This window comes from Squalius cephalus, assembly GCF_949319135.1.
Source record: "Squalius cephalus genome assembly, chromosome: 25".
NCBI classification, from domain to species: Eukaryota; Metazoa; Chordata; class Actinopteri; order Cypriniformes; family Leuciscidae; genus Squalius; species Squalius cephalus.
The window spans coordinates 14400048-14620047 of record NC_137146.1 but is presented as its reverse complement, the minus strand read 5'-3'; the positions used below and the strand labels follow the sequence as shown (position 1 = coordinate 14620047).

General features: G+C 37.3%; 4 protein-coding genes across 7 annotated transcripts in view; all 4 read left to right on the top strand.

Annotated features, from left to right (window-relative positions):
• fbxo15 (F-box protein 15) overlaps nucleotides 1-28500 on the top strand; it is a 44742-nt gene extending 16242 nt beyond the window's left edge. Inside the window, exons 11-12 of the mRNA XM_079863946.1 lie at nucleotides 21151-21227; nucleotides 28438-28500. Coding sequence (XP_079720072.1) covers nucleotides 21151-21219 — 69 coding nt within the window. The 3' untranslated portion in view covers nucleotides 21220-21227; nucleotides 28438-28500. The remainder of the gene's footprint in view (nucleotides 1-21150; nucleotides 21228-28437) is intronic.
• A 58164-nt stretch (nucleotides 28501-86664) lies between these two features.
• On the top strand, nucleotides 86665-195143 carry neto1l (neuropilin (NRP) and tolloid (TLL)-like 1, like). 3 transcript variants are annotated; one of them, XM_079862602.1, is made up of 12 exons: nucleotides 86665-86763; nucleotides 87701-87754; nucleotides 87841-87975; nucleotides 88872-89120; nucleotides 166753-166794; nucleotides 166893-167020; nucleotides 178431-178659; nucleotides 186287-186400; nucleotides 187802-188378; nucleotides 191500-191574; nucleotides 194390-194421; nucleotides 195072-195143. In XM_079862602.1, the coding sequence occupies exons 1-10, from the start codon at nucleotides 86736-86738 to the stop codon at nucleotides 191558-191560; spliced, it is 1617 nt and encodes a 538-aa protein (XP_079718728.1). In that variant the 5' UTR covers nucleotides 86665-86735; the 3' UTR covers nucleotides 191561-191574; nucleotides 194390-194421; nucleotides 195072-195143. The 3 variants fall into 3 exon arrangements, with proteins under 3 accessions (XP_079718728.1, XP_079718730.1, XP_079718729.1); XM_079862604.1 differs by lacking the exon at nucleotides 194390-194421 and having other exon boundaries at nucleotides 195072-195132; XM_079862603.1 differs by lacking the exons at nucleotides 194390-194421; nucleotides 195072-195143 and adding an exon at nucleotides 193095-193172.
• A 4806-nt stretch (nucleotides 195144-199949) lies between these two features.
• Nucleotides 199950-202898, top strand: timm21 (translocase of inner mitochondrial membrane 21). The gene is made up of 6 exons (XM_079863921.1): nucleotides 199950-200543; nucleotides 200836-200898; nucleotides 201910-202007; nucleotides 202104-202177; nucleotides 202249-202354; nucleotides 202446-202898. The coding sequence occupies exons 1-6, from the start codon at nucleotides 200276-200278 to the stop codon at nucleotides 202548-202550; spliced, it is 714 nt and encodes a 237-aa protein (XP_079720047.1). The 5' UTR covers nucleotides 199950-200275; the 3' UTR covers nucleotides 202551-202898.
• A 2752-nt stretch (nucleotides 202899-205650) lies between these two features.
• LOC307153586 (uncharacterized protein) lies at nucleotides 205651-217652 on the top strand. Of its 2 annotated transcripts, none has more exons than XM_079863132.1 (5): nucleotides 205651-206051; nucleotides 206392-206462; nucleotides 206643-206802; nucleotides 211420-211549; nucleotides 215957-217652. In XM_079863132.1, the coding sequence occupies exons 2-5, from the start codon at nucleotides 206443-206445 to the stop codon at nucleotides 216157-216159; spliced, it is 513 nt and encodes a 170-aa protein (XP_079719258.1). In that variant the 5' UTR covers nucleotides 205651-206051; nucleotides 206392-206442; the 3' UTR covers nucleotides 216160-217652. The 2 variants fall into 2 exon arrangements, with proteins under 2 accessions (XP_079719258.1, XP_079719259.1); XM_079863133.1 differs by having other exon boundaries at nucleotides 205997-206051; nucleotides 206400-206462.
• Nucleotides 217653-220000: the final 2348 nt, after the last annotated feature.

Sequence of the window (220000 nt, the reverse complement as noted above, 5' to 3'; positions counted from 1 at the left end):
GTTCTTATTTTACAGTATGTTGAAGCCTGTCAGATCTGTGACCAAACAAGTGATGGCTGTTGTCATGACGATGGTCCTACATACTGCATCATGCGATTAGATCATTTACAGTGGAGGATACTCCTCAACAGTGGTGAAGGAAGCAGAGAATAATCCATAGAAACTATAGTTAATATTCAAATATTCAAGAGCATAGAAGTAGTAGTATATGTAGGAATCTATTATTAATTATTATTAATTTAAATAATAAATATAAATGATTGTAAATAAGTAATAATGTACATTGTCCTTATGATAATAATAATAATAATTTGTTGCAAGCACATGCCGGCACTAACTGTGCTCTGGTCCCAATTTCCTGTTTAAAGTTTTGTCTTTGTGTACATTTTATTTATTTATAAAAAATAGATTTGTTTATTCTTATTAATAATTAACAATAATACATAATTATATATATATATTTTTTATTATTTATTTACTACTACTATATGTAATTACTATAACTGCTACTACTACTACTATTGTTGTTGTTATTGTTATTATTATAGTAGATTTAATTTCCATCTGATACATTTTAGAATATTCAACAATTTACCAAAGCAAGAAAAATAGATTTTGAGCATGCTGTCACATTTCATCCAAACAAACCTAATTTATCATTCTCAGCTCCTGCAGAGCAGCGCTCATCTCTCGCTAATGGTTTTCCTACCATTACAGATTGTAATAATCGTGAACACATTTTGATTTATGTTATTCTTACCCCATGAAAAGCATGGAAATGCAGCATTGGCTGATATGCCTCAATTAGGTTTGGAGATTTGAGGAAGTTGTCCATTTACTGAGACCTCTCCAACAATATGTTATTAGGCATCTGGTAAGGGAGTTTGGTCCTAGAAAAATATAAAAGATCAGTTTCAGCGCAGAATATGGGAATGTTGTGGTACTTGTGGGATGTTTGAGCACCCCGTGCATAATGAGGAGACATCTCTGCTATGATGGTGATTGATTCTATCACACTCTGAGACCCTCAGCCCTGTCTCCACGCTGGATGATCAGTGGGGTTTTATATTAGCATGATGAATGACTTGCAGTTATGCACCTTGAGAGGTAATGTTCTTTTAACCTCGCTCAAGAGTTGTGCTGAACAGATAACAGCCACCATATACCATGATTTAACGACTGTCACTACCAATGTGGGTAACATTTTAATAAGGAAAGAAGGTCACAACACAATCCAGGTTGAAAATACTGTATGAAATATCTCCAGAAGTAATATAAAAAAAAAAATATATATATATATATATATATATATATATATATATATATATATATATATATATATATATATATATATTGCAATTAAAGGCACAGTGTGTAAGTTTCGCCTCTAGAGGTCTCTTATTCAAAACAATAACAAAGGCGTAGCTTGATGATTGCGTGAATGAGTGTGGAATCATGGGAGGTTGCGTCTTCACCGATGGAAAGCAATCCGACGGGCCTCAGGCATAACTCATGTTCACGGATGAGCTAATGTATTAAAGTTACATTACTGTGGTATGAATCAGGGGGCCGAGAACCTGGGACATTTTACTTTGCTGTTTTTATATGCTGTAATCGGCAGCTGATGCTCCTTTCGTCTTGTTTTTTATGTTTATTTTACGATTAAAGGAAAGTTTAATGTCCGCCCACTTTGAACTTTGTTTTAACAACTATTCCATTCTAATGAAATAGCCTCAAGAGCTGAATTACTGCTCATACGGGTCACTTTATTTGACAAATTAAAATTGTGGGGTAACGCAATGCTGTTTTACTTGGTGAAATCAGTCCTACTAAAACTACATTTGAATGTTTTGAAAGTGTGCGTTCTGCGCGTTCGCTCGGTGATTGGTATGAGACACTTATTGCACATTGCAGTGCTAGATTGATATCAAAATATAGTATTAAAAGCTGGATGACTTGTGTTGCTTAATGGCATGTAATCAATTTTAAAATATATTGTATGGTTTAGAAAATGCTGTATTACTGTTACTACAAATAAAGCTCTATAACACGGATATGATGTCATTGACAGGCGACGCAATGACACGGACCATAACACTTATTAAAATTGCTAATTTCTATGGATTTAAACATTGTTGGAAACATTTGGGATAATGTAAGTACACAAGTCAACAAAATATATAACATTGTTCTGGTGGTTTTGGGATATTTGAATTAAAAATCTAACAAATTGGGCCTTTAAATAAGCATAAAATAGTTGTTATTATTGTTATTATTATTATTAAAAAAATAAACAGTTAAATAAAAAGCGGAGTAGTAATATAGAGGTAATGTCAGTTATACTACTTTCTCTGGACTTTAGCAAGCTGTGGAGTGCATGTTGATTGTGAGGTCTTAATTTGCTTAACATTGTAATGATTTTGGTACCATTTATTACAAAAACCATAACAGCTAAAGCTAAAAGCCATTTACTGGAACAAGCACAAAGTGATTTAGCTAAACAATTTAGGAAATGCATTTTGGTAGGCTCACATTAAAAAGGTAGTCTGGGATCTTTAGTGCTCAGCTCATACTTTATGGAAAGAAGTGGTTAGCGAATCAGCAGTCTCAGGCCATTTTTTGCTTTTGCTGAAGAACTTTAATCTTGTAATGTCATGTTTTGTTTTTAGAGTTTTTGGTGACATTGAGCCATAGGTACCTACTAGAATATAGAAACAATGACCCAGCATATCTGTAGCCTGAGGACGATTCCTCATTGGCCTTGACATGAATCTCCAGGACACGTCATCAGTTTTGTAAGCCACCTTGTGTGGCTAAATAGAAACCATATCTCATTAGCCAATGTTACCCGAGACATGCAGGACAACATTCGTCAATGCCACGATCCTTTCTGCTAACTCTGCATTTCAGAAGTTACTGTAAACCTGTCTCATCTGCACTGGTGTCTTAAACAATCGAATTCGCCGATCAAAAGGGTCTGTGTAGCATAGCCAGAGATAGCTGTTTGTTAGTGTAGCAGGTATGCTATCAGTTTCCTACTATTGTGTGTTAGCATTGTAGCCTGTTGTATTGTACAACATTTGATCATTCTATGGGTATATGATATACGCGGTTTAAAAGTTTGGGGTTGCTAAGAATGTTTTTTTTTTATTATTTTAAGAAAAGCATCTCTACTGCAATCTTTAGTGTCACATGACAGTTAGTTGACATGTAGCTGCAAAGTTACTTATAGTTAGTAGAATGTCTAAAGTGGACTATCGAAATAAAGTGTTACCAAATTTAGCTTTTTTTAATCATCCACGGAACAGATTACCAATTAAAATGCCTTTCTCCCCATAAAATCACTCCCATTTGTCAGTCATTTTCAGTGAGAGTTGGTGATTTTTGGTGACATGCATGATGTTGCGATGTTGTGAAATGAGATATAGATCTATTTTGAGAGAATTGTGGTCAAATTGGGGGCTCATTTACTCAGTGTCACTAGTTTGGGTGTGTTGGTAATGATAATACACAATATGCACAACCTAGAGAACGGTACAGCTGTCCTCTGAGAAGCAACAACAAACAACAACCTTCTAACAAAACTCCTGAGGATAGCAGTCCAGATGTTTCTTTAAGCCGCGGATAAGTGTGTAAATAAACCATTTTTAACACACAAGCATATTTAGAGATATTGTGAAGTACCTTAGATCCTGAATACAACCTGCAGCTAGATGATGTTTTGTCTCCAGAATTAATTAAGGGTTATAGCAAATCATTAAATTTCCTTGACAGCACTGCAAACTGTGAAGGTGTGAAATCTTCACATTGAAGGCATGGATAAAAGACAAAAATGTGTTGTGTGCATGATAAAAAAAGAGAACATGAGTATGACTAAAATATTCAAGACAGCCTTCCAGCCAATGCAAATGAGTTCAAAACAGTTTCATGGAGGCCTTTAGAAGCACATGAAAGATGAGGAAAACAGTGAAGAACAAATTACTCTACAGTCATAGTAATCCTGGTTCAAACACAATTTAAATGTACTAAACAATGTTCTTGCTCGAGGAAGGGAAGATCTTTGTTTAAAAAAAATCAATGTGATAAATGTTGTATTTTATAGCGCACCTGGTTGGAGCGAAAACTGGTAGAGGGAGACGCTTTGAAGGGATATTTTGAAAAAGATGGGGGGTTTTGTATACTGTACAGTAAAGTTCCCATTGTGAAAAATAAGTACTACTAGAGTATTTATGTACATAATACTTTAAAGGAATATACATAAAAGCTAATTAAATGTAATCATTTTTGACACTTAATTGCATGTTAATTTAAATTAAATTCAGCGCATTATAGTTAAACAATTAAGTTTTTACAATTAAGGCGATCTTTATATGTAATTTTTAAAGTGTAAAAGTGTATAGCCGAATGTACTGACAAGCATTTATGGTAAACTAAACTATACTTTAATTGTCATTTCTATTGAAACTTGAATGTCATGTTTTTAAATATATTTTATATATTTATATGTTCGTCACACGCCTTTATAAAGTAATAAATATGGATATTTTTCTTACTAAAACGCATCGCTTCGCTTCATAAGGCGTTTATCACCACCCTGCAGCTGTATGGATTACTTTTATGATGGATGGATGTGCTTTGTTATGGTCTTCAAAATCTGTGTTTGGCTGAAAGAATAAAGTCATATATACACCTAGGATGGCTTGAGTAAATTATGGGATAATTTTCATTTTTGGGTAAACTAACCCTTTAAGTAGAAATCACTTAAATATCTATGTTTATTGTACTTAAAGCAGGAATTATTATTATTTTTTTTTTTTTTTTTACAGTGCAGAGACTTAGTCACTCATACATGTTAATGCTAATTTAGTTTATTTATGAGGGTAAAGATGCACAGTTTGATTGTATTTTCAGGCTTTCTCTATAAACTTCACTTCAAAGTCCTTTTTAAGTGTTTGTGGCAATGACATTGAGGGTAGACCAAAGTCGGCTCATGGATGTGTCAGGGAGATGGGCGTCATCAGCAATCTGTGACAAGAGCACTGTAGCGAAACAATCAGCAGTCGTGTCACCACAGCTCACACTGTGGAACCTGCTTCTCAAAACGCTCCCAATGTGCTGTCAGCTTCCTCAATTCTCACCAATACTTCAGTACGGTCTCCCAAACAAGCTGTTCTGAAATACACATGGGTAATGCTAGCCCTTGTCAACGCTCTGTACTACTGACAGAAATACTTCCCTTATTTCACAAAATCGCACCGCACAACCAAAGCTAAATTCCCTGTGCAATAATCTTGCATGATTTGTTTGGCTTCATTAGCTTGGTTTCCATTCAAAGTTACAAAAATGTTGCTTATGCACAACATTTCCATCTCATGTGTTCAAGAGAACAAAATGATAACTTCCTAGGAAATTGGCGCAAAATATCTGTAATAAAAATGGAAGTTGCTGTAATTGGGGAAGAAACTGTGGCTTTTTTGTACATTACTTGACTCAAAGTGGGCAGACAAAGCGCAATAAACGCTGTCATGACGTGCGAGACCATTCTGAGAGGTCATTATACCTATGTTGACAACACTGGACATTCTGTTGTATGGAGAGAAAAAAAGACATTTCTGAATATTACAGTCAATGTCACAAAATTCTCATTAATAGTGACATATTAGCTGTCTTATTGTAATTTCTAATAAATGGAGGCTTAAGGGCGTTCAGTTTATTCTAAGCGTGTGCTTGTCTGTCCCTTTAAATGCTTGAGTTTGTTACAACAGGATGGATTCTGATTGGCTGTGATCCTTCATCAGCTGAATAAAATGATTCTGAAAGTGATTCCAACAATATTGTTATAGCTTAATGGGAACTTTGCTATTCTTTAATGTTGAGAACGATTTTTAGAACTATATCTTTATCGTTATTTTTATAGTTATCGTCCTTGGTGTGAACAGGCCTTTAATCTGGATGGTCTTCAGGTTAATGCGTTACATGCTTACATATTTAGAAACCCAAATTGGCAAAAAAAAAAAAAAATTATATTTTTTTTACTGTATTTTTGATCAAATAAATGCAGCCTACTCCAAACATTTGAGCAGTAGTGTAGATTTCTGGATGTTAATATGCTTTTAAACACGCTTATGCTTTCAAGCAAAATCTCAATGTACCTCAATAAAAGTCCTTGTGATTATCATTTAATGATTCAGTCTTTTTAAATCTGAAGAGAGGGAGACAATCCTCTTGTCAGCCTTTGCTTTTATGTTGCCATGGTTTGACAACATCCGTATGTCTCCGGGGCTGTGTAGCGTGCAGACGGCATGTCTGTCTGGTTTGGTTTTGACAGGGATCATCTCCACGTCAGATTAACGTGGAATCTTTTCATGATATCAAAGGCAAATCATTCTCTTGGACTTGCATTGTTTTTACGCTGCTTTTCATTCTCTTGACAGCAAAATGTAACTTTAAAAGGCAAATAACAATGCAGGTATGTTTCTCCTGCTTTGCATTATGTTAGTAGTGCTTATATTTGTATTGGACGAGTCGATGCAGCCACACGCAGAGATAGCGAGCGCTCCAGGACATTAGGGAATTGATCATACAGCTGCTACTTCGGAAAGTGTTTGCAAAAGGCCCCAAAGGAGCCCATTCAGCTTATTCCTGTATAATTACCTCAGATGGCTAATGGAAATCGATGGCATGTCTGTCGCATCAGCTTGATATGCCGTGCTTTGTAATGAAAGTTCACATACCTGTCCAGGGCTGAACAGGAGGCCTGTTGGTTCAACCCTTTGACATGCCAAGTCAATGCTTTTGGCAGTAACACAGTAATGGAGGGAAGGCCCAGCTAGACAGAGATGCTTTCCTACTTAATTAGCCAAAATGTGACATGCTGTTTTTTTGCACTCTCAGTGCTGAAGTTTATCTTGCCATAAAACATGCTGGGCTTTTATGAGAGGAGGTGATTTTAGTGGTGTCAGAAAGAGTAGATGTTAGTGGCTGTAGGGCAAATTAGCTGTTAAACTATTCCAAAACTCAAATCAGAATGCAAGATTTAATGGAGGGAGCAGATAACGCAAGTGTACAAGAGCAGTTGTAACAGATTTTATGTGAATTGTTTGTTTTCTTGTTGAAATTGTTCTTTGTTTATCTTAAATCTGCTCAATATATTCTTTGGTCAATCTTAGTCAATATTCTTTCTTAATAATTTGTTTTATTATGTGCTTTTAACTTCTGTGTAAACAGTTCATAAGCACTCCATTTATTTCAAAGACAGTTGTTTGGCTGGCAAAAAAAGAAACATCAATTCTGTCATCTTTGCTCATGGGATACAGGTTTGTTTTGTTCTTATTGTGTTTTTTTCTGTTTTTGTTGTTTTGTTCTTTTTGGGCTTTTTTTTTTTGTTGAACACCCATGATTACACTCTAAAAAAAGGCTGGTTAATGGGTTATTTGGCATCCCAACGCTGGGTTGTTTTTATCCAGCTGGCTGTATTAAATGTTTGACCCAACATGCTTGGTTGTTTTATTGAACTCAACATTTGATTAAAAATTACTGGCTTAAAATGTACCCAAAATACGTTGAAAATTCAAATCACACACATAATTAATTACTAGTGTAACAACACAGGCAATAGTAATAATCAAAAGATGAACATTTATTAATTAGCAAGAACACCCAGGAATGCACAAAAATATAGGCAAGAGTTAAAGGGCACCTATTATGCCCCTTTTCACAAGATGTAAAATAAGTCTTTGATGTCCCCAGAGTGTGTATGTGAAGTTTTAACTCAAAATACCCAACAGATATTTTTTTTACAGCATGTTTAAGTCTGAGAAAAATGCACCGTTTTAGTGTGTATCCCTTTAAATGCAAATGAGCTGCTGCTCCCGGCACAGAGGGCGGAGCCTAACAAGCTCCGCGCTCAGTTAGGACAATCTCATCTCACAGTGACAGAATGATAATATCAAAACAGAAACTCTCAGTAGTAACTCTCAGTGTTCATTTCGACAGATTCATCCTCGAGTAACAACGAGAGTAAATGAAGACTGCTATGTTCATTCTTACATCTTATAATAAAACACCTCAAACGCTTAGGAGACATTCTTGTCTACAGCTGCTTTGGCGTCGAAACAATGTTGGACTGTTTAGCTCACTCAGGGCTGGTCTACGCTAAAACTGCAGTTTCAGTCAACGGTTGTGGGCGGGGCTTGTGCAAACGTACGTCACATTGCCCCGAATCTTGTTCTGAGACAGTGCTTATGATTTATGGGGATTTAAAAAAAAGCACTGGGTGGATTTTTATCATTATATACAGGCACACACACTGCCAACACACATTTATGTTCAAACTTTTTTTCAAAATTTTGCATATTAGGTGCCCTTTAAAGGGTAAGTTCACCCAAAAATGAAAATTCTGTAATTAATTACTCACCCTCATGTCGTTCCAAACTCGTAAGACCTTCATTCATCTTCGGAATACAAATGAAAATATTTTTTGATGAAATCCGAGAGCTTTCTGATCCCTTTCTGATTTTTTTTTAAAGTTAATCATTTAATAACTTGCGTTTGAAATCAAATTTGACTGGCTCCTTATAACCTGCACATACACAAACAGTACAGAGTTTTGAGAACATATGTTATCATCCAAATGAATTGACAAATAAAAATCAGTTTATTTATTCAAGGGAAAAAAAAGGCATTTCCATCACGCTAGATGACCGATTGACGCATTTAGCTGACTGACATCTCACCCCTTTGTTGCGTTGAATTAATTTACAGATAAAATGTATACTGTACTATCCATTTCACCGAAAAAAATTAACCAATTCGGCAGCATTGAGTACTGCTCTCTCCTGACGAGGATGCAAAAAGCCCAAGTTCTGTGCAACCCATCAGCTGGGTTGTTGCATCAGATGGCGGGTGGGGGAGGTGTGTATTGTTTCAACTGTCAGTGAGATTGACCCAGCCACTAAACCAACGGCTGGATTACACAAACACTACCCAACAAATTGACCCAACATGCACAACCCAGCGTTTGGGTAAACAAAATAACCCAGCGTTTTTATCACAGGAAAAGTAAGTCTTGACATGCTAACAATGCTAACAAGAACCCTCCAAAAAATCAAGCATTGGTAAACAATCTGCCATAACAAAACGATATTTTCTTTTTATGCTTGCAAATAATTTTACCATTATCTTTTGAAGTACTGTCAATGAGAAAATATGTATTTTGCCTCTGGGCACACCTGGCTAACTGGATCACACTAGCCAGTCAAACCTTAATGTCTTGGCTGGAACTTTAGCGGCAAAAAAATCACTACAAATTTGCACTGATCTGGAACATCTAATACTTAAACAGAAGAGCTGAAAAACTATGTTGTTAATTTACCCAAGATCAAGAAATAGACGCTTAACTCAATCTGAGCTCAAGAAAAGTGTATTTCCGTGACCTAGTGGCTGAGCGTGCCAGTCCTATAATCTGACAAAGGCCACTTTACTGCCAAATCAAAAGTGACAGCTTCTAATGAAGACAGAGAGAATTCATAGTTTCAATTTCACAGTCAGCAACATTCAGTGACCGGGGCAGAACAGCATGTAAGTGGCAGCTCACACTGCTATTAGAATATAAGGTCAAATCTTTCAATGAGTAATTAATTTCACCAGCTGTTATTCCACGGGGGGAACATAAAAATACATGTGCCTGTGGACTTCATTGTTTTTAAAGAAAAGCGGTTTTAATAAGGAATTAATGTTTGCTGTGTGAGTGTGTGTGTGAGAACACATTTGTTAAGACTGCATAAACAGCCAACGTTAGGAGTTAAAGTGCACAAGCTATTAAGTCTCTGCTATTGTTGATCTGTTTTGTTCTTTATTCAAGGGAAAAGCTTAAACAATCCTGTCCTGTAACCCCAATGCAGTTATAATTGCTCGACTGAGCAATCAGACTTATTTTGCTACTGAAATGAAATCAGCTTAGCCACTGATATTTTCCCCCTAAACTGTAAAAATAATTGGGAGTCAAATATTTTGATATTAAAACCAATATCCACTTTCGAGTTAAAAAAAAGTTAGTAAATTAACTTTGCATTTGTTTTTTTGTAAAATACAAAGTCATAATTTTCGAGATGCATCACAATTTTAAGTTTGAAATTTTTTTTTTTTTATTAATTACAATTCATTGTAATAATATAATTGATAATTATCTTTTTATTTATGTAGTAGTATATATTTTTTGCTCTGCAGCAGAAATGGACTTCTATACAAACTACCTTTTTTTTTAAATCCTGGAATAAGAGAAAACTAAAGGCACTTGTTTATTCACTGCAAAAACAAACAAAAAGATTAAAAATAATAATAAATACATGTTTTGTATTGCATCCTAGTTAAATTATCTAAAAAAAAAACTGCATGAAATAGTAAGGCCTGTTTTGTCCTCAAGGAAGGAATATCTGGCCTGCACTTCAGAGGTTGAGCATCATTCTATTCTACCACCTTTTCATGTTGTTTGATAAAATCAGAGCTGTTGCACACATGGCTTGCCTTCATTTAGAGGTCTATAAATGGTTTCCTCCTTTCTATCGTCAGTAATGATTGCTCCCACCTCATTTTAAAGTCTCTCTGTGTCTGCAATCAAGTCCCATTTATCATGTACATCTCCAGAACTTTTCGCTTTCTCTGTCATTTTTAATACCGTTTTTACAATTGTTTTTGCCGTGCTCTCTTGTCTGGCCATTTTAGCTGACATTTGTGATGCATTTATTGCATGGTGCATGTATTGCATGATCCGCCATGTTGATAAAGGCATTTGCTTGCATATGATATGCCACTGGCTTTATGATTATGAACATTTGCTGTCCTTGGGTCGTTTATTTCCTTGGTCTTTTAGCTGAATTGCTTCAGCAGATGGCTGTGAATTACCATACACATCTCAGGGCCTGTTTGGATTCCATTTCCTGCTTGTTTGGAGTCTGCTGTGCTGACGAATTTTCACTGCCGTTTTATACCATGCATTATGAACCATGCTATGTTAAGCCAAAGTGAACTTGAATGTTGTGAGAGGAAATCAAGCCGTTGTTGTTGTATAGCCATTGCCAGCTGTTTTTTCAAAGCTTTTATGCACATTATATAATATATTGAATAGCTATGCATATTAATGCAAAATAATATAATATAACAATTATATTTTATAATTTATACTCAATTTATATTTATAATTATTTAACTATCATATTTTGCATTATTATTATTATTGCATAAATATTATAATTAAATTCAAGTTACCAAAATGTATCATGGAGACTACATTAATAACTGTTTTTTTGTTTTGTTTTTAATCTTAAAAAAACAAAACAAAAAAAACACTAAAGTTAATAAGTTTTAAGTTTTAAAAATTGTATACTGATTTATCCTCAAACTTCTTTTAATATTTATGTGCAATTTCAAACATCCTTTCCATTTTAATCAAATTGTTTTGTTCGCCTCATTTAAATATTTGGTTCAGAGACCATGGGCCAACTCCTGGGTAAGGCTAGATGAGATTCCTCCTTAGATAAAAACACATTTAAATAGTATGTCATGAAGTTATGTGTCACCTAGCAACAGCTTACACATCCCACCATAAACGCTTCCGATTAATTGTTCTGTCATGAATGTCGTGGCAGTTAGTAATCGCATGATGCAGAATATCCAACAATAACTTCTTTAATAAGCACCAGGAATATATATACAGGAGAATACACAGAGAGTAATTACACTAATTACTTAAATTAAAGACAAGAACTGACAAATGAACTGAACTGAACAGAACAGGGACTATAAATACGTGGGGAAACATAATGATAGACAGCTGAACGTAATCAGTAACCAAGAACACTAACTAGGACATAATCAAGACTAAACTGAAATGAAGCACAATAAACAAAGCATAGGAACAAATAAGGCAACTAAACAAAACATATTCCTGACATATTACTTTTTCATTGTTAAAGCAGCTACGTTTAAAAACCTATAATTTGAACAAAAAATCAAGCATACTGTATCTGTGATTTGGCATATAGCAGCCAATTCGAATGATAAATAACCACGTTTTTTCATCAAATTCTGAATGTATTATTTATTACCTTGAAAGCATGCAAAGAGCACTCCTTTTATCATCACTAAACAGCTACAGTATCACTCATCTCAATTCATTGCGATCTAACAAAATTCCACTGTAATTAATGTAGCTGACTGCACAATGAATATCTTATTTAGCCTTCATAATATCTTCACTTTGTTTGCAATAAATATAACTTATTACAAGAAGATTTGCGAGTGTGCAGAACTCGGCACTGGACTAAAACTTTTGAGTGATGAGTGGATTTTAACTTAAACACGTCTTAACACGTCTTGGCTACTTTGCTCAATGCTGCAAAACACGTAAATAAAACCTTTGACGTCCTGAAAACCGATCCTAGACCAACAGTTATGGGCATATTTTTCCGCTAATAGCGATCAAAAGCAGCAGCAGTGGTTTGAGTGAGAAAATTCCACACTAGTCTCAAGTTCGTGGCCAGAGGAAGGCTTAAGCCCGCCGCCTGGAGACAGTTCTTTAAAATGTCGGTCTCTTTCAAAATGCTGGTCACACATTAGTACACAAAAGATTAATGATTTAGGTTCTTTACACAATTGGTCAAAACTGCAGACAGGTAAACAACCATATCAGTTGTGCAGTCAAGAAGAAAGATGTGTCCACTCATAGTGAGTTGAACGTTCAAAGGCATATCCATCAGATCATGAATCACAAGGATGTTGCCACTTGCAGCCATGTGTAAGTAATGCGGCAGTGCATTTGATCTATGATAATGACTGCATGCTTGATTATGTTTTGCTTATCAAGGATTCAACACAACCTTAGAGGTCACAACTTCCAAGTCTGTAAAATCGAACACACCTCAAGGATTTACTTTCTCTGGCTAAACCCAGCAGTGAATATTCTCTTAGAAATAAAGTTGTAGTTCAGCAGAGCAATCTGTGGTGCAGTTATTATTTGTGCACAGAGTTTATGGGATATTAATGTTTTACGACAACTATGGACACGAATACACAAGTAGGACTTTATTGCGGTCTTGTTTCATGTTTGCCAGTGCGAGTGCAAGTGAGCATGTTAAAATCGATGTTCTCACTAATTTAATGTTTCTGAAAATATTTTTAATAATTAGGCAAATGAACATAGGGTGCAAAGGTGAGGTGAGTCAATATTTGAACCATTAGATTCCATTTCTCTTAAATAGGTCTGAGGGCAGAACAGATCATGGACAGAGGTCTTCTCATTTAGTTAGTTAATATGCTATCTGTATTTTTTAAGGTGCACTCTGTATTTAATTTTTTTTTTTTTTTTTTTTTTTTTTTTTTTTTTTTGTGTACCGCCATGATTTAACTACTTGGATACCATGTTCATGATGTGACCAGCTCCATTTTATTTATAATAAAAATTGATTTCTGTGCATTTCACTATAAATTGATGTTCCCCATATTTGCATATTTTGAGATAAGTATATGCAAGGAATAGATGTTTGTTCAGGCAGAAAGAATACTTAGCCTAAATAAACAGCTTTATGTAGTAAAGGTCTTAAATAAGATACTAGAAGGCAGAAAATGTGTGTGGTTTCTTTCTGTTTTTTTCTTTAGAACTCAAGACATAAACATAAGCCACTGGTGAGGTTTATTTTTCTTGGTTTGATATAAGGATAACATCATATTGTTTTTTTCCTTTGCATGAGCTGATGGCGAAGTGCATGCAGATAATGTTACTGCATAAATGAATGAGCTCCCGGTGTTTTCATGTGTGACGGAGTTACTGTTGAACAGCATCATTTCCATGAGCTCGGAATCCCACAGCAGAAAATTACTTCTGTCAGGTGGCATATACTGTAACATCCAAAATGACTATATCTGTTTATGCTAGATAGACAAATGCAGTAACATTTACTGGAGTGTATATGTTAGCAGCAGCACATTCATCCTCGAGTTATGAGGTCAAAAGACCACTGAGCTGTTACTGTAGGTTAAAAAAAACAAGTAATTTCCAAAATGTTCTTCTTTTGATAAAAGAACATTTAAAGAGTGGAAAATTGCAATCTAATTGAGGTTGAGTTTATTCTGACTGCCAACTGTTTGCCTGTAAATATATATAATCTGAATATTCAAATATACAATATATATATATCAGTCAAAAACAGACATGGATGACATTTTGCCATCAAACCAAGGGTAAACTATGATGGTTATGCCTATATGAAAAACCTTTGAGAAAAAACCTTTTATTGCTCCAACATAAAAACAGGCTTGCTCTGAATCTTTGTAAATGGTGTGACCACCGGATTGTTACCTCAATCAGTCCACATCCTTCATATGGCCTTTAAATAGTACACTTTACAAATTTAATTTAGTTTCTGACATGTGTGTCTTATTTTTGTACTAATAAAGTCCTACACAGTGGTTATTTTGAGCCATTCCTCTTCCATTGGCCATCTGATGCTGGTGGAGGAAAACGTTTTCTAACTTACTCCTCTAAAAAAAATACCCCAAAGGGGCTCAAAAATATTTAAATCTGGTGACTGTGCAGGCCATGGGAGATGTTCAACTTCACTTTCATGTTTATCAAACAATTCTGTCACAAGTCTTGCTGCATTGGTGCATTATCATGGTGATACACTACCCCACCTTCAAGGTACAATGTTTGAACCATTAGGTGCACATGGTCCTCCAGAATGGTTCGGTAGTCCTTGGCAGTGAGTCAATCAATGCCATGATATTGCATCCCAAATCATCACTGATCCACCCCCGTGCTTCACTCTGGGCACGCAACAGTCTGGGTGTTAAGCCTCTTTAGGGCTTCTCCACACTGTAACTCCCACAGATGTGGGAAAGACAGTGAAGGTGGACTCATCAGAAAGCAATGCATGTTTCACATTGTCTACAGCCCAAGATTTGCACTGTTGGCACCATTGAAATGACATTTGGCATTAGAACGAGCGACCAGTGGTTTGGCTATAGCAGCCAGACCATGAATATTGGCTCTGTGGAGCTCCCAATATACAGTTTTGGTGGAAACAGGAGAATTTAGGTGCACATTTAGCTGGGCAGCTGTGTTTTTATGTTTCTTTGATACAATCCGGGTTAGTACCTGGGGAATATTTTCAGACAGCTTCCTCTTGAGTAGACAGTTACCCCTGTTGGATGTGGTTCATCGTACGTGGTGGTATGCCGACATTACCCTGGATAATATAGCTCTATAATTTATGTGGAAAAAAGCTTTTATCACAACAGTCCAAGACCAAATCTCTTTCACTGTGTCAGCCTTTCATTAAAGAAATTTAGACTCCATACAAAATATTGATAATCTCTAAATGAAAATAATTTGTGTTTTTCCATTGGTTGTAATCTCAATAACCAAACTGTAGTGATTTACAGTTTTATGCAAAAGTTTTGGCATCCCTGATAATTATCATAATTTCAGTTTATAATCTGCTGGGCTTTCAAAAGCAGCAACTTCAGTTGGATATAATTTATATATGGAAACAGTAAGATTTCAGTTCTGAAATAACATTTATTGAATCAACAGAAACAACACAATGTGAGTCATAACAAAAACAGACAGGTCCAACAATTTGGGCACCCCAGTGGAATTACCACATCATTATTTAGTAGAGCCTCATTTTGCTGAAATAACAGCCTGTAGTCGCTTCTTATCGCCACTGATAAGTCCCTGAATTCTGGCTGCAGGATTTTTGGACCATTCTTCCTTGCAAAATGTCTCCAGTTCAGTCAGGTTTGATGGTTTCCGGGTGTGGACAGCCCGTTTCTAATCATTCCATAGATTTTCGATGATGTTCAAGTCTGGGGACTGTTATGGCCATTCTAGAACATTGTATCTGAGCATGAATTCCTTGGTAGATTTGGAACAATGCTTTGGATCATTGTCCTGCTGAAACAACCAACCCGGGCGTAACTTTAACCTCTTGACTGACTCTTGAACATTGTTCTTAAGAATCTGCAGATACTGGGAGGAATCAATTCGACTCTCAACTTTGACAAGGTTTCCAGTACCTGTGCTTGCCACAGAGCCCCATAGCATGATGGACCCTCCACCAAATTTTACAGTAGGGAGCAGGCTCTTCTCCTGGAACGCTGTGTTCTTTGTCCGCCAAACAAAGCGCTTCTGGTTGTGATCTTAGTTTCATCTGTCCACAGCACATTATTCCAAAATATTTCTGGCTTGTCCAGATGAGCATACCTCACCCTTCCATTGAGCTGTTCCTTGTGCAAAGTGCGCTGGACAGTGGAACGATGTACAATGACACCATCAGCACCAAGATGTTCTTGGAGCTCCTTGGAGGTGGTCTGTGGTTTGTCTGTGACCATTCTAACCATTCTTCGCCTTTGCCTTTCAGATATTTTTCTTGGCCTACCACATCTTTCCTTCACAAGGACTGTTCCTGTGGCCCTCAACTATATTTCTGACTTTGGAGACAGAGACCTTAAACCTTTGTGATAACTTTTTGTACCCTTCTCCTAATTCATATTGATGAATTATCCTAGTTTTTAAGTCATTAAAGAGTTATTTTGAGGTTCCCATGTTGCTATTTTCCAGTAGAGAATAAAAGAGAAACACACTAGCAATTAGCTACCTTGAATGTCCCTTTTCGTGATTAGTTGTACCTGTGTTTTCAGTCTACTGTTCATTGAGCCAATTAAATTAATTATGTGTTGCAATCAACCAGCATTTAGTGATTACAGGCATTCAAATCAACACAATTGAAATGGTGGCAAAACTTTGGCACAGCCTATTTTTCACATTTGATTTTATTTCATACAACTCAATACTGCTAAACTGAGAAGTTTTGTCAGAAAAACATCACATTATCCAGCTTTCTCTAGAAATTGAATGGCGTATCACTACGATATTTTAAAAAAAAAGACAGAGCAAATTATCATGCAAAAAATCATGCCCCGGTCTATTAAATAATATTAACAGATACAACTTTTTATTTCAATATTTTTGAATTTCCAAAGTTCTTTTTAATTTTTGAAATGAACATTGACTAAGATTAATAAATACTTTAAGATTAAAGATTTACAATAAGAGTATATATACTATTATTGTTATTGTTTGTCAGGTCTAATCTTGTCAATGGCACTAGGATGCATACAATAAATTATTTTGGTGTGTTACCGTCTATTGAAAAGCAAGTTTTACAAACCACTCTGAGTAAATTCAGTATAATGCCATGGCATGATAAACTTGCCAAACTTCCGGTAATGAGCCTTTTAGTCCGACTGATTTCCTTAATCACTGTAATCTCTCTGGGTACTCATTGTGCCAGTCGTTAAATGACTCAGCGTTTCTCTCCCTGACACATCATTAGCCACTTCATTTGTTTGTCCCTGTCAGAAGTCTGACACAGCATCCTCAGCCACACAAGACTTCATTGAAACTACATTGTTTGGAACATATACAAACTGTGTCCACTGTAATTTGTTGTTTTATTACCACTTATAATAAAACACAATCCATTCAGCCAACCAGCCCAGATGCCATCTGCTCAGAATGATTGTTTTGTTTACATTTGGGCATTTTATTAGTGTCTTTGGCCGGTGTGTTTTATAGAGAGCAGCTTGTGTAGAGACAAATATCGACTACAATTTTGTATTTTTTTTTTTTTTTTGTGAGGACCCTTCTTCACACTCTCTAAGCTGCCACGCAGAATTGTGCAATTTATTTTAATATTCAATCCATTAAAGTTCTTTTATTAGGCCACCTAAAAATAGAAACAAACAAAGATGGTCCAGTGAAGCGTTAGACCTCTCGGATAATTTGGCCTATTCTGAGCGCATTGTGAATTAAATGAGGTGTCTGGGCTTTTCATTCTGTTTGCCACATTGATTCAATTAAGACGTGGAGGGATAATGAAGAAGTCACTTCAGGGTTGGATGATTCTGCCCTTTAGTTTTTAATTTGGAAGTTTTATATTTTGATCCATGTCTCTTTTCATTAGCAATGGGGCAGCAGAGGAAAGATTCAGTATGTTTCGCATTTGTTTTGTTTTTATGGTGCATATTGGAGATTCAACACCACTCTTGTGTTTCATCTCATGTGTTTGTCATGCATCTTATCCAGTCTGATGCACACTAATGCACAAATTGAGAATGAGACTGTACATTTGTGTTTTGTTGGATTTTGAAGTTTACACAAGGGTCAAACAAAGTAGATATTTTCGTTTACAGGCAGAAAAGCATCTGAAACATTCTGATGTTCATTATCCTTCTCATTTTATGGTTCTGTGACTTGGCTAAATAGACTTAACGATGGGGCTTCTGCTATTCGGAAATGAAAGGTTGAGGGAGCTAATTAGCTTCCATTTACGACAGCTGATGCAGATGTTCTGCTTTCCCCACATAAGGGTCTTGTGTGACTATTTTCCAGTTGAAGGTCAGCAGAAAAAAACTACTTCAAATCTAGATCCATATGGGCTACATTTGTTAAACAAGTGCTAAAGAGAAAAATTTAGAGAGTAGTTTTACGAAAATGATTTACTGTCATGTAGTATTTAGTGTAAATACGGTGACATTTGATATAATTCGTGAACATTAGTTGGTATCATGAACTACCAATTAACTTTTTTTATATCTCGGTTGGTGTTATTTCCAAAATATACCATTGTTCATTGTTAATACATGTTCATTCATGCTTTGACATTAACAATTCTATGTAAAACTTAATATTAACCTAGAATCTAGATCTAGGACCTAATCTAGTTCTTAGGTTATGAAACGCTGATTATTTTTTTAGTTTGTGTAACCTCATTGCAAAGTTTTACCATAAATACTAAATGCACACTACTGTTGAAAAGTCCGTGAGAATTTATTTTACATTTTTTTTTTTAAAGAAGTTCCTTATGCTCCCCAAAGCGGCGTGAATTTGGTCAAAAACTACAGTAAAACAGTAATTTTGTAAAATATATTATTACTTTTTCTTTTATTATTAATACTATTACTATTGATAAAATTATAATATATTTTTACTATTTCTTATTTTCAACGATGAAAACAATTGTGCTGCTTATTATTTTTGTGGAATTTGAAATAGAAATGTTGTGTTACATCCTAAAAGTCTTCACTGCCACTTTTATCAATTTAATGCATCCTTACTGGACAAGGGTATTGTATGAAAGTTGAATATTGTGAATGTTTTCTGTATTTTTTTCTATTCTTTATATATAAATAAATAAACATAGAATATTTTTTAACTCATAAATAGTTAAAATATATACCAAATATATTCTAGCAAAGCATGTTTTTGTGAACAACATATTGATCGTAAATATTTCATTAGATGTTTAATGCATCATATTGTCCACCTTTTTTCTGTGACTTTCACTGACAGAAAATAAATACAGAGCAGAACTAGGGAAACACACGAGCCAGTCCTCATCCGGCCTAACATCGAGGAGCATACACACCAACCATCAGCCTGCGGCACTGAAAACATCCATCCATTCATGTGAGGCTCATCAGTGTGTGCTTAAAAAATGGCAGAAGAGTTGGCATGTCCGGGCAGCTTTTGTAATGTGAGTCTGGCTGCAAGTCTCTGAGAGCATTGACACGGGCAGATACAAAGCTTCTGAGGTCAGATATATTCTATTAACCTGGCCGTACCACCTAACGACAGCTCTTATTTACCTGTCAGATCCTTTTTTGTGTGGAGGAAACAAACGTATTGTCCTGTTCAGTGCTGCTGACAGGGCCGATATACATTATTCATCTGCTCATGGTAATACAGCCCTGTTTCTTTCTCTCTTTTACACCTCCCTTTCATTATTTCAACTTCTAATCAGACTGCAGAAATAAGACCTGTTGAATAGAAATTAACTCTAATGCCTCTTTCTGCATGGCTCTTAAGAGATATTATAACCACTCTGTCAATCCAGATGCCAACTCACCAACCCACAGTCATTTAAATCCCACAGATTTCCTTCCCTTATGGACAAACTGCACATTATTTAACAGGATATTTGACCTAAACATGAAAATTCTGTCATTTCATTTACACACTTTCATTTCGTTCCAAGTCTGGATGACTTAATCTATTGTGCTGAACACAAAAGAATATTTTCTGTAAGATGTTTGTAACCAAATAGCCTAGCTAACAAGGAACGTTCTCAGAACTTTGGCTAAAGTTCTGGCAAGGTTCTCTACAAATTTATGAACAAACGTTCTTCCAGTAACGTTAGTAGAATGATCGTTTAGAATGATCTGTTCTTTAATAATGTTGTCAAAATGCCCATCATGTTGAGTATCTCACGTAAATACAATTGATTATGGCTTAACTTCACATAAACAGCTCAGTGAAAACCGGATGCATGTCCGTGTCATACTGTATACATATTAAATGGGGGAATGGGGGTGCCTGTCCATCCCATCCCATATTCCACCATTAGAAATCCGGTCACCTACTCAAAATATCTTACGACATGTGGGTGAGTAACTGAAGACAGAATAATTTTGGGTAAACTATCCCAAAAGGGAAGTGGACGTCCCAAGTTCCTCCTTCAGGAAGAACTAACCCAAAAACTACCCATTATGTAATTTCGTTGGCACTTTAAATCATCAGAGTGGATTCCTCACACAAGTGGCTCTTGCCCTTTAAAGACCCCCTCCTTCCCTGACCCGCAGACCTGGTCAATATTTCTCTGAAGCAAGGTCTCTCAAGATGAGTAAAATCAATAATCTCTTTCACATCATTAGCAATAGTGAAACTGATCATCGGTCCCCCACCTGTATCTGCTTGTCACTGTTTAAGATGTTGGTTTGTGAGCTGTGGCATTTATTGTGTACTGCCTTAATCATACTGTATACTGCTAATTTGAAGTTAAAGTGAGTTCTAATGCAACTACAACCCTAGATCCATTCATCTAAACCCTCACTCACTGCTGAAACCAGCATGCTCCCTTAAACCTACATGTACTGCTCCTCAGATTACACAGTCAGTTTGAACTGTTCCAGAGGGACCATTTATTCATTCCCTGTCAATGTGTTCAATCACTGTGCCTGCTGTCATCCGTTCTATTCAATTATCCTCTTCTCCTATGCTGTGTCTTTTCATGACTATGTCTCCATTTCCAGAATGCCCCGCTGCTTTTGCTGAGATCTTGCAAACACTCAGAGGCCATGAAGCTCTCCTCGAAAACGTAAACAAAGAGGTAAACACATGGGCACATCAGAGGGTCATGGTTGGTAGATGTTGGTAGAAGCCATAACTACACTATTCTGCTTCCAAAAGGCATTTTTTATGCATTGAAGTAAAAGTAGCATGGTTAGTAAAAGTAGCATGGCAATGTTCTCAAATTGGTATATGTGCTTGAAATATTGTCATATTATTACATCAATTAATCCAGAGAAGAACATCTAATCTTGGTCAAATTCTTTCCAACAATATTAAGAATTAGTCGACTGTGTTGATGCTCACTTTGTTGTAACTGTAAAAAACAGGGAGGGAAAAAGCATCAATATAGTTCTCTCTGTAAATGATCTTGTCTTTTAAGATGAATTAAAAGAAATTCTGACAGTCACTTTAGGAAATTAAATGGCGTATAAAATACAATGCGGTGTGACAAGAAAACATGCAAGTTCCACATGCGTTAAGATTCTCAGAACAAAACATTTTGAAAAGCTACTACAGTAATAATAGTCACTGTAAGGATTGCCATAGAAGATTGCCCTGAAGCATGCCGCTAGCAGAAATATGTTTTTGCTCAGAATTACAGGTAAACACTTATGATCCTATCAGCAAACTGACAGATCTTAAAGGTGAACTTTGTCATTTTTGTGCCACTGTAGATATAGTTGTAGATTTCAAATAGGTTTCCCCTATTCCCCATCTTCCTGTGGTGAGACAAACAGAGTCTTGCCCTTAAAGTGCCACAGGCACAGATGTTGGGTGCTGGGTTCTGGCTCACAGTTGCTGTTATTCATTCCAAAGGTATTCAGTGGGATTCATCTCTGAGCTTTGTGCTGGCCAGTTAAGCTCTTCTTTACCAGGCTCTGTGAATCTTTCTCTGTGAAACTTCTTTGTTCTTAAATATAGATAAAAATACCATTAAAGGGATAGTTCACCCAAAAATGAAAATTCTGTCAGTAATTACTCACCCTCATGTTGTTCCAACCCCGTAAGACATTCGTTCATCTTCGGAACACAAATTAAGATATTTTTGATTAAATCTGAGAGTTGTCTCACTCCTCCATAGGCTTCTAAGGGACTGAAACTTGCTGGCCCAGAAAATGTATTAAAGACATCGTTAATATAGTCCAAGTGACTCCAGTGGCTCAATCTTAAGTTTATAAAGCGACGAGAATACTTTTTGTGCGCAAAAACAAACAAAAATAACGACTTTATTCCACTTTTCATTTCCTTCTCTCTGGGCCTCGGGTCTTTTCACGTAGTGTTTAAGTGTAGCGCGTCTGTGTTGTACGTCACCACGTATCACACATGACCAGCGTCGGCCAATAGTGAGCCTACGTGGTGACGTGCAACACAGACGCGCTACGCTTAAACACTACGTGAAAAGACCCGAGGCCCAGAGAGAAGGAAATGAAAAGTGGAATAAAGTCGTTATTTTTGTTTGTTTTTCAGACATCAACATTTTTTGTCAAATTGAACAGATAGTGAAACTAAAGTGCTTCTTCTCATGCGGCCGGATGAAGACAATGGCACTGTCACATTCATGTTAGTTTGGACTCGTTATGTTTTGTCATCACCTGCCTTCGTCACTCATTTGTTGTCACGGACACTAATTAGGTTCAGCTGTGCTTTCATCAGTCACCATCATTACCTCCTGTATATATGTTCAGTTCTGTTTCAGTTCAGTGACCGGTGTCGTCTATGTATAGTGTGTGTTGCTACTGCCTGTTTGCCCGTCCTATGGAATATTTAGTGTTATTAAACTTGTTGGATCTTTATTCATTGTCATCGTCTGTTTGCCTGCAACCACCCATGACAGGCATGGCATTTAAAGATCACTTGAATGACTGACATCACAGAATTTACCAGTATTTTGGAGCTGATATGTGAATGGTCTCTTACCGGTAAAAAGCCGGAACGCCTTTGCTTGTGTTGTGTATTTACTGGTGAAGTCATTCTGGCAATTTTACGGTAATTTACCGGGATTGCTGTGTGAAAAGGGCTATTGTCAGGCTTTATTTACAACAAAATAAGCTAATTGCCTGCACAACATTGTAATATAACATTATAATATATAACAGTTGTTTCATAAATGATTTAAAAACACAAACCAAAACACACCTGAGGCACATTCTGTTATTCATTTTGTAGAATTAGATTGAAAAAAAAAAAAAAAAAAACTTGCTCTATTTTTGTGTAGTTGAATAAGAGATGGTACACCGCCATCTTGCTCTGACGAAAGTGGCTTGACGTCTGACATCGTAAACATGACTTCCCAACTTGTAAATACGAACTTCCTAGGAGGACTTGAACGCATCACCAATACCATCACCAAAGTTCTTTTTTGTTTTTTGCTTAGAAGTAAAAAAGTATTTCATACTTTTGCAGCAATATACTGTTAACGAACATCCGACGCCATCCACTCTACTGGGTGACGTTAAGATGAATATGTAAATATGTGCTGCATCCTTTCCTTTCAATAAAATAAACACACATCAAACATGACAGAGGTGAAAAAACAGCGGTTAAATAGGCATCTGATCATAGTTTAGTGGGTATGTTTGCACCAGCTCTGCAATTCACCAGCATCATATCGACAGATGAAGTCATAAAAATGACTTATTTATATAGTATATATTTGAGATGTAGACCAGGTATTCAATTAAAGAGGTCCAATCTCTATATTTCCTTCCAAGCGGAGGTCCGAACAATACTTTTTTGGAACAGTTATACATTTCCATCTGGGCAGCCGTAGTACTTTGTAAAAGAAAGACAATCTTAAACACTCAAAATAGTCATCAAAGATGAGAATCTTGGGCCCCAAGAGCCCAAACTGTGATGTCTAAGAATTTTACCAATATTTAACAAAAAATTCGTTAAAATAACAGCGTCATCTGCAGCTCTTAATCCGGGCCTTAACGCCTTTATTGGGAGAAAGCAACGTGCATGGAGCGGAAAGGGCTTGAATGAAGCGTGTTTGGCTCTAGATAAAAATGTTAGAGGATGTGGCGCCGAAAGATCATCACCATAAACACCCCGGAGCGCTTGTGGTGTAAACCGCTCCATTGTTCAGTCTACAGGCTTTCATAGACAACCTAGTGAGTCAGGGAAGGTCTCGTTTTCTAAGTTTTGTTTCAAGCTGGTCACACATTGGCAATAAAAAAAAGCAATTATTTGAAAAATAGCATAAATTGTTAAAGTCCAACTGAAATCAAAATTGACCCTATTTACTTTGTTAGCGCATATTACTAGTCTTGTGGTGAAAAATTAATCCGTGCAAGTTAATACACAGAAAAAAAATTGTTTGCCGCCGTAATCTTTAATCAAAGTCTGAAAAGTTACTTCCGGTCTGGAATGGCGTTCCTTCTCTGATGATGTAGGTTTGACGGCTTTGGGTTGGGAAACGCTTAACCACTCCCCTCAAACCGTTAGTCTGTTATGAGCAGAGATGGAGAGGAGGAGCGCTAGAGTAAAACCCTGCCCTCTGTTCAATATTCCTTTTCACTGGGAAATACGTCACAACACTGGAGAAAAGTCGTTTGCAACTTCCGGTTCACTCGGACTTTAACCTTTTGGTTACCATGAATTAATAACCAAGGTTTTTAGAAAAATAGTTGACAGATTCAGCTGCAGTTTTGTTTGGTAAACAAACTGTGTTTCCATTTTCACATTGTTAATAAGGCAGGCTCACCCCCCCGGGGTTCCTCCTGATGGTGAGATCCCTTATTATAATTGCTTTGTTGTAGCTGTGAAATCTGTTCAGAAATCGTATCACCTCTTTCAGCGGATTTTAATGTGGCATTCCATAATATTAAACCATGCGTAACATTTTTTTCTTTCTTTTTTTTCCTCACACTTTCTTTTCAAATACTTTTCCCCCACTGCATGCAAAAAACATAATATTGTATTAAAGAACTTCACGTGCAAGTAAAGGGCAGCTCTTCAAAGGAACATGAAAAGGTGATGTTAAAGCTGAATTTGTCTTCCATACGTGGCTCCTCTGAAGATTGTCCCAACCCTTCACATGGCAGTTTAATGGAAAGTGTCATCCTGGGTAACCGCCGCCTCAAGACCACAAAATAAACTAGTACATGCACTGAAGCATGACTGGAAGTGTCATCATTTGATAGCGGTGAAGAAAAATTGCATTCATGATGAAATCACAAAACAATCAGATAGTAGAAATAAACATCCCTGAAATATTGGATTTTGTTGGGTAGAAACAAGTCACACCTGTGCCTGATTTAAGGTGATACATCACAGAATGCTTATCTAGATTTCTTGGTTGTTTTATTGTTTATGGAGTTTACAGACTGATTTTTAACAGTAACAGCCTTGAATCTCTTTATATTGAAGTCTCATTTTCTATTGACTATATGACTACAAAAAGATTGTGATTGATGAACCAATCTATGGATTGTGCATTCAATTATTTAGTCCACTTAATTTTAGTCAATAATTAATCTGCATGCAAAATCCTCAGTCTCATTTTAAGACAACATTCAAACAATAAATTTGTTTTTTAGATCGCTAACATTATGTAGCACATTAGTAAACTCTAGAGAGGGAACATATTGCTGAAAAATATATATAAAACTCTTCAAAAGTGAGTCAAGCTCATAAACATTCAGTCAAAATTTGAACTCATTTACTCATCCTCATGTCGTTCCAAACCTGTACAACTGACTTTCTTCTGCAGAATACACAAGAAGACTGTTTGAATCTGTTTTTGTCCACACAATGAAAGTCAGTGGGGTCCAAAACAACAATAGACCACATTGACTTACATGTAATATGGATATTTTTATTATTTTCTACTACAGTGGTTGACAAAATTGATGGCACCCCTGATAAATATGATAAAAAATGGCTGTAAAAAATAAATCTGCATTATTTATCCTTTTGATCTCTCCTTCAAAAAATTTGCAAAAGTCTAACCTTTCATTGAAGTAAAAGAATTGAAATTGGGGGGTAAATCACATTATGAAATAAATGTTTTTCTCCAAAACACGCTGGCCATAATTGTTGTCACCCCTAGAATTTTTTATGAGAAAAATATCTCTGAAGTATATTCTCATTAATATTTACCTTTTTTAGCACACCAGGGTGACTAGGAACATGAAATTGTCCAGCTATGACTTCTTGTTTCACAGGAGTTTATATATGAGGAAACACAAAGGCCAAATTCCCTTAATCATCCATCACAAGGAGTAAAACCAAAGAATATAGTTCTGATGTGCATCAAAAGATTGTTGAGCATCACAAAATAGAAAGTGGCTGTAAGAAAATAGCTAAAGCATTGAAAATCCCCATTTTGACCATCAGGGCAATAATTAAGAAGTTATAATAAACTAAAGATGTGACGAATCTGCTAGGAAGAGGACGTGTGTCTATATTTTCTTAATGGACGGTGAGGAGGAAAGTTTGATTGGCCAAAGACTCTTCAAGGATCATAGATGGAGAATTGCAGAGATTAGTTGAGTCTTGGGGTCAGAAAGCCTAAAAAAAAATTATCAAACAACCCCTACATCCCCACATGTTGTTTGGGAGGGTTCAAGAAAAATCCTCCTCGCTCCTCCAAAAATAAACTCCAGCATATTCAGTTGTCAGACACGACTGGAACTTCAAAAGGGACCGGATTCTATGTTCAGATGAAACCAAAAAAAGGGCTTTTTGGCAGCAAACTCACCAGATGTGTTTGGTGCAAACAGGGATAAAAAGTACCCCATGCCTACGGTTAAATATACTGCTGGATCTTATATGTTGTGGGCCTATTTATTTGCTGGAGGTCCTGGACATCTTGTTCAGATACATGGTATTATGGATTCTGGCAAATACAAACAGATAAAAAATTTAAAACCTGATGGCCTCTGCTAGAAATCTTATAATGGGCCGTGGTTGGATCTTCCATCAGGACAACGGTCCAAAACAAACATCAAAATCAACACAAAAATGGGTAACTAAGCATAAAATGAAGCTTCTTCTATGACCGTCCCAGTTCCCTGACCTGATGAGTGGAGTGAACTGAAGAGAAGAAGCACCAACATGAACTTGTGAATCTGAAGGATCTGGAGAGATCCTGTATGGAGGAATGGTCTCTGATCTTTTGTCAGGTGTTGTCCAAACTCATCAGGCATTATAGGAGAAGATTCAGAGCAGTTATCTTGGCAAAGGGAGGTTGCAAAAAGTATTTAATAACAGGGTGACAACAATTATGGCCAGCGTGTTTTGGAGAAAAACATTTATTTTGTAATGTGATTTGCCCCCACTTTCAATTCTTTTACTTCAATGAAAGGTTAGATTTTTGTGAATTTTTTTAATGAAAGATCAAAAGGATAAACAATGCAGATTTATTTTTTACAGCCATTTTTTATCATATTTATCAGGGGTGCCATCAATTTTGTCAACCACTGTATATGCAATCCAACCCATAACACACTCTGAACTTCTGAAATTGTTTAGATTGTTTGCCTGAGTTTAGAAGTAATTTAGCTCATATCACACACATACAAGCATTTAAGAAAATAAAATATTACATAGTTACCGGTCTTCAGATTTGGAGGATAAACGCTGTTACCGGCTGAAGAAAGAATGCAGCCTTGTCATAAACCTTTACTAATATTAAACCATTCTTTTTCTACATTCTGTTAAAACAGATACTTCCAGCGACCCATCGAAGACGTCCACATATATATTAAAGTTGAAGTTTCTAGCGTTCATGAACTGGTGTTCAGGTAATCATGCTTGCAGACATTAAAGGTATAGTTCAGTCAAAATAGAAATTCTGTTACTCACCCTCATGTTGTTCCAAACCTGTATTACTTTATTTATTTATTTTTTCTGTGGAACACAACAGTAGATATTTTGAATGTTAACAGTTTGTGTCCATATAATGAAAGTCAGTGGGGTCCAAAAAATGTTAGACCACATTGACTTAATATGGACAGATTTTTTAATGAAGTTCAGATTACTGTGATAGTGTTAACCTGTTAAATCATTGATTTATTGAACTATTAATATTATAAATAGTTGTATTTTAATCATTTTCACTGCTCGCCTGTATTTACGCCTATATCATATGCCTTAGTTTAGAAGTGATTTATTCAAATTTATCACATGTATACAATTATAATATAATATAATTAGCGGTCCTCAAATTTGATTGGCTATACGCTGTTGCAAAAATGTATCATGAACCTTTGTTAATATTAAACCATTCTGTTACCTTCCAGTTTCTTCCATCGATCCATCGCTGACTTCCACACAGTATCGGTTTGAATTTTCTTCCATTCAGGTAATTCTTATGTTGTTGTTGTCGTCGTCCAGAATCAGGTGGTTTGTCTTCGTCTGGCATCTCAGCTAAGACCTGTCCGCCTTGGGTGACCCTGCCAGTACTTAGTAGCTCTCAGTCAAGTCAAGCCAAGTCACCTTTATTTATATAGTGCTTTTTAGAATACAGATTTTTTCAAAGCAGCTTTACAGAGATAACAGGAAAATAATGCAGCAAAGTTTGTTTCCAGAAGAAAATAGCATCACAGTCCAGCTTTAAAGGAGAACTCAGGTCAATTTTAACATTGAGCTCATTTTTTTGTACATTTGGAGTGCTGTCAGTACAGAGAACAACGACAAAAATCGGTGTTGCCTACACCGTGTTATCCTCTTTTTTAAAATTTGCACCCTGTTGACTTCAATGGGGCACGTTTTAAACCTGCTTTTAGCCTCTTAACATCCTTGATGTGTCATTACAAGTGCCCAGCCATTGTGAGTGATTCCTTCAGAGTGAACGCGGGTGAATCTGACTGCAGTAGATGTAAAAGATATGAATAAAAATGATGTTTATTCATCCAGCGCACATACCTGTATTTACATCCTGTTTTCGGTTGAAGTCCACAGTAGTCGATTGCCCCATTTAAGTCAACAGGGTGCAAATTTTAAAAAGAGGATAACACGGTGTATAGGCAACACCGATTTTTGTCGTTGTTCTCTGTACTGACAGCACTCCAAATGTACAAAAAAATGAATTGAGTAATTGTAATTGAGTAAAAGTAAGCTCAGTGATGTTTAATTTTTGTTGTAAAAAATAAAAGAAGTTATTAATTTAGTTAATTTATATACATATATATAGCCGCTCTGGAGAAAACCATAATGTCATCGTCCAGCTCATTTCAGTTCTCATATAATGGTGTCAATACAGGCAGATCAATAATATTGTTGCATATTAAATTAAATGTCCCCAACTAAGCAAGCCAAAAGCCAATGGCGACAAAGGCGAAAAAAGGCGACAGTGGCAAGAAACCAAAACTCCATCAGGTGACAGAATGGAGAAATAAAAACTTGGGAGAAACCAGGCTTAGTCAGGGGGCCAGTTCTCCTCTGGCCAACGAACGAACAGTGTATGATTATGATTCAGGCAGCATAATAGGTCAGAAGTCAGATTGGATTGGAACATTCAGAATATTATCCAGTTCCATCTGGTTGAAAGCATCGCTCAGCATCCCTGATGCACTCAAGCCCTCACAGCACGTCAAGCTGCAAACCATGTGAGGGACCCTAACCTACCCTAGCCTATCTGGTTTAAAGCAACCGTATTTCAACCAACCACAGAAACCACATAGCAGTGCATGAAAAAACACTCAGAAGGCTCCAGTAACTGCAAAAAAAAAAAAAAAAACAGTTTAAAAACCATGCAGAAAACCATGGCAAACACGTCAATGCAGGAAACCACCCAAAACATCCTGACAATCACGTATCACAGCTCTAAAAACCACTTAGAACAAACCAGGAACGCATTAACGCATTGACAATCACCAAAAACATCTTAACAACCACACCGCAATGTGCTGCAAACAATAAACTTACTCTATAACTACAGTATTCCCGCTGTGTGGTACCCATGTGACACTGATGATTCAGTGTCTGGGCTTCTTTCTTCTTGGGTTCCTCAGGCAGGGACTCTTCACTGATGTCCACGTGGATTCGAGGAGCGATGCGTCTGCTGGTTGTGGCGAACCTCTCAGTGATCAGAACACGTCCATCAGGATGCTCCATCTCCACCGGTGCAGGGAAGTTGAGTGTCTCCCACAGCCGCTGCTTGAGCTTAAGTCCCAGCTCAAGGCTGTAGGGACGGTGCCGACCAGTGTGTCTTCATCATGGACTCCACCACAGAACGGTAAATGCCCTGTAGCCCTGCAAGCTGCAGCTGTGGATAGAGACTAGATCTTCCTGCTGACACAGAGGAGCCGGACACACGTTCACTGAAGAGACTGCGGCTGCTGGACAGATGTTGGGAAGGACAGCAGCATTCTTCAGGTAACGCTCCTTCAAACCATTGGGTCGTTGAGCTTTAGAGATGCAGCTGTAAGTGTGATAGTATAGTGCTGCTTGTGTGCCTTCATCAACTTGTAACTTTAGTAATTCACTCTTATTTTGTTCCTTCATAAAAGCCTATATTGCAAAATATTGTGTTGCTAAATAAGTTTATAGTGCATTCTCGTCATTATAGTAGTTTGAATGCTGTTACAGTACCTGTTCATTTCAGTAACCACTGCCGCTTTCACATATGGTGTAAAACAGGCCTCACAATAAAAACTCTCTTATTCTGGTGATCATTCAGCCATGGTAACCCTCCAATACAAGATCATGTGTTATGATGCGCATTTTGCACTCTGAAATGCTAGTTCACCCACAGGTCATGACACCATCCTGTTTCGGACTGTTCAATCTCTACTCTCTGGTTGTTTTGGAGAGCCACACATGATGTAAGTCACCCTTGGACAACACATTCATCACATTCAGTTCTCCCCTGAGGATGCTGAGGGGCCGAGCATGATTGATACCTCCTCTCCTATGGGAAAAGGTTAGGGAAAGGGTCTGTGCTCAATTATGTAAAATCCAGCCCAACACAAGGCCAGTTCTTACATCAGCCTGTTTCCTGAGCTGTCAATCATACTGGTGACTCAGCTGAAAGGAACGCCAGCATCTGCTGCAAAGCCTATCTATACTGCTCAACTGCCTGGCCGCTGCCAGGTTGGCTAGCCACAGAGACATGTGGCATCGCACAGGTGATACTAGATCTTTTTCGGGTGGTTTCAGACCTAGTCTTTTATCTCAGCACCCCTAAAAGTCTATGATTAACTGAGCAATTAGCCAGTAATTTCCTTTTTTACTTCTTTTTAAAAAATGTATTATTATTTTGTTTGTTTGTCCATTCCTTTATATATTTTATTCGGTAAATATGTGTTTGTTATTATGTTTTGTTTTTCTTTCACTTTTAACTCTTTTATTTCAATAATCAAATTATTGGAAGTTTGATTGTTTGTTTGTTTGTCCATTAAATTATGTATTTTATTTGTATCTTTGAAAGTGGTATCTTTCTTTTCTTTTTTTCAGAAAATCATTGCCTGTTTGTTTGTTTGTTTGTTTGTTTGTTTGTTTGTTTGTTTTATCTTTCTTTTTTGCTCTCATTTCAGAGATCAAATGATTGTCGATTCGTTTGTTTGTCCATTCCTTTATATATTTTATTTCATAATTATTATTTTCTTTCTTTTTTTCCTTTAATTTCATAGATCAAATGATCTCAGTTTGTATGTTTGTCCATTCTGGTATGTATTATTATTTTTATTTCCTTTTTATTATTTTTTTTAAGTGATAAAATGTGTTTGTCCATTCCTTTATGTGTTTTTTTAAAAAATATTTATTTTAATTAACTAACATTTATTTTAACTAAGAATCACTCAAGAATTGCTTTAGTCAACGGCACATACAGTTATCAACAATCAAATGCATTATTCAACCCAACTGCAAATAAGTCTTTCGTGCACAAATGCGCAGTACAAACTAGAGCTGCTCGATTAAACACCCATACGATCTCATTCCTTAAATAACAGCGATTTGACCTTTTGACGATTAAATCTTTGAAAAAAAATCACAATGGATCATTCAAATTTGCTTTTGCGTTGTCGCGGAACCAGATAAAGCAGTTAGGCTATCTAGGTATGAAATGGCATCAAATACAGTCTTTTAAACCACACAATATAATTATTTCCGTGTTACAAATATTCAAATTTCACAAAGATACTGGGATAAAAGTTTATAGTTCAGATATAAACACTGACATCTACGGAAGTGATAAAAATAGAGTAAATCACTTTTTGAAAGTAACTTGGTTTTTCAATAATGATGGTATCGATTACATCGATTACTAGTGATTTACAAAAAAAAAATATTTGTCATTGAATAATTCATTGAATAATTTGTTTAAAAATGCTGATACATCCAGTAATGAAACAAGTGAAGTATTTATGACTGAGACATTTTTTTAAATAATTAATTCAAGTTAAAGGTACAATATGAAAGAATTTTGTATCAAAATATCCAAAAACCACTTGCACAGTGTTATATATTTCTTTCAATTGTGTACTTCCATTATCCTAAATGTTTCAATTTGAAGAAATTCACAATTTTAAATAGTGCCTGTCCCTTGTCGCCTGTCAATGGCGTAATAACTGCGTTATCCCTGGTTTCCGCTTGTACTGCCATAGTAACCATGGTGACAGACGTGGACAACTGCGTAACGTCTAGCGGCACGCTGTTGTTGTTTTGTTCAAACATTATGGACCATGGCATGCAGACTTTGGGACAAAAGGAGAAATAAAATGAGGATCAATATCGGCGTGGCGTTTTCGAGATGCAGAGAGCTCCACGTCCGTGACAAACTTGGACTTGACAGAGCTTCACGACTTGACAGCTCTTGCATGTGCTTTATTAGACAGTGAGCAAATGTACATAAAACAAATGATTGTTATATAGCTTAACATGATGAAATGTTAGAATATGATCAGTATGTTATTCTAATGTTGATCTAGCTTACTGCTAGTCTCATACAGCCAACAAACTAACTCATAGAATAGCATAACTTTCAACACACTCAAATGCAGTTTAGTATGACGCCCGTTTCACACATACTCCGTTTGCAGTGAGTATGCGGTGCATATTTTTTTCCGCACCCATGTTTAACAGGTTAGAGCTTTCACACTGCACGCGGATGCAGTCCGGCGATCTGTTCCAGGAGCGGTGCGTATACAGCAGTGCAGCGATCGGTTCCGCACCGAGTCTATTTTTGCTGTGCTGAACGCGCTGAATTAAAGTGACAACGCATGGTTCGTGGTCAAAATGATCACAGATTTACATGAAAATCTAAAAATCTCACCATAAATGTATCATCTTTTTTATTTTAAGACCTGGGTAAAACAAGGAAAATTTACCTCAACAAGGCGACATAATGAACAACACTCGTCTCATTCATGGAGGTGGAAAAACAAGTTCTTTGTGACATGCAAGATCTATCGTATTTAAATTTAAATGCAAAAGAAAAGGCACAAGAGTCGGCTGTTTTTTGTCAATTTTAAGTTTTAATTTAAAATGTTTGCGATGTTATTATAAGTAGGCTACATGGTTAAATATTTTACCACTTGCTTGAGCAACTTAATATATAAATCTATATAGAAGTAGCACTGAATAATACGTTGTTTAAATTGTGTTTAAACGTCTATTAAAGAGTGTATATGTGTACAAAGAGAATCGCAATGCTGACAAAACTTTTTTTAAATAAAAGTTGCTGATAACTTCTGGATTTGAAATACAAATAGTGAGTATGTGTTTGCGGTACAGCCGTGGATCAGTTACGCACTGCAACATGCACGGCAAATGGAGTATGTATGAAACGGGCGTGATAGTGTAGAACAAGTGAAACAGTGCTGCGTTACCTCACAATTTTATTTTGTTACATAAACTGACTAGTTTGAGTATTAATTCAGCACTTGCCGGTAGTTCGGTAGAATGACATGTCCTCAGTCCTTTGTATTCGCGGCAATCGCGTGTGGCGCTGATATCGGTCTCTCATTAGCAATCGTGCCCTGCTTCATACCACAGTGTCATGTTAAAAAACATTAATGTATTCACTCATCCATAAACATTATTAGATCCATCGGCTTGATGACGACAAATTCCATGATTCCGCTTTTCACTGCGTCATCAATCTACGCCTTTGTTATTGTAAGAGGTTAGCGACCCCTAGCGGTGAAAACAATTACATGTGGTAGCTTTAATTAAACATAAATAGACTGCAGCAATTAACATTTTGTTAGAAACTCTAGTTAATGACATGTTATTTTGTTTGGCTGTCTATTCCAAATCGTGGGAGAACCGTGATCTCAATTTGAAACACACACACACACAAATCGTGATTCTCAATTCATCCAGAACTCTCTTGCAAGTTGTGCTGTAAACAGAAAGAGAGAAAACTTGCCAGTGCCATTTGCTTGGTATGACATAGTTGAAATTATGACAATTTCTAAAGCTTTAGATCATGCTCCTAAATGATATGAGTCACGAAATAGTGACAGAATCAGTTTGCCACTTCTATATTGAACCATATGAATTCATTTCATGCTGCACGAGCAAGTGCTCATTAGCAGAACTGACTCATCGTGTCCCTGAAGTCAGCTGATACTTTACAAAAACTGCCACAAATAATGGCCAGGAATACAGCACACTGACATATTGTAAAGCGGCTCCATCATAAATGCATTACAGAGGTAAAACTGTCTGCTTTGCAGTTAATTATAGTATTTCATCAGATTGGATTTCTGAAATCACATAAAAGTTTGAGCTTGTTGTTTTACGCAGTGCTTCAGTGGCTAAAATAGATAAATGTAGATTAAAATAACCAATAATTCATCTATAATAATTCCTATATTACAATACTACACATTCTGGATGGGGAGATATACAATGTGTCTGTGTGTATGTATATATATAAATATATGTCTGTGTGTAGAGATATGTATGTTCATCCATATTGCTTTCTGTTTTATGTTGTTTATATGTTTGTTTGTTTATTTGTTTGCTCATTTGTTTCCTCTCGTATTATGCATTCTTGTTTGTAGTCAACAAGCTTATCTGTCCGATACTTGCTTTTTCAACATCTATATTTGTCTATTTGTTTTTCGCTGGTGTTTTCTTTATGTATTGTATTGCATTGTTTTTAAAAAATAATAATAATTTCCTATATTATATTATATTATATTATATTATATTATATTTTATAGAGGTAACCTGAAAATGAGCCCAATACCATTAAAAATGCTCCCATGTGGTGTGTCTAGTCTAATTTGCTGAGGTCCACTGCGCTTTCATCCTTTTGTTAGGAGTGTCGCAAGGCGAATAAGAAATGATCTGTCCGCCTAACCTATGGCCGCATGACCAAATGAGCTTTTGAAATATTTAACTGCTGCAAACCTTAAAGGTCCCTCTGCTTTGAAAGAGTAATGTGTAATACTGTGGTTTTCCACAAATGGGTCAGCACAGACTCTGATGGTCTATTTCCAGAACGTCCTTGGTGTGCAAATGTAAAATTACAATGTGATTGAAAAAATTCTAGATAGAGAGTGAAAACATGCTGACGTCGACAGATACGCACCACTCCAATCAATCTCTGTCACGCACCAGCTGTTGTCACTGAGTGCTTGCAATTTCCTATATAAAGGGGTTCAGGAGATGGATTTGTTTTGGACAACAACAGAAATCAACTGCAAGTGTTGTGAGTTAGAAGTACTCAAATTACATGATAACTTTAGTTCCTACATCTGCTAGGTCCCGGGATGTATTTGCAGTCAGCGGATTAATGTTTGAATCAGTAAAAAACTTCAGTTAGTTGTTGGTCAAGTGAGTTTTTTGCTTTAAATTGCGAATGCAATATATATATATATATATATATATATATATATATATATATATATATAAATAAACAAACAAAAAAAGCTGATGTGTTTCAGGAGTGGGAAACATTCATGTGCATTTTGTTTTGCGATTAAATAGCAAAAAAGTAATACATTGAGAGATGGTCTTTTGAGTGCAGCTGACAACTGAAACATTCAAAATAAATTCTAGTGGCACTTAAAATGTAACATATAATAACGTTTGAAAGCAGGTGTCTATCAGCGGATCCGTTTATATTAGGGATCCTCTGATAGACGCCTGCTTTCAAATGCTCCTGTGCGTATCTGTGTAAGCACTAACGTTTTTCAAACGCTGATCATTGTAGCCAATCATAGATATATTTGTTGAGTGTGTGAACACAATGGCCAATCAGAGATGTATATGTTGAGCGTGTGACCACAATGGCCAATCAGAGATGTATATGTTGATTGTGTGAACGCAATGACCAACCAGAGGTGTTTAAGAATTCGTTCAACAGCGCTCAAAATGCTAGAGGGAAATGCTGGTATCGTCACATTTTTAAAATTTCAGTACCGACTTGCTACCAAAGTCGGTACTTTTGACAACACTATCACAGAGACTATACATTTATTTGATCAAACATACAGTAAAACACAGTAATATTGTGCAATATTATTTCAATTAAAACGTCTCGGGTTACGTATGTAACCCTCGTTCCCTGAGTGGGGAACGAGACGCTGCATCGATACTCGATACTTTGGGGAATGCCTTGGGCATGAAGCGTCTGAAGCCAACTATACAACTATTCCAATTTTGATTGGTGCAACGTCATTACGTCACCCGTGACGTCGCATGTGACGGTGATCCGGAAGCTATAAAACGGTCACAGGAACCAGGAAATGTTAGCTTCTAATTGGTCAAAGCAAGTCGTTCTCAGGGGCGCGAAAAGTGTGGCCGAGGGATGCAGCGTCTCGTTCCCCACTCAGGGAACGAGGGTTACATACGTAACCCGAGACGTTCCCTTTCGTAAAGGGAACTCCCGCTGCATCGATACTCGATACTTTGGGGAACGAATACCCACGCCGCCACACTGAGAGAAAAAACGCCCTGGTGTAAAGAATCTGGCACACTCATGGACGATAGAAATGAGTAAAGGTCAGATCCAAACTAGCTTGTCATATTGATTTGGTGTAAAAAGGGGAGGTCTGGAGCCAGAGGCTCGACTGACCTCATGGATGGGAGCCCCAGACAGTAGAAATTCTTAGATGAGGGGTGAAGGCAAAAGCGCACCTTGTACATAACTGATTTCTGCAGATAACCAACTGTCCTTACTGATAAAGGGAAATAGCTCCTAACCCTTGATACATAACTAGATGGATAGACTCCTTACAACCTGAGGCCTAACGTAGGAACCTCCAAGGCTATGACCTTGACCATCCGACACATGCGATGGAGGATGGAATACCTGAAGAAACATGATATTGCCTACGGGCACCTCAGTACCGGGGCAAAATAATATAGAGTAGCTCCACACTAGTAAGTAAGAGGGGGCAGCACCACCACTCTTCCAGGGAGTAAGACGAGCGGGAAGCAAACTCAATAGATTCTCCTAAATATATGTATATATCAAAATTTATATACGTATATCTCACCCACAGGACATGATGGGTGCCAGGGGTAACCCATCAGCCTGATGCCAAAAGGCTGGATGGAAGGATTCATCCTCCAATCTACAGGAACATGGAGTTTTCGTGGGAATGTCCCTACGTGCACACCCTTAGAGGCTTGCGGAGGGCACTGAGGCCGCCACAGAGGCCCTAAGCATAACCGGGAGATCCCGTTAGAGAGTGGGATGGAACACCAGAACTGAAGCCAGAGGGCAGTAATAAACTGGGTTTGATGCCCTCCCTAACTTAATTGTTTAGTTCCTAGTAGAGTGGGGTTCTAGAAGGAAGACCTAACCACCTCGATGGAAAGGGCAACCTGATTAAGGGTGGGACCCCCTCAGGGGCCAGACCCATAGTCTCCATAATTGTGGTCGTGGATGGAATAATGTACCACCAGCCTGAGACAGAAGATCTCTCCTAATAGGAATCTGCCATGGAGAACTCTCCAAGAGACTTATAAGGTCCCAGAACCAAATTCGGGCCGGCTAGTACGGAGCTACAAGGAGCAATCTCACTCCATACCTCCTGACCCTTTCTAGAACCCCAGGGAGCAGAGCGATCGGGGGAAAAGCGTACAGGCGTGACCTCGGCCATACCTGTACCATGGCATCCAAGCCCAACGGAGCTGGATGTGAGAGAGAGTACCAGAGCGGGCAATGAGAGTTCTCATGAGAAGCGAACAGGTCAACTTCCACCCGGCCAAACTCTCTCCATATGAGCTCAACCACCTCAGGGTGGAGCCGCCATTCCCCGGGCCTCAGCCCCTGCCTCGACAGGATGTCTGCTCCCAAATTTTCAACCCCAGGAATATAAATGGATCTGACAGAGATAAATTTATCCTGGGACCAAAGAAGAAAATGATGCGCCAGTCTACAAAGAGGGCGAGATCTCAAACCTCCTTGGCGGTTGATATAGGAGACCACCAACATATTGTCTGTCCTAACAAGAACATGATGGCCTCTGAGGTCCACAAGGAAGTGCCTCAGGGCAAAAAACACAGCCAACATCTCCAAGCGATTAATATGCCAAGAGAGATGATGGTCCTTCCAAGTACCTCGGGTGTAACGGCCCTCCATAACCGCACCTCAACCCGTGAGGGAAGCATCCGTAGTCAAAGTCTTTCTCTGACATGGTGCTCCCAACACCGGGCCTTGAGACAGGAACCGTGGTTTCTTCCATGTGACCAGAGAATGAAGACATCTGTGCGTAACTCTGATCATGCGAAAAGGGTTTCCCAGAGGAGAAAAACCCTTGTTCCTGAGCCACCACTGACAGGCTCTCATATGGAGCAGACCAAAGGGAATTACCGTGGAAGCTGCAGCCATAAGACCCAAAACTCTTTGAAAGTGTTTGACAGTGACAGCCTGGCCTAGCCTAAAACTCCTCATAGTGTGTAAGATAGTATTAATACGAGCAGGAGACAATTGTGCCCGCATAGTAACTGAGTCCCACTCGACTCCCAGAAATGTAGTCTTCTGAAGAGGAGTTAAGGAACTCTTTTTCACATTGAGTCTCAACCCCAAGCACCTCAAATGATGCAAAACAACATCTCGATGTTGAATTGCCAGATCTTTCGACTGGGCTAAAATGAGCCAGTCATCTATGTAATTCAATATACGAATCCCCTGAAGTCTCAGTGGAGCAAGGGATGCATCCATACATTTAGTGAAGGTGCGAGGGGATAAAGCTAGGCCGAAAGGAAGAACCCTGTATTGATAAGCTTTTCCCCCAAAAGCGAATCTAAGTAACTTCCTATGTTGTGGGATGATGGAAATATGAAAATATGCATCTTTTAGATCTATCGTCACAAACCAGTCCTCAGATCTGATTTGTTGAACGATCATAGGTATAGTTAACATTTTGAACTTAAATCTCCTCAAAGATTTATTCAAAACCCTAAGATCTATAATAGGACGCAGCCCACCATCCTTTTTTGGAACTATGAAGTACCGGCTGTAGAACCCGGAATCCCTCTGCTCTAAGGGCACATATTCTATGGCCTCCTTAGCTAAAAGAGTCTGAACTTCATCTTCCATCACCTGAGCCTGATCAGGAGATACCAGCGTATGAATAACACCATTAAATCTAGGTGGTCTATACTGGAACTGGATTCTATATCCTTTCTCGACTGTATTCAGGACCCACTGAGATATATTTTGAAGACCTTTCCAGGTGTCTAAATAATCTACTTAGGGAATCAGTCTTTCAGGACTGACCTCAGGTGTAAGATTCACAACATCATTATCATATTTATTTTTACTTTTACTTTCGGTGACCTGAAGCAATCTTTTGGCAGGAGCTAACCGAATCACTTCTTCTCCAGGTCTCTTGAGAGGTAGCGAACGTTTCAGAACCATAGATTTTATAGGAACATTCTTTGTGACATATTCGCTGGAAGTTGATGCGTCCCGAAGCGCACTTGGCGGCGGAAAGCAACATCGATTTCCTGAGGGCTCCGCGGAGCGAAGTTTTAAAAAGCCCACACGGAGGGGGATGCCCTCAGAGACCTGGACGTCCCATCATGGTTTTTTAGCCGAAGCCTTCCTCGCCTGAATAACAGTCCTCAGATCTGTTTTTGACTTGGAAGGCTTCGGCTGAGGGTGTTGCTTCTGTCTCCAGGCCCCTTGGGGGGGAGCGCGAGAAGCAACACTCTCCTTCTGCCTAAGCAGGTGTGAGGAGCTGGCGGCGGCCTCGTGGGACTGCCCCCTGGCAGCAGACCCACGAGACCTGGAGCGACGGCGGGGGATGCACTCCTTGAATGCGGCTGACTGTCGTTTCGCCTCCTGAAACCTCTCGACAACATTGTTGACGCCGTCGCCGAAGAGGCCAGAAGGCGAAACTGGGGCATCGAGGAGACAAGCCCTGTCCTTGTCCCCGATGCCCGACAGATTCAGCCACAAGTGTCTCTCCGTGGCTACCAGTGCTGCCATGGAGCGGCCGATGGCGCGGGCCGTCTCCTTGGTAGCAAGTCGACCACTCGACGCATCTCCCTGATGTCGTCGAAGGCAACCTCCCCGCTGTCGTCCACCTCTTTGAGGAGGTCGGCCTGGTATGCCTGCAATAGCCCCATAGTATGCAGGCAACTACCAGCCCGACCTGCTGCCATATATGCCTTCCCGTCCAAGGCCGATGTTGTACGGCAGGGCTTGGTGGGAAGCGCTGGAGCCCGCAGGGATGATGCAGCGTCAGGGGAGAGATGTGTTGCGAAAGACTCTTCAACCCTTGGCATCATCCCATAGCCCTCCTCCTTGGCACCCATAATGTTAGAATATATATGGACATTGGGGCCAGATATTCTAGAGGAGAAGGGCTTATTCCACGATCTCGACACCTCAGTGACACCTCAGCAGACTCCGGCGTAGAGGCTGTGACCGAGTCTGCAGGAAGCGCTCATCGAGTTTGCTTTTTGCCGTCGCTTCCTGCACCTCAGAGGGCCAATCGATATTTAATTTGGCCACTGCTCAAGTCACAACCTCTAGCAGCTCCTCAAAGGCAGGGGAATGGGGTGGCGATCTTTCACATTCCCCTGCCTCGATGCCCAAAATATCTAGCTCCTCGGAACCAGATAATTCGAGCATCGGTTCCTCTACAGGGGCGGAAGAAGCCGCAGCGCGGGCTTCCGCACCCTCAGCGGAACTACGGGAACTAGCTTCAGAATGCTGAGAAAGGGCCGAAGCCGTCTCAACATTATCAGCTAGATCCCTCTGCGATCCCCATGAATGCAGACGCCGCGCTGCCTCGACAGACGCGGGACCTGATCCCCGTGGATCGCGAGGCTGGCCGGCCTCATTAAACATAGATCGCCGGGAGCGGAGCGTTCTTAGGGGCATGATTTCACAGTTAGCACAGACAGCACCCTCGAGCGCTGCCTGTGCATGCTCCGCTCCCAGACAAACAACACAAAGCAAGTGTGTGTCACCCTCAGCTAAAAAGCGTGGGCAAGGGGACGCACACTGCCTGAATTGTTTCTCACTCGCCATCATAAATATCTCTTTCCACGGGACAAACAACACCAAATAGAACAGACAAGTTGTACATAGAGCGCTTGCTGAAGACCAGAAGCTAACATTTCCTGGTTCCTGTGACCGTTTTATAGCTTCCGGATCACCCTCACATGCGACGTCACGGGTGACGTAATGACGTTGCACCAATCAAAATTGGAATAGTTGTATAGTTGGCTTCAGACGCTTCATGCCCAAGGCATTCCCCAAAGTATCGAGTATCGATGCAGCGGGAGTTCCCTTTACGAAAGGGAACAACTGTTATATATTTTAAGATATAATTTATTCCTGTGATGGCAAAACTGAATTTGCAGTAGCCATTAGTCCAGTCTTCAGTATCACATGATTCTTCAGAAATCATTTTAATATGCTGATTTGGTGCTCAAGAAACATTTATTATTATTAGTATCAATGTTTAAAACAGCTGTGCTGGTTAATACTTTTGTGGAAACCATGATACTTACAGTCATGAAAACGGTGCAGATTGATTGGTCCTTTACATGCAGTCTGAAAGCAATCACATCATTACCGCATTACACAAGTTGATTTGCCTCCGCTGATCCTGCAGCCAATGAGATTGCTTGCTCAACATTTAAACAGCCTGGTTCATTGTTTGCTGTAAGGTAGTCCTGCAGCGTGTTCGTCTGAAACCCTCCACCTCCCCCAGCTCCACCTGCCTAGATCTGCTGTGGTGTTTATGAATGTTGTATGTATGCAGCAGCAGCATATCTTACATGCTCACAGCATGTCTGTGTATCTATTAGCAGCAAGTCCATACTTGCTCTGCAGCAGCAGAAACAGCAATAATCAACAGCAGCCATAGCAGATCTAGTCTGCCAAGACCAAATACATTAACATTGCAATATTCAAAAACATGCTAAAACTATCCAGAGAGTTGTCATGATTGAAATATATACTGTATATATACACTATATTGCCGAAAGTTTTGTGACGCCTGCCTTTACACGCACATGAAGTTTAATGTCATCCCGTTCTTAATCCATAGGGAGTTGGCTCACCCTTTGCAGCTATAACATCTTCAACTCTTCTGGGAAGGCTTTCCACAAGGTTCTAGCGGGTTGAGGTCAGGACTCGCTCATCCATGTCTTTATGGACCTTGCTTTGTGCACTGGTGCGCAGTCATGTTGGAAGAGGAAGGACCATTCCCAAACTGTTCCCACAAAGTTGGGAGCATGATATTGTCCAAAATGTCTTGGTATGCTGAAGCATTAAGAGTTCCTTTCAATGGAACCAATGTTGGGCATGTTACTTTAAGAGGTAATTAGTTATAATTACTAGTTACTTCTCACAAATAGTAACTAAGTTAGTAAATGAATAACATCATTACAAAAGTAACTAATTACCAGGGAAAGTAACTATTGAGATAATTAAAAAAAAAAATCACATTTTGTGATTGGTTCCCTTTTTGAGGTGAAAATCTGGTCCATGGTGTCCAGGCTGCCTAGCAGCGTGAATAAAATCGCGCTGCGCGCAAGGCAGCATAGGGAAACCCAGGCTAGCATTTTGTTACATAATTCATTTAGTCCACAAAATCAGTAGGTTATTCACCTACTGGGTCACTCTGTATGTGCTGATGGCTCTAGTTTTCTTGGACAGTCCCAAACCTGACTTTGGATGCCCTTGACAGTTTGAGCTCCTGGGCCATCAGATTCAAATTCCAGTCCTGACAGAAGTACTACTGTATGTAGTGTACTTTCTTACATAAAACTTTGCCTTGTGGTTTGTTTGTTCAGGATGGAAAAGTTTGTTGTCTTTTTAGTTTTGAAAGTGGATTCATTTTCCCAGAGTTTCACACAAATAATCTCTGAGCACCTCGGTTTGTGAGGACTGAGACAAGGAGAGAGAGGTAGATGTGTGATAAGGAGTTTCTATTCTATTCCCCCTGCTCAGCCACCCTTATGACTTATTACAAAAGATACTGACAGCCTTCCTGATGTGTTGTATCTATCATGAACCTCCACTCTCACAGCCCACTATAATTTGGATGCCGGTGATGGCTATATTTAGTCCATTCAATGTCAGTTAAGGACAGTGGCATATCTACACTGTAAGCATAATGGAAAAGTGGCTGATGTACACTGAACCCTCTCGCTAGTCTCACTGCATCTTCAGTTTAGAAATATAGCATGAATCATGATGCTGACCTCTATAGAGAAAGGCAGTTTTATTAGGTTGTGTATGTTTTGCATTTATTTGTAAATATAGTGTGATTTGTGTGAGATCTCTTAAGAATAAAAAGACAAATGAACGTTTTGTTTGCCAATGTTTGTAGGGTCATTTTGTTAGATTTAGTATTTGAAGGTGCGCTTTTCTGATCGAAAAAGTATAATTATAATTTACAGATATTAAAATAGAATTGATATTTTCCCCTTTTTAATGCACAGAACATTTATGACTACCAACTGAGCCTTTGTGGAGGACTGAAGATGACAAATAGCCAATTTCACATGACAGAACTCAATTGCATTTTGCTGAAAATGACTCTAAAAGAGCCGTTCTACTGGCTCTTAATCCAAGTGATGCATTTAATGGCCATAAATGAGAAGATGACAGGAGACATGAGGATGGCACAAGTTAATGTGTGTTCTTTTGTTGTGATATGTCATGTTTGACAACTTAGATATATGCCGTTATAACAGTCAAATTTTAAACACCACATCAAAATGGGGCCAAAAACAAATGGGGTTATGGTTTAAAGGGATCATTCTGTCATCATTTACTCACCATTATGTCATTCCAAACCTGTATAACTTACTTTCTTCTTAAGAAAAAGAAGATATTTTAAAGAATTTTGGTTGCCAGACACTTTTGGTTATCACTGAATTCCATTGTATGAACAGAAAAACACTGAGATGTTTCTCAAAATATTTTCTTTCAGAAAGACTTTCCCTTTAAGATCGCTGTTACAATCTTACTGGCTTTTACACAGGCACAAAAGCACAAGCATTTTAGATAAAAAATGGTTATGCAAGTCATGTAACAGCTTTAGTTGTAAGAGATTTTACCCATTTATTGGAGCATTACATTAGTTGTACTTTTTTTCTTAAGAGACAGTCTTGGCCTTTGCTTCTCAGCAGGTGGTTTTATACAGCGCAGGAGATGCAGGGAACTTAAAGAGTTGTGTCTGTCTTGTCAGCTCTTTCTCCTTATGTTGCTTGCTTTCTGCTGTGTTTCCTTGCTCTTATAAGGTCGAGCTATTTGTAGCATCCTTATTTTCTGTTCGTCCAGAGTTAAGAATTTCTTACTTTCTTTAGTTATACTATAGGATAAGCAACATACAAAGAAAGAAGTTTAGGTTTTGTTACCTGTCCTCATGATGAAGCAGCAAATCATTTTAAGTGGACATCATCAGTGTATTCATAGAAGAATGTATTTAATGTAGCATGTATAATGTCCAATTCACTATGGCCTCATCTTTCTGTGTGTTCAACCTTGGACTATTATACCTTTGCTTCAGAAACATTTCCACCACATTAGCACGGGTGAGTTCAGTAATGTAATAAATTGAGCCTTATCTTATGTATATTGTACATTACATTACACTAAGAAATATCACATCATCAAAAGAGTGAACAAATGTTATTCACAAAGTAAGGAATGCCTTATTTGATATGATAGGCCTATTTTCAGTTAGAAAAAGATGACCTTTACTGTAAGCACAAGTCTTTATGCTGTTGCATATCTTGTTGCTTAGCGACCAAACTCGACTGGCATAGGTTGAGGTTTTCTTTAAACATTGTTAAGTATCATTGTGCAAAATGGAACAAGCATTATCATGACAAAGTTGCCTCTGTGTCATGTAAAATATAGGAGGACATTTTTAAAGGTTGTAATTAGCTTGAAAAGAAAGAACCTCAAGATCATTTTAAGATAAGAAAAATATAAAATACTATTCGATTGCTTCTGTGTCATTAGTGTGTAGTATTTGGGCTCACACAAACTGTATTTGGTAGTTTCTCACTGTGAGCTTCAGAATCTAGTGGGTCTCACATGTGGGACCAAATTAAAATTGTGAGTTTTGGTCACATGTTGGTGAGTCTAGATTACTATTTTGTTTACAGGGCACCAGCCAAAGAGTTACACCTTGACAGGAAAGTACAATCTGGGAAGATAGATAAATAACGTTCCGTTTACCAACATAACCTTGGTTCCCTGAAATAAGGGGAACGAACATGGCATCAGTTTTTGATGATTATGGGAAAAACTCCTTTTTTCTCCGAATACTGAAGCCTGATTGGTTCACGTCTGTGCACCTGCACAGACAAATGGCTTTTCAGCCTACCAAAACAGCCTATTTAAGTCGCGCTGAAAGCCATTTTCGTCAGAATGTTTCGACTGAGGAGTGGCAGCGGTGACTCTAAGGGCAGTAGCATGGGAAGCTACACATTGCTCGTCCTCATTATTTCTGGGAACAAAGGTTACATTAGTAACCATAACATTCCCTTTTAATACGGTTCACTTGCAGGAAGCCGTCCTGCGATGCCGTAGCCCAGGGGCGCTTGATGACAAGGGCCCCAAAGCAGGATACCAGAGATATGGACCTAAAATATGTCAGATAAAACTCATGGGTCATGATGCCTCTTAGAAAAACCCCCTAGGGTGCGGACCAGCTAGGCAGACAAAATTGGTGCCTGAAGGTCAGGAACGTCTAAGTTATAGAACCTGGCAAAGGTGGATGGCGAGGACCAACCTGCCGCCACACAGATCACTCCGCTAGACCAAGCCCAAGAGGAGGCCATTGTCCTGGTGGAGTGGGCCCTCACTCCAATAGGGCACTGCAAGGACTTGTATGCTATCCATGGGATAGTCTCTGCTTCATATCTGTCAGCCCCTTAGAGTGGCCTCCAAAGCATACTGCTCTGATTGCCTGAACTGGCTAGAGGTTCCCATCCATTTCAGGGGGGACAGGGCCACATCCACACATTTTGTGAAGGTGTATAGAGCTAGGGACAGTCCGAATGGTAGGACTTTAGGTTGGTAAGCTACCCTTTCGAACGTAAATCTCAAGAACGGTCTGAGAATGCATCCTTCAGATCCACTGATAAAAAAACAATCCACTGGGCAGATCTGTGAGAGGATGAGTTTTAAAGGGTCTGGGTTTTAAAGGGAGCAAGTAACCCCATTCGATTATGTCTAAAACCCAATTTGACATGGCGGGAATGGCTTTCCAAGTCTGGCTCCTGGGCGACGAGGGTTGAAGAGACCGCTACACTGTGGTAGGGGGGTTGACGCTTGCAGTAGGATCATGCGGAGGAGAAATGCTCTTTTTGTGAAGGTGTTTGCTTTTTATTTGACTCGCTGTAACAGCGTAAATAGGTCTGGGCACACATACCACTGGTGGGTCGGACCCAGTACCGACAGCAAACAAAACAGGGAAACTACTTTGGAAAGACTCTTTAGGAGCGGGCGGGCCTCTGCAGGACTTAGCCTTTTCCTCGTGCCCTAGACATCAAGGCTGCCTGGGTGGCTCAGGGTCCAGCACTAGGGGTCCCTGGCGCTTGAAAAGCTTCGCTGGATGGAAGCGCTGCTTTTCCACTAGGCTTCTGCCTTTTGCTGGGGCTGAGCAGATGCGGAAGCCGACAAATTCAACGACAAATTAGGGTGACTCGAGGCACCAGAGGAACCCGCTCGCTTCAGCAGGAAATGGCGCATCGCTTGCAATGTCTTCTGCGCCACTGTGAAGCGCTCAGTGAAGCCATCCACTGCGGAACCAAATAAGCCAGATGGAGAGACATGGGAGTCCAGGAGGACTGTCTTGTCAGCATCCTTGATCTCCATTAAGTTTAACTAAAGGTGGCGCTCAAGGACCACCAAATTGGCCATAGCACAACCAATCACTTGGGCCGTAGACTTGGTGGCGCGCAGGGCGAGGTTGGTTGCACTGCGCAGCTCTTTGAAGGCCACCAGGTCAGGATCGCTCTCGGAGAAGTTTGGCCTGGTAAACTTGGAGGACTGCTATTGTGTAAAGAGTGGAACCAGCCTGGACGCTCGTGGTGTATGCTGTGACCGCGAGCACAGATGTCGCTCTGCACGGCTTTAGTCTTCCAACCGAGGGCCATGGGTGGGCAGAGATGTGCAGCGACGGCCTCCTCCAACGGGGGAAGTTTGGTGTAGCCATTTTCCTCCTCGCCGTCAAACTTGGTGTGGGCAGCTGAAGAGGAATAATGGATGCGTGCTGAATATGCGCTATGATTTAATCAGTTCTTTGTGGACTTCCGGCTGCGGATGGGCTCTTCCGGAGCCGACCATTCTAAGCCCAACTCCTTAATGCCGTTGGTAAGGATGCGAATGTGCTCTGAGTCCTGTTGAGGCCTGACTGAGTCCGCCTCTTTAGGCGGCGAGTGGGTGGAGTCATCGCCGGAGTTCGCCCAGTCCTCTGCTTCAGATGCAGCCAGAGACATTGTGTCTTCAAAATCCTCCTCTGAGATGCCAAATGAAACCATACCGCTCGCACCAGAAGAGGGGCAGTGGTCATCGTGGGTGAAGAGCACATGGGATTCAGCACACTATGGGGAGAGAGAGGCATGCAGGCACTGGGCTGAGGTGAGCTCGCTACAGCCCTGTTGCTCCGCCCCGTGACTCCGCTATTTCTTCCGTCTCTGTTCGAGAGGGGAAGAGAACGGGAGAGCGTGTGAGGCAGGATCACTCTCTTTAAAGAAAGCGATCCATGAGCGCAGCAGTGCGAGACTCATGCTCTTGCGGGATTGGAATGATTTTGTCATCTGACCAATTTGAATGGTGGGGGTTTAAAAGCCATCCTGCTTGCCTGCTGTTCATGACAAGTGGATAATCTGAGGAAAAAATGTTCTTTGAAAAAATCTCAGCAGATAGCTTTCTGGCTGAAGGTCAAAAAACTATTTAACAAAGAAAAAATAAATCTTCTTTTCATTGTGCTACTGACATCAAGCCACATTTTACACAAAAAACATCTTTAAGTGATGTTGAGCCATTGGGCATTACCATTAGAATGCACTTATGGAAGGTTAATGGTGTTATCCATAGAAAGGCAGAATCATAAAGTCACTGTATTACTATCTAACATTCAATCCTATAGATGTTCATCAAGCTTTCAGCACCAGCCTCTACTGGAGCACAGAGCATAACCCTATATGGCCCTTATTCTTATTGATTATTAATCAGTGTCTCAAAGACAGCCTGGTCTCGCACCCCAATGTGTGATTGGTGAAGATCCAGACGTCTTGACATTTGAAATGCCAGTGGATGAGTTGGAAAGAACAGTGAGGCAAAGATGTAAGTGTAAAAGGCTTTCCCTCCTTTCTTTTTCCTCAAAGGAAACCCATAATGGTGGTTTATTCTGCATTTGTTCAATTTTCCTCCCTGTTTTTGTCTGATATTTTCCATTTCCTCCTGAAAATGCCTATTTGCAGAGTAGCGAACAAACAAACACAAAAGGAGAAACAGTTTATTACTTTGAGATTCTGAGAAACAAACAACAGAGACATAATCATAATAAATCTGAATGAATCTTTTCACAGTCTGTGAGTGAGTCACTCAATAAAATAAAAACTTATTGGAATAAAAATAAATGACCAGCGGACTACCTGACTGACTTTTTACATCACAGGGACATTGAGGATGAGTGGAGGATGATGTCTGATAAAATTTTATGATATGGATGGATGGAAGCATGAATGGATGGAGGTATGTTTGCTAAAGTGTGTTGCCCTTTAATGTACAGATCAAGGATTTCTTGAAAGATTAGACAAGTAATCTTGAGTTTGTCATTTAATTAATGTTAAATGTAAAAAAAAAAAAAAAGGATATTGTTAGATTATTGAAAATAAATTGGTAAATGCTTGACAGGACAGTCCAAAGTATTCAAAATCAGTTGAAGACTTATTAGGGTAAGTGCATTTAATATAAATATACAGATTTATTTCATGTTTTTTGTTCTGTCCTGGATAATGTCATGGGTAAAATAAATGTAAACGTTTGAAGTTAACACAAAAAAGAAATAATACATTATTCATGCCATTGCTTTACCCATTTAAATCACTTCATAAATAACCAGCTGTCACATGTTTCACATAATATCATGTATTAATTAAAACATACATATCTGAATCTTAAAACATCACTGCTTAGTGCATTTCCATGGAAACAGCTCTACTGTAGACCAGAAAAAAATTCAGACTGGATTTGTGACAAGGTTGTCTGAAGATGCCTGGATTTCTTCCATTATAAGTACTTAAGAGTGCTTTGTGTTGATTAGTGAAAATGAGAAAAAGTACACTGGGAATGAATACTTTTTATGGGTACCATATTATTTTCTTTAAAGCACAATTAAAGTGGATTGAAGCCTTTGAATAGCCTAATGTAGCCTATTACAGCATATTCACACAGCACGGCCTAGGTTTTCAAAAAAAAACACACACACTTTTCCTTTTCTAATGCTATAATTTAATAAAACTGCAAAAAGCTTGTAAAGCAAGCACAGTGATGTTTCTAATAATTAAAACATATCTGAAATATGAGATTAGTGCTATATCAGCTTGAAGGACCCACTTCTAGAGGAAGAAACAGTCCTGAGGTAGTGATTATGGTCACATGTTACTCTTTTCTTATTGCCTGGTGGTGTAAAACAGCATTAACGCTATATGCTTTCAAATGTTTGCTTGCTTTAACCAAAAAAGAACCAATTAAATACATAAACTCAAGGACTTAAACCAAAGTTTAGTACATGCAGAGAGGTCAATGTCAGAGGGTAAAACTTAATTTAATCTGCTTTTTCACTAAATGCATTGTAGAGCCAATTATTTATTGCTTTGTAAGGCAAGGCAAGTTTATTTATACAGCACATTTCATACACAATGGAAATTCGTAAAATAAAATAATCGTAAAATAATCACAACATATATGCATAAGAAATACAAATATAATGCATAAGAAATAAAAATACCAAATGTATTTAACTAAAGGCTAAAATACTATTCCTGACTACCTGATTCAATAAATTCGGGGCTCCCCTGTCTGAATGGAAGAGTCAGAGAGCTTTCAATTCGTAGGTTCTCTAATCAAGGAGAAAACCAATCTGCAGATTGGTGTCAAAGATATAGCCCTCATAAATAGCACACTAGTGTTCTCATTTATGCATCTCTTTTTGACAGACACAGATTTAGCTTCAATGAGATCAATATATATAAAAAATACAGAAATGATCAGATAGTGCTACATCCTTAAAGCTACAATCAGTAATTTCTTCACCTCAAGGGGTCGCTAACCTATACAATAACTAAGATCAGGCCCGGGGTGGGTAATCGGTGGGCCGCTTCACTTTTGGGCCGGTCAAGGAGTTTTTTTTTCACATTTGTGACAGAAACGTGACGTTAGTTACATTAGGCTACACTCGTTCCGCATTCTGACACCGCAGCGCGCAGCCTCTGCATGGGTTGTACCATGTGAGGGAGTTCTCCCCTCCCCTCCCATAGAGTTGGTTGGGTCCATAGCCCGTCTTTTCCAAAACGTTTTCTCAGGTAGGCTACCGCGGCACCGCCTACCGATAGCTGGGCCGGCCCTACCGTAACGGTACGCGTCAGGGAGGATGGATGGGAGGAAGAGGCCAGGAGGGGCTGAAAAAGCCAGGTTGAAAAAAAGAAAGGCATTGGAAGAGGATGCTGCCAAATGTGCCAAGCTTACAGATTTATCAAGAGGACAAACACAAGCGGCAACAGGGGTGAACCAGGCTATATGGGGTGAACTAAACAAGATAATGAGCTCACATTAAAGAGAGATAGGCCTAGGAATGATTAGCATTAGCAATGCTGCAACGAAATGATTCGGCTAATACCGTTGTCAACCTATTGAAGCAAAATATAAAATTTAATTAAAATATTAGCCTTTTTGTATCACCCAATACATGGCGATTCATAGACTTTGCAAATATTATGCAATTTAATATTGATAACAAAATAACACCATCACCTTTTGTGTTCCCGGTCAAAAATTAATAAATAAATTGTGGAATAGTGGAATATTTTTTGTTAATTTCTCAGCTTATGTGAATTATTATTTAACCTTTACACTATTTGTTGAACCATGGTATTAATAAAAAACTAGGCTACACAATAGTAAGAGCTGAACTATTGCTTCATTTATCCAATTTGGAAAACGTGCTAATTTGGAATTCCACCAAGCAAAAAGTGGGCCGGTTTTGGGCCTGAAACTCCCGGGCTGAAAAGTGGCCCCACTCCGGCCCTGGCGTAGATTGATAACGCAGTAAATGAGCGTGGAATCGTGGAACTTGTCGTCATGCCGATGGATCTAACGTTAATAATGTTTAAAGGGAATTAATATTTATGGATGAGTGAATACATTCATGTTTTTTAACATGACACTGTGGTATGAAGCAGGTCGCAATTGCTAATGAGAGACCGATATCAGCGCCACACGCGAATCCTGCGGATATAAAGGAATGAGGACATTTCATTCTACCGAACTACCGGCAAGTGAATTTAACTTGTGAGGTAAGTCTAACGTTATACTATCATTCTAAACTGTCTCTGAGTGAGTTGAAAGTTATAATGTTATTCTATGTCTTTTTTTGTTGGCTGTATGAGACTAGCAGTAAGCTAGATCAACAACATTAGAATAACATACTGATCATATGCTAAAATTTCATCATGTTGAGCTAGATATAACATTAATTTGTTTTTGCTCACTGTCTAATAAAGTACATGTAAGAGCGGTGTCTGTCAAGTCGTGAAGCTCTGTCAAGTCCAAGTTTGTCATGGATGTGGAGCTCTCGGCATCTCGAAAACGCCACGCCAATATTGATCCTCGTTTTATTTCTCATTTAGTCCCAAAGTCTGCATGCCGTAGTCCATAGTGTTTGAACGAAACAACAACAGCGTGCCGCTAGACGTTACGCAGTTGTCCACGTCTGTCGCCATGGTTACTTGGCAGTACAAGCGGAAACCAGGAATAACGCGAATATTACGTCATTGACAGGCGACAAGGGACAATCACTATTTAAAATTGTGAATTTCTCTGAATGTACAAATTCTTGGAAACATTTAGGATAATGTAAGTACACAATTGAAATAAATATATAACACTGTGCAAGTGGTTTTTGGATATTTTGATATAAAATGATTACATATCGTACCTTTTATAACAGTGGATGAAATGTTAGACCCTATGCTGAGTAGGATCAAAATTGTTAAGAACAGTCATTTGTTCTTTTTCAGTTCTGTCAATGTGAATGTTAAAATCCCCAGCAATAGCAAAACAGTCAGTTTGAACAGGTTGTTTGTGTTGATGATATCATTGACTAGAAGTGAATCTGCAATCTCAGATTGATGTTTAGTAATACCGTTTTTCGCAATCGCTTTGGCTTAGTTCCTGAGTGAGAATTTTTTTTCTCAAAAGATCAGATCTCTGGACAGTTAGTTTCTTGTTCACAATAGATTTGAATTCCTAATTCATTTAAGAAAATTTATTTTGCTTTGGCACATGTGTGCAAAAGAGTAGCCATATGTATTGTCTGCAATTTGCACAATTACTAAATGCACATGGCTTGCTGATCAAAGCTGATTCAAAACTGATCAAAGTTGATTCTCAGTGAAATTGTCATATCTCTTCACAACTTCTTAACATTCTTTCATCGTGTGAGCCATCCCATGCAAATTGATCCATTCAATTATCATAACAAGTCAGACATACATATTCCATATGACATTGACTGTGTTCTGTTTGCATGTAACATAGTGCAAAAAAGATAAATGTATACTGTATACATGCAAATGTCCATATTCTTTTTCTTCGTTTTCTTATTTCTTAAGAAAAATAATTGTTGAACAAATAATTGTTTCATATCCATTCTTATTTCTTAAGAGTATATGAAATGTTGTTGGACCTAGATTAATGTATAAGTTACTGTGTATCTTGAAAGTATAAATGTGAAATGTCAAGGACTAAGCCTGAAGAAACGCCTGTCAGCAAAATACACTGGAAAGAGTTTGGCACTGCACTCACTTAAGTGTTTTTAAACTTTACCCATCCCCCTACCACAAGTTTTTACAGTATAACATTAGGTTGTACTGAGCCATTCAGTATTGGACATGCTTTATCTACAAAAATAAATCAGGATCTGAATCATCCACTGTGACAAATATTGTAAAGAACAACATTCTCTGTGTGCAACACACCTGTAACATTTACTCATTCTTAAATCAGCATGTGTTCTCCCATCAATTGAATACCAGGCTCAGACCTCTTGCTCTGTGAGCAGGTGTTAGATTGTTTTTCTCAGGCATGCATCCTTTATCCTTGCATCATAATTACGGAGCTCTGGATTATGCTCATAGTTGGAAGTCTAGTTGGACATTTTGGGTGAGACTGTGTTACTGATAGAAGAACAGTAGAGAACGTCATCAGGTCAGTCAAAGATGCTTACAAAGCATGGCAAGAGCCCCAGGGGTGCTTGGGAGGTGAAGGGACAGCCGGACAAGCAGTTACTCGACACCAGGGGGGATTTGCAAGGACTAACTCTGATTGAATGTCCATGGGCAGTGCATTTTATTCAGTGCCTTTTTTCAAGAAACCATTCTGAAATGACGGAAACAGTGATAGATGGATGGATGGATGGATGGATGGATGGATGGATGGATGGATGGATGGATAGATAGATAGATAGATAGATAGATAGATAGATAGATAGATAGATAGATAGATAGATTTATTGATTGATTCTAGAATTGAGAATAAATGGGGGAAAGTCACATGAGAGGAGGCAATGGCTCCATCGCGCTTTGATTGGATATGATTGGTTATGATGATATGATTGGTTTGTGCGATAAATCCCGCCTCTTGTTTTGGTGCGCGTTGTCATCGGCATGAATGAAGACAAGTGATGGCATTAATGGGAAGCCTAAATAAAAAGTAAGTAAACAACTCTGCAACCATTTCACCGCTTTGTCACATCAAAATCAAACTTGAAATGGGCTGAGATGACTGCTGAAAATAAGTTGACTATTAAAAAGAAAAGCTGAACATTAGTTCACAAATAATGGGCTAGTTATATTATTGTTTAAGTTGTTGCTGCCTTTATGATTATTTTGGAATAAATGTAAAATTACGTAAAAATACTAATTTTGAAATAATTGAAATTTATACTTGGTTTTAATAAATAGAACATTAATGCAACGCTGGCAAAACCAATGCAGGTTTGAGAGGTGGCGCCCCGACAAATCTCGCGAGAATCATGACTTGCTTTACGGCACGACGTCACATACATCAACAACATATGAAGCAGCCTCTATGGAAGACACTATAGCACGCATTTCAGATGTGAATCATGGCAGTCGACGAAGAAAACAAAGAAAGCACGGTCGGGAGGGTCAAGGCCGTGAGTGCAGAGACGGCTCTGCGTGAGTGGTATTTACGACAGTAACGTTAAATACAAGTACTCCACAGCGACTCTAGAGGTCGCTGTTTGACAAAAACGGAAACTGCATAGTGTGCCTTTAAAACACCACTACACACCACTGATGGATGGATGGATGGACGGATGGACGGATAGACGGATAGACGGATAGATAGATAGATAGATAGATAGATAGATAGATAGATAGATAGATAGATAGATAGATAGTGAAATATCCTTTTCGACAGCAAGATCATTTCTGATGCGTCTCTTACAAGACACTACAGGCAGCATTTAAAATGCATTACAAAAAAAAAAGGGATCAATCTTGTCTGAACTTCATCCCAGATTTTCGGATTTCACATCATGCTTTATTGCCATTTGTGTTCGCCAGAAGGCATAATAACTCAAGGGCATCAATTTGTGTGATCCAGTGATTTCAGGAAGGGTATTGCTAGTAAATATAGAACCTCCACCTCATTGATTGCCTTTCAGCTACTCCGTTGCTCAGTCCATGTACAGCCAAATGCTGCCTAATTCAGGTTCAAGCCAAAGACCATTCATCAGGATGAGGTATTTCCTGAGTGATTATTCCTGTTATTTGCCCTATTAATGGAAATGGTAATGGATGACACACAGATGAAGGAGCCCATATATCAATGGATAGAGTAAGACCACTCTGTTTGTACTAATAAAGGTGCTAATCAATCAAATCAATTGTATTTAAGATTACATGATTAGGGTATCTTTGTCCAATTTCTTGTAATATAATGACATGAAATAATTGTAAGATGTCAGTATTAGCATCACAGTCAAATCTGCATGACAAGCAATTGTTGCCCCAGGCACACATCTTTAGAGGCCCAAACCCCCGCTCTTAACTAGCATGCATAAACAACTGATAATCGTTCATTTTGTTAAAATGTAATATGATAGTACACTGCTGCAGTTTATTTACAAATGCTTGTCCCTGTGCTATGTTCATTTTTTTAGTCACTGGAAAACTGATTTCTTGACATTTTTACCAGTGCATCTATCTCATTTGTGATCAGATTTAAAAAAAAAAAAAAGCTACTGCTGACCTCCACCGATTAAATTACTGTTAGTGTGAAAGGCTTTAGGTGTATAAAAATATCACCCAACTTGAACCTTAAGCAAAGGCTGTGGGTCAGACAATCTGTTTAGTTTATGTTATATTTATAGAAGAGCATCTCTTCTGGGCATCTGTGAAAGGTTAATGTAGTTTGGACAATAGATTGTATTTTAATCATGTAACTCCCAAAGTAGTTTTGGCATGTTTGGCAAGTATGGACTTGCCACTGCCAGTTGATATACAGACACACTGTGAGCACATAAGATATGTCACTGCTTAAATAGACATAAATCCTGTACCAGATCTAGGCAGGTGGAGCTGGGGAAGGTGAAGGGTTTCAGAGGAACTCTGTTTGTGCCCTACAGGACTAGCCTACAGTAAACTCTTTAAATGCTTTTTAAATGACTATTTAAAAGCAATCTCATTGGCTGCCGAATCAGCAGAGGCAAATCTGCTTGTGGCATGTGGTAGGTGTGATTGCTTGTAGATTGCATGTAAAGTATCTATTAGCCTGCAACATCTAGAGTTTCATGACTGAACTAGATATTTGTTCTTCAAAGAAAAATATTCCTCCTTTAAGATCATATGATACTGTGTTTGCTTTTATTGTCATGTTGGTATTGAGTAGGGAAGAACATAAGCTTTATCGTAATTGGCATGGAACCTTATAAGCAACAGATTTAGAGCCTGAGTTAGATTCTGCCCTCATAGACAGCTTACTAGGAATTGGATCAGAGCTATTATATGTGTGCTTTTATCCCTTTGGCACACACACTTGTAAACCAGTGTTCATTTCCCTTTAAAGGTCAGATTGCCCTAGGTATACAAACAGCAGACAGGTTAAGAGGACCTCCTTTTTGAGAACTCTGTAAGAGAGCTACTGAAGTGAGTTTGTCCCTCATTAGATACCAGGTATAAAGGCTATGTATTTAGCTAAGAGCATTTAGGCTCCTGCATAAAAGGCCAGTCTGGCAGTGAGTATAGAGCCTCAGGGTTTTGCTGTGTACCATCATCATAATGAGCTGATTCAACTCTGGCTCAGATGACTCATCTCAGCAATAGATCATCTTAGTCACTGCCCACAGTTCTGTTCAGCCTTTGTTCTGAGGAAACCTCAGTAATAACCCGCTGCCATTTAAAAAACACGTTTGGAATTTAGAATGGGTTTACTTGTAATTCATGAGTGTGAATTTAAACTGAACTGTCAGGATTCTGAATTGAAACGACAGAAAGAGAAATGTATGTAATTGAACAATTTAAAAAACAACAATAAGGAAATGTGTATTATATTCCAACAAAGCAACATGGTTTCAGAATCAATTTTGATAAATTATGGCTATTTATCCCCTGACATATTAAAAGAAAAACACATATATACCATGTGAGCAGGGCTTGATATCAGCACTAGAGGGACAGCTGCAATCTATTTGTCAACTTGGAATGAATACTGATGTTGTCTAATTATCAGTCAAACCAGTGCCCACATACAGTCCATCTTGCTGAAATCCCTGTGTGGAGTCTATGTGAAGAAGAGTCTCTAGGCTGTGATTGCTGGGGGATACATATACCCTATGCATAAAACATATCTGCTGTCCTTTTCAATGACACTTAAATATAGTGGTCTAGAGATCAACTTGGCATACTTAAATCTGAGATATACAGAACTGAAAATTCTCATTAAAAATCGGCTATTGCAAAATATATTGTCACGATTCCTGTGTGTATTTAAACCCCCTGTACCTTTGTGTATTTAAACCCTCAGTCATCTTCTGCTCTTTGTCGTGTGTTAACGTTTTGTGCTGGTCTTTCTTGTGATGGTTCCTTGTGTTTATTAAATGTGATTTCATCGTTCATCAGCGTCAAGCCTCTTTCATCTGGATTATCAAGTCAAGCCAGTATGTGACATATATGAGAGAGAGAGAGAGCTCCCAATTATTATTATTATTTATCTTATATTATTCATTATTTTTTATATTATTAATAGTTACATATTTTTTATGTTATGAAGAATAACAATTCTGGAAATCAACTTACATTTACATTTAGTCATTTAGCAGACGCTTTTTTCAAAGCGACGTACAAATTAGGACTAAATTAAGCGAGTCGTCGTGAAGAGGCAAAAAACAACGCAAGAAGTGCTCAAAATACGAAGTTCAGGCATTATTCAGAGTAACATAAGCCCGATAAGCGAGGATTTAAAGGAAAAAGGAAGAGGAAAGGTTTTTTTTGGTTTTTTTTTATGAGGTTAAGTGCTCACGGAAGAGAGATGGGTTTTCAGCTGTCTTTTGAATGTTGTCAGGGATTCTGCATTCCGAATGAGGGTGGGGAGATCATTCCACCAGCATGGAACTGTGAATGAGAATGTTCTGGAAAGTGATTTTGTGGCTCTCTGTGATGGAACCACGAGACGTCGCTCGTTGACCGATCCTGGCTTCTGGTAGGGATGTAGGCTCGTAGGAGTGAGTGAAAGTAGGAGGGAGCTGAGCCTGTGATAGATCTGTAAGCAAGCGTCAATGCCTTGAACTTGATGCGAGCAGCGAGAGGTAGCCAGTGCAGAGAGATGAACAGAGGAGTGACGTGGGCCCTCTTGGGCTTGTTGAAGACAAGACGAGCTGCAGCGTTCTGAATCATTTGTAGAGGTTTAGTTGCACATGAAGGAAGTCCAGCCAGAAGAGCATTGCAGTAGTCAAGCCTAGAGATGACCAGGGCCTGGACGAGAAGTTGTGTTGCATGCTCAGTTAGGAAAGGCCTGATCTTCCTGATGTTGTGCAGTGCAAATCGGCATGATCGAGTGACCGACCTTCTGACCGACCTTGATGGGGTGATTGATGATGAATTTAGCTGGATAGTGAAGTCGTGCTGTAGAGACGGATTGGCAGGGAGGATGAGAATCTCAGTCTTTGCCAGGTTGAGCTGCAGGTGATGTTCCTTCATCCATGCTGAGATGTCCACCAGACAGCTTGAGATCCGTGCAGCTACTGTGGAATCATCTGGTTGAAATGAGAGGAAGAGCTGTGTGTCATCAGCATAGCAATGGTAAGAGAAACCATGTGCCTGTATGATGTGTCCCAGTGATGTGGTGTAGATGGAGAAGAGCAGGGGTCCAAGAACTGAACCCTGAGGAACCCCTGTGGTCAGTTGATGTGCTCTGGATACCTCGCCTCTCCATGCGACCCTGAAGGACCTACCTGTGAGATAGGACTCAAACCAGTGGAGAGGAGTACCTGTGATGCCCAGTGATGAGAGGGTGGACAGAAGGATCTGATGATTCACAGTGTCGAAGGCAGCAGACAGATCAAGGAGAATGAGAACTGAGGATTTGGAAGCAGCTTTTGCGATCCATAGGGCTTCTGTGACCGACAGTAATGCAGTCTCAGTTGAATGCCCTTTCTTGAAGCCGGATTGGTTGATATCCAGCTGGTTGTTCAGAGACAAGAAGGATGTTACTTGGTTGAAAACAGCTCTTTCAAGTGTTTTCGCAATGAATGGTAGTAGAGAGATAGGTCTGTAATTCTCTACAAGTGTTTAGTGTTGGTTTTTTCAGCAGTGGAGTTACCCAAGCCTGCTTGAATGCTGTAGGGAAAGTGCCAGTCTGGAGGGATGAGTTGATGATGTGTGTGAGTGCTGGTAGAAGTGTGGGAGAGATGGCTTGTAGAAGGTGTGAGGGGATGGGGTCTAGAGGGCAGGTGGTAGGATGACTGGAGAGGAGAAGTGTAGATACTTCTTCCTCGGTTAGCGGAGAGAAGGAGGAGAGAGGGTTATTGGACATGGAAGGGGTCGGTCTGGGTTCCTGTGTGTGTGCTGAGAACTGACTGCTGATAGTTGTTGTTTTGTTGATGAAGAAGTTAGCAAAATCGTCAGCAGTTACAGATGAGGTGGGTGGTGGTGGAGGTAGACAGAGGAGAATTTCTTGAAGAGTGATCGTGTGTTAGAGGAGCTTTTGATCTTGTTGTGGAAGTAGGAAGATTTTGCAGCATGAACATCAACAGAAAAGGAAGAGAGGAGAGATTTATACATACTCAGGTCAGATGTGTCTTTTGATTTGCGCCATTTCCTCTCTGCTGCCCTGAGTTCGGTCCGGTGTTCACGAAGAATCTCAGATAACCAGGGGTTAGAGGGAGTAGCGTGTGCAGGCCTGGAGGAGAGAGGGCAGATATTGTCTAGAGAAGAGGTTAGAGTGAAGCATAAGGTATCCATTGTGGTATTCACATTCAGAGATGAGAATTGTGAGGGTGAGGGAAGAGAAGATGACACGGCAGAGGAAAGATTGGCGGGAGAAAGTGAGCGCAGGTTTCGTCTGAAAGTGACTGGTGGGGGGGTTGGTGGTGCAGGGGTAGAGAGTTGTAGACTGAAAGTTATGAGGAAATGATCTGAAACATGGAGAGGTCTCACCAAAATGTTGTCTGTGATGCAGTTGCGTGTGTAAACCAGGTCCAGTTGGTGGCCTGATTTGTGAGTACCTGTGGTGATGAGTCGTTTGAGATCGAAAGAGGCTAGGAGAGAGATGAAGTCTGTTGCATACGGCCTCTCGAGATGAATGTTGAAGTCACCAAAGACTACAAGTGGGGTGCCGTCCTCAGGAAAAGAGGACAGCAGCACATCCAGCTCCTCTACAAAGCTTCCCAGCTGACCTGGGGGGCGATAAATGACTACAATATGGATCTTATTGGGAGTTGTAAGTGTAATAGCATGTTATTCAAATGAGTTGTTGTTGCAAAGGAGAAGAGAGCGCTGAGTATTTCCAATTGTTAGAAATGAGAAACCCTGTACCCCCACCCCTTCCAGACTGGCGAGGGGTGTGAGAGAAAGAGAAGTTGTTAGAGAGAGCAGCAGGGGTTGCTGAGTCTTCTGGACGAATCCAGGTCTCAGTCAAGGCCAAGATAATAAGAGTAGAATGAGATGCAAAGGCTGGAATAAAGTCAGCTTTATTGACTGCTGACTGACAATTCCATAGACCCACGGAAAGAGAGAGAGGTGTGTGTGAGGATGAGGTGTGTGAACTTGACATGGTTGGTTTGAATTTAAGATATACAGAACTGTAAAATAAGATAACACATGCATCTCATTAAAATAAATGGCTATTGCAACAAAATTTTCATACACATGTTTGTAAGTCTGTCTTTGTGAGGACATTGATTGGTATAATGCATGGGTTTTGTTGCAAATGCAAACTTTTTTTGGTCAGCCCTTACTAACAGTAAGAGAGAATAATAGATCATAACATAACTTTTAATTTAAATACCCTAAACACAAAATGTAAATATTTCAGTGATACATTGGATGAACAATATATACACGGTGTGTTCACAATAGCAGCTTGTGATGCCATCCGCTGAAGATGTCTTTTCTATGGTGAGGAGTGTGTCAGGCTTGTTCAGATGGTGACATGTCAATGGCCTAAAGAAGATTCAGTTAAATTGGTGTTCTGCTCGGCTTTATAAAGGCAGAGCGCCAACAGCTATTCACGCACTTGAACACTGTTGCAACAGCTGTTTTCTTTATTTTTTTCCCCCCTTTTTTTCCTGCTGATTTCCCTGACTTTCTTTGTCCTCACTTTGATGGTTCAAAACTCAAACTGGTCCTCACAGAGATTGCGACACATACACACACACACACACACAGAGAGAGAGAGAGAGAGAGAGGAAGGGGGAAGGGATAGATAGATAGATAGATAGATAGATAGATAGATAGATAGATAGATAGATAGATAGATAGATAGATAGATAGATAGATAGATTTACATATTACATTATTTACAATACATTATACAGTTTACTGAAGTATTTTTCACTTAAAGCGTCCAAACACATTTAACAAGAACATATCTCCTGCTAAATTATGTTTGTGACAAATGTCTTTTTGTCCTTGTCATGAGATTCAGACACAGTTCAGCCGTCTGAGTTTACGTTGAAATGTGCTGTTCCGCTGTGAATTTCAAGAAGGCTAAGATGGGTTCAGGAGTCTCCCCCGATGTCTCTAGCCTCCAATTTCCTTCAGTCTGGATGTCTGACACGAAGCAGAATCCTTGTTCAGAGAAAGACTGATAACATGGAAAGACATCTGAAAGTTTAAAGCAACAAATGAAAATGCCATTGCCACAGCAGATATCTGCCACTCTTCAATGCACATGAACGGTTCTCCTCTGCCAAATGTCTTCTGTACATAATCTCACAATTGTAATATAGCAGTGAATTTATATTTTTACTGTGTCATGAGAATCACCAGGCAGAAAATAATTCTGGTGTTTCCAAACACTCCTTCGTCTGCTATTGGTCAATCAAACAAATGGTCCCGCCCCCGAAGACATGCTGTAACTTTTAGTTCCACCCCCAAAATCACGGTATGGACTAAGTTTCTTTGATACACTGTTAGACATTTCAAGGTTTTTTTTTACAGTAACTTACTGGCAACACAAATATTCTCTGTTTAAGTAATCCGTATGAAAGCAACGAGAGGTACAGTTTCTCAAGCACCTGCTCATAGTGAGGAGCGGCTTGATAGCTTCAGTAAAGGCTCTCAGCACGCGCTGTGAGCTTGGGTCACTCGCGCTGTGCATTTGAAAAGAAAAACGCGCCAAACATTAGGCTACACGTTTTTACTCCAATCTCATTTCATAACGTCATAATGAATGAAAACGTTTGAAGTAACATATGATAATCCATACAGTATATATTTCTGTAGTGTACTGAAGTGTTCCTTTTTAATGATTTAAAGTTATAGGCTGCCTGCATTTCTGTAAAGTAAAATTATTATTATTGTTATTATTACTTTATGCAGCCCTACAAGTATATGCCTACAAGGCACAACAAACTTGGTGTGCATTAAATGTATATTTTTTGTGAATTTTAAATCGCAATTTTAACCATACAAATCACTATTAGATTTTCTTCCCCAAATCGTGCAGCCCTATAGTTTCTCTTGATATCAGCATGTTCACAGTTGTTGATTTTTTACAGGGACCAGATGCCACTGATGAGTCCTGCTGACTTAAACATTCACATGAGTCTCTGTACATGAACATGATAAAATGAAAAAAGCAAACATCTAGGAAATGACAGGTATGTTGAGCAGGAACTGTTTCAGGAATGGCACAAAGTCTCTCTGTTTAGATCATTGTGCTCAATAATGTGCCTTTTTGTCCTTCATTATGTATCTTTGGATTATGTTGTGTTGTAAAGAAATCCAAATCAAAAAGCCATTCTTTTAATCTCTCATTCTTTGTTCAAGTTCCCTCACAGTCCCACCTGATAGGGCCATTAGGGGAGGGTTTTTGTCTTCCCAGGTGTGAAACATATCAATATTCATGATGATTCACGTCCTCCTCCCATACAGCTTTCTTAAACAAAACATGTCTTACAAATTTTACATCAATATATTGTTTTATGTGAATGAGTGGGCAGGATGATTTTCACATAGTTTAGAAGCAAAAATTCTAGACTACATGATACACTTTTCAAAAGTCTTGTGAACAAATAATCAGTATGGGTTTTATGGTCTTATTTCAGTGACTCAGAAACCACGCATAAACGTAATTTTCTCAAAACTACAAACTTTTACATACATGCTGATCACATATTATTGTAGCAGAGTTTGTGCTGAATACAGTGTAATCTTTAGCCATGAAAGTGTTACAGGTAACAGAAATAAGCACAAATGTCAGAGCATGTCAGAACACATCCAGTTACACAGAACACATAACAATTAGCATACAGTTTGGATTGGCAGTATGATTCTGTTCTGGTCAAGAACTCCCTGCCAATCCATGCAGCCTAGCATGGATAATAGCAGGGAGAGCAGCAATAACCCCCTTAGGGTAATCAGAACAGAACCAACATGTATTGCAGATATAATTAATGTTTTTAATGGCAATAATTTAATGTGACAACATAAATCAGTCTGATTTGAAGAGGAATATCAGAATGCCAAATCCTGAATGTGGACGAGAGGAAGAGCTGGGAATGAAGGTGAGTAATTATCTCCTGAGCATCGTGATAAAGCTGCTGATAATACTAAATGGAACTTATATATATGAATGCTGTGACAGCGTCATATTCCTATAGGTAAACGTGGATCAGCTGAGAGTCAACTGATGCAAGCATAACTGACGTGACCTGCCAGAACTAACGCTACACTTGATTTTGTCTAATCCTGTTCAAACATCTTGTCAGTAATGTCTGAAATCTTAGTTAAACCCTTGCTGGTTGATTCGGGAACATCAGTTGCATGCTGTGCTTCAAGACTATTTGGTATGTTACATTGTGCTCTTTAATATGCATAGACTTGCTAATTAAGCCCATCGAATTCTAATGATGTGGCCATGAGAGCACTCTGCCAGCTTAGAGGAAAGGTGCATTCTGCAAAGCCTCCACTCTACAGCTGTGTCACTAACTAAAGGTCTGGCATGATCTAATTAGTCAAGTTTTATTGTAGTATATTTGCCTTGTTGAGCATCACATATCAATTTATAATCAAGAGGAAGAATGTATGCTAATTTTTAATTATAGCGTAATCACTTTTAGGTCACAAGTTCTGAATTTATATTCTTATTGTAGATGAGCCGGAAATACCAATTTTGTGTGTTAAAAAGTTCTGTGCTGGAAAATCCAGCATTTCTGTTCACCAACATATGTCCTTATGTTTTGCATGTTGGGACTAGCATGAGATGCTTTCATGTTCTCCAGCAAGATCAGCACTATACCAGCTCTAACCAGTGTAAACCAGCCTGGAATTCATGCTGTGGTTTATGCTGGATTTTTCAGCAGGGTTACTCAATATTAACTACTTTATTTATTGAACTATTGTATAAAAGTGATGTCACATTTTTAATATTGGTCTGAATATCATGACTTACTTTGTCTATTTTTTGCCTCACCAATGAAATCATGGTGAACAAAACCACAGCAGAATCAACTGGCCGTTTCTGAATTTGATTACACATTAGAGGCGTTACTAAATAGATTACTGAATGAGCTTTTGAATGATTTGATTGAGTGAATAATTCAAATCGTGTCATTCCTGAATTCAGCATTTTGGAATGAATCAGTTGATTTATTGGCTCTCTCATAAAGAAACTTCTTTTGTTCCTGAATTATTCAGCATTTTTGAACAAATTGGTTGAGTGAAGATTCAATGACTCGCTCATAGAGTTTGAGTGCAAAATTGGCATAATCTCTGAGTAGTTCTTCTTTTGAATAATTACTTTGTGAGCATTTAAAAAGTTATATATATATATGTTATATATATCATTGTAATCCAGATGTACTACATTCATTATGTTGACCTACCAGTGCCAATTGTGTTCCTTCACTGCCATTAACAAATCCTCTCATGTGGCCTCACTTTACAATCTCGCTGGTAGTAGGAGGTCATTCTGGTACCTCCTGTTTTATGAATTCTGTGACCACTCTTTTCAATACTTTTTTCGCCTAATAGTAGGGAAGCATATTGGCCAAAATACAGTGGCGCAGTAAGTCAGCCTGGGCCCATATGCAAAAAAAAATCAAAGGGCCCCCATTGGTTGAAGTCGCGTTACCGTTGCATACCCAGACACTACGCCACTGGTCAACTGGTCTAACCCTAACCCTAACAGTGAAAAGTCTCAAGGCTGTTTGACTGCTATATCAACGTTCTCAGAACGCTGCAAATTTGAGGACTGGAACTAACTTTTGGATGTGTGGTTGGAAACTGCTATCCACTTGCCAGCATACAAAAGCATATAAGATCAGAGCTAATTGAACAGGGCACTGAAATTTAACCACAAACCTTCAAGGACCTGTCCTCTAAATACCATTAAGATCCCACTCCCCTTAAATGTAGCACAGCCATTGAATGCTGATGCAATTACAAGCTTTCTGTAAGATCCAATTGCAAATGGGATGTTTACCAGAATACTGTAAAACGCTCAAGGGAAGGTAAATGTGTACTTTCTATGGAAATAAATAATGTTATGTTAAAGAAATGTAACACTGCATAGATTTCCCCCTTTTTTATATAGATGGTCCCTTGTGGGTCATAAAACTTTTGACGTGAAACCAGCATATAGACCAAACATGCTTGAATTAAGAGCAACTGTGGAGCAAAAGGAGAACTATCACAGCATGTATGGACCTACTGTGAAGGAATGAGTCATTAATTAAGCAGAATCATACTCCACAAAATTTGAGAGAGAGAGAGAGAGAGAGAGATGTGTCTGGCCCTGTAATTGGAGTTCCAGTTCATAGGAGCTGATATATTATTTTTGAAAGTGCAAATGCTAACTCTAATGAAGCTTTTTACAAAGCCCTTTTGATAAAGTGTTGATGATAAGAAGAGCTTGGCTGAAAAGTGCATTGTACTGTAGCCTACATTTGAAATTATCTCTGGGTGACATTGCCTGGTTTCTTTGCCTCAGTTGTGTTCTCTCAGGAACTATTCCACCTTTCTCTTGCAGGTAAAACAGATGCAGAAGGGGCTGGTCATCCATCCTGCAGCAGGCAGTCTCCCATCAAGCTGTTCTCCTCTCCAGGTGAACGATATAGCGGAGCTGATAGTGCCTCAGACACAGTCAAGGACTCTGCTGGCCTTGCACTTATCTCAAGTTGCTATTCAAGAGAAGTGCTCGTGTGCAGTGATACACATACAGTAGAACAAAGAGAAGAGAATCGACCAGGTCAAAAGCATATAACATTCAGGAAATATAAAAATGTTGAGAGTAAGTGTTCAATGATAAATATTTTGTAATTGTTATTTTAAATAACTATATGAAATGTAAGTTATTTTTATGTTACTTACAGTCAGCTGACTGAGACTCTCCTTCAGAGTGGAAGGGCTATGTTTACACCATGTCCTAACCAGACGCGATGCGATAAGATTCCAGCGACAAGCGATTTGCCTGTCTACACCAGAAGCGTCAGGACTACGAGATGCGTCAAAATCAATCAAAACCCACAGCCAATCAGAACAGCGTGTGGGTGGGCTCTCGCGGCAAGTGAACAGCACCAGAGAGTTATCTTGACAGCACTCACAAGAAAATGGATAAGTACCCACAAATATTACACCATTTAAACATGATAAAATGCATACTGAGTTACTAAAACAATCTTCGTTAAAGAATACACTTGTTTGTTCACAGTTTGAACGTTCTTGTTTTCATTTGTTTAATTTCAAGATCTGAGGTGGTTAGTTCAAAAACGTTGATTAACATGGAAAAGATACCTTTTATCGCTGCACTGCGTCACATCGCGTGTAGTTAGGACACGGTGTTAGGAATGCAAGGTTTTATATGTATTATATTGTGTGATATATATAACGTGTTATAATATTATATTGTGTTATTATATATATATATAAGTTTTCTGCAACTTTTTCTTTGTGACCTTCCTGAGACTCTTCAGAGTGGAAGTACTTGGCTTGCAGGTTTGTTTATATTGTCAGGTCATGGACCCTTATTTTGATATTCTGTTTTGTTTCCTTTAGTTCCTGTTTCCCTGCTCTGTTTAGTTTTGTTTTCCTGGGTTTCCGATTATGTTTTTATTTGTTTCTATAGTTACTGCTGTGTCTCGTCTAGTTCTCCGTTTATTTATACTCCCTGTTTGGTTATGTCCTTTGTCGGTTATCATCGTAATTTAGTGTGTATTTACCCTGTGTATAGTCTACTAGTTAATTAAAGACTTCTTAAATGTTGTATGTGCGTCAAGCATCTTGGATTGCGACAACACAACATGTTACAGGATAACATCCCTCAAAGTAAGTAAAAAGAAGAAACATGGACTTCCAGTCCCATCCATCTCTTTGGATACTCCGGTCCTGTCTGGAGATCTTCCTCCTCCAATGTTCCGGCCTGACTTCCTGGTTCCATCCAGTCCCCTGGATCTGCCGTCTCCACGGGTGTCGTCCTGCTCCTGTGCAACTCTCTGTCTCTGCCTCGGGCTTTCCGATCCCCAGCTCGTTGCGGTGTTATGAATTACCTAGCTTCACCTCAGTTCTCCAGGCCCATGTCGCCACCTCAGCCTGTACCCATGTACCAGTAGCTCCACTTTGGGCTTCCAGGCTTCTCAGCTTCGCTTGGGTCTCTATCGCTCATATCTGCATCAAGCATCTTGGATTACGAAAACACAACACGTTACATATATATTATGTTGTTTTCTATTGATTTTTAGTAAGTAACATTAACATAATAAATACTGTAAAAAAAAAATATATATATAAGACTATTGCTCATTGTTGGTTCATGTTAGTCAATGCATTTATTAATGTTAAAGATTTTATTGTAAAGTGTTAACGAATTCTGCCAGTGTTAAGTATTTATTTTTTATTGGCCAGCTAGAGGATTGTCAGGTCATTTTTTTTAAGCTTTCATATTCTGTGAATTCTTTGAGTGAGACTTGAATGTCGTTCAATCAGTGCCAACTTGAATAAGCACTGGCATTTTGTGACTATTTTGAGGTATCAATCTATATAGTGCGGCTCAGAAAAAGACCCTGAAGCCTGCTTCATATCTGTGCTGATGGATGCCTCTAAACCAGAGACAAATGAAAGGATGACTTGTGTTTTAATGTGCAGAGATATATGGGAGCTCTGGGAGAGCGAGAGACGGAGACAAAGCAGCAGTCTTCTTGAAGGCAATGTCACCATGGTTAATGCACATTAGTACGCCAACCGACAAAGCCTCTGACATTCATTGATAAGGCACAGATGCCTGTGGGAAACTGATGGAATGTGAATGTGTCTAAAATTGAACCAAGGGTTATGGCGTGTATCTTGGCAGAAAAACTTTTTCCTCATCTTGAGTGAAGGACACAGTCAACCCACCCATAGTAACGCTTCCTACTAAAAGCATTGGCTGAATTACTGTGGCAGGACGAAAGTCAGAAGCGTCATGCAAACTCAAACTCATTTTTCAGCCAAGTGGATTTTGAATGTAAATTTTGCAAAAAGTTTTTTTTTTTTTTTTTTTTTTTTTTTTTAAAGTCTTTAACACAGTGTGTCAGACTCATTCTCAAGTTTAATCGCACCTTCAACAGATTACTTGTTTAAAACAGAAAATATATATAATTTACTGTCATTTGAAACTTGTGTTAATTTTACATTTACGTTGATGTCTTTTCAGATGCTTTTTCATTCACAGTACATTTGCTTTTCAAGGTTTAATACACGCCTGCCGAAGCCATGCATTAAATTTTAATATACGAATATAAGAGTCATTTTCTCTGAATCCAAAAAAACTTCCACACTGGTGAGCTAACTTTTTTAGCTCCCTTTCTTGCATGTCCCTTTCTCAGGCTTCACCTTCTAGCTCCAGAAACCTGCTCTGTGGCTTCTTTCGAGGGGATTGGCACAGGAGTTAAGGCAGACATTTTCAGTAAGTTTGCCTCCTCCATTAACCCACAATCAAGGGGCTGGTTGAGCTCATTACCCACTCCACAGTTAGACTAGTGTAGACTGGTTGGCAGAGAAAAAAAGAGGAAGTCACTCCAAGACTCAATGAGTGTTTCATTTCATTTTAATTTTTCATTTATTCATTATTATATAGCACAGTTTAATGCAACACGAGTTACCCAAAGTGTTTCAAAGAACAAAAATCAATACATAGAGATAGAAATTCATAGAACCACATAAAACAGACACAGGCGCACTCGTAACCCCATCATGAGCATTCTCACATTGTGTTTAACAGATGTGCTTTTAGCCTAAATTTGAAAGTAGTTAGTGATGTTGTACATTTACAAAGGTGCCTGATTGTGAAGAGCCTTAAAAACAAGTATTAGAATCTTATACAGAATTCTGTGCCGTACAGGCAGCCATTTCAATGAGATTAAACAGAGTATCAGAGTCATATTTTTTGGCAGACTTGATCATCCTAGCTGCTGCGTTTTGGACAAGTGGGTTGTTGTGATGACCTGCTAGTGTTTCCTGGCAGGTCATCGACACTCCCCCTCATGAGCTTTCTGTTTCTCCCCGGTCTCCATGCTGAGGTGTCGTGATCATGGGCGAAACTGTATTCGGCTCATTTAGTAACCTCTACTGCTTTGAATTACTCAAATGTGGAGGGACTGCATGAGCATGAATATGAGAAGATGCCCCGGGTTGAAAAGGTGCTCACAAGCTATCTTTCCCCTGGTACAGCATCTTCTCTGAAGTCTCCAGTCTTGCCTTCTAAACCATGTCAGATGACATCTATACTGGTGGGCAAGGTCTATGGAGGTCTAGTGGGCACACTATGGCAGTGCTTCAGGCTTAACATGCTGAACTCCTGAAGCACCTAGATCAAGGGGAGGGACTGTCACAGAGCCACAGATCTCACCTTCTCTGCCACCAAATGTGCCATTGGCTGTTCCATGGATGCAATGGTTACTGTGGAGAAGCATCTGTGGTTTAACCTCTTGGGGATAAAGGAGAAGGAGAAATAATTTCTCCTCAATGCCCCGTTCTCGCCCTCTGGCCTCTTTGGGCATTGCTGTTAGACACAGTAGTTGTAAAGGTTCAGAGAGGCGTGGGTTCAGTCTGCGGCATTCAAACGCTACATCCTCCTTATATTCAGGCTTCTTCAGCCCCTGTAACTCCTTCTGACCCTGGACCAAGCATGAATGCTTGTAAGGAGGGTAAGAAGGCGAGTGTGGCTGCCCGTGTGTTGATTGAGTAGAAGTTGGACTGAACCACAATTACTGTAGCATCCTACTCTCTTGTCTGTTGCCCCCTCCAGTACCATTGAGTATGGAGGTGAGATTTGGCTTTATAGTCCTAAAGGATTAGGCGAGTTATGGAGTAGAAGTGGACTTGGTCAGTGGCAGTGCAGACATCGTTACTACCGTGTTTGCACGCTTCTTGTAGGTTCATCAGGAATGGACAATTGACAAAGAAAGAGTGGACTATCTTATCTGTCACCCTCCAGCACAATGAGTCTGGAGGCAATAGTGCAGACATAGTTATAGATATTTTAGCATGCTTCCTGTAGGTATCACCAAGAAGTGGATATTAATCAGAAGAGAAGAGTGAACTTTGTCATCATTGGCATCCCACTTTCTCAGCTGTAGCCCCCTTCAGCAAGATAGGTCTGGAGGTGATAGTGCAGATGTAGCTGGAGTTAGCACACTTCTTGTAGCTTTGATCAGGAAGGGTGATTATTCAGAAGAGGAGAGTGGACTTTGTTGCCATTAGCATCCCACTTTCTTAACTCTAGCCCCCTCCAGCCAGATATGTCTGCAGACGCGGCTAGAAATGTTATCACTTCCTGAAGGCTCTCTAGGAATGTGTATTGGCAGAGTAGATGAGTGGACTTTATCGTTATTATCGTCCAACTACTTATCTGTCACTGCCTCTAGCACAGTAAGTCTGGAGACGATGGTGTAGACATATGATTTGTGTGTATATATATATATATATATATATATATATATATATATATATATATATATATATATTGTCAGCACATTCCTTAGGGGACCTGTTAATCAGACAGAGAGCTCCCTAGAGGATCAGAAGTAGAGGTTATTCAGTTGGTGATGCTCAAGGAAGGACAGTTGTTGGAGAAGTGGTGGGCTTTTTGCAATTGATCCCCTTTGTATCTCTGTCGGCTCCCTGCAGCTTTAGCAGTGGTAGTGTAGACTGGAAATATGTCGCCATGCTTCCCCAGTGGTCCTCTGCAAGATTTTTCCCAGCTGGATCTCCTGGAGATGAAGGCGTTCCCATAGCATCAGCAACTGACGCAGCATCTCGTTCCCTTCTCAGGGAACCGGGTTATATACATAACCCAGAGATGATTGTATTAGATTATTTTGATATAGGTCTCTATTTGAACATTGTATTTTTACACTTTGAAAACAAACTTCAAACTTCCCCCCATTATTTTTCCCTGCTTTATCTCATCAAGCACACCAAGCTAGGCAGGACTCCAGGACTGTCACCGGTGCCCCTTAAAAAATAAATAATAAATATATAAAAAATGCCAGAATGATTCGTTATTTCAACACAGTCTAATGGCAATTTGTAACTATTTTACATTTTGGTGAATGGGTGGCGAATTCATATGAATTTGTACAATCTTGTTTGTACGTTTTCGTACGATCTGCTTATGCCCCAGTGATGGTTATGTTTAGGGGTGGCCCTTAATGCTTTTTTATATAAAAATGTTACATGTTGTACAATTCACAATGTATGAATGAATATGAAATAGCCACCTCGTAAAATAGTTATGTTTTCCTTTGAGATCGGGTTGGTTATTGATGGAATAAGTGTTCAAGCACCTTCTAAATAGGAAAAGGATCCCCTCTTTACATAGATATCCTGAAGGTGAACTAGGTCACTATGGAGCCAAGGATTGAACATGTTTTTCCTCTTGCGCAGAGAGCATGGAGTTCAAGGAGGAAAAGACATAAACAGGTTGTTTGTTTACAGATAAAGATTCTAATTACAAACCAAGCACTCTGAAGACAGCATGCTAATCATGCCTTCCTATTCCCCAGTGAGTTCGGCTGGTGCTATAATGCAGTGTTTTGGCATCCGTGGTAATTTCCTGGCTCTGAGAAGTCATTACCCAGTTGTCAACAAAACCACCTGGTACCACGCAACACAATGGACACGCCCAGTACCGTATATTTCCACCATCTCTCCTGCATTTTCATCATGTATAATGGGACTTTTCTCTTTAAATAAACACACACCAGTCTCTTGACTTTATCAGATCAGTAGCTGAAGCTGATAACAATTGCATGCACTTTTCTGCTTATCAGTTGTTGAATGAATGTGTTTTCTCTTAAGCATTTTACATTGATGTATTACTAGAGTGCTTAAGTACTTTGTTAGTATCCACTGATCAATTATACTGTAGAAGGCCGATATGGTCTCGTAATGGGCTGTATAGTGTCTGACTAAGATTTTGGCGACTGACGTAACTTAACATAACTTAACATTTAAGGCTCTGGGCTGCTAAACAAAAGGATGGATTGAGGTAGGTGAGGAGAAAGATCTCTGTTTTTCTATCTATCTACAGTATCTATCTACAGTATCTATCTATCTATCTATCTATCTATCTATCTATCTATCTATCTATCTATCTATCTATCTATCTATCTATCAAAAAAAATGGGTAACACTTTAGTTTACAGAGTCCTTGTTACATGTACTTACCATAATAACAGTAAATTATGCATAATTACATGCAACTAAACCCTCAACCAAATCCTAATCCTACCCTAACCCTATAGTAAGTACATGTAGTTGCTTAATATTACTAAGTACTTAAATATATAATTACACTGTAACAATGACACCTTAAAATAAAGTGTAACCAAAATGTTTTATATTTTTTACAGAAGAATACTGTAAAATACTGTAAACTGTAATTTACCTTACTACTGTATACCTTACTACAAAAAAACTTTGGTTTGACAGCACATTATAGGTAATTTCACTGTAAAATACTATCAAGTTTAAGGTCACAGTAAAAGGATTCCCTGTGTTACACATCACATATGATTAAATATTTTTATATATTTGTTTTTATCAGTAATGTACATTAGAGTGTTTCATGTTAAATTTTGTATTATTTAGTTAATGTTTATTGCATTATTTTTGTGTATGGCCCTGTGTACAGTCTATATACATGTATTGAACATGTTTTACAAACAAGGTCGCTTGATTCATCGTGTGGCTTGCTATTGTGCCACCTGCATTATTGTGGTGGTTATCTGAATTTTAAGGTAAAAAGGCAGATTTTAGTTGTTAAAGTCAATTAAAAAACGGATTTAAGTTTAAATTGTTTTAAATTGTAATAATATTTATTTTTACAACATTTTGCAGATGTGTTTATTAAATGTAATTTCTAGTACAGTATATTATGATTGGATCAACCTGGAGCAATCTGAGGTTAGGTATAAACATAACTTTTTTTACAGAACAAGTATTTAAAAAATTAAATACAATTGTAATTGTGCAAGCACATTTGTACTCTATTATGGGTAAAACTTAGCTATGCATTCTAGGGTTAAAATGTTATTTCGAGTAGTAAAATTCTAAAGTTTTACATAGAGAGTGATCCAATTTTCCTTCTTCCCAATTTCTCCCCATGCAAACGCACACACACACACACACACACACACACACACACACACACTGAGTTTAGCTGGAGGACAGTATGCATGAACCTCCACCATCTGGTCTGCCAGGTCCTCTGCCAGGGAAGATTCTTTTAGTTTCACTAACCACCTTGACCATCTTTTTCACAACCATAATCAATCATTTCTGACTTTCATCATGTAGTTGGGGTTCTGCAGCCCCTTTCCGTACATCCGTACTTCATACTACTAAGCTTTTATGAGGCATTCCACTGCTCTCTAAGTTAAACTGATCAGCATTATTTCATGTCATGTGTGCTTGTTGAAGATTTGGGCCTTATTCATGAAACACAAGCAGAATAAATTTCTGTGTAAATTGTAAGTAAAACAATTTGTACATAACTTGCCCCATTTAATTTAATGTGACAATTTACATACGAATGGATTTACACATAATTTTGTGTTCTGCTTGTGTTTCATTAATAATGCCCATTATTTAGAACTGTCTTTCATATTCAATTTCCTGATGTTACTCTGCACTTCAATATTTTCAGAATACATTCAAATCTGAAAGCCTTAACTAATTTTATTTGCAAAACTGTCAGTTTCCAGGCAATTACTATGATGTTTAATTCACAAAAAAAAAAAAAAAAAAAAAAACATTATTACGAAAGGCAAAGGGGGAAAAAAAACGCTGAATTAACAGTATATGAGATCTGGAAGATTGGTGAAGGCCATTTTGGGATAAATTATTGAGCTGCCACATATTGCCGTATGTGCACTGTGCTCATTACAAATGCATGTATCCATATGTCAGGCAGTTCTAATGTAAGTTTTATTAACAGAACTAGAAAGAGTTCAGTCACTCATTTGTTTTAATTAGCAAATTATATTTCTGATATTTAGATGGTGTGTGCTTTGACTTTTAAAGGGTTAGTTCAGCCAAAAATGAAATTTCTGTCAGTAATTACTCATCCTCGTGTCGTTCCAAACCCGTAAGACATTCGTTCATCTTCGGAACACAAATTAAGATCCGAGAGGTTTCTGAACCAGCAACATCATTGCAACTTTCAAGGCCCGGAAAGGTAGTAAAGACATCGTTTAAATAGTCAATATGACTACAGTGGTTAAACCTTAAAGGGTACATAACATGCACAGTTTCACCTAATCTCATGTTAATCTTGAGTACCTATAGAGTAGTAGTGCATCCTTAATATCTCCAAAAAGTGTTTAGTTTTATTATATTTATAAAAGAAAAATACAGCTTTCCGATTCTCTCCAGAGAAAGCCGACGCCCTGGAGGCGGAGCTATAGAGTCAAGCGGTAGTGCTTGATTTCCAGCAAAAGACAGAAATCTGATCCAGTTGTACTTACATGAATGGGGTCTTTTATCACTGGGACCGCTCCACATTTTAATAGCAAACGATTTGCAGATCCAGCGTCGACCTGGGCCTTGTTAATAAAACATTCGTCACTGAAATGACCAGAACACACAACCGCACTTGCTACACTCCGTCCGGAAAAACAAACTGCATCCACTGTTCCTGTAACACTGGGTTCTTTGGAAAGCTGAACACGGTAAGCTTTCCCTCACATCCAAAAACACACTTTTTTGGAGATATTCTTGAACAAATCCTATGCAGCGCTGGCTGCCGATGATTTCCTGTTGAAGCGCGTTGATGTGCGCGGTCTCGCTCTCCTCTGGTCGACGTGTGCGCGGGCGAGCTTTTCCGAGAGAAATGCTGATATAAGGAGTTCCACTCTCATCTACGTCATTAGATCCACGATCGAAAAAAAAACAGCCAAAACTTGTACCAACCCGGAAGTAAGATTTTCGGCACAGAAATTCTCCGTTATTCGTCCAAAATATTTTTTTAAATCTTTGCCCATGTTTAGCATGAGAATCCATCTCTTTAACACTGTAAACAACTCTGAATACATGCAACACCATTGTACCCCACCTTTAAAGGTGAACTAAGTAACTTTTTTTACCTTAACTGAACAGCTTCGGAGTCATTGGAATGGTTATATTACTTATTTCGGGTTGAATGGTGGTCGTTTCGCACCCCCCTGGTGCCCGTGAGCGGAAAATACGCACTTGCAACTTTGAGCCGGCGGGCCTATGGCTGGTTCAGAAAGCTCTCAGATTTCATCAAAAATATCTTAATTTGTGTTCCGAAGATGAACGAAGGTCTTACAGGTTTGGAACGACATGAGGGTTTGTAATTATTGACAGAAATTTCATTTTTGGGTGAACTTACCCTTTAATTGTGCAAATAGGAGCATACGTTTCCTGTCATGGTTCAACTGGATTGGATGGTGGTTATTTCAGGTTTTTTAATACATTTAATGTATGCATAAAAATATATTAAAATACATGATTTAATTTATATTTTAATATATATATATATATATATATATATATATATATATATATATATATATTACATTTGTGCATTTGGTTGATGCTTTTGTCCAATATGAATTGCAAAATGAATTAAATACATCACTCTTAAAAATAAACGTTCCTAAAGAGGGTTTTCACAGTGATGCAATACAAGTGTTATGATTCCTGTTTCGTGTTCCCTGTTCCCTGTTTTGTGTCTTAGGACTCTTATTTTGTTCCTATTGGTCCTGCTCTGACTTCCTGTGATTAGTTCCTGTTTTCAGAGATGGGTTACACCAGTCCTGGAGGGCCACCGTCCTGCGTATCCCAGTCAAATAACAAAAGTTTAAAGGAATGCTTTAAAATGACTGGCTGATTAGATACATGTTTGATTTGTGACCCTGGACCACAAAACCAGTCTTATGTTGCACGGGTATATTTGTGGCAATAGCCAACAAAACATTGTATGGGTCAAAATTATAGATTTTTCTTTTATGCCAAAAATCATTAGGATATTAAGTAAAGATCATGTTCCATGAAGATATTTGGTAAATTTCCACCTTAAATATATAAAACATTTATTTTTGTGAATGGATGCAGCACTATCGCCAATAGAAATGGACAACTTTAAAGGCGATTTTCTCAATATTTCGATTTTTCTGTACCCTCAGATTCCAGATTTTCAAATAGTTGTATCTCGACCAAATATTGTCCTATCCTAACAAACCATACATCAATGGAAAGATTATGTATTCAGCTTTCAGATGATGTATAAATCTCAATTTTAAAAAAATTACTCATAAGACTGGTTTTGTGGTCCAGGGTCACATTTGAGATGGAGCTAAACTCTGCAGGACAGTGGCCCTGACAAGGGCTTCCACTTGGTATGAGACACTTAAAGCCTTTAGATGTCATGAAATCTGTATCTTGAGTGTGTGCTTCAGATGAATCATATAAGTTAAACCTTATCCAGCAAAGTGCCATCTGCAGATAACTTCAGGAAAGCTATAGGAGAGCTGGGTCAGGTGTGGAAGGGTTTCACACTGAGATAGTGGAGTATATTTTCCTCTAAATGTACCTTATAAGCAAGATGGATGGGGCAACGAGGAATGTGCAATGGCTGTTCAATCTTTTTTCCTCTCCGTTTCAAGAAGAGCCAGAAGCTCTAGCTTCCTGTGGTTAAGAGGGGAAGTGGCTGTCCCTTTCCCCTATGGAGGTGATGGGGCCCGAGGAGCGACACTCGGCAGTCGGTTCTACCTCCCCTACCATCATGTTAATGAGGTCAAGTGATGAATTGCAGAGCCAAACTACAGGGGCAAAATGAATGAGGACCAGATTGAAGAGAGCAAAAAGCCAATGGCCAGGACAAGCTGGACTTTTTTGAAAACTAGTGTTAATTCATTAAAATGTCGCTTGTTAAGCCTTACCATCAACTCTGAGCAGTTATAAAGTTAATTAAAGAAAATAAAACATCTAACCAACAACCTCATTATTTTAGAAACATGCAAACCTAGCAAAAATGCATTAGCAATAGCACTTGACAATTAGAAATCTACAGTACCTCTGATGCTTTTTGCATTCATTTAGTCATTTGTTGTGTACAATGTGCGAAAGTGTTGAATAATAAACATCCTGTCAGTCAGCCCCAGTCTGTCACATTAAGTAGCTAGTATGATAGTTTTCAACATATTTAGAACAGCATACTCAAAATGTGCACACATTACTTTTGTATTAACTCATTCTTCCATTCTTCTAAACTCTTCCAATGTTTTTGTTGTTTTGTGCACATTATTCAGTTTGGGCCCCCAAAGTTGTGTGCCCAGGGGCCTCATAATGCAGTCTTGTCTGCACCAACTAATATGACAGATATCAAAATGGCTAACATCAAGGATATAGATAGAAAATAAGACAATAACTGACAGGAAGACATAGTCCTTATTAGATAAGAAAAGGAAAAGGTATATGAGGTGAAGCAAGACACCCAGAGGCAATTAAATATAATTCCATTGTGGTCTTTATTATCAAAATCTCGTTGTTTTCATTTACAAAGCTGAAGATGAGCCATATTGCATTTTCCTATAGACTGTCAGAAAACCCTCCAAACAATAAATGCTGAATGACACAAAGAAAATATAGTTTTCTCTAGTTTTAAAAATCTAAGACGTCAAGGGAAAAATCCTGAGGGCATTTTTTAAAATATATCAACAAAAATGGTGCTGGTATCACTGAATATCCTTCAGGGCCATCGGGACTTACTGACATGTACTAAAATTGCCTCTGCATGCCTTAGGGTCAAAACTCGTCCAAGTCTGTGAGCTGACAATTACTGTCAACTAATAAAGCAGTTAGTCTCTGCAAATAGTTAGTCTCTGCAAATTATATATATATATATATATATATATATATATATATATATATATATATATATATATATATATATATATATATATATATATTAAACACATTTTTGGTGAAAAGGATGAGGATGAGAGAGGAAGGGAGGAGATGGTAGGATTTTGTTTGAATAAAAAATAAATGTATAAAATCCAAATTTATATATGCCTCCGTGACAGACATGAAACATTGATTTGAATCAAAATCATTTTATAATTATCTTAAAGCTTCTGCTAAGAAAAAAATATGTGTATTATTTTAAAGCTTCCGCTAAGAAAAATTGGCCATTAAAAAAAAAAAAAGTCAATTCCTTGCATGTATGTCTATTTATGATGTCATCATCACAATATTACAGTAATATTACCATTCTCTAAGTCATTTTCACTACAACCAATAAAAACAAAACAGCAAACTCAAATATTTCCTTCTAAATAGGTGATACCTCTTCTCTTCTCTGGTGACATGTTTATCGGCACGAGGGTGGGACAACCTCTCACTCACATGAATCTCAACCTCACAATCCAATCAATTCCCATTGGACAAAATTAAATCCCGCCCAGATATACATCACAATAGGAAAGAAAAAACATTCACAACTTCCGTTTCATCTCGACTTTAAGAAGAAAATAGACCTGTCCAAATACACTTACGGTCTTGGGCACTTGAGAGCGCTTGCACACAACAGGAAGTAAGTGCGCAAGACTGTCCCAGTTCTTAAAGACACCAAACCTCAGTGCTATTAAAGAAAGAGTTTACCCAAAAATGAAAATTCTGTCATCATTTACTCACCCTTCAAGTTGTACCAAACCTGAATGAATTTCTTTTTTCTGCTAAACACAAAAGAAGATATTTTGAAGAATGCTGGCAAACAGTTGGCCCATTGACTTCCATAGTTCTTTTTCATACTGTGTAAATCAATGGGGCCCATCAATTGTTTGGTTACCGACATTCTTCAAAATATCTTCTTTTGTGTTCAGCAGAAGAAAGAGATTCATACAGGTTTGGAACAACTTCAGGGTGAGTAAATTATGACAGAATTTTCATTTTTGGGTGAACTATCCCTTTAAAGGACAAGTTCGGTATTTTACACTTAAAGCCCTGTTTACAGATCGTTTCTGATGAAATAGAACGGTTAAGATTAAAATTTGGACACATGCTGCTGTCCCGAGAATTTTAGGTTTCTTTCGCTCCCCCCACCCCCCCCCCCCACCTCCAGAATGGCTGCATATGTGCACTGGAACAATCCTTCCTAAAACGTATTAAACTTTCGTTTACAAAGACGTGAAACTCACCGAGTGGTCAGGGGTGTTCACTGATATGCTCACACAAAAATCGCTGCAAAAGATGCTTTCCAACAGGTTTTATCGTAGTTTTTGTCCAACTCCATTGACTTGTATTGGATGTGCTGTACGGTATTACTCCGCCGGAAGTGGGGTTGTTTGTATTCTTTCTGTAGGAGTGTCTATTATTCAAGCTCTCAACGGAAGAATGTACGGGTGTGAGGCGTTTGGAAAAATAGGTCCACAGTTTTACAACGAATGTTAAAACACCTGTTGGAAAGCATCTTTTGCAGCGATTTTTGTGTGAGCATATCAGTGAACACCCCTGACCACTCGGTGAGTTTCACGTCTTTGTAAACGAATGTTTAATGCGTTTTAGAAAGGATTGTTCCAGTGCACATATGCAGCCATTCTGGAGGTGGGGGGGGGGGGGGGGGGAGCGAAAGAAACCTAAAATTCTCGGGACAGCAGCATGTGTCCAAATTTTAATCTTAACCGTTCTATTTCATCAGAAACGATCTGTAAACAGGGCTTTAAGTGTAAAATACCGAACTTGTCCTTTAACACACACTAAACCCTTGAATACCGCTTCAGAGTGTATTTTGTACAACATTTTCAACTGCTTTTTATCACTTAATTATAAGCACCACAATTACAAAATTGTGTCGCCTGTTATAGGGACTACTGAACAAACATTTAGAAGTTTATTTTATTAATTTTTATGGAAAGAATTGAACATCAAAATAAAGTTCTGTAAATACTTTCTTTTTTACTACACTATATAAGTGTGCGGATAATCAAAAGCTCCACACACTTGAACACTTGGACCAAAATGCAGGAAGAGAAAATACAGTAAGTAGACAAGTGATCAAGTGCAAAGACTTTGGTGTTATCTGATGTATGGCGCTACTTTGTTTACATTATTGATCATTGAAGTCACTTCATAATACTCTTACATATTTCTAGTATTCATAAGGTATACAAGAAATTAAAGTTTATGTTGTGATCCTGACAAAATAACGTTTTACACAAAGGCACTCTTTATTCAAGAATGCCTCAATCTCATAAACAATATTTTCCTCTTTAGTGGGAAAAATGTGGTAAGATAGCTTTACACACAAGCCTTAGTGAATAATGTGTGACACTCTGATAAGTTAAGCACTACATAGAAGACTGACAGCCTCTTATTTCACCTTCCTTTAACCTCAATCTTTTCTTAAAATGCAACGTGATGCTGGCAGGCATCAACGAGGATAAGACAAGGTTTCTGATCCAGTGCTTTACAATATACCTAAATAAAACCTTTTCGGTCTCTCAGTCAAGCCAGATCGCTTGAAGGCATGCTGTTTTGTTTAACATATAAGTAAATCTAATCTTATTGACAAGAATAAATGCTTATCTATACTTCACAAAAAAATATTTTAGCAGATTAATGCATTTAGTCGGGAAAATAAGGGAAAAGTTTTGATGACTCATCCTGCACTCCATTATTTTGTCCAATCAAATGCTCTCTAGAATGAGAATGCCCCACCCCCTAATTGTTTTTAATATTGGTAAATGCTCATATGCATCACTTTATCAGAAAAAAAGTTAATTAAATTCAGTAGAGGCTATACTCATTTTTGTTTCTCATTTACTCATGCATGTAGTGTTTATGTGTATATCCATCTCTCCCCCGAGCTTTTTAATTACAAACAGCAGAACCGTAACTATCTCAGTTCAAATGATAGAGATTCACACCTTAATTAGGTTACTTTTTAGGGAATGAAGAACGAACTGCTTTCATAGGTTGCATATTTCCTCATATATTTTTTTGCACATGAGCTGAAGCAACTGAACTCTGCAGTTGTGGTGTTGCATACAGTAAGCAAGATAAGCCCTTATTTACATAATTGCCATTTTGTCATTAGTCATCCCTAAAATAACCAATCGGTGAGCTGAATTTTGAGTGATTTGGTCACAAAAATATTTAACTGGTTTTGCAGAGTCTTGCAGCTTTTGAAATACGGTATAACAAAAAGATCTCTAATAGGATTAGCGTGTATACATTTATATTCAAATCCCTCTGACAGTGCCTTGTTGAAGCTATATAGACCAAAAAAAAAAAAACTTCACTCTGGTTGTGTAGAATGCTAATTCATTAACCACACTTTTTTAAAGGATTTTTTAACCTTTGATGAGTAAAGATGCATTCACAAGAAAGATGACTAAAGTTTTGTCGTCTGCCGCTTTAAATGAGCTCTAAAAAGCAGGATGGATTCTGATTGGCTGCCATTGTTTTATAGTTCTCAAGCCAGAAAAATAATTGTTCTGAAAGTGATTCAAGGATATTGTTTCTCTGTGCTGTTATAGTTGTGGTATGGACTCTTTATCTTTTATATTTAGGACGATTTTTAAAAACATCTTTATGGTTATCTAGTTATCGCCCTTGGTGTGAACGGGCCTTAAATCCTTTGATTGGTGTTTTTATGGACAGTGATGGATGATAATGATAATAGACTGCTGCATAAATCACATGAGTATCTTTTCATAAATAAGGTCCGGTGCAAGATATTCAGACAGCTTCTTGCAGAGTTTTCCTGAGGAAATTCCAATTTCGAGAAGCACTACCACTCGACAAAAACAATCTGGCCTCTCCTGTGCTTTCCTATCAGGTACTATTGGCTGATAGTGATGAAAAGGATCTGTTTGTTTTTTCTTTTGCTATCTGTCTAAGGAAATAAATCAAGTCCTGAGGCCACTTTTAAATTTGATACTGCCATTGCCGTGAGACAGAACTTATTGAGCGTTCATAACTGCTGGAATTTTCCAACAATACTAATCTGCAGGAGCTCTACCATTGCTCCTTACTAATCACCAGCTTTAATCTGTTTGTGATTGCAATTTGTTATTAAAGTTGGCATAAAACAGAAGTTGCAATAGTTTTTTCTTGCCTATTGTGACGTATATCAGAATATCTCAAACAAGAAAATATGTAGGGTGGGACTTGATTTTGTCCATTGGGAATTGATTGGATTGTTGGATCATTGTGGGGTTACTATTACTGTGATGTCATGTGAGTGACAGGTTGTCCCGCCCTCATGCCAGTAAACACATCATCAGATCAAAGAAGAGATGTTCTTACAAGAGAAAGTGGAAATTATTTTGATTAAAGCTTACAAAGGTACATGGATTAAAACAAATAGCATAGATCATTCGTTTATAATAAATACTGAAATATTCCATTGAAGGGAAAAAAAAGTCAATTTCGATTTCATGGTGACTTTAATATTGATTGCTTTTGACATTAAAAACATAAGAATATGTTTTAATAAAGAAACTAAGCTTTAAATATCTCTTTAGGAAAACCCCACATTCAATGTCAACCCTTTTTCCTTTTTTTTTCTGAGCTTCAGCATATTACTCTGAAGATTAATACATTCAGTGTCAGAGTTTGCTTCTCAGAGCTGTGTTTTAATGGAGTGGCCCATCATTAGCTCTGTTAAAGCAGCCGCTACTGAGTGAGGGGACTGTTAGGGCAGGGCAGACTGCTTTTTTACTGTCAACATCAATACACTCTTAGTTGTCAGACAGCCTATTTGGGTCGAAGGCACACTTTCGAGCGCATAATATGTGCCTAAATCCAAATCTTGAAAAACTGTGCAAGCTATTTCTGAGTTCTTAAACTTTTTTTGATCATTGAAAAGGGGCAATTTCTTCTAATAACTCAATTTTTGACTGTGGCTGTCTGTGTATACATTAAAACCTTTGATTTAGTGCTGACTTTCATGTTCTATAAAGATTAGCTGTATGCAGTGTACTTCACATTAGCATGCTTAACCCTCTGGTCCTGCTCGTGTCAAAAATGGCTGGGTTTTTTTTTTTTTTTCAGTGAAATGAATGTAGTCTACTATAATGTTTTTGAATTTTGTTTTTCATTTATTTTTTTAGGTAATTTTACTAAATTGTATTTACTGAATAGTTAGAATCCATTTATTACCCTGTTAACCACTTTTTGAGCATAGACCTAAAAAATGAAATTAGACTTAAACTGGCGTAAATCTTGAATGCTTTGGAGCACTTTAGAGTTTGGTCTCTGTTTAAAGAAGACACTTAGCAGATTATAGCTAAAGTGAAAAAACGTTTTAAAAAGGTGAAACTTAAAAAAAAACAGTTATAGAAGTTTAAGTTTATTACTATGAAAAGTTGTTGTATGAATAAATTTTGTATGCAATATATATTTTCCAAAATATTATTTACTCTAAAACTGAAAAAAAAAAAAAAAAAAAAAAAAAAAAAAAAAAAACTAAACAAATTAGATTAAAGGTTGATATAGAAATTAACTTACTGTAAGATTTTGTTTTGGCTCAGTAAGTTTTCAACTTGATGAAATTCGTCTCACATTCATTTCCAATGCAGTCATTTTTGACCACGAACAATACAAGTGTGATTTGTTTTTATCATGTTTTGTGCCATTACGATGATGTAAAAAATTCTAAAAAAAAACAAAAAAAACATATAATTTTCCAGTAAAAATTGACCGAACAGCAGCAGAGGGTTAAGGGAGACTGATGTTCTACAAACACGTGGTTGATGAGATTATTGCATCAGGTAAAGGCACATTTACAGGATAAAAATCACTTCAGATGCTTGTAACTTTGAAGACGAATTTAATCAGTAAGATGCTTGTAAATTTGAAGACAAGTTTAATCAAATACGACAATGAAAAAACTCTGTGTAATGGCACTTTCCGGTACTTTCTGGTATGAAATGGAAAGAGGTTGCCAAAATATTGTGAAAACCACGCACGCAACAATTTTAGGCAACAAAAATGAGTTTGGCATTCATTGCATATAGCTTTCTTTATAATGGGAGCAGCAAGAATAATAGGATTTACCTGTATGCTAATCTATTAATGAAATAAGAGTTTTCTTTCATACAAAACGCATAGTATAGTGAGCAGTGTTTTCTGTCATAAATTAACTTTAATTTAATTGCAAGTTCATTTTATAAGTAAGGTAGGAATTGCCTTATAATTTATGAAGAATAATATATATGACAGTTTTCTATTGTAGTTAAATTGAAATATAAATTATACCAAAACTTGTTTTCAAAGAATAGATTTTTCTTACCTATTGGAAAATAGATTTATTGTTATGCTTTTTAAAAAACTGTTGGGTTCAGACAAAATAAGATAGATAGATAGATAGATAGATAGATAGATAGATAGATAGATAGATAGATAGATAGATAGATAGATAGATAGATAGATAGATAGATAGTATCTTTTAGGGTATCTTTTATCAGTAGTAAATATGTGTAATGTAGTCTTTTATTCTTTTCAAAGATCATTTGATAAAGACGATTCAATATTCCACACACAATAGGCTATTACTCTACGAACCATTGTCACGTGAATGACAAACTCATGTAAACATAATTGCTTAACACTGCGCACAATTAATTCATTGGAGAGAAAGCAGCGCGAGTGATTCCACCATATTTACATCGCGTCAAGTTTATTGATGAATGAAGTTAACATTTTTAAAGCCAGATAAACAGAGTGATTTTTTCCTGGCAGAAATTGACTGGCTCACACGAGCCACGTATAAACCCTCGAATGAATTTACAGTGTCTGCATGCTTCGCTACTTCACTCCAAATGTCCGCAGGCTGCAGATGCTCTTCGCCAATCCAGCACTGCAGGTGCAGTTAATACTGAAGATGCTGATAGTAGTTCTGGCTAGATGTTGTTTCTTTTCCTCATACAGGTTTTTTTCTGCCTATCCCTCTAAATTTTTGCTCTAGTGGTGCCGTGTGAGGTGTTGGAGTCATTGGATCCCGCAGTCTGACCGGCTTTGCGGTGCTTCTTTAAGAGAATCATCTACATTATCTTTAGTGGATAGCCTATGACGAACAGTTCCGTGTGCTGCCGCATCATGTTGACATAACTCTGTTGAAGAACTGAAAATAATGAATGGCCGGAGAGGAGCGATGATACGAATTAACTCTTTGATGTGAAGGGAAGCTGGAACGGGATTGTGTACTGCATTTGGGCTACTGCCGAGGAAACACTGGAATGAGGCTCTAAACACGTTTCTTGCCGCTGCGAGTTTGCTTGTTGAAGTTGGCTTTGCTCAACAATGGCAAAATGAATTGGAATGGATACTCTGATAAATGTTCCTTAGAGATGGAAGGAAGATTTTCCAGCCTTTTATGAATCTTTTCGTGGTGACTCTGGAAAGGTGGAGCGATCAGGAAAAGCTAATGACGGACCTATTAATCCATCAAAAGCACCAGAGGGGTTTGGAAACGTTTGGATGGAAATGTTTACATCTTTTTCTGGTTTTATACGAAACTACTAATGCATAGTTGTGGATCTCTGCTGGAATCTCCATTGTCATTATTAATTTAGTGAAATGAATTCAGGGCTTTTGACAATATGCTGTGATTTTATTTTTATTTTTTATTTTTTGGGGGAAATATCCATCTTTTCTTCTTAAAGTATCCCGATCTAAATGGAATTAGTTGAGAAAGCCATTTGTGAAAGGAATAGACATGGTACATGGGAACAGGTTCCTTCACGGTGAGTCTAGCAGCCAGTTAACTTCACTCTTCCCTCTCTTTCATTTTACGCATGCGGTCTATTTGAATTTACCGGTGTGTCCTTTATTCCTTTAGGAACTTTGTGTGTGATTGTAAACTGATTAAAATCATTTCATGTGTTTAGAGTTAAATTAAGCGATACAACTGCATATGCACCAGGACATTAGCCTATATCATATTTTCCCAGTTGCATGTTGTTCCCTGCTGGGAAATCCAGCTTAAGATGGTAGTTGGTTTCTAGCTGGTTTAAGATGATCATTAGCTGGTGCAAGTTGGTTATTAGCTGGTTCTTGCTGGTGATTTGCTGGTCCATAAGCTGGTAAACCATTTTGGACCAGCAAACATACCAGCTTAAAGTTGTTAGGCTGGTTTTTACTTGGTTCTTATCATCTAGCTTGCCCAAGATGATCATTAATGGTCTAAGCTAGTTGTTAGCTATAGTTGAAGTTTGAAGAACATCTAGGAAAAAAACAAAGCGGCTACTTGCTGGACATACTATGTTAAGGTGAACCTTTAATCAGTAGATATAGTCAACTAGCCGGCTAACATACTCCAAAACAATTAGCTTAAGCTGAAGTTTAAAAAATATATATTTTCCCAAATTTACAAGTTAATTAGTCTGGAAAATGAATGGAAAATAAAGACCTAAATAAACAAATAAATGAAATTCTTTATTTTGCGTTTATTTTGTATTGTGTTAAACACTAATAGAAATAAGTGTAACTTTTAACTTTTTCAAGGTATAGACCAAATTCCTTATAGGGATAAGGTTTCAGATCCCTGATTTTCAACCATTCCTTGAAGTATTTCTGTTTTGTGATTTAGTGCAGTAGGAACAACATCCTTCAGTCCAGCTGTATGTTCATAATGAGTCCACGTGATTCTATGCTGTTTTGATCTTAAATCTTTTGTCGCAGTTGTTGCAGGTCTTCTCATGCTTGGGTTGTCTGGGGCAACAAAGAAGGAAGCAGGTAATGATGTTTTGTCACAGAATACCCACCCACTTTCTATCTCCATGTTTCCTGGCAATCTCTGACATTTGACTGCTTTCTCTCAGTGAAAAACAATTCAGGAGTGCAGCCGGCAGGGCAGTGTGGAACCTGGGTGAAAGAACCAGAGGGAGGCCTCTTCACCTCACCCAATTACCCAAACAAATATCCCCCAGAGCGAGAATGCATCTACATCATTGAAGGTATAAAAAAAAAAAAAAAAAACCTTGTTCAAATAGTAAATGCAGCTCACAAGCAAATCTTTCATGTGACACTGGGATGGAGGGGGTTGTTTTAAACTGTTCAGTAGCGTAGTTGCACTCACAGTGAAGGATGCAGGAGCAATCAGTTGATTGTTAATCCCATGCAGCACCATGATACTAATAAACAGAACACTAGTGTTTCATTTGCATTTATAACAGAAGGATCTATAGATCAACAATCTCTCAATATCTGGAAGTCAGTTTGATTATCGCAATTAGATTTCAGTAAAAATTTTCAGTCACATCTGTTGGACTGTGTGCTGCAGTGCTGCTGCGAGCTGATAATCAAATTGAACTAAGAAGCTAGTAGCAATTGTCTTGCAATCTGACGGTTTATACGTGATGATCTTTTACTGTCATAATAAGATTACTTAGATATTATTAGTAAAAACCACTGTTAAACCCATGTGGTCTTCAATCTTTAGTGCTAATTTCTTTCGATTAAGTGTGATGTTACTGTGCTTTTTCTACCAGTAGCAACAAATGCATGTGAAACGTCCTAATGGCAGACATACCCAATCCAATCTCATTAGAAAACATAATTATTCAACAAGGTTGCTATTTCTTTTGAATTTGTATGATGTCATTTGTACATAAGTGAACAGTTTTTAGAAAGAATGCAAGCATGAAGGTCAACCCCTAAACATAACCATCAGAAGGGCATATTGTACAAAAAAAAGGTATGAATGAGATTATACAAAATTCATATGAATTAGCCACCAATCTGCCAAAACATAAAATTGTTATGTATTGCCATGGCAGTATGTTTTACATATGACATCATCCATCATAAATTACAGCTGTCAGTCTTCATGATTTCTTTTCACTCTTTGCAGCTCCCCCGAGACAATGCATTGATCTTTTCTTTGATGAAAAGTATTCAATAGAGCCTTCATGGGAATGTAAATTTGACCATATTGAAGTCCGGGACGGGCCCTTTGGCTTTTCTCCAATAATTGGACGCTACTGTGGGCAGCAGAACCCTCCATACATCAGATCGAGCAGCCGCTACCTATGGATAAAATTTGTTGCGGATGGTGAATTGGAAGCCATGGGATTTTCTGCGAGCTACAATTTCACAGCAGGTAGGCCTACGTTCTGTTTTATGCTCCTTTATGCAGTGTCAGTAATGTTTACGATTGTGAAAGACTTATTACACCAGTGAGATTTTGGCATTCCTTGATGGTCTTTAAGAGTTCTGGAACCGGTTTTGAGTGACCTCAGTACCCTCGGGTTATTGTTATCCTCTGCATGTCGACTTGAATTCCTGATGCAATCAGTAACTATACTCTTCAAAATCCAAGCCGCTGATTCATATAGCAATAATTGTGGGTCCATGTTGGTTCTGTCAATGATCCTAATCTGCAGTTGAGCTTATTAGTCATTCTATTGCAATAAAGAACAGCATGTTCTAATTAATCTAAAACCATTTTAACTTGTTTACCTTGATCAGCTCTTAGTACCTCAATGAATGCTGACAATCCTTCCCAGGACCTGCTTCAGATGCTCAAGATTGGCAATAAGATGCTAAGTGGTAACAACTACATCATTCCGCATATAATTGATTTCACGTCCTCTCAGAATAATCCTTTGAAAATATTTGGCAGATTGCAAAATGGTTTTTATCTGACATCTCATTCTCAGTGTGTTAAAATTCACTGCTTTCTGATCATTTGCTTTGATTTAAAATTGAAGCTCTAAAGTAAGTCTGAATTGCATGTAATACTGTACCTGAGTTCAAGCGAGAGATGTTTGCGTAAATGGTGTGCAAATTGAACAGTGATAGATATTGTGTGGAGAATGCTAAAAGCAATATTTGAATAAAGCTGCAACTAAAGTTGTAAATGCTGAAGAATTTCACAGAGCGGTCGAGCTTTAAGGGCTTTGCTGATGAATTACACAGCTGTACAAGAGAAAGTAGCACACAATTGAAGGCAGCACTGATTTAGAGTCGTATCTGAGAAATGAGTTTTGAGCCGAGAATTTTTCCATCCTATTGTGAGTCAAGAGGAAATTCTTTCACCAAGTTTGGAGAAACTGTTCAGCATGAATGGATTCAGACTATCGCTTCGCAACTTGCCAGGGAAGAAACACAGCTTCCTCTAGTCTTGATAAGGAATATCAGTGGCATATAATTTACATAATTAAGGAGATAAAAGTCCCTGAATTCACTTCCCTTGATGTTCCCCCAAAAAAAGTGGAGAGCGCATCTGCTCTGCTGCAGCCAATGGTAACACATGCTAATGCAGAAGGTACAACAGATGAATGAAAAGCAGGGAATGAGGAAGGATAGAAATTGCATGTATTCATCTTCCATGGTGTTTTTCAAATTTTATCGCTATAGAAAGAAACATTACTGTATTTAGCTCAAAATGTATGCTTCTTATCACAAAACGGCCACTCAACCAAAGATGTGCCAATCTGCAGTGTGAAAGAGGGGGAACTTAGTCTAGTGTATTTTCGTCATACTGGGGCTCTGGCAACAAAACTTCTGAAATTCTCTGAGAATTCTCATTAAGACTGCACATGCTTGATCTCCAGACTTTTCTCCTTACTGTAGTAGAGCTATGTGATCAACTTGAAATGAAATCAGTTTAAAAGTGTGATTTGAAACTGTGAATCATTGTTTAAAGTTGTCATGAAATCAAAATTGACCCTCTTTACTTTGTTTGAGCATATTACTAATCATGTGGTGAACAATTAATCCGTGCAAGTTAATACACAGAAGAAAAAAAAAAAGTTTGTTGTGGTAATCTTTAATTTAAATATAAAAATATGATTCCGCTCTAGAATGACGTTCCTTCTCTGGTTATGTTAGTTACGGCTTGGATTGAAAACGCTTAACCCCTCCCCTCCAACCGTCAGTCTGCTATAAGCGAGGGATGAAGAGGAGGTGCGCTAAAGTAAAATCCCGCCCTCTATTCAATGTTCTGTTTCACTTGGAAATATGCCACAACACTGAAGTAAAGTCGGTTGCAACTTCTGGTTCATGGGGACTTTAAAAATTACTGGAATACCTAAATGTATTCATGCGGACAAAAACACTGTTCTAAACAAGACTAAATACAGTTCCTGGTTTCATATATTATTCAGTGCAGAACCTTTAGTGCAACCATTGAAGTCCTGAGCTAATGATTTTATGAGTTGGTTCTTTTGAATAAAAAAAATACAGCACGACCAAGGATCACCAGTTCTGATGTGAATGATTTTAATGACACTTATGAGCTGGTTAATAGATCAAAATAGTGATTGGGTTCCATAAAATGGATCCAAAACAAACATTCTGATTCTCTAGAGAATGACATTTATGAGCCTTTTTTTTTTGTGAATCAAACAAATAAAAGGTTGATCAATGTATTCTGACTGATCTGACTCACTTACTCAACAGCAAAACATTCATTTTGACTCCATGAACCAATAACTAATACTATGCTATGTTGTTCTTAAAGGGGAGAGATGAAAATTCAGTCGTTATATTTACTCACCCTGGTGTTGTTTTAATGCCATATTCTTCTTTATTTTTCAGACCACAAAGGGAGACATTTAAAAAAAAAATGCTCATCCATAAAATGACAGTTAATAGGAACCAGATTCAAGCTTTAAAGAAAAGTTGCAAAATATCACATACTGACACACAAGCGCACCATTTCGAGGAATCAAGAGTAATAAAACATGTCACGAAACATGGCTCCTAAAAACATTATGCACATGCTTTCTTCTTTGATGTAAAGATCTCTGTTTTGTTACAGTTGTCGCAACAGCAAAGCGAATTCTTGCAGTCACATAAGTCAACTGTCATTTCAACGGTCATCTAACCAGAGTTTTGTGCACTGTTTTGATTAATCTTAATTTCTGTAAATGGTGTGTGTGCTTGTCTTGGGAGAACTGGAGTGAACTGCTGCGCTAATACGCTCTCATGAACACACAGTCATGAGCCGTGCACAGCTGACCAAAGGTTAAGAGTTTCCCTAAAAAATAATATATGTTTTTTTAGTTTGTTTTGTTTTTCACCAAACCCATACACTCAGAATACTTGAAAATACAGTTACATGGAATCATTCTGATCCGTTTGCATCTTTTTCTTCAAAGCTTGAAGCTAGCCCTTATTCACTGCCATTATATGGATGATTGTGAGCAGGACATTTTATTTTTTATTTTTTTTTATCCTTGTCTGGTCTGTAAAAGAAAGCATTTGAACAACACCAGGGTGAGTAAATAATGACTCAATTTTTATTTTTGGGTAAACTATCCCATTAAAGGGATAGTTCACCAAAAAATGAAAATTAGCCCATGATTTACTTACCCTGAAGCCATCCCAGGTGTATATGACATTCTTCTTTCAGACGAATGCAATCGGAGTTATATTAAAAAAATGTCCTGGCTCTTCCAAACTTGATAATGGGAGTGAATGGGTGTATGACTTTGGAAGTCCATTAAAGCTCACCTGTTATGTGCTATTCACTTTCACTCAGTTGCTAAAACATGTTACTTTGCACACTCTTCATATCAGTCCTGCAAAGAGGACAGAAAATTCACTCATTTGCTGTCCTACGGCAAAACATGAGAGCAGTTGCATTTTAGACCAAACATATAATGGTGAGTGAGTGCGACCTGGACGCATCAGTGAATGGTGAGATATTTTGCTAAATAAAATGATCCTGCCAGAAGAATTGCTTGATACAGTAACTTGATTATGTTTTGTTCTGTCTGTTTCATCTCAGTGAGCTTTTATGAGGGTTTATGAATGCGCTATGCGGTGAATTTAGCGTTTTCCGACGTTTCACTGTGGATGACAAACTGATGAAAACGCTTGAAAACGCTAGTGTGGGCGGAGAGCGTTTTAAAACGAAAACTCTGTTTTCAAATCTATCTGGATTAATGTAGACAGCATAGGATTAATGTTTCCAATTCTAAGAATTCACCAATTCAATTCAAATAATTGCAAACCTAAATTCCACAAATTTGTTATACTCAGATTGAAAGCAATTAATTTCAACATTGTCTCTCTAAAATAATAAGGTAAAATGATTGGTTAGAAGGTGTGGGAATGCTGTAGACTGATGTAAATCTTGGGCAACAAGCATCCAGTTGTAGGTTAAGATATTCGAACATCACATGGCTTTAATGCTTGAGTTTCCCAATTTGGTTATAAATTAATTAAAGGTGTTTTCACTCAAGGTTAGTTTCATCTGAAATTGCAGATGCATGGCATAATCCATTGCTGGATGATTTCCAAAGTAGTGATTTAAATAGTAGAATGATGTGCACACTGTGTGTAATTACTTCCTGATATCGTGTGAAAATAAAAATGGTTGTGTGCAGTCACTCACAGCATTCAGATGCAATTATTATGCAGACAGTGTATGAGTTCATTCCAGTTGTCAGATCTTGCTGTCTGTAGACAGACTGTGCATTGTGATGTCACTTCCTCGCATAACCCTACTATACACCTAACTGGATTAAGCAGTACATGCAGGACACTTTGTGGTTGTTGTAATTTGTCTCTTAGCTTACCTTTGTCCAACTGTCCTTCTCTCCGTCTCTTCTTCTCGCTATCTAGAAAACTCACACGCTCATTCTCCTGAGTCTCACTTCCTTGTCTCCTGGGCTTGACTGACCTTATTACCCCTCCTCTTTTCTAAGAGATAAAGCTGTGTTACCAGACAAGATCTGGCTGTGTTAAATAACAGGGAAAGCTGCTTCCCTCATGTGTCTTTCCCCAGGCCACTGGCTGTTTGAAGCCTTTGTCCCTGCTGTAAACAGACGCAGCAGTAATAAGAAAAGCAAGATTGACTAAAAAGCATTTCAGGGACCGCTTTTTTGATCCAGTGGCCATTTAATAACCTTGTTTGGGAAAGCCTCATGTGGCCTTTTCCTCTTTTCATTTTCAATAGCTTTGTCGAATACAAGGAAAGTGGAAGTTGAATGCAGGAGCTGAGAGCGGTCCCTTAGATCCAAATGTCGAAACACAGTCAGGACCAATTAGGAAATATAGCTCTGTGCCTTCTGATGTTTTGTGTTGTATGTTTTTTGCTGTCACATAATAAGGTGACCTGCCAGGTAAAATTTTGTTAATCGAAATAGCTGAAATAAAATAGAATATAAATATTAGATGAATATTAGATGAAAAACTTAATCTTAAATGAAAATGAGAAATGTTACCTCAGCAAATAGCCTAATTGAAATAAAATAAGTTGAAGTCATAAAAGTACTAAAACTAAAACAAATGAAAGCTAAATATATATATCTCCATAAAATACATATCTTCAAAATATCTTCTTTCGTTTGGGTGTGGGAGACTAGTCAACTAAATGATGCTGCTAGTCGACATTGGACCTACTTACTTGTCCTGCAATGCCTATAGATTCAGTTAATTTTAATAAATGTGTCTATATTGGTTAAAATTGATTAAGTGATGCTTAAGTTTAATGTACAATGATCATAATGCAAGGCAAGTACATTGCATATATAAATACATTGTGCATATTTTTCAGTGACATTCAGTATGAGATTTGACTGTTTGATTCATAGATCAAGTAGGCTATTTCGAATGAATGGCATATACAGATTTCTTGACTGTCCTTTGGGGATTTCTTGTCAACTAGTCAGTTACAAATTTCTGTTAAAAAATTAATGAAATTAGCAATGGTGTACATATCTGGAACAGCACAAAGATGAGTAAATGACAGAAGTTTTGGTTAAACTGTACCTTTAAATGGGTCATTTATATGGGTTTATGAACATAACAAGTTGGTTTATAATACCTGGACAAAGCCTTTGGTTTGGAATGGAAGGGGTGCGACACCAGAAAGCTGTTTTTGTCTAGGGCTTTATTCAAATTGAATGTAAACATTGTTTACTAAACAACCCTTTTCCAAGAGATTGATGGGGATTTGGCCTTCTGCAGATATGCATTATCAGTGCATAAAATCCAGGATTTGACACAAATTATGATTGCAGATCCCGGTCATCATTATCGCCTCTGCTCTAATAAGACCCGATTGCCCTGCTGCTGGTGCGGCTTGAATTTCACTGCACTGAGGCGTTGCATGAGCCCTGAAGTCATAAACAGCTCATTTTAACTTCCAAAGCACAACTGCTGACAGATATACAGCCAAATACAAGACCAGTAATTAACGGGTCTCACAAACGTCACAGCACATGCTATATAGCTATATAGCACAGATATAGCTGCTGGAATACATGCATGACATTTTTTTTATCCGTATTTATTTCTTTTCTTTTCACAAAAGTTGGCATGTTGCAATATACATTTAGTAGTGTGTAGGCTATTCAACAGTGTATAGTGGTGGTGGTCAGCTACTTTTCCTGCAGGTTATATTGATACTGATAAACCATTAGGTGGTGGCAAGTGACTGTCTTTAAAAAATAATCACGTAATCATTGATTCAAATGATTTGTTCAAACCACTGATTCTGTTACATCTGTCAGCTGCAGGTGCCATCATGTACCAACTGATGGCAGCCTAGTCCCTCACTGTTTTCATAGACTCTGTTATTCCCGGACTTCATTTCCCAGAACCCACTGCTCATTATTAGTTTATTTGTTTTAGCTGTGTCTTGTTTCATTTGATCATCACCCTGTCTATTTAAATGCCTTTTGCCTTCATTCAGTATGAAGTCTTGTTTGTTTGATTGTTTGTTTTGGTTCACACTGTCTGTCAGCAATTTGAGCAATTCCTGGTTTCTTTATATTTTCCTGAGTTTTGGATTTCTTGTTCCCGTCTGCCTCAGTGGATTATTTTTGTGTTCGGTTTTACATCATTACAGTCATTACATGTGCTTGACCCTCTGCCTGGACTATGACCTTGGATTATATTTGTTAAAGGCACACTATGCAGTTTTCGCTTTTCTCAAACAGCGACCTCTAGAGTCGCTGTGGAGTACTTGTATTTAACGTTACTGTCGTAAAAACCACTCACGGCTCTTCTGACCGCGTTTTCTTCGTCGACTCTGCCATGATTCACGTCTGAAATGCGTGCTAGTGTCTTCCATAGAGGCTGCTTCATATGTTGTTGATGTATGTGACGTCTTGCCATAAAGCAAGTTGTGATTCTCGCAAGATTTGTCAGGGCGCCACCTCTCAAACTTGCATTGCTGGTTTTGCCAGCAGCGTCCCCTCCACTTTGCTGTCGGGATGATTCGCCCTACTACGAGTTTGTTTACCATCGAAATGATTTTGAAGCTGTTATATTAAGGTACAAATCTTGCATAGTGTGCCTTTAATAAACTGCATTTGGATTCTCACTCTCTCTGCTGAATGCTGTACCACAACCAAATCATTACAGATTCATTCAAGAATAAAGCAAGCATGAGTATTTATTTGTGGGTCATTGATTCATTCACTCAGCCAAATGGTTCAAAACACAGATTCATTCAGAAAATATAAACAATACTGTTGTCTGTTGCTCTGAGATGCTGCAATGTGATCATTTGGAATTGTTTTCATTGACAGAGCAAAAATAGACTGGTATCATGTGCCTAAAATAAAGTAAGTTACTCAATATTAACTTCTTGTTTATTGAACTGTGTATAAAAGGAATATCACACTCGCAGCCACGCTGTTGGTTTGATTTCAGTTTGTTGACATATTACATTGAACTTTTAACAAGAATCAGATAAAAATAAATTTCTGTGTCTTTCTGTCTGTATTTGAATCGCTCATATGGTTGCATTTGCTATGCTGTGCATGTTGTTGTATACTCACTCAAATATGATTTGCATTCAGTGCACTCATAGCTGCATACTTCTTGGTAATAACAAATAATATTCAACTCTCTTTGCACATGTAGAGGATGTAGAAAAACCAGAAATAACTAATCCCAAGTCCAATAATTCTGATTAGGCCATGATATAGTGGAGATATTAAATCTTCTAATTTGTGGACTCGAAATCGTATCGAATTTAAATCATTCTAACGACATCTGAGATTAGAAAAGGGAGCTGGATATATGACTCCTCTGTGCACAAGGACTATATTATTGAGGCGTGATGGATTCAAACCGAAAAATTGAAAATTGAACTCAGGGAATGAATTTGGGGACATTCAGGTGGCCACATTTCACCATCTACTTTATTTTATCAGGCCTGATAACGTGTAAGGATGGAGAACTCCTCTGTGCAATCGACATTTCAGGCTCTGGAAGGTTGAATAGATTTACTGAAGTCCTTGACATAGCAAAATTCCATCTCGAGGCACAATAATCAGTCATTATTATTTCAGGATGGTTCACATCCTCCCCTCTATTAAAGTTGAGTGTAAGTAATGGTAATTAGCCGAGAGACTTAACAAATGAAGGCAGAGTAACAAATTAATGTAGACTTTGCATTACTGGTATTAGCTGGAGGAAGGTAAACAAAGTATCAGTTCTAATTTTGATTGCACAACTTTTATAGCATGCCTATTTTGCTCGAGTCAAAGGACAATTTCATGTAAATTCTCAATAATGTCCCAGAATTGCAGAAAATGCACACAAGTCAAATGCTTTTCCCTCATTGCGTGGGACATGTGAATAGTGCAATTTAAAATGGCAGCATTTATTACCCATTAGGATTTCTTGGAAGCTTGGGGTGGAAAATTGCATGCTTTGTGTTTCGCTTCAGATGTTACAACGAGGAGAAAACTGAAAGAGGCACACCTAATGCTGCTCCCTTCATAAAATGGATTCTGTTCTGGGTGGTTGAGTATAAGGAGTAAAAAACATGGGTTTCCGCTGTGAAAGAACCTAAAGTCAGCACAGCATAAATTTCATTTGAGGAGTGCAAACACAGTGAAGAATCTGAATGAGAAAATCCTGTATATGAAATCATGTATCTTTGAAAACATCACCCTGAACAATAGAAAGCACTTTGGCTTTGCTTTGATGATCTTGGCCTGCTCATGTGTGCATTTTAATATCTATACATTTATTATAAAATACTTGGATACTGCTTTTATATGATGAGTATGTTTTTAAGTTCAGAATTAAAATCAGTTTGAATATGTTGGGTGGTCATATAGTCTAAATATCAGGGTGTTCTAATATCAATATCAGTATCACTAATATCACTAGAACAATTGTTCTAATATCATAATGAAGAAAAAAGTGATTAAAATAAAGTTATTGAAGTGCATTTAGCATGATATTTTATTTCATAGCAATACATATTTTAACAAAAATGTTTCACTGCTTCTTAATATAAAAAAAAAAAAAAAAAATCAGACCCTCATCGATTTGTGCAAAGGTAATTAAGTCTCAATAAATATTGCATAAATATCACATAGATTGAACTTTTTATGGCAAGGTGAGGTTAGTTCAGGTCGAAAAAACCTGTGGCAAGACTCCCCCAAAATGGAAATATAATAATTAATAATACTTAATAATTCATGAAATGTATTAAAATTACTTTTGTAACTTAAAAAAATATAAAGTTATGTCAAGAAACTCTAGTTGGCGCAGGCTGATAGGTCCTCAGGCTGATAACTCAAATCACATAATTATCTATAGGGCACAGCCGATTGGTTCCTGCTGTATCAGTAGCCAATGATCTCGCTGTTCAACTTTTAAATACTTGGTCAGCACTTTCAGAAACCCTCCACCTTCCCCAATTCCACCTGATCTGCAATGGGTAATTAATGTACACTATATTGTCTTACTTTCTCACAGCAGTGTGTCGTGTACGTATTGGCTGTAGCAAGCCCTGTACAACAGCAGTGTCGCAGATCTATCCTGCTAAGACCAAACATATCAACATTGTTATATCTATTACCATGCCAAACACTGTGACACTGAAGGCCCTATTTTAACGATCTAAGTGCATGGTCTAAACCGCACGGCGCAAGTTCACTTAGGGCGTGTCTGAATCCACTTTTGTTAGTTTAACGACAGGAAAAATGGCCCGGCACATGGTCTAAAAGGGTTGTCCCTATTCGCTTAATGAGTAATGGGTGTGTTTTGGGCGTAACATGCAATAAACCAATCAGAGTCTCATCTCCCATTCCCTTTAAAAGCCAGCTTGCACCATGGCGGATTGCTATTTACATGGCGGAATTTGCAAGCGGAAAGACTGAACGCTTCTCCAGAGAGGAAACGGATCTGCTCGTGCGCGAGGTTAAAGCACGCAAGCAGACCATCTACGGGACAAGCCGGATATTACCATATCTTTATGTACACAATATTAATCTTTTACATTGTAATCCTTTTATTTTTAATATTTGGCATGTTTGTGTGCTGCTGCACATTCCTGTGTGTGTGTAATAAGCAGAGTGTACGCGCTTTGTGCACCCACCTAATAGCCGCATATTACTAATGCACCCTTTAAATAAAAAAATAATGCGCCATTGACTTTAGACCAGGTTTCAGTTGGTCAATAGCGCAGTCTACTTTAGTTGCCTCAAAATAGCAATGCTCCAACAATGCGCCTGAACAGTCAGAACAGCACGCCCATGGGCGAACAGATGGGCGCAAATGCTATTAAAACAACGCATAACTGCGTCAGGCTGAAACTAGCAAAAATCCTTTACTTCGTCAAGTAAATTCATGAGCCAATAAAATGAGCCTCTCTCTCTCTCTCTCTCTCTCTCTCTCTCTCTCTCTCTGTCTCTAGCTCCACCTGTCACTCACTCTCTCACCATCTGACTGCAAGCACAGTTAGTCCACATATTGATTTTGGGGGTAATTGGCTTTGGTAGAGAGAGAGAGAGAGAGAGAGAGAGAGAGAGAGAGAGAGAGAGAGAGAGAGAGAGAGAGAGAGAGAGAGAGAGAGAGAGAGAGAGAGAGAGAGAGAAAACAGGTCAGGAAAGGGAGATAAAAATGTTGGCGGCTAAATAACGTTGTACTATTGGTTTCTTTGAGTTTTGGTTGGTGGCTGCGATAAACACAGTAGATCTCCCTTAAGTGAAAGGTAGAGTTCGATAAGCCTGTGCACATTCTGTGCTTGCAAACGAGGCCAGTGCTTCTGGAGCGACCTCTGTACTGCAGCTAGTGTGTAATGTAACACAGTCCATTGAGCTCTACTACAGAGCACAAACACATTATTTCCACATTAGCCTATATTATGTTATGTTTAAAAATCCACATTGAACATAAAACCTGACAAAATTACTGTTATTCATGATACAATTTATGAAGACAAGCATTTTCTAAATTGCAAAAAAAAGTACTGCTCTTTAAAACCAATTCAATGCTTCATTAACCAGTCTAGAATGCACCTGGCTCCCCGTTACTGAAACGATGCAAACAGCCAAATTAGTCTGGAGGAGACAAACAACAAGAGCAGGAGCCCCGCGTTCTTTTCCACCTTGTCCGTGTGCGCTTGTGCCAAACAGCTCAGTCTGATAGCATTACTTTAGCAAATTAGATCTGCTCCAGGCATCTCCACATTCGACTGTGTGGCATATTTGGATATTTCATGACAAGGATTTTGAATAGCCCCAAGATAAACAAGAAAAAACAGTTTTCTTTCCTATGTTGACATATTTCATACAGGAAGCTGAGATGGGGCATTTTAAAGGCTTGTTCCTTTGATAGTCACCATGAAATAAAAAATTGACAGTTCTTATTTTTTATGGAATATTGCTGTTTTGTTATAAATGATTTATCTGTGTATACTGTATATTGCGCCCTCTTCATTTTTAATCAAAATAACTTCCTCTCCCTGTTGCAATGACATCTCTTCCCTGATGATGTGTTTACTGGCGTGAAGACGGGACAACCTGTCACTCACAAGAGATCACAGTAATAGCAAACCACAACCATCCCACCATCCAATCAATTCCCAGTGGACAAAACCAAGACCCGTCCTACATTTTCTTTCTCATTCAAAAAGCCGGTTTACTCAAATATACATCACAAAAGGGGAAAAGACCATCGCAACTTCCATTTCATGCAGACTTAATAATAAATAAATAATACAAAAATAAAATGTGATATTATCAGCATTTGATTGGACTAATCATGCTTCATATCAAAATGATCCTTGTTTAACGCTCTTCCCATAGGTGTATATCACCTCCACATAATGTACATTATATGATTGTTATGTTAACTCTGTCCCCGCCAACATTTTTGATCATTTTCACAAAAGTTTAATGGCCAAAAAGCTTTTTTTAGCTTTAATCACGTTTTTGTCAAAGATTACTTCTGGATGGGATTCAGGTCAATGATTAAAACATAGATGGGGTAGATCGAGTCCATCAACACCCCCAAAGCTTGCACAGTCCTATAGCTCATCCTGGGTTGACATTTCCTTCAGTAACATTTGGCAGTTTTGATTTATATGCTGTTTAATGATGATGATTGTGTTAATTTACATGCATATGCATACAGTACATGATATATCGCTTGTTTCTGCTTCTTCTTCACCTGTGTTTCGATTAGGAGATTCAGTACTCTTTCAGAAGATGCCTAAAAGCGCGCCATACCTTGTAACAGTGAAAACACGGAAAGCTGGAAATTTCCGTCAATGGCAGGGAAGCGTTGTCTCACAAATGACGGAAATTTCCGTCAATGGTGGGGAAAGAGTTCATTAGAGTATAAAGGGACACAAAATTGCCAGTCTACTCAGCTTCCAAACAAAGGAACTTTTCCCACCTGAAATGACACCCTTTCCATTGGTCAAGCCAAACTCGAGAGGTGTGAACTCTGTATATGTAAAAAGGGTATTATCTCAATGACCCCCTCTCTTCTTGTTGCTGTTCATGCAGAAAAGACTGGAGACATCCAGTCCAACCGTGAAGCAGCGGGACCACACTTTGCCCCAGAGCGCAGCTGACACAGCTGAAGGGCCTCAAAGTTACAACTAGCCATGTTTTAACTTTCCACCCAGTAGAGAGGACTCTCCCAACCACAACCGAGTCAAACTAATGCTGCCTTTATGTGCTATCGGAATTATTGTATTTACCACTGGAAAGCTCTGTGATAATTTCGACAAGCAAGTTCCAGAGCTGGGCGTGCTATAAAGTTTAAACATAGTGGAGGGGTGAATGATTGCTGCTGTGATGTGATATATCTAACTGCAGAATCATATGCCAGAGCAGTCTAAGGAAAATGTACTTGACGATCAAGTAACCTGCCCCAACCACTAACCCTACCCTTAACTATAACTATAAGCTCAGCCTTAACGAATGCAAACCCCACCCAACCAGTAAACCTACCCTTAATGATGCTAAAAGCTCCCCCCAACACCGATGTGAGACTGCTGGCCTGGTGCTGTTCTCCTCAATCTGCTGATTCTGCAGATCTGCAGTTGGTTATTATTGGCTGTGGCTGGTATTCTTTATTTTTTCCAGAACAGCTACATCGCCTTGTCTTATTGTTAAAATAGTGCATATTTACATTTGAAACATATTGTATGTTTTATATATAAGCTAGTGAACATAGCCTGTATTTGACCCAAATTCTAGAATCATCAGCAAGCTGACTATCTAGATGGCACAGGGAAAGTGGTTGTCAATGAATGGGATGCTAAATATCATTTTGGTTTTAATTAAGATTTTCCCAATAAATAGACAAGAATAAACCTGGTGTCCTCCACGATTCCTGTTCTTTCCGATAACAAAGCACTTAGATGCGACAAGCTCGTAATCACGGCTTTATAAGTGGGGAGTTGTGAAATTTCCAATAGCAGGTGAAGCATATTATCACTGACGTTCGTAATTCTTCAACAATCCGGAAGAATCTGTTCGCAACTTCACCACCATTGAACTATTGAACCATCAAGACTTTTCATCTGAGACTGCATGTGGACGCTCGTTCAATACATTTTCTGACAGTTGATAGACGATTAATACTGAGTGTTCGCTGGATGAACAGGTTCAATGATTGTAATATTAATTCCGTTACATCAAGTTAATTCTATTAACTGATCCAAATATTTTTAAATAATTATAACAAGTTATACTTATAGTTATAATTATAGTATAACATTAACAAGTTATACTAATTAATTATACATATTTCCCTTTTGAGTTCATTTGCTGCACACACACACACACGCACGCACAAACGTTCTGACAGAATGTTAATTTTTTTCAGAGTACTGTACAAATCCAAAGCTGCAGAAATTATGAGTACATATTTCTTTCCTTTCTTTGTTCTGCTGTTTGCTCCATTTACTGTCTCTCCTTCTCTTTTTCTGTCTTTTTTTTATGGTGTTGCACTTTCAAGCCCAGCAGCTGGAAAGCCCATGCTCAATTTAACCACATACAACATTCATCTCTTTACCCGTCCATTCATAATGGCTTGCCTACAGTGTGCTTTATTATTATTCCCTTGCTAATCCTTACACCCATTTAACCGTAAAGAGGAACTTATACTGCGTGGCTGTGAGTACAGGAGGTTAATGGGATATCCCAGAACATGCTGTAGGAACGCTCTAGCATGCAGAGGTGAAAGATTTAGGTGAGATTTACAGTGTTGCCTCTGTCCCTGTACGTGGTTTGATCAAAATCTCTGAAATTGCTGTATATAATTCTTATTCTGCCATCATGGCTTTGTCAGTGGCATGGTGAAAGCAAGTTCAAAGAGCTTTCAATTGACCATTCACAAAGACCCGCTGTTACGAACTGCTCTGAGACACGAGGGTAGAGGATCCAAATGCAGCTTTTATTAAAGGGGTTATCCAGAATCATAATCCAACAAGCAGAGGGTCAAGCACAGGAAGACAGTCCAAACAAACAAAAACAAAACAGGCAGGGGTCAGAGGCACAAGAGTAATCCATGGGACAGGCAAGAAATCCAAAAAACCAAGAGACAAGAAAACCAGTGCAACAACATACAAAACTTCGCAGTGAGTGATGGGGTGAACCAGGCTATATGGGGTGAACTAAACAAGATAATGAGTTACAGGTGAATGTGATAATGAGTGCTGATGAGTCCAGGCAGAGAATGATGGGAGATGTAGTCTGTGTGAACAAGATAGTCTGGTGTGGAGTGCCCTCTGGTGGCTTTCAAGGGCACTCCAGCTGGTGACCATTACATAGCCCCCCTCAAAGGAGCGGCTTCCAGATGCTCTAAAAAAAAAAAATTGTCCAGGAGGGAGGTAGAGCGGAGGACCAGGCCCATGGAGCAGAAGAGGACCAGGAGACTGCGGCAAGACGGGAGGCCAGGGTGGAGCAGGCAGTGCAGGCGACCAGGGCGGAGTAGGCAGTGCAGGCGACCAGGGAGGAGACGGCCCTTCAGGCGGCCAGGGAGGAGACGACCCTTCAGGTGGCCAGGGCGGAACAGGCAGTGCAGGCGACCAGGGTGGAGTAGTCAGTGCAGGCGACCAGGGAGGAGACGGCCCTTCAGGCGGCCAGGGAGGAGACGACCCTTCAGGCGGCCAGGGCGGAACAGGCTGTACAGACGGCCAGGGAGGAGACAACCCTTCAGGTGGGCAGGGAGGAAACGACCCTTCAGACGGCCATGGCACAGGAACAGGCTCAGGCGGCCATGGCTCAGGAATAGGAGCGGACACCGGCTCAGGAACAGGAACAGGCTCAGGGACAGACACCGGCTTAGGGACAGGAACAGACACCAGCTCAGGAACAGGAACAGACATCAGCTCAGGAACAGGAACAGACACAGGCTCAGGAACAGACACAGGCTCAGGAACAGACACCTGAGCAGGCAGTGCAGGCGACCAGGGCGGAGTAGGCAGTGCAGGCAACCAGGGAGGAGACGGCCCTTCAGGCGGCCAGGGAGGAGACGACCCTTCAGGTGGCCAGGGCGGAACAGGCAGTGCAGGCGACCAGGGTGGAGTAGTCAGTGCAGGCGACCAGGGAGGAGACGGCCCTTCAGGCGGCCAGGGAGGAGACGACCCTTCAGGCGGCCAGGGCGGAACAGGCTGTACAGACGGCCAGGGAGGAAACGACCCTTCAGGTGGCCAGGGAGGAAACGACCCTTCAGACGGCCATGGCACAGGAACAGGCTCAGGCGGCCATGGCTCAGGAATAGGAGCGGACACCGGCTCAGGAACAGGAACAGGCTCAGGGACAGATACCGGCTTAGGGACAGGAACAGACACCAGCTCAGGAACAGGAACAGACATCAGCTCAGGAACAGGAACAGACACAGGCTCAGGAACAGACACCGTGGCAGCGGCTATCTCTGCTGAGGGCTCAGGTGACGTGGCGGCGGCCATCTCGTCCGGAGACACTGGCTCGGCAGCGACCATCTCGTCCTGAGACACTGGCTCGGCGGAGACCATCTCGTCCTGAGACACTGGCTCAGCGGAGACCATCTCGTCCTGAGACACTGGTTTCGCGGCGGCGGCGGCCATCTTGTCCGGAGACACTGGCTCAGCGGCGGCCATCTTGTCCGGAGACACTGGCTCGGCAGCGACCATCTCGTCCTGAGACACTGGCTCGGCGGAGACCATCTCGTCCTGAGACACTGGCTCAGCGGAGACCATCTCGTCCTGAGACACTGGTTTCGCGGCGGCGGCGGCCATCTTGTCCGGAGACACTGGCTCAGCGGCGGCCATCTTGTCTGGAGACACTGGCTCGGCGGGCATGATGTAAACAGTCTCTGGCTCAGCAGGACTGACGCGGAGAAGCTCAGGCTCGGCAGGGCTGACGTGGAGAAGCTCAGGCTCAGCAGGACTGACGTGGAGAAGCTCAGGCTCGGCAGGGCTGACATGGAGAAGCTCAGGCTCGGCAGGGCTGACGTGGAGAAGCTCAGGCTCGGCAGGGCTGACGTGGAGAAGCTCAGGCTCGGCAGGCCTGACGTGGAGAAGCTCAGGCTCGGCAGGGCTGACGTGAGATTGTGGGACCCCTCATCCACAACGCCCACAGTAAAGCACACGCCACTTATACGAAGGGCGATGTCAATATATTGGCTTAAGGTCCATTAAGGGGTGTTATCAGGCATGAGGTAATCTATAATGTCCGTAAGCCCATAACGGAAGATGTCCTTTAAGACACCCTCATTAAGGTCCACCTCCTGGCAGAGCTTACAAAACTCCTCCACATACCTCTCAATAGGGCGGTCATCTTGGCTGAGACGCATGATTCTCACTGCTGGATCCATGTTCAGCAAGAAATCCAAAAAAAAAAACCAAGAGACAAGAAAAACACTCAGAAGTCCAGTGCAACAACATACAAAACTTCACAGTGAGTGATGGAATGAACCAGGCTATATGGGGTGAACTAAACAAGATAATGAGTTACAGGTGAATGTGATAATGAGTGCTGATGAGTCCAGGCAGAGAATGATGGTAGATGTAGTCTGTGTGAACAAGCTAGTCTGGTGTGGAGTGCCCTCTGGTGGCTTTCAAGGGCACTCCAGCTGGTGACCGTTACACCCGCCCCCTTTAGTTACTGTTGCTATGTCCGACAAGCCACGCCACACCATGTTCCCATGCAGTGAAAAATACATCGTGAGCAAAGAGGACACTGACAACGCGCTGAAAGACTGTACAGAGCAGGTTACTTTTGATATGAAACTCAACTTTCAAATTTGGCCATTTATTAAAGAAATTGAAACAATAAATACCATTTTATTGGCTCTAATGTCTCATGATAGGTCTCTGTAGCGCCTCAGTTAAAGCTGCTTGTGAACCGATCATCTCTTCCTTCTAGTTAATTTATAGCATCAAATAAACATGAATGAACATCAGAGGGAATGTTGTTTCAACCACGGAAAGACATCAGTACACATCGTTTTTCAAGTTCAAATCCACCAACTTTAATCTACTCTCTCTCCTGACTGCTTTGTCGGACAAAAATGGCGGATTCAGCGGATGGCGGATTATGATTGGTCAGATCGCCTGTCAATCAAACTCCTTGCAAAGGGTGAATTGGTTGGTAATTAGTTTAAATTATTTATTTTTTTTTTTAAACTTACTTGACAGATACGTGATACCATGGATAATTGATTACAAAATGGCCAAGTGATAGGCAAAGTAATTTATTGATTTTGGTGCAAGTTAAAAACAAACAAAAAAGTTATATTCATTATATTAGTTATATTTAATTATATTCGTCTGCATTTGTCAGTAAGTCTTGTAATTAATATAAGTAAAGTAAAAAGAAGTAGCATACACTCCCCTTCAAAGGTTTGGAGGGTTTTTTTTTTTAATACTTTTATTCAGCAAGGATGCATTAAGTTGATCAAAAGTAGCAGTAAAGACATTTATAATGATATGACAGATTTCCACTTCAAATAAATGTTGTTCTTTTTAAATTTCTATTCTTCATAAACTCCTGGAAAAATATCAGTTTCCACAAAAATATTTAGCAGCAAAACTGTTTGAGAAATGTTTCTTGGGCAGTAAATCAGCATATTAGAATGATTTCTGAAGGATCTTGTGACTCGAGTAATGGCTGCTAAAAAAAAAATCAGCTTAACCATCTCATGAATAAATTACATTTTAATAGGCCTATATTAACATATAAAAGTTATTTTATATTGTAATAATATTTAAAAATACTACAGTTTGTACTGTATTTTTTATCAAATAAATGCAGCCTTTGTGAGCATAAGAGATTTCTTTCAAAAACATTAACAAATATCTAAGTCTCTTAAATTGCATTTTTAATGTTTTTTATGTATTAAAAGTTAGGACAAAAATCAATGTTATTGGTCCTCCTACTGTATACACTAATATATTTTAGATACCTCCATTGAGCTTCAAGATCAAATTATCAGATTTTTGTTTAAGGCAGTTTATCGCTTTCTGTCAGATTTTTATAGCGCAGTGTCACAGGGTTGAAAATGCCATTTGCTTTTTTTATCAAAGCTCTCTCTTTTCAGCATTCATGAGGCCAAGTTCCCCATGAATGTCTGGACTCGTCCGCATCTCATTCATAGGCATGATGGCACTCGGCCCGGTGAGGTCAGGGCCCCACTAAATATTATCCCACGCGACCTGCTCTCCCCTTCAGCTATGAGGAACAGTCAGCTTTTAGCATTTTATCAGGCTCTAAGGCTTCCAGCTAAAGGTTGACATCTTTTGATACTCTATGTGCTACGCAAGGTGCGCCAACAAGTATTGAATCCACTGCAGCACTTTTTACTGCTGCTTACTTTATTAATTGATCTTACAGCACCTTTTGTTCTTGGAGGGGTTTCAGAGTGTGACATTTTCACCATTTTGTGTGGAAGTTTGTGTGTTTGATTAAGGCTAACAGCATTTGTTTACGCAAGCACAAATTGTTAGTTATGCAGCCATTTACCGATTTCTCCTTGGCCCCTGACGGTTAAGCGTGCAAGTCCAGAAAGTCAATTATATGAAGCTTTCCCAGTGGGAATATTAACTTCCTAGAGCGGAACATCGTGGCTGCAGATCATGTGAGCTCATCGTCTCTGGCACACAAACACTAAACAAGCCACTGAACAATATGGCTCCACTGACTTTTTATTTTCTGTTTGCCAAGCTCAATTAATCACACCAGTCGCATGGAAATCCTCCTCTCCTCTCTTATTATATCCAGTCTCTGAAAATGCAGAGCTGTTCGGAGAGAAAAATGGGGAGATAGGGGTGGGGGGTGGGGGGTAGAGAGAAAGTACCGTGGCTCTGTAGAGGAGAGAAGTGTCTGATAACAGTTCCGTGCTAGTGTGCTTCCCTACGGCCCTGTTCCCTCTGAATATTCATGGAGCTTGGCAAGAAAGCCTGCACCATTTGTAAAAGGACAACTATCTGTTTTCAACTCTGACTGTAAAATGGGCCAGTGTGCCTTTACTGTGATGACAGCTGAATTTTCCAACACAGGCTCATTGAAACAAATGTACATCTATACTTTACATTTTTTTGCAAAACTCAAATCACTGCAGTTTCCAGCTGTAAAACAGCAACAATTTTCATTCCTTTTCACATAAAAGTATGATTACAGGGGCAGATTAAAAGACTCTAATAATATACACATTAATAAACACTAATATTAATAAACCAAATTAATGAACATTTACCATGTTATGGTCTCATAACATTTTTACCATAGTGCATAATTTCAAAACATATACATTTTTATGTTTACATCACATAACCAGCTCCATATATGTGGCTTTCTGACATAGTAAACTTGCTCGGTAGCTCACTGCACTTGTGATTTGGAGCGCTTGGGTGCATGACACACGTGCTGTGACACACGAGTCACGATAAAAGAGCTGAAAGACTTGTAGAAGCTAGCTAAAATGGCATGGTTGCTTCAGAAAATTTGCTTTTTGTTAACACTATCGGGTATGTTTAGGGGTTTAGTGTAGGTGGTACGTTATTTTCAAACGCGATTAAGCATTAACCTTTTAGTGCCTCTCACCGGACATTTCAATTCAGAACTGCTGTGATATGAACTAGCGTAATCAATTGTTGCCAGATTCACGTTAATCTGTTTCAAATAAAACTGAACGCTTTTAGTGCCACTCACTACATTTTCGCTTCTAAATTTTGGTTTGAAAGGGTCACGAAATGTGCAGGATGAGATGTTATATAATTTTGCAGAAATGTATGCACAGGTACTTTTTTACAGAAGTCATTACTTTTAATTTTCAGAAGTCATTACTCCAGTCTTCAGTGTCACATGATTCAGTATGTATTTTTGTAACATTGTAAATGATAGCATGTTTGATTCACATTCAGCTTTAAATCGTTATAATTAGACACAATTGATAATAAGCAGATTAGACGACTTTAACAAAACTGGAGTTTAATAAATAATAATAAATGTAATAGTTTAACTTTATAAATGTGACGGAAGTAAATGTTTCACTGAGAAAAGAAATGCAACCCATTGGTTTATTTTATCCAGAATTGATTGGTTCCTGAAAAATGCCTATGGAATGTCAGAATGGAGCCAGACTGAATGGGCTACTTTTACATAATCCATTAGTAATTGGATTGACGGCTCAATCGGACTGAAAAGCCTTCATGTGAACACCTTAATCGAGCCGATCGAGCTCGATCTGAATGACATTTGGATTGAAGGGGGGGGGGGGGTATTCCTTTTCTAATGAGAGGACAATGTAAACACTTGATCAGATTGAAAACTGAAGCTGGAAATGACGTAGAAATGGCGTAATTACGTATGATGGATATGAGGACCCGAAATAGATGAAAAGTCTGCTCTTTAAAACAAAGAAAAGACGCAATGTTGGAGAATAGTATGCACAAACAGTGGGTATATTTGTGCAGTGTGCATCAACCCAATCACTTTATTTAGCATTCATGTAAACACTACATTCAGATTCAACAATTGGAATAAATTCATTCCGATTTAAACAAAAGGTGTGCATGTGAAAATCGCCAATGAGTTTGCTAAAACAATGTCAAAGTAAATGAGTTTGTTAAAACTATGTCAAAGTAGCTATTTGGCTAACAGCCCACACAAGTGACATCAGCCGAAAAGAAAAGTTTGAATGCACTGATGAATCATTCACAACAAGACCAGTGCATTAAGAAAGTAAATAGGATTAAATGTCATGCTGTATATATAAATTTTGAAAACAGATGCTTTAGTTTCATGTAGGTATCACACTGATGGTAGTTTGCATGTTTTAGAAAACAAGCTAACACATTGGGGGCTTTCTTCAGATTCTTATTTTACAAGACATGTACGGCTGTTTCAAAATTCAGTCAACGTCAATCTGGTTGTGGACTTGCTCTAGGGAGTAGGATTGAATTGTTCACATGAACAGTTTGACTGGGGGCGCAGCCAGAAACACTGAGCAAGCTCCTACCCTGTCATCTGAGAAAGAGAGAGAGGACTGTGCAGTGGATTTAAGTTCAGGCTTGGTAAACCCGCGGCTAGCCCTTCGATACACAGCCTCTAGCGTACCGCTGAACTGAGGAATAGACCTGCTGTTCCAACTGAACCTCCCAGCATGCATCAAACGACTGCTGGTTCGATATGTATTATTATGAGACACGTTTTTTTGAGTTTGCATGAGCATGTGGGCTCTTTATGCCATTGTATTTTTTGTGGCATTTGGAGAAGCTGATTTGTGAACATGAACCATAAATGGACATATTGATATACAATGCAGGATGGCTAATTTACAGTTTTTCTGAATAGCTAAAACACATTTCTTGAAACCATCACTCACTTTCTTAAAACCTTAAACACAAAACCAGATTTTCAAACCACATTCAGAGAACTCTGATCTCTCAGATCATACACACAGCGAGTCAATATTTTAGACACTACAGATCATTCATTAGACACTACATAAAAAAAATTGAGAGCACAGAACCCAAAGCATGCAGTTACAGAAAAAAAGTATATTGTAACAAAGTAAACAAATTTTGCAATTATGCAGAAAAGTATAGTAATGACAACTTGCATTACAGTTTTTGCCTATTGCTTACACACTTTTTACAGAATTTGGCTCATTATGTCAAAACTCTACACACAAGCCAATCAGACAGCACTTGGAGTTAACAACTCACATCTATCCAAAATGAAACACTGCAATCACAACTTAACACTCCTTTCTAAAAATGAAATTCTTGCAACAAAACCATACACACAAGCACCATTTGAATTACTCTTTCATACCTACCTTTCATACCCTGTAGCCCAAGACTGGTTGCCCACTGAAGCTAAGCAGGGCTGAGCCTGGTTAGTACCTGGATGGGAGACCTCCTGGGAAAACCAGGTTGCTGCTGGAAGAGGTGTTAGTGAGGCCAGCAGGGGGTGCTCACCCTGTGGTCTGTGTGGGTCCTAATGCTCCAGTATAGTGACGGGGACACTATACTGCCAAAATAGCACCGTCCTTTGGATGAGACGTTAAACCGAGGTCCTGACTCTCTGTGGTCATTAAAAATCCCAGGATGTCCTTCGAAAAAGAGTAGGGGTGTAACCCCGGCATCCTGGCCAAATTTGCCCCTTGGCCTCTGTCTATCATGGCCTCCTAATCATCCTCATATACTGATTGGCTTCATCACTGTCTCCTCTCCACCAGTAAGCTGGTGTGTGGTGGGCGTTCTGGCGCAATATGGCTGCCGTCGCATCATCCAAGTGGATGCTGCACATTGGTGGTGGTTGAGGAGATTCCCCCCTTCTATGTAAAGCGCTTTGAGGTCTCAGAAAAAGCGCTATATAAATGTAACTAATTATTATTATTATATCACCAGCAACACACAGATGGGCTTTATATAAAACACTGCAGTCTTTGTGTTTCTATTTTTATTGCTTATGGATCCCGCCTTCTGTTCGGATCTGGCCACAACACCTCGTCAACATCACAGGCGATGTCCTAGGGCTAGGCATCGGGGATCGCCTTGTGTGCCGAATCCACCCTTGGATTGATCCCACCTCAATGTCTACGCATGCCTCTTCCATTGCTTGCAGAAGTGTCATGCAGGCGTGTGGTTGCCGATCATATACTTTCCACCACCACGCTGAAAAGAATTCCTCGATTACATTTAGAAAGGGGCTGTAAGGGGGCAGGTATAAAAGTGATAAATGGTTATGGTTGTTGAACCAATCTCAGACCAGAGCAGCCCGGTGGAAACTAACATTATCCCAGATGACAACAAACCTGGGTTGCTCTGGCCTGTCCTTCACAACTGCATGTAGTGCATCTAGAAATGCCATTATCTGTCTTGTATTGTAGGGACCTAGAGTGGCATGGTGATGCAGGACACTTTGGACACTAATTGCAGCACACAAGGTGATATTTCCCCCACAATGCACTGGGACATTTACAACAGCCCTTTGTCCAACTACGTTACGGCCCTGACGCCTGGTTTTGGCCAGATTGAAGCCTGCCTCATCCACATAGATGAAGTTCGACGGCATCAAAATCCAGAACTGTCTGTAACAGAAAATATTGAATAGTGTTCCTGAAAACACATACAGTAACTACAATGTCTATATTTTCACACATTTTCACACAGGTGGCAGCATAAACCCTCATTCCCACATTACAATATATAGTAGGGCTGGACGATTTTGGAAAATAATCTAATTGCGATTTTTTTTACCAATATTGCGATTGCGATTTAATATGCGATTATTTTTTAAGCTCTTTATCTTTTCTATTATTCAACAAAAACAAGCAATAAATCATTGTAAAATAGGGAAGGGAATCTTTAGGCACCTCATGAGCCGATACATTTTTTTTTCTTTAATTGATCTTATTAATAAAACTTAAAATATTTAATTACATAATTATAAGTAGGCCTACTTATAATAATTACACATTAAAAAACTAAATTAATACAATTACATGTTCATAATTTTAACAAATATAGCTTCAAAACAAATAACAAGAGGGAAAAAAAATATTACAAGCAATAAACAAAGAGTGCTTTCAGTATTTAAGAGTAGGCTGTCTGAACGTTTTCATCTCTTTTGAAATTAAGATGTGGTTTGTCCTGTCTGTTTAATAACTGACTGTGTCACATTAATTTCGCGTCATAAAAGCATTTTGAGATGCAAACTTACATTTAACCACGTAGACAGAGCATAGACTGTAAAAAATAGAGACAGAGTCGCTCACAGCCGCATGCTCAAACGCTCTTCGCAAAGCGCACGTGAGTATTTGAAATTGAAAGCAGCTTCTGTCGGTGATTTTCATATTTTTAATATATAAGCCAAGTTAGCCAACTGCATTCCAAGACATATGATGCCTTCGTAGAACATTTGTAAGTAAAATACCGGCGGGCGAGACCGCGCACTACAAAAGTAACATCATGCAGATGCTCGTATCTCATATCTTGTGCAATGAAGCCCGCGAATGTCCTTGTAATTCGCTTAAACTTTTCCGAACTTTATTAAAGATGATTTCTCGTAAGGTTCGAGTGGTGTCGTGTGTGTGTGTGTGTGTGTGACAGAGAAGCAAGCAGAATACGGTTTTTTATAAAGCACGCGCGTCGTCACGTATCTGTGTTTAAAACTAAGCTCAGACATAAATCTGAAATTATCTTAATCGATACAGAATCGTTGGAGAGAATCTATAACACAATATCACATAAATTAAACATAAACTGTTATTTCCTGTATCCGCGTGCCAAGTTGATGCTTCATCTGCAATACAGACTGGTTTACTCTCGCGTGTCACGTGACCAGACTATAATCGCAGCTTTGCGGTTAAAAAAATCGCATTTCATCATATCGCGATATTATCGCAAATGCAATTAATCGTTCAGCCCTAATATATAGTAAAGAAAAGTGACACATACCTGCACATAATAATGGAGCAGATCCTTGACCCTGACACTGTTCCTCTCAAACGGTACTCTGTACAGCTGCTTCATTCTGAAGTTATGTTTCTGTAGGATGTGACTTAGTGTAGAAAAGCTGACCCTCTTGATATTGTTGAATACATTTCTATTTGCAATTATGCATTGTAGCAACTCACGAAGTCGGATTGCATTATTTTCTCGCACCATTTCAATGACGGCAAGCTCTTGTTGTTGAGTGAAGAGCCGTGCCCTTCCAACTTGAGGAGGTCGTCCAACCATTCTATAGAAAATGCCACCACAAGATGTCATTGGTTAGGTTCTTTTTCACATACTGTACTTTCAAACTGTACACAGTACTGTAACATCACAATGGTATTCCTTTACATATACTTCACAGCACTACCCATTTTTGTATAGTACAGTTAGAACAGTAATACTGTAATATGATACAGAATCATGTGACACATACAGTAGGTACAGTCTGGAGTAGAAACTTGAAGATATACCTGTTCTCCAGTCTGAATTAGGGCTGTCACTTTACGTTCGAAAATCGATTGCACAATCGATCAGACCAACCAACACAAGTTTTGAAAACGAAAATAGGGAATCGATTTTAACGGCCTCCTCTCGGAGCGCGTCCTGCTCGTCACGATACACCCGCAGCGAACGCGCGTCACACAGCAACTGCAGGCTCTGACAAACACACATAACAGTAAATTATACTTCTGCATAATGTGTCTCTTTTAACTACAAAAATGTGAATTCTGCCGGTATTCAGACAGACTCATGCAAACAGATACAGATTCGGGCTACGGTCTACAATCGCCTACGTAGGCGAAATTTGTTTGACATTTCTAATCGTAAACACAGCCATGTTGAAGCCTGCAGTAATGTTTTTCATTGATGTTATGGCAGTCCACTCTGCTTATTTTTTTTCGAGAATGTTGCACTCCTGTTTGTCATTGTGCACGAAACTTCACGCCAATAAATCATCTGAAATATTGCTGACTTGAGCACCCTCTTTATGTTCGTTCTAATGCCTGTTAGTTGTCCATGGATTTGCCTGTATTTGGCATTTAAAATGGAAACGTCTTTAGATTTTACAATCGATTCAATGAACAATTATGTCTCAAAAATCGAACAGGATTTTTTCACAAAAGTGACAGCCCTAGTCGGAATGTCCTTATTATCGGTGCTACTGTGTAGCGACTGAGGTTAGGTTGGACTCTTTGCCCAGCCTCCCTCATGGACAGGCCATGATTTATCACATGGTCCACCAGAGTAGCCCTGATGTCATCTGATACACGTCTCCGCACTGGTCCTCGTCTTTGTCCTCGTCCTCTTCCACGTCCGACTCCTCTCTCTCTCTTTCTCCTCCTCTTACTCTGACTCTCATTGCCTCCATGCTTGCAAAGTTCTCAAAATGGCTTACCTGAGGCCTATTTGTAGTGCTAAGGCTCAGACCGATTGGTGTTCTGTATTCTGTGCAAGTGTTTTCAGGTGTGTATGCAAGTAATTGCCAGATGAGTTTTGCATTTTGAACAGTGTTTTCCCAATGATAACAAGTAAATTTCGTTTTTGAACAAAGTGTCTAATGTAAGAAAACGTGTGTAGTGTTTCGCAATAAGTGTGTTACGGTAGAAGTTTAGTTATTGAGGCTTTGGTCTAAGCATTCAGTTTTAGTGTGTAAGCAATGGGCAAAAACTGTAGTATGGTGAATCAATTTTATACTGTATGCACTGCAAGTATAGTATTGTACCGAATATTGTATAGTATTGAATGTCTGTATACTTGCACTTGCATACTTTGAAAATACAGTGACCCAACTGCAAAAGCCAAAAAAGGTTACAGTAAAAAACTCTAAATGAAAAGTATGTTATTTAGAAGAGTTGTGCAACTGCAGAATCAAGGTCAATGAGAGAGATTGATTCTGCTTCTGCATCATGTCTTCATGTTGGGTCCGGCCGGAGGACTTTGTCCACATCACAGGCAATGTCATCTCTGCAGGCGAAGGGAAAAACCCTAAAGCCAGATCCAGCCTTGTTAAGATTCTCCACACCTGCTCTTCCTCGTCCTTCTTGTTCACCACCTCTTCCACATGCTCTTCCTCCTCTCCCTCATATATTGCTTCCATCCATTGTTGGTATCAACGTTCAGTGCAACATTTTGAGTCAATTTTGGGATTCTGAACTGACTTGTGTTATGTACACTTGGTTTGACCATAATCAGAAATAAGTGTGAACAATTTTGAGCCAGTGTGTATAAACGATGACAACTGTGTTGTAGTTGTGTTTAACTTTTGCCTGCCTGTGTTTAGCATTTTGAAACTTAATTGTATCACAGTGCGAAGTGAAAATGTGTTTAGAGTTTTGAAAAAAGAGTGCATGAGATTCACAAACGATGTTTTAACTACCTGAACTTGTTTAATGCTTTACAGAAAGAGTGATTTATTCGACCAATTGGTTTTGGCTATTGAGAATTTGGTTCAGAGAATGGGGTTTAGTGTTTTAGCCTTTCAGAAAAACTGTAATGGTAATGAAGTCTTCTCGGTTTTGTGCAGGTAAAAGATCCTTTACTACCAGCATAGATTTTCCTGCTGACATTATTACGGCGTATAAGTGATGTCGTTTGCTCTCTCGGCGGATGTTGATTGCTTTGTGCATCAATCTTTCTCGAGCCCACGCCCCTTTTGATTGATTACACACTGGAGGGGAGAATGTGATTGGATCGAGCTCTTCAACCCACAATGAGTAATTCTATAATGTGATCTCATTAGTATTCATAGGCATATATGTGAAGTGTGGCTTTAGCACACGTACACCGATGTCAACATATGGACGCCTTCTAAAACATATCCTAGCTTGTATACTAAACAAGCTTGTGTTAGTTTGTATTGTATAGTGTATAGTAAACTATACTAGATATTTTTGTATTATTTATTTACTATTGTAGTATTTATTAATATTTTGAATTAGCTTCTATTTTTATACTTTCAGTTTTCAATTTTGTTATGTGCTTTTTTAATCTTTCTATTTAGCTTTACTTTTTAGTTTTTGTCATTTTAGTACTTAAACTTATTTCATTTCAGTTACTGCAGTTGCCAAGCCCACATTTCAAATTTTCTATTAAGTTGAAGTTTTTCATCTGATTTATTAGTTTTATTTATTTTTATTAGTTTATTTCAGATTTATTTAAATAATAATAGGACTGTCAAAAGATTAATCGCGATTAATCGCATCCAAAATAAAAGTTTGTGTTTACATAATATATGTGTGTGTACTGTGTATAATTATTTTGTATATATAAATACACACACATGCATGTATATATTTAAGAAATATTTGCATACATATACTGTATATATATTTATATAGTTTATATTATATATAAATATATATTTTTTTATATATAAATAACACATTTTTCTTAAATATATACATGCATGTGTGTGTATTTATATATACAAATTTAATTATACACAGTACACACACATATATTATTAAAAACAAACTTTTATTTTGGATGCGATTAATCGCGATTAATCTTTTGACAGCCCTAAATAATAATAATAAATAAAACATATATTTAGTAATACCAAGATTGCTTAGACTTGAGATGTTTATAAATTCTTTGAGGTTCATAGAGTATTCAATTAATGATTCTTTTAGTATATTTAAGGGAAAATTATTTAGAAAACATGGAAATTCCATTGGTAAATGATCAGGGCTGCATTTCCCAAAAGCATCGTAAGCCTAAGTAGATCGTAAAAACGCTCGTACGACTGATTTTAATATTACGGTCTGTTTCCCAAAAGCATCGTAACTTAAGTAGCACTTAAAAATCATCGTAGATCTACGAGTGCTCTGGAGTAATCGTAAATCCCCAAGTGCATCGTAAGAAGACAGAGTTATGAGGTCACCTCCAGAATAACCGGCAGATTACACCTTTAACTTTATTCAAATGCAATGTGATTATAATATAAGGTTTTGATTGTACTTTATTGTACACTTTATTACTCTTTTTTTTTTTTTGTTGGTTAAATTAATGTATGAATAAAAAGGTCAGAAAACAAAACAAAAAACAAATAATTTAATCTAATAATTTTACTCAAAATTAAAAGAATGAACAAAAAAAAAAAAAAAAAAAAAAGGATGTAATATGCTTCAAAGACTAGGAAAAATAGGGATGAACAAAAAAAAAAAATCTGTCAATGACTTGCTGACATGCACGAAAACCAGCCATGTATTGGGCATTTCTTGGTTGGCCATCATTGGTCCCACCACCTGTTTTATTAAATGTTGTCCTCTGCAGAGCCCTTTTCCTTTTAGCAAGGCTAGCAAAGTCCTGCCACTTCTTCCTGACCTCCTTCCCTGATCTTTTAATGCTCCTAGTTACAGTTGTCTAGCAAAATCCTCCCAGACTTTTTGTTTTTGTTTATTTGTATGACTTCCCTTAAACCTGCTGAAAATATTATGTTTGTATAGCTCCACCTCCTCTACTCTTTTTTTTTTTTTTTTTTTTTTTTTAAAAAGGTATTTTCTTTTATTTATTTATTTATTTATTTTTTTTTGGTTCAGCCATTTTGCTGGTGTCTCCAGTAGGTTTGTGCTTTTATAGATTATTGGCCTCGTGGAAAATGCACGTCAGGTGAAAACAGTTAGGTTAAACATTTAAAATTGCAAGCGTGTGCTGCAATTACAAGCCATTCTACAAGGTGACATTTCAGCACTTGACAAACGGACAGCGACTCTTAAGTATAACTTAAAGCACAGCTGCGAACGATCGTGCTAAGTGCATTTTTGTGAAACGCACGTGAAATGAACACGAACGTTCGTAAAGTCGCTCGCAGAAAATCCTCGTAAGTGCTAAGATCCATCGTTATCTGGAAACGCAGCCTAGATTGTTTCAAAAATAAATACATAATAAGTATTCTTACAAAATATGTCACCGTTTTCACAAATTAGCATTTTCACTTTCACTTTGAAACCCGATTTCAAAAGCTTGCGTTTTCAGGCCCCACTCCCACATGCGTCAAAGTAGCCAGAGCAACTTTTCTCTATTTACGGATATGATGAGACACGCACGGAGGGTCGTACGTACACAATTTCACACGAAAAGCATCCCGCTCAGTCTAAAATATAAACACTTATAACGGGCTTAACATTGTAATTCAGGGTAAGAAAAAAAAATCACATTTTGGAAGAAGGATTGATGCTGTATTGACCTTTAACTACTGTATATATTAAACAATAATGGTAACAAAATAAAAAATGTGGAGACATGTATCATTTATTAGTATTTATACAATACTACTGATAAAATGCATGTATATTTTTAGGTAAACATCATCATATATGAACAACCATGTTAGTAACTACACTGATTTAAGTTTCAGATTCAGATTCTTGATTCTCCAAAAAAGAACTGACTAAGAATCATTCTATGAGGAATAAGATTCCACTAGTGGCATTTTTGGTTTTCATTCACTCCACATGCTTTTGATTCAATAAAAAGAACTGACTTCAAAATATCAGACTTTTTAGAGCCATTAGTTCAGAAAGTTTTGGCCAGTCTGTTTTGTACATCTCTAAAGTTGTTCATGCGCAAAAGTGTTTCCATGTTTTATGCTGTCATTAGGCGAATATTATGCATTTCAGTGTCTATCCAAACATGCAAAAAATTGTGTGCACTTTTAAGTATAAATATCTATGGTATGAATCCAAATGAAATCACACTGAGCACTATGACCCTCTCTATTTAAAAATAACATATTTGAATCCCTCTGTTCTTTCAGCTTTCAGCTTACTGTTTTGTTCATTCATTTTTCTCCTGAAATTAAAAAAAAAGCTGAGCTTTACACATTTACTCTGTAAAATGACCCACATGCTTGGAGGCTAATTGCATTAGAAATATAAGCGGTATTATGTGGCTATCATTTATGATGTGGCTGAAAATAGAACCACTAGGTGACTATTAGTACTAATTATGATACATTTGCAATCTTTCTATATAAGTGAACACTGTGTTCTAGCATGGCTGGCTCTCAGATGGATGGTGCTATTCTTATTTACTTAAAAAAAAATCTGTTACGGTAATTGTAGTTAAAGACTGATTTTGAAGCTTTAAAAAGATATTGTATGATAGAATAAAGATTGTTTGTTACTGATGGCTTTGTTCTTCTCTTAAGCATCTTTGTAATCTCAAGGAGTTAAATGTGCTGAAAAACAAACGCTCAAGCAGAAGACGACATTCATATGAATGTCTCCCAAGGATGTGCTGATCAAATTAAAGATTGTAAACCATAAAGAACTGGAACTCCCTTGTCAGTCTCACTGCAGCAGGGTTTATTCTGGAAACATTACCATATGAGCCCATATTAATTTATTCATAAACACTATTGGTTCTTGTTTGGGTGGTTTTGTATGGTGTTGGACCAACAGTGCATTGTGAGTATACAGTTGCAGAAGAAAGTCTGTGAATCTTTTGGAATAACTACACTACTGTTTAAAAGGTTTTTTTTAAGGAAATTAATACTTTCATTCAACAAGGATGCATTAAATTTATCAGAGGTGACTGTAAAGACAAATAAATGTATCAAGGATTCCACAAAAATATTAAGCATCACAACTGTTGATAATAATATGAATCTGCATATTAGAATGATTTCTGAAAGATCATGTGACACTGAAGCCTGACATTATGCATGCTGAAAAGTCAGCTTTGCCATCAAAAGAATAGATTACAATTCAAAATATATTAAAATAGAAAACAATTATTCTTAATAATATATTACTGTTTCACTATATATTTGATCCAATAAATACATAATTGGGAGCATAAGTATGGAAGCTTGTTTCCACCACAGAATAAAACATTTTAAAAGGTAATTGCGACTTTTTTTCTCACAATTGCGAGTTTACATCTCGCAGATCTGAGAAGTAAAGTCAGAATTGCATGAATTTAAAGTCACAATTGCGTGTTATAAAGTCATAATTGCTAGATATATTTATATCTATATATTTATATTTATATAACTTTTTATAACTTTTTAACTCGCAATTGCGAGTTTATATCTATGAGATCTTTTCTCAGAGCTGTGAGATTTAAACTCGCAATCACGAGTTATAAAGTCCAATTCTAAGGGGAAAAAAATACTTTTTTCCTCAGAATTGCGAGTTTATATCTCACAATTCTGACTTTATAACACACAATTGCAACTTTATATCATGCAATTCTGACTTTATAACACAATTGCGACTTTATATCACACAATTCTTACTTTATAACTCGCAATTGCAACATTATAACAAAAAAAAAGTCAGAATTGTGAGATAAAAAAGTCGCAATTACCTTTTTTATTTTTTATTCTGTGGCGGAAACAAGCTTCCATACAAACTTTTTGTCCACGCCAAACATTTGAATTGTAGTTTAGATAATAAATACATTCTGTATTAAATTTGATCCTAAGTCACAAACAAACATATGTTCATGTCTTTACATGTTATGTAGCCATTCATAGTCATTAATTCTCTTTAATAACTGCTTGACAATCCTGTGGCAGCAATAACCTCCACTGAACATTTCTTGTAATTATGATTTTTATGACATTTAAGCAGAAAGCTATGCAAATCCAAAGGATTTACGTGCTTTATACTGCGGTTTTGCCTAAGGAACTCATAAAATCAGAATATGAGGTTTGACCCAAACATTTAACCCAACTAATTACACTGTGCAGAGTCATTACCTATTCTCAATCTTTGAAGACAGGGGTCTATTGATTGTCCTGGCACATGCCTGGGTGAGTTTCTAAGCTATAATTATTAGCCATTCTGTAGCTTCTTTATGATTTCATTACAGGCATGAAAAACTCTTTTTGATCTCTTTCCGTATATCTTTTAATCCCAGCCAATGCACTGATTACTGCTTCCTTATAGTAACACGTGCCTCTCAGACAAAAAGCCAATATTAGAAAGTTAAAAATGATTTGAAAGGGATGTTGTTATCGCTCCTTCCCAGAGACGCTTTAATGTAGCTCAATTGATGCATCACATTTCCCATTAACATTTGCTCCTGAGGTTGGTTATAAATACTCTTTTTCATTTAGATAGAACAAAAGTCTGAGTAAGTTGTGCTTTATATGTTGCTGGGTCATCCCTAGGTTTTGTGACAAATATTCATTCATCCACTCACTCATTCCTTTTTATAAATGGAAATCCAGTCCATAAACTTTGAAGAAATTTTCCTCCATTCCATTTACTGGATTTTGCCATTGCAGGACAGTTCTCTCCTCTTTCCTCTGTTTGCCAAAGCCAGTTATAGAGTCACATAAGGAGGCGGGGGTCGTGTTGTATGGCTTGACGCAGTCCCTCTGATCTGAACAGTGCTGGCTTAATTTAGTGTGCAAACAATACCGTGTTTCTCTTTGAGGTAGCATGAGTGGAGACTGACACTAATGGAGCATATCAAAGTCACCCTGAATACTCAAACGGTCTGGGCTAGTTAATGTGCACATCAAAGGCCAGTCAGTGTGCTGTCAGTTGGTCTGGGCGCACATCACAGATATTCGTGGGATAGGCAGAATTGATGTAATTGGACTCCAACTTTAGAGTTGGTGAGTATTGTGCTTGAAAGGTTAATGATGTATGCAGAAGGTGTCTGCATCGTCACTCTTAAACAGAATGAGTTAAAAAGCAGGATACACCCAGCACAGTGAAATGCAGTGGGCAGAAGTGACCCAAAAGGAATAATAATAATGATGATATAAATAATTATATATCTAAAATAATAATTTTACAAATTACATTAAATTATACATACAAGTATGAATTTGTTGTATAATATAAATTAGTATATGTCACATTTATTATTATTTATGCTATTATTATTATTAAAAAATAAAATACATTAAATGATACATTCAACTGAATACATTGTATCATTATTAATACTTTATAAGTTATACATTTAAATTATGGTGTTATAATTTACATTTATAAATGTATTATTATTATCATTATTATTATTATAACACAACAAAAAAGGCCCAGTAGTTAATGTTAGAGAATGCATTAACTTACATTAACTAACAATGAGCAATACATTTATTACAGTAGGCTATTTATTAATCTTTTTTTTATGTTAGTTAAAATAAAAACTGTTCATTGTTCATGTTAGCTCAGGTTCATTTAATTGTATTAACACATACAACTTTTGATATTATTAACATATTATTAAATGTTCAAATTAACTTAAATTAAATATAAATTAATTTTAATTAACTAAATTTAATAAATGCTTATTGTAAATGGAACCTTATTATAAACTGTTACGCTGTAATGCCCATGTCGTTATACACATCCGTGTCCTCATAAAGCAAATAATAAAAATGTTAATAAAATAAATAAATACATAAATAATGTTGGGTTTTCATCTTTTGTGGGGACATTATACTGTACAAACTGTATATTCTATCCCCTAACCATAAACCTACCCATCACAGAAAACTTTCTGCATTTTTTATTTTCAAAGAACATCACTTAGTAGGATGTATAAGCTGATTTATAAGATTTATAATCCTCATGGGGACCAAAAAAATAAATACAAATGTACTGGTATTATTATCCTTGTGGGGACATAATACCGGGTTCACACACACACACACTGCTACTATGATGATAAGCTGTGACTTCGAACCTCATACTGTATATTACTCTATATAGAGTCTGCCAGCTTATCATGTGGTCGTATGGTGCATGTGTGCAAATACAGAGTTTACATCTAAACAAAGGTAGAAAGTGCACAATATAAGGTTGAGAAATAACAATGAGTTCAATACAATGTGACAAGCATATTTAATAGAATGGAGGACAACAGAAGCACTAATTATTACTTATTAAGAATTATTAATTAGTTTGTGTATTGCATGAAGATGAATTACTGTTCAAAGTTCCTTAAAATGGCAACATTAATGTCATTAAAAGAGGGAAAGAAATCTCTTTTTATGACCAAATTATAACAAAATATTTAATTAGCAGTTGTTTTTATCAGTGCTTAGTGACCTAATTTAACTCTTTTAATAAATATATTAAAAAGCATCTCATTCTTTTTTATTGCAAACCCCTGTGGTGGAGAATAATTAGCAAATTAGACATTGCAATGCTTGATTTTGCTTGCACTTAACTAAATAAGCTCACAAATACACACCATAGGGGTGGAAATAGGCTTTTGGCATATAAATAAAATAAAAATTGCATATATATTGTGTGTGTTTGTTTGTTTTGTTTCGTTGAAGTGCAGTTTTGTGGATGGTAAAATATTAAATCATTATATATGAATTATATCATTGTGTACATTGTAGCACACACCTCATTCTCATTCTCTCTCTTCCTGTCACTCTCTTCATTAGAGGCACTGGTATTGATCCCAGCACCCGCCATTTGTCTTTCCTCAGTAGATTTCGTGTTTCTCCACTCATCCTTTCTCCCTGCATGGCTTTTCGTTTGGTAGCTGAATCTGTCCATGTCCTTGTTTATCACCTCTCTGTCTCTCTGCTTCTCTCTTCGTTCCCTTCTTTCTGTCTTCATGACATGTCTCACTTCACCCACGGTTTCTTAGTCTCACTCTCCTTAGCAATTATCACACAGGCATGTGAGAATGTGAGACTGGTACCTGGGTCACACTGGTCAACGCTGAGGTGATACATGAACAAATGTAGAGGAATCGATAACTGGAAAAGGGGTAAAATTGGTGGGAACTGCAATGCTGGTATTGAGGGAATGTTAAGTGGTGTCTGAAATGAGCTGAGGGATCATTTACACAGAGGACACCTTGTTAAATCCTGAAATGAAGCTGCTCGGATGGGTTTACCTAATCTCATCAGCGGCTCCAATGGAGGGTAGATAAAACGCAAAATCCAGAACAACTGATGAGATTTTAACTTGATGTTTATTGATGTGGACCAATCAGTGTAAAATGTGCCACTCTGAGTATAAAGTTCTAGTGGAGATTTTTTTTTTTAGAAATATTTGGACTGTCTACATAAGGGATTGTTGAGAAAGAGCATGTAAAACTGAGTACTAGGGATCATTATTTTTTAATGATAATTGCTTTTTGATACCTAATGGAAACTTGGAAGTGGCTAAAGTAGAGAATTTTGCTGTATTTCAGTGGAATAAGGTCATTTTCTGACATTTAATTAGTTTTTATTGGCCTATATTCACTTGTAATATAATCTGCAATCGAATGTCTTTCCTTTTTATCTTGCTGAATACACTCTAAAAAAAAAAAAATTCATAGGTTAAAAACAACCCAATTTGAGTCACTTTGGCAACCTAGTGTTGGGTCAAAAAGTTATGTTTTTGTTTTTTACTCAACATTTGTTTAAAATTACTACTAACTGGGTTAAAATGAACCCAAAATGGGTTGGAAATTACAGGTTAGATTAATCATCAAAAAGTGAAACCTTGGCCAAAATAGGTAAAAATAAATGAGAAAAAGATGAATGAGAAAAAGTGCAGACGAGAATGGCAAATCAACAGTTATACAGGTAAATTAAATGGCTTTTTAAGTTGATTTGAACATTGGTGAATAAATGTCGAATAACTTGCGTTTCAGACCTAATTTGACCAGTTATTTATTTTTTTTCAATTGCCAGAATGTCAGGCTTTGAGTGCCGCCAAAGAACACTCAGACTGAAAGCCTCAGCCTGTAATAAACACTGAAAGACGGGAATAAACTCTGTGCTAGTGAATCGGCAGGATTTTACCTTCTACATTTAAAGCATTTTTAAATCATTCCTCTTAAACGCCATTCCCATTCACCAGTCACTGCGTGAGTGATTTGGTTGTGAGAGAAAACACTCTCATTGTAGGCAGTTATAAAGTTCTCTTTCCTATCCACTTCGATTAGTTCTCTACTATTTTCCACACATCCGCGAACACGGATAGGCAAAGTGGTTTCAGCACTCAGTGAACCGTTGGAACTTGCCAAACTTTGACCCAACTTCCTTACCCAACAGTCTCAACCCAGCATTTGGGTTGAAAAAATAACCCTGCGTTTTTAGAGTGTAGCTGATATTCACTGACGTCATTCTTTAGCCTATTCCATTCAGCTGGATTTTTATTTAAAGTGTAAAAACTGACAATCAATTTTTATGTCTTTTTTTAATAGCTAAATCTCTCAACATTTGCCAATTTTCCTCCTCCTTTAAGTTTGTTGAAAGTAAAATTTGCCAAGAACAACAGACTTTCCAGCTCAGCTTGTTTTGTCATATTCCTTTTAGAATATTTGGCTTCAGCTTTGAATAAAACTGAAGAAAATAAATCAGGAACTGAATAAAACAGGTTCTGATAAGCTGATCAACGATGATTAATGCGAGAGTAAGTTTGGCAGGCAGATGCAAATGATTGCAACATTTCTAAAATACACAAATAAAATATATGCATGTATTATTTTTTAACAAATATAATGGTTACTCTAGCAAAAGCTGTAAAGATGATCAGCTCAGTCAAAACTGTAAACAGTAAAATTGCTTTCAGAAATGTCCAAAAATCATTTAAACATCAATATCAATCACATTGATTTGCTATTTTTTGGCATAATGCAGCCATTCCTGCTTAAGCGCTGAAATTAATTTGTGACATGTTTAATTTAATAACCTCATCCCTGCATCTGTCACATTTTGTAGGTCAGTGGATTAAAGGGGTTATGACATGTTCCTTGAGGTTCACTTATATTGTTAAGGTAGCCAAATGCCTCGTCACCTTATTAGCGACGTACATGCATGGATGAACAAGATTCCCACTGTCCCTACCTGCTATCTAGCGAAACCACAGCCAAGGGAACGAGCTTAGCAGAATCAGCAGGGAAAGAAGAACCTGTTGAGCTTGACTCTAGTCTGGCACTGTGAAGAGACATTAGGGGTGTAGAATAACACACCCACTGCTGGGGAAATACCACTACTCTTATCATTTCCTCACTTACCCGGCGGGCTCTCTCTTCTGGAGTCAATCGCGAGTGGGCCGGTCACCCGGTCCTCCACGTGACATGCCCCAGGAACAGTGCCAGGTGGGGAGTTTGACTGGGGTGGTACACCTGTCAAACGGTAACGCAGGTGTCCTAAGGCGAGCTCAGGGAGGACAGAAACGTCCCGCTGAGCAGAAGGGCAAAAGCTCGCTAGATCTTGATTTTCAGTATGAGTACAGATCATGAAAGCAGGGTCTCACGATCCTTTGTGGGTTTTAATAACGTTTTTTTCTGAATGTTTCTCTTGCTTTTCAGTAAGAGTCCACATTTATGATTGGCTAACGTCATAGCGAGTGGGTTTCTATAGTTTCCTAAGCTATTGCACATGAGTAAGTGTTTTGAAAGCAGTATCCGTATCCATATAAAACCGTCATGTACAGACAAAGCATTATAAAATCATTTACTTATGGTCTGTAATGCATCTGCTGTCAGATCCAGCCCAGATAGCACAGTGTCGGCCCAGATCTGGCCCGCATCTGGAACACGTGGATTCCATCTGGGCCGGATCTGGGCCGACACTATTTTGCTTACTGGGAGTAAAGTTGGATGCTTCATCTTTCAACAAAAGTTTCTTTGCAAACTCTCCATTACACTGTGCCTCGTTTACAATTCAAAATGCTCAGAACAAACATGACTCTGATGCCATCCAGACCGCCATCCACTTATTTTCAATGCTGGGATCCTTCTGACGTCTATACAAAGATGCAAACGAGCTGTTTAAATTGGACAAAGCATACGTTCTTTCAGTCTTCCATTTGTCCTGTCGACAGAATTAAGCGCGTGGAGAGTGTTAGAAAGTGCGCATCTGTGTATACTGTATTCAGTGTAGACAGCGTCAGTAATTCTAATGAGTTCTATTTGCTTTTGACGCGAGACGACACACAACCAGTGTAGACAAATGTCAGCCGTTAAGTGGCTGAAATCCCACAATTTCAAAATGTTAAATAAATGCTTTGTTTAAAATGAGGAGGATGTTTTAAGGTATGAAACTTGCAATGTGTTAATGGAACAAAGACCTCTTGTATGTCAAAACATCAAGGCAAATTTAATTTCTCATGTCATGCTCTCTTTAATGTAATTACAGCAAATTAATTGTGAGTCTCTGAGTCTTTGAATGTGTTTGTGTTTTTGCTCTGCATATTTTTTCATAAAGTAGTGAAAAGGTGAATTGTTATGCAGTATTGATATAAGTATATATTATAATAATAGTTTTGTATGTCAGGTGCCTCCGATGGCAAATGTATGCAGTATGTGGAGGTAGCCCATTTGTTTAGTTTTGGGAATAGTGCCGCGCACACAAACACAGGACTCAAAGAGGCGGAGATGGCTGTCAGGATACACACAGGAAACTGACAGGTATTTACAGAATGTGTACTAATAACATCATCATGTCTGTCTGCTGCAGAATGGGGTGTAGCAGTACTTAACTTCAAAAGCTGGGGGACTTATCTAGGAATTGTTCCAACAGACCGTTTTTCAAAGCCAGGAGGGCTGACAGACTCGGAGAGAATATCCAACACTGCCTGCCTGTGTGTGTGCACGTGGTTGGCGTAAACTACACACACACACCTGCTGTGTGCGAGGCCTCTGAGGTTATTAACAAAAGTCAGCAGCTTTAAGAAAATGTGCCGGTAATGTAATGAATGCACACAAATGTCAAGCATTTTGTATAAACATTAAAAGGGAGACACCTAAAATCTTGTCATTTCCACAATGTAATTGTGACTTTTTATCTCACAATTCTGACTTTTTTCTCACTATTGGGAGTTTATATCTCACAATTCTGAAAAATAAAGTCCAAAACAGCTAGACACAACCTCGCAATTGCGAATTATAATGTCTGAATTGCGAGATATAAACACGCAATTGTAAGAAAGGAAAAAAAAGGCTTTCAGAATTGTGAGATTAAACGTTGCAATTACCTTTTTTTATTCCGTGGCGTAAACAAGATTCCATACAAGCCTGTATATCACAAAAGGCGAAATTTTGAGCATTATACTGGTCGCTCTTTTCCAGACTTTGAAAAAAGGATGCCAAAGTGAAGTCACATGATAGCTTTGTGTGAGGAACAGAACTAAAATTAAGACATGAGAGTCAAATCAATATCTGATTTTGAAAAATTCTTTCTTTTGAGTCAGATCTTTGCAATGAATCAGTTGATCCAGTTCACAAAAGCGGTCTTAATGATTAGGTTGTGAATGACTGATTTGCTGATTATCACTGAATGACTTAAATATCAGTCTGTTTCTGCTGCCTAGTGGTTGCCATGGCTGATATATCGGCTGATTTTTGGTTTTTGTTTAAATTATCGACATTAGCAAGGGCCGGCCCAGGCTCTGTTGGTGCCATAGGTGAGATTTTAGAGAGCACCCCAACAAGCCTTTTATTCTTTTTTCTGCTCATCCTCTTTGCACCTCTTCCTGCCTTGTGCACCTGATCATTTTCTTTTTTCACTTCTTGTTTTTTTTTTTTTTTTTTTTCCAAAGGATAAGTTGCCAAGTAACACCAGCTGTTTGTTAGTTACTTGAGTTACACAGGGCTTTTATGCGTTTTTGGCAGAATTGAAATAACTGATTCACCTGTCCTGCTCTTGAGGTCTAGATGGTCTAACAGAAAAACTTTAACTTGAACATTTGGAGCTGCAATTACCATTGACATGCAGCAAACTTTGAGGCAGATATTGAGGTTTTAACATGGGAGAGAAGGCAGATCTCATTCACACTGTAAATGTCACAGAGATTTCGGATTATCCCCACTGCGCATATCAGATTTAGCACGATTGATTAATCAGATTTGCTCAGAATATATTAAATAGGTCTATTTTTTTCTGTCACAGGGTGCTTGTTGTTTGTGTTGTGATGGAAATGCAGTGTGTGTATGACTCGGTGATGTGTCATCCATTCACTGAAGAGCAACTCTTCTGTTCTCAGCACTCAAGCACTGTAAAACAATTGGACAATGCACGAGTGCATTAAACTAACATAAGCCAATGTTTGGAAATTCATTAATGTGAGCCTTTAGTCATTCAGAGAGAGCCATAAACTCCCACATGCAAACTCTCACTATTCACTTTTAACTCAACACTTATAGACAAAACACTATAGCAGACACTCTCTTCTGTTATATCTTACACTCCATACACACACACACACTACATACACTAACTAACTAAATGTTTATATCAACTTAAAGGCATAGTTCACCCAAAAGTGAAAATTCTGTCATCATTTACTCACCCTCATGTCATTCCAAACCCATAAGACTTGGTTGATCTTCAAGGTTGATCTTCAAAACACTAATTAAGATATTTTTATTTAAACCTGAGAGGTTTCTGTCCCTCCATTGAAAGTCCAGGTAACAAAAATGTCTTGTGAAGAGATATGATCGCTTATACAGTATGATGACCAGATTTAATTTTAGGCTTTTATTCACATTTAAACAAATACATAGAGTGCATCACATATGGTAAACACAGAAGCTCATGTGTGCGTAACGTGCTAAAACCAACCACATGTTTGAGCTTCTGTTTCCGTATGCGTGTCAATCATTGTTTTGATGTAAATAAAAGCCTACATTAAATCTGTTCACAATAAGGCGATTGTCTCTTCACCAGACTTGAATTAAACCACTTGATTCATATGGATTGGTTTTAGGATGCCTTTAAGACCTTTTTGGTTCTTCTAAGTTTTGGTTACCTTGACTTTCAATGGAGGGACAGAAACCTCTCAGGTTTCATTAAAAATATCTTAATTTGTGTTTCGAAGATTAACCAAAGTCTTATGGCTTTGGAACAAGACAAGTGTGAGTAAATGATGACAGAATTAAAATTTTGGGGTGAACTAACCCTTTAAGCATATGAGAGTAGGCTAACATTTTGCTTTATCCAATAACAAGCTATTTTTAGCATTAAAAGTGATTCACTTGAGTTCAAGACTTTTTAGACTTTTCAGTAAATCAATCAGATTTGACTGTTTTGTGAAATAATTTCTTTAAAATGTATGATATTCATATATTTAGTATATTTTAAAATGTTATGCATTCCTATGAAAGCTGAATTTTCAGCAGCCATTACTCCCGACTTCAGTGTCACCCAAACTGGTGCATATAGTCACTTTATGTTTCACAGCTTTATGTTTTTTTTCTAAACTACAAATTACTAATAAAATACTTTCCCCACAAGAGTAACTCCGCTGTAGTTTAAATTATGAGTAGCTCGGATCTTGGCAAGCCACCATTTCAAAGCAGGTTCTCCAACACTTCACACAACCAACCCACACCACCATCGTACGACCACATACACACATACCACCCTCCCAGACGCTCTCAAGTGGCACCTCGGAATGAGGGACTGGGGAACATATGCTCCCCTGCTGATAAACAAGGTGCTCCCTAGTTGGCTGCAATCTGAGGCAGATTGGACTCCAGTTAAAAGAGCATGCTGGCATGTAAATGAACCAGAGGGGGAGGCCATGATCTGTGGCATCCTCCCTACTGGCACTCGGTAATGAGGCAGCAGTAGTGACAGGACAAACCCTGCAGAGTGACTATATCACATACAAGTGCCCATCGCGAACCCGTATGGTTATGTCCCGTGCCCGCTCCACAGCTGAGGTCAACTCAATGTCATTATGCATTGGATTTAAATAAATTAAATGTTTCTAAACATTGGATAATGCCTGCTGAAATGTAATTTGTAAGGGATAATCCACGAACTGCATTAAAATTGTGATGCACACCTAGACGTGTATTATCCCGCTTCTACTGTACCATGGTTACTTGACAACACTGACAAGTTAAAGCTGTCATTGATGTTTGCCATACAAAATGTGTCTGGAAGGGTTAAAATGACAGTCATATTCGTCAGTTAAGGCTTTAAATCAGACACAAATATTTATTTGAATGAATTATTAAGAGAGAGAGATGTGCATGTAAATTACTTGCGTCTGTGCAGCGTCTCGCTCTAATAACAGTGAATATGTGAGTTTAATTACTTCAAAAACAGCAATGTTACCCCCTCGTTGCTGAGTAATATAATTAAGTGATTTATTAATAAATTATAATGAAGCTAATTTATTAATAAATGTTGTGGCGCAGCGTTGATAAGTTTGTACGCAGCGCGCTCTCCCATTTCTCTGTGTGTGTGTGAGTGAGTGAGTGAGTGAGTGTGTGTGTGTATGGGAGATTCAATGCGGTCATTAAACTGACTATGTGCATCACACGTTCTGAACGCACACTTTACAGCCAATCAGAATAGAGTATTCAGATAAATCATGGTATAAACAAGAATACATAATTATTTATATTAAGTGATCAAACATTTTTATTGTACTTTTGTTATTTTAAAATATGTACTCAATGACAGTTTTTAAGTCATAAGTTACAGTTATATTGATTCCCCTAAACCACTAGCTGAAAGTATCATGTTTCTTATAATTAAAGAAGCATTTTATGTTGTAAAACATGCATTAATTATAAGATTTCTTCTGAGAGTGGTTCTATTAAATGTTAACGAATCAAAACCCTGCTACACTGTAAGAAAAGATACACCATATCTACTCAATAAAAATGAGGCAACAGATTACAAGCAATATTATTAATTAAATTTCACAAGGTTTGGAATTGAGTAATTATTAATTAAATGAGACTCTTAATAGTTATCCATTTAATATGAGTAGATTTGAATAGATTAATTATATAAATTAATTAAAACCTAAACAAAAATATTGAGTTGATTTGAAAAAGATAAACTCCCTAATGTGTAAATAGTACTAATAAAAATTAATTTAATTCTACATATCATAATTGAGTAATTATCATCTACATTAATCTGCACATTGATTCAAATTCAATCAATGCAATGAATTAAATCTAAATCCTCATTTCTTCTGAATAATATGGCCCAGAAAGTACAGAACTCAAATACTCAAATAAGAATTTTATTAACAATTAACTTTTGTGCTTTCAACACACTGTAGCACATCATTGTACACTGCAACAGTCTCATTTCAAGCCAGAAGTTGGATCTTGCATTTCAAACCAGACATTTGAAAAGGACAGAATGCTGACTTCAACTATTTAAACAAAAAAGACCAATAAAGATTTTTAAGAAAAATACTCCATAATGGCATGTGCCAAAACATAAATTATAAAAGTGCATAAAAGTTCATTAGTACAACAATTGAAATGTCACGAGATTCGTGGGACAAATTAGTGCCAACTTACAAACGTAGCACTTTCAAATGTGCAATTTTCAAGCTCTGTAGAAGATGGACATTGTGTAGCACAAAAGTCTGCACTGCAATACAGTCTCATTTCAAGCCTGAAGTTTGCTCTTGAGGGACTGGACTTTGTTTGAAAGCTTTGAATCATCCAGTTTCAAGAAAAGTTTTTTGTACTTCAGCTGTCTGTGATAATCGACATTCAGCGCGTAGGTCAAGCTAAGGAGGACAGAGCAAGCCCTTGCAATATCTCCAAGTCCTGTGATGACTTCCATGCCCTCTATGACGATCCCAATGTTCTTTGGGCTGTTGCTTGTAGAAGGTCCAGGCTTTGGGGTCCCAGTAATGGCCATTATGACCTGTTCAAGTTCCTCCAAGTTCTCAGTGTACTGCAACAAGAAATTGTTATTGTCTTAGTATAAAACTGTTAGAAATATATTGCAAGCATATCACATTACTAGAAAATTCATTATTGTTTTCATAGCTTATAAATCTATTTTATTAGATTTTATTTTCTCACAGGCCTTGGTGTCAAATTATTCTTTGTTTTGTTTTATTCTCTATTTTGATGTTTTTGTACAGGGTTCATGCAGGTTACAATAAGTCAAATTTAAGACCTTTTTAAGACATTTTAAGACCATAAAGATGTCAATTTAAGACCTACACGATGCATTACCAAAAAAATATTCAGATCAAAGAAATTCTGAAAAAATTATCATTAATTTACAGATAAAGCAATCACATTAGTAACCTTCCACACCCAACAATGTGCCAAATGACCTTAGGCCCAAAATGAAAATAGCCTAAAACAAAATTTCAAAACGTACTAATACTACACAATGAAATCAAATCACCAAATAACAAATAAAATTTGCATCAAAATGTACTTTTTGCAAATCAGATATGAAACAGTATTCTGTTACTAAAATGTTTTCAGAAACTTTTAGTGTACGGTTTAGCTGTAAAATGAGAGAGTTTGTGCCATGTTAAGCGTCCTCCCCTCCTGCTAAAGTTACGTTAGCTAACTACGTTAACTTAACGTTAAGTGCTAGCCTCTATGGACGGACATTACCACACTAAAATGAACAGATTTATGCATAAAAATAAATAAAATTGCGGCTCTAAAACGTAACACTGTTAATAGACTGACTTAACGTGGATTTAGCTAGGTTACCTTCACATTTGCAAGTTGAAACAAACAAAACAGTGAAACAACAGAGAGAAGTTACGTTACCTGCCTCGGGAAGACGAGCTCCACACACGGGAAGTAAAGCCAACGGAAGTGCGTCAAGTGCCGTCTGAAATATAAGATGCTCTTCCAGCGATAACCCCAAATATGTCTCTTTATGGAACCTTAAAATTAAACACAACTTACTTATTTACGCAATTTCATAAAAACATACTGAGGATACGATATTAACACGCAAAGGACCTAGGAGGAACCATGATAGTGGAAAAGCTAACTCACATCCTTCAAAATAAAAGTTTGACTTCGATACATAAGAATTCTTCCAAAATGTATAATGCTGTGTTCATATTATAGCGCAACAAAATCACACTGCTACATTAATATATAGCCTTCCAACAGAAACCAACTTTGTGTTGCTGCTGAGTCTCTTTCTATGATAACTCATTTTATATTGTAATATACCACTAACGTTACATGCATTCTTCTTACTAGCCCAGTGATAACAAAAGAAGTTTTCTTACCTTAGTCAACCAGTTAAATTTAGCAAGATGAGCAATGTGGAAGAAGACGAACATTCACTGTCTGTAGCCTACTCTCTTCAAATGTCTTGTGGTTGTGGCTAAGTAGCCTGCTGCATTTTTTTTAAAAAAAGGCGCAATTTGACAGGAAGTGCTTTTCAATTAAAATTTGCCTGATTGCATTGATTTGAATTCACTCAATATTCTCTCAATTTGGGATTAGATAAATATAATGCTTAAGTTTTATTCAACTACAATGGGTAGATTTTATTCCAAAAATTTTTATTTGAAATTTAATTAAATATTTGCCTCAAAATCAAAAACACAATTATATTGAATACATTTTAACCAAAAACATTAATTCAAATCTACATGACCACAGAATCATTTCTTACAGTGTAGACTGCTATGTCCAGCACTGTAAATTGAATACATTTTCTTTATAACAAAATGGGTTTTGATGTTTTAATCAGTGTTAAGATGTAGCAGCACTGCAAAGATAATTGCAAAGGAACTTCCCCGATTACTTTAATCTCTCCAGCCTACATCCATTGTGATCTGGAATTAGGTGAACACCAGAGGCAGGAACTGAAGGATTTGTGTTGCAGCCAAAGGAATGGGTGCGATCACGCACTGTACTGTGCCTTAAAGGTCCTCTATATAGCTGGACTTAGCATGTGGATCAATAAATGCATGCTAAGAGGTGTGTAGCACTGTTCTACAGCATATAAACATATGCATATAATGTTATATATAATATATTTGCATGCCAAGATGATTTTAAAGAAAATATAAGATTATAGATATAAGATTATAATCGTTTTTATTTTATAACTTATTTGTGCTTTATATACTAATTTGTGCTTGATTAACATTGATGTTTTACTTCCTAAGAAAATATTAAACGTATTAAATGTGTGAAAATCTAGGATCAATTCTGCATTTAAACTTTTTTCTAAGAATATAGACAAGCATATTTTAGATTAATTTGGTTATTTATTTAGTTTAATTTAGTTTTAGTTATTTAGTTATAATGGAAATGGGCCAGCCAAGGCTTTTCTAATTTCTTCTACAAAAAGTGAAAATATTTATATATATTTTAATTTATGTAAGCTATTAAAATTTTATAATTTATGGAAAATAGAGCATGTGGTATTTTGTTTATTAAAGTAAAATTAAATCTGTCCCTATTTGTTTTATCTTTTTTTTTTTTTTAAACAACAATCAGTTTTGAATTAGAAAGGCCAATGTAAATGATTGTGTTTTGGTTATTTTGCTTTGTCAAAATCTGATTTTTATCATGTATTTCAGATGTGCCAGTGGTTAGCATGTGTCGTTGACGCTAATGAGACAATGTGAGTCGGCTTTTCTCAGTCATGTTCCCTTTTCTCTGTCTCTGACAGCTCCAAAACCAACCCCCTATAACTGGGTACACTGCAGGATTTTCAAAGTCATCGGATCACTGTTCTTCTTACACTACATGACTGTCTGGGGTGCTGTCGTATGCACATCACACATCAGATCAGCGACAGGGCACATTACACAACATTTCAATAGGAAGAATCGCCAACAGCTCTGTCTGGTCTACAAACTATGTTTCACACCAAACACGTGTGAGACAGGAGTTTTTGCTTGAGACCAGATTCCTGCTTGTTAAAATGATGCACTCAAGAAGCTTGTAATCCAAGTTGTCTGTGCACCCATTTGCAGTGAAAAAAAGAAGAATACAGTATGAAGGAGATAATGGTTGCTAGCAGAAGCGTTGCTTGCTGATCGATGTTCTGTTGCAGATGACTCCTCCCCCTAAACATTCCCTTACCCTGTATCTTGAGCTCTTATTGGCTGTAGGTCATCATTGCTGATGTAATTTCCAGTCAAAATACATTTCACAATGCATGGTATTTCCATGTCCAGATATTTAGCATGCTAAATATTTCACGGGCATCTGCGACAAATAGGCACTTCTCTCAGGCTGCGTCTTTGATCACTCACGTGAACGAGTACCATTTGCCTCCAATTTTGGGCTTTTGTCTGCGATTTCCACAAAACTGCGAGTTAAAATTGGGGCTAAAATCGTGCAGTGTGTACCCGGCGTAAGAGCCACTGAATGACTTTTTACTCATGAGTCAAAGAGACTTTACTTACAGTCCTGTTTCATCTGTAAAAGATTCATTTTCCAATTAATCAAAGTTCAAAGTTTTTACCACTTGACCATCGTTAATAGGGTGTTGTATCTGATGTAAGCTCGCGCTTGATCGGCCCAAAACCGGCATCACACCAGCGCGGAAGGTCTTAACGTGTTACTGTCCTTTTCTCGAGGCAAAGTATTTTTGGATTAAATGCAATACATTTGAATATGTATTCTCTCGTTATTTCATCTGACTCCATAAATGAAAAGGTTTTAATGATATCTGTGGATCATTAATTGTGAGCGAATGTTTGACTATTCCTTTTAACTCTTTAATGAAATAATGTCAAAGTCAGTTAGAATAATCAAATATAACAATTTATTATGTCAGGTAAATGTATCATGCCAATTTCATAATCAATTCAAAGATAATCGATACAAAACATCAAATGCTCTGGAATAAAGAGAAAAGATGCAACCCAACATTAACAAATAATGTTAACAAGGGCTAATCTGAAATACAGAAAAGGCCCCAAACCCTCTGCTGCATTTCATTATATAGTCAGGACCTCTTTCACTTGGAAACATCTTTTAACAATGGGAATTTACATTCAGAGGTTACACCTTTGGGTGTAGGGAGACCATTTGTCTAGAGGCCAACCCCTCCTTGTGTGCCAGTTATCCATAAACTCTTAAAAAACCTTTGTTTTACTTATTTGGAAATTAGACATTTGTACCAGCCGCACTGAGACATTTTAAATGATACCAAACATGAAAAATACTCTGTGATAATCATTCACATTAAACTATACATTTTCTTGGGTGATTTACATGTGGTCTCAGCATGTGAGAGGGGGAGTGAGGAAGAGGGGGAGAGATGTGTTCTGAGGTGAGACTTTGCCTCTCAAATGGTGAGTTCAAATGGTAATTTCCAGAGAGGTCCTTTGTCCTCTCAGGGTCTGGTCGCTCTTCAAACAGACTGTCCTGCATTTCCTAATTTCTCAGTTCTTACACTGATCACCCTCATATCTTCCATCTTAATAATGATTTGGCAAAAAAAAAAAAAAAAAAAAATGATCTGTTTTATTCCCCTAAGTTCAGTGGAAAGCTTCAATGCGTTCATACTGTATAATCAAAGCTGTCAACATTTTTTTTTTCTTATGGTCAGGGATTGTTAAATGCAGGGACATGACCTTTTATTTTAGTTTAGTATAGTTTAGTTTAGTTTAGTTTAGTTTAGTAATCATGCAACGCAATTATCAAAAGTACAAAAAAAAAGGGTTTTGAAAGTTCCATTTAAAGTCCCCATGAACCGGAAGTATCAACTGATTTTACTTCAGTGCTGTGATGTATTTCCAAGTGAAACAGAACATTGAATAGAGTGCGGGATTTTACTTTAGCGCACCTCCTCTCCATCCCTCGCTCATTGTAGACTGACGACTGAGAGTGGTTAAGCGTTTTCAACCCAAGCCGTCAAACTGACGTCATCGGAAAAGAAACGCCATTCCAGACCGGAAGCAACTTTTCAGATTTTGATTAAAGATTACCACGACAAACAATATCTTTCTGTGTATTAACAGAAAATTGTTCACCCTAAGACCAGTAATGTGTGCTAACAAAGTAAATAGTGCAAATTTTGATTTCATGAGGACTTTAAGACTCACTTGGCTCACATGTGAGTGAGTGATAAGGGAAAGGAAGAGAGGGAGAGGAGGACAGAAGAGGGGAGGAAGTGATGTGATTGCAACACACTGCTCCCCAAGGTCGCCTATAATGGATGACTGCCCACTCAAGCCTCTTACTCTGCATTCAATCAGACCACCAATCAATTATGAGCATAGCACAAATGCCTGCCTGGCCTTTATCACAATACAGTCAGAGCTGCAGCACCTCTGCTCCAGGGAAGAGAATCAGCGCACGGCTTGAGTTACTGTTGTCTTTGACTCTCTGATGCTTCCTGATTTGGGCTTTTTTTTTTACGAGAGCATCTGCTTCAGGAACAGTTTGAACTTTGGATGGTAGCTGTGTGGCTTTATGGAGGGCTGCTTGATTGCTTTTACATGTGCCAAATGTTTGTGCAAGCCAGACTATTTCCATCGCTTTTATACCTCTTTCCGTCTGAAAAAGAGCAGCTTTGAGTCGGTTAATTTAAAGGTCCACTTCCAGTTTTTTTTCCAAATGACTTCAATCCGGAAACATCAACTGGAACTGGAACATGACTTTTCTTTGGACTAAACAACCCGAACACAAAGGGGGACCTCCTCATTTCCACTCGCCACTGATCTTGACATATGGGGGCTGTGGTTCCCAACAGGGACTCAGGTTCAAGTCCCAATCCGACTCCCCCTCTCTCCTCGGTGATTGCATTTCACTCTCAACTATACGATTTTAAAAAAAGGGCAAAATTCTTTGCTTTAAAAGATATTTGTGCTCTCCAAGTTCGAGTGCTCTTGTCGGTTTGAGATTATAGGGGTCTTTTCTTTTCTAATAAAATCCTGTGCTTGATTCTTAGGCTCTATAGGGTTTAAATGGAAGTCTTTTATAATACTAAAAGATGGAATTATCTCCTAAGGGGGTATTGGATTTATGTTATTTGCAGTATGGTTGTGATTCAGGATTTTAAACGCTTTTTGACTGGCCATTGTGCCACACAACTCAACACAAACCCTGCTTTCAAGTATAATTAGCTGTGAAACAAAATTACACTTCATTTGGTGAATTCATGTGACAACTAGTTACTTTAAAAAAAGTAATCGGTTCCACTTTATCTTAAGTGGCTTTAAGTACTATGTACTTACATAGAAAAATAAGTAGAATGTACTTATTGTGTTCATGTTGTATTGTAAAACACTTTTGCTGCTTTTGAGGTGTGATACGGGTAAGGTTAGGGACAGGTGTGGTGGTATGGGTAGGTTTAAGGGTGGGTTAATGTGTAAGAGAAGGGTCAACAGTGTAATTATAAATGTAATTACATAAATTAACTACAGCTGTAATTACATGCAGGTATTTTTAAAATATAAGTACAATGTAAAAACATGTATGTACACAATAAGTCCATTGTATCAAATTATTAATTTCCATGTTAGTATTGTAGTTATAAAGTGGGACCAAGTAATCTAATTATATAACTTGCATCACTTGTAATTTAATTAATTTAAAATTACTAAGTCATTAAATCGTTTAAATATCTGATTGGACTATTACCTCATTTCACTCTGTGGTAAAGCTGCAGATGCAATAAAACGTCCTGAAAACTACAGGAATGTGAAGCTTTTTGTCACGTTACACAATTTTACTGGTACTCAAACAAAATGAGCACAAACGTAGGATGAGACTAACAGCTATTATTTACGCATTCCCTGAGGAAATCCATTGAAATTATTTCCTTCGCTTCTGCTTCTAATGTGTCAGGCTCTCAAAATGAGCTATTGTTCTGCCTTCTTTAATGATAAGATGATAAGAGGAGACGGCTCTGAGAAATGTGACGTGAGTGAGACGGATATCTTGTTGATTTCACCACCTCACTCTCCTTGGCTTTGTTCAGATTGCACAGAAATCCAATTAATTTTTCACAACTTTATAACCGACATTTTGTAAGTGCTATAATCAGATTTGTTTGTTTAAGCAGTGTTGTCGATATCCGGTATACAATATCTACATAGGTTGCTATAGTGATGGCTGAAGCATCGTCATCTCCCCTGCAGTGCTAAACTCATGAGGAGCATCAGCAACACGAACATCTGAGGGATTACTGTATTTACACAGTCACATATGCTGTGCCTGAAACTGTTTGCTTGTTCGGTGCGTATAAATTCCACAGGTGAGCGTCAATGATTGAATTCAACCACTCCTGCAGACATTATTGCTTATATTTAGGTTACATATACAGGTTAGCAACAGAAAACACTTCCAATCTCATTACAAAAATCTGATTTATTTCAAAACATACATGGATGTGATTTCATGCATGGTGTTTGTTTTCTGTTCTGACTACATTTTGTTCTACTAAACCATTTCTCATGCAGCAACATATATATATATTTTTTTTTGTCCATGTAGAAATCCACATTTTAAAGAGAACATTTTTATGTTTTTATGTGTTCTTTCTGTCAGTTATTATATTTTATTATTATTTTTTATAATATATTATAACTTTTATGTGATTTAATATACAGTACAGGCCAAAAGTTTGGACACATTACTATTTTTAATGTTTTTGAAAGAAGTTTCTTCTGCTCATCAAGCCTGCATTTATTTGATCAAAAATACAGAAAAAAATGTAATATTGTGATATATTATTACAATTTAAAATAATTGGTTTTCAATTTATTATACTTTAAATTATCATTTATTTCTGTGATGCAAAGCTGAATTTTCAGGATCATTACTCCAGTCTATCAAATGATCCTTTAGAAATCATTCTAATATGATGATTCATTATCAAAGTTGGAAACAGTTCTGCTGCTTAATATTTTTTCATAACCTGTGATACTTTTTTAGGATACTTTGATGAATAAAAAAAAGAAAAAGAAAAAAGAAAAGAAAAAAAAAGAAGCAAATGTTTTCAAGATAGAAATCTTTTATAACAACAATATACACTACTGGTCAGTAATTTGGGGTCAGTAATTTTTTTCTTTATTTTTTTTTAAATAAATCAATAATTTTATTCAGCAAGGATGTGTTAAATTGATAAAAAGTGATAATAAAGAAGATTTATATTTAAAAAAAAAAAAAATTATTTTGAATAAATGCAGTTCTTTTTAACCTTTTATTCATCAAATATATTAGGCAGCAGAACTGTTTCCAACACTCATAATAAATCAGAATATTAGAATGATTTCTAAAGGATCATGTGATTGACTGGATGTCACATGTGACACTGAAGACTGGAGTAATGATCCTGAAAATTCAGCTTTGCATCACCGAAATAAATGATAATTTAAAGTATAATAAATTGAAAATCGAACAGGAGTACCTAATAAAATGGCGAGTATATATATATACTCGCCATTTTATTAGGTACTCCTGTTCGATTGCTCGTTAAAGCGTCTAATCAGCCAACCACATCGCAGAAACTCAATGCATTTAGGCATGTAGACATGGTCAAGACGATTTGCTAAAGTTCAAACTGAGCATCAGAATGGGGAAGAAAGGTGTTTTAAGTGACTTTGAACATGACATGGTTGTTGGTGCCAGACGGACTGGTCTGAGTATTTCAGAAACTGCTGGTCTACTGGGATTTTCACACACAAGCATCTCTAGGATTTATAAAGAATGGTCAGAAAAAGAGAAAATATCCAGTGAGCGGCAGTTCTGTGGACAAAAAATGTCTTGTTGATACCAGAGGTCAGAGGAGAATGGCCAGACTTGTTCGAGCTAGAATTCGAATAAACACTTGTTACAACCGAGGTGTGCAGAACAACATCTCTGAACTCACAACACGTTGAATCTTGAAGCAGAGATGAGCAACAGCAGCAGAAGACACACCGGGTGCCGCTCCTGTCAGCTAAGATCAAGAAACTGAGGCTACAATTCACACAGGCTCAACAAAATTGGAGAATAGAAGATTTTAAAAACGCTCCCTGGTCTGATGAGTCTCGATTTCTGCTGCAACATTCAGATGGTAGAGTCAGAATTTGGCGTAAACGGCATGAAAGCATGGATCCATCCTGCCTTGTATCAACGGTTCAGGTTGGTGCTGGTAGTGTAATGGTGTAGAGGATATTTTCTTGGCACACTTTGAGCCCTTTACTACCAAGTGAGCATCGTTTAAACACCACAGCCTAGTATTGTTGTTGCTGACCATGTCTATCCCTTTATAACCACCGTGTGTCTATCCTCTGATGGCTACTTCCAGCAGGATAACAAACTAAAATCATCTCAACTGCGTGATGCTATCATATCAATAAGGACCAAACTATCTAAGGAATGTTTACAGCACCTTGTTGAATCTATGCCACAAAGAATGAAGGCAGCTCTGAAGGCAAAGGGGGATCCAACCCAGTACTAGCCAGGTGTAAGGTAGACCAGATCTAATGATTATAGTAAAAATTTTGTGGTATAAGTAGCCTATGCCAAACTTCCAGTTGTATGCCAAAGAGTCCAAACTTCTTGAAACAGAAACATCTTCCCTAAATAAAATAGATCAAATTAATAAAACAGTGGGCAGAGTTTTTCATAGTGTATTCAGATTGCGATTGACTTATCCTCTGTGCACTGGCTCCTCCGTGCTGAGCCACGAATCCTGCTCTGGACGTCAAAGTTTATTGATAAATCTGTCTGCAGTCCACATGTGGGAATGTGTGAAAGCCGCTCTTTTGATCTGAATCAAACTTTTCAGAAGTGAAGACCTGCACCAGGCCTGTGCATTGAACTTTTGATCAACACTGTCTAGAAAAACTGTGAGAAACTGTGAGCTCCTCTTCTCTCTCTAAATAGTGAATTATCTTTTTCGTCACGTTCCTATTCAGTAAGTTACTGCCCAGGGATCATACTCTTTTGTCTGAATGATATATTGACTTTTTAGCAGCGCCTGTTAAGTTCAGCATTAAGTGAGATTCAAGGATTAGGATTTTTCAAAAAAGAAGATCATTTACTCATGTCATGTCTCATGTTTTATTTTCCATGCATTTACAGTGGATGAGGATCCAAACATTATACATCAAAAGAGCCATTAAAAACAGTACAACTTGTGCGCATTCTTTAAAGTCATATGATTGCTTTGAATGAGAAACCATCAAAAATGTATATAAAAACAATTTAAACATGATCGTTTTGATAATTGAAATGAAGTTAAACTGAAATAAATAAAAATAAAAATATTAGATGAAAAATTAAATTAAAAATGAAATGTTTAATTGTAACATGGAAACCTTAAAATAAGGTGTAACCTGATTCTTTTACCAATTGGTTTAGTATAGTTCTCTAATGAACTCTCATGAATGTGCCAATGAGTTTTTTTTTCTTTGTTTGTTTTTTTTCACACAAAGCTATCGTATGGCTTCAGAAGACTTGGAATATACACCAAGAATCATACAGTCCATTTTTGATATATTTTTATACTGCTTTTGCATCCTTTCTGGAGCTGGAAAGCTTCAGTCCCTTCATTGCAATTGCAGAGAAAAAAGCAACATTCTTCTGCATGCTTGGAAATGTCTTCTTTTGTGTTGCACGGAAGATAGAAAGTCATATGCGTTCGGAATGAAATGAGGGTGAGTAATAAAAAAAACAACATTTATTTTTAATGCATGTGTTTGTGTTCGTATGCAGGAGTATTTTGCAATGACAATTTATGAGGAGGTTCATGAGAGGTTTTATTAAAGCGCTGTGATATTCCATTATTTAATGATGAGCAGCATGACACCACCTGGTCACGGTCCATTACACCAGTTATTGAGCTTCATCAAATTGTTTGAAAAGAAAAACATAAGCTGACATTCTGTTCAGAGATGGGTGAGAGTAGCGTGTAATTGTGTTTTAAAGCAGATAGATTGAAAACATAAGCCGGCTTCTATAAATAGTTTTTATAGTGAAGCACTTTATTTATTTTGACAGTAGGTTTAGTGAAGCATAATTGGGCTTTTTGTGTTTTAACTTGACAGTGTCTAAAAAGACGCCTTAAACTTACTGCTTTTATATAGATTCAACATTGCCAGCGGTTGACGTCAAGAGTGTATCTTTATCATTCTGGGATGGTGATATTTGTGTTTAATTGAGGCAGGCCTATTTTTATAGGTTAATGCATCCAGTGAAATAAGTATCTGCATGTCTAGCACACCGTGCACAAATTAAAGACAGCGATTCAGTCATTTATTGATCTTATCTGGAACTGTTTGCTGCACATTTACCCACAACATTCTGCGAACTCAATTCTGATGCATTGACTCGCTAAATTGGTAAGATTAAATGTTTTAATTAGAGTTGGAGAGTGGGCAGGGAGGAAGAGGGAATGATGCACTTAATTGTCTGTTATAAGCATTTTTGGCCACTATAGAAAGACAACAGAAAGCTGGTTTGTCTAATTCGTTGGAGCTGAAGCTGATTTCAATAATGCCACTTCATGGCATTTAAATAAAGGAAGTTTGAGTGGCAAAGAGCTCTTTTCACTGTTTTCCCAATGATTCATAACCATGAATAGCGTAATCTCTCCCCGCTGAATCCACCAGCAGTGCTGCTCACCAGCTTGTGATGCTGGTCACTGTAAATAATCATTAATCGGTACCTTTTTGCCTTGTTTTACAGAGGAATATCTCTAACGTTCTTGAAAGAAGATGAATGTACTTGCAAAGAAAAACTGAAAAAGACATTAAAGGAGAACATTTTTTTGTCAATTTGGAGTGCTGTCAATACAGAGAACAACGACAAAAATCGGTGTTGCCTACACCGTGTTATCCTCTTTTTAAAATTTGCACCCTGTTGACTTCAATGGGGCAATATTTAAACCTGCTTTTAGCCTCTTAACATCCTTGATGTGTCATTACAAGTGCACAGGTCATGTGAGTGATTCCTTCAGAGTGAACACGAGTGAATCTGACTGCAGTAGATGTGAAAGAAATGGATAAAAATGATGTTATTTAAGCCAGCGCAAATACCTGTATTTACATCCTGTTTTCGGTTGAAGTCCAAAGTAGTCGATTGTCGAGTTCACGCGCGTGATCATAGGTAACTAAACCTATGCGCGTGAACTCGACGCTAGGCAACACCGATTTTTGTCGTTGTTCTCTGTATTGACAGCACTCCAAATTGACAAAAAAATGAGCTCAATGTTAAAATTGACCGGAGTTCTCCTTTAAGGCTTGTTTTCAGAGAATGTTTATTAACCTATTTTTCTATCCTGTTGAGCAATTTCCATAGATGATAACTTAGCTGTAATGTAAAATTAAATAACCTATATGATGTAAAGAAATGTTGAAATGAGAGATGTTGTGTTTTCATGTTTTATGGGGACTTTCCATAGACATAATGATTTTTATACTGTACAAACTGTATATTATATTCCCTTACACTAACCCTACCCCTAAACTTACCCAATTTTTTTTAAAACTTCTGCATTTTTCAATGTCATTTGGGATATTGACATCTTTTTGGAGACATTTTGTCCCTCTAATTTAGAGTTTACCAAGACCACACACACACACACACACACACACACACACACACACACACACACACACACACACACATATATATAAATATTCTGAAAAACTATATGATATATCATATCGTTTTTCAGAATATTTATGTATAGTCGATTTCTGCTGTTCATCATTGTTTTTGTACTTTAGTTATTTATGATCTACATTGTGGTGTTTTATATTTTTATTGATAATATTTAAATTTAAATTTAAGTTTTAGGTTTAAATTTTAATTTTAGTTTATACATTTAGTTTAAATCTATACGTTTAAATGCCATTTAATGCCGTCACCCTAATAGAGATTCTCAGCTGATTGTATAGATTTTAATACATAACACATAAATCTGACAAAACAGTCTCTGTGCTGAGAGAGCTTGTCACCTTTTGGTGGTCTAAGGAATCTTTCTGACCATTTTGATGATTTCTGAGAACGTGTGGCTTCACGCAGCTCGTCTATGCAGGAATCCATGAACCGATGCAACCCGCTCGGCAGCACAGCGGAGTTAAGTAAGTCATGCGGTGTCCTCTCTGAAGACAAACACACGCTCTGAGAGAAAGCCTTCTGTTTACCAGAGCCAAGCGCGGCAGTCTTCCAGAGCAGATTAAAACCTCTTGCACAAACACTCAATTAATCAAGTCCGTTTTAAATTCCACACATCAATCCGCAAAAGAGAGTCGGACATTAGCACAGAAGTTACGGTGCTAAGGGATTCTGGTACTTTAATATCAACAAACTCTTACTAAAAGACATCAGCAGCTCCTGTAAAGCTGAATCTTTATACTCCCTTTCAACTTTTCAAACAAAGCATTTGGGATTCTTTTTTAAGGATTAGAGGTGTTAAGCCTGTCTGTTCTGCATTTGAAGCGTGTTCATTTGTTTGTTGTTGCAGTCAGATGAGCTCTGTATCAATAGAATGCAAATATCTAGATGAATGCATCAACAGCGCGTTGCCATATTTGAAGTGAGCGAATCAGCGAAAATGAAAACCCTCTGTGGAGTACAAAGTCTCGAAATGCAATCTGATGCTCTAATTACCTCTTTTCGAAATCAAATTTGAGATTCGGCTCTGTCCCAGACCTCTACTATTACTAGAATGAAAGAGCTCTACTGTATCGTGCTGATTTATTAAATGAATGGCTCAATGTGAGCAGTGTTTATAGCAGCTATTGGAAAGCATTTATTTAAACAAAATGTCAGCATGTGTACAACTGCCTCGTCAGAGTTTCACTCCGAGCAATGTGAAAGGTGGACGGCATCGATCGGTATAAGACACAATATGTGTCCTCAGCTACACTCCAGGAAATAGGAATGCCAAACTGTGGCCCCTCCAGCACTTTCCTGCTAAATTAACAGCTTGATCAATGACAGGAGGACACCTATTCTCTTCTGATGAGGAGTCACTCTGTCGAAAGCAATAAAGCTGAGCCCCAGTGAGATGTGGAATAAAATGAGCCGAGAACGTTCCAGCTTCTGCTGCATGCGGTTTTAATGCAGTGAAAGACACTTGTTATGGTTCTTGTGAATGTAGCAGTGCGGTTTTGGTGTAATTTAGTTGCTATGTGGATTTGGAGGTTGCTGTCTTATGATTTTGTGTAGTGCTGTCAAATCGATTAAATCGATTAAAGTTTTTGTTTACATAATAAATGTGTGTGTATATATTATTATATTTATATATTATATCTACATGTATGTCTGTATGTGTATATACTGTAGATACACACACATATATTTATACATACTGTATGTGTGTATATGTAAATATACTAGAGGTGGGCATAGATTAATTTTTTTAATCTAGATTAATCTAGATTAATTTTGAAATTAATCTAGATTAATCTAGATTAAAATGGCTCATTTGAATTCTGCCGAAGGCATTCAGAATATGTGTGCTACCCAAATAATGACTATAAAAGTAAGTCTTTGAGAACGGGTTTCTCAAGCCAGGTGGCACATTAGACCAGGGGCTCATCTCCTGTTTCCAAAATGCATCACAAACTGCTTGAGAAAGCTGTTCTACTCATAGACTGTAAAAGGTTACTACTGTACTGTTACCGTACGTAGGCAACATTAGGTAGGCCTATGTTATTATCAACTACTATAGGCTATCAATTAGGGATGGGCGATATGGCCTAAAATCCATTTTGTGATATACATTGCAGCCTCTTGCGATAACGATATTATAATAAAACCATTTCAGAACAGGTTACACAGACCCTGCTAAACAACTGCTAAATGTTTTTTTTTTTTTTTTTTTTTAAAGGGTGTATGTAGTTTTGAGAACATATATTGTGCAAAACTGTAAGTATACAACATAATTTTGCAGATAAATAAAATTTAAGTACACTAGCTGCAGAGACTTTTAGGTCTAATGTTTATTATGGCTTGGAGCTTATGAAACCCCAAATTTAAAATGAGAATATTGTCTAACTGATGTCTTTTCAGTTAAAAAGAAACACAACAACGATTCTTAAAATCGGGCGCTTTTAATAAAAAGAGATTATGTGCTACACCACTCACTAAGATATATTGGGAATAATACGCGCGCTGGTATTCAGTGATATGTTTCGTTTTGAATTTGAGGTGGTAGAACGGATTAGTCGTGTGTTTACTTACCGAACTGTTACACCACACAGTCTACGTCGGACGGCTTAAATCCGAACCTAGTCCAAATAATGGATGTTGCACGGATCTTTTACACCAGCTTTCACTTTCAGCCGTGTTTACTTAAGATGACGACGAATATGATGCGTTGCAGCCGGGTGTTCCTCGCGGCCGCGGGTAGATTGCGTCATCATAGCTTGTGTAGCTTGAGCCAGCTCCCAACCCAATTTGGAGAATAGATTAACGGCGATATTTTTTTTATCGCGCGATAAGAGTCTCGCGTTAACGCAGCGCGTTAACGCCGATAACGGCCCACCACTAAAATATACACTGACACACACATAAAATATATATAAATATACTCATATTTATACACACACATATATTATGTAAACAAAAACATTTATGTTAGATGTGATTAACTGCGATTAATCGATTGGGCACAACTACATTTTCAACTTTATTTAGAGTAATGTTGCTGTTTGAGTTGTGTTAGTGTTGAAACTCAAGGTTATGGTAAGGGGAATGACATTTCTGAATCACGCTAGAAGTGGTTGACCAATCACAACACACTTGTCGAGCCGACCAATCAGAGCATGCTTTTCAGAAGGAGGGGCTTCATAGAGAACTAAACAGAGGTGCGTTTCCCGAACAACGATATAACTCGCTGCTTAACTACCATAGAACGATGCATCGTTGAAGAAATCAACTAGCTAGTCACGACTGTTTCCCGAAACCGTATTGTCGCAAATAGGTCGAGATCGAATTAACGCTAGATGTTTTGCCATAAATTACAGACATGGCATCTGAGGACTATTTCCCATTTTTCTCAGTTATTTTGCTTTATTTCCAGATTCAGTCATAGGCTTGTTCTTATAGTAGAGCATGTTCGCACATGCGCAAAACGGTGCTTTAAATCTCTTGACAAACTAAAAGACGTAAATTACATTTGTATGTATTCTAAATAAAAGTCACAGGTTGTACTGAATGTCAGCTTGTTATTTTGCTCAAGATAAGGATTTATTTATTTTTGTTTATTTTTTTTATTTTATTTTTTAAACCTTTATTTAACCAGGAGAATCCCATTGAGATTAAGAACCTCTTTTGCAAGGGTGACCTGGCCAAGACAGGCAGCAGCATATAAAAAATAATACAAACACATAGGTACAGGCAAATAACACAGAAAAATATAACTAACACTGCATAAAATCAATTTAAATTCATCATTTAAATATAATTTTTACAATCTAAAAACATTTACATATTAAGGCATCTGCCTCTACAGTACGTCTTTCATTTTGGATTTAAATGCGTTTAGCGAGATTAATTCAGTGAGTTTCAAGTCCTTTTGTAACGTATTCCATGCTGAAGTTGCAGAATACAGAAATGCCTTCTTTCCCATTTCCGTACGAATCTTTGGCACAGAGAGCATGACAAAGTCCTGAGAACGCAAAGAGTGTCGCCCATTGCTTTTCTGTATGATATGAACACATAGGTAGCTTGGCAGCAGACCAAGAATTGCCTTATGTATGAAAGTGTACCAATGACATAGCCTTCGGGTGGCTAGAGGAGGCCATCCAACCCGAGAGTATAGCTCACAGTGGTGAGTCATCGTTTTGCAATTTGTAATGAACCTCAACGAAGCATGGAAAGCTGTGTCAATCATATGAAAATTTTGTGCAGAAGTATTCATATATAAAAGATCACCATAGTCCAGCACAGATAAGAAAGTGGTGGCCACAAGTCATTTTTTTACATTAAAAGATAAACACAACTTATTTCGAAAATAAAAACCCAATTTTAGCCTCAGCTTTTTCACCAGGTACAGCACATGTGGTTTAAAAGTCAGGGAGTCATCAATCAAAAGACCCAGGTATTTATAGGAATTAACAACCTCTATTTCACTTCCCCCCATAGTGACAATCGGAGGGAGGCTTTGTGGCCTGGTCCTAGATTTAGTAAACAACATAAGTTTGGTCTTATCTCCATTTAAAACTAATTTCAGCTGCATAAGGGTGTTTTGGACTTCAATAAACGCATTTTGCAAATATTCAATTGCTTGTACAAGAGTTGACGCACTGCAATATATGACAGTATCATCAGCATAAAAATGAAGATTAGCATTTAACACATTTTGACCTATATTGTTTATATAAATAGTAAATAAAAGTGGACCTAATACAGAGCCCTGTGGTACACCCTTAGTGACTGCTACAGTATTGGAACATAGACCATCACATCGAATACACTGAGACCTATCACTAAGGTAATTTGAGAACCAAGCAACTGCTTGCTCTGAAAGTCCTGAGTTAATAAGTCTAAGTTTCAAAACTTCCTGATCAACTGTATCGAAAGCTTTGGACAGGTCAATAAAGAGTAATGCCGAATGTTGCTTCTTGACAAGTGCAACCAAAACGTCATTTACCACCTTCATTGCAGCTGTGATGGTACTATGTCTTTTTCTGAAGCCTGATTGATATGTAGATAAAACGTCATTTGAGTATAAAAACTCCTTTAATTGATCACTCACAAGACCTTCAAGAATTTTTGCTAGTACTGATAAATTCGATATAGGCCTGTAATTATTTAAAATAGCTGGGTCACCCCCTTTTAATAAAGAAAGAACAAAAGCTGATTTCCATATCCTTGGAATTTCCTTATTTTCCACTGTAAGGTTAAAAAGATATGTAAGAGGCACAGCTACAAAATCGGCTGCCAATTTCAAGAAATAAGGATCAATAAGGTCCGGTCCTGAGGTTTTTCTACAATCCAAGGCTTTTAGGGCTTGTTGAACTTCCTGCACCGAAAATGGTACGAAATTAAAAGACTGATCAACATATCCTGGCTTGTCAGTACAGGGATTCACAGACGCAGAACAAGTAGAATCAAACAGAGAACCTGAAGATATGAAATGCTCATTAAAACTATGCAAGATCTCCATTTTGTCATGAACAGCAACTGAATCCTTCATAACAAAGGTGGGTACTACTTGCACATTTTTGCTAACAGAAAGGGATTTTATGGTTTTCCAAAATCTTCTGGGATCATTTAAATTTTTAGTGGTGATAGACAAGTAATATTCAGATTTGGCTGTCTTAATAAAAGAGGTGCATTTGTTTCTTAGCTGTCGAAATTCAAGCCAGTCAGATGTAGAACCTGTTTTCCTTGCTTTAGCCCAAGCCAAGTTACGTTTATGAATAATTTCTGCTAACTCCAATTGTTATCATGCCCCTTTACTCTATACCTCCTAAGTGGGGCATGTGTATTTATGATTTGTGTAAAACCCTCATTAAAAAATGTCCAAGCTGTCTCCACATCAGGGATAAGCTCTATTCTACTCCAATTGAAATGAAACAAATCATGATAAAACCCCTGTTCATTAAAATGTTTAAGATTCCTCTTACAAATGACACGTGATTTTGATTTAGGGACCTTAGTGTTCCTGATGGCAGCCACAACACAATGGTCACTTATGTCATTGCAAAAAACACCAACAGATGAGAATTTATGAGGAACATTAGTCAGAATCAAATCAATTAAAGTAGACTTCTCCGGGCATTTAAGATTTGGATGTGTGGGAGAATTGATCAACTGTGTAAGAGTGACAGAATCACAAAAAGATTTAAAATCATCAGATACTGGCTTAAGCCAATCCCAGTTTAGATCGCCAGCTACAATAATTTCACTATAATTTAATCTACTTAAAAGTTGTATCAGAGACTGTAACGCATAATTTGTGGCAGATGGAGGTCTATAACACCCAACAAGTTATACTGAGGCCCTTAACAATGTCAATATTTACTGCCAGAAATTCCAATTGTTTGCAGATTGATTCAGACAAAACTACCCTGACATGAAATTTCGATTTTACATAAATAGCAACACCGCCATCTTTCTTTGGTCTATCAGCTCGATAAACATTGTATTCATCCATGTTAATATCTTTATCCCTAACTGATTTTGTCAGCCAAGTTTCAGATATTACAACAATGTCCGCATCTGTTGATTTAACCCATATTCTTATCATATCCATTTTGGATATCATGCTGCGGACATTGAGATGAACAATACTTAAACCAGACAAGGATTTACAATCAGATGGCATCTGAATACATTGCAACTCAGGGCCAGGATTAGGTTGCACGTTGCCAGATATGAGTAAAAGTAAAACAATCAACAATCTTCGTATAGCAGCATTACATGACGATTCCTTAGACAGTTCATATGTAAAATCCGAACGAGATCTCTCATTGAATGTAAAATATTCATTCAAAGCCAAAAGGCTTTGAAGACGAGGTAGGTCTCTGGGTAGCATACATGCTAAATGTATGTCCTGATCCAGCCGTTTAGGTGTTTGCACAGGTTGTACAACATCCACAGAGCAAGTGCATCCAAAAACAAAGTTCAGCGGGCAATCCACATTGTTAGATGTACTCACCCTGGAACGATCGCTTATACTCGTAAATCCCACACAGACAAGGCGCATAGTAAAGTCCCGAAAAGCGCCATTGACTTAGTCCAGAAAATGCACATCTGTGTATATGAGTGCACTGCAGGCCGCAGACAATGGAGTGCAAAATGGAAAAAGGCACTGTAGTGAGTTTGGTCCAAGGAAAAGGCCAGGCAGGGAGATAGACGCAAGAGGTCTTTTGAGACCCAGAACCCAAACAGATTGCAGGGATATGTTCAGAGAATCAAAGCAGTATCCCAGTTAAATAATCCAGAAAGAAGAAATCCACATACAAATCATAAAAAAACTGTTTGCAAAGCACTATATAAATGCTTTACTTTACTTTAAAGTAAAAAAAACAACACTTAACACTGACACTAACATGCTGCCATCTTGGATTAGGGGCGGGTCAATCAATCAATCATTGTTTTCCACCAGGAAAACAACTCTTAACTCTTATTAAGTCCACATGTCATGCAAACTAGAAACTATGCTTCTAACCACAGGGCGAGAGCTGTCGTTCCAACTACACAACTTTGCGATGCTGTTTGCGAATGTTCGTTAGAACGATGGTTTCGGGAAACACTGACTCGTTGAACTATGCTGATAACGACAGAACTTGCGAACATAGTTGGCTAACGATGCTTTTGGGAAACGCACACCAGAGCGTTACTGACAGACTGGGAAGAGAGGTGCTGCAATGATGTAAAATATGTGAAAAGTAATGTGTTTTGAACATTTAGACATGAAAACTTAGTAGACCCCAAAAACAAAATCAAGACTTTGAAAAAGCGCATATAGGTCCCCTTTAGTTTTAACGTGTGATCTTACTTTAGTTGAAAGCATGATTGACTTTGGTAGAAGACGAGCAGGAAATATATCACACAATCCAAACAGCAACTCTTTGCCAAAGACACAGTCAGAGCTTGGTACCGCTTTTACATTATGATGAACCCTGAAGTAAATATCATCACTAATGACTGTTTAGAACTGTTTTGCACCATTACACTTTCTCTCTCTATCTCTCTTTCTCTCTCTCTCTCTAGCAAAGTGGATTATTTTTCCTAATGTGCTTCATATACTGTCTGATACTAAATCACACTAACCTTTTTTTCCACATGCATTAATAATACTTTGCACAGTATGCAAATTTTGCAGTATGTAAAGCTAAAATCTGCAGTATTAAGACAGTACACAAGGTAGAATGTGCACTCAACCTGACCTTTGACATCTCCTCATTATTTAAAAAAACTGCTCCTTGATTAAGTTTATAGGATAAAATTTAATTAAAAATGCAAAATGACCCATTTACTACTAAATGAAATGTTTATTATTGCATACTGTTTCATGAAATGTTTATTATTGCATACTGTTTCACTTACTATTTATACACATTATTGTTTAAAGTTTGGAGTTGGTAAGATTTGTAATGTTTTTGAAAGAAGTCTCTTATGCTCATCAAGGCTACTTTTTTATTAAAACAGTAATATTGTCAAATATTAGTACAATTTAAAATAACTTTTTAAATATATATATATATATATATATATATATATATATATATATATATATATATATATATATATATATTAAAATGTAATTTATTACTGTGATGGGAAAGATGAATTTCAGAGGCAGTGTCACATGATCCTTCAGAAATCCTTCTAATATACTGATTACTAATATACTGATAAAAAAAAAACATTTCTTATGATACATTTATTTTCAGGATTTCAGGATTAATAGAAAGTTGATAAGAACAGCATTTATTTGAAATATAAATATTATGTAACACTAAATACATATCTTTGCTGTCACTTTTAATCAATTTAAAGACTCCTTGCAGTGTAAGAGTAATAATAATAAAACATTTTTGAATGGTAGTGTACTGCATATATAGCATATTTAATTTATAGGCATAAATAATGGAATATAGAAATCAAAATACAATATATACAGTGCAGTACATTTTTGGCTATGTTTGGAATGGAATTATATCACCTTATGTTTTTTAAAAATAGTAAATATAACATTAGGCAACTATTCCTTTGTTGTCACATGACCTCATGATCATTGCATATGAGTTTTCATACCATCATCTTAATGAAATGTTATATACATTATTACTTTTTATTTTATTCTGACTTTAAAAAAAAAATACTTTTGGCAGTCCGATCAAATAATGAATCGCAAAACGATGTTAAAACTAGTTGTAGCATAGTTGTTATGGGAAGAAGGAGGCGGGAACCGGCGAACGTTCTCAAAGTTTAATAATCATAAAATCAATAAACAACAAAACGAAAGTAAAGGCATATATTAAAAAACACAACGTAAAGTCCAGACCTGTTGCTCTCTCATCCTTCACTGTCGTCGCTCCTCCTTTCATGCTTCCGCTCCTCCGTGAGAGATACGAGACCAGTGCGTCGCGCATTAATCACGCCACCGGCCTCGCGTCGTTCTCTCGCGGCCCTCGGCCTCGTCCTGCTTGCCACAGTGGGAAATGGAAATGGAAGGCAATTTCAATGTGGAATGTGTTCTTGCATGCATTGTACTCTGTTATACAATGCATATTTTGGCAATTGTTGTAGATTGCCAGGGCATTCTATGCTGAAAATGTCCATACTATGCACAGTATACATGCTATACACTGCAGGAAGAATGAGAATAATATATGTGTGTGTGTGTGTGTGAGAGAGAGAGAGAGAGAGAGAGAGAGAGAGAGAGAGAGAGAGAGAGAGAGAGAGAGAGACGCATGTGTTTATGTGTGCATGCTTGCATTTATGTGGCAGGTTGCAGCATTTGCCATCAGGCAACACTGATAAGACAGAGGAGCCCGAGTCTGGCAGAGCCGAGAGGATGTGGTACCGCCTCCAGCTGGGGATTGGCTGATTAATTGGATTCATTCATTAGTTCGATCTACCAATTTACCACTTTGGAAGATATTAATCAGTTGCTTATTTAAATGTCACCTGGAAAAAGCAGAATGGGAAATGGGATCTTTTCAATAGCTACTCCACAATTGGATAATCTGGATGGGTTTATAACCGCTATTATGAGCACACTGAAATTAAAAGCAATTTATACACTCTTGTACGTGTCCTTTTGGGTACGAGATGGTGTTTGAATGTCTGCCAATTATCCAACGGCTGTTTCTTTAAAGACAGCAAGATACTGCGCTGATGCGCTCTAGAATTCTTTTTTCGAAGGAATTGAAGTCAAACACAAGTTAGCAATGCACATGTCTTGACATTATGTTGACTGAGCATTACGCATGTGTATTTTTACGAGACTTCCTCACACAGTTTACGGATATCTTGGCAGGCACAATTTTCAAGGCTGAAGAAATATAAATCTCCTTTAGGTTGTTATGGGTAAACACTGTAATCTTCAAAAGATTATAGTCTAAGCCAGGGTTTACAAACCAAGGCTGCACACAAGCACTGGGGGAATCTGGGAGTTTTCTGGTGTAATCTGGAAGTATGCATACACATACAGTATACACACGCACACACACACTCCCATTGATGACAGACGAGGCAAAAAATTCTATATAATAGTGTTTCCTCTTAGCCAGATTATGCCTGCTTAGGATACTGAGGACGTTGTTTACAGAGGTCATGGTTTCAGTGTTGGAGGATTTACAGCTTCCATATTGTCCTCTCACAGTGCTTTATAACTGTGAAACAAATCTGCGGATTTATGTTGGGTGTGAGAATTCCCTAGTAAATCAGGACAATGTGTGTGAGTGTGTGTGCTCATGGGTAGAAGTTCAAGTGTACTGTGATATTTTTCCTCAGCATATAAAGTAAATTCAAGTACTTGTTTTTCATTTACAGTTTTGATAAACCATTCCTATCATTCCATTATCTGATGCATTTGGTATCATAAATCCTTCTGAAAGCACCTGAACACTGATAACTATCTCTTTTTAGCTCTGATGTTGGTTAGTTCCTTTTCGTAGCGGAAATTCGAAACTGCATCTGGTATTGACGCTATGGGAAATGTGACCGGTGTCTGAGGCACGTGTAAACAAAAGCCTATAATCATTGGTAGATGGCAGTCCACGATGTCACACACCTGTGAGTATAAAGGAGCACCTTAGTTACACAGCATCAACTTTTTATCTTCAGGAGTCGCTTGTTTGTATGTGCATGTAAGATAAGTGTCTGTTGGAGCTTTCGTCTCTCGAGGGAGTTGGATGAACTCTGCTCTTGCTTGATTTTCTCCTGAAGGAGAAAAATCTAGAGTTTGCATGGAGCATGTTTAGCTCCCGGGGGAGTTGAAGGCACTCATGGCTATAAATTTGAAGTAAGAGGCTCTGTTATTTCTTGATTCTCTCTAGAAGGATAATAATCTAGCCGTCTACTAGTGCTGCACGATTAATCGTATCGCAATCGCAATCGCGATGTCAAGCCTACACGATTATATGACGCAAAATGCTGCGATTTTATATTAAATAAACAAATTAGCGCTGTTAACGCACTTATTAATGCAAATGCTTTTAAACCATTCATGCGCGATAAGACATAAAAGAACGAGCTGCCTGTGAATGTCCTCCTGACACACACACACACACACACACAGATAGACACGCGCCAGTATCAAGTTCTCTTTCGCGGTAGAACGAACAACACACATGTATGCCAAAATGAACGCGCTGCCTGTGAATGTCCTGACTGTGGCAGACAGAAAGACTCGCGCTAATATCGTGCGTGCGCACAAAACAGCATGCCAGAATACAGTTCTCTTTCGAGCTTGAACGAACAATAACACACACAATTATGCAAAAATGTCTTTTTGTCGAGTGTCTTCATAACATAAGAGTAGTCTTATGATGAACATGAAGAGGTTGTGATGACTCGTGAAAGAATGAGGCGCGTGTGAGATCCGCGTCTCTGACAGCGGCTGGTCTTAAAGGGATAGTACACAGTAGTCACTAATTACATCTGTCGCTAAAGTTATTTTTTTCTTTTCTTTTTTTATTATTATTTTTCTTTACCCCTGACATGTATGGTTATATGTACTCTTGTATGTAAATTATGTTTTGTTCTTGTTAAAATGCAATATAAAAATTAAAAAATCTGTCGCTAAAGTTAATCAAAGAACAAAGGGAACAGAGAAAAACACTCACTGCTCTTGACTAAAGAACTTTTTTCTTTAGGCTGATTATCACTAATCTGTGTGTGCATTTATTTTCCTTGAGAACCAAGCAAGTTGACTCATGAAACCATTTGTTTATTATATCGCATAATCGCAATATTGACCTCAATTATCGCAATATGACATTTTCCCCAAATCGTGCAGCCCTACCGTCTACCAATGATTATTGGCGTTTTAGACGTGCCTCAACGTTTCCCCATAACGTCAATACTTGATGCAGTGTCTCTTTCCCCTTCTCATGGAACCAGGGTTACAGTCGTAACCTGTGATGTTTTGTTTATTTCCAAAAATATTTCTATAGCAGAGATCAATGATAAGCGGTGCATGGTCCAGAATCATTGATCATAAATGAATGCAGTTATAAACCTAGTTAGGTTTTCTTCTCTGTAGGGGAAACCAAGCATCTGATGCAACATATACCTTAAAAATATGTCATATACTTAAATATGATTCACAGTGTATTTATATAGGAATCCTAATTGGAGGTAATGGTGAATCAGTTCAATGTGTCTGCTGACTGTCATGACAAAGACAAGTGTAGAGGCAAGTTTTTGTTTAGCCTCTGCACAGTGTAGTGAAATGTGTTTGGAGTCATATATAAAGAAATGAATACTCTATATTCAGACATCAATACTCTTATTCAGCCAGAATGAATTAAATTCATCATTAAAGACATTTGTAATGTTACAAAAGATTTTTATTTCAAATACATGTTTTATATTGAACTTTCTATTCATCAAAGAATCCTGGAAAAAAAAGTTTTCCACAAAAATATGTAGCAGCACAACTGTTTTCAACATTGATAATAATAAGAAATGTTTTTTGAGCACAGAATGACAGGAATAAATGACATTTTAATATATAATAAGTAGCAAACATATTTTACATCATTGCAGCACCTCTCTTCCCAGTCTGTCAGTAACGCTCTGGTGTGCGTTTCCCAAAAGCATTGTTAGTCAACTATGGTCGCAAGGTCCGTCGTTTTTAGCGTAGTTCAATGAGTTGGTGTTTCCTGAAACCATCGTTCTAACGAACATTCGCAAACAGCATCGCAAAGTTGGTTGGAATGACAGCCCTCGACTTGTGGTTAGAATCATAGTTTCTTGTTTGCATGACAAATTTTGCAGGACATGCACACATTCTCTAGTACACATGAAGGAGTCTATGATTGAATCTGGAAATAAAGCAAAATAACTGAGAAAAATGTAGTTCTCAGATGCCATGTCTGTAATTTATAGCAAAAGATCTTGGAACTCAAATGGATTAATTAAAAGAAGTTATTACTCCACCCCTTGCGTGACATCATTAACCAACATAGTCGAAAGACTAATTTTATGACAATACTGCTTCGGGAAACAGTTGATTTCTTCAAACGATGCATCGTACTATAGTTAAGTTACGTCGTTGTACGGGAAATGCATCCCAATTTTCATGTTGTCAGCTTGGAAATAAAATAATTGTTACTTTTGCCTTTTTTATATTTTCATTATTTATTTAAATTATTTTAATTTGTGTGCGCACACGTTGGGTTTCCATGTTATACGGGGACTTCCCATAATGATTTTTATACTGTACAAACTGTATATTCTATCCCCTAACCCTACCTCTAAAAACAACCCTTACAGAAAACTTTCTGCATTTTTACATTTTCAAGAAAACATCATTCTGTATGATTTATATGATTTATAAGCTGTTTTCCTTATAGGGATTAAAAAATGTCCCCACATGGTCAAAGATTTCTGCTTAGCCTACCTTCTTTGGATACATTTTGTCCCCACAACGCAATACCTGAACCACACACACACACACACACACACACGTGTATGTCAACCTGAAAATTTAAAAAATAATTTTCCGTTTTTTTTTTTTTTTTTTTTTATTTCATAGCCATGCAATAAATTTTATTATAATTATTTTGAGACAATCAATTGTTCAGTTCAATCCATCTGTTCAGACCTTTGCTGTGAAATAATATTTAATAATAAATCTATAAATGGCGCTGTTTTTGTTTTGTGCTTTTGTTACCCAAGTCTTTTCAATTTTTAAATGCTGTATCTGAGATAACAAATATAATCATTATGCAATCATAGCAACATCTGCTATGCAGATGTTGAAGTGGTAACGTTGAATTACCACACAAAAGAATATCCTTTTTACATAGGCCTATTCATTGTAATTTCATATCTCCTATCTCACATTTAGAGATATGAGTGTCTTTTCCTTCACTCTTCTTGATGATAGATGCCTTTAGATAACCTTTAGAGGAATCCTGTATATTACACGTGACTATGGCTGAAGACTGATCCCATGGGGTCTGCTGGACCTTGTGGGTTAAGTGATGCCACATCCAAATCATAAATCAGTCCAGCAACCAGCTCTCTTGACCTGAAGGTCATTGTTTCATTAACTTCCTGCCACTCTGAATTTTCCATCCATATCTACCCCCACAAATACAGAAGTTGTTGCTTCTGCGATGGTCCTACCTACCTACACACACACACACACACACACACACACACACACACACACACACACACACACACACACACACACACACACACACACACACACACATTTACTTTATTGCTTATGCCTTATTGATTCTTGAAGTGGTAATATTCTAACTGATCTACTACAGTGTTTATAAATCTTGGCTGTTTGGAAGCAGCCACATTCTCTCTCATGTTGATTGACAGCCCATTGCCCCTGGTTTACCCTCAAATAGGCGTCAGATCTCTGGCAAAGGGAATTGAACGGACAGAAGGGTGTTTTCAACTTTACAGCAGCCCATCCACAGGGAAGAGCAGCTTTCCCTTCGGCTCACGCCGCTTACGCTGTGGGTGGGTGTCGGTGCTACTCTTTCACGAGATTATCAGATAAAGAATAAGGAGGATGACAGACAAGTACAATCAGATAACACCCCTACACTCAAGCAGCCTTTCTTTACTCCCTCGCTAAAAGAAAGGATCCACATCTTCTGTGGAAACCGAAATAAAGGGTGGCAGCTGCCTTTGATTACACTGTGAGCAGGAGAGTAACAGTCAGTTTCTACAACAAAACAAGGGTGTGGTTTATTTCCGCAGTGTTGTTCTAACTGATCGCTGTATTGTTACAGGTAAAATGTTTCAGAGGATTTGTCTAGGAATGCTTAGAAAGAGCGGCTAGTTTAAGTTTGAAGACATTGGCCTTCTACTGTTGCATTAGTCCTACTTGTTCATTTTGAACGGTCTGAGGCTTGTGGAAGCGCACACTATAGCTTGTCAAATGTTGCAGGTGACACATAATTTGACAAAAATACGATTTCTTAAAATCTCAGAACATTTTTGCTGCTTTTGAGATGGGATACGGGGGACAGGTTTGGTGTTGTGATTAGGTTTACGGGTGGATTATGGGAAAGGGAAGGGTCAACAGTGTAATTATGGATGTAATTATAGATATTGATTTCAGCTGTAATTAAATGCAGGTTTTTAAACAATTAATTAGAATGTAAAAACATATATGTACACAGTAAGTGTATTGTATCAAATTATTAACTTAAATAAACTCAAAGTATTGACTGTAGAATTTAAAGGCAACTTTATCAAGTATGCATGCCTAATTCTAAGTCTTGAGACCTTCGCTTGCATTTAAAAAAAAAAAAAAAAAAAATTAACTCTTTCCCAGCAAGCGTTTTTTTTTTGTTTTTTTTTACGTTGCCAGTCACCACCAGCATTTTTGACCGTTTTCAATGGCCCCCGTTTTTTTAAAAAAATTTTTATGAATATCTAAACATGCAATATATCAAAAGAAAGAACAGAGCCTCTGCTTTTAGACAAAAACATATATATATATATTTTTTTTCTAGCTTAATACTAATAATATTTTTTTTATAAACACTTGAATGTGGGTAAGTTTCATTTAAAAAAAAAGGAAAAAAAAAAAAAAAAAACATTTTTGGCAAAGATTACATCCTTATCGGATTCAGACCGATGATCAAAACACAGAGTCCATCAACACTTGACCAAAAAGCTGACTTTCAACTCTGTAAGTTTGATACACTCATGTGTAAAACACATTTTGTTTTTGTTAAATGTTAATATGCTTAATATTAATTACCATATGCCATTTTAGAGTAAAATTAAATGGAATGAATATGACATTGACAAAATATTAAATAAATTTGAAGGATGTTGGAAGACAAACTAAACAATGACTAAAAAACTGTGCAAAAATTAACATTGTTTATTGGAGTGTATTGAATACTGTTTATATGAAGTAGTCAATCTCTTTTTCAGTTTTTGCTAAAGATAGTAAATAACACCTGTAACCATAGTTACAATGACTAGGGTATACTCTATAGCCGCTTTCCGACCGGAGGAACCTTTTCACAGTTCCTAGAACTATTGTCTAAAGTACCCGGATGTCGGCGTGTTCGCACCGCAGGAACTAGGAACGATTTTAGTTCTCGGAACTCCATTTGGAGGAACTAATTTAGGTCCTACTTCAGAGTAGGGTCTAAACCAGCACTATAGGAACTACCCGTGACGTTAGTGTACGCTGATTGGCCGAATGCACGCAGAACACCAGCACCCGCCATTTTTAAAACAGCTAGAATGTAAACACACAGATTATAGCCTATATATTTACTCCATAAACTAACTATACAAACATGGAAAACAGTGATAGATGGGTCTCTAAACCTTTATGCTGAAGAGAAAATCCAACGCAACTTTGAGGGGACCAAGCCAAACATGATTATGTTTATCTGCCCAGCTAGCAACACTGGACATCAACCACACGGCATAGGCTAATAACCTTTTTTTCATATACTGTCTACTTTCTATAACAATTCTATCTAATAAGATATTAAACAGTACTGTTAGACAGATCGCTAACTAATAAACACAGAGAATGCGAGCATTGTTTGCTCTGGCGTTCTCAGCGCCGCCAAAATAAAGGTCCGTCGCGCCGTCAAAATAAAAGTCACCGTTGCTTGCGTCACTCCCTTACCCCTCCTACCAGTTCCTATGGCCACTTGGCCAGTGAGAACGCAAACAGCAAAACCGAGTTTGGGGGAGAGTAGTTCTTAGAACTTAGTTCCTGTAACTACTTGGTCGGAAAGCGGCTTATGATCATAAAATCACATAACAACAGAAAGTCTTATCTTAATTGCCAAAATGCTATTTAATGAGCGACTACAAAGAAGGCCAGAGTTCATCCATCAAATCTGAATTAACCAACAGTGGCTTCAAACTGTTAATTTTATTTTGAATAAGTACTGTAAAGAGAAGCAACATTAGGGTAACACTATCGATCAAAAAACTATCCCTTTAAGGCAGTCATTTCGGTTATAGAATTGACTCCCTGTGTATTTTGCACTATAACACAATATTCTACTGTATGAATATGTATATACTGTACACTGATTGAGAGCAATAAGTCAAGTTTTGAATGTAAGTGGCAGAACCCAGTTCCAGTTTCCACACTGTTCTGTTCTTTAATCTGCCATTTTATCTTATTTCTGCCAATTAATCTCTTTTGATATGGCGATTCTCTCTCACACACACTCGCTCTTTCTTCCAATACCCTATTTCTGTAATGTAATCTTTCTTATTTCTTTTCTCCTCAAGGCCTGATCTGAATCCTCAGTGTAGATGTTGAGCAACATGTGTAATGTGTGAAATGTTAAACAAAGATGGGTTGCACAGAACCTTCACGATAAATTTGCTTGCTAACTACCTTGACCCCAAATTAATAAAGACCATGTTGGCTACACAAAGATTAGCCAATCACAACAGAGATCAAGGTGGTAATGCAACTAAATTAGAACTGTTTTTTCTGTAAGAAACCTTGACTCACATTATAAGTGGACTTGTAATAAATAAATAAAAAACGAAAGTGTAGCTTAAATGTCTTGCTGCATATCCTACAGTCTCATATTGCCAGGAACCACATGTCCGTGTTCCAAAATAGGAGTGAATATGTCATAATAGTGATGGGTGTCCTCTGCGATCACACACAGTGACCCACATAAGTGCTCACAGGAGGGTGAAATGAGAATGAGAGAAATAAATCAGGATTTTTCACCAGATCAATCCACAAATCAATCAGTCTCTCATATAAAGATAACTGAGGTACAATGCAATCCTCTCTTAATGGGTGCAGACTTTGTTTATGTATGTGTATACATGTGTGTCTTTTCTAAGAGAAGTCATCTTCAATGAGATTCGCTTCTGTTAATGCCATCGTCTCTGTCCATGTATGAATATCAGAGTGAACGGTGGGATCACAGAGCGAAATATCACCCATACTAAATATAAGCCGATCTAATCACAGAGGGGTGAGAGTAATTAAACTGCCCACCTATTAGTTCTGCATAGCAAAATGCCGCTTCTGATAGACTATGCTCATTTATGTTAGGATAAAGAGTAGGGCTGTATTGAAGCATGAGATTGTAGCTATTCATTTTGACATAAAGCATCCCACAGAACATCTGATACTTATTGCACAAAAAATGCAATCTTTTTTAGTTAATTAAAAAATGTAGAGTTATCGGTTTGTGTCTGAAATCTGAATCTAAATTGAATCAGATCTAACCAGAAAAGCTGTATTCCCAGGCCTAGTATATTTTGCATTGCTTTCAGAGTTATGTCAGTAAAATAATCAGTCCTTATTATTTTGGGATCTAAACATTTCCCTTTGTCATTACATTGTTTCTACAATGTTCATGAAGGTTACTTTGTCACGTTTGAAGTATTTTTTTTTTAAGCTCCAGCCTATTATTATGAAACAAATCCTATACCCTCAATTGCACTTAAAAACAAAACTAACAGTGATTGGTTGCTTTACATGTCAATTGGATGGTTTAAGTGGGCGGTTCTTGATCAGAATAAGTTGCAGTGAAGACCACTTTTTTAAAAAAATTTGGCTATATGAGACTATATTATTGGATATACAATAATGTCTTGCACATTATTCTGCTCTTAACCACTATTGTTAGACTGAGTGATATTTGCAATAAATGTGGTTCTTCAGAGACTTGAATAGGCTATGCACTTTTTTAAATTAAAGTGCATTTGAAAACAAAGAAATTCAACTAAGAGAAGAATTGAGTCCACTGGGAACTGAGGAGATTTCACTGAATGTACGGTTACATAATGATGCTCCACAGCAGGTTAAAGTCTAAATTGTTCTTTAACGTTTAATGTTATTTAAGAACAACAGGTTGGATCAATACAATTTAGATTATGGCTTTCCATTATTATTTGCTTAGACTGAAGTATTTTTTTTTTAAATGGTGCAGGGTACATTTTTTCAGGCCAACCCGGTTCTCTCGAGAAAAACTCAATAGGATTTTCCAATTAAGATTCGTGCACATTTTGTTAATCAAGATCCTATTCACAAATAAACTGAATTTTGAAGCCTAAATACAGTCACCACATGTAAAAGCTATAAGTTAGGCTATAAACAAACTATACCACAGATGCATGTCTTAAACATCGCCATGATTAAGCTTCCGACAACTCTTTCAATCTTTATTTAAATTCTACACATTGGAAAGTTTGAGTTAGAATAGTTTGCAAGAGTGTGAGTTAGTGTTGGTCTTGGTCTCGAGAGCATTATTGATCACATGGAAACCCAGACACATATTCAGACACACTCTCACCCAAGTGTTGGGGACATTTAGTTTTCAAAAGCATATAAATGCCAATTGAAAAAGAAATGTTAGTTACGATTATTTTAAATTCCTTCACATTTGTACAATAAAACTTGAGCTTCTGTTAACCACTAACTTTGTTTCAGGTGTTTAACCAAAAACCAAAAACATTGTTTTCTCTAGGTGGTTTCAAAGCCCCTCCATTACGGACAGCTTGCCAAACATGTCTACATTTTTTCACAAGCCTCTATAGAGCAGTGAAATGAAAAATATACTGGAAGATATTGCTAAATGAGCGGCCTAATCTCTGTTTATTGAATGCTACCTTCCTGTTCATTCCACTTGCCTTCCTGTTCAAACTGCAACTCTGCATCATTTTTGAAACGTCAACTGCGAGATTTCAAAAACTATTAAACAGTTCACATAGCTTATTGATCAATCTCAACGTACACATTGATTGTACATTAAATGGTTCAGTTGATATAACACAGCACAACATTTATCAGTCATCTGAATTATATTTTATATCCTATTTTCTTGCTTCTTCTTTTTTTCAGATCCTGACTTTAAAGACGTAGGAGTCCCCAAACCTCTTCCCTGTGGGTATTATTCATTCATTTATAAGCACCCTACATATGAATATATCTATGGCTTTTGATTTTCCGTAATCTGTCATCTTATGTCTCCTCCACTACAGTTTGTGAGTTTGAGATGGGAGGACCTGAAGGCATCATTGAATCGCAGCAGATCACCAAAGACGGCAAAGCCTTGCAGACAGAGGCAGTGGACTGCAAGTGGTACATCCGTGCCCCTCCTCGTTCCAAGGTCAGTCCCCCGCAGTCAGACCCTGTCCCGACTTCCCCTGCTCTCGTCTAATAACTCTCCAGTTGTTTCCCTGTTGTCGTTGTGTTACCCAGCCTGCCACATTTCTGACACATGACAGCTTGTATCTGCCTCAAGCTGTGCAGTAACCGCCTAGCACTTCAACATTTGGATTCCTGTTTTGCAGTCGTTTGCATTATGCGGCCGTTGTGAAAACATCTCGGGGCGGATTTGTATGCGGTTAGGTGGAATTCTGTTGAGGATAAAAATGTGGCAGTTCTTGGGCGCATGACATACAGCAGAATGAGCTCTCGCAGGGCTGCCGTTGTTTTGTTTCTATGGCAGATGAGAATCAAAGGAAAAGTGTTCATGTGGAAAAAGTCAGGTAGTCCAGTTTATTTGGGGTCAGATTTGGTTTTATAATTGGGGCACTGTTGCCAGTGGAGCAGTTTACAGCTGCCCTTGTCTCACTATGCTCTTTATCGGCATCCATAGAACATTTCCATTGCACAAAACATTCTTTATAATGGAAAAGGGGTCTTTAGATTTTTTTAAATGTTCTTTACAATAAAAAAACTGAACTGTTCACTGAATGGCATCACTGTGAAAACCATTTTGGAACCATTATTTTTAAGTGTATCAAAATACTCATTAATGCTTTAGTCTTTTTCCATTTTTATGTTACAGTAACAGTGAAAAAGATTGGACTGCTCTTTTTTCCCCCTTTTATTATGTTGTTTTCTGATCCAAATGGGAAAAAAATGAATGCATCCTCATTAGGCTAACTTATTACTGTATTAATGTATTCGGATTGGTTAATTGCATAATTCTGCAGTCTCATATTCTTTTATAATATTCCAAACTGCACAATTGACCGTTGTCCCAGTTAACCAATCAAAAGTTTGGGGATTAAAGGTCTCTTATGTTCACCAATGCTGCATTTATTTGATAAAAAAACAAAAAAAAACAGTAAAAGTAGCAATATTGTGAATATTATTACAATTTAAAAGAACTATGTTTTAATATTTACATTTTTTCAACAGCCATTACTCTAGTCTTCAGTGTCACATGAGCCTTCAGAAATCATTATAATTTACTGCTCAATAAGCATTTCTAATTATTATCAGTGTTCTTATTATTATAAGCAGTTGTGTGGTGTGTTCTCCATCACTTTTGATCAATTTAACATGTCCTTGCTGAATAAAAATATAAATCTATTTAAAAATGTACAGTTTATATATGCCCTGCATATTAAAGGGATAGTTCGGCCAAAAATGATATTTAACCCATGATTTACTCACCCTCAAGCCGTTCGAGATGCATATGTCAATCTTTTTTCAGACGAACACATTTTCAGTTATTTTAGAAAATGTCTTAGATCTTTCAGTGGTTATAATGTGAAGTCATGGGGTCCACCTCCTTCAAGTCCCAAAATGTGCATGCATCCTTCACAAAAGTAATCCATCCGGCTCCAGGGGGATAAACGAAGGCCTTCTAAAGGTAATCCGTGCGGTTTTGTCGTAAAAATATACATATTTAAAACTTATAAATGAAAATATCTTGCTTCCGGCAACGGTCAACACGCGTTCACGGCAGATGGACAAAACCGCACAGATTACCCTCAGAAGGCCTTCGTTTATCCCCCTGGAGCCGGATGGATTACTTTTGTGAAGGATGCAAGCACATTTTTGGACTTATAAGAGGTGGACCCCATAACTTCACATTATAACCACTGAAAGATCTAAGACATTTTCTAAAATAACTGAAAATGTGTTCGTCTGAAAAATGATTGACATATGCATCTCGAACGGCTTGAGGGTGAGTAAATCATGGGTTAAATATCATTTTTGGCCGAACTATCCCTTTAAGCGGGAAAAGGAGAAAGTATTTTATCATTAATAAAACTAAACACACTTCAGCTGGAACAGTTGGGTTTGCCCTGAGTCATCAAGTTACTTGTGGAACTGATCAGTAGCATATGAATAAACACAATACATTGTCTCCATTTCCTATATTAGATAGCAGTGTTGACTGGAGAGCAAAATGTGTATTTTGCCATGGCTCGGTGATAATATTTGTGTTTTACATGATTTACTGTTTCAGAAATTGATTTTTGTGGATCTGATGTCCTTCCAGAGGCACAAATCAAAAGCATATGCCCTTGTCCGTTTCACACAGATATTCAAGCATTTTTATCATCCACCAGCACTGCTCAAGGGAGACTAAAAAATTCAGCGCTATGACTCATGATTGCATTTGTATGAATCTGTACACAATGCTTATTATGAAGACTTCAGAGAGTGTTGATAAACCAGTATTTATTCAGCAGACTGTGAGCAGAGGTAGTATAAGGGAGAGGATATGGACCACTCACAGAAAAATGATTGGAAGAAATCATGACGCTCAAGGAATGGAATAGAATTCCCCCCTTTCAGTTTAAAAAAACAAAACAAAAAACAGTCACCTTTTTTATCTGAATCCGAATCTAGATATGAATTTGAATCTTTCAAGAATTTGGTTTCAGTTTGTTTGTTTGTTTATGAAATCAATACTTTTATTGACAGTAGCAAGTATGTATTCAATTTATCAAAAGTGACTGTAAAAATATTTATAATGTTAGATTTTCTAGGAAAAAAAATCTGAAAAAAATTCAGCAGCACAACTGTATTCAACATTGATGATAATAATAAGAAATGTTTCTTTTTTATATATATAATTTTATTTATAACAGTTTTTATACAAACACAAAACAAAGTTGCACAAAAAAATATATACAAAAAGTATGTTATACATAAAATAAACAAACAAAGGAGAAAAGAAAAAAAAAGAAGCCATACATAAACTTAAACAGAATATTAACAATGGAGTGAAGAGATAAAAGAGAGAAGTTATCCATATTACATATAGGCTCAAACATATTTCAACTCTTAGAAAGATGCCTAAGGAAGGGGCCCCAGACTTTATCAAATTTTTAAGAAGCATCCACTTTAGAAAAACAAATCCTTTCGAGCTTGAGGGCAGCAACCATTTCAGCCAGCCATTTATGAAAGCTGGGTTGTACAGTGGACTTCCAGTCCGTCAAGATCACCCTTTTAGCCACCACCACACCAAACATAAGAGACAGTTGCTGAGAATGTGTCAATGCTAATATAGGGTCAGAACATCCAAACAAAGCTAACCCCAAATCTGGACTGATATCTTCTCCAACAACGTTTGAGTACCACAGAAAAATATTCTTCCAAAACTCAGAAATCTCAGGACAAAACCAAAAAGTATGAGTATGCGTCTCTATCGCATAACGGGGAAACTGAAGGGTAAATTTTATTAAGTTTAGATTTGGTATAGTGTAATCTATGCAACACTTTAAACTGAATAAGTTGTAATCTTGCATTAACAGAACAGGTATGGATTCACTTCAGTCCTTTTTCCCAAATCTCGTTTGAAATATTAATTCCGGTGTCATTTTCCCATGCTGCTTTGATGTGATCTGAAGAGACTGAAAAATGATATACAAACAAAGAAACAAACCGTGTTACCAACTGTTTGGCATTAGGGGGTTGACCAAAAAGATCATACAGATAATGATCCTGAGGCAACTCCTGAAAGAATGTTTAATGTAGTGGCGCACCTGTAGATATCGGAAAAATTGTGATTGGGAAAGATCAAAGGTTTTATACAAGTGCTCGAAAGTGGCACATTTTCCATCAATATAGAAGTCCTTAATCATGGTCAGTCCTTTGCTTATCCACAGTGAAAATACCTTATCTGACTGGCCAGGCAAAAAATTATGATTATCACAAATAGACTGGTGCACTGAAGGACGCGTAATATTCAAAACAGTCTTCAATTGATTTAAAATTCTGACTTATTGAACACAACCACATTATTACATTGTAAATTCTTTAAAGATACAGGGTTCGAAAAAAGAATAGCAGCAAGAGAGCTACAGTACCAACAACTGACCGAGCCTCCATGTACAGCCACCTGGGCTGGGTGTCCATCAATTTATCAGCAGCTTGATCACTAAGCCACCAGAACATCATAGCCCTGGCATTAGCAGCCCAATAATAAAGGTAGCGCTAGACCACCCAACTCTTTCGGCTTCTGCAAATGGTCCTTAGAAATTCGATGTGCTTTATAACCCCAAATAAATGGCAAAATTACAGAAACTAATTGTTTAAAAAAAGAATGTGGCAAATATATAGGCAGGTTCTGAAAAAGATCAACAAAGCGAGGTAGAGAGACCATTTTAATAGCATTGACCCGACCAATTAAAGATAACGGAAGCACCCTCCATTTATCAATAGATATTTTTAACTTATTTATTGCTGCTGCAAAATTTAGAGTGAAAATTTGTTTAAATTTTTTCGGAATGATTAACCCTAAATAAGTGAAATAATCCTCTGTTACTCTAAAGGGTAATGACCTCCGAAACTGAGCATCCAACCCTTCACCCAAGGGCATGAAAACACTCTTCTCCTAATTAACAGAATAACCAGAAAAAGAGCCAAAAACCTCAAGTGATTCCATTAAAAATGACAAAGCAGAAGAAGGATCACTCAAATATAAAAACAACAGCCCTGCCGTGTACCTCGCTGAAGAGGAAAGAAAGCAGACCTATCCGAATTAGTGAGTATGCAGATTTAGGAGAAAAATAAAGCATTTTTATGATTCGTTTGTAATTCTCACCAAAGCCAATCCGATCCAGCACAGAAAACATATAACTCCATTCTATTCGATCGAAGGCCTTTTCAGCGTCTAAAGAAAGAACAGCTGCCTAGAGCTCTAACTTAAGAAATGTTTCTTGAGCAGCAAATCATCATATTAAACTGATTTCTGAAAGATCATGTGACACTGAAGGCTGGAGTAATGATGCTGAAAATTCAACTTTCCATCTCAGGAATAAATTATATTTTATAATATATTAAAATAGTAAACAGTTATTTTATATAAAAACAATGTGATCAAATAAATGCAATTTTTGGTGTGTGTGTGTGTGTGTGTGTGTAAAAGACATCTTTTCAAAACATTAAACATCTTACCAACCCCAAACTGTTAAATGGGAGTGTATGTTTTTATAATATATAAATATTTTATGTATTTTTGCACATTTTTTAAGGTAAAATGTATTTTTAATGTATTATATAAAGGATTAATTCATGAATGCTATTGACATTGACATTTCACATGACATTTCACAACCCTGTCATACAAAGTTCAAATGATCTGATATTTTTAGAGACTAATTGACCTTGACACGCAGTCAGTGGGTCAGTATTTTTCAAATGTTTATAACATTTCAGCAAAACTTCTTATTGTATACCTTTTACCTAAGAACGAACTGACTTGCCTTAAAAGGACTTTTGTCCTCCTGTTCCTAACGTCTCTCGAAATGAGCATATAACTTCACGTCATCTCCACACAAGTGTAATATTGTCCATTTCATTGGAATCATTTTCTGTAGCAGCTCTGAATCAGTGTCATGTTTGTCTGGCTCTGAAATCTCTCAGGAATGATTGTTTGGAGCACAGATGGCAGCCAGGGAAAGCGTTGTGTCTTCCTCTAGACACCAGCTACTGTTCCTCAAATGACTTTCCTCCCCACATCTCTCGCAGGCTTTCATATATCTCATCCAATTAAGTCCACAACTGTTAAACCTCCCAGACATGTACTGTACATCTCATCTTTTAGTTTCTTATTTGATTTACTGACTGATAGATAAAGAAAAGGGGGTGGGGTGTATTACATCATCATGTGTTCGCAGCAATTCATCCACACATGCATTTCTGGGCTGCAGCCGGTCCTCTGATTGTCCTCTCCGCTCCGGTGGGAACGTCAGCAGATGCAGACTAATAAGTCAGCGTAGTGGGGGATGTGAACAGCACCTCAAACACATTCACATGCCCTGAAGAGACTGCAGTCCCCAACTGGCCAGAGGTTGGTGTCTCGATGTCAGGCAGCCCTGGCTAATTTTTTTTTTTCCAGAGGAGAGATAGGAGAACAAAGCTGAGTTATTGAGATACAATTATTCTACTGGGTAATTAGACTGTACTCAAGCATTCAAGCCTGCTTCTGAGTCTGGAGAGGCCTTGTTTCAGATGGAGGGGGTGCAGGAGGTTTTAATTCATATAGTCTTTTTTTACTGATTCACAGATCATTTTTTATAGATTTACATTTTAAAAGCTACAGCTTTGCATTTTCTCAAGAAATGTGAGTGGTGTGTTCTCATGCAATATTCACAATACAATGTTGAAGCTGGCCAGACACCATTACCAGTATATATATATATGTATATATATATATATATATATATATATATATATATATATATATATATATATATTAGGGCTGTCAAACGATTAATCGCGATTAATCGCATCCAAAATAAAAGTTTGTTTTTACATAATATATGTGTGTGTATGGAGTATAATTATTTTCTATATATAAATACACACACATGCATATATATTTAAGAAAAATGTGTTATTTATATATAAAATATTTATATATAATATAAATTATATATAATATAAATATATATACACAGTATATACATGCAAATATTTCTTAAATATATACATGCATGTGTGTGTATTTATATATAGAAAATAATTATACACCGTACACACACATATATTATGTAAAAACAAACTTTTATTTTGGATGCGATTAATCGCGATTAATCGTTTGACAGCCCTAATATGATAATTAAAAAAATATATGAATATATATTTGAGGGGTATATACTGTATATATACAGTCAAACCAAAATGTATTCAGACACCTTCAATATTTCTCACATTGTCACAGTTTATTCGCTATAGTTTAGAAAATGGTAATAAAATATGACAAGAACAAATCAGGCCGTTTATACGAGAACGCTCGCGGGTGAAAACGTAAAAATATTTTATCAGATGTGCCTTTCGTTTAGACGGCGACGGCGTTTTTGGGGCTTAAAAACGCAAAAAAGTGAAACCACCCTCCAGAGTGGAAATCTTCGCTCCATCGTCGCATTCCCGTCTAAAGGGTAAAACGCGAAAGTCTGCTAGACAGTGAAGGCACCGATCTGCTCACGGTGGCTCTCGTCGAGTACGCGTTTACGTCACAGGCATGCGCCAGTATAGGAAAATAACAACAAACATGTTGGATTATTTCCATACGTCGGACCTTCAAGTTGCCCTAGCAGCTCTGATAAACATACAAGAGTCTTTTCAGCAGTTGTACGAAATATTCTCAGATTGTATTACTGATCAGAGAAGGCGCATTAATTGTTAATTAGTTGTGTTTTGATTTCGCGCTACTAGGGAGAGAAGTAGAAGGAAGGTTGTACGCAGGCGCGCGGACTTGGTGTTGTTGTGTGGCAGTGCTTCGCATTGCCACCTAGCCGCCTGGAGTGCATACTACATCGAATTTCACACACTTTTGCTTTTGCATTTTCTCTTCAGATCGTTTCTGTGTAAACATAGCCTCAGTCAACACATTCTCACCCCAAAGCGTCACTTTCAAACAAGCTTCAATATCTGACGCTCAAAGCACCCTTTAGCGTCCATATGTGACGCTTCGGTTATGGGTAGGTTTAGGCGTCATGTAACTGACGCTTTCGAAAGTTCGTCAATATCCGACGCACAAAGCACCCTTAGCGTCAATATGAGATGCTTCGTTTATGGGTAGGTTTAGGTCTGTGGTAGGGTTATGCGTCTCATATGGACGCTAAAGGGTGCTTTGAGCGTCAGATATTGAAGCATTTTTGAAAGCGTCAGTATATGACGACTTGGGGATGAGAACGGGCTGCCTCAGTTGATGTTTCACTGGTTTTGGCCATCTAGTTTTGGCCGTTAGGGGCTGTTTACACGACACCGTTTTCAACTAAAAACGTAAAACTTTTTATGCGTTTTGGCCGTTTATTTACACGACAATGGCGTTTTGGGTGCCTGAAAACGCAAAGTTTTGAAAACGGGTTTCAAAGTGCAAGTTTTTGAAAACGGTCTCCGTGTAAACAACAAAAACGCGAATCTCTGAAGACGATGACGTCATGCACTTGCGTATTACGTGTTCAGTCTATTGTGTTTCATCGCCATCTAATGGCCTGGCAGCAGAATACAGCCTTTTTAGTCTTTTTCGCAGATCCATGTGAATGGGGATCATTTTGACAATTGGGTCGTCTGTACGCGGAAAAACTCAAAGGAAAAACTTCTCCGTTTTAAGCATATCATTGTCATGTAAATGTACTTAGACTGTCTCACAAATGAATTAGGTTGAATAGCTGTCAGCTGTTACATTTAAGTGCACAATTAGATAATATCTATTTAGGTCAACCAATTACCAAGCAATGCTTAATTTTGTTCAGTCTGTGGTGTTAAAAGGTCGCATTAGCAATTTAAGAAAGAAACACTGAAGCAAAACATGGTCAGGTCAAAGTGTCTGAATAATTTTTGGTCCCAAATTTTTATACATTTTACTGGAAGATGAAGAATCTTTGGGTTTAATATTTCACAGTTTACTTTATTTTGCTATCCTCACTTAAATGAACTATAGTGTTCTGCACCCACTAGAAAAAAAATATTAAAAATTATATCTGGTGTCTGAATAAATGTTGGTTTGATTGTGGTCATAAATTGATCATTTTGTTTGTTTTTGTTTTGTTTGTTTTTGTCATAAAGAAACCATATGTCTGATCACTTAAAAGCACACTTTTCCTCATTCAGCACAAGTAGCCTACACATATTATTCAGTTAGTAGCACAGATGGTGTCGGATGAGTTTTGTGTCAAACGTTTGGGGTTGAAAAGATAAAAATTAAAAGCAAGCACCACTAATTAGGGTGCAATGATAAGACTACTGTGACTGATCTGAGGACCGCCCAAATCTTTTGATTAAATATTTGCTTTTATCACATTATACATTCCTCTACCTTAGGGTTTATAAGGCACTGTTAGTGATTGGCTATTCAGTAGTCAGTGGATGCACTTTCAGCATCAGTGTCTGGATTTTTCTTTCAGCTGCCCTAAGGTTGTTAGATTATTAGGAGAGTAATATCCAGTCAGGTTCCCTAATGCTTCATTTACTGATCTAGGCAACTTTCTGAAATCAATTCAGTCTCATTTCTGTCGAACACATTGATGAAATTCCTCCTAGTGAATTGTGACTAAAAAGTGCTAACAAGCTGGCACATATGGTAGTGAGTCTCCTTTCGTCTTCATGTGATTCTCTGAGGATATTGGAAACCCTCATTCTTTATGTTTCATTTGTCCAGATGTGAGTGAGTGGGGTTTATGTACAGTATGGCTATAAGTGACGCCCTCATGCTTTTTTGCTGATGATGAGAGATTGTACACACCGCGGCATTCCAGAAAGACTACGGTGTCGCTAGTTCATTACTTATATTGTAGGTGTGAGCATATTGTGGGTGGCAAGGACAAACCAACCAATGTCACTGGCATGACACATCGATATATAGTCCCCCTATAAAAGTGTAAAATGTGTTGAATGAAATGCTATAACAGTGAGAAGATTTACTGAGCTGTTGAGTAACACATGAGCTTTTACTCAGTGCGTGAACTGGGGTGCTTCATTTACTTGTCATAATGGAACACCAAGTGCTCATTAAATGTAAAATCACCTCGCTTTATAGTGCAAACTCCACCTGCTGAAAGGAGAACATTCTGTACTAATATTTGGAAGGTTTGATTCTACTTCATGTTACTTGGTTTATCATGGTGAGGGTTATTCTAGCAGTGTATTTGGAATAGTACTGTACACCTAAAATTAAAACTCTGTCATTTACTCTCCCTCATGTTGTTCCAAAACTGTTTGACTGACTTTCTGTGAAACAAAAAGAGAAATTTTGAAGAAAGTTGTGCTCTCTTTTTTCGATGCAATTACAATGAATGGAAATTAGAGATTACAAAAAGAATGCAAAACCATCAGAAAAGTATCAGAAAAGTTAGCCGTTTGGATCTTCTGAAGACATATGATTGCCCTGGAAGAGATGGAAATTTAAACGATTTTTTACTGATAGACTTTTCCTTCAGTGACCTGTTAACCATTATGACCAAATCACTGAGTTGAGAACAGAATCCAATTGATTTGTGAATGATTCATTCAGACTGGTTTTGTGAACAGTCAACTGATTCATTGACAAGATCTAAATAAAAGAATGATAAAAAAAAAAAAGTGTCGACAACTTAATGGATTTTATCTACTATCATGAACTGTGGTTACACAAAGTTATTGTATACCTTAATGCCAGGATGTAACCGAAGTAGCGACTTCGATCTTTTCTTTCATACACACATCCAATTGAAACAGATTATTAAAAAAGAAAAAAAAAGGGTTTCTATCCACACTGTAAAAAAATTATATAATCAATAAGTTATGACAACATATGTTTTTACATTGCTTTAACTCATCAAAATATGTTATGCAATTTTATATGCAATGTTATACAAGATTCAACTCAATTTATTAAGTCACTTTAATGTAATTTAAGTTGAAATAACTTAAACATACAAGTTGACATTTAAGGCAGCAACTTTTTATTTTTTACAGTGCATCGGTTGTTGATTGGATGAAGGCAGATCTGAATGTGAGCTTGCAGTCAATTGTAAGAAAGGGGCGGGGTTTAAGTGGACTAGATGATTGGATGATATTTTGATTAAAAAATTACAATATTTTAAATGTTAAACATATGAATGGGTAAATCATTCACAATTAGATCAATAATATGCATTTAGAAAACAGATATGATCATTTTCTATTTCATGCTGATTTATAGTAGTAATAGCATTGGAAAACATATATGAAACACTTTTATGAAGCTATTTTGGATATTCATCAAAAACTCACCTTTTATGTTCCACTGAAGAAAGAAAGTCATGCAGGTTTGGAGAGACATGAGGGTGAGTAAATGATGACAGAATTTTCTAATATTTCAAACAGTGAAAATGGGAGTCTGGTTGAGGAGAGGTGTGAAGTAAGCTTGATTAGGGTTAGATTGGGCGAGAGGAGAACAGATGGTTCGTTCTAACACCTCCCTGGTTTTTAGAGAGCCCAAAGGAGCTGGCATGTGCAGGTTATTGCCGTTCTTTGGGAACTCATCATTGCAACTTTTTGAAACCTCTCAATTTTGTGTTCAAGTTGAATTTCAAACGTAACCTTCTGTGTTCTCGTTGTTGATCTATCTGTGCAATTATCATCAATCTGAGGCTTTTCTGACCACATAATTCTGTTGTTAAAGCAAACACAGTTTACCAGGTGATCTAGATTGATATGACATCTGGGATGGGTGTGTTGAAACTGCTGAAATAAAAAGTTTATTTTGACAGAAGTGGCCATTTCCAGTGTGGAAATCCCAATGTGTTAGAAGTAATAGATTTCCAATGGGTGTTTTTGCTCTGTTCCCCTCTCTCTCTTAGATCTACTTGCGTTTCCTAGACTACGAGATGCAGAACTCCAATGAGTGTAAACGTAATTTCGTGGCGGTGTACGACGGCAGCAGCTCGGTGGAAGATTTGAGGAATAAGTTTTGCAGCACGGTAGCCAACGACGTCATGCTGGTGACCGCGCTGGGAGTGGTTCGCATGTGGGCCGACGAGGGCAGCCGAAAGAGCCGCTTCCGTATACTCTTCACTACCTTCCAAGAGCGTAAGCCTTACACACATTCACTGCACTTACAGCTCTCCGTTCCAACTCTCATGTGTGTTTACTGTATTTATTATTTAGGCCTACACTGAATGAATCTCATGAAGAAATGTATGAGTCATATTTAACATCAAAATGACAAGAAACAATCAGAAATGACACTGCTGTTCAAAAGTTTGGAGTCTGTAAAAGAAAATATGTTTTTGAAAGTCTTTTATGCAAAACTTTGGTAAAACAGTAATATTGTTAAATATGCTGATTTGGTGCTCAAGAAATTTTTCTTATTACTGTCAGCATTGATAACAGTTTGATAATATTTTTGAAAACCATGATACATTTTTTTCAGGATTCTTTGATGGATAGAACGTTCAAAAGAAAATCGGTAACACTTCATTAGTTAACATTAGTTCATGTATTACCTAACAAGAACTAACAATGAGCAGAACATTTGTTACTGTATTAGTTAATCTTTGTTAATGTTACAGCTGTACATTGTTTGTACATGTTAGTTCACAGTGCATTAACTAATGTTAACAAATACAACCTTTGATTTTAATAATGTATTAGTAAACGTTGAAATTAATATTAACTAGATTAATAAATGCTGTAGAAGTATTGTTCATTCTTAGTTCATGTTAACTAAGGTATTTAACTAATGTTAACTAATTAACCTTATTGTAAAGTGTTACCAGAAAATCATTTATTTTAAATCTTTTGTAACTTAATAAATGTCTTTACTGTCACATTTGAGCCAATTAATGCATCCTTTCTAAATAAAATAAATAAAGATAAAAAAATCTTACTGACTCCAAACTTTTAAATAGTATGTTTTGTATTTTATGCAGTGTAACATAATTTCCCAGCTAAATTCACAGAACTGAAATGTAGCACAAATCTCATTGTCACAATGAAAATCATCAAATTAAACATACAAAAAGGCAATAGAACATTCTATAATTTGCACAGACTGGTCAACTTTAATGATCTGCCATGACGCTTTAAGCTTGACGTCGACTAGTCACTGATCATGGCCTATAGAGGGCGCAGCACGATAAGAAATCTTTAAAGTCCACTTTTATGCTCCGTTTCCAACAGTTAACCCTTAAAGGGGTGGTTGATTATGATTTCACTTTTCTAACTTTAGTTCCCTTTCGTCCTGGGAACTCCCCCGACGACACGTCTCTGTTCCCTGAACTCGAGGATAACATACGTAACCGAGACGTTAGTGTGTAATGTTGCTGTTTGAGCATAAACAACATCTGCAAAGTTACAATGCTCAAAGTTCAAAGCAAAGGGAGACATTTTCTTTTAAAGAAATTGCTTTTTAAGGACTACAACAAACGGCTGGTAGGGACTACATGACATTCCTCCTGGGTTAGTGACATCACAAACCCTAAAATTTACATAAAGCCCGCCCCAGAACACGATTTATAGATTATGATAATAGAATATGCTAATCAATAACTAGAATATAACTACACATCAGCTACATAAATTCATCAACTAACCATTCAGAAATGTTGTCTACATGTTGTCACTTCTTCTTGAGTCTCTCCATCATTGTCTGACTCCGGTTTGAACATAAAAGGCTAAAAGTTTTTTGAAATTTTTAGTGCATGCCTGTGTGAGGTAAAAGCAGGAGCAGCAGCTCATTTGCATTTAAAGGGACACTCAAAAATGGTGTTTTTTGTTCACCCTCAAAAATTGATCATTTTAACATGCCATATAAAAATATCTGTGGGGTATTTTGAGCTAAAACTTCATATACTCACTCTGGGGACATCAAAGACTTATTTTACACCTTGTGAAAAGGGCATTATACCACCCCTTTAAATGCATACCTCAGGTCTGAAGTGACCCGGGACTTTATTCACCACCTTCTTCCTCATTCATTTTTTAAAACATCAACCTTCTTAGTATTCCTCAATCAATTCATTACAAACAATATAACAAGAAAATAAAATAAGTATAAAAGAATGCCTGTTTTCTTCCCTTTCATTTTTTGTAAAAAACTGTATAGGGTCGCTAACGACCCGAGGTGTATAACAGTGTAAGTATATTTTATCTGCACAAGAATAATTGAATCTTTGATGACTGAATAAGTGCAATTCACCTTTATTCCACAAGATGGCAATGTCTGATACACAATGATGAAGTGACGTTTCACTCATAGTTACTGCAGGCAGAAAATAAAAGAATAGGAAGTATATTCAGCAAACCTTGAAATGGTTCAGTGATTACTGCGGAGCGAGAACTGAATGCATTCAAATATAAGTGGATCTGGTGAAGAAGCTGTCAGTGATCAAAATACTGATTTTTAAGATGTTGAAAATTATAGTTTTGAGAATACTTTTGAGATCGCAAACATGAGCCAGATGCTGAATGTACTGGGAAATGAGCTCTAACGAGGACAGTGATGATGGTATGAAACATCTACTCAAACTGAACTCTTCCAAGCTCCAAAAGGTAGCGAAATATGCTTTGTTTTATTTTTCTGTAATTGTAACTCTAATATCAGGAGAGTTTTATATTATCGTGAAAGGAAAATCTGTTGAGCAGAAATCTGTGAGAAAGACCCAAAGACAAAATAACTAATAAAAATAAGCTGTATTTTAGGAGCAATAACTTTGTGGGCAGCGCTGTGTCATATGCTATAGATGTGCACAAGGCAACCCGTGTTCGAGTCTCAGCTTGAGGTTCAGGCTTATTTGTTCATTAATGACATCATCAGTGACTGGTCGGCGTAGAATCTGAAGTCGTTCAACCCCTAATATTCTGTATATATATACTCTATATTCCCTTTGGTTTTGGGTTGAAATAAGACCTTAACATTTCTTGACAATTTTCATGAAACCCATCTCGCCTCACAGCAAGTATGGGTTTTACACCCTTGTGTACATGTTTGTACAAAGTTTGACAAGCACTGACATCTAATACTTCTGTATTTATTCGCTGTTTTATGAACACACACTTAGCAAAAATTCTCTCCCACTCTCATTTTCACCAGCACATTCATACCTGACAGAACGCTAAACTGAGCAGGACTTGGGAAATGAAAACAGCTCATCCATGTGTCCATTAAAGAGCCATTTATTTAGCTGGTCATGTCCTGCCTGATATTTGAGCCACAAACACATGATATATCTCTCATAACCCTGCTGAACATACCAGCAAACTGGTTTATACTGATGTTTATACTGGTGCTGGTATATACTTTTTGCTGGTTAGAAGGTGGTGGACCCCCACAGCCATGTTGTTCATCAACAAAAATTGTAGTTTAAAGGGATAGTTCACCTAAAAATAAAAATTCTGTAATAATTTACTCGCCTTCATGTCATTCCAAACCGGTAAGAACACAAAAGAAGACATTTTGAAGAATGTTGGTAACCAAACCATTTTGGTTACCATTGACTTCTAATGTAAGCACAAAGAACGCTTCTCAAATTATCTTCTTTTATGTTCCACAGAAAATTCACACAGGTTTTGGAATTACATGATGGTAAGTAAATGATGACAGAGTTTGTATCTATCCCTTTAACTCACACAGACAGTCTTTTCTAATAAAGCAAGGACACAAGGTGTAATACATTCTCGTTCGAAATGAGGCACATAAACTATTTGTTATTTAAATTCTACATTACATTGCATTACACTGTAGCCCTGTAAAATCAGTTGCATACCTTCCCATGCTGAATATAACGATCACCCCCCTGTTCCCTCTGCTAAGTAGCCTTTATAAAACCACGGGCTACATGGGAGACCACAGATGCACATAATACCAGGATTATTCATTTAAGGGATAAGCTGTTCCTGCTGGGACAGAGCGTTTTATAGGAAACATGGGTTCTGCGGTGGTGCCCCACCACCCGGGTGTCTTTGAATCGGTGGTCCTGCGCAGTTACAGTCACATCTCTCCGGGTGGCAGCGCTAGCAGCTTCGGAAACTATAAAGCGTAATGGGGGAGGAGAGAGAGAGAAAAGAAGGAACTTGAAGGATGGGTGCTCTAAAAGAGGATGAATTGTGGGACAGAAGAGGAGCGATAAAGATTGAGTATCTGGCTATGAGAGGCAGTGCTGAGAGAGAGAAAGTGAATATAGGGTGATAAAATGTGAGTTTAATGTTTAGCTGGTAGCACACTCATCATTGGTGCACATTGCCGGCATCAAACGGCTTTCTTTCTAATGGTCTCAACACCGTTCCTGTGACGCCCCATCGCCATTTGTCTTGTCAAAGTGGTCCCTAAAAACGACCCCAGCCTAAGCACGCTGTGCCGATGCTGATGGGTAAAAGATTAAAAGGAAATGATCCAACATCCTCATTGTGCACAGTAAAATCAGTGTATATATATACTGTAGCAGTATAATTTATATACAAGTATATATATAAACAAATGCTAAATAGAATAAAATTATGAAATTTGTGTAACTTTCCCAGCACTAAAAATACATATATACTGCTTTTCATTTTGTAGTTGGTGTATTTCATTGTGTACTGCTATTCCCATAGTTCAGTTTTATTTTGTACTCATAATGCGCTAGGATTTAGAGGTCAACTGATGTCCATTCACTGACACTGTACCCATAATTCAATGCATAGAGGAATGTAAAGCCTAAAACAAGCCAAAATTATACATATTGGTTAAGGCGGTTAGGGCTATGGGATGCTGGGCATCCACAAAAATTTTAGTAAAATAAAATTTTGGAAACAGTTAATTTTTTTTTGTTGTATTATTTTAATGTCACAATAAAAACACATTTTATATATAATTTATTGTATATAAATTATATACTCATATATATATATATATATATATATATATATATATATATATATATATATATATATATATATATTGCGTGTATATATATATATATTAGTGCTGTCAAATCGATTAATCATGATTAATTGCATCTAACATAAAAGTTTGTTTATATATATATACTGTATATATATATATATATATATATATGATCATTTAATACAGCATTTGTTTTAATAAAATACAATAAATATCTTTAAATGCATTCAAATATATATATTGTATATATGTTTGCTTTTAATATCACAATATTTCTTTGTCACACAATATAAAAGTTCCTTTTTAATACATGAAAAATATATAGCCTTCTTTGTATTTTAGCTGTAAGTTGTTCCTTGCAAGGGGATCATCATATTTGAGGGTCCTTCCTTGGCATCAACAAGTTTAAAAACCCCTGGCGCTGAAAATAGTAAATGAGCAATTCCAGACAGCAGCGTATAGCAGCACAGCTTCCACCTCTTCTGATTGATTGCGGGGCTTTAATGGACATTACTGTGCGTTTAAAGAGAGAGGCGGATATCCTGAAGCATGCAGGAGAAGAATGGTTGAGGGAATGAGTCTGTGGTTTTGGTTCTGAGGCCCTTGAGGGTGCAGAAAACACATAGTGCTCTTTCTGAGATAGAAAGATGCAGCTGTGCGTCTGCGTCAGTCTTGGTGAATGGCGATAGGTGGATTTGTGTAGGAGCCCAGTGTCTTTTGTGCAGCCCTATCCAGTGAATGAACACAGGATGTGCGGTTGCCCGGGTAACACCCCTGCATAACTTGCCCAGGCACTTACTTATGCACTCGCTTTCTCCCTCTGGTTTGCTATCCTCAGCAGCTGAACGGGGGAAACCACCATCCACTGAAAATAGTCTTGCCTGGCATACCTTTAAATAAGTGAAACTGTCTGTGTTTGCTCTACTAGTGACTGAGTGGTTTCAACTTTTTTTACAACCAGATTCTTGCATGACTAATTCAACATATTTGAGAGCCTTTCAATCTGATAACACACTGAATGAATGAAAAAGGATGTTAGATTCACTCAGAAATTGCTAGAAAATTTCATAAGTAATTAAGAAACTACAAGTAACATTGAATTGAACATGACATATTGAAGTTGCAAGACGGAAAAAGTATTTTTCTTCTAAAACATATTTCAGTAATCTTTGTTTTATTTAGAACTTCAATATATATCGTTCAATATATATTGTGCAGGACCTTTATTTTTTAGCAAGTCAAGGCCTGTCAGCATTGTTATTTTGTAAGATTGTGTAATTCATGCACTGGTTTATGTGTAAACAGCCACTTTACATTAAGGTTTCATTTGTTAACACACAGTACATTAGTTAACATGAACTACCAATGAACAAACGCCTATCATTTATCACACTGTGAACTAACATGAACAAACAATGAAGAATGGTATTTTTTATGATCTATAACATTAACATATTAATAAATGCTGTAAAAATATATTGCTAAATGATTAGCATTAACTAATAAATGAGATCGCATTGTAAAGTATTATCACTTTTATTGTAAGGTCTCTGGAAAATAATTTCTATGGAGGTTGAAGCGCCTTTTAAAGGGATAGTTCACCCAAAAATGAATTTACTCATTTACTCACCCTTAAGTTGTTGAAAACCTGTATGAATTTATTTCTGCTGAACACAAAATAAGATATTTTGAAGAATATGGGTAGCCAAACAGTGGATGGGACCCCATTGACTTCCATAGGGATTTTTTTTCCTATATTATGGAAGTCAATGGGGTCCCATCAAGAAAGGAAGTCCAGTCTCTTTCAGTGCCTTATTTAGGAGAAATACAGGGCTGCAGCGCCACCTTGTGGTTGGAAGTGGAACTGTATCTGAACGTGAAGGCGAGAGTCGTGAGGACGACACTTCTGGAATGATGAGTCATCCTAATTTACGTTGTTATTTCTCACCTGGGAACAGGTCGAGTATACTGTCATTAATAAATCCTCAAGGTACATTCAGTCAACCTTGAAGCTGCTATTTTAAGTTTTTTTGTACGAACTAGGTGATCTATGTCCTGCAGAATGTTAAGTGAGGTATGTGGGAACTGGCCTCACATTGGTGGGCGTGTTGCACGCGAGGTGATTGAGACCGAAGCCCCGCCCCTTCTGCAAGTCACCTTGGCTTTAAATGAGCCTTCAGATAGTGATGTTTGTAAATGTTATGAGAGGTTGTCTTCATGTGTACTCATTTATCATTTTATAATTTCAGCTGAGACATTCATTCTTTTTTCAGCTCAAATGGAGACAGCTCAAACACCCTCCCTAATATATTTTTCACACAAATAATGGATTAATCTTCTTTGATCTTGAATGATATTAGTGCTTTTGGAAATATTAAAGTACTTGCAGTTTGTGTTTGCATTAGTTATCATCACCACATCTTGGCAAGTTGAAACTTGTGAAATTATTGAATACATTTTTATCTGTAGTAGGCCTAATTTAAATAGAATTTTATTCACTGTATATGCATATATCGACTCTTTCTTGAGGTAAAACCAGAATAATATTAATAGAAATATTACAAAATATCTGTGCATGCTTCTACAGACATGGACTTGTTTCCATGCATATTTGAAGAGCTGTATTAAAATTCATGCATAGCAGAAGGCAACAGAATTTGATTTGGTTGGTTTGAGTAATGGGTTTCTAAATTTGAACTGTATTGATGCACAGACACAGTCAGATAGACATCCAGTGTGATTTGTGAGATAAGATTATAGACAGCGTCTTATTAGCAGGAAGAAATGACGTGTAATATGACATTAGCATTATCCATTTTTCCCTCTCATCAGCTCCCTGTGAGGCAGATACTTTCTTTTGCCACAGTAACATGTGCATCAACAACACGCTGGTGTGCAACGGAGTCCAGAACTGCGTCTACCCTTGGGACGAGAACCACTGCAAAGGTAAATTGTACTTTTTTAAAAATATCCTCTCAAATCTTGAGTGGTTTACGAGTCGCCCTCGTTTTTCTCTAAATGATGATCAATACTTGAGGAGAAGAATTGTCTTAAAATTTGTCCCCTTTTTGTTCATGTTTTATAGCTAGTCAATCAAATATATCTTCACGAACCCACAGCTGTTAAAAAAAGACCTTGTTATAAAGCCTTCAAAATTCGGCACTAGGGTTCATTGATTGATTTTGCACTGTAATGCTGCTGCTGGGAAAAATGAGCAGGCCACTAGAAATTCATTTGTATATGTGAATGACTGTGGCTCTGGCTGGATTTGAATAAGTGCAGTTCAGCTATATCGTGCTTATATTTCACATAAGCTGTCCAAGCTAAATTAACTGAAAGTTGATAAAAATGCTGCTGGGATCCTCCATAGAGAATTGTTTTTGCTCAGCTTGTTTTCCACAGTACAAGAGAAATATTGGAGAAATTGTTTTAAAAAAGGCCTAAACATTGACATTTTGTCTAAAACATCTTTGACATCAAACTCAATTTATCAGTTATTACTTATTAAATGTAGTATTTAATTGATGTAATACTCAAGTTAGTTGGATAATTTTCATATTGGGGGTCCACTGAAGTTTAAAAAAAAAAAACTTTACAAAGTGTATTTTTTTGGGTTCTCCTTGTTATCTTCAGATATTAATTAAATGTGTTTAACATTTTTTTTTTTTGACAAATTTACTAAAGTAGGCTTGTTTCATTTTGCTTTCTAAAGTTCAATTGTAAATCATGATATTAATCGCAATTATTGTATTTATAGCCTTAGTTTTAAACAGTTATAAAAAGAAAAGTTAAAAATAATACAAAATAAAATATTACAAAATAGTTACTTTTTTGTTTTGTTATTTATTAAATATCATATAATTTAAATCAATTTTATAATACAATGCTTATTATTTTCCCCAGACCAAGATGAATAGTAAAAACAAAAAGTATTTAAAGAAAAAGTAAAAAAGTAAACAAAAAATACTACAATAAATATTTTTAAAAATAATTATTATTAAAATTGTACATATACAAAGACCATTCAGATAATATTGAAATTTTGGCTTTGGTACAATGACATTATAAAAGACAAATTATTTCATTTTGAAAAATATCATAATGCCTTAGTTTGGGGGTTGTCTGCACATCTGAATGTAAATGCTTCTCTCCTCTGAACCAAAGCCAGCGCAGATGTTATACGCTCTCTGTGCTACATAAATGTCAACGCTCTCCCATTATAATGATTTACTACTTCTGTGTGCTGTTTGTAATCTCTTTGATACAACTGTTTCAACAGAAGGTAACCCACGGTGACATTGCATGCCTGCAGTAATCATTTATTATGCTTCTTGTTGTGTTTTGCAGAAAAGAGGAAAGCTAACATCCTGGACAACCTCAATAACACCAACGGCACCATCATCGGCGTGACGTGCTGCATCGTACTGATCCTTCTTGTCATATCTGTGATCGTTCAAATCAAGCAGCCACGGAAGAAGTACATCCTGAGGCGGGAGGACTTTGACCCCACCATGTTCCAAGAGGTGTTCCAGGAGCCACCGCATTATGAACTGTGCACTCTCCGAAGCGCGGCGGCCACATCCGCGGACCTGGCCGAGCTGGCCGAGGACTTTGAGAGCTACCACAAGCTGCGGAGCGCCTCCTCGCGCTGTGTCCACGAGCATCACTGCGGTTCCACGCAGTTGGCCAGCAACAAGGGCAGCCGCACCAACCTGAGCGCCCGCGAGGCGGCGGCGGCCATCCTGACGGACCTCCCACCACAACCCATGCGGCCGCTTCCTCCCCAAACCAACCGCAGGAACATTCTGGTAATGAGACACACCTACTCACAAGATGCCGCAGATGCCTGTGACCTAGATGATGACCTGGAGGAAGTGCCCACCACTAGCCACAGGCTGTCCAGACACGAGAAAGCAGTGCAGCGGTCAGTATCCATTGATTTTTGATGATACAAATTCACCATAATGCACATTTTGGAAGGATTTACTCCCACTTTCATTTTTATTCCTCTTTAGCTCCTCTAATCAGCTTCTCATTGTTTGTTTGTTTTAGCTATCTTATCTTTTTCTTTTTTGTTTGTTTTTTTGTTTGTTTTTTGCTTTGATATTCTCTTTTTTGTCACTGAGACAGCATCACAGTCAGAGCTGAGTTTGTAAAAGCTGTAGAAATGCAGAAGATTCATTAAGAAAATGCCTGCAGTAAGGCTGACACTTCTAAATTTTAATGTTCAGCTAAAGACATGCTATATTAAGATGGAACTGAGAAATAAACAACCTTTTGTAGGTCCGTTTTCAGGGAGAATATATGTGAAATTAGCAAAAAGGTTTCTGTTTTAACAAGCTTCCCTTTCGCAGTGGAACTCTACACTGTGTCATGGAGTTGATGCTATGGGAACGGTCCTCGTGAGCCGGTGTGTTACAGAACAGCCAGGTGACGTCACAGATGCGCTGGCATACAAGGGCGCCTAGAAAGAATGTCATCAGCTTCTTTGTCTCCTAGCTCTTCATCCTGAAGCCCACTCGGCGGCTTCTTTCGATCTGACGGAGAGCATGCTATTGGCCTGATCTAGTTCTGAGGAACTAGATGTAATGGGAGTTGAGGCGGATGTTTTGAGTGAGTCTGTTTCCTTCCTCACCCCCACACACGAGGAGCTGGTCGACGTAATGACCTGCTCCACGGCCAAGTTAAAATTAGATAGATCTGTGGAGAGAAAGGAATCTGCCCCAAGAAGGCTGGATGAGCGATTCCTTGCGGGTCATAAGCATCCCGCTCCAGTAACCCTTCATTTCCTCCCCAATCTCCACAATGAGGTAGTGAGATCGTGGGGGAAGCCGTTTTCGGCTCGTAAGGAACAGTTATGCCAGCGTTAATGGACATGGATTGGGATGTCCCAGGTTAAGGAGTCGCTTGTGAGCTATCTTGTCCCTGGTGCGGCGTCCTCATGGAAGGCTCCAGCCTTGCCATCGAAGCCATGATAAAGCCATTCCCATATATGGATGGGCAGGACAGTAAGGAGAATTCCACTTCTGCGTCACTCCTTCATTTGACGCCCCTCCAGTTTATACCTGTATATAAGTATAGCAGGGGACTATGTTAGGATGTTTTCGGTTCACAAGGAGTATTGGGACAGAGTATACAAGTGGACTCTGTTGTTTGATGGAACTGTAGGAATGCGCTCCACTCTCTCAGTGGCTTCTCCGGTAGGAGAGGTAATATTCGGACGACTTTCAGTCAACTAGTTCTCTTATTCTTACTAGTTCACGCAGCAAAAGAATACTGTTGTCTGTCCTGTATTTGAGTCCTTAATACGGTTACGTTCACACAGAGTTCAGTTAGTTATTAGAGTTAGAGAGTTCATTTAGTTATTAGAGTGACTGCATTCTATAACAGAACTAACCTGTAAATTTCCAGGATTTACAACGCGCTGTATGAATGGAACCAGACTGGACAACTAGTTGTCTGTCACCTCATACAATGCGAGAGAGCCGCTCTGGAATACAGACAGTATTCCAGACGCTACTGTAAGTTGCTGTAAGAGGTTGGGCAGTCACGCCCCTGTGATGATCGGTGATAGAGAGCAAGGGGGTGGAACTGGATGTGATGCTCCATCCTGATGCTCTTTCACTAGATCTCCCTGAAGAACATTGCCATGTTTCTTGGGTAGAGCAGGAAGTTGAGAGAATGGTGTTCTCTCCTGAGGCCTTAACTGGTCCTTTGGAATGGATGCTTAATAATTCTTCTCTGGGAGGAGGTGGTCCCTCTGGAACTAAGGCTGAGGGTCCAGGTGGCAGTTCTCTAGTCTGCCCCTCCTCTTTGGTTGCAGACGCAGTGAGGCTGCGATCTACCTATTCAGTTCTACCCCGGCATAGATCATATAATATGGGTGATATTGATCTGCGGATATTGCCTCAGGCTGTAAGTTCTGGGTCACTAGGTGCGCTAAATGGCAATCTTTGGCTACGGCTTAGTTCACTAATGATTTAACTGCACAGTGAGCAGGCATTTGGGCAGTATGGTATAGTGGGTATTTCGTTCCTATAGCGTGAACTCCATTACGCAGTGTAGAGTTCCACTTTGAAAGGGAGTATCTCAGGTTACGACTGTAACCATGGTTCCCTGAGAAGGGGAATGAGACACTGGGTCGTGTTGCCATACTTTCGGCATGCCTGTATGGCTTCCTTCAGAAAAATGAGGCTGATAAAGTTTTTTCTTGGCACCTATATATACTCAGCTGGCATGCCTGTGATGTCACCTGACTGCAGTAGCCAATCAAAATTTCTACGTAACACACACATGCATCAGACTCCAGCTCACGAGGAGTGTTACCATAGCATCAACTTAATGGCGCAGTGTCTCGTTCCTCTTCTCAGGGAACCATGGTTATAGTCGTAACCTGAGACTTTATGTAGACTATTGTTGAGAAGTTTGGGGTCAGTAATATATATATTTTTTTTAAAAAGTTATTCAGCAAGGATTCTTTCATTTGATCAAAAGTGACAGTAAAGACATTGTAATGTTATTTCTATTTCAAATATATGCTGTTCTTTATATTTAACAAAGAATTCTGGAATAATATGTATCACATTTCCACATAATTATTAAGCAGCACAACTGTTTTCAACATTGATAATAATAAGAAATGTTTCTTAAGCACAAAATTAGCAAATTTTTGAAGGATCATGTGACACTGAAGACTGGAGTAATGATGCTGAAAATTCAGTTTTGCCATCACAGGAATAAATTACATTTTAAAATATATTAAAATAGAAAAAACAACTATTATAAGTATAAGTATTCACGATAATAATGTTTTTACTATATTTTTGATCAAATGAAAAATTGCCTTGGTGAGCATAAGAGACTTCTTTTAAAAACAATAAAACAAAATATATTTCCGACCCCAAACAGTATAGTGTATTCTTGACTTAATGAAAATGACAGGGTTTATGAAACAATTTTAAGTACTAGACCCCAAACAAATGAAATGTGCATTATAATTCCTTATGCAAAAAATACCATTAAACATACAAGCAATGATATTCCAGGTTCTGCCTCATTGGGTCTCTAAACAAACATGAATCTGAGTACAACACAACTAGGGTGTAACAGACAATCTGAAGGTAAGACTCTTTAAACACACTCAATTGTATGTATTTAAATGTTTGTCTAGTCAGTGTCTGTGAGTCAGTGTCGTGTTTTTTTTTTCTTTCTTGTACTATTTATTTTGTGTTTTGTCATAACCCTTCATCATTGCCATTGAGATGGTCATCATGATCATCTTGCTTATTGGTGAGGTCCTTTTATATGTTGCTTGTCATGTTTTCTTTCTTTCATTTGTTTTGTCAAATTCAAGTACTCCTGACAAGGTGTCAAAAAGTATGGGTCAGCTGAAGCACATCACTTTGTTGAGGGTCATCCATGATTGTCTTGCATACACTTTGAGCCATTATTCAACCCCACTGAGAGGAAATTGCAGTTTGTGAACAAAAATAGGAAAAAATTACTTTAAAGAAAATTGAAAACAAACAAAAACCTGCCATTATTTACTCACCCTTACTTTTTTCAAGTGAAACACGCAAAGGTGAGTTTAAAAATAATAATAATATGCTGGCTTGGCAAATAATGTATAATTTACCAGTATTAATTTAGTATAATTTATATATTATTATCGGGTAATACTTTACAAGTTTGTTAACTATATTAGTTAATATGAACTAAGAACAACATGAATTTTGCATGTGCAAAAACACATGTGAAACATACGTGGCACGTGGGAAACATGTGGTAAATGCACTGTGAACTAACATGAATATGATTTTTTTTTTTTAACTAACATTAACATAGGTTAATAAATGCTGTAAAAATAAATTGCTCATTCGTATTGCATTAACTAATGTTAACAAATTAGACTTAAAGTTTTACCTATTATAGTATATTATTTTGAATGAGCTTTTATTTTACATTTTTGTTTTCATTTAAGTTCTATTAATTTTGTTGTGGTTTTGTTTTATAATAATTATAATAATTATAATTTTTTAATTATTATTTTTAAATATTTCTATAGCTTTAATTATTTAAGTTATTTAATTTTAGTACTGAAAAAAATATTTCTGTTTGTTGGTGTCAAGCAAGCGGTTGAAACAAACAGAAAATAAAGGATGAATCTATTTGCAAGCAGTTCTATAATCAAATCAGACTCAAAATTACACTTCTTCAGGAAATCAGGAAACAAGAAATCAGATTTATGCCAATACATTTTTTAAGTAAAAAAAAAAAACTCACCCTTTTGTATTACACAGAGGAAAGGAAGTTTGAAACAACATGAGGGTGAATTGGGTAAATATCCATTTAAAAAATGTCTTTAATTTATAATAGCTTTAAATTAAAGAAACACACATTTGTGTACACTTTCAAAACACTCTTTTACCAATAAATGCATTTTACTTATAATGTGATATACTTTGATATGTTAAATACATGAAGTTTTTGACAGTCTTGATGATCAACAAAAAGCATTCTCTTCATATTAATGGTGATTTTGTTGTTTGTGCTTTGCAAATGATTTTGTGTGTGTCGTACTGTGTAATGTGCAATGCTGTGTTTTTCTCATCTTCCATCATGCATTGTCTCCATCGTGTAGACTTCTTGAAAATAGTGCAATCCTGGATCAGTACGAACGGGCTTCAATGAAATATGAAAATGTGGACCGGAGATATACACCAGCATGATAATAACATGGACATTTTAAAGACAAATTTATCAAAACAACCTGCAGATGTAAAGGAGGACATGGATTCAGTAACAAAGGAAGTGACTGTGTTGAAATCGCTTTAACATGTAGCTCCTAATTTACTCGCATAAGCGTTTTTTTTTTGTTTTTTTTAAGGTTACTTATTTAGGATTGCAGAACATTACATGAAAGTTTGTTCATTTACATGAATAAATGTGAATCAGTGCTTTCAGGACTGTTAGTGCATGCATTTTATTGTCATGTTTTGCCACCAAACGTCTTTATATTTGTTAAAATGCTTTTAAGACATTGGGTATTTGTGACTTTTAGCAAACACTTTCTATCCACATAATTGTCTGAAAGACACTTTAATGTTAAGATTTGCATGCATATTTCCTTTATCATTTTTAAGTGAGTGACTGTGCATTTAGGTACAGCATCAAACCCAAGACTAATTTATTGTTGATAGGTTTAATTACAAAATATATATATTAAAGCAAATGGAATGACACTATACCCTTCCCCTATAGTTTACTGCTATACTTACTAACTGCATGCTAAAATCATCAGAGTTATAAGATCTAAAGTATGATTCAATATGGGATCTTTCATTTACATAAATACTTTTTTTAATACTGTAAACACTTTCAGTTGCTGATGTTTAGGACAAATGAAGGATGACAGTAAGTTAACATTTGCTACATTTTAGTAGCACACAAACTTTGTATGTTAACTGTGTTCAAACTTTTGTAGATGCCGAATCATCAACACAAGCTCTGTCAAAGAACAATAAACTATTATTATAAATAATGACATTAGTAATTATAAATCTTAAGTTTATTTTTCATTCTTTTGTTTATGTGATCCATTAATCTGCAGTGAATATCAGATGTGAGATGAAAAGAGCATTATAAAACCCCAAGACCTCAAAACATCTCTTTCTCTTTCTTTCTCTCTCTCTCTTTCACACACACACACACACACACACACACACACACACACACACACACACACACTATGGTAAATGTCCCTGATTTTATTTTTAGTCATCACACTAATTAAAATGAATTGTCAGTGTTTCTGTATGTCTGTTCATTGTCATTACATGTTTGTTTTAGAATTTAAACTATATAAAGGAAAGAAAAATGATATTGAGGAATGAATGAATTTACATTATGGATGAATTTCCACTTTCTTATATGTAGACAAAATGTCATCTGAAGTGGAAGGCACAAAGGTTTGTTTCAACTTTTTACTTCTATAAGTTATATACTTTCATGTTTAATGTTTATTTGTTTTAAATGGCATTTTATGTGTGGCATAAATATAACTTTTTACATTGTGTACAAATTAATAGGCTTGTAGCCTCACATAATGCACTTTAAATGCAACATGACAAATGAATATTTCAGTTAATGCATTTGTTTGTGACTTTTTAGGATGCATTGAATTGATCAAAAGTGACAGTAAAGAAATGTATGTTACAAAATATTTCAAATAAACGCCGTTTAAGCTTTCTATCAATCAAAAAATCAACAAAAAATATTAAGCAACTGTTTTCAACATTAATAATAAGAAGAAATGTTTTTGAGCACCAAATCAACATATTAGAATGATCATGTGACACTGAAGACTGGAGTGATGATGCTGAAAATACAGCCTGCCATCACAGGAATAAAATACATTTTAAAAACAATATTAAAAAGTGTTCTTTTAAATTGTGATTACTGTTTTTATTGTATTTTTGATCAAATAAATGCAGCCTTGGTGAGCTTTTTTCGAAAATTCTGAAAAATATTATCGACCCCAATCAACGGTGGTGTACATATTCTTTTAAACATGAATGTTAATGATCTGAAGTTTAATAGTATGTTCGTTTCTTTACAGGCTATCACATCATATCCTTTACTGACATCTTGTGGAAGCAGCCTCTAAGAACTTGAAGGGGTGCAACATAGTGACAAGTTTGCTTTTTTGTCATTTTCTAGAATTTGATGGGGAATATCTTGACGACTTGTGTTCTAAAGCTGATACTGTGAAGCTCTTGGGGACTAAAAACAATTTTTCAGACACTGGACTGAAACAGAATCCACAAACTGATGTACATTTTTCATTCAGTGGAATATGAATCAGACATGTTTTTGTTTCCTCTGATTTGATGATTGTAATGTTCAGATTATTTTTCAATACAAACTGTAATGTCCTGAGTATAGGTGCATAACCTTTTTACTTTGCAGAAAGCATAGATCAAGACCTTTAAAATATTGCCAAACCATATTAAGATACTTGAACCAACTGATAAACAGGTAGTTTGTAATCCTCCAGGTCAGGAGTGATTTTACTGTGACTATTGCCTAGTTAGATGTATCTGACTAGCATCTCAGATGTTTAAACACAAGACTTGTTCTCTTAAAGGAATAGTTCACTTTTAAAATGAAAATTCTGTCATCATATACTCACCCTCATGTTGTTTCAAACCTGTATGAATTTCTTTCTTCTGCTGAACAGAAAGGAAGATATTTAGAAGAGTGTCAGTAACCAGACAGTTTTTGGGTCCCATTGACTTCCATAGTATATTTTTTTCCTACTATGGAAGTCAATGGGACCCAAAAACTGTCTGGTTACTGACATTCTTCTAAATATCTTCCTTTCTGTTCAGCAGAAGAAAGAAATTCATACAGCTTTGAAACAACATGAGGGTGAGTATATGATGACAGAATTTTCATTTTAAAAGTGAACTATTCCTTTAATGTTCAACATTAAGGTCAGTTATTGGCATGTCTATGCATACAGTAAAATATACTAAGTGTGCCGAGCAAGATTTTCAAAGAATTGGTATCAAGTTGCTTACTGATAAGAAATGTCCGAATATTTCCCTTACGATTTGAGAAACAGAAACCTATTCATTTGACACAACGCATTTAGTTAATATGTTTGATTGATGCTGGACAGATTGTTTTAAATAAAGTGAAACAAAAGTGTTGTTTTGGACAAACATTGCATGGAACTTTATTATGAATGATTGAATTTATTATGTATGACTGAATCAACTATTTATAGTTGATTTTATGTAAAAGGTTTTTAGAAAAGAGGTATGTGTTAAATAGCTGTGATATATACATTGATTACAAAGAAGAAAACAAATATGAACATGAATAAACTATTTAATTTATTTACTTTAATTTACCCCCAAAATAAATAAAATGTTCATCATTATTAAAGTTTTGCCATTGAGACAAATAATGTTTCATAAACTTTATAATGTTGCCCTTTAGTTGTATTTCAGTATTTCCAATATACTTCAGAAACTTTCAGATGTTCAGATTATATTGTAAAACCTGAATAAAACTTGGTCTAGTCTTGTTTTTGTATTTAAAAAAAGAAATGAAATATTGACGTTTCTGATACTAACAAATGGTGAATTGAGGGGTTTTGGGACATAAGGTATTCAGTTTCACCTAATGAGTGAAAATAAAAACTATTTTGCTGAACCTTAGCTGTGAGACCGCATAATCAAAATTGGATGCCCTCATTAGTGTGACATCATGTAGGTGGGCGGGGCATATATCAAACAGGAAGTTGACCCTGAAAATTAAATCTTTTTTTTTTTTTTACTTGATTACTTTTCAAGGACTTCAAGCCTTCTTACCTCAATAAAATGTATAAACATTGAGAAATTAAGTTGAACAGAAATAAACATGGATTAGTAATGATAAACAGAAAAAGGAAATCTTTCAAATGAAATTATATCAAAGTATGAACTAACTTGTGTAATAAATATGCTTACACTAGACTAAATCAATGAGTGCAGCCTGTCTCAATCACCCAAATGTTGTTGTTGTTTTTTTGGCTCAGTTAACATAATGTCACGCATCCTTTCATTATAATATAAACTGTTCAAATGGATAGGCAACATCTTCAGTATTACAGAAATGTATGGTGTTTTGGGCTCATGTTTTTAATCTATGGCAAACCTTACACAAGGTGGAAATTCAAAAACTGTCCCACCCTTAAAGGGATAGTTCACCCAAAAATAAAGGGAGTTTTTCTGTTCCAAAACCCCTCATTTTTGGGTGAACAATCCCATGGATCCCATGGACAGGATTCGGTTAGAACTACAAACTAAAAAACTACAGACATGGAGGACGCGCCAGTCCGGCGGTTATGTAGAGAGGTTTAGATAAAGGGGTTTGAGTGATTAATTATCAGTATATAACCTGACGAAAATTGATTTATTCAATGTTGTCTCATTATATTGCATCTGCAGCAGCGTTGTGAACTTTTGTAAAGATACGTTTAGCCATTAACTTTTAAATGCATCATTATATTCAAATTGCAAACACATAAGGAGAGTCTCCGCATGAAAGACCCACGACTGACAGATGAACGTGCAACTACATTTCTCTCTGAAATTAAATCTTTAGGAAATTAAATTAGACTGAATGGAGGATTGTATCTGTGACAAGATGATTGACAGGGACAGGGCAGTTTACGGTGACAGGATGCACGCGACAGATCTGTCCGTTAAGATGACGAAGTATGGCAAGCCGTTTTAACTTTTATTCATTTTCAGGATATGAATTGTTGATATCAAGAATTACATTTTTGATATCAACAATTGAATTCTTGAATCAACAATTGAATTCTTGATATCAAAAATGTAATTGTTGATATCAAAATGAATGGCACCATAGGCCGCCATTCAAAATCAATTGTTGATATCAAGAATTGATTTCTTACTAGTAGAAATATATTTTTTGATATCAATAATTACATTGTTACTAGTAAAAATGTGAATTACTGATAGGCTAATTCAATTGTCACTAGTTGAAATGTCTATTCTTGATATCAACAATTGAATTTCTACTAGTAACATTTTTCATTTTTGATATCTGAAAATGTATTTCTGATATCAATATTATGTCAGATATCTAAAATGGCTTTCTTACTAGTGACAATCACATTCATGATATCAGAAATTAACATTGTCACTATAGTGAAAATTGAATTATTGATATCAAAAATGAACATTGTTACTAGTAGCATTTCAATTGTTGATATCAAGAATAGACATTTCAACTAGTGACAGTTTAATTCATGATATCAAAAATAAAGGTTTTTACTAGTAAGAATTGTATTTCTGATATGTGAAATTGGAATTTCAACAAGTAAGAAATCAATTCTTGATATCATATTTTGAATGGCAGCCTATGGTGCCATTTCACTAGTGAACATACAATTACAGATATCAAGAATTATAGTTTTTACTAGTTGAAATTAAATTGTTGATATCAAGAATTAGCATTTTAACTAGGGCTGTGTATTGGCAAGAATCTGGCGATACGATACGTATCACGATACATGGGTCACGATTCAATATATTGCAATATATTTCGATACTGTGCATAAGGCGATATATTGGGATTTTTTAAAAGTAAAATATATTAAAAATATTTAAAAAAAGACATGATGTGCATAAAAGTCAAAGAAGTTTACTTTAGGTAAACAATTCAGTACACAGAAAATCAAACTGCCAGTTTGGGATTGTGGTTCACAGGTTCTTAGTGAGCAAATTTTTATATGCTCAAGTAGGCCATAATAAAAGAAAATAGGTAGGCCTACATCCTGTCACAATACAAAACAACAACGTGAACTGGACGAAAATGAATGAAAGTGGATGAAAGTGAACAAAATGAATGTGTCATATTGAAATCAAGTTTTATGTGATAAAAGATTTTAAAAGAACTGGACGCGCGAATGAGGCGAACCGCGCCGCGCTAAACGCCTCGTGCCGCAGGACCTCCAGACGCGCGTAAACGCGTCTTTGCATTGACTTAACATTGAAATCACTCGCGCCAGATGCTCTATTCGCGTTTGTTGTGAACGATGCACGCGATTACATTTAGAAATAGACAAGCTTTGTTTCCAAATGCACCAAGCAAAGATATCCTTTCAGTAGTATAAACTTTTATAAAACCAGCCAATATAATCACAATAAACACATCCAAAATGAAATATTTAACATATAGGCTATATAACAACTGCACAACGTCTAATTTGTAAACAAAATAATTTACGCACTAAATCCAGCATAAACTCCGGCACAATTTGCATATGTTTAAACTCTCAAGACAGACGTCACATCCCGAACCTCACAGCAATTGGCTGCCGACTGCGTTTTTCGCTTGATATTTGTATAAAGGAACTGCCCAACTTTTTGACGCTTTCGGTCGCTCGAGTCTCAACGCTTTCTCCGGTCCGCTGTCAATCCTAAAATGTCCAGTGGACACGCACCGTTATTATGCGAGCCTGGCGAGGACACTAGTGGTGCGTCTCAGCATAGCTATCTAGTGGTAGGGATTTAAACAACATAAACGTGAACCACTGTCTTACGGTCTTACCATAAATATTTTTGGACGTAAAAAAAAAAAAAAAAAATCGATATTGCGTTTTTGAAAATCGATACAGTATTGCAAAATAAAATATCGCGATACTCAAGTGTATCGATTTTTTCTTACACCCCTAATTTTAACTAGTGAAAATTTAATTGTGGATATCAGCATTGTTACTAGTGGAAATGTAATTTCTGATATCAAAAATTGCCATTGTTATAGTAGAAATCTAATTCCGGATATCAATAACTATCATTTTAACTAGTAAAAATTGAATTGTTGATATCAAGAATTAGTATCCTGGAAATGAATAAAAGTTAAAACGGCTTGCCATAGACGAAGTGGTACGTCCCAAAGCTTACTCATTTGCTACACACTCAAAAGTATTTAGCTACTTTTTCCTCACAAAAACAGTAGGCTACATACTTTTAGGGCGTAGTATAAGTAGGCGAATTGGGAATTAGGACCTGGCGTGAACATGTCCAGTGATGAAATTGTCAGACGCCTCTTCACGTGAATTGGTACTTTTATTTTGAAAATGAAGACAGAAAGCGTGAAGCCAAGGACTAATGCAATCTAGTTCTACTTCAATAAACGTTCAGGAGACGTGTGAAAGTCATCATTAAAACATGTTAAAGTGATGCACGTTGTATCTTTTAGATTAACTTCTAAGAGCGGTCATTTATACTATCAGGAATTATGATGTATTCTTTCTTCAGAATCGGAAGGACGACAAGATGTGTGCAGCACATATTAAAACGTGTGCATGCCAGACTGCCACAACAGATATCAGCTGTACAGACACAAACGAATCTATGTTCTGGGTTAAACTGGACATTTTACCACACTCGCTCGCTTCATACAGGAGTTCGGTTTTGTAGAAGAAGCGATGGACAGAAGGACACTGACAAGGTGTCAGTTTCCAGAAGTTCATACACACCTCCAAGCTCGTCTGCTGCACAGAAAGGTATATACGTGCATTACAGAGAATTACAGTATTAACCATCTTTTCTGTCAATATACCATATGGTTAGAAATTGATATTGCCAACCAGTCACTAGAAAAAGTAGGTTAAAATGAAGCAAAGATTCTGAAAACAAAGCTAGTTTTTAAAGAGATCCCAGCTATATAAATCTACTACAGTAAATATGATATTTTGGCAGGAAGTGGTTGATTTTTTTTTAAAGGAATTTAGTGTCATGATTTATTATAGCTAGTTAGTAAGTGCATGTCTGATTCTATGTATCTTTCCTCAACAGTTAAACAAGCCGGCAAAGATTTCACTTATTTGATTGTGGTGCTCATTGGACTCGGTGTAACAGGTGACATGTTTGATTTGATACAAACCAGGGCTGGATTGTGGACCATCATGGTACCACACACACACACACACACACCTGGCCAAAAATAATGTACCAAGCCAGAAAATGGCAAAATATTTTGTGGTCTAATATTGATCAGGAAATTAGCAAGAATTGTACAAAATCTGTAGATCAAGTACCTTAGCACAGAATAGCCTTCCCTGTTAACTTGCAGACAGGTTTATACAGGAAAAATAGTCAGTATTGTTCCACCCAATGTGAGACCAAATATTCATTATAGGGGTCAAATCTGGACTCTGACGCTAACTTTTCATTTGTGGGAAGCAAGTCATTCTGCAATGTACACCAAAGCATTAAATGACTTTTCACAGTAAAGTAGCTCACCAATACGAGCAGCTAAAAAGGCTCCCGACACAATGGCTCCTCTTCCTCAATGCTCCACTGTGGTAGAGATGCATTTATTATTATATTTCTCACCAGATTTTCGAAGACACCGCTCTGGAGCATCATTATGCAACTTCATTCTGTCTTTGATGTTTTACTGAGACAATAATGGCTTTTTTAAGTAGTGCATTTGCTTAAATGTAGCAAATTTCCTGACCAATAATTTGTGGTGAAGACAATTAAAAGTGGAGTGTTTAGCCATTTTGGGCTTGGCACTTTTTTTTCTTTTTTTGCCCAGGTGTGTGTACTAATATATATATATATATATATATATATATATATATATATATATATATATATATATATATAATATAAATATAAATATGTTTTTAATCTAATATTAATATTTTATTTTAGCTTTATTTCGATTACCAAAAACCTTTTTTAAAATTTTTTAGTTTAATAACACTGATCCAAAGACGTGTGCCCATGATCCGGCTCTCTCAAACATCTAGTTGATGATGCCATTGTTATCAAAGATCAATTAAAGATCCCGTGCTCAGACATTTCCATGCATGTTTATATGTTCAACAGTACAATAAATGATCTGATTGTCATCCTTATTAGGTGGACTGCTGTATGTGGTCTTTCAAGAGCTGTTTTCCTCTTCAAGTCCAAGCAAAATTTATGGAAAAGCTTTTGAGAAGTGCAGAACTCACCCAGAGGTCAGCAAATGGTGATTAATTTGTAATGAGCAACGGAGATAAACAAACCAACTATGTTAAACGTGTGAATAAACTGGGTATTTGCTGTATGTGAAGGTAATCGGAGCTTTTGGAGAGCCTATCAAAGGCTTTGGAGAGACCAGTCGGCGTGGCAGAAGGCAACAAGTCAGGTACAATTTTTAATATAAATAAATAAAAACTTTTGTTACACCTCACACATGCTTTTAAGATTTTTCTTTAGTCATGTAGAGTACATGAAGGATGGAATCAAGTACATGCGGCTGAAATTTTACGTTGAGGGATCTGAACCAGGATTACGGGGAACTGTTCATTCAGAATCAAAGGAGGTACAATACATCTCAATGAAAAAAATTGTTTTAGTTTTGTGCAAAAATAGTGTTGACAAATATATAACAAACTGCTTCTTCTGTCTGACAGAATCCTGAGACTGGAAAGTATGAATTCCGGTATATTTTTGTAGAGATTGACACGTATCCCAAGAGGACGGTCGTCATTGAAGACAACAGATTCAATGAGTTTTAAGTGTTAAACACATATTAGGAATTTCAATGGTAGACATTCATTTAAAAGCTCTGAATGGAACTGAAGAACCTGAATTTATGTCGCTTCTCGGATTAATCAAGCTTGGATTTGGCATGCTTGAATTTGGTTGTGTTGAGCATCACAAGATAATTTAGACTAGTGGAAGAGCTATATATTTGGAGAGGACAGTGCTTGTACTGAAACATCTTATATTTTGTACAAGGATATGCATGATTGTTTTATATAATATGTGGTTTGAAATAAAGATAAATGATTAACGTAGAAAAGCAGTTTTTAATGAATGTAACTTGAATACAGGTTAATAAAGCAATTTGATACCTTTATTGCAAATGGTCTGTTATTCTTCCTTTGCCTGAAGCATTTAAAATATAAATTAATCTTATTCAGATTTCTTTAATTTTGTGAAATTTATAAAGGTTCTTTGTTGTCATTGTTTTATAGAACAGAGGAATAAATACCAACAAAAATATGTAACTAACAAATAACTTAACTAAATGATCCCTTAATTTTGCATATGCAGGTAGTGTGTTAGTCAAATGTGTTTGTTTTTTATGTTTGTTTTTTTATGTCCAGTTTTTATATTGCAGGAGATCTCTGATGGACCAGTGAGAAAATACTTTATTGATCTGAGATTCAAGAACGTCATTCAGTAACTTATTGTGCCCGGTAGATGGCGCTTTAGTACTTTTTTTTTAACCGTTCATATCACAATCTTCCGGTACAAAACAGAGCTGGAGAAAAAAAATATAATATAATATATATATATATATATATATATATATATATATATATATATATATATCCTTGGAGAACCCAAGAACCCTTTTCTTCTTTGGAAAATTATGAACTATGCATTAAATTACTGCTATAAATTCACTGAACACCAAAATATCCACTTTTTCAATTTTAACCCTTTATTCCCTAATTTAGTATTAGGGCCAAATTTGACCCATTGGGCTTTAGGCGTATCATTTCAAAGAATCACAATAACAAACACTGTCAATGCAAACTATTTTAAATCTATCTATCTAATCTATCTTTATCTATTTTAAAGTCAACCACACAGCTACATTTAACAAGGTTTTTTTTTTTTTTTTTTTTTTTTTTGCTTTATTTGTTGCATGTTAGAACTGGATTCCAAATGTGGCCAAGTGGCCAATGGAAACAAGAACACAAGGCCAAAATCACGTCTGAAAAAAACAGTTTGCTTATCCAAAAATCTGTTCTGCTAGAGAGAGGAACTCACACTAGACATTGTGGAAGTCTTTGAAACAATTTCTTTTTTTGTTGATGCAGAGAGGAACTGCACATTTTTTACAGTGCATTTCAGTTTTGAGGTCCTTGCTCATACGCCATACTCCCTGAAAAAATATACTACTTTATTAGTCTCTGGCCCTGTACTACTGAGGTAACTTATTAAATATATTATACAAATAAAATTATTTCAAGGCTTTAGCCAAATACAGGACTGTCACCATTCTCCATCAAAGTCACTCAAAGAACCAAAGGGTCATTTTTGACCCGACATTTTTCTAACCCATACACCCAGAGGGTCATTTTTGGCCCATTGTTTAGCTCAGAGTCACTAATTTATCCAAAAATAATATAAAACGTACTTCTAGGCATTCTGCAAGCTAATACTAAATAGATTAGCAAAAAATACACAATTTTACCAACCGCTGGTTTGCTGAGAAGACGATTTTGTTTGGGTAGGTTTCCAGCTCAACAAAACAGCATGTGGTCAGCCATCATGTTACTACCACTCTGGCACTTGTGAGGTCAATATTCATCCAATAGGTGTCTCTATGCAGGGGTCAGAAGTGGCACTCTGGGCTTTTGAAGTTAAATTTGACAATTTTATTTATTTTTGTTCATTTTGGGTAGCAGCAATTAACAGTGGCCAAATTTGACCCCGTGGGTTCTCCAGAAATATATATATATATATATATATTTTTTTTTTTTTATTTTTTTTTTTTTTTACAGTACAGACCAAAAGTTTGGACACATTACTATTTTTAATGTTTTTGAAAGAAGTTTCTTCTGCTCATCAAGCCTGCATTTATTTGATCAAAAATACAGAAAAAAATGTAATATTGTGATATATTATTACAATTTAAAATAATTGGTTTTCAATGTATTATACTTTAAATTATCATTTATTTCTGTGATGCAAAGCTGAATTTTCAGGATCATTACTCCAGTCTATCCCATGATCCTTTAGAAATCATTCTAATATGATGATTCATTATCAAAGTTGGAACCAGTTCTGCTGCCTAATATTTTTTCATAACCTGTGATACTTTTTTAGGATACTTTGATGAATAAAAATAATAATAAAAAAAATACAAATAAAAAAAAGAAGCAAATGTTTTAAAAATAGAAGTCTTTTGTAACAACAATATACACTACTGGTCAGTAATTTGAGGTCAGTAATTTTTTTTCTTTCTTTTTTTGAAATAAATCAATACTTTTATTCAGCAAGGATGTGTTAAATTGATAAAAAGTGATAGTAAAGAAGATTTATATTATTAGAAAATATTTTTTATTTTGAATAAATGCAGTTATTTTTAACCGTTTATATTCATCAAATATATTAGGCAGCAGAACTGTTTCCAACACTCATAATAAATCAGAATATTAGAATGATTTCTAAAGGATCATGTGATAGACTGGATGTCACATGTGACACTGAAGACTGGAGTAATGATGCTGAAAATTCAGCTTTGCATCACAGAAATAAATGATAATTTAAAGTATAATAAATTGAAAACCAATTATTTTAAATTGTAATAATATATCACAATATCACATTTTTTTCTGTATTTTTGATCAAATAAATGCAGGCTTGATGAGCAGAAGAAACTTCTTTCAAAAACATTAAAAATAGTAATATGTCCAAACTTTTGGTCTGTACTATATATGGTTCAAAATGAGTAAATAGTGCTTTGGTACTTAACATTTCGACCATTTAAATTACATTACAAATTACACATACAATAGACAATTACTGTCTATTATTATTATTGTTATTATTATTTACAATAAAAACGTAAAATAAACTTTAAGGGACTTTTAATTTGACGTTCTTCTACCATGAATCCACGGAAGTACGGACGCCTTTCGAGACAACACAAGAACTACAACAAAACCCCCTTCGTTTGCTCATGGAAAAAACACAGCGCTCAACATTTCTCGGAAGCCCTTGAGTGTCTGAAGTATTAGCATTTACCAACACACACACACAGAGAGAGAGAGAGAGGAGCCACACTCGGCCTACAGGCTCCTAGTGAACCCGAGCAGTTTGAAAAAACAATACATCTAACTGTTAGGTGACCGTGTTTGTATAACGTTATACGTTAACGTTACTAACGTTATATTAGCCCGTTAGCAAAGAGACTTCCTCCTTGTGTCTATGAGGAGCAGATGCTTCGCTAGCTGTCTAAAGCTGGATTATAACGCTACTTATAACACGTTTACAAGGTGAGCTAATTTTCTTGATGAAAAGTTGTATTAAAGTCATATAACATTAGCAGCTAACTAAAATGGGCTGTAATAAATCCCAATGAATGCACGTAAGGGGTGCGCGTGCTCTGTAATGTTTGTTTGTTTGTTTATGTAACTGACTGTTATATGGGCGAGTTTATTTTCAGTTTTCTGTTTATGTAACAATAACCCAACCTTGTGTGTTACACTAAAGTCTATTTTAAAAGTTTAGAGTGACTTTAAGAATCTGAGCTGCTTTAAACATGACATGAGGAATGTCGAAATGACATTTTCCTATGCAGACTCTGCCAATAACTCTTATTGGTTCTTATTTCAGTTCGACAGCTTGGAAGCTGATTATGGTAATTGATACCAACTGGTGAGAAGCATGGAGCTGTACTGGTACATGTAAGTTTTAGGAAGACTGTTGATGTGATTACAGCTGTCTTTTGTTTTAACATTACATCATCTTTGATTTTACTTTATATTTTATTTCTGGTTTATTTATATGTTGTAATAATAACAGTTATTATCAGTTATTATGAGTATGTCTTTGAGACTTTAAACTTGTTCTCAATCTTGTTTTAGAGTCGTCATAATATTTATTATGATTAAGATCTTCTTCTACATCTGCTGGTATCGCTCAAGGCAAAGACAGCTCGCTGCGTACCTCAGCAATCCCCGAAACGCTCAGATCGTCATTGTGGGAGGACGTGCGTACCTGCACCAGGTCTGTGAGAGACAAAATGTAAGTAAAACTAAAACTTCAAACTTCAGTTCAATCAGATAATTTCTTTTTTTAAAAGGTGTGGCCAAATTGGCTGTGCGTCAGCCGCTGCTGATATAATCGCTTTTTGGAAGTATGACAACGTTTAGCTTCCTGTGCAGTACTGTGTGAGTCTCCTGGATTCAGTGTACATACAGCAAAACAATGAGACAGACTCAAACGCAATATGTTATGGTAACTTCTGTTGACCTTAAGTGACATTTCACAGGAGATTTGACTAGTAGGTAAATGACAGAGCGACTGATAAGCTGATAAGCAGACAAAACGTTTCCCCTTTGATTAAGCACTTGTAAGGGGAAGAGGAATGTTGTGATTAAGCACTAAAAATGTATTTAAATCCATCACTGTTCAGCCAGTCTACACTCATACAGTAGATTACACCCATATCAATATTAGTTTGTCTTATTTTCTCTTATTTTAATAATCTGTCTGATGACTGTAAATCTGTCATCAAATAAAGGTAAGTATTCATGTATTAACATGCATATCAAATGCTTCTCCTGCAACCCCTTTTTATCAAAATTGAAGGAAATTGATTTAAAAAAAAAAAAAAGCTCCATTACTATATTTAAATATTAAAACAGCATGATTAATTGTGTAAAGATCTCGATTCAGACATCCACTCGATCTTATTTCTAAATAACAGACAGACAAATCACTGTCAAACCTTTCACAAGTTCACAATCACTGCGAACATTCAAATGTGCATTGCCTTTGACCCAGGGAGTGCAGTTGTCATGTCGGCTATAGGTGTGAATGTGAAACCGCTTCTTTTCAAACACACAGTATCATTATTTCTGTTTTACAATTATCACAGAAGTGCTGGAATAAAAGATTATAGTTTGGATATAAACACTGATGTAGGGCTGTCTTGATTCCTTGGTTAAATTAGAGTACTTGATTTTAAAATATCCTCAATTGCAATTTACTCGTGTCAAGTAACCCACAAAATACTGGAAGTGGCGCATTCCACGGACGAGAATCTATGAACCGCATTATTAGACCATTTTCTAAGGCTGCATGATGTATTAAAACCATATAAAAACCATACTATAGCATAGTGCTATTGTGAATTCACAAAGGCTGTGCTTCAATTGAATAAATATATGCCCTGTGGGTTTTTATAAATGCACTTTCATTATTTACATCCGTGTAGGTTATGTGTGTCTCAGAGCAGCTTCGTTCACAGTAAATGCTGCTCCAATGAACTGTTATAATTTACAAGTGTGGAGCGCGTCTCAAACTCCATCTCTGCTATGATGTGAGTTTGGGTTGCTTATAACATTCATCTGGAATGCAATGTGCGCCATTTCATCAGATTTATAAGGTAAATTATTTATAAACCTACGCAAATACAGGAGAATACAGCAATTCGTTTCTAAATATGCGAACTGTTCATCGCAATTTCAAAATAAAAGTTTAAACCCTCGCTTTGAGTTTGCATGTTTTGATGTCCACATATTCTTGTTCAAGAAATAATAGTGGCCGTAACATTTATATTATAAAGAATTGGCCAAATATTAAAGATAAAGTAAACATTTGAATTAAATATCATTTGGCCAATATTAAACAAAGATTTAATCTGCTATCAAGTGTAACACCACCATTTATTGCAGGCATTTGTTATAATACATAATGCACATAAGATGATTGTTTATATTATGTATTTTAACAGTGTTATTCTATAAAACAATATTATTACTTGCTTTTGATGCTTTATTTGAACCAAATATTATTTCCTCATTGTTTTTATATATGCATTTTAAGTCATTTTAAAGGTTTAGGTCTTTGCTTAGGTCTATTTTTATTACCACAAACATTTTTTCGATTACTCGATTAATTGTCGAAATAATCGACCGATTACTCGATTACCAAAATAATCGTTAGTGACAGCCCTACACTGATGTCTATGGTAGCAATCAAAATAGAGTAAATCACCCTTTGAAAGTAACTTGACACTTCAAATAAAGATTGTATCAATTACAACATTATTTGCCATTGAATCATTCATTCAAGAGATTCGTTCAAAAACACTGATTTATCCAGTAATGAGACCATGGAAGTCTATGAGCGAGTCATTGAATCATTCACTCAAACTAACTAAAAAATATATAATTAATTCATATTTAATTAATTTTTTTTAAATAGACTGCAGCAATTAACATTTTGTCAGAACCTTTAGTAAATTACATGTTATTTTGTTTAGTTGTCTATTCGGATGTGTGGGAGAATCGCAATCTCTATTTTAAACAAAAAATTTTGATTCTCATTTTATCTAGAATTGTGCAGCTCTAATATATATATATATATATATATATATATATATATATATATATTCATGTACTTTTTTTAAAAAGACATTAATAAATGTTTTAAAAAAAAGATGCATTAAATTGATCAAAAGTGATCAAAAACACCAAATCAGAATGAATTAGGGATGCACTGAAATGAAATTTCAGGGCCGAAACCGAAAATTCTGGATGCAATTTTATTTTTTAAATAATTATTAATTGCTTATTTTAAAATTAGTTTTTTGTATAATTGTATTATTATTAGATTTTTTTATTTAATTCAGTAATTTTACTGAATCTGAATTTAACCCCTTCATACCTGAATTTTTTCCACGGTGCAAAAAAGTTTTTACTTGCTTGATATTGCTCTTCTTCAATGTAGAAATGAATCCAAAAAATTTGCAAACTAATTTTGTTATATATATATATGACAGTGTATATATATATATGATGTATTATATATATATATATGTGTGATTCCAAATTTTACATGTTGCCACAACAAGCAACAAAGTTTAAACACCCCTGTTCTAGTGGAGATTGACAGATGAATAGGCGGCCCTTCACTGTTGTCCGGGATACATCAGGACAGATTAGCTTTTACACTATGAATGTTAAGGTGTTTGTACACTTGTAATCGGATCACCCAAACAGATCCTAAAAGGCATGTTAGTCTATAGGGGAATCTTTAATATATCTGATCACAGGAAATTTGAATCTTCTCTAAGGTTTCAGTTTGCTTGGTTTTCAGACTGAATTTGAGTGCGGATTCTAATGTGGTGCACATTTACAGTGTGACACGTTCTGTCTGTCATTTATCTACAGGCAAGGATTTGGTGAACTTCCACTCTTACTGTTTCACAACACAATTTTTGACCTTGGTGCTCTGCATTTTTTTGACTCATGATGTAAAACGTTTCACTCTCTAAACTCAAAGCTGCAGCAAGGATCTGTTAAACCAAACCGAGGGCAGGAGTGTCAGGTCTCGTGTCTGTGTTATTCGCACAGGCCACTAAATGTGTGAGCTCTTCTGTTCAGAAGAATAGTTTCTCTTGTTGGTGCACAGCACTTGTCAAAACTAACCAGTGCCTGTGAAAAAGCCAGAAGAAGCAGACTTGATGGAACAAGAACAGGACCCGGAGCTAAGGGCCGTGACAGCGCTGACAAAACTTTTTAGGAATGTTATTGTTTTGTTTGTTTTTTGGGCAGTTTGACTAAAGCAGATTCATTTGTACAGTCAAGTTATGGTATCTGCGTCTGTATTATAAATGAGATTTCTTTAAAAGAGTCTGATGTGTAGAATGTGATCTCTGTAGCTCTAAACTGTATGAAGCTGTAACGCTGCATTTTAAATTCAGAAAAAGCCCTTTGTTTCTAAATGAAAGCGTTTTATGTTCAGAAAAGCATCTGGAAGCAATTTGTAGCACAAGTATTGAAGACCGTTTCAAGAGCTTTGCCATTCAAATAAGGTTGCTATTTTAATATTTGACTGGATATTTTGGAAAAAATGTACATTTATTAGTCCATCATACCATTGCAAGCTGAATTTTTATAGGATATGTCTATAAAAAAGGTTCTAGATTATCTTAGAATTTCACAGCAGTTGCTTTCTCTTTCTTCTAACAGAAGTTGTTTTCTCTTTCTTCAGATGTGGAGAGAACAATATATAGGTCTATTTTTAGAAACCCAAGCTGCCTGTAGCTCTCCACACAGGAAATGCCCTTAATTTGACAACAAGCGGTTCAGATAGATGATCAACTTTTAGCCTGCTTACACATTCACATGTAGTTGTTTTTGTTCTTCTTACAGTGGTTTTAAAATGCAGTTTGCCCTTATTAGGTCATTTGTTACGCCATGTATCACATAATGGTAACTTGTTTAATACTTAGCAAACCGCTTCGATGAGCAATAGTGTAATCAAGAAGGGAAATACCAGACCATTAAGATCCAACCTAAAAGATGACCTTTTCTTTAAGCAATTTTTTTATGTGAACTATGAAACTGCATATGATATAAAAAAACAGAAGTGTCTCATATCCTTACTGAAACTGGGATATCATTGTGTTTATCAGCCAAACTGAGACCACAAGGTCTTAAAGGTTATGAGCACATACATAGGCCTGGGCAAGGGATTGCAGGATTCCACCATTTAACAGCAAGCATCGACTTTATCTTGTTTCACTGCCACATGTATTTAAAGGCGTCTTTAAGATGCTTCTTGTGTGTAATATGTCTGATTCCCGTCTGATTGCGGGTGTTTAACTAGCACTGCTGCTCTGCTCCACAGACATCAATCTGGCCCAGTTGGTACGGAGTTCAGGACGACGGCTCGGTGGGTGAACCCTCCGCCTCTCTTCCACCTTCATCCTCACTGTCTCAACTGGACATGCCTCCTCCATATGAGGCAGTGTCTGGAGGTAAGACTGACTCACTATACGACTACACCCCAGTCTGCACTGGGACAGAAATCATTTATTGCAAGATTAATAAGAAAATGTAAGAAATTAAGAGATATGTAATTTAAGAGATTAATAAAAGTTTTTACTGGACCACTTTAAAGACCACTGGTACCCAACAAGTAGTATTTTTTGTTGTTTAGTGTGTTGTCCCCCCCCCCCCCCCCCCCTTATGAATTTCTCTGAGACACACATGCCACAGTTGGCATGGGACTGACATCACAATTTCAAAAAACTGTATCAAATGAAGAATTTAAGTTTTGTTTTTTTGTTAGATTTATTTTGTAATTAGGGCCAGAGCACCGATGGTGTGAGGACCCTCTTGGAATTGCTCCGTTTATTATCAATTAGTATTTGATTTAACTGGATTATTTATTTCTTACAGTTTGTGGACATATACATTGCACATCACCTCATTTCTCAAAGAGACTAAAAGCGGTCCGTGCGCAGATTCAGTCTTTCTAAACCTTCCTTTCCATGAGCATACTCTGCTCTGATTGGTCAGATGGCCCAGTCTGTTGTGATTGGTCTACCGCTTACAGCGTGTGTCAGAAATGAAACACCCATTACCAAATCTGAATGTCAGCTCCAGAGGCTTCCTCAGCACTTGTATAGACAGTAATGTGAACAGTGACGTTGGCGTAGTTATATCAATTCCAGAGCAAATCCTCATCCTTTTGTGCATGCAAAGTGGATTCTCAGTGCTGAAAACGTCTCGGTTACGGATGTAACCCTCGTTCCCTGAGTGGGAACGGAGACGTTACGTCAATCGTCGTCATCCGACGTAACTCGGAGTGACCACGAAAGGGAACAGTGTCTTCTCAACATGTCGACAACACAAACCAAACACTTCCAGTCTCAGCTTCAACTGCAGCGTTTGAGGGCTGGTCAGAAGTAGACGTTGAGACTGGAATTGTTGACGACTTGTTTCGGCAGTTCAGAATAATTTTTTTCTCTTGTTGTGCACTTTGCAGACATTTTACATTCACAAAAGCAATATTATACACACTGCATGAAAGGTAATATTCGAAATGCGTAATAAGGGAACTTAAAGCTGGGGTAGGTAAGAATGGTCTAAAAAACTTATTTTTCAAATTTGTTTAAACTTTATGAATATATCAATACATAATTAAAATGTAAGTATTCTGAAAAAGAAAGTATAAAAATCGAGTGTATGTAGACCTCTAACGACTGTTTTAAAGACAGCTCATTATTTCCATTCAGTCCACCCTCTCCCTTCTGGGGTCCTTCCAAAGCCACGCCCCCAAAACACATGAACGCGCGACTCCGATCGAAGACGCATTATTTACCTGAGACAAGCGGAGAGGAAGGAGCGCAGTGCATGTAGCATCATGTCAGAATCACATGTAATGTAACTTTATAATGTTGCACTCTTTCTATGAGTTATAAATAGCCAGTAAGATAATATAACGGTAACTAACGTTGCAGTAGGCTATGTAAATAATTATTCTAGCGATATGTAATGCTAAAAAAGGTTTGCTAGTACATTATTTTAGCAACATGACAAGCCAGTGAATTAGCAGGTTTCAATTGTTGCTTTGCACAGTGCGTGACATCTGTATGTTATGCGGCTAGAGTTTTAACACTGAGTCAATGGGCTCCGACGGGCTTGTTTATCGTCATCGATCTTTTTCCGTTTACCTGTCTTTGTTGTATGAGCAGGTTCCACTCGAGAAATTGGTAGTTTTGGTTGTTTGTCCGCCATTAGCACAGCTGCTCGGCACACCTGCAATCTTGATTTTGAATGACGGTACGCGCTGTGCAAGAGAGGGGCGATCAGCGCGTACACGAACTTGATTGACACTGCTAAGACACTCCCCCTGGCTCTGAAGGCATCTGATTGGTTCTTTACACTCGGACTGAGTGGCAGTGATTGGTCAGAGTTTTTACTGTCCTGCAGCTGCTACAGAGGTCTGATTGTTTTCATTCCTTTTTCTGAACACAAAATGTATAGACTACTCTCAGGATGGAAGGACCATTTCACCCAGTATAAAAAAAAGTGTTTCTGAACAGGATTACCTACCCTAGCTTTAAATGAAACCATTCATTAAACCATTTGAATCTGTTAGACAGTCATGGATTTTTTTGGTCAATGGAGTGTTACAAAAAAGTTAACCATAAACAATGGAATAGGGACTTGTCTGCTAATTATTTTCTAGTTGCACATTTGTGTTTGGAGGATGGATTTCGCCTTATTTTTGGCTCTCTGTGTGTACGTCAAATCCCGATATTGTTGCAGCGTTCATGTAGACTGTGCTGCACTTAAAATCATCTCTGAAAGTGCTTTTCCAATCGATCACTCACAGCGCAGCTGGAATGTAAATGATTAAATGTTTGTTGAACTATGAGCTCTTTCACTGACGTTCTCTTGTGTGTCACAGTTTAGGTTCATCCCTAAAAACATCTCTGCATGAGAAGCTTTATACAGTAATGGTCGATATGTTTACAAGAAAATCAGCAAGAATACATATATGGTATGGTGAGGACTGAGGAGACTGTCAAGCCTCAAGGGTTAGACAAACGCTAAATACTTGACATGTCTTTTCACCCTAATATGAGAAACAGCATTTCAGTCACATTACATCTCTCCAGGGAAAGTCTCGTGCTTTCACCCATTCTGCTTTATGCTTTGTAAATGGTTAACAGGGACAATTTTATGACAAGAGGGAGCAACAGTTGGAGAGTGGGCCTGCAGGCATCAGCCATCCCAAATTAGACCAATGCTTCATAATTGGCAGGTTTTCTAACTGACACGCTGTCGCTGAGAAGGACATTTATGAACACCAGCTGACAGATATTGACATTAAGACATGGAAAAGGTTGAAATGAATTTGGCAATCAAAGCTTAGGGTGCGTAGGGTTTACTTAAGTTTAGTTTCTGTGCTGAGACCGATTGTTCATTCAGCAGCAGAGAAGGAAATCTTCTGATGCTTGTGTGGATTGGCTTGTCCATTTCCATCATTTCCATTTGTGCTCTCATTATCTAACAATGTCTAATGAGTTTATAAACATTGGATTTCAGCAAGTAGATCTATATGTGTCTAGAAGACCCCCAAGAAAGAACATGAGGTTGAAGATGCAACACATGCATATACCGCATTTCCTTTGACCCAGAAGAGTGAAACATAATATCTCCAGGGCAGGATGTGGTTTTTGTCAAACTTCAATGACACATCATTCAGCGTTTCCACCGTTTCTTGATATTTGAGTGAAGTGGTGATGGAAACCCCCCCTTTTTCCAAGCGCTTTGTGTGTAGTTTGTGCCACCTGTTCCATGGACATATTTGGCAATATTTGCTTTTGTTTGCTATTAAAAAACAAATAGGGCATTGATGGTTTGCAGTGGCCTGCAGCATGAAACAGGAAATGTTTTTTTTATTTATTTTTTTAAGAATGACCTTGGTATTTTGCATGCATATTACATTGATGAGTAATTGGAAGGTTTAGTTGTGCAGAAAGTTGCTGAGAGTCACTAGTGTTATTCTAGTCTTATTACTGTTATTATTCTCTTTTTTTATAATGTATTTGTATTTTTAGTGATCAATAAAATTTGTTGTTTTGATATCTCTTTATTTACACTTTTTTTAAAAAAAAGTAGATTTATTTTTATTTTTTTACAGAAATTAGTATAAAATTGCTAACATTACTATGTCATTTTACTGTAAAATGCTGAAATAAATTGTTATATTGCCGTATAATTGCCACATAATTTATGGTTGAAAAACAGTAAAATGGCATTCCCATAAGTTCTTACATGACACATCACACATGATTTATTTCAATAGTTTTGTTTCTTCTCATTTTTGTTATCAGTAATGTACAGCAGGGTATTTTGTGTTAAATGTTCTGTTATTTAGTTAATGTTTATTAGATTATTTCAGTGTCATGTTTTGCTCTGCTGATGTTTTGTGTTTGTGTTTGACCCTGTGCAATGTCTAATGTACAAATATTGTCCATGTTTTATTGATTCATCATGTGGCTTTCTATTTTACCACCTGTATTATTACGCTGGTTATCAATACATTTTAAGGTAATATGCAGATGTTGGTACTTAAATTACATATAACATATGTATATTAACATTACATCACTTAATGAAATATTCCGGTTTATAAATCGTAAAATATACAGGCACTGATTCCATAATACCAGAATCATTGTCATACATGTTTTTACAGTGAATATCTGGCAACCACAGCTGCCATTTGTTTTACTGTAAATATAACAGGATTTATTTTACAATGAGAAAACATTTTTTGTGTTATCAGTGATGTTTTTTCTTTGTTTTCTTTGCCATTTTAAACCTTTTGCATGATCACTGTGCTCTCTCATCTTTGTTTTGTGCAGCAAATGACCTGAAGCCTCCACCGTACAGCGAGTACGCTCAACACGACGATACTGATGCATCCCTGAGCATCACCATCCCGGACGCCAGCGATTCCAGTGTAATTAGCGATGCCCCACCCCCTTACACGCCCAGCATCACCTCTGCAGCCAATCAGCAAGTAGACAGCCACAGCCAATCACAACCTGAGGGAATGTCAAGTTAGACTTCTCTCAATATAGAAATGCAACAAGGGCTTAGCAACCGCTTTAGCCCCTCTAGGTCTCGTTTTTCCATCTGGACTTATTTTCTTTTTAAGCAAACTATACAAAGATTTCACATTGGCGGTGGATCTTGCTCGTTCTCTTATGACATGAGAGAATTAGTATCGGGCACACAATAGGCGGTATAAAGAATGAGACTGGCCTGATGCCATCTTCTGGCAGAGTCGAGCACTTCTCTGCCCACGCTGGTGTACCGGTGCTTTCAGTTCACCCATGCCTTATGCTCATTTCCTCCAGCAAAATCCCAGCGCACACCATACGGCAAACACGGCCATTTCACTATTTTTTAAATGATTACTTTCACCGTCATTTATTTGCTGCAGTGTTGAAGACTAACGCCATGATCACGTGTGGCTGCGTGTTTGAGGAACTGTAAATAGGCTAGTGGGTTAACTGATGCCAAGCACATTCTGCTTAGACAATGTCGTTGACACATTTCTTTCTTTCTTTCTTTTTAAAGTCCCAAAGGGATAGGTTAAAGGTGTAGTTCACGCAAAAATGATTATTCTGTCATTTGCTCACCATCATGTCGTTCCAAACCTGTATGACTCTACGCCAGTGGTATCCGAAACTATTATCATTCTTCAAAATGTCGTCTTTTATGTTCTACTGAAGAAAGTCATACAGTGTACGGTGAAATGATGCCAGAATTACATTTTTTGTCTGAACTATCTCTTTAAAGTATAGAGGTCTAGCCTCAGGTTATTTATAACCTCAGTTTATATGTGATGACAATTAAAAAAAGAAAAAAACACACACAAAAACATTTGCCCTCTGAAGCACTTTTAATGTTTTGTAATTGCCTTAATTCCGTCTGTTAGTAAGTGTCCAATATTCGTGAATCAACCAGAGCCGGTGTGGATAATGTGGATAATGGTTATGACTCGTGTAAATGTGCGAAGTCCTACTCTGTGTTGTATCGCTTATCAGGTTAAATGTAACACACTGATGCATTTGAGATCACAGTGCCCTTATTAACAATTTCTGCTAACCGAAATAGAACTTCCATGTGTGAGTGTGTGTGTAAGGCATATGTTAACTGCGTGATGAATTCAAACAGAACTTCCTTTTGAAAATGTTTATGTGCTTTGGTGAGCGCATGAAGTCATCTCTGTGCAATTGTCAATATATCAGGTTCACATTATGGGATCAATGTGGTATTTTTTTTGTTTTAAAAAAAAAAAAAAAAAAAAGTCCACATGAAAGGATGTGATTTAAGTGTGCTTTTAGAAAATGTGTGTATAGTTCTGTCCCCCTTCTCCCATGAACACCCGGTCCTTCACTATGTAATTTCATTTAATCATAATTTGATTTAAAATGCTAATCCTGCTACATGTATTATCTCATTTAAACTGAAGTACTGTATATGCTATTTTTGTATTTATGGAAAAACCCTTTGAATCTCTTTCAAAAAATAAAGATCACTGAAATGTCATGTTTGAAAACAGCTCATTTCTCAAAGCAAACTCGATGGACAAGTTTCATACTTTTTGATCAGTGACATCAGTGATATGTGGCATTAATCTCACAGCTTCATAAATACTGTATTAAAAACTTACTTTGGCCACTACATTCTGACACCACAAGGGGGCAGTAGTACACTATTCTTCAGTCTCATTTGTTCTCACAGAAGTTCTCTGCATCTTTGATAACTTGCTGTTCAGATTTTTATTTTTAACAGCTGGCTATGTATTCCATATTTCCATATTCGTAACCCTGCAGAGCCAGTGCCCTCTGTTCCTTGCTTCCTACTCTTTTGTGTGGGACGATCGAATCTCAGTCAAATCAGTGAGGTGGGCGGCTCCTGGCATTTTGTATAACTTTAACTTATAACTGAAGAATGCAGCTTTGCATAATGTTTTGAACTATTTGTACAACAAAAGAACTTTCACCACATCACATGGAATCAAACACTTATATAAAGAGGATGTTGGAAATGCAATGTACGTTTACCTTTTTGACATGTTAGCTGTAGATTTGGCCTGTCCAGACAGTTATTACTTTGACCTATATTTCAAATGAGTTGAATCAGATCCCACAAACTTGTAATTATATTATATTACTTTTTAAAATACTCGTAATCAGACTACAGTTACGTTTTTTATTGATTACATGTTATTCTCACAATGGCCGTAAATTATTAATAGTTAATGTATTCTCCCTATACTATATTTCACTTTTAAGAAGTGTTTTCTAAACATTGCATATCTAATCAACTCCTGCCAAACAAATTAATAATTATTTGAATTATCAGTGAGTCATTTAACCATGTATTACTGTCTTTGGAAGGTTTTTGTCTTTCAAACACATTAAAATGTGCAAATGGACCACTTGCACTGAGCTTCGTGACGCACTTCCGTTTGGAAATAGTACGTCTCACTTATTTCCGGTTATGTTTACTTTCAATCTTCAATGTACTGTGGCAGAGTAGACATTCTCAGACTGGTCAATGAGTTGAACAAACGCCACCTAAAATGAGTTTCCGCAATAAGATTGACAATTTTGGCAGTTTTTATTGACAGGAGAAGGTATATTCTTATGTTTACTGTGTGTAGAATTTTCCAAACTTGTCGGAACATGAAGTTTTAATCCAACCCAAGGCCCAAGCCGATCTGAGAAAGCAGCGGGTGTTAAAAATACGCCATTATTTCACCACAGGGTGTCAGTGTTCGTCTAAAGAGTGACCGCGACGCTGAAGTGTGTGAGAACAGATGAATAACATCGGTACGAACCACGAACATTTATTTGTTTGGATTAATGTTCGATATGTACTAACTACAACGCGGAAGTAATTGTGCAAGTAACGTTAGTCCATTCAAATTATTTTATATTTACATGCAGGTATTCTCCAACTTTTTGTTAGCTGAACCTCTTTGACCTAATCTATTTACTTGAAGTAGCCTACCCCCTGAGATATTAAGTTAATAAGTTAGGTCAATAATAAAATTAAGTTCACATTTTTCTGATGTCGGTTAATGGTCACACGCAGGTAAATAAATAAAATATTTCAAAGTTTCATTATGATTTTATTTTAAAGGGGTCATGAGATTGATTTTTTATTATTTTAATGTTCTTTGAGGTTCACATATAATGTTAATAATGTTAGTAATGTATCATTTAACTTTATATATAAAATATAAAACATTGTACTTTACGTTTTCATTTGATTTGTCATTTGATTTTGATCAATAGAAAATACACACACACACAAAAAAAATTCTTTTACAGTTCTTGTTTCTTAACTTGGTTTGGAATAATGTTGTGTTTTTGGGGATGAAAACTAATTTCTAAAGTATAGAAAACCTCTTTCAGGTTATTGCAGTGGTCAGTTAAACCAGCACCAGAACACTTTCAAGCACAGGTAAGACTCGTTAAATGTTTCATCTTGTTGTTTTTAGTGTTCATAACAAGCAGGACTTCATTTAAAGCGAACAGGTTACTTTAATTCTCCACTGCATTGTGTTTTGACTCACCAGGTGAACTATGATTTCAGTGTTTAATGAGCAGTGTTTGTACCCATTCTCTTCCACAGCTCATAGTAGGAACAACATATAAGCTGCACCGCAGGCAGAAGCACTCAAGGAGAAATAAGTGACGTTGCTTTTGGCCACCCTGCAGGAACACTGGAGGAGTTGCTGCGAGCACCTGCGGCCATCATCACTGTTAGTCATGTGGATCTGGTGTGAGAAACAAATGAACACACACACACACACACATATCAGACATCAGAAATGAGTCAGCGAACGGAGACTAGAGCGGAGGAAGCTTCCTCACATTTTCTCT

Bases quoted from the DNA above. Each gene is read 5' to 3' on its own strand.
- neto1l (XM_079862602.1), top strand. From the start codon at position 86,736: ATGGTACATGGGAACAGGTTCCTTCACG. The intron at 86,764-87,700 runs GTGAGTCTAGCA...CTTTTGTCGCAG, and splicing joins TGGGAACAGGTTCCTTCACG to TTGTTGCAGGTCTTCTCATG. The intron at 178,660-186,286 runs GTAAGCCTTACA...CCCTCTCATCAG, and splicing joins CTTCACTACCTTCCAAGAGC to CTCCCTGTGAGGCAGATACT.
- LOC307153586 (XM_079863132.1), top strand. From the start codon at position 206,443: ATGGAGCTGTACTGGTACAT. The intron at 206,803-211,419 runs GTAAGTAAAACT...TCTGCTCCACAG, and splicing joins AGGTCTGTGAGAGACAAAAT to ACATCAATCTGGCCCAGTTG. The intron at 211,550-215,956 runs GTAAGACTGACT...TGTTTTGTGCAG, and splicing joins ATATGAGGCAGTGTCTGGAG to CAAATGACCTGAAGCCTCCA.
- timm21 (XM_079863921.1), top strand. From the start codon at position 200,276: ATGATGTATTCTTTCTTCAGAATCGGAAGGACGACAAGATGTGTGCAG. The intron at 200,899-201,909 runs GTGACATGTTTG...CATCCTTATTAG, and splicing joins CATTGGACTCGGTGTAACAG to GTGGACTGCTGTATGTGGTC. The intron at 202,355-202,445 runs GTACAATACATC...TCTGTCTGACAG, and splicing joins TTCATTCAGAATCAAAGGAG to AATCCTGAGACTGGAAAGTA.